Raw genomic sequence first — 251,925 nt, 5'->3', positions numbered from 1 at the left:
GTGTGTGTGAACATGCGCACGCTATGTCTCTACAGTCACTCAAACACTGTAGCCATTAATACCACTTCATCATCTCACTATTGAGGGGGAAATAGATGTGACAGAGTGGTGTTTATATCCCCACCGATTCACCTCCCTCTACAACACAACACATAGAAGTACTGTCAATTACCTTGACCCAGAAAAGACAAGAAGGAACCACTAATTAGGGGTAAAACATTTAGTAAAAAGACAAAAGGCTATCAAGGAAATATTGCAGTTTTTCAATGGTTCTCTACAGTGCGTTGCGAAAGTATTCGGCCCCCTTGAACTTTGCAACCTTTTGCCACATTTCAGGCTTCAAACATAAAGATATAAAACTGTATTTTTTTGTGAAGAATCAACAACAAGTGGGACACAATCATGAAGTGGAACGACATTTATTGGATATTTCAAACTTTTTTAACAAATCAAAAACTGAAAAATTGGGCGTGCAAAATTATTCACCCCCTTTACTTTCAGTGCAGCAAACTCTCTCCAGAAGTTCAGTGAGGATCTCTGAATGATCCAATGTTGACCTAAATGACTAATGATGATAAATACAATCCACCTGTGTGTAATCAAGTCTCCGTATAAATGCACCTGCACTGTGATAGTCTCAGAGGTCCGTTAAAAGCGCAGAGAGCATCATGAAGAACAAGGAACACACCAGGCAGGTCCGAGATACTGTTGTGAAGAAGTTTAAAGCCGGATTTGGATACAAAAATATTTCCCAAGCTTTAAACATCCCAAGGAGCACTGTGCAAGCAATACTATTGAAATGGAAGGAGTATCAGACCACTGCAAATCTACCAAGACCTGGCCGTCCCTCTAAACTTTCAGCTCATACAAGGAGAAGTCTGATCAGAGATGCAGCCAAGAGGCCCATAATCACTCTGGATGAACTGCAGAGATCTACAGCTGAGGTGGGAGACTCTGTCCAAGATGGATGGAGCCAAATACAGGACCATTCTGGAAGAAATCCTGATGGAGTCTGCAAAAGACCTGAGACTGGGACGGAGATTTGTCTTCCAACAAGACAATGATCCAAAACATAAAGCAAAATCTACAATGGAATGGTTCAAAAATAAACATATCCAGGTGTTAGAATGGCCAAGTCAAAGTCCAGACCTGAATCCAATCGAGAATCTGTGGAAAGAACTGAAAACTGCTGTTCACAAATGCTCTCCATCCAACCTCACTGAGCTCGAGCTGTTTTACATTTACATTACATTTAAGTCATTTAGCAGACGCTCTTATCCAGAGCGACTTACAAATTGGATTTTGCAAGGAGGAATGGGAAAAACTTTCAGTCTCTCGATGTGCAAAACTGATAGAGTCATACCCCAAGCGACTTACAGCTGTAATCGCAGCAAAAGGTGGCGCTACAAAGTATTAACTTAAGGGGGTTGAATAATTTTGCACGCCCAATTTTTCAGTTTTTGATTTGTTAAAAAAGTTTGAAATATCCAATAAATGTCGTTCCACTTCATGATTGTGTCCCACTTGTTGTTGATTCTTCACAAAAAAATACAGTTTTATATCTTTATGTTTGAAGCCTGAAATGTGGCAAAAGGTTGCAAAGTTCAAGGGGGCCGAATACTTTCGCAAGGCACTGTATCTAAGGCCCTTGGGCATGCCTTGTAAGGTAAACTTCAGAATACATACACAACCAGTGAAGTGGCTCAGGTCTATAGCTGACCCAGTGGACTGAGAGGGTGTTGAGTTAGGGAGGTTGAGAACAGGAGGGAGAGGAGTACGAGGTGCAGCACAGGGAGATAGTTTGGACAGAGTGGATGAGTAATAGCTTCGTACTGCACTAATACATCATTTTTATGGATGACTATCTGGAATGGATGACTATATCTTAAGGACTGCTGGTGTTGGACTGCCTTTATGTGTGTGTGTGTGAGACTCATTTGTGGGTTACGCAGAGTTCAGCACGTTAAGGTCTAACTGATATAGTGTTAATTGATCCATGAACACACTTGTTTTTGTCTTTCTATCACCACTTATTTATATACAGTACCAGTCAATAGTTTGGACACAACTACTGAAGGGGGTTTCTTTATTTTTGCTATTTTCTACATTGTAGAATAATAGTGAAGACATCAAAACTATGAAATAACACATATGGAATCATGTAGTAACCAAAAAAGTTTTAACCAAATTAAAATATATTTTATATTTGAGATTCTTCAAAGTTGCCACCCTTTGCCTTGATGACAGTTTTGCGCACTCTAGGCATTCTCTCAACCAGCTTCACCTGGAATGATTTTCCAACCGTCTTGAAAGAGTTCCCACTTACAGTACGCTGAGCACTTGTTGGCTGCTTTTCCTACACTCTGCGGTCCAACTCATCCCAAACCATCTCAATTGGGTTGAGGTCAGGTGATTGTGGAGGCAAGGTCATCTGATGCAGCACTCCATCACTCTCCTTCTTGGTCAAATAGCCCTTACACAGCCTGGAGGTGTGTTGGGTCATTGTCCTGTTGAAAATGAAATTATAGTCCCACTAAGCCCAAACCAGAAGGGATGGCAAATCGCTGCAAAATGCTGTGGTAGTCATGCTGGTTAAGTGTGCCTTGAATTCCAAAGAAACCCCAGACAGTGTCACCAGCAGAGCACCCCCACACCATCACATGTCCTCCTCCATGGTTCGCCTACTCTGTGTCTCACAAAGACATGGCGGTTGGAACCAAACATCTCAATTTGGACTCATCAGACTGAAGGACAGATATCCACAGGTCTAATGTTCATTGCTTGTCTAATGTTCTAATGTTCATTGCAAGTCTCCACTTCTTATTGGTGTCCTTTAGTAGTGTTTTTTTGCAGCAATTTGACAATGAAGGCCTGATTCAAACAGTCTCCTCTGAACAGTTGATGTTGAGATGTGTCTGTTACTTGAATTCTATGAAGCGTTTATTTAGGCTACAATTTCTGAGGCTGATAACTGTAATGAACTTATCCTCTGCAGCAGAGGTAACACTGGTTCTTCCTTTCCTGTGGCGGTCCTCACGAGAGCCAGTTTCATCATAGCGCTTGATGGTTTTTGTGACTGCACTTGAAGAAACTTTCAGAGTTCTTGACATTTTCTGTATTGACATTTTCTGTATGTCTTAAAGTAATCATGGAATGTTGTTTCTCTTTACTTATTTGAGCTGTTCTTGCCATAATATGGACTTGGTCTTCTACCAAATAGGGCTATCTTCTGTATACCAACCCTACCTTGTCACAACCCAACTGATTGGCTCAAACGCATTAAGAAGGAAAGAAATTCTACAAATCTTATATGACTTATCTCTCTGTATGACAACATACTGTGCTCACTGAAGATGACACAACAATGCAAACAAAGTGATATTATTATATTATTCTACCCTACTGTCTGCCATGCTCTCACTCTCTTTTTGGGCTGTGGCTCTCTCACAATAGGAGAAAATACACACACACACCATGACGCACACTGAGGCACTCAAATGTCATTGACAAGGAACAAGCCCCACAAGAAACACATAGAAAGCAACTATACAAACAGAGAGAGAGAGAGAAAGAGAGAAACAACGATTGAGAGACAATTAGTGTGAGAGAGAGACACACAGAGACAGAGAGAGGGAAAGGCATCCCATACTCCATGAGAATAGCATTATCTATGCATATTAGATGTGAGTAGCTGAGTGACTTTGCTGTTTCCTGGAGACTGCTGATGAGTCCTTTACAGCCAGCTGTGCCGGGTTGGATTGGCTCAGCTGAGGGGAGGTAGTCGATTGATTGTATTTATATATTGATTAATTTAATGTGTTCAATTAAAGGTACACATAAAAGTCAAGCCACTTGGGCAAGTCACCTATCACATGTCCTTTGAATAGAATATTTGCGTGCTCTGGAATTGCATTGGTTCCTTTGTGAAGAACATCTCTCTCTCGCTCTCAGTACATCTCATGTAGACATCTGTCATCACACTATATGACTATAACTAAAATACACAGAGAATTCAATTCATTCTGGAATTACTGTACACATTTCATGAATTATAAATTAATACAATGGATGAATGACATGAAACATGATACAAAGATACATGGATGCCAGTAAATTATTGTTTAGATCAACCACTTACAGTGGGTATAGAAAGTCACCCCCCCCCTTTCAAAACATTCATCTTTTGTTGCCTTACAGCCTGAAATGAAAACACAAATGTAGACTTTTTCCAAATGTATTTACACACAGTAACCCACAATACTGAAGTGGGAAAAAAATTGAAAGATTTCTGACAATTCATTTAAAGTCAAACAGTAACAGTAGAATTGCAATTGCAAGCTTGCTATGGTATAACCAACCACCTTCCAGATCACAAATCAAGCTAATTGGCTTCAATCTGTGATCAATTGTAGTGACTTTGATTAGTTCGGAATAAAAGCAGTTGTTTATAGAAGACTCCACTGCTTAGTAGTGAAATAGAAAGCAAAGTATCCACTATGGGCGGAAATGTACTTTCACAAGCTCTACGAGATAAAGTTGTGGAAAGGCACAAGTCAGGGGATGGAAATAAAAACATTTCAAATGCTTTGTCCCTCAGAGAAGAGTTAAGACCATTATTAAGAAGTGGAAGCGTATGGCACCACCCAGACCCTGTATAGATCAGACTGTCCCTCCAAACTGGATGACCAGGCAAGGAGGAAACAGATCAGAGAGGGTACCAACAAGCCAACGGCAAGTTTGAAGGTTTGCCCGTATGGCAAAGACTGGTCAATGTGTGCATGTGACTACAATATCACAAGTGCTCCACAAATCTGGCCTCTATGGGAGGGTGGACAGAAAAAAAACACTCCTCAAAAGAAGCCAATTCAAGTCTTATTTGAGCTTTGCCAAAAAGCACATTATAGATTCCAAGGCCAAGTGGCAAAAGGTGCTGTGGTCAGATAAGACCAAAATTGAACTTTTTGGCCTGATTGCAAAACGATATGTCAAAAACCCAATACATCTTTCCATCAAAAGAACACCATGCCTACAGTAAAGAACACCATGCCTACAGAAAAGAACACCATGCCTACAGAAAAGAATACCATGCCTACAGAAAAAAACACCATGTCTACTGTAAAGAACACCATGTCTACTGTAAAGAACACCATGTCTACAGAAAAGAACACCATGTCTACAGTAAAGAACACCATGCCTACAGTAAAGAACACCATGTCTACTGTAAAGAACACCATGCCTACAGAAAAGAACACCATGCCTACAGAAAAAAACACCATGTCTACTGTAAAGAACACCATGTCTACTGTAAAGAACACCATGTCTACTGTAAAGAACACCATGTCTACTGTAAAGAACACCATGTCTACTGTAAAGAACACCATGTCTACTGTAAAGAACACCATGTCTACTGTAAAGAACACCATGCCTACTGTAAAGAACACCATGTCTACTGTAAAGAACACCATGTCTACTGTAAAGAACACCATGTCTACTGTAAAGAACACCATGCCTACAGTAAAGAACACCATGTCTACTGTAAAGAACACCATGTCTACTGTAAAGAACACCATGCCTACAGTAAAGAACACCATGTCTACTGTAAAGAACACCATGCCTACAGTAAAGAACACCATGTCTACTGTAAAGAACACCATGTCTACTGTAAAGAACACCATGTCTACTGTAAAGAACACCATGTCTACTGTAAAGAACACCATGTCTACTGTAAAGAACACCATGTCTACTGTAAAGAACACCATGTCTACTGTAAAGAACACCATGCCTACAGTAAAGAACACCATGTCTACTGTAAAGAACACCATGCCTACAGTAAAGAACACCATGTCTACTGTAAAGAACACCATGTCTACTGTAAAGAACACCATGTCTACTGTAAAGAACACCATGTCTACTGTAAAGAACACCATGTCTACTGTAAAGAACACCATGTCTACTGTAAAGAACACCATGCCTACAGTAAAGAACACCATGTCTACTGTAAAGAACACCATGCCTACAGTAAAGAACACCATGTCTACTGTAAAGAACACCATGTCTACTGTAAAGAACACCATGTCTACTGTAAAGAACACCATGTCTACTGTAAAGAACACCATGTCTACTGTAAAGAACACCATGCCTACTGTAAAGAACACCATGTCTACTGTAAAGAACACCATGTCTACTGTAAAGAACACCATGTCTACTGTAAAGAACACCATGTCTACTGTAAAGAACACCATGCCTACAGTAAAGAACACCATGTCTACTGTAAAGAACACCATGTCTACTGTAAAGAACACCATGTCTACTGTAAAGAACACCATGTCTACTGTAAAGAACACCATGTCTACTGTAAAGAACACCATGCCTACAGTAAAGAACACCATGCCTACAGTAAAGAACACCATGCCTACAGTAAAGAACACCATGCCTACAGTAGAGAACACAATGCCTACAGTAAAGAACACCATGTCTACAGAAAAGAACACCATGTCTACAGTAAAGAACACCATGTCTACAGAAAAGAACACCATGCCTACAGAAAAGAACACCATGTCCACAGTAAAGAACACCATGCCTACAGTAAAGAACACCATGTCTACTGTAAAGAACACCATGTCTACTGTAAAGAACACCATGTCTACTGTAAAGAACACCATGTCTACTGTAAAGAACACCATGTCTACTGTAAAGAACACCATGTCTACTGTAAAGAACACCATGCCTACAGTAAAGAACACCATGCCTACAGTAAAGAACACCATGCCTACAGTAAAGAACACCATGCCTACAGTAGAGAACACAATGCCTACAGTAAAGAACACCATGTCTACAGAAAAGAACACCATGTCTACAGTAAAGAACACCATGTCTACAGAAAAGAACACCATGCCTACATTAAAGAACACCATGTCTACTGTAAATAACACCATGTCTATAGTAAAGAATCACCATGTCTACTGTAAAGAACACCATGTCTACAGTAAAGAACACCATGTCTACTGTAAAGAACACCATGTCTACTGTAAAGAACACCATGTCTACAGTAAAGAACACCATGTCTACAGTAAAGAACACCATGTCTACTGTAAAGAACACCATGTCTACAGTAAAGAACACCATGTCTACTGTAAAGAACACCATGCCTACAGTAAAGAACACCATGTCTACAGTAAAGAACACCATGTCTACTGTAAAGAACACCATGTCTACAGTAAAGAACACCATGTCTACAGTAAAGAACACCATGCCTACAGTAAATCATGGTGGTGGCAGCATCCTGTTGTGGGGGTGGTTCTCTTCAGCAGGGACTGGAGCACTTGTCAGGATAGAAGGGAAAATGGACAGTGCAAAATACCGACAGATTCTTGAGGAGAACCTGCAGCCCTTTGCCAGGAAGTTGAAAATGGGAGGATGGTTCACGTTTCAACATAACAATGACCGCCAAAGCACACCGCCAAAGCAAACGTACAGTGGCAGAAGGACAAGAAGGTGAATGTCCTTGAGAGGCCTAGTAAGAGCCCCAACCTAAATCCCACCGAGAATATGTGGAATGACTTGAAGACTGCAGTCCATGAGCGGTCACCATGCAATTTGACTGAGCTTGAGCAATTCTGCAAGGAAGAAATGGGCCAATATTGCACAGTCTAGGTGTGCAAAGTCAGTAGAGATGTATTCAAAGAGACTCGTGGTTTAATTCAAGCTAAAAGTGGTTCCACCAAGTATTAACCTATGGGGGGGGGGGGTCTGATTTGATGTGTTTTCATTTCAGGATGTAAGGCAACAAAAGGTGAACATTTTGAAAGGGAGTGGTGACTTTCTGCACCCACTACACATAAAAAAAATGTGCCTGTGTTCTTTTGTGAGCGAGAAATTGGCGTAGGCCGTTAAAAATGAATGGAATGTACAGTATATTCATGTGAGTAAGATAGGACTACGAAGCCATTGAAGAGAGATAGGATGTGTTGTTAAGACTGGTCCAGGATAGCTGAGGTGGCCCAAGGCCCCATCCATAATCTATTAGACCACAGCGCTCTACATGTTCACAGACCTGTTCAATAAATCATGCTTCCTCCTCTATATACTAAATATATATTCCATTAATAATACACATTCTACATGTACACAATGCAATACACATAATAGGGACTTAATTGTAACCCTTAACCTCACACCTGAGCTTAAAATGTTTTTGTTTTTTTATCCTCGTGGGGATGTGGGAAATGGAGAATTTCCATGTTTTACTAGAAGAAGAAGAGCCAACCACACACACACACACCTCTCCAAGTCTTGCTGCATTAATACCAGAGCTAAAGGACTGGGAGTCACTATAAATATTTTATATGGCACAGTGCATGTGGGAAAAATGTATTTTTAGACACTTTTTTGAAAGCTCTCAGAAGCTTGGATCGCTGTGTGTGTGGATAGGGGGTGCAAGGGTGGAATGGATGTGTGTGTTTGTTCCATTGTGTGAATGCAGACTGTGCTCTGGGGATCCTCTCAAGGTGATCCTCTTATCTCTCTCTAGATTCCTTTTCCCTGAAGAACGGATTGATTTATAATACCCTGTTTGCCTGAGGTGGGACTCTTATGTGCATGTGAGTGTGCATGTGAGCGATCATCTGAATGAGACACATTGAGGGCAGACTGGGCACAAACTGGTCGAATCAATGTTGTTTAAATGGAATTTGTCAATGTATTGTGACGTGGAATCTATGTGGAAAATGCACTGAATTTGAAATAAGTCAAACTGTTTTTAGGGGGAAATTTCAACAGGATTATGCCATCACGGTAACCAAATTTCAACAGACAAACCTTGTAAAATATGTTGCATTTGTACCTTTAAAACTGTCATATCTTCAAAGTTATATACACTTTCAGGAAACCATGGACTGGGCAGCAACCCCCACTGATAAATGAATCCATCTATAGCCGCCCTTTGGTCTCACATGCAGGGTATTAATCAAGCCCAGACCTGCTTAGCTTGCTAGGATATTTGTCACTGACTTTTACCAATGTGCTATCGTGAGAAGGATTGTTGAGAAATATACATAGATTCACTGTGTCTATCAAAGTCATTCCTAAGGGTATGTTTAACATAGCAAATTAAATGTGACCATACTCTATCACTCATACGGTATCATCAATCAGGGAAAGTTAAAGAATAGGACTAAATTAAATCAAACTTTAGTTAAAGTGCATTTAAAGTTGGATTCTTTGATTTTGGTTATTGGTTGAGATGGAGACGTGAATCCAACACATGAATCAAACATTTGGAGACAAACTGGAATTAAAGCCAGACAAAGTCAGTGGCACAGATGGAATTGTCCAAGCAGACCATAAATCTACTTAAATGTTGATATTTGGTTGCGTTGTTAACCAAACTGTTCAATATTCATTTTGTAATACAGTAAATAGCCTAAAATGAAGGCTCTTACAAACGAATGAAAAAGGGTTAGGGTTAAGGTTAGCCCTAACCCTAACACATCCGTGACCACATTTTGTTGTTACTGTAACCATACATTTCTTCTTATGTAATCATATAAAGCGTGCATGTTCAAGATTGCATGCGTAGGTAGCATGCGTAGATAGCATGCGTAGATAGCATGCATGCGTAGATAGCATGCATGCGTAGATAGCATGCATGCGTAGATAGCATGCATGCGTAGATAGCATGCATGCATAGATAGCATGCATGCATAGATAGCATGCGTAGATAGCATGCGTAGATAGCATGCGTAGATAGCATGCGTAGATAGCATGCGTAGATAGCATGCGTAGGTCGTCACAGGTCTGTGGAGATCTTCACAATTGCTGTAATAATCTGTGCAGAATCTTAAATAGCAATGATCACTTGCACCATGTATTTTTGGTGTAATCTCAAGTTCTGCTATTAGATGGAGCAAAGTGATAACACATTAAATCTGTTGAATAACTAAACACAATATTAGAGATTTTATTTCCATTTCAACTTGCTGTGCTTTTATGATGTAAAGCATAGTGATAACACATTAGAAACTCAATTGACTTTTGTCTGTCTTTTTGAGTGGGTAAATATATATTGTTATCTCATTGATTACAACCACAAGGTTTTAATTCTGACTTGAGACTGAGAGCTGGTAGTTGAAATGACACGGTGTGCTCATCTGATCCCTCTCTCTCGCTCGCTCTGTCCTTACTCTCGCCCTCTATCTTTCTATTTCTTTTATTGGCATGGTTAACTTATGTTTGCATTGCCAACGCAAGTGAAATAGACAGGAAATAAACTAAGATGAACAGTAAGCATTACACTCAAACATTTTAAAATATAGACATTTCAAATGTTAAATTATTGGCTATGTACAGTGTTGTAACAATGTTCAAATAGTTGAAGTGTGAAAAGGAAAAAAAATATATATAAATATGGGTTGTATTTACAATGGTGTTTGTTCTCCACTGGTTGCCCTTTTCCTGTGGCAACAGGTCACAAATCTTGCTGCTGTGGTGGCACACTGTGGTATTTCACCCAGTAGATATGGGCGTTTATCAAGATTGGGTTTGTTTTCAAATGCTTTGTGGGTCTGTGAAATCTGAGGGAAATATGTGTCTCTAATATGGTCATACAATCTCTCTCTTTTTCACTCGCTCTCTCTCTGAATAAATTAATTTGTTCAACTATTGTCTCTCTCTCTGAGTCAACTACTCATCACATTGGGGCGGCAGGGTAGCCTAGTGGTTAGAGCGTTGGACTAGTAACTGAAACGTTGCAAGTTCGAATCCCCTAGCTGACAAGGTACAAATCTGTCATTCTGCCCCTGAACAGGCAGTTAACCCACTGTTCCTAGGCCGTCATTGAAAATAAGAATTTGTTCTTAACTGACTTGCCTAGTAAAATAAATAAAAATAAAACATTTTATGCACCCCAGTGTTAGCTAGCTGTAGTTTATGCTTCCAGTACTAGCTTAATTCTCTGATCCTTTGATTGGGTGGATAACATCTCAGTTCATGCTGCAAGAGCTCTGATAGGTTGGAGGATCGTTTTTTTTAAATGAATTTACCTGTGGAGGATGGTCCTCCCCTTCCTCCTATGAGGAGCCTCCACTGGTTTGGTAGTGGTAGTCGAGCGAGCGTTGTAGTAGTTTTCCGTTGTTCGTAGCTAATGCAGTAATATCCACAAGGACGGGGTTACAACTCATTTGTGGACCAAAAAAGAGAAGCTAGCTTTGAAGTGGGACCGGTTTGTCCAGTTGAAGCGATCGGATTGGAGTAAGGGAACTGTGCACATGTCGACTGTACTGTTGTGGCCAAAAGTTTTGAGAATGACACAAATATTAATTTCCACAAAGTTTGCTGCTTCAGTGCCTTTAGATATTTTTGTCAGTTGTTACTATGGAATACTGAAGTATAATTAGAAGCATTTCATAAGTGTCAAAGGCTTTTATTGACAATTACATGAAGTTGATGCAAAGAGTCAATATTTGCAGTGTTGACCCTTCTTTTTCAAGACCTCTGCAATCCGCCCTGGCATGCTGTCAATTAACTTCTGGGCCACATCCTGACTAATGGCAGCCCATTCTTGCAAAGTCTATGCTTGGAGTTTGTCATGCTGACCAATAGATGGCAGCAGTATATGTACAAAGATTTAGACTGATCCAATGAACCATTGTATTTCTGTTCAAAATGTTGTATTAAGACTTCCCAAATGTGCCAAATTTGTTTATTAATAACTTTTCATTTTCAAAATTGTGCACTCTCCTCAAACAATAGCACGGTATTTGTTCACAGTAATAGTTACTGTAAATTGGGCAGTGCAGTTTGATTAACAAAAATGCAAGCTTTCTGCCAATATCAGATATGTCTATGTCCTGGGAAAATGTCTTGTTACTTAAAACATCATGCTAATGGCATTAGCATACATTAGCTCAACCGTCGCATGGATGGGACACCAAAGTTAATATAACCAGTGGAAGGCAGGATTCCAATTATACTTTATTTCCTACCGACCTACCAGTACATCACAAGTTTCAGTAGTGATGGAGATAAACTATTTAGCTATGTTGTCTGTGGTAGTTGGCTAGCTAGCTGGCTGGCTAAAATAACTAACTTTACTGGCTGGCTAAGATAAATGCATATACTGGTAACATTATTTTATAACTGGTGAAGTAGCGTTTATGTATTTCCAAAACTTTAGTTTACTTAAATGTAGTTGTGAGGTAGGTGTTGATAGCAACTGTCTGACTCATGCAGTGCTAACTTAACTTAACAAAGAAAACTAATGGGACTGTAGCGACTGTGTTGACTTCAAAATCTGGGGTGTGAACATTATTTCTATTCAAGCGTTGATCGACATGGTAATGGTTCTATAGTATTGGAGAAAAGTTGAAAAAACCAACCCTCCGTTACATCATGTAGTGTAACGTACAGCAAGCATAAAGCAACTATTTCCGTCTTACAATCTCTCTCCACCAGGTGTAGCACTTCTCTCATCCTTTAAAAACAAGCAATGGACAGTGACGGGGGTAAAGGGGGATACCTAGTCATTTTTTGCGTCATCACCGCATGCGATCATCATTCTCAAATCCGCTGTTTACTTCTAAGATCACTTTAGCACCTCCCTAAAAACCCAATTCAAATTCAACACAAACCTTTAAATAGGTATGTAATGACACATTATATAAACTATTTATAGTGTTTTATTTACATTTTAGAGGCAATAAGGTGATAAGTTGGACAGATCGAGTGAAAACATTTTTTTTTCCCAAACAGCATCTCTCCTTCTCACTATCACACATTAGTTTCGCTTCCCCACCCGCCATTTTTAAAGGACCCGACGGGGCTCATTGCCTTCTTGAATCATGCAGAAACGGGCAGTGTTTAGGTCATGTAATTGATTCTGTTGGAAAGGGGAGAAATTGTGCTTTACAATGGTATAGACAATACAGTTGATCTGGAAGTATTACGTTTTTGGGGCTCTAAAATAAGGTCAATTGTGCGGACCAAGGCGATGTACAAAAGTGAGTGAGTTCACGTTACTGTATAGGGAATAGTCTGGCTTGCCGGGTCATCCATATTACATCACATCCCGGAAAAACAGTTCCAGACATGACTTTGGCATTCTGATCGGTTCTATGTAATAACACAAAAAAAATAGAAAAGTGAGGTAACTTTTTATTGGGGATTTTATGTTTCTATTGCGTAGTGAGCAGATACGCATCTCGCATGTGGGCAGTATTTCTCAAAATGAGTGATAATTGGTAACAGTTATATTGGGCTCAATTTTGTGAGTTGAAAGACAACTTTGGTAGTATTATAAAACATTGAAACGACTGGATTCTAATAGGCTACAGAATTAGAGAAGTGCTGTTTCTCTGAACCTCAGGCAGAAGGCTCAAGTAAGCCTGTTTCTCTCCCCAGTCAGAGGCAACCTGCCTGTCTCAGACTCTGGCCAGCAGCAGCAACCTATCCTCATTTACGTTTAGAAAACAAATTTGAGGCCTCCCAAGTAGTGCAGTGGTCTAAGGCATTGCATCGCAGATCCGGGTTCGATCCCGGACTGTGTCATGGGAGCCATGAGGCGGCACACAATTGGCCCAGCGTCGCCCGGGTTAGGGAAGGGTTTGGCTGGCCGGGACGTCCTTGTCCCGTCCCGCTCTAGCGGCTCCTGTGGCAGCCGGGGTCAAGCAGACTGACATGGTAGCCAGTTGGACGGTGTTTCCTCCATGTCATTGGTGCAGCTGGCTTCCGGGTTCAGCGAGCAGTGTGTCAAGAAGCAGTGCGGCTTGGCAGGGTTGCATGGCTCTCAACCTTCGCCTCTCCAGAGAGCGATGGGACAAGACTAACTACAAATTGGGGAGAATAAGGGGTAAAAAACAAATAGAAAATAAAATAAATAATTAAATAAAACACATTTGAAGGCCAAAACTGTGGGGGGAAAGCACTCACCATGTTCCTGCAACCGAATAAATCACCCAAAGAATACTTTGAACCAAATGAGAAAATGTAGAAATTGGCCCACCCTAGTCTTCATTGATAGGGAAGCGTGGGTCATTGAACAGCAGTAAGTAGGTTTACTTCTCCTTTATTATTTGTTCCTTCTTGATTTCAATATGGTAGGGAAACCAGGTAATGGTGTTTTGTATGTACTATTTCTTGATTAATAACATGTATTCATACATTTATTCAGATGTATCATATGTATTCATATGATTTTTCTCCATGATGAAAGGCCATAACAGAAAAAGTTTGGGAGGCACTGATCTAGCTGATAAGCACAAATACAGAGGAGCAACCGCATGCTTCAGCCTATAGGCTGCATCTGTTGGGCTACATGTGATAATTGCTTGTTTAAGCAATAAGGCACGAGGGGGAGTGGTATATGGTCAATATACCACGGCTAAGGGCTGTTCTTAGGCAAATCTAATTTTATTGGTCACATACACTTGATTAGCGGATGTTATTGCGGGTGTAGCGAAACGCTTGTGCTTCTAGCTCCAACAGTGCAGTAATATCTAACAAGTAATATCTAACAAATTACACAACATATACCCAATGAAATCCAGTGATTTCTAGTCTATGCCTAAAGACAGTAGATGTCTCAAATTGAGGGAGCGTGCAATTGGCATGCTAACTGCAGCAATGTCCACCAGACCTGTTGCCAGAGAATTGATTGTTCATTTTTCTACCATAAGCCGAGTTTTAGAAAATTTGGCAGTACATCCAACTGGCCTCTACCGCAGAGCTCGTGTAACCATGTTAGCCCAGGACCTCCACATCCGGCTTCTTCACCTGCCTGATCATCTGAGACCAGCCATCCGTAGGAGTTGATGTAGTTGCTGATGTCAACCTTGTGAACAGAGTGCCCCATGGTGGCGGTGGGGTCATGGTATGGGCTACTGGCTACTGCAGACGAACACAATTGTATTTTATCAATGGCAATTTGAATACACAGAGATAACTTGATGAGATCCTGAGGCCCATTATTGTGCCATTCATCCGCCACCCCCACCTCATGTTTCAGCATGATAAAGCACAGCCCCAAGGAATTATACACAAATCCTGGAAGTCCCAGTTCTTCCATGGCCTGCATACTCACCAGTCATGTCCTCCATTGAGTATGTTTTGGATGCTCTGGATCAACGTGTACGACACCGTGTTCAAGTTCCCCCCAATATCCAGCAACTTAGCATTGCCATTGAAGAGGAGTGGGACAACATTCCACAGGGGGCCTCCTGAATGGCGCAGCGGTGTAAGACACTTAAAATGTGCCTTTAGAGGCCATGCAATTCAGTAGTCATCTCTAAAACAAAAGCAATTTAGATCAAAAGAGTACATATTGGCCTCCTGAGTGGTGCAGCAGTCTGAAACACTGCACTGCAGTGCTTGAGGCGTCACTACAGACCCGGGTTCGATCCCAGCCATTGACCGGGAGACCCTTGAGGCCCACAATTGGCCCAGCGTCGTTCGGGTTAAGGGAGTGTTTGGCCGGCCAGGATGTCCTTGTCCCAACACTCTAGCAACTCTTGTGGTGGGCCGGGCACATTCAAGCTGACACGGTCGCTGGTTGGACGGTGTTTCCTCCAGTGCATTGGTGCGACTGGCTTCCGGGTTAAGTGAGAAGTGTGTCAAGAAGCAGTGCGGGTTGGCAAGGTCGTGTATCGGGGGACGCATTGGCTCTTGAACGTTGCCTCTCCTGAGTCCGTACAGGAGGTGCAGCGATGGGACAAGACTGTAACTACCAATTGGATATCACGGAAATAACATTCCACGGGCCACAATCAACAGCCTGATCAACTCTATGTGAAGGAGATGTGTCGTGCTGCATGAGGCAAATGGTGGTCACACCAGATACTGACTGGTTTTCAGATCCAAGCCCCTACTTAAAAACAAAAAAGTTATTTGTGACCAGTAGATGCATATCTGTATTCCCAGTCATGTGAAATCCATAGATCAGGGCCTAATTAATTAATTCATTTTGACCGATTTTCTTACGTGCACTGTAACGCAGTAAAATCTTTGAAATTGTGGCATTTATATATTTTTGTTAAGTGTATTTTCCCTTCAAAAATCACAAAAATCTCAATTTCACAGCTATTTCTTAATAGAAAAAAATATCTCCCGGGGGGGAGAATTGGGGTAGGGGGCCAGCCCCTGAACTTCCCTAGAAGAGTGTTGACCCTGGAACCCCCCAATATGCAACACAGTTATTCACTTTGTATTTGTAGTCAACTTAGTTGTTGTCAGCTGTCACAGAGACAGATCCCAATCTTTATTCTAGGCCTAGCGGAGATCTGTATATAAAGTGACACGGCAGGGCAAAAAAGCATCAAACGAAGCACTTAGACCACTCATACTGTAGAACAGCTGAGGCAGGCATTATTAACATCGCACTTAAGCGCTCGTAATCTACGGTTTTTGGAAACAGCTTGGAGGATTAACAATGCTCCTACGAAGATTCTAACGATGAACTTAGCCTTATGATGCTTTGGGAAAATTGGTCCCCAATAACTGCAGCCCTTATCACTGCTACTGACAAACAGCAGTCCCAGAGTCATCGCTGTGTGTGCATGCTGACCTGTGTGACACATACAGTGCCTTGCAAATGTATTCATCCCCCTTGTCATTTTTCCTATTTGGTTGTATTACAACCTGTAATTTAAATAGATTTGGATTTGGATTTCATGTAATGGACATACACAAAATAATCAAAATTGGTGAAGTGAAATGAAAAAAAATGTACTTGTTTCAAAGAATTATATAAAAAAAACAGAAAAGTGCATATGTATTCACCCCCTTTGCTATGAAGCCCATAAATACGATCTGGTGCAACCAATTACCTTCAGAAGTCACATAATTAGTTAAATAAAGCCCATCTGTGTGCAATCTAAGTATCACATGATCTGTCACATGATCTCAGTATATATATACACCTGTTCTGAAAGGCCCCAGAGTCTGCAACACCACTAAGCTGAGGGCACCACCAAGCAAGTGGCACCATCTCCAAACAGGCCAGGTGCAAAGTTGTGGAGAAGTACAAATCAGAGTTGGGTAATAAAAAAATATCAGAAACTTTGAACATCCCACGGAGCACTATTAAATCCATTATTAAAAAATTGAAAGAATATGGCATCACAACAAACCTGCCATGAGAGGGCCGCCCACCAAAGCTCAGACCAGGCAAGGAGGGCATTAATCAGAGAGGCAACAAAGAGACCAAAGATAACCCTGAAGGAGCTGCAAAGGTCCACAGTGGAGATTGGAGTATCTGTCCATAGGACCACTTTAAGCCGTACACTCCACAGAGCTGGGCTTCACGGAAGAGTGGCCAGAAAAAAAGCCATTGCTTAAAAGAAAACAGTAAGCAAACATGTTTGGTGTTCTCTTAAAGGCATGTGGGAGACTCCCCAAACATATGGAAGAAGGTACTCTGGTCAGATAAGACTGAAATTGAGCTTTTTGGCCAATAAGGAAAATGCTATATCTGGCGCAAACCCCAACATCATAGCCCCGAGAACACCATCCCCACAGTGAAGCATGGTGGTGGTAGCATCATGCTGTGGTGATGTTTTTCCATCGGCAGGGACTGGGAAACTGGTCAGAATTGAAGGAATGATGGATGTCGCTAAATACAGAGAAATTCTTGAGGGAAACCTGTTTCAGTCTTCCAGAGATTTGAGACTGGGACGGAGCTTCACCTTCCAGCAGGACAATGACCTTAAGCATACTGCTAAAGCAACACTCGCGTGGTATAAGGGGAACATTTAAATGTCTTGGAATGACCTAGTCAAAGCCCAGACCTCAATCCAATTAAGAAACTGTGGTATGACCTAAAGATTGCTGTACACAAGCGGAACCCATCCAACTTGAAGGACCTTGAGCAATTTTGCCTTGAAGAATGCCAAGCTTATAGAGACATTCCCAAGAGACTTGCAGCTGTAATTGTTGCAAAAGGCTGCTCTACAAAGTACTGACTTTGGGGGGGGGTGAATAGTTATAGATGCTTAAGTTGTCCGTTTTTTAATCTTATTTCTTGTTTGTATCACAATAAAAAATATTTTGCATCTTCAAAGTGGTAGGCATGTTGTGTAAATCAAATAACTCATATCCCCCCAAAATATATTTTAATTCCAGGTTATAAGGCAACAAAATAGGAAAAATGCCAAGGGGGTGAATCGTTTCACAGGCCACTGTAAGGGTTAGTTAGGCAAGGGTGAAAGAAGCAGCAGAAACAGGGAGAGAGTGAGAGGATGGGAAAAACTGAGAATGAGGGAAAGAAAGAGAAAAGCAACATGCACACTGTCTCTCTTGCTCCGTTCTGTTTAGTCTGTTACTAGGCAACACCTGCAGGCATGGGCTAAATAAAGCCTTGCACCAGCCACTCACCCCTCCTTCACCCCCTCCTTCTCCCCCCTTTTCTATCTACATCCTTCATGCCTTTCTCCCTTACTCTACCCATCTCTCAGCGCCATAACCTCATCTTATTCTCCCTCACCCCATTCCTCTCCCCCTGCCTCCTTTTCTTGCCCCAGCTCAGCTTCATATCCACCCTGAGCCAAAAGCAGAGGAGATATCCACAGCACAGGCCTTGAACCTGCAGAGCTACCTTGACTGTGTGTGATGTTCTACCATGAACCAAGAACACATTCACACTGACAGTCTGCTCCCTTTCTTTCTGATGGTGATTTATGTAAAATGACTATGAGAGAGGGAGTAAGATCAAATAAGATAGAGGTAAACCCTGTGGAATCACTACAGGAAATAAACCCTATCACCATGGAGACTACTTAGCAATAGGCACCAGAGATTCTAAACAATTACTTCCCACTGGGCACAGATGTCAATTCAATGTTAGTTCACTGTAATTTCATTGAAATGACGTGGAAACATTGATTCAACCAGTATGTGCCCAGTGGGCTGTGATTATCCTAATGACATTACAGAGACCTGTTTTAGAGCATTTAGTTCAGAGTTATGGTCTCTGTAGAGCAGACAAATGCAGAGAATTTGTATTTTAGGGGTTAAAACCAAATTCTGTCTTTTCTAGGACAGTTGTAAAACTAAAGCTGTCAAACGAAAGACAGGCAAATCCATGAAATCTTTACCCTCACACTGCAGGAGCCAGAGATGTGTTTTATAAAGGTCTTAGTATAGGTGAATGTAAGTAAGCGTGTGGACTAAAAGCATTTTGCTTTTCTAAATGTCTGAGTTAGCCTGTAGACACACGTGTGTGCACACGTTGAAGGCTGAGTGAGATTTGGTTGAATTCAAACATGAAACAAGCTCTATCCACAAATGCCAACACCCAATGTGAATCTGTATGTGTGTGTTGTGTAAGGGCTTTTATTATATAATCCCAGAGATAGACACAGGCTTGCATTCAGAGAGCATGAAGCAGGTAACAGCAGCGGATTTGAGAGGAGGAGGAGAGGGGAGGAAGAAGAGGAAAGGAGTGGAGAGGATGAGGAGAAGAGTAAAAGCAAGAGGGTGGAAGGAGGTTGGGTAATCAAAGAGGGGTGAGATGGGGAGACGGTCCACTTGATTGATAGGTTCTAGATTGATGGTTCACTCTAAAGAAAACAAGTGATGGATCAAACAATGTAATGAAGTGCACTAGATAGGGAATAGGGTTTCAAGACAGTCATTGAAATACTAACGTAAGATGAAGTACACTGGTCTCGAGTATTTACAGTAACTGAGGTTTTAGAGTTTCAAATAGCAAACACGTGGAATGTCTAGGTCCTGAGAGACCGTTTGATTAAAGTGACCGTCTGGAACATTTAAAGTCCAGAGCTTGAAGAGGAGGCCTACTCTAAAAGTCCAGTTGACAGAGAGCTGGATAAATGGATAAACAAAGGTGTGAGGAGAAAGAACAGCAGAGGAAGGTAAGAGGATAAATAGAGAGGAGGTAGAGAAAGCAGGAATGAAGGCACTGTAGGCAGAGTGAGAAAGGTACAAGGAGGAGCAGAGTGAATAATGTGCTCCTACCAGGGAGCATGTCATTATGGTATTAGTGAGTTGGCACAGAGAGCTGCAGCTGAAAGGCACTGGGCATCACTCACTCTGACAGAGCAGAGCAGAGCAGGGGGTACACACACACCGTTACAGCCGAAGCTTTCTGTCTCATCTGTTTAATACTCTGACACTCCACACATCAACGACAACTGGTCGGCATACAGTACGACACCCTGTTTCCTGGTGCTCTACCTTTGAACCTAATTGGTAATATGGTGTCATATTACCAATGTAAGGTCTACACAACAGGTGTAGTTGACCTCACAGTGAAATGCTTACTTACAAGCCCTTAACAAACAATGCAGTTAAGAAAATGGAAATATAACAAATAATTAAGGAGCAACAATAAAATAACAGTAGCGAGGCTACACAGGGGGTTCGGTGCAGAGTCAATGTGCGGAGGCACCGGTTAGTCGAGGTAGTTGAGGTAATATGTAAATTGACTATGCATGGCTAATAAACAGAGTAGCAGCAGCGTAAAAATGGGGGGTGGGATGGGGACAATGCAAATAGTCCGGGTAGCCATTTGATTAACTGTTCAAGAGTCTTATGGCTTTGGGGTAGAAGCTGTTAAGAATCCTTTTGGACTTGGCGCTCTGGTACTACTTGCCATGCGGTAGCAGAGAGAACAGTCTATGACTAGGGTGGCTAGAGTCCTTGGCAATTTTTTGTGCCTTCCTTCCTCTAACACCGCCTGGTATAGAGGTCCTGGATGGCAGGAAGCTTGGCCCCAGTGATGTACTGGGCCCTACGCACAGTGCCTTCATTCCTGCTCCTCTACAGTCCCGTCGATAAGAATGGGGGCGTGCTCAGTCCTCCTTTTTATGTTGTCCACAATCATCTCCTTTGTCTTGATCACGGTGAGGGAGAGGTTGTTGTCGTGACACCATACGGCCATGTCTCTGACCTCCTCCCTATAGGCTGCCTCATCATTGCCGGTGATCAGGCCTACCACTGTTGTGTCATCTGCAAACTTAATGATGGTGTTGGAGTCTTGCTTGGCCATGTAGTTATGGGTGAACAGGGAACACAGGAGGGGATTGAGCACCCCCCCCTGAGGGGCCCCTGTGTTGAGGATCAACATGGCAGATGTGTACATTAAATGTAATGTAAATGTAAATGTAATGTGTTGTTACCTACCCTTACCACCAGGGGGCAGCCCATCAAGATGTCCAGGATCCATTTGCAGAGGGAGGTGTTTCGTCCCAGGGTCCTTAGTTTAGTAATGAGCTTTGAGGGCACTATGGAGTTGAATACTGAGCTGTAGTCAATGAATAACATTCTCACGTAGGCGTTCCTTTTGTCCAGGTGGGAAAGGGCAGTGCAATAGAGATTGCATCATCTGTGGAACTGTTGAGGCAGTATGCAAATTAAAGTGGGTGTAGGGTTTCTGGGATAATGGTGTTGATGTGAGCCATGACCAGCCTTTCAAAGCACTTCTTGGCTACAGACGTGAGTGCTACGGGTCAGTAGTCATTTAGGCAGGTTACCTTAGTGTGCACAGGGACTACGGTGGTCTGCTTGAAAGCATGTTGGTATTACAGACTCGGTCAGGGACAGGTTGAAAATGTCAGTGACGACACTTGCCTGTTGGTCAGCACATGCTCAGAGTACACGTCATGGTAATCCGTCTGGCCCCACAACCTTGTTAATGTTGACCTGTTTAAAGGTCTTGCTCACATTGGCTACGGAGAGCGTGATCACACAGTCATCCGGAACAGCTGGTTCTCTCATGTATGCTTCAGTGTTGCATGCCTCAAAGCGAGCATAGAAGTTATTTAGCTCATCTGGTAGGCTTGTGTCACTGGGCAGCTCGCGGCTGTGCTTCACTTTGTAATCCGTAATAGTTTTCAAGCCCTGCCACATCCGACGAGCGTCGGAGCCAGTGTAGTACGATTCAATCTTAGTCCCGTATTGATGCTTTACTTGTATGATGGTTCGTCGGTGGGCATAGCGGGAATTCTTATAAGCTTCCGGGTTAGAGTTAGAGTTTGTCCCATATTTCTCTGCAGATCCTCTCAAGTTCTGTCAGGTTGGATGGGAAGTGTCACTGCACAGCTATCTTCAGGTCTCTCCAGAGATCGGGTTCAAGTCCGTGCTCTGGCTGGGCTACTCAAGCACATTCAGAAACTTGTCCCGAAGCCACTCCTGCATGATCTTGGCTGTGTGCTTAGGATTGTTGTCTTGTTGGAAGGTAAAAATTCAACCCAGTCTGAGGTCCTACGTGCTCTGGGGTAGGTTTTCATCAAGATCTCTGTACATTGCTCCGTTCATCTTTGCCTCGATCCTGACTAGTCTCCCAGTCCCTGCAGCTCAAAAACACCCCCACCTGTTTTCACATTGTCAATGTGTATTGTGTAGGTTGAAGATTTAATTTTTTAAAATCCATTTTTGAATAAGGCTGTAATGTAACAAAATGTTTTCCCTTTTCAATCTCCCTCTATATAGCCTATCTAGCCCCTCTCTTTTGCTCTGTCTATGGGTGGCCTTTGCTCCCTCTTCCTTATGCACACATTAGTTTGAGACAGGATGAGAGAAGAGGGGAAGGATGGAAGGGTGGCTAAGGAGAAGAAACATTTTCTCTGTTCTCCCTCTTCCAGTGGGAGAAAAGGGTGGAATGAGAAAGGAGTATACTCTCTTTCCTGAGGTGGCTGCATGGTCGTCATGGCAGCAAAGATTGGTAAAAAACAGGTGAGATGTGGCTGATGGGGGGGGTTGTGTATGTTTGTGTGATATGATGCAGTTTAAGTCGCCATGGCAACCACATAAAGGCAGTTACTTTTAGAGATTGTGCATGTGTGTGTGTGTGTGCGTGGGAAGCAGACTTGGGGTTAGATTCAATTTCAATGCACTTCAGAGACTGTATATGAATTTAATATCTTTACTCAATTCCATCTTCCTTACAATGATAGAAAATGAAATAGCCATTGATAAACATTCAAACATGCACAATAATAATAATTTTAAAAAGTTGTTTGCCAGTGGAGTTCCCTGTTAAAACAAATCAGCAGTAGAAACTAACATAAGTTACTAAAGCCTCGACCCCTGGAGTGTACCAAGTCTGGGGGAGCATGGAAGACCAGGTGCTCGGTCAAGGGGTGGCCTTTCTGCTATGGCAGTGGATTAGAAGTTCTACTGAGCTACCCAACTCATCTCTTCTCCCTCACATTTGGTCTAGCCCGAGTCTGGCCAGCATAGCTCCAGCTCATACAGCACCTCCTCCTCCCTTTCCCTTACTCCCTGTGTCGCAATAGTCTAAAGAGGTTCAACGCCTCACCTCCATCTCCACTGATATAAAAACAGAAGGTTGAAAGCAATATGGTGGAGACAAAGAGAGGGAAACTTGTTAAGACTAATGAGATAAAATTTCTTTCTACTCCTCCCCTCAGGTGCTGGTAAATATCTCCCCTCCCCTGTCAGGTGCTCGTCACCTCTACCTTCAACTCCTCTTTTATGCTGCCATTTTTGTTCCCGTTCTCCGTCTCCACCTCCTCCTCTTCTCCCTGGGTCCCGGTCCCTGTTTGTTTCCGGAATACCTCGACCCCCAGCATGCGGAGGTAGAGGTACGAAAGCTCTGATGGAGGTCTTGCCTCTCCAGCCACACAGCTCTATAGGACACTGTGGACAATCAGGGTTACTGAGGAGTGGGTTGGAGAGAGAAAGAGGGTGAATTCTCTGATAACAGTAAATAATACATGGACAGAGACAAAATGGATACTTACCTACTATCAGGCCGATACTTTAGAACAATGCTGCCCATTTCTGTAGAAACAGAAACACTGCATGAACACACACAAAGCCCCCACCCTACAGCCACACAGTACAGAACATAGACGGCTTTGAAGGAAAAACAAAAAGCACGACTGTACCAATCTTCTTGGCCTGTTGGTGAGCATCATCCTCCAGTTTGTTGAGGTACGGGTTCTCCTGAGTCAGTAGAATCTTGATGTCCTCAACACTGATTGTGATCATCCTGGAGCGGATGTAGGGGAACAGAGTATAGATACCCTGGAGGAGAGAGGGATGAGGAGGGAGAGATGAATGAGTGCGTGTACTCATGTGTACTGCCGTATGTGCGCGTGTGCATTTTCCATGTTATCTGAAAGTCTAGAATATTAATACACGTGTACCTACCTCCTGGGCAAGTCTGCAGGCACAGCCAAACTCCTCCTTGTCGCTGTTGAGAGACCACACATACACCTCTGTATTGATCACCTGCAAAACACACAAAATAATGAAATTACAGTGCTTGAGAATAACATCCGTTTCAGCAACATATTTACCGATTGCTTCTGATTTCAATGTTTTGAATAATAGTTTGGATTTCAAATAAGCCATTGCTTCTTACAATATTTTGTCACACATCATTGAGCCAGAACCGTGTTGAGTATTCTGCATGCATGTAAAAACTGAACAAAATGTTTTATTTGTGCATACCTTCCTGATATTCAGGTGCACCCCTTTTTGCCCTCAACAGCCTCAATTTGTTTGGACATGGACTCTACAAGTTGTCGAAAGCGTTCCACAGGGATGCTGGCCCATGTTGACTCCAATGCTTCCCACAGTTGTGTCAAGTTGGCTGGATGTCCCTTGGGTGGTGGACCATTCTTGATACACACAGGAAACCCAGCAGCGTTGCAGTTCTTGACACACTGAAACCGGCGTGCTTTGCACCTACTACCATAACCTGTTCAAAGGCACTCAAATCTTATGTCTTGCCACTCTGAATGGCACACATACACAATCCATGTCTCAATTGTCTCAAGGCTTAAAAATAATTATTTAAACCATCTCCCCTTCATCTACACTGATTGAAGTGGATAACATATGTCATCAATAAGAGCATAGCTTTCACTTGGATTCACCTGGTCAGTCTGTGTCATGGAAAGAGCAGGTGTTCTTAATGTTTTGTACAATCAGTGTATATGCATGTACATATATATACAGTACCAATCAAAAGTTTGGACACCTACTTATTCAAGTGTTCTTTATTTTTTACTATTTTCTACATTGTAGAACAATAGTGAAGACATCAAAACTATGACATAACATATGGAATCATGTAGATAGCCTTCCTTTCTCAGAACAAGAATAGACTGACAAGTTTCAGAAGAAAGTTCTTTGTTTCTGGCCATTTTCAAACCCATAAATACCGATGCTCCAGATATTCAACTAGTCTAAAGAAGGTCAGTTTTATTGCTTCTTTAAATCAGCACAACAGTTTTCAGCTGTGCTAACATAATTGCAAAATGGTTTTCTAACGATCAATTAGCCTTGTAAAATTAAAAACTTGGATTAGCTAACACAACGTGCCATTGGAACACAGGAGTGATGGTTGCTGATAATGGGCCTCTGTACACCTATGTAGATATTCCATAAAAAAATCTGCCGTTTCCAGCTACAATAGTAGTTTACAACATTAACAATGTCTACACTGTTTTTCTGATCAATTTTATGTTATTTAATTGAACAAAAAAAGTGTTTTTCTTTCAAATACAAGGACATTTCTAAGTGACCCCAAACTTTTAAACGGTAGTGTTCATTATATTCTTCAAAGTAGCCACCCTTTGCCTTGATGACAGCTTTGCACACTCTTGGCATTCTCTCAACCAGGTTCACCTGGAATGCTTTCCAACAGTCTTGAAGCAGTTCCCAAATATGCTGAGCACTTGTTGGATGCTTTTCCTTCACACATCCCAAACCATCTCAATTGGATTGAGGTCAGGTAATTGTGGAGGCCAGGTCATCTGATGCAGCACTCCTTCACTCTCCTTGGTCAAATAGCCCTTACACAGCCTGGAGGTGTGTTTGGGTCATTGTTCTGTTGAAAAACAAATGATAGGTCCAGCAGAATGTTGTGGTAGCCATGCTGATTAAGTGTGCCTTGCATTCTAAATAAATAACTGAGTGTCACCAGCAAAGCACTCCCACAGCATCTCCTCAATGCTTTACGGTGGGAATCACACATGCGGAGATCATCCGTTCACCTACTCTGCGTCTCACAAAGACATGGCGGTTGGAACCAAAAACCTCAAATTTGGACTCATCAGACCAAAGGACAGATTTCCACCAGTCTAATGTCCACCACTCGTGTTTCTTGGTCCAAGCAAGTATCTTCTTCTTATTGGTGCAATTCGACCATGAAGGCCTGATTCACAGTCTCATCTGAACACTTCTTGTGTTACTACATGATTCCGTGTGTTATTTCATAGTTTGTTTTGACTATTATTCTACAATGTAGAAAATAGTTAAAATAACAAAAAACCCTGGAATGAGTAGGTGTGTCCAAACTTACAAAAAGGGAGTGGTTATCTGACTGCTTGGAGGCACACACACACATCCACCTGCGCAGGTGCTGAGTGTATTAGGGGGATTTGGGATGAGAAGGGTTTTAGGGAGGTCTGAAGACAGGTCATAGAAGGACCAGTAACACACACATTATGGGATAGATTAAGTTATCAATCAAAACCTGCACACTGAACAAAAATATAAAACGCAACATGTAAAGTGTTGGTCCCATGTTTCATGAGTTGAAATAAAAGACCCCAGACATTTTCCACACGCAAAAAACTTATTTCGCTCAAATTTTGTGCACAAATTTGTTTATAACCTTGTTAGTGAGCATCTCTTTTGCCAAGAAAATCTATTCCCTGGCAGGTGTGGCATCACAAGAAGCTGATTAAACAGCATGATCATTTTTATTTTCTTTATTTTACCAGGTAGGCCAATTGAGAACAAGTTCTCATTTACAACTGCAACCTGGCCAAGATAAAGCAAAGCAGTGTGACAAAAACAACAACACAGAGTGACACATGGGATAAACAAACGCACAGTCAATAACACAATAGAAAAGTATATGTACAGTGTGTGCAATTGCAGTAAGATTAGGGAGGTAAGGAAATAAATAAGGCATAGAGGCGAAATAATTACAATTCAGCATTAACACTGGAGTGATAGATGTGCAGATGATGATGTGCAAGTAGAAATACTGTGGTGCAAAAGAGCAAAAAAACAAAAACAATGGGGATGATGTAGTTGGGTGATGATCAGCATGATCATTACACAGGTTTGCCTTGTGTTGGGGATAATAAAAGGCCACTAAAATGTGCAATTTTGTCACAACGCCACAAGATGTCTCAAATGTTGTGGGAGCTTGCAATTGGCATGCTGACTGTAGGAATGTCCACCAGAGCGGTTGCCAGAGAATGGAATGTTAATTTCTCTACCAACGACATTTTAGAGAATTTGGCAGTATGTCCAACCGACCTCACAACCGCAGACCACGTGTAACCACGCCAGCCCAGGACCTCCACATCCTGCTTCTTCACCTGTGGGATCGTCTGAAACCAGCCACCCAGACAGCTAATGAATCTGTGGGTCTGTGGGAAACCGTCTCAGGGAAGTTAATCTGTGTGCTCGTCTTCTTCACCAGGGTCTTGACCTGACTACAGTACGGCATCGTAACCGATGGCATGCTGGAGAAGTGTGCTCTTCATTCAATCACAGATGAATCCCGGTTTCGACTGTACAGGGCAGATGGCAGACAGCGTGTATGGCGTTGTGTGGGCGAGTGGTTTGCTGATGTCAATGTTGTGAACAGTGCCCCATGGTGGTGATGGGGTTATGGTATGTGTAGGCATAAGCTGCAGACAACAAACATAATTGTATTTTATTGATGGCAATTTGAATGCACAGAGATACTGTGACGAGATCCTATGACGAGATCCTGAGGCCCATTGCCATTCATCCGCCGCCATCACCTCATGTTTTAGCATGATCCCATTTCACAAGGATCTGTACACAATGCCTGGAAGCTGAAAAATGTCCCAGTTCTTCCATGGCCTGCATACCAGACAGGTCACCCATTGAGCATGTTTGGGATGTTCTGGATCGACGTGTACGACAGTGTGTTCCAGTTCCCGCCAATATCCAGCAACATTGCACAGTCATTGAAGAAGAGTAGGACAACATTCCACAGGCCACAATCAACAGCCTGATCAACTCGATGCGAAGGAGATGTGTCGCTGCATGAGGCAAAATGGTCACACCAGATACTGACTGGTTGTCTGATAACTTAATTTAAAAAATAAAAGTAGGGGTGTGTATCTGTGACCAACAGATTCATATCTGTATTGCCCGTCATGTGAAACCATAGATTAGGGCCTAATAAATGTATTTAAATTGACTGATTCCCTATATGAACTGTAAAACTGAAAAACCTTTTAAATGTATCTTTTTTTGTTCAGTGTACATTACCGTGTAAAGGTAATAGTACTTCCGGCGCCGACAGAGATGGCCGCCTCGCTTCACGTTCCTAGGAAACTATGCAGTTTTTTGTTTTTTTACGTGTTATTTCCTATATTAGTACCCCAGGTCTTCTTAGGTTTCATTACATACAGTCGAGAAGAACTACTGAATATAAGAGCAGCGTCAACTCACCATCAGTACGACCAAGAATATGACTTTCGCGAAGCGGATCCTGTGTTCTGCCTTTCACCCAGGACAACGGAATGGATCCCAGCCGGCGACCCAAAAAAACAACTTCGTAAAAGAGGGAAACGAGGCGGTCTTCTGGTCAGACTCCGGAGACGGGCACATCGTGCACCACTACCTAGTATACTTCTCGCCAATGTCCAGTCTCTTGACAACAAGGTTGATGAAATCCGAGCAAGGGTAGCATTCCAGAGGGACATCAGAGACTGTAACGTTCTTTGCTTCACGGAAACATGGCTCACTGGAGAGACGCTATCGGAGTCGGTGCAGCCAGCTGGTTTCTCCACGCATCGCGCCGACAGAAACAAATATCTTTCTGGTAAGAAGAGGGGCGGGGGCGTATGCCTTATGGCTAACGAGACGTGGTGTGATCACAAAAACATACAGGAACTCAAATCCTTCAGTTCACCTGATTTAGAATTCCTCACAATCAAATGTTGACCGCATTATCTACCAAGAGAATTCTCTTCGATTATAATCACAGCTGTATATATTCCCCCCCAAGCAGACACATCGATGGCTCTGAACAAACTTTATTTGACTCTTTGCAAACTGGAATCCATATATCCTGAGGCTGCATTCATTGTAGCTGGGGATTTTAACAAGGCTAATCTGAAAACAAGACTCCCTAAATTGTATCAGCATATCGATTGCGCAACCAGGGCTGGCAAAACCTTGGATCATTGCTATTCTAACTTCCGCGACACATATAAGGCCCTGCCCCGCCCTCCTTTCGGAAAAGCTGACCACGACTCCATTTTGTTGATCCCTGCCTACAGACAGAAACTAAAACAAGAAGCTCCCACGCTGAGGTCTGTCCAACGCTGGTCCGACCAATCTGATTCCACACTCCAAGACTGCTTCCATCACGTGGACTGGGATATGTTTCGTATTGCGTCAGACAACAACATTGACGAATACGCTGATTCGGTGTGCGAGTTCATTAGAACGTGCGTTGAAGATGTCGTTCCCATAGTAACGATTAAAACATTCCCAAACCAGAAACCGTTGATTGATGGCAGCATTCGCGTGAAACTGAAAGCGCGAATCAGGGCAAGGTGACCGGAAACATGACCGAATACAAACAGTGCTTCTATTCCCTCCGCAAGGCATTCAAACAAGCTAAGCGTCAGTATAGAGACAAAGTAGAATCTCAATTCAACGGCTCAGACAGAAGAGGTATGTGGCAGGGTCTACAGTCAATCACGGATTACAAAAAGAAAACCAGCCCCGTCACAGACCAGGATGTCTTGCTCCCAGGCAGACTAAATAACTTTTTTGCCCACTTTGAGGACAATACAGTGCCAGTGACACAGCCTGCAACGAAAACATGCGGACTCTCCTTCACTGCAGCCGAGGTGAGTAAAACATTTAAACGTGTTAACCCTCGCAAGGCTGCAGGCCCAGACGGCATCCCCAGCCTCGCCCTCAGAGCATGCGCACACCAGCTGGCTGGTGTGTTTACGGACATATTCAATCAATCCCTATCCCAGTCTGCTGTTCCCACATGCTTCAAGAGGGCCACCATTGTTCCTGTTCCCAAGGAAGCTAAGGTAACTGAGCTAAACGACTACCGCCCCGTAGCACTCACTTCCGTCATCATGAAGTGCTTTGAGAGACTAGTCAAGGACCATATCACCTCCACCCTACCTGACACCCTAGACCCACTCCAATTTGCTCACCGCCCAAATAGGTCCACAGACGATGCAATCTCAACCACACTGCACATTGCCTTAACCCATCTGGACAAGAGGAATACCTATGTGAGAATGCTGTTCATCGACTACAGCTAGGCATTTAACATCATAGTACCCTCCAAGCTCGTCATCAAGCTCGAGACCCTGGGTCTCGACCCCGCCCTGTGCAACTGGGTACTGAACTTCCTGACGGGCCGCCCCCAGGTGGTGAGGGTAGGCAACAACATCTCCACCCCGCTGATCCTCAACACTGGGGCCCCACAAGGGTGCGTTCTGAGCCCTCTCCTGTACTCCCTGTTCACCCACGACTGCGTGTCCACGCACGCCTCCAACTCAATCATCAAGTTTGTGGACGACACAACAGTGGTAGGCTTGATTACCAACAACGACGAGACGGTCTACAGGGAGGAGGTGAGGGCCCTCGGAGTGTGGTGTCAGGAAAATAACCTCACACTCAACATCAACAAAACTAAGGAGATGATTGTGGACTTCAGGAAACAGCAGAGGGAACACCCCCCTATCCACATCGATGGAACAGCAGTGGAGAGGGTAGTAAGTTTTAAGTTCCTCGGCATACACATCACAGACAACCTGAATTGGTCCACCCACACAGACAGCATCGTGAAGAAGGCGCAGCAGCGCCTCTTCAACCTCAGGAGGCTGAAGAAATTTGGCTTGTCACCAAAAGCACTCACAAACTTCTACAGATGCACAATCGAGAGCATCCTGGTGGGCTGTATCACCGCCTGGTACGGCAACTGCTCCGCCCACAACCGTAAGGCTCTCCAGAGGGTAGTGAGGTCTGCACAACGCATCACCGGGGGCAAACTACCTGCCCTCCAGGACACCTACACCACCCGATGTTACAGGAAGGCCATAAAGATCATCAAGGACAACACCCACCCGAGCCACTGCCTGTTGACCCTGCTATCATCCAGAAGGCGAGGTCAGTACAGGTGCATCAAAGCTGGGACCGAGAGACTGAAAAACAGCTTCTATCTCAAGGCCATCAGGCTGTTAAACAGCCACCACTAACATTGAGTGGCTGCTGCCAACACACTGACTCAACTCCAGCCACTTTAATAATGGGAATGGATGGGAAATGATGTAAAATATATCACTAGCCACTTTAAACAATGCTACCTAATATCATGTTTACATACCCTACATTATTCATCTCATATGTATACGTATATACTGTACTCTATATCATCTACTGCATCTTTATGTAATACATGTATCACTAGCCACTTTAACTATGCCACTTTGTTAACATACTCATCTCATATGTATATACTGTACTCGATACCATCTACTGTATCTTGCCTATGCTGCTCTGTACCATCACTCATTCATATATCTTTATGTACATATTCTTTATCCCCTTACACTTGTGTGTATAAGACAGTAGTTTTGGAATTGTTAGTTAGATTACTTGTTGGTTATTACTGCATTGTCGGAACTGGAAGGACAAGCATTTCACTACACTCGCATTAACATCTGCTAACCATGTGTATGTGACAAATAAGCAGCTGCTTACATAGGTTGCAATCCGTCAGAGACCAAATACTCACTCTATAGGTGGGAAGACAGGGTCGTCTTCAGTTAGGAAGACAAAGGGGTCTTCTTTAAAATCATGCTGAAGTCTTCATTTTTTTATTGGGAGGCCTGGAGCAGGGAGCAGTCAGAAGATACACACTGTTGGAAATTAACACCTGCCAAATTACCACGGTAACGCCCTGTCCCTTAAAGGGGAAGCTGAACATTTGTATCACGTATTGATTGTGCTTGATTGAGTATGTATCACTCCCCAAAAATTTAACTCATTAACTTTTTGTCATTTCTTGTCATTAAAACACTCAAACATTGTAATTGTTCTCCTATATGTATTTGTGTGCTTCGACATTTCTACTTTGGAACATATGTACTCTTTGTAAAACATCATAAATAAGCTGTATCACTCAGAATTTGTGGCATGGCAGGCACTTTGTTGATTCTGATGTTCAGCTGTAGGACTGTTTCTGTTCTTACTATAGTATTTAAATTATTTATTTTAAGATGCAATGGTTAAGACGCAGGTCAAAACAATGACATAAAATGAAGCAATATACCCCATTACTTCTTACTAGTAATACTTTTGTTTTAGAAACATTAGAATGCATGCTCATTCGTTTTGGTGATTTTTGGAGTGATTATGGCGGGAAAAGTAGTTTGGCTGGTAAGAAATCTGTGGTTGGTACATTTTCTTATCTACCTGCCAGTGGCTGGTGGACCAAAAAGTTAATTTCCCACCCTGCACACACTCTCCCTCCCTCATCTCACCCACACACGTTGGGTTCCTTGGTCTGATCGACTAGCTCTTTGGGCGAGTCCTCTCCTGCCTCCTCTCCTCTGTCTCCATCTTCCAGGGGACTCTCAAGGAGGGGGGTGTCCACTGGAGAGTCCTCTGGCTGGGGCACTGAGCTGGATGTCAGCTCCTTCCTCAACTGGAGAAAATAATCAAAGTTCACTTTTGTGGCAACTTCCCTCTTCTGTATGAGGTACCGGACAGTGTTGCGTTCTATCTGAGATGTGCCTGTGTTAACAAGAAAACATATGTGTGTGAAGCGTGCGTGTCCATGTGTGTGAGGAGCGTGCGTGTCCATATGTGTGTGTGAAGTGTGCGTGTCCATGTGTGTGTGAAGTGTGCGTGTCCATGTGTGTGTGTGAAGTGTGCGTGTCCATGTGTGTGTGAAGTGTGCGTGTCCATGTGTGGACTGTGAGCATTTCTGTGTATGTTCCCATGCAAGTACGTGGGTGTGTACCTTAGGGATTGTTCTGCACCAGGGCATGGGGGCTTTCTTGACCTGGACAGCTACAAAGAAGCCTCCAGTGTTCTGGTGATGGGGCAGGATCCTCATACTGAATACACATAGATACTGTGTGTGTGTGTGTGTGTGTGTGTGTGTGTGTGTGTGTGTGTGTGTGTGTGTGTGTGTGTGTGTGTGTGTGTGTGTGTGTGTGTGTGTGTGTGTGTGTGTGTGTGTGTGTGTGTGTGTGTGTGTGTGTGTGTGTGTGTGTGTGTGTACGTATGTATGTATTAAGAGATTAATATGGGCCAAGACCACCCTCTGCTGGTAGAAATCAAAACACAAACCAGCAAACCTTTTTTGATTTGATAGTCTGCCTAGATTTGATTATTTATCTCAGATTACGATCAGATATGTATACAGCTGTGTGGAAAGGTGAATGTGCACAGGTTTATCAAATACAATGTACATGATTGTCATGAAAGTTGACATTTTAGGCATATTCTAGCCAAATAAAGTGGAGCCGGTGGGTGTGTACGAGTTCGCATGTTTATTTATTTTACCTTTATTTAACCAGACAAGTCAGTTAAGAACAAATTCTTATTTTCAATGACAGCCTAGGAACAGTGGGTTAACTGCCTGTTCAGGGGCAGAACGACAGATTTGTACCTTATCAGCTCGGGGATTTGAACTTGCAACCTAGTCCAACGCTCTAACCACTAGGCTACCCTGCCGCCCCTTCTCCAGGGGGGAGGGAACATGGTGGGTCTGATCTGTGTGTGGTGGTCGGCTGGCACCTCTGACCAGTCCTTATACAACTGACCCTCCTTAGTCATCAACTAGGAAAGAAAGAGAATGAAGAGAGAATAAGTATGTGTGAGAGGTAGTTGTAGATGGGGAGGAGGAGATAGTTCTAGATTGCACTTTCTCCTGTCTCAATCTGTCATCAATAAACTGACAAGTTTGTGGAATATCATGAATATTGTAGTGGCTTGACTCTCATGCCTATCAAGTACCTCTAGTAGCTGCTAGCAGTGACTGTTAGGCATGAGGTGGAGCTCATGTGGTCCAACAGTTTTATACCTTCCATTTGGTGACTCCAGACATCCACTTTAACCCTGGGAGATCAGCGGACGCATCTGCCAACTCTAACGCACCTGGAGAGAGACAAAGGAGATGAGGCAGTTATCACCGGTGTGGGTGTGTCTGAGACACTGGATTTGTGCATGCATGTGTGTGTGTGTGTTACTCTTCTCCAGTACTGTTGCTATGACAGCTTCGTCCTCTACAGTGTTGAGTGAACAGGTAGAGTAGATCATCCTCCCTCCTACAGCTCACTGCTCCACACCATGCACTGCTATACGGATTTGGAGACACACACAATCCAAAATCAAATCTAAAATCGCCTTTCTATTTCGCAACAAAGCCTCCATCACTCCCCTGCCAAACTTACCCTAGTAAAATGGACTATTATACCGATCCTCAACTTCGGCGATGTCATCTACAAAATAGCTTCCAATACTCTACTCAGCAAACTGGATGCAGTCTATCACAGTGCCAGCCATTTTGTTACCAAAGCCCCTTATAACCCCCACCACTGCGGCCTGTATGCTCTAGTCGGCTGGCCCTCACTACATATTCGTCGCCAGACCCACTGGCTCCAGGTCATCTATAAGTCTATGCTAGGTAAAGCTCTGCTCTCTGGTCACAATAACAACACCCACCCGTAGCATGCGCTCCAGCAGGTATACTTCACTGGTCATCCCCAAAGCCAACACCTCTTTGGCCACCTTTCCTTCCAGTTCTCTGCTGCCAGTGACTGGAATGAATTGCAAAAATCGCTGAAGCTGGAGTTATAATTCCCTAAAAAAACTTTCAACATCAGCTATCTGAGCAGCTAACCGATCGCTGCAGCTGTACATATTCATCTGTAAATAGCCCATCCAACTACCTCATCCCCATACTGTTATTTATTTATTTTGCTCCTTTGCACCCCAGTATCTCTACTTGCACATTTATCTTCTGCACATCTATCACTCCAGTGTTAATTTGCTAAATTGTGAATAACTTTGCTACTATGGCCTATTTATTGCCTTACCTCCTCACGTCATTTGCACACACTGTATATAGACTTAATTTTTTTTTATTGTGTTATTGACTGTATGCTTGTTTATTCCATGTGTAACTCTGTGTTGATGTTTGTGTCGCACTGCTTTGCTTTATCTTGGCCAGGTTGCAGTTGTAAATGAGAACTTGTTCTCAACTTGTCTACCTGGTTAAATAAAGGTGAAAAAAATAATAATAAAGGTTAAGACACACACACAAGCTCTCTCCTCACCCATGGAGACGCAGGCTGTTGCTGGTGGTCTATTTCTTCCACACATAAATGTTCTTCCTCGTGGTGCCCTCGCCACTGGAGATACACTTACTACTTGACTTTAGGGAATGAAGAAAATAGGAACACACTTAAAAATGATGTTTGGACAGAGACAAACCCAGTAGAGATGCACAATCCAGGAAAGCAAACCCCCAATGACACATCTTGATCCAAGATGGCGTAGCAGTCAGACGTCCTTGTCCTGTCCCTTGTATATATCGTTTTACATATTTTTCGTCGCATATCCTTTCAAATATTTTGCTAAACCTCACCATCTAAATACTCTCCTGCAACCCGCCTCACCCAATGTGGCATGGATCTGCTTTTTTTCCCCCCTAAAATATTTATATTTACTTCGGATCTGGAATCCCTCAACTGAAGCTAGCCAGCTAACTACCAGGTATCAGTCAGCAAACCATTGCCAGCGGTCATCAGCGAACCTTCAGCTTCCATCCCAGAGCAAGCACCAATGTAGCTTGAAGCTAGCCCGGCCAGGGCTCCTGTGCTACTACCGAAGCATACTCCTGGGCTACAATATTGGCCTGCTAGCTACCTAGAGCTACTTGGAACCCTACTAATTCCACGACTGGTCTATCGACGTCACCGCACGAAGAGGTAAAAACAGACTTACCCCCATCGCAACGCCCCCCCCCCCCCCCCCAAAGGCTAACTTTCTAGCCCCTGCTATCTGCTTGCTTGCTAACCCAGTCTGCTAACTGCTAAACTGCCGGGCCCCGGTCTGCTAACCCGGTCTGCTAACTGCTAGCTTGCCCTGGTCTGCTAACTGCTAGCCCTTGCTAACTGCTTGCTTGCTAACCAGGTCTGCTAACTGCTAGCTTGCCTGCCCGGTCTGCTAACTGCTTGCTTGCTAACCCGGTCTGCTAACTGCTAGCTTGCCCTGGTCTACTAACTGCTAGCCCATGCTAACTGCTTGCTTGCTAACCAGGTCTACTAACTGCTAGCTTGCCTGTCCGGTCTGCTAACTTCTTGCTTGCTAACCCGGTCTGCTACCTGTTAGCTTGCCCTGGTCTACTAGCTGCTAGCTTGTTTAGCTCCGGCCTACTAACTGTTAGCTTGTTAGCCTGCTAACTGTCTTAATCACCGTGTCCCCAGCCAGCCCAACCACTCACTGGACCCATATGTTCACTTGGCTATGCATGCCTCTCTCTAATATCAATATGCCTTGTCCATTACTGTCCTGGTTAGTGATTACTGTCTTATTTCACTGTAGAGCCTCTAGCAATGCTCAATATGCCTTAACCAACCATGTTCTTCCACCTCCTACATATGCGATGACATCACCTGGTTTAAACATCTCGAGAGACTATATCTCTCTCTTCATTACTCAATGCCTAGGTTTACCTCCAATATACTCACATCCTACCTTACCTTTGTCTGTACACTATGCCTTGAATATATGCTATCGTGCCCAGAAACCTGTACCTTTTACTTTCTGTTCTGGCCACCCCACTTAGCCTGGTTCCTCTCTAGGTTTCTTCCTAGGTTTTGGCCTTTCTAGGGAGTTTTTCCTAGTCACCGTGCTTCTACACCTGCATTGCATGCTGTTTGGGGTTTTAGGATGGGTTTCTGTACAGCACTTTGAGATATCAGCTGATGTATGAAGGGCTATATAAATAAATTTGATTTTGATTTGATCTGAACGTACTAGACGGCCAGTTCGTATAGTGTTTAGCCATACCCTTATCCTACTTCTCCTCTGTTCCTCTGGTGATGTGGAGGTTAATTCAGGTCCTGCAGTGCCTAGCTCCACTCCCACCCGCCAGGTGCTCTCATTTGTTGACTTCTGTAAACGTAAAAGCCTTGGTTTCATGCATGTTAACATTAGAAGCCTACTCCCTAAGTTTGTTTTACTCACTGCTTTAGCACACTCTGCCAACCCAGATGTCTTAGCCGTGTCTGAATCCTGGCTTAGGAAAAACCCTGAAATCTCCATTGCTAACTATAACGTTTTCTGCCAAGATAGAACTGCCAAAGGGGGTGGTGTTGCAATCTATTGCAAAGATAGAAAGTAATACAGAACTCTGCAGGCTGTCTGTACCCAAACAATGAGCCTCTACTTTTAAAAATTCACCTTTCCAGAAACAAGTCTCTCACTGTTGTCGCTTGCTATAGACCTCCCTCTGCCCCCAGCTGTGCCCTTGATACTATATGTAAACTGATTGCCCCCCATCTATCTTCTGAGCTCGTGCTACTAGGTGACCTAAACTGGGACATGCTGAACACCCCGGCCATCCTACAAACTAAGCTTGATGCCCTCAATCTCACACAAATTATCAATGAACTCAGCGATCACTGCCTCATTGCCTGCATCCGTAATGGGTCTGCAACCAAACGACCACCCCGAGTCACTGTCAAACGCTCCCTGAAACACTTCTGCGGGCAGGCCTTTCTAATCGACCTGGCCGGGGTATCCTGGAATGACATTGACCTCATCCAGTCAGTAGATGATGCCTGGCTATTCTTTAAAAGTGCCTTCCTCACCATCTTAAATAAGCATGCCCCTCTCAAAAAAATGTAGAACTAGGAATAGATATAGTCCTTGGTTCACGTCAGACCTGTCTGCCCTTCACCAGCACAAAAACATCCTGTGGTGTTCTGCATTAGCATCGAATAGCCCCCGTGACATGCAAGTTTTCAGGGAAGTTAGGAACAAATATACACAGGCAGTTAGAAAAGCTAAGGCAAGCTTTTCCAAACAGAAATTTGCATCCTGTAGTACTAATTCAAAAAAGTTCTGGGACACTGTAAAGTCCATGGAGAATAAGAGCACCTCCTCCCAGCTGCCCACTGCTCTAAGGCTAGGAAACATTGTCACCACCGATAAATCCACTACAGTTGAGAATTTCAATAAGCATTTCTCTACGGCTGGCCATGCTTTCCACATGGCTACCCCTACCCCGGTCAACTGCCCGGCACCCTCCACAGCAACCCGCCAAAGCCCCCACCATTTCTCCTTTACCCAAATCCAGGTAGCCGATGTTCTGAAAAAGCTGCAAAATCTGGACCCTACAAATCAACCGGGCTAGACAATCTGGACCCTCTCTTTCAAAAAATGATCTGCCAAAATTGTTGCAACCCCTATTACTAGCCTGTTCAACCTCTCTTTCGTATTGTCTGAAATTCCCAAAGATTGGAAAGCTGCCGCGGTCATCTCCATCTTCAAAGGAGGTGACACTCTAGACCCAAACTGCTTCAGACCTATATCTTTCCTACCCTGTCTTTCTAAGGTCTTCGAAAGCCAAGTTAACAAACAGATTACTGACCATTTCGAATCCCACCATACCTTCTCCGCTATGCAATCTGGTTTCAGAGCTGGTCATGAGTGCACCTCAGCCACGCTCAAGGTTCTAAACGACGTGACAACCGCCATCGATAAGAGACATTACTGTGCAGCCGTATTCATCGACCTGGCCAAGGCTTTCGACTCTGTCAGTCAACACAATCTAATTGGCAGACTCGACAGCCTTGGTTTCTCTAATGATTGCCTCGCCTGGTTTACCAACTACTTCTCTGATAGAGTTCAGTGTGTCAAATCGGAGGGCCTGTTGTCTGGACCTCTGACAGTCTCTATGGGTGTGCAACAGGGTTCAATTCTCGGGCCGACTCTCTTTTCTGTATACATCAATGATGTTGTTCTTGCTGCTGGTGATTCTCTGATCCACCTCTACGCAGACGACACCATTCTGTATACTACTGGCCCCTCCTTGGACACTGTGTTAACTAACCTCCAGACAAGCTTCAATGCCATACAACTCTCCATCCGTGGCCTCCAACTGCTCTTGGACAACTACAAATACCTGGGTGTTTGGTTAGACTGTAAACTCTCCTTCCAGAGTCACATAAAGCATCTCCAATCCAAAATTAAATCTAGAATCGGCTTCCTATGTCGCAACAAAGCATCCTTCCCTCATGCTGCCAAACATACCCTCGTAAAACTGACCATCCTACCGATCCTCAACTTCGGTGATGTCATCTATAACAAACTGGATGCAGTCTATCACAGTGCCACCCGTTTTGTCACCAAAGCCCCATACACTACACACCATTGCGACCTGTACGCTCTCGTTGGTTGGCCCTCGCTTCATACTCGTCTCCAAACCCACTGGCTACAGGTTATCTACAAGTCTCTGCTTGGTAAAGCCCTGCCTTATCTCAGCTCACTGGTCACCATACAGCACCCACTCATAGCACTCGCGCCAGCAGGTACAGTGGGGCAAAAAAGTATTTAGTCAGCCACCAATTGTGCAAGTTCTCCCACTTAAACAGATGAGAGAGGCCTGTAATTTTCATCAAAGGTACACTTCAACTATGACAGACAAAATGAAAAAAAAAATCACATTTTTAATGAATTTATTTGCAAATTATGGTGGAAAATAAGTATTTGGTCAATAACAAAATTATCTCAATACTTTGTTATATACCCTTTGTTGGCAATGACTGAGGTTCAAACATTTTCTGTAAGTCTTCACAAGGTTTTCACACACTGTTGCTGGTATTTTGGCCCATTCCTCCATGCAGATCTCCTCTAGAGCAGTGATATTTTGGGGCTGTTGCTGGGCAACACGGACTTTCAACTCCCTCCAAAGATTTTCTATGGGGTTGAGATCTGGAGACTGGCCAGGCCACTCCAGGACCTTGAAATGCTTCTTACGAAGCCACTCCTTCGTTGCCCGGGCGGTGTGTTTGGGATCATTGTCATGCTGAACGACCCAGCCACGTTTCATCTTCAATGTCCTTGCTGATGGATGGAGATTTTCACTCAAAATCTCATGACACATGGCCCCATTCATTCTTTCCTTTACACGGATCAGTCGTCCCGGTCCCTTTGCAGAAAACCGCCCCAAAGCCTGATGTTTCCACCCCCATGCTTCACAGTAGGTATGGTGTTCTTTGGATGCAACTCAGCATTCTTTGTCCTCCAAACACGACGAGTCGAGTTTTTACCAAAAAGTTATATTTTGGTTTCATCTGACCATATGACATTCTCCCAATCTTCTTCTGGATCATCCAAATGCTCTCTAGCAAACTTCAGACGGGCCTGCACATGTACTGGCTTAAGCAGGGGGACACGTCTGGCACTGCAGGATTTGCGTCCCTGGCGGCGTAGTGTGTTACTGATGGTAGGCTTTGTTACTTTGGTCCCAGCTCTCTGCAGGTCATTCGCCGTGTGGTTCTGGGATTTTTGCTCACCGTTCTTGTGATCATTTTGACCCCACGGGGTGAGATCTTGCGTGGAGCCCCAGATCGAGGGAGATTATCAGTGGTCTTGTATGTCTTCCATTTCCTAATAATTGCTCCCACAGTTGATTTCTTCAAACCAAGCTGCTTACCTATTGCAGATTCAGTCTTCCCAGCCTGGTGCAGGTCTACAATTTTGTTTCTGGTGTCCATTGACAGCTCTTTGGTCTTGGCCATAGTGGAGTTTGGAGTGTGACTGTTTGAGGTTGTGGACAGGTGTCTTTTATACTGATAACAAGTTCAAACAGGTGCCATTAATACAGGTAACGAGTGGAGGACAGAGGAGCCTCTTAAAGAGGAAGTTACAAGTCTGTGAGAGCCAGAAATCTTGCTTGTTTGTAGGTGACCAAATACTTATTTTCCACCATAATTTGCAAATAAATTCATTAAAAATCCTACAATGTGATTTTCTGGATTATTTTCCTCATTTTGTCTGTCATAGTTGAAGTGTACCTATGATGAAAATTACAGGCCTCTCTCATCTTTTTAAGTGGGAGAACTTGCACAATTGGTGGCTGACTAAATACTTTTTTGCACCACTGTATATCTCACTGGTCGCCCCCAAAGCCAATTCCTCCTTTGGTCGTCTTTCCTTCCAGTTCTCTGCTGCCCATGACTGGAACGAATTGCAAAAATCTCTGAAGCTGGAGACTCACATCTCCCTCACTAGCTTTAAGCAACACCTGTCAGAGCAGTTTACAGATCACTGCACCTGTACTTTGGCTGTTTACAGATAGGCTATCTACCTACCTCATCCCCATACTGGTATTTATTTATTTTGTTCCTTTGCACCCCAGTATCTCTACCTGCACATTCATCTTCTGCCGATCTACCATTCCAGTGTTTAATTGTTACATTGTAATTACTTCGCTACCATGGCCTATTTATTTCCTTAATATACCTCATTTGCACTCACTGTATATAGACTTTTTGTTTTCTTTTGTTCTACTGTATTATTGACTGTATGTTTTGTTTATTCCATGTGTAACTCTGTGTTGTTGTATGTGTCGAATTGCTACACTCTATCTTGGCCAGGTCGCAGTTGCAAATGAGAACTTGTTCTCAACTAGCCTACCTGGTTAAATAAAGGTGAAATAAAAATAAAATCAGCCTTCCCACACAGGAACTCCAACAGCGTGGTTTCAGACTGCTTAGCCACCTCCCTCTTATGTCTCTACTCATCCCTCTCCATTAAAATCAGTTTTTTTAATTGTACCTTTATTTAACTAGGCAAGTCGGTTAAGAACAAGTTCTTATTTACAATGACGGCCTACCCCGGCCAAACCCAGACAATGCTGGGCCAATTGTGCGCTGCCCTATGGGACTCCCAACCACGGCCGGATGTGATACAGCCTGGATTCTAACCAGGAACTGTAATGACGCCTCTTGCACTGAGATGCAGTGCCTTAGATCGCTGCACCACTCTGGAGTCCCAAATGTAAACCTATTAAACATGGTCTATTTCACTTGCTTTGGCAATGTAGACTAACAGAAGAAACAAAAAGTATTCGAAATTAACAGTAAATTTGTGTGAGTGATGGAGTCCAGGCCTTGGCATTGTGGGACCAGTCAGACTCAGCATTTGACCTGGGAGAGTTACTTTACCCACAGTCTCATTCTTGTAGTCACACTAGTTTCCCCTACTAAAAACAAACAAGCAGTAGCCTGCCCTGTATAACAACCAATCACAGGGTAGAACCATGAGGTATATATAGCTCCATATAGCTGACTATCTCGATATCATGTAGAGTTCTGACAGTCAAACACAAAACCCCCAGATGTTTTGTCTCCCCCTGCCTTTCTTTCTCCCCTACTTCTCTCTCAGCTAAGCAGGTTAACTCTTTCATGACCAGCAGGCGACATCACAGAGGCTGCGGTCATAGAACAGTGTGTCCTTCTGTCCGTCCTCTGTGACTATCTGTAGTCTGGGGATGCAGGAGGCATCGTGGTTCACCACCATGATATACAGGGGCGGTCTCTTAGCCTGGTGTACCAGCAGGTAGCAATGCTAGTTGTCCATGTCATTGGCTATCACAAAGCCCTCTGCAAAGCAGAAGGTAGAGCGAAAGAGAGGGATGTTCAGGACTACAATGTGTTGTTAGTGTATTATTCCTTTTCAGAAAAGATACATTCAGCAACTTATGGCCTTTTATAATTGGACAACAGTTCAGACACTCCAATGGATCATGTGTTTTTTTTTAGATCATATTTTTGCAATGTGTGCGTGACACACGTCACCAAGGAAGGGTATGTCCATATCAGAATGGAGCATCTCGATCAAGTGGGCTGTCTTGGATCCAGGAGCAGCACACATGTCCAGAATCCTCCTGCTCATGTTGGTGTGCCACGCTAGCTCATCTGGGTACCAACACAAACAGGGTTAGCGGCTGTAATGCCGCGTTCACTTGCTAGTCGGAACTAGGGAACTCCAAAATGTCTGACTTGCCAACTGGTTGTAGTTATACACGTACCGGGTTCAACCAGTTAGCAAGTCGGACATTTTCTGCCCATCGATCACAACCTCCTGGATCTCCTTGAAGTACTAGTTTTTCCGACAGATGAGGACCTACTTGGCATGGCTACAGATGGACAACGCATTCCTTTCAATGCATTTTAGAGGTTTAATAGAGGGTGTTTTGGACAACAGTCTTCATAATTGTGGATCCTGATGTAGAGTACGAGTAGCCTGGTCCTAGACCTGTGTACGCTGTCTCACTAACCCCCCCCCCCCCCCCCATGGTCATTGTCATGAACAATAACAGATCCTGGAACAGGCTAAAGAAAGAGTGGGTGATGTATTAACTATTATATACAAACATCTACCTCTATCAACTTCAATTTTGTTCTCATTACACAGGCTGAGAAATATCACTTTTATTAGTGCACTGTAGCAAAACAGAAAACGTTTGGCAAAGAATCAAGTGTTTCTATTGGACAAATTTAGATAGGTTCCTCACCGTTTGATACCATTTTCTTCATAGTGAATACACCCCTGACCTGATGGCAGAGGTCTGGCTAAGTAGATTCCCTTCCATACATCTTGTATCCAGTGATGCAGATGGTGGTTCTCCCTTCTTTTTTTTAACTAGGCAAGTCAGTTAAGAACAAATTCTTATTTACAATGACGGGCTACCGGGGAACAGTGGGTGAACTGCCTTGTTCAGGGGCAGAACGACAGATGTTTACCTTGTCACCGATTCAATCCCAGCAACCTTTTGGTCACTGGCCCAACGCTCTAACCACTAGGCTACTAGCTCATTGACATGCCAATGAATGGTCATAGGAGTCGACAAGACAGCACAAAGACATCTGGGACCAAAATACAATAGCTAAATTAGTTAAGTATGATAAGCAATGAGATGTGCGATAGTAATCCAATTAAAGTTGCTGGCTCGCGAGGGAGAAATTACATCTCTCTTTCGCTTGCTATTGTGATGCTGCTTCTTTCTCTGTCGACTTCTCTTCCCCGTGTCGGAAACACAAAACCACTCTGGATATTAAACTACAAAGCAGAAAATTGGTGTAGTCAAAACGTATTTTACTAACAGCGTGATTGAACTGCGAATGGTGTTGCACTCGCTGCCTCTGAGGAACACACATTGCTCGGTCGTCACGAGTTAACCCAGCCATAAACCCCGCCTATTTATACAATGTATCTTATTAAAATCGGATTTTAAACCTAACCTTAACCACAATATTATCCTTATACCTAACCGTAAATTATGAAAAAATCACATTTATGTTTTCACGAAAACATTTTTGTGACTGTGTTATTTAGCGGAAACCACACTACTCGCGGACCCATTTGAGACAGGACCCCAGTTTGTCAGCCAGAAGTTTATGGGTGACCATGTATTCGCCAGAGAGAGAAAAATGTCAGTGCAACATTTCAGCCAACTGGAGACAGACAGTGACATATTATATGTGAAAATTGCTTGATGTCCATGCCCTCAACAATTTGTTTTTTTTTGTGTGCACTGACACCCCTTTCTCCAAAGAATGTCCGATAGTGGCTTATTCTTCGCCAGTATAGGAAACGATCTTGTCATTTAGAACAAAAACTCCCGCTTTTGCCAACATGTGTAATTGAATTAATCTAAAAGTACTGAAATTTCACATCTTTAACCACAATTTAATGGTTTCTCTTGAACACACCCCAAAGTCAGGTCTGTAGAATGTGGGGATTCGATTAATATCGCCCGGGCGCCCTGTAGGCGTATTTGAAAGGGTGAAAGTTGATTGCATTCGTTTTGGAACGGGCTGCCTCCGGTGCGTAAACCAGGTGCCCGGTTCAAAGCCCACGGCGAAATCGTCTCAAAACAAACAAAAGTGACATGAGGAGTAATGAGTAGGTGATTGCTTTGATAAAAACGCGTTATTTGCCTTCAGAATGAAAACTACTATGAAAATTAAAACATATGGAAAATAAATGTTTTATATTTCTGCATGGAACACGAAGCTTCCTTGTTGGCAACATGACCGAGCAGCGCAGAATACTGTTCAATCCGAGAAGGGCGTCACAGGCCAGGGTCCGGCACGTCACAGGCCAGGGTCCGGTGCCCCATGGCTCAGAATAATCTAATCCGCCCAATGAGTTATATACAGTATGCACTATTGGGTTTTAAATTGAATAACATTGTTCAATCTATTGATTTATTTGGATCCAGGCTCCTTTAATTAAGTTCAATTCAAGGGGCTTTATTGGCATGGGAAATGCATGCTTACATGTTGTTGTTTTGTCCCACTGCATTGCTTTATCTTGGCCAGGTCCCAGTTGTAAATGAGAACTTGTTCTCAACTGGCCTACCTGGTTAAATAAAGGTGAATTTTTTTTTTTTTAATAAAAAAAAAAAAAAAAGTTAAAGTAACCTAGAGGGCAACCAGTGAGTCTGTCTCCTCTATACCATGTTTCTTGTAGGATGAGAATGTCTGTATTTCCAGTTTCTTTGATGAAGTCTGGGCTCCTGCTCTTTAGGCCAAAGGAATATTAATTTATTTTACCAGGCAAGTCAGTTAAGAACAAATTCTTATTTTCAATGATGGCCTAGGAACAGTGGGTTAACTACCTGTTCAGGGGCAGAATGACAGGGGAGGGGGGGGGGCGTAGGTCTGATCTGGGGGGTGGTCAGGGTTTGTTTGGGGTGGTCTCAGCTGGTTGGGGTGTGGCTAGTGAAGCTGTGGTCTGGGTGTAGGTCCTCTTGGTGTGGGTTCTCTCGGTGCAGGTCCTTCGGGAGGGGTCTTGCAGGTCTGGGAGGGTGTCTCGCTGGTCTGGACAGGGTGTCCGTTGCTCTGTTGCTCCTGTGTGAGGTGCTGGGGCTGTGGTTGAGGGTGACGTCCTTCAGGGTCCTGGCAAAAGTTGGGATTGCTGCCTTATACAGGTGGACCTGTTCTTAAAGGCTTTTCAAGTCCAGGTTGGAGTGGTGGGCCAGGTAGACATTAGGTTTTGAGGCACATTCCCGGGAAATGCTTGCATTCACCCGCTGTATGGTGACAAGGTGAATGTCTTTTCGTGGTAGCAGGGTGGGGATAAGCACTTGTGTGTTGGGGAAAGTGGAAGAAGCTTTTTCAATCACGCCCTTGTGCTGTGCCCATCCTTTCCTGTTGGGCCCTCAGGTAGTTTGTGCCCGTGTGAATTATAATGTGGCTGGGGGACCCTAGTCTGTTCTCTGACAACAGCTCCAGGGCATGGTTAGTGTTTGGGACAAAACTTAGTTCTCTTGAATGTATTTGCCATTTGAGTCAATAAGGAACACCATTTCTGGCTTTTGTGTGTCCTCGGTGAATGTGTGGGGGTTGTCAGGGGGCTATCGGGGGAGCTGACAGGGGGGCTGTTAGGAGTCGTAGGGTCTGTTGGATTGGTGGGTCCTGTGTTGTCTGTCCCATTGTGGTGTTGAGGTTGTCGTCGGGGTTTGAGGTGGGCTGTTCTGTTGGCTCCTCTGGGGGATTGTCCTGCCCTCTGTCACACCTCAGCTTTCTCACCTCCTCCTCCACTGCTGTGAGCTGTGCCATGTGTGTCTCTCTCTCCTCCTTCACTGCTGTTAGCTGTGCCATGTGTCTCTCTCCTCCTTCACTGCTGTGAGCTGTGCCATGTGTGTCCCTCTCTCCTCCTTCACTGCTGTGAGCTGTGCCATGTGTCTCTCTCTCTCTCCTCCTTCACTGCTGTGAGCTGTGCCATGTGTTCCTCTCTCTCCTCTTTAAGTTGTCTCACCTCAGTCTGGAGTGCAGCCAGCTCTGTCAGAGAACTGTCCATCTCCACCTTCAGCCCTCCAGGTCTTGTTGGGAGGGTGTTGTTGTGCTGGTCTGTTTCATGGGTCTGTTCTGTCTATATTGTGTGGACTAGCTCTCTGAGCTCCATCATGTCTCTCTCCAGCTCTGTGAATTTTATCCCTTTCAATGATGAGGAGCATTCAGTTGTGGGACCTATGTGTGTTCAGTGCTGGGGGGAGGACTATTCTCGTCTTTAGGACAGTTTGACGAGGTGTGATCAGACTGACTCAGGATGGGGGAGTCGTCACAGAGAGAGAGCTTTTCCTGCTGTGCTCTCTCTTTGATCCTGTATGAGTCCTATTGGAATTGCATGAGGATGCCCTGCAGCATTACTGTCCCAGACATTGACAGAGGTTGTTTCCAATACCCTCTCTTTTGACATAGAGGAAGTGAGCTCTTATAGCACTGTGCCATGCCAGGGGATGGTCTATGTAAAAGTCAGCAAATAGTGTCTCTGGATTGTCCTTGAGGAGCTTATTTTGGACTCAAGAGTTTTCACACATCTCATTTCACACATCAGTGCTAATTGAAGTTGCAGCCAAGTCTGTTCTGTCCTAGAAGCTTGGTACTTAGTAGCCTTATTTACTAAGTTTTATATAACAAAATTACCTACAGATTGTCTTTAACTTTTTGGCTTCAGAAGTAGGTTCAGGCTGAACATTGATCACTCAATTTTGTGTTGGATGTTATTTCAAGGTTCCGCTATGTTTCTTCTGCAGGTTTTTGTTTGTTAGAACCATCCTTTATCCTTCTTTATGATTGGACGATGGAGCTGGGCAGACCAGTTATTTGATCACATGTACGCATGTTTCTCAAGTGATGTATGTGTTAGTTACCTGCTCTTCTGGTGCTACTGTGCCTTATGCAGTGGACTTCTGCTGCAAAAACTACTCATCTTCCCAATCAGTTACTGCTGTTTGGTTATTTTGCTCTGCCCAGAATACCTGCTCATACGCATTGCACCAGTAAGCCTATGGTCTGATGAGTCTTCCCAAGTGTCCCCAGTGGATAGGCCAAGAACCTGGTTGAGAACCACTGTTCTATGTGACAGTGTTCAGTTCAGTCGGCAATTTGATGGCTGAAATCTCAATTGTGATTTAAAATGAAATCAGTAATAATAATGCATGTCATTGCCTAAGTGATGTGTCAACATTGTAACTTGTTTGTTGCCGATTTTCTACATTTATCAGAGTCCATCAGGAAGCCTGATTTCAGATGTGTCCATGTAAACAGGATTATTAAGGAAATCGTTCTTGCAAAGCATTTAAACATTTTCATCAAACTATTATATGAATCTGACTCTCCACAATAATCACATTATTGTGTGCATGTAACCGTACTCATTTGTTAAATCCACTTCAATCAGTGTAGATGAAGGGGAGGAGACAGGTTAAAGAAAGATTTTTAAGCCTCGAGACACTTGTGCCATTCAGAGGGTGAATGGGCAAGACAAGATTTAAGTGCCTTTGAATGGCTATGGTAGTAGGTATGAGTTGCACCGTTTTGAGTGTGTCAAGAACTGCAACGTTGCTGGGTTTTTACGCTCAACAGTTTCCTGTGTGTATATCAAGAATGGTCCACCAACCAAAGGACACAACTGTGGGAAGCATTGGTGTCAACATGGGCCAGCATCCCTGTGGAATGTTTTCGGTACCTTGTGGAGTCCATGCCCCGACTAATTGAGGCTGATCTGAGGGCAAAAGGGGGTGCAGCTCAATATTAGGAAGGTGTTCCTAATGTTTGTGCATCTACTGTATGTAATCGTATACAAATGTAAGCAAGGTTTGAAATTATATTTTAGTCAAATATTATATCTGTTTGGGCTTCTTGCGGTCAATTTGCAGTCTACAAATGATTTGTAATTATGTTCTGGCCCCCTGACCATCCGCTCAAGAAAAAAATCAGAAACCACAAATTACACAGTTGTCTGTCAATATGTTCTTTGAATTTCTTCATGTATTTTGCCCCTGATCGTTCTAGAGTTATTCCACGTCACGCTATCCATAATCCATATTACATCCACTAAGGCACTTATTTATCTTATAACTTGTCCTTGTGGTAAAAATTATGTGGGTAAAACAAAACGCAAATTCAAAGTACGTATCTCAGAGCATCCTCCCACCATTAGGTGCAAAAACTTGACTTATCCAGTTGCGGCCCACTTTTTGGAGGCAGGCCACTCGATTTCGTCTCTGCGTTATATTGGCATCGAACATGTCACCCTCCCTAGGAGAGGGGGTGACCTTGATAATTTATTGTTAAAACGAGAGGCTGCCTGGATCTTTAACTTAAAGACCCTTGCTCCCTTCGGTCTCAATGTAGACTTTGATCTGAAGCCATTCTTGTGATTATTGTGACTTTGCTATTGTAATTGTTTGGAAGTTTGTGTAGTCTAAAATGAATCTATGATCGTATGCTGTCCATTTGTTTTTTTGTATGCTGTTCTTTGTTTGCCATTTTTATATTTGAGAATTAACCAATGATATTAGTCCACTCTTGGCCATGATTACAGACACCTGTGTGTCTTTTGACACTATATAAACGAGTCATCCCGCAGTGTGTGTGATTATACCCTGATGAAGACAGCTTGACTGTCGAAACGTTGGATATTACATTTTTGCATCTGAGCTCCTAGAGTGTGCGGCTCTCCTTTATTTTCACGTCTTATACACACTGTCATTATAAATCAGCTTCCCCACTGGTTGATTTTCAGGCTCTGTGCTGGGGTTGGTTGGTGAACGTTCACTCTGACCACATCCTAAGGAACCTACGGAAGCCTGGAGAGAGGGGCTACGAGATACTGTACGAAAAGATAAGATTCCTGCTACCTGCAGGTTCGCTCTGGTCAATCAAAACCACTGCCTGGAAGTCTCCTAGTAAAGCAGTGATCATGAATCTACATGTAGTGGAGAATCACTGCTTGTTTCTTTTCAGCACGTGTTAAATTCACACAAAGGGCCGAGTGTCGGCAGGTTTTCGCTCTTCCCTTGAACATAATTAATTAATTAAGGTCACTCATTAGTAAGAAACTCCCCTCACCTGGTTGTCTAAGTCTTAATTGAAATTGAAAATGAAAATCCAACAGACTCTACGCCCTCCATGGAATGAGTTTGACACCCTTGCTTTACAGTTACAGATAGTGCATACCCATTGACTTATACCATATGTTGTTGTTATCACACCCTGATTTGTTTCACCTGTCTTGTGCTTGTCTCCACCCCCCACCAGGTGTTTCCTATTTTCCCCATTATCCCATGTGTATTAATACCTGCATTTTCCTGTTTGTCTGTTGCCAGTTTGTCTTGTCAGGTCTTACCAGTGTGTTTCACGTTGCGTCTGCGCTCAAGGTGGTTTTTCGTGTCATGGATCTGACCTGTCTGTCTGGTCTGTCTGTCTGTCTTGTCTGGTCTGTCTGGTCTGTCTGCCCACTGCCTGTCCACAACCTGCCCTTTGCCTGCCCCGTTGTATAATAAATATTCTTACTATTGAACTATCCGCCCCATGTGTCTGCATCTGGGTCATATCCCGAGTCATGATAGTACGAACTGGCCATGACTGACCCAGCAGACTCGGACCAGCTACGCGACACTGTCTCTTCCCAAGGAGCCACCAGGAGTTCCTTGAAAGGCTTATGGAAAGACTCCAGACCTTGACGGAACACCATGACCATGCTTTCAATGCATTACTGGAACTATTCCACAGGTTTTCTAACAGGCAGCAAGCCACAACTGTAACCTCCCAGACTATCAGCAACCCTGCTACCAGCAGTGTTTCTCCCCAGCCTACACCGACTTCCCGTTAAACCCTGCTTACCACCTCAGGAGCGCTACAGTGGGGTTCCTGGAACCTGCCGGGCTTTTCTCTCCCAGTGCTCCCTCATTTTCGATCTGCAGCCCTCTTTGTTTCTGTCAAACCATTCTAAGATGGTGTATCTTATAATGCTGTTGTCTGGGAGGGCACTCGTCTGGGCTACGGCGGTGTGGGAGCAACAATTCACCATTAGCCTTAGGCTGGAGGATTTCGTGGTGGAAGTAAGGAAGGTGTTTGAATCTCCGTTGTCTGGGATAGATGCGGCTCGGAAGCAACTTCAACTGTGTCAAGACTCCCGTAGTGTGACAGACTATGTGGTAGACTTTCGCACTTTAGCCGCCAAGAGTGCCTGGAACCCGGAATCCTTGTTCGGCACGTTCCTTCATGGATAATCGGAGGGAATTAAAGACGAGCTCGCAGCCCGGGAGCTGCCCTAGTACCTTGACTCTCTCATAGCCTTGACCATAAGGATCAATTGGCGGGAACGCAGTAGGGAGAGGTCTGTTCCTGGGCACACATCCGTCCATGGTTTTCCTCTCGCCTCTGAAGAACCCCAGAAATCCCACCTGCATTCCTGTGAGAATCCAATGTCACACGAGTTCCTTTAGAAATCATCGAGGACTGTTGACTCTCCTCCTCCAGCACCCATGCAACTGGGCAGGGCTAGATTGTCCCCTGAAGAACATTTCCGCGGACTGACCTCTAAAAGCTGTCTGTATTGTGGAACTTCGGGACATTACATATCCACCTGTCCAGTAAAAAGCCCAGGTTCATCAGTAGGTACGAGTACACTGGTGGGCCATACAGGGAGTCTCCCAGCTCCCATTACTCATACTCCTCTCCATGCTGTCCTGTTGAGGGGTGACCTGTCTAAATCTCTCCGGTTGCTCGTGGACTCTGGGGCCGACGAGCGCTTTATGGACACTATCCTGGTGTTGAAGCTGTGTATCTTCACACAACTCCTCTCTGTTCTCATGGATGCCAGAGCATTGGACGGACACCCTATTGGTAGGGTCACTCACAGTACGATTCCTATTAACCTGCAAGTGTCAGAGAATCACAGTGAGTCCATGCGGTTCCTGCTCATTGAATCTCCTCATGCACCCCTGATCAACTAGGCTATGGGTTCTATCCTGGGTTGGAGCTCGTTCTGCCACGTGCATTGGCTCAAGGAGGCACAATCTCCCCCCCCCTTGACGTTGTCCTGCGGGGTTAAGCCTCGGATCTCTCTGCCACTCCCGCGGAGTATCAGGACCTCCGGGAGGTTTTTCAACAAGGCCCGCGCCACATCTCTTCCTCTGTATTGACCCTATGACTGCACCATGGACCTCCTCCCTAGCACTACACCGCCACGGGGGCGACTTATTCCCTGTCTGATCCTGAGACCAAGACCACGGAAGGGTACATTGAGGACTCTCTTGGGCAGGGTTCATTCATCCTCCTTCCCCTGCTGGCGCAGGTTTCTTCTTTGGGGAGAAGGACAAAACCTTGTGCCCGTGTATCGACTACCGGGGCCTTAAAGACATCACGGTAAAGAACCGTTAGCGACTACCACTCCTCTCCTCGGCTTTCGAGCCTCTCCCGGGGGCAATTGTATTCTCGAAGTTGGACCTCCGGAATGCCTACCATCTGGTTCGGATATACGGGGAAAGAGATGTATGGAAGACAGCCTTTAACACAGCTAGTGGGTACTATGAGTATCTGGATATGCCATTCGGACTGACCAAAGTTCCGCAGTGTTCCAGGCTCTGGTCAGTGATGTGCTCCGTGACATGTTGAACCGGTTTATGTTTGTCTACCTTGACGAAATCCTTGTCTTTTCCCGTTCAGTTTAGGAGGATGTTCTCCAGGTCCTCCTGGAGAACCAGCTGTTTGTTAAAGCAGAGAAATGTGAGTTCCAATAATCCACTATCTCCTTTCTGGGAAGTATTACAGCACCCTGGCTTCCCCTCTCTTTGCACTCACCTCACCGAAGGATCCGTTCACGTGGTCCCCAGCTGCTGACTGGTAGTTTTCGGATCAAGCATCGGTTCACTACAGCCCTCATCCTAATCCATCCGGGCCCGTCCCGACAGTTCGTGGTGGAGGTCGACGCCTTGGACGTTGTAGTGGGGGCAGTCCTGTCCCAGCATTCTGCCCAGGATCAAAATATGCATCCCATCACTTTCTTTTCCCATAGTCTTAATCCCGCAGAGGGGAACTATGATGTTGGTAACCAGGAACTTCTTGTGGTCAAGATAGGGCTGAAGGAATGGAGACACTGGCTGGAAAGGGCGGAATATCCATTCCTCGTGTAGACCGACCATAAGAATCTGGGATATCTCCGCACCGCCATGCGTCTCAACTCAAGGCAGGCTCGTTGGGCTCTGTTATTCAATCATTTAAATTTCACCATCTCCTACCGCACTGGGTACAAGAATGTGAATCCTGACGTCCTCTCTCGCTTGCATAGCTCCGCTGCTAATCCGTCTGACCCAGAGACCATCCTCCCTACTTCCTGTCAAGCAGCAACACTTGTTTGGGGTATTGAGGGCCTGTTCTGCCCATCCCCGGTCCTGGAATGGGCTCATTCCTCCAATCTAACCTACTATCCCAGCTCCCGCCGGACCCTGGCCTTCCTCCGACAACATTTTTGGTGGCCCACTATGGTTACTAACGTCTCCGCATTTGTCGCCGCATGCACGGTGGGTGCTCAGAATAAGACTGGCGTGAGGAGGTAAGGGAATAAATAGGCCATAGTAGCGAAGTTATTCACAATTCAGCATATTAACACTGGAGTGATAAATGAGCAGATGATGATGTGCAAGTAGAAATACTAGTGTGCAAAAGAGCAGAAAAGTAAGCTCCAGCCGGCCTCTTTCAACCACTCCCTGTTCCTCATCGCCCCTGGTCCCATGTATCCCTGGACTTTGTCACTAGTCCCCCTCTGTCTAATGGCAACACCACTATCCTTACGGTGATGGATCGGTTTTCCAAAGCCGTCCATTTCATCCCCCTTCCAAAATTACCCTCAGCCAAGGAGACGGCCCAACTCATGGTACAGCATGTATTCCGAATCCATGGACCTTCGTTTTGAAATAGTCTCCGATCATGGTTCTCGTCCCGATTTCCGGAAAGTGTTCTGCACCCTCTTTGGGTCATCGGCCAACCTGTCCTCCGGTTTTCATCCTCACTCTAATGACCAGTCTGAGCGTTCCAATCAGGACCTGGAGACGACTCTTTGGTGCCTTGACTCGGCTAACCCCACCACCTGGAGCCAGCAACTCGTGTGGGTGGAGTATGCACGGAACACCCTTCCCTGTTCGGCCGCTGGTCTGTCGCCATTTAGAGCTCCTGGGTTATCAGACCCACTCTTCCCTGAGGAAAGGGTCAACATACCATCGGCCCAGATGTTTGTCCTCCTCTGTCGGCGTACCTGGAATAGAGCCCGGTCTGGTCTTCTTAAGATCACCTCCAGGTATTGTTGACAAGTGGTCCCGACTCCCCGCTATCGTCTCAGGCAGAGGGTATGGCTCTCCACTCGGGATCTTCCCCCACCCGGGTGGAGTCCCGTAAACTTTCCCCGGATTTATCGGCTCTTTCCCCATCTCTAAAGTCCTTAACCCCACTGCTGTTCGTCTTCTGTTTCCCAGCACCCTCTGTATACATCCCACTTTCCATGTGTCTAGGACTAAACCTCTGTCTCACAGCACTTTGTCTCCTGTTTCCACTCTGACAGAACTACAGAGTTCCCTGGCTGAAATGGGTGAACCTGCCAGCAGGATAACAGTCTCTACAGTACTTCACCACTCTGGGCTTTATGGGATAGTGGCCAGACGGAAGCCACTGCTACGAAAAAGGCACATGGTGGCACACCTGGAGTTTGCAAAAAGGCAGGTGAAAGACTGAGGGCACAAGGCAAAATATTCTGTCTTCATGCTATGGGGATGCTTTTCGGGACTGTGAGATTGGTAAGGATAAATAGAACAATTAATGGAGCCAAATGCAGGCTCTCATCAAGGATTTGCCTGTTTCAGAGTGCAAACATTAGACTGGGGCGAGGATGTATATTTAACAGGACAATGACCCCAAGTATAGGGTGGGAGGGAAGGGAAGAGAAGGGAAAGGGGGAGAGAGGGCTGCTTAAAACAGGGAGCTTCCTCTTTTCTGAGGGTGGATCCAATATTCTGTCTAAATCCAGGGTTCCATGACGCTATGACAACGAGTGCCGACACAGGCAACTACACATAGACAATAACGCACGAACCACAATACAAAACAGGCTACCGAAATATGGTTCCCAATCAGAGACAACGACAAACACCTGCCCCTGATTGAGAACCATATCAGGCCAAAACACATAGAAACAGGCAAACTAGACATGCAACAAAGAATGCCCACTCATATCACACCCTGATCAAACAAAACATAGAAACAAACAACGCAAATAATGGTCAGAGTGTGACACCACCTTAAAGCCTTGTAGAAATAAAGAGTTTTACTGTAGAGGCAAATGCAGTAAGTCTAGCCAAACCTTACTTTTTTGTGACCAACTTTTTATTTAGTTAATTTTTTCAGAAGGGGGTTACTGGTATTTGTATTTTTAAACATTTTATTTCACCTTTATTTAACCAGGTAAGCTAGTTGAGAACAAGTCTCATTTACAACTGCGACCTGGCCAAGATAAAGCAAAGCAGTGCAACACAAACAACAACACGGAGTTACACATGGAATAAACAAGCATACACTCAATAAAATAAAACAATAGAGAAAAAAAAGTCTATATACAGTGTGTGCAAATGGCGTGAGGGGGTAAGGCAATAAATAGGCCATAGTAGCGAAGTTATTCACAATTCAGCATATCAACATTGGAGTGATAAATGAGCAGATGATGATGTGCAAGTAGAAATACTGGTGTGCAAAGGAGCAGAAAAGTAAATAAAAACAACATGGGGATGATGTAGGTAGATTGGGTGTGCTATTTACAAATGGACTATGTACAGCTGCAGCGGTCAGTTAGCTGCTCAGATAGCTGATGTTTAAAGTTAGTGAGGGAAATATGTCTCCAGCTTCAGCGATTTTTGCAATTTGTTCCAGTCACTGGCAGCAGAGAACTGGAAGGAAAGGTGGCCAAAGAAGGTGTTGGCTTTGGGGATGACCAGTGAGATATACCTACTGGAGCGCGTGCTACGGATGGGTATTATTGTGACCAGTGAGCTGAGATAAGGCGACCTTTACCTAGCATAGACTTATAGATGACCTAAACCAGTGGGTCTGGTGACAAATATGTAGAGGGCCAGCGGACTAGAGCATAGAGGTCGCAGTAGTGGGTGGTATAAGGTGCTTTGGTAACAAAACAGATGGCACTGTGATAGACTGCATCCAGTTTGCTGAGTAGAGTACTGGAAGCTATTTTGTAGATGACATCGCTGAAGTCGAGGATCAGTAGGCTAGTCAGTTTTACAAGGGTAAGTTTGCCGGTGTGAGTGAAGGAGGCTTTGTTGCGAAATAGAAAGCCGGCTCTAGATTTGATTTTGGATTGGAGATGTTTAATATGAGTCTGGAAGGAGAGTTTACAGTCTAGACAGACACCTAGGTATCTGTAGTTGTCCACATATTCTAGGTCAGAACCGTCCAGGGTAGTGATGCTAGTCAGCCGGGCGGGTGTGGGCAGCGAACGGTTGAAAAGCATGCATTTGGTTTTACTAGCGTTTAAGAGCAGTTGGAGGCCATGGAAGGCGTGTTGTATGGCATTGAAGCTCGGGTTAGTTAACACATTGTCCAAGGAAGAGCCAGATGTATACAGAATGGTGTCGTCTGCGCAGGGGTGAATCAGAGAACCACCAGCAGCAAAAGCGACATGATTGATATATACAGAGAAAAGAGTCGGCCCGAGAATTGAACCTTGTGGTACCGCCATAGAGACTGCCAGAGGTCCGGACAACAGGCCCTCCGATTTGACACACTGAACTCTATCTGTGAAGTAGTTGGTGAAGCAGAGAGGCAGTCATTTGAGAAAGGCTATTGAGTCTGCCAAGTCAAAAGCCTTGGCCAGGTCGATGAAGACGGCTGCACAGTACTGTGTAATATTCAATGTCAGATATATTTGCATTTCATATTTTCTTGTACCTGTGGACAAGCCACACCTAATGAAATATTTTTACATCTTCGTCATTTAGCAGACATTTTTATCCAAAGCAACTTACAGGAGCAATTGGGGTTAAGTGCCTTGCTCAAGGGCACATTGACAGATTTGGCTAGTCGGCTCAGGGATTCAAACCAGTGACTTTGCGGTTAATGGACCAACACTCTTAACCACTAGTCTACCTGCTGCCCTGCAGAAACTGCAGGCACTCCTGGAATCCAGAAACATTCTCATTTTAGAAGAGGTTGAGGTGGAGGCAGTGGCTGCACAGTCTGTGTTCAAGCAGGGAGGGAGCACAGCCGCCATCTATGGGTTTTAGTGCGGTGTTTATGAATGTTATTTTTTTATGCTGCCATATTTATCCATCTATGACATCAACACTCAAAATTGAGGTTAACCTTCAGTGACTTAGAAGTGGTTTGAAACCAGAGAGACTGTGAGAAAGGATCTGAATTACAATGCTACATTTTCACCAGAAACTGACCTGAGAGAGACCTGAAGAAATTGAAATGGGTAGATACAAACACTCCTCAAGTAAAAAAAAATATTTCTTTTGTAATCATGGCTTTATTGAAATGTTCTACTCAACTGAGGTTTATACAATAATATTAGGGATGATCTCGTTCTCCAACTATCCAGCCACAATGAGTCAGTAATGGTTTTGATGAAAATAATCCTGTCAGGTTTTATCATATAAGAACAATGTAAATGCCTGATCCAAATCTTGCCATCTTATTGTCCAACATCGATGATAAGATTAGCATTCCAACATCATTTTGTTGAAATGTAATTTGCTGAGAAATTAAACTAATTGATTGCACCCAAATTGTCCATTTTAAATTATAGGGTTCATGTAATATTCAATAAATATAGCACATCTGATTTGGTCCCCAAAAATGTATAACAATAACCAGGTGAAAGTACATGTCGGATAAATGTAATGACAGGCCTGATGGAAACGGAAAATGTTAAAAGGCCATTCTAATAAAAGGCCACTCTAAAATGTGCAGTTTTATCACACAACACAATGCCACAGAGGTCTCAAGTTGAGGGAGCATGCAATTGGCATGCTGACTGCAGGAATGTCCACCAGAGATATTACCAGAGAATTGAATGTTAATTTCTCTACCATAAGCTGCCTCCAACGTCATTTTCGAGAATGAGTTTGCACAAGTGACAAATTTCTGCACAAACGGTTAGAACCCATCTCAGGTTCATCAGGGTCTTGACCTAACGGCGTCGTAACCGACTTCAGTGGGTAAATGCTCATGTTCGATGGCCCCTAGCATGCTGGAGAAGAATGCTCTTCACAAATGAATCCAAACATGGGACCAACACTTTACATGTTGCGTTATTTTTGTTCAATGTCATTTGTATTACCAATTGCTGTTATATTGTGGAGTGACACGAATACTGTATATTTATATTTTTTTGTGATGGGCACTGACATGGAAAACCTATATTGATATGAGTTGCATTTTCCTCCAAAATGATATCATATTGGTTTGAATGAATAACATTGCAAATGTGTGGACTTCTCTTCCACAGTTTTGTGAAGTTCAGACAACTTCTTCCTGATTGCCCCCCTGGGCCAGGTGTGAATGTTCTGCAGGCCTAACCTACCCAACCAGTTTGAATACAATGGAAAGCCTGTTGATGGCCCATCAACAGACAATTGAGTATGCTAATAAAGAACCTGTGAGAATGTTTTGTGACTGCAGGAACAGGCATGAATGGACTTTTTTTTACATAATAGTGTTAACAGCAAGGATAAACAGATATCATGATATGCCTTGCTCATATCAAATTAATTATTGATATTGGTGGCCACCACTACATTTTTAACTAACAATAAATAAACACTTTTAACTCTGTTAGCTCCCATGAATGCCTAGACCTTGGATGAGTTGAACATTGACTCCCACAGGTGACACACGTGACACCGGCTCGAAACCTGGTTAGTCCAGTGGAGGCTCCTCAGAGGAGGAACGGAAGGACCATCCTCAGTGAATTACTTAAAATGAAAATTTATAAAACTTTGAAAAACTAGACCAAATATTCACGTCACCAAATAATTGATTAAAACACATGGTTTTGAAGTGATTGTCTACAGTAGCCTCAACAGCATTCTGTAGAGTAGCACCATGGTGTAGGCGAAGGACAGCTACCTTCTGTCCACCTCTTGGTACATTGACTTCAATACAAACTCTAGGAGGCTCTTGGTTCTCACCCCCCTCCATAGACTTACACAGGAATTATGACAACTTCCAGAGGACGTCCTCCAACCTATCAGAACTCTTGCAGCATGAACTGAGATGTTGTTAACCCAATCAAATAATCATAGAATGAATCTATTACTGAAAGCATAAGCTACAGCTAGCGAGCACTGCAGTGCATAAAATGTTGTGCGTAGTTCACTTAAAGAGAGAAAGACCATAGTTTAACAGTTTTCAACTAATTAATTTTTTAAAAATAAAGGAGAAGCAAGAGAGGGAGAGATTGTATTTTTTTTCAGTTTCACTTACTTAGCTAGCAAATGCAGCTGACTAATTTAGTAACTCAGACACCCGGCTCAGAGGGATTATATGTTAGATATCTGGTTATGACTATCCAACACAATACTGGAACTCTTCCAAGTCAAGGTAAGCTTGTAGTTTTATTAAATTATTGCCACCGGGGCCTGCTTAATGCTTACTGACTATACACTGTAACGTTACTGCATGATTGTAGCAGGTTTACTAAAACATTAGTTCTATTAGCTATGTTGACTATGACGTTACTTTAGCTAATATGGGGACAACAATGTAGGCTGTGTGTAGTGGTTATGATATGGGTTGGCTTGGAAAGGTTTTTGGTCACATACAGCTGATATACAGCTGATGTGTTGTTCATTGAAGTCCACAGACAAAGAGAAATGGTGAGAGGAGGCGAGTGCATAGAGGTTTAAATGAATACAACGTGGCTGCTATGATCAGGGTGTTTTCAGTCTGCCAATTCTGTTGAAAAACGTTTCTTATTCAGAAGCAAACGAAACAGGGATGAAAATACCAGAATTCGTCCAATAGAAACTCTCGTTTGCAACTGTTGGACTAATGATTACACCTTAGATAAGCTAAATGCAGGCAAGAGTGTGCATGGTTGCATTGAATGTGTAATTATTAGTCCAACTGTCCAACTGTCTGTCGTCTCAAAAATGTATCTCAATCTGTGTGCACCTACATTGTAACCTTTCATTCATATGCTAGGTTGTAGGGGACATTTTTGTAGAGCCTCAACCTCTCGACATTACATTGAACTGGGTGAATGGAATATGAATGACAGTCATCCAACATGCTGTAATAGAAATAAGGCCATGCTCATGAAAAGAAAAGTGTCCTCCCTCATCATAAACGGCACTGACCGCCACTGGGTTAGTCACATTTATCCATGAGTGTTGCTGTAATCACAATGCAACGAGTTCTACCCTGTCTTATGTTCTCTCCTGTAGGTGGGCTGTTTGCTCTGTGTGCTCCGGGCACATACTCAAAGTTCTTTGGCGAGATAAGAGTGGGTGAGGTTTGCCCTGGCGGCTCATTCTATCCACAGTGCATCCTTCCCCACCTTTACTCTCATTGTTCTTGCCAGCAGAGCCTTCGCTCACTTCAGGTAGGAAACACCAGGGGTGCCACTTTGGTTTTAGAAGTGTTACATATATATATATATATATATATATATATATATATATATATATATATATATATATATTCAGTGGGATAAACACTCCAAACAGCCTAACCGACCGCTCTGAGGCGTCCGCATGGTCCGCACGGTTTCTTCGTTGTGTATCACATACCAATGATAAACTGGGGGAGGAGGATGACAAACATGCAATTTCAGAATTGTGAAAAGTTGCGCCCTTGGGAAACACACACACATTCCGCAGGCAGGCACACATGCATGAAGACACTGAGCATACACACACACGGTTTGAGGTGAACAGTGAATGAATGTCATTCTGTCTTTCTCTCCAGGTGGTACCTTCAGAAATGTGAAGACTACCCCAAGTGTAGGAAGAAGCTGGGGTCTGTTTAGGTTAGTTATTGCTTGTTTGTTTGTGTTTACGTCAAGCGAAGACGTACAAGGATGAACACTGAGTACTTACAATCACTGGGAAAATATGAAGAGCTCTAGAATCCACAACACCACTGACAAGATTTCATTTAAACTACCCTGAAGGCTACAATGCCAAAAAGAGGCCATTTACTTTAATAAACTTTTATGTCAATTTGATGGAAAAACATCACTGGTGGGAAAATGTACTAACATGTTACTGTATGAGGCTTTTTGTTGCTTTTTGGTGCTCTGATGGGAAAACATTTAATTTTATTAGGATCCCCATTAGCTGATGCCATAATGTTAGCTAATCTTCCTGGGGTCCAACACAGAACTAAAAAGACACTAGAAAAATTACAATTTTAAGACCGTACAAACATTTAACAAGTAGACATTATGGACAATTAAAATACCTGACAGCCACAATTGTATAAGTGAGGTCGGGCACTGATGTTGGTCAATTAGACCTGGCTCACAGTCGGCATTCCAATTCATCCCAAAGGTGTTCGATGGGGTTGAGGTCAGGGCTTTGTGCAGGTCAGTCTTCCACACCGATCTCGACAAACCATTTCTGTATGGACCTTACTTTGTGCACGGGGATATTGTCATGCTGAAACAGTAAAGGGCTTTCCCCAAACTGTTGCCACAAAGTTTGAAGCACAGAATCGTCAAGAATGTCAACATATGCTGTAACGTTAAGATTTCCCTTCACTGGAACTAAGGGGCCTAGCCAGAACCATGAAAAACAGCCCCAGACCATTATTCCTCATCCACCAAACTTTACAGTTGGTACTATGCATTGGTGCAGGTAGCGTTCTCCTGACATCCGCCAAAACCAGATTTGTCTGTCGAACTGCCAAATGGTGAAGCGTGATTCATCACTCAAGAATGCGTTTCCACTGCTACAGAGTCCAATGGTGGCTAGCTTTACACCACTCCAGCTGACGCTTGGTACTGCGCATCATGATCTTAGGCTTGTGTGCGACTGCTCGGCCATGGAAACCCATTTTATGAAGCTCCCGATGAACAGTTATTGTGCTGACGTTGCTTCCAGAGGCAGTTTGGAACTCGGCAGTGAGTGTTGCAACTGAGGACAGATGATTTTTACTCGCTACGTGCTTCAGCACTCAGCGGTCCCGTTCTGTGAGCTTGTGTGACCTATTACTTTGTGGCTGAGCCGTTGTTGCTCCTAGACGTTCCACTTCACAATAACAGCACTTACAGTTGACTGGAACAACTCTTGTAGGGCAGAAATTTGACGAACTGACTTGTTGGAAAGGTGGCATCCTATGACGGTGCCACGTTGAAAGTTACTGAGCTCTTCAGTAAGGCCATTCTACTACCAATGTTTGTCTATGGAGATTGCATGGCTGTGTGCTTGATTTTATACACCTGTCAGCAATGAATGTGGCTGAAATAGAGGAATCCACTAATTGGAATGGGTGTTCACATGCGTTTGCCCATGTAGTATATGTGAGAACGCTGTTCATTGCCTACAGCTCAGCGTTCAACACCATAGTGCCCTCCAAGCTCATCACCAAGCTAAGGACCCTAAGACTGAACACCTCCCTCTGCAACTGGATCCTGGACTTCCTGACGGGCCACCCCCAGGGGATGAGGGTAGGCAACAACACATCTGACACTATGACTCTTAACACGGAGGCCCCTCAGGGGTGCATGCTCAGTACTCTCCTTTTACTCCCTGTTCACCCAAGACTGCCTGGCTGCACACGACTCCAACACCATCATTAAGTGTGCTGACGACACGACGGTGGTAGACCTGATCACCAATGGCGATGAGACAGTCTATAGGGAGGAGGTCAGAGACCTGGCAGTACGGTGTCAAAACAACAACCTTTACCTCAACATCAACAAGACAAAGGAGCTGATCATGGACTACAGGAAACGGAGGGCCGAGCACACCCCCATTCACATCAACGAGGCTATAGTGGAGAGGATCGAGTGCTTCAAGTTCCTTGTTGTCCACATCACTAAGGATCTATCATGGCCCACACACATCAATAAGGTGAATTTGTCTCCCAGTACCTGTTGGAAAGTAGATTGAACCAGGTTTTCCGATAAGATTTTGCCTATGCATTGCTTTACTGCCGATGCAAGCATACCCATAACAGGATGCAGCCACCACCATGCTTGAAAATATGAGGAGTGGTACTCAGTGACGTGTTGGATTTGCCACAAACGTAACACTTCGTATTCAGTACATAAAGTTCATTTCATTGCAGTTTTACTTTTATGCCTTATTGCAAACAGGACACATGTTTTGGAATATTTTTGTTCTGTAGAGGCTTCCTTCTTTTCACTATGTCACTTAGGTTAGTATAGTGGAGTAACTTCAATGTTTTTGATCCATTCTCAGTTTTCTCCTATCACATCAATTAAACTCTGTTTTTTAAACCTTTTATTTAAATAGACAAGTCAATTAAGAACAAATTCTTATTTACAGCAACGGCCTAAAGTCACACATGGCTTCATGGTGAAATACACTTTAGTGGTCTCCTTCCTGTATCTTTGGAGTGACACACCATCCAAAGGGGTGTGATTGCTCTCTGAAGGCCCTGTACATATCTCCCTCACTTACATTAAGCAGACACTCTTATCCAGAACGATTTACAGTCGTGAGTGAATACAATTTCATACTGGTTGGTCTCCGGCGAGATTTTACGGAATCGCAGAAAGATCTGACGAGAACATCAAAGCAAACGCGAAGGACATTTGCAGGGCAATAGTCCCGGAAGACGAGCGAAATGTTGTTGCAGGTTCTCTGGATGTAGTGCACCACCTGGGTAGGCTGAGAGATGGGGAGAACAGCCAGCCACCGCGACCAGTGATCATGAGATTCATCCCCAGGACAGCGAGGGATCTGACATGGAAAAGTGCAAAGAAAATGGCTATTTAAAGAACAACAACCTGAGGTTCAAGGAGGACCTGACAGCATTTGATAAAGAAGCTCGGAATCGTCTGTGGCCAACGATTGCGAGAGCAAGGAAGGAGTGGAAAAGTGCATACTTTGCGGGAACCAAGGCTTTTGTTAATGGAAGGGGAATTCAAAATCACTTATTTAAATCAAATCACGTTTTATTTGTCAAATACTAAGTAAACAACAGGTGTAGACTTACCTTTAAAACGTACTTTTATTTCTCGTCACAACAATTCAAAGAGAAAGAAAACATAAATAATAGAAAAATAAAACCACGTAAAAAAATATAAGTAATATTAAATACACAACGAGTAACGACAACTTCGCTATATAACTGGGGTACCAGTACCAAGTCTGGGTGCTGGTCCCATGTAGCTCAGGTGGTAAGGTATGACGCTTGTCACGCCAAGATTGTGGGCTCAATTCTCGATCTCCAACACATTGCCAGGGCTTTAAAATATTTATAATGTAATGTTTATTACTATTTCTGATTATTTTCTTCAAATTAACTTTAGCTTATCTGTCTCCTGTTATGATAATATCGTATGTTATTTTTTTTATTCATAATACATATGTTGCTATATAAAAATGATCAAATATGATTCAAATATTTACTTTGAACAGCATTGGTTGGTTTGTAATTAGTTAAATATTGTGGCAGCTGAGAGCGAGGTGAAGGGAGGAATGGGCGGTGGATGTGGGTGTGTTCAAGCCGATAGTTTAAAATCCTACAGAAATGCGCACGGCGCTTTGGTTTGAAGAGAATACGCCATATTGATTCACCGTAGACTTCTGCTAACCGTTTTCAGTTAGCGGCTTGAAAAGGACCTGGACTACTCTTCTCAATGGTCAGCGTTAGCACTTCTCTGTCTTTGTAACCCGGTTTACTAGCTCATTTATTTTGTCGGAGCAGTCGTACATTTTAACGGTCTCATTGACTTGCTTGAAGTGGGTTCAGAAAAAAGAAGTTGAATGGATCCGAGGGTGGCTTGGATTCAGCCCGAGCAGAAAGGACCTGCAAACGCATTTTGGATGCAAGTCTGGGAGACTTCTCAGGTACGAGCAAACTCCGGCCAGCATCTTCATAATAATCAGAACTACAACCTGCATTTGAATTCTCCAGCGTTGGACGTTTATAAACATGTTGCGGCAAAGGGCAATAGCATGTGCACCAACACCACCACTGGTCTGAGCAGCAGCAGCCATCACGGTATTTCAAAAGGCACTACTTCTAACCACGGCACTGCGTTCTCCTCCTTCGGGGTAACGTTACCGAACGGACCAGTACAGAACTCATTGACCCCGTCCAACGCTTACGGGGTAACGACAGATTTGGGAGACAGTAAAATGCCCCAAAAGACGGGATCTCTATCGTCCTTGTCTTCAGTGGAATCCATAACGGACAGCACATCTTCAAACCGCTCTTTGGGAAGGATTAGTGGTGGCAATGTAACTGGAAATATGAATAAAAACGCTGGCGGTGTCAATCTGTTATTTAACTTCAGTGAAAGCATGCATAATAATGTCAACCAATACCACCATCAAAGGCACCATCAGCATCACCCTCAGTACAATTTCCAACAGAATTGTGTGAAGCGTCACCCGACTCACCCGCCTGCATCCCTAAATAACCACACTCACCATCCAGGCCGAAGGAAAAGTGACAACAAGGCGAGCACCTATGGGATGAATTACCTTCTTTCTAACTATGGCAACTATGTTAGTTCGGGGACTGGGACGCCTTGGAAGACGAGGAAATACAGCCCCGGTGTTGATGGGTGAGGTGTTATTTTTGATAGGGCCATTGCCCCTCTGGAATTTTTTGACGCTAACGTTAGCTTGCTAACGCTAACCGCGATAACGTTATACTTATCATGGTTTCCTACTAGCTAGGCACGTTTATATTATTATAAAAAATGTCATGCCTAAAGTCAATCCGTGTTGTTTTGGTGTTTGCATGTTGATGTTTATCCTTTTCAAATTGATTTACTGCACGGGTGATTAGTAATCGGAATGTTAATGTTAGCTTAAATAGCTAGCTACTTAGCTAACTAGAGCGCTAATTTGACTGCGCGCTGCACTGACTAGCCAGATTTAACTTGTTAAGAAGCTATAGCTAGCTAGATAACGATTTGGTAAGGTTAGCTAACAATTAGTACGCTATTTGACAGATCTAAAGGGTTGGGTAACTTCTGGAATGTAGGGTTAATGCCGCATTCATGTCATGTCGGAAATCTGAATTTTTCCGGCACGTTTACTCAGTAGAAAGATAGTACGTAAGTAGGAAACTCTGGCATCAGAATCAAGCAATAGGAAGCTATAAGCAAATAATTTACGTTAATTTTAACTCTGAGGTCCCGAGTTTTTGATATGACGTGAAGGCGGCATGTAACGCAAAATTATGAAAGCGGTCATGGTTAGCTAACGTTGCTGTTCTTTATACAGGCATGCAGGGGATTATTAACGTCTGACTCATTATTCAGTTATTAATAAAACTAGCAGGACTTGCTAGTTTATTACATAACGCAAGTCTAATCAACAATATCAGGTTATGCATGTTAACATTGTCAGCAACAAAAAACTGCCAGGTTACTTTGTTTAAGATTCTCTGGTTTCCATGGACAGTTGAAAGATCCATAGGTTTCATTTGAATGTTACTGTGTAATACAATGATTGGCCTCTAGTTGCACTCTTGTGGCATTGGAAGAGCATGCAGTGCCCAGACCTGAAGGCCTTAGTGTTTAAGTAGAATATTTAACAATTTCAATGGGCCATCACTGTGTCGTGGATGAAAATGTAGGCTAATGTACATACTGCAATATCTGATTGTGCTAAATTTCAGTGTATGGCTGCACTCAATCATTTTTGGTGTGAAAAATGTTAGCATCCGTGCATATAATTTGTGAAAAGGTCTGTGATCAGTATGGGAATTGAAACCTCAACCTTGGAGTTGCTAATCCCATGCTCTTACAGGGCTATGTAATGATTTTGAATGTTGTGAGGGATGCTGAGCTTACTGGAAAGCCTGTATCAATGTAGGCTAAATGTGTATATATATTCTTCCATAATGGTCTTGCTTTCTTTGAAAAGACCTACCATGTAGGTGAACTGATGACATTTAAATGAATGAAATTCTGAAACAGAAAATGTAAACGACCAATTATTTGACTGGTTTAGTTTTGGGTGAGCAACTGTGTGTGTGTGTGTTAACCCTCTCCCTGTCCCCCCCCCCCAGTCTCCATGAGGAGGTGGTGGACTTCTACAACTTCATGTCTCCCCGACCAGAGGAGGCTGCTATGAGGAAGGAGGTGGTCGACAGGATCGAGACTGTCATCAAGGAGCTGTGGCCTACTGCCGACGTGAGCACACACACCAGAGCTGGGGGTTGAACGGGGACATCAGACTTTTTCCCCTAAAATTATTTGTACAGTATAGGTTTTTTCAAACTCTTTCATTCCCCCCCTCTCTCAGGTGCAGATATTTGGCAGCTTCAGCACTGGACTCTACCTACCTACAAGGTAAGAGGGCAGTCTTGTTGTGATGTTTTGGCTCTGTCTTGTTCTCAGAATCTGCCACAAGTGTTTGGCCACCAGTTTACTTAATACCATCTCTCTCTCTCTGTTGCCATAGTGACATAGACCTGGTGGTGTTTGGGAAGTGGGAATGTCCCCCGTTGCAGCAGTTGGAACAGGCCCTCCGGAAACACAACGTGGCGGAACCTTTCTCCATAAAAGTGCTGGACAAAGCTACAGTGAGTAGCTCTTAATAAAAATACATGCCTATAATCTGTTGGAATAACTCCAATGTTGTCCGAACTGATAAACAAGCAGATTGTTTGCTTTAATAATGTAGGACAAGTCTGCACCAGCTAATGATTGGACCTAATTAGTGACTGCTTTAGAATTTAGATAGGGAACGAAAGCGAAATGGACGTTAAATAAACTTTATTTTTCAGAAATTAAGTCAATGTTTCTCTATTCTCTCTCCCAGGTGCCAATCATCAAGCTGACTGACCAGGAGACTGAAGTCAAAGTGGACATCAGCTTCAACGTGGAGACTGGAGTCAAAGCTGCTTTCTTTATCAAGGACTACACTCGGGTGAGGACACTAGCATTTATAGTTCCTTTATTTTCATGGGACACCTGAATGGCTATAATGATCAGAGCAACAATTTAAAACGTGTTCCCAGTTGCAGGGTATAAAAACTGAAAGGAATAGAAATGGACTTCATGACCACTGACGCTCCCATATTGGAGTTGTTTCAGTTAAATTTGAGGCTAATAAATACGTACTGAAATACTGTCCCTGTGAAATGCATTTTCTATCACTAGCAACAGAAGCACTACGTAACCACTTCACAACTATAGTCCACAACATATTTATTTAAAATTTTGCTCTATACTCCAGCATTTTGGAGTTGATATGTTTCATATCAGGCAAGTACAGAATGTGCACCTGCACAGTGGGGCTGTGACGATATGGTCATTGTAGTTATTCAGCACAGAAACTTGATAACTATTTGCTTAATGAAAACTACAACTCCCTTCAGGTTAAACTAGTTTAATAACCAATAAAAAAACGACATGGCGGTTCATCGCTCATCACTACTTTCCATAATACTAATGAGTATTGCACAGTGGGTCAGAGTGGTGCAGAGTATGTGAGCGGAGTGAGGAACGGAGCGTGCCCAATTTGATTGGAGCACGGGGCGAGTTTCCCAAAGGCTGGAGCGTCAGCCTTCTTGCCCGCTCTGATTTCACACCAGTAGTGCTCACTTCATGAGCTCAGGGCATGCCTGGCCCAGCATACAATTGTAATCTACTTGTGTGCTGCTATAGCCCCTTGCTTTAACTACTGTCATGGAGTTTACTACATATTTTCATAAATAAACTAATAAAATCCATAGGTGCAAAATCACAGTAACTTACAAAGAGGAACAAGAGTACGTTTGATGTACTATCCACAACTAAAGAATAATTGGTGAATCTGAAAAGACTCATCCCGAAAGCATGATAGCACATTCACATAGTAAGTACACTAACAAAGGAATGAGGTGTATCATTGTAGCAAAGTATTTATGAACAAAAACATCTGCTCGCAAGTTTAATTTTCATTCTATTATCTACAATAGGTCATAATTGAATTTGGGCCAATAGCCCTGGCATATTACCTCTTTCAAGGAGCTTTCCATTTTGATAGGGTTACTTTGCCTATGTACTTTTTAGTCATTTTATCAGATGGACTGACTTAGTGCGTTCATCTTAGGTTACTCTAGCTAGGTGGGAAAACCCACATCAGTCATAGAAAGTAAATTTTTCTGCAAGAGACCTGAGGTGGCAGAACGGAGTGCTCGGGTTGGGACGTGGGGTTTGAGCATATCCTGAAGGTATGGATAGGCAGCTCTTGCTGTTCCTTAGGTAAGCACCAATGTCTTGTAGTGGATGCGAGCTTCGACTGGAAGACAGAGTATACTGAGGAGCAGGATGACATGAGAGAATTTAGGCAGGTTGAAAATCAGGCAGGCTGCTGAGTTCTGGGCAAGTTGCAGGGGTTTGATGGCAGAAGCGGGGAGCCCAGGCAACAGCGAGTTGCAGTAGTCCAGACAGGAGTGGACCTCGATTAGGACCTGCACCGCTTCTTGTGTGATGTTGTAGAGCATGAACCTGCAGAAGCGAGTCACTGCTCGGATTTTTGCAAAGAAGGATAGGGTGTTGTCCAGGGTAACGTCAAGGTTATTTGCACTCTGGGAGGGTGATAATGGAGTCTGAGCCGGCAGGCCTTCCCCGGAAGGAAGAGCAGCTCCATCTTGTTGAGGTTAAGGCCTACCTATAGAAGGAGAAAAAATAATTTCAAGTCAATGAGCCTAATAAGGCATTTTTTGTTTAATTTAAATGTAATTCTAAGTCACAGCCTATATGCACAGTAAGAGTCAGGGGGAGATCTGGTGATGGGTGTATAATATACAGTAAGTAAAGGAATGTCTCTCTGACATGTTCTGTATTCAATTACATAGCCGAACATGCTTCTGGCACCAGAAGCATAACTTTAGAATGAGTCATTGTCCCACTGACCTTTTACAACTGTAGCCCCAAAATCAGCATATGATATAACATGACAACCTGTGAAAATGAGAAGAGACTCATTTTATTTAAGTTGTGATCCCCATACTAAGTTACATATTTTCATTAAATGGAGACTTTTCCCTCATCTAATGGAAAATTATCCCCATTTTTAATCTGTGCTCTGTTCCTCAATGACTGTAAATTAAGCAGAGATTTTATTTCTCCCTCGTTCCCTCCCCCTACAGAGGTATCCCGTGCTGCCTTACATGATCTTTGTGCTGAAGCAGTTTCTGCTCCAGAGAGATCTCAATGAGGTGTTCACCGGAGGAATCAGCTCTTACAGCCTCATCCTGATGGTCATCAGCTTCCTCCAGGTACACACAAACACTAGTATGACATGGGGCTGGGCGATATACCGTATTTTTACTATATACCGGTATTGGGTTTTTACTTTACTTTCTATAACAGTTTTTGAATGTTTGGTTTGTTAAATGTGATACTTCGCTACTTGACTCACCGCTCACTTTCTCATGCCGCTTTCCACATAGTCTTAGTCCTGCCCCCGCCAATCAAGGAGCGCGTTTGTTGTTCCTCAACCACGAGACACTTGCGTTCAGTCTGCATGGAAAAATGTTGATGACAATGATTCTGTTTTCACTTTTCTTCTTAATATAATTCCTCTGGCATTCTATAATTGCACTAGTAGTTTGTTTCTTACATCTGCAAACAGTCAGTCGTTTCTTAGCAAGTTATCCCTAAATCTTGTTAGTTGCTAATGCTAATCACTAGCTAGCTAATACATGTTCTAAGTCAGAGTAAACATAATTAGCTATACAGCATGATAATACCTGTGATGGCATGGACCTAAATCAGAATGTTTGTGCAACGGTTTCTTCTAAATCGAAAGAGGAATACGCAAAGCATGAGTAGGTTGGCTACATGAAGTAGTTAAGAGGCAACATTCAATGTTGCCAGCGATTATAGGGTGCCCAAGGAAACTGTTATCAACACTTTGGTTCCTACCCTGTCACAATAACTCCTCCCTGGCATTTTCATTCGTGGTCATGTCAAAAACACATCTAAAGTGCCCACTATTATATTCGAACTATAGAATTAGAATAATCATTCTATTTCGATAATTCCAACAGTTTTCAACCAAGTGTTTTGCTCTATATCGCAAGTCAAAGCGCAATTGCAATATTTGGTTTGAAATGAGGCCTAATTGTCTGCCCATATCGTGCAGCCCTACGTGGCAGTGTGGAAATGATCTCAAATGAATGCAGAAATGGATGAAAATGTAGAATACATAAAATATCACCATACTTTTTTCATATCACCATAATTGTTTTTGTTATACCGTGATAGACAAAATATATCACCTAACCCTAGTTTGACAGTGTACAATTACAACGCTTAGTGTTGTTCTAACTCCTATGCCGATTCTCTCCCTCCCTCCGTCTCTCCATCCAGCTCCACCCAAGGATTGACGCCAGCAACCCCAACATCAACCTTGGCATTCTGCTGATTGAGTTCTTTGAGCTTTATGGGCGCCATTTTAACTACCTGAAGACAGGCATCCGCGTCAAGAACGGCGGGGCCTACATGGCCAAGGAGGACATGATGAAGGTTATGACCAATGGCTACAGGCCCTCCATGCTCTGTATAGAGGACCCACTGATGCCAGGTGGGGTGTGTGTGTGTGCGCTGGAGTGTTTGGTTTTCCATTAGTAATGGTGTTGGCTGTAGTTTGTATGGGCCGATTCAGTGTTGTTTTTTTTGCCATATGTGTGTGTTCCAGGTAACGACGTTGGCAGGAGTTCGTACGGAGCCATGCAAGTCCAGCAGGTGTTTGACTACGCTTACATCGTCCTCGGTCACGCCATGTCACCGCTAGCACGCTCCTACCCAAACAAGGACATTGACAGGTTCGTTCCTCCTCTTTCAGAATGTCTTCTGGATCCATCCGGCCTAGAAATATTTGTAAATAAGTACAACTGTTATCAAAGTAAAGATTGTCAAATGAATACGGTGGTTGTGTTGGGAAGTCTAACTGATCCACTGCTGTGCAACGTTTAAACCGTTCCCCTCTTGTTTCTCACTATCCCTGCAGCGCTTTGGGTAGGATAATCAAGGTGACACAGGAAGTGATTGACTACAGGGAGTGGATCATGACGAAGTGGGGGGGCAGGCACCTAGCCCGTATGGAGAGCCAGGGTAAGAGCAGTGTCTGTAACCTCTGCCTACCATGTTGACAGTCTTGTATGGCAGGTTCTGTAGGTATATTAGCCTGTGTGTGGAGGGTACTCTTTGTCTTACATGGCAGTTTTGGAAGTGTGTATAATAATCTTTCTCTGTAGGTTCCCTCCTGGATCAGGACCCAGCAGGGTGTGTGTTGGGTGTAGGTGTGGAGGAGCAGAGGGACTCTGTTTCCCCTCATAGTGCAGACTCACCCATGTCCCTTTCCAGTCCTCACCAACACTCCTCAGCCTCCTCTGTCTCTTCACTGTCTGGGTCAGACAACGTAAGGACAGAACACACACACTGCAGTCTTTATGATGGTATTAATTGATTGATAGCTGGCCATGTTTTCACCCCTCCACTCTGCTGTTTGTTCTAGGACTCTGATTCGACACCCCCGGTGCTGCCCCTCTACCCCTTTCAGGCTTTGGGTATGACTCTACCCGTGGGCCTGGCACTGGGCAAGGCTGGCATCAACCAGCACCACCTCATCATGTCCCCTGGCTCACAGGTACAGAACCTAGCATCTACTGACCTTTATTTGTTTTCAGGGAGTGGGAGATTAACGGTAGACTCCCCAATGCACGAAGTTAACACTATCGGGCCCATTTCCACAACTAAGATCGTTGAAGCGCAAGGCTAAACTACTGTGCTGTTTTGGTCCCGTAGTTACCAAATTGTACCGGGTGAAGCGCATCGGTGCATGTCAACAGATACAGTTGAAGTCGGAAGTTTACAAACACTTAGGTTGGAGTCAATAAAACTAATTTTTCAACCACTCCACAAATTTCTTGTGAAGAAACTATAGTTTTGGCAAGTCGGTTAGGACATCTACTTTGTGCATGACACAAGTAATTTTTCCAACAATTGTTTACATACATATTATTTCACTTATAATTCACTGTATCACAATTCCAGTGGGTCAGAAGTTTACATACACTAAGTTGACTGTGCCTTTAAACAGCTTGGAAAATTCCAGAAAATGATGTCATGGCTTTAGACGCTTCTGATAGGCTAATTGACATCACTTGAACCAATTGGAGGTGGACCTGTGGATGTATTTCAAGGCCTACCTTCAAACTCAGTACCACTTTGCTTGACATCATGGGAAAATCCAAATAAATCAGCCAAGACCTCAGGAAATCTTTTGTAGACCACAAGTCTGGTTCATCCTTGGGAGCAATTTCCAAGTGCCTGAAGGTACCACGTTCATTTGTACAAACAATAAGTATATACGTAAGTATAAACACCATGGGACCACACAGCCGTCATACCGCTCAGGAAGGAGACGTGTTCTGTCTCTTAGAGATTAGCGTACTTTGGTGCGAAAAGTGCAAATCAATCCCAGAACAACAGCAAAGGAACTTGTGAAGATGCTGGAGGAAACGGGTAAAAAAGTATCTATATCCACAGTAAAACGAGTCCTATAGCAACATAACCTGAAAGGCCGCTCGGTAAGGAAGAAGCCACTGCTCCAAAACCGCCATAAAAAAAGTCAGACTACGGATTGCAACTGCACGTGGGGACAAAGATTTAACTTTTTGGAGAAATGTCCTCTGGTCTGATAATACAAAAATATACCTTTTTGGCCATAATGACCATCGTTGTGTTTGGAGGAAAAAGGGGGAGGCTTGCAAGCCGAAGAACATCCCAACTGCGAAGCACGGGGTGGCAGCATCATGTTGTGGGGGTGCTTTGCTGCAGGAGGGACTGGTACACTTCACAAAATAGATGGCATCATGAGGAAAGAAAATGATGTGGCTATATTGAAGCAACATCTCAAGACATCAGTCAGGAAGTTCAAGCTTGGTTGCAAAATGGTTTTCAAAATGGACAATGACCCCAAGCATACTTCTAAAGTTGTGGCAAAATGGCTTATGGTCAATGTATTAGTGGCCATCACAAAGCCCTGACCTCAATCCTATAGAAAATTTGCAGGCAGAACTGAAAAAGTGTGTGCAAGCAAGGAGGCCTGCCAACCTGACTCAGTTACACCAGATCTGTCAGGAGGAATGTGCCAAAATTCACCCAATTTATTGTGGGATGCTTGTGCAAGGCTACCCAAAATGTTTGACCCAAGTGAAACAATTTAATGGCAATGCCAACAAATACTAATTGACTGTATGTGAACTTCTGACCCACTGGGAATGTGATGAAAGAAATAAAAGTTGAAATCATTCTCGCTACCATTATTCTGACATTTCACATTCTTAAAATAGTGGTGATTCTAACTGACCTAAGACAGGGAATTTTTACTATATTAAATATCAGGGATTGTGAAACCTGAGTTTAAATGTATTTTGTATGATAACTTCTGACTTCAACTGTACCATGACTGTTTACACAAGCAGCCCAATTCTGATATTTCTTTTCTCCACTAATTGGTCTTTAGACCAATCACATCGTCTTTTTCAGAGCTCTTCGGATTGGTCAAAAAGACCAATTAGTGTATAAATATCAGAATTAGGCTGTGCTTACACATGCAGCCCAAGTGAGAGCGATGTCTTTCATCGTGCTCATCTTATCTGCGGTGCTGCTCGTGCCAATGTCATAATTCCAAGTCTACCTTTTTAAATGTATTGTAAAAAATCCTGAGATTTTGTCGCCAGAGAAAGCATATATTTAATCCATAAAATAATCCATCCAGGCCGTCTGTTTTAGTACTCATTTCCCACTAACAGGGATTGTGAAATGTTTGTGATTGGATTTGTGAGAAGTGAAAATGTCTCTCCCTTCCCTCTCCCCCCTCTCCAGGCGTGTATGTCTTTGCCCGGTGCCCTGACGATGCACTCTTTACCTGGCAGACAGGTGGGTATAGACGGGCACCACCTCCCACCCTTTTTCCACATGCCCCCCCCTACCCATCATAACCCCCATGCCCCCTCCAACCCCCAGCCTCTGTCCAGCCCCCACCCTGCCAGCCACACACACCAGGTAGGCGCCGTCCGCAATCACCGCATACGCACTCCATACATGGAGAACCTCTTTCTCCTTTCTTTCCTCTAATACTCTCCTCATCTCTCACTTTCTGCTTTCAACTCCTCTTGCTTTCACTGTTTCTCTCAATCTGTCCCTCTTGATTTCATTGTTGTATTGTATATCTGCCAGATTGATCTGAATATAGCATTCCTTTTGTAGACTAGGTTTCAAACACTCAAAATGCTTTGAATTCTAACACTTCATACCTTTCTCTCTCCAGAACGGTCCCAAGTGTCAGATGAAAGGCTTCCACAATCCAGCCGTGGTCCACAGTCCCGCCCTGGCCAACCGTGCACACACCCACTCTCTCACACACGCCCACACACACTCTCACACACAGTACCGCAACACCTGGCGGCGTCGGAAGAGGGACAGCTTACCAGTTAGCCTGAGCAGATAAAGACAAAACATGGCCCTTCATCCCTCTTTCCACTCCTCCATTCTGACTGATTGGGAGGACAACTTGACGGGACAATGCCCCCTGCTGTTCAACTTAAAGACAGGCAGGCAGAGACCAGACCAGCATTCAACACTTTGGGCTGCTGAACTTGGGCTGCGGATAGGGAAAAAGGTGTAGCTCTGGGAAAACCTTCCGTTTCTCTCCCTCACTCCATCGCTCTTCATCTCTGCATGTTTTTCACTGCGCAACGAACCAACGGCCAACGATACAGGAATGAGCGGTGCGGCTAGAGAACTAAACGCAACCCTGCCCAACGTGCACTCTGACCCCAGAACTTTTCTGCTAGCTCTCCAGTCCTTCACTTTCTGTTTGGGATCCACATTTGTTTGTTTAATTTTGTTCCGTTAATGTCTTATTGTTCAATCTGAATATTTTTTTAGCGCTTTGCAGTTTTTCACTTACGTTTGGTGAGACTGAGGATAGTGACATCTTTGCCAGGTGAGAGTTGCGAAAGCCCAGTGTCTTATGGGAAAGTGTTTATTTTTGTTTGGTCTTTGACTGGGTTATGTTGTCAAGGCGACAACCTTTGTCCTTGAACCCTGCAGCCAAACTGCGTCTTTTTCAGTGTTCACACAAGGAACGACGGTTTCTCATTTGTGCAATAACATGTTCTATTTTTTAAGTAAATGTTTATTTAATTTTTATTATGTATGTAAAGGAATTTGGTGTTTTTTTAAGATTGTTTTATTTTTGTATTTTTAGTTTTTATGGCAGAGTTTACAGAACCTTTGCCCAGGTGGCCTCCGAGAGTGTGTGACGAGAGCGTGTGTCAATTGGTGAGCTGTGCGTGTCTTGTTGGAGTGTCGAGGTATAATCGACCCCCCCACCCCCCCATTGGTTGTTTTATAATGTGATTCAAAGGGGTTAATTCGAAGTATCCAAGTCACTCCAGACTATTGAGGTGCATCTTATTGTTAGACAGGTTAAAAAGTCTACAGTCCCACTAGATGGATCTCTTGCTATAGTAGAAGCAGCAGACTGAGCTCACGCCCAATACCCTAGCTGTTGTTTTTAAAAACAAAACATTCTTTATTTGGTGTGTGTGCGCTTGTATCAGTCATAGGATGACTTGCGTTCACCCAACATTTGTGCCATTTTTGCCACTCAGTCCTTGCTTTGACTCGGGCTGAACTTCTATCGCAGGAGTTTGGCACAAGCCCAAGTACATATTGTAATCCCCAAGTGTGTTTCTGTTGGATGTATGTCTCTGCTGTTGTTTTAAAGATATGCATGGTCTCGTGCGTGGAGTTAAAGGGACAGACAAACTGACCTGAACTTGAAGATCAGGGCGGTGCCAAATGGAACCCTTCCGCTGACATTGTGCATTACTTTTGATTGGGCCAGTGGGCTCTAGTCTAAAATAGTGCACTACACAGGGGATAGGGTACCATTTCAGATGCACCCTAAAAGACTCGGTGCTCTAAAGGGTCTTTCCCCGTAGCGGGGGAGAGAGAGAAACTTCTGGGGACTTCCAGGACTGTGGAAAGGGAATAATTGATTCCATTCTGGAATCTTGTTGGTACTTCCGCAAGTTTGCAATGCCTTTTCTTTCTGTTTACTTCAGTGCGTGTGTGTCATCTCTGCAGACATACAGCCGCATATATATATACACACACACCTGTGTGTGACTGAGGAGCAGTGCGGTTGCTACACAGACAGCGTTATTACTATGCAAGTGGGTTATTTTTGTGTGCCCCATTTCTGTTTCCAATGACAACCACTGCTTGTTGGATTGAAGTGATGTTATTGTAAACTCGAGTTTGACTGACTAGGCCTGTGTGATCGGTGGGCTAGGCTAGATGGTTGCTAGTCAGCCTCAGCCCAGTTACAAGTGAACCACAACTCTTGCATCCTGATGTTTTGTATTCCTATCTGTTAGTCTATGGAAGGGTCTGTGTGTGTGCGCCAGTGGTCGGGTATCTGTCTCATCTCGGAGCGAGGGAATAGCAAGACTGGTTTCAAATGACACCCTATTCTCTCTGATACAGTGCATGCTATTTAACCTTAGTGCTGGTCTAAAGTAGTGCCCTATATAGGGGTTAGGGTGTCATTGTAGACTACCACTTGACGTCCCGCCACTGTTTTAACCTAACGGCTAGTATGAAAGTGCACATGGGGAGCGACTTGCACTATGTTGTGGATGACATCATTACCCTCCCTCGTGCACTACAGTCCTCTACACTGAGATTGTGTTAGGAGGCAGTGTCAGTCTAATGTTAGTATAGCAACTTTTACCCACCAATCGACCTGGCTAATATACACCGCCTTTTTTACAAGGTGTCGGTCTCCAATGGCACCCTATTCAGAATATAGTGCGCTACTTCTGATTAGATCTTTGGTTTCTTGTGGAGGGTAGTGGGGCTATATAGGAAATAGGGTGCCATTTGGGACTTGTCTGCTTTTAGTGAATAGAACCAGCGTCTGTCAGAAGAGCTCTAAAACACTATCTCTGGTTGGAGTTTTGTCAATGCTGTCAAAGATGTCCACAATTTTTACAGATTCTATTAAGACTGAAATGCGGTGTGACGTCTATGGATTTAACTTGAATCCCAATGGTCTACACGAGCTTCCTCTCCTCATCTACTTTCCTTTATTTGATGTGAAAGAAACTGGAGCAGGTGAAAGCCAATCCCTTGGTAGATCCACCATTTTATTTTCATCTATTTAGATCAGTGCAGATCGGAGAGAAAGCCTCTAGACTATTGAGAACACGAAACACTTGCATCACAATGAGTGATTTTAAACTTAACGGACGCCATTTTGTGAAAGGTGGCGGCTGCTCTGTCCTGGCCAACTAATCTGAGCAGGAACTCCTAAAATGGCTGCCAAACTAGCAGTGGCCACGGAGTGACAGTCTGGCTTTTGTTTTGAACATTTTTATGTACCGGTATTTTTTTCTATTTTATTTTTTAATAAACTTCTTAAAACGGGCAGTTACAGTGATCTTGTTTTTGTATGTGCATAATTTGGTTGCAAATTAATCATTGGATACAACGCATACAGAACACATGCCCACAAACTAAACAGGTTGTGGTTGGAAATTAAGATGGATTAATGCTGAATCTGTACGTACAACTCAGTCCAATTTGATTGAGTTCAGGTGGGAAACATGCGTTAGGTTTATTGCTTTGGGTCGTTTTGTCAGGAGTCCCTTTACAAGACACAGGGAAAGGAAAAGGTCACTAAACTTAGTTCGAATGTACTTCTGCTTATCTACACTAGGTGGCACAGTAGCTTCTCACCCATAGCCTTGGATCCAGTCAGCAACATGTCAGATGTGCTGTAGATGTTCTGCCAGACTATTCCTCAAGAGTATTGAGCCAGGATAATCCAGTACAGCAAATTCTCATTCCACATAGCTCTCCCTAAACTCTTGGATTTGGAATATCTGCCATGTTAGGATTGTGTACTGTCCTACTAGTCTGTATCTGTGGCAGATTTTAGCTCAGTCTGGTTGCTTCCTAGACCAAAGCCAGAAATGTGAGTAGAGGGATGAGATCCTGATATTAAAAATGCAGTGGAACTGGCTTTGAGTTTCAGTTTTGCATTTGAGGGTTCTTCTGACTCAGGAGAACCCGTACCTCAACAAACTGGAAGACGACACTCAACAGCCCAAGAACGTAGTCGCTCGTGAAAGTCTACACACCCCTAGCAGTCTTCACATTTTGCTGCCTTTAGCGCAAATTAAATCTCAAAAGGGAATACATCAGATTTGTCTTTTCTTCCTACCAATCTACAGAACCTACTCCACATTTTCACAGATAACTAGACATGTTCCAAATAAATTAAACTGACATCTTGATTGCATATGTTTTCAAACTCAAGTTACTATTTGGTGGAGGCACCTTTGCCAGCCATTACAGCTGTGAATCATTTTGAATAATATTCTACCAACTCTTTAGGGCAAGATTTGTTAATTGTTTTTGTAAAAATCGCTCAAGTGCAGTAAATTTAATTGAGAATCATTGATGGACAGCAATTTTCATACCAGCCTGACATTCGATGTGACCATATTTGTGTTGGTCTGTTTTTATCTCTCATTTTCCCTCTTTCGCTCTCTCCCATACTCTCTTGCTCTTTGTAATGGGCTAAAGGTTATTAACTGAATATAAATGTGTTCTCTTATTACTTTTCTAAGTTCAATAATTTTTCCAGAGCGAGAGACTGAAGGAAGTAGAGGCTGAGGGAGTGAAGTAAATGGAGAATGAGATGCCTCTGGGTAAAGTAGATGGCCTAGAAGGGTTTTTCATCTGGATTAGTGTTCAGAGTGAGGGATGAAAGAGAAGGGAGAAGAGAATCAAAGGCTCTCAGATTAAACTTCACCTCTCTAGGTAATAACTTCAGCGAGAAAAGCTGGGAGACAGAATAATAATAGGGGCGTAGACACAATTTGTCATGTTTCTCCTCTCCCCAACAAACACAAGGGTTGTCATATTTCCATCACAAATACAAACGCAGTATCTGTCAACTATCCATGCCAAATACGCATAGTGAATAGGGAAAGCTAAATTTTGTCACCCATCCAAGACAGGGATAAATATTGCCAGCCTGCCTGCTGTTCACATATCGGTCTGTGTGTCCCGCTGTCGGGTAAAGGGTTGGTTCCAAGTCAATAGTGTGTCAGATGTTGTTGCTGTTTCTAAACAGCACCACACGGGTTGCAAAATTCTAGTTATTTTCCCCAAATTCCTAGGGTTTCCAGAAATCCTAGTTGGAGGATTCCAGGTTTCCTGCTTATTCCCTATTTATTCGAGGAATCTTCAAACCAGGATTTCTGGAAATAGTGGGAATTTTGAGAAAGTTACCAGGAATATGCAACCCTAAGCAGCACTGTGTCCAAGACCATAAAGTTGATCTTCTACTACTGCACTCCCAAAGACCGCCTTTACAGCAGATGGGATGTGTGGTCAGCTTCCCAAAGAAACCCGGCGAAGCACTTAGGAGATGGAAAACCATCCCAAAAGATTGGTAGCAGTGACGCTCACTCGTGAAAACCTTACGTTTCACAGGTTCAGTGAGTAAGAGTGAATTAACAACGAACGAATGGAGTATTGTAGCTGGGAGCTGTAGCCATAGCTGCAGAATGTAGGGGTGCTGGTTCTGCAGCAAACCCTGAAAACTATGTATATATTTTTTCACTAAGTAGTGAACTGGGCCTTTAATAGTCCTGTATTTTAGGACATCTTTAGGTATCCCCCAAAACTATATATTAAAAAATGACATGTCAAAGAATCATAAGGAAAAAGGTTTTGACGTGTCGGTCCTATGTCAAAGAGATGTAAGAAAGCTCAGGAAATATATATTTTTAGACACGTTTAATGCTTTATTTTTGTTGGCACAAAACTACTTCCATTTGCTTGTACAGTGGTTTGTGAAAGTATTCACCCACTTTGGCATTTTTCCTGTTTTATTGCCTTACAACCTGGAATTAAAATGGATTTTTGGGGGGTTTGTATCATTTGATTTCCACAACATGCTGACCACTTTAAAGATATTTTTTATTGTGAAACAAACAAGAAATAAGACAAGAAAAACAGAACTTGAGTGTGCATAACTATTCACCCCCCCCCCCCCCCACACACACACAAAAGTCAATACTTTGTAGAGCCACCTTTTGCAGCAATTACAGCTGCAAGTCTCTTGGAGTATATCTCTACAAGCTTGGCACATCGAGCCACTGGGATTTCTGCCCATTCTTCGAGGCAAAACTGCTCCAGCTCCTTCAAGTTGGATGGGTTCCGCTGGTGTACCGCAATCTTTAAGTCATACCACAGATTCTCAATTGGATTGCGGTCTGGGCTTTGACTAGGCCATTCCAAGACATTTAAATGTTTCTGCTTAAACCACTCAAGTGTTGCTTTAGCAGTATGCTGAGGGTCATTGTCCTGCTGGAAGATGAACCTCCATCCCAGTCTCAAATCTCTGGAAGACTGAAACAGGTTTCCCTCAATGATGTCCCTGCACCATCCATCATTCCTTAAATTCTGACCAGTTTCCCAGTCCCTGCCAATAGAAAAACTTCCCCACAACATGATGCTTCCACCACCATGCTTCACTTTGGGGATAATGATGAGAGGTGTTGGGTTAGCGCCAGACAGAACGTTTTCCTTGATGGCCAAAAAGCTCAATTTCAGTCTCATCTGACCAGAGCATCTTCTTCCATATGTTTGGGGAGTCTCCCACATGCCTTTTGGCGAACACCAAACGTGTTTGCTTATTTTATTTCTTAAGCAATGGCTTTTTTCTGGCCACTCTTCTGTAAAGCCCAGCTCTATGGAGTGTACGGCTTAAAATGGTCCTATGGACAGATACTCCAATCTCCACTATGGAGCTTTGCAGCTCCTTCAGGGTTATCTTTGGTCTCTTTGTTGCCTCTCTAATTATAATGCCTTCCTTGCCTGGTCCGTGAGTTTTGGTGGGCGGCCCTCTTGGGAGGTTTTTTGTGGTGCCATATTCTTTCAATTTTTTAATAATGGATTTAATGGTGCTCTGTGGGATGTTCAAAGTTTTTGATTATTTTTTATAACCCAACCCTGATCTGTTTGCTTGGTGCTGGTGTCCCTTGCTTTGTGGCGCTGCAGACTCTAGGGCCTAGAGATCATGTGACATATCATGTCACACTTAGATTGCACACAGGTGGACTTTTTAACGAATTATGTGACTTCTGGAGGTAATTGGTTGCACCAGGTCTTATTTAGGGGCTTCATAGCAAAGGGGGTGAATACATACGTATGCACCACTTTTCAATTTTTTATTTTTGAAATTATTTTTGTTGTTGTTTTCACTTCACCAATTTGGACTATTTTGTGTATGTCAATTACATGAAATCCACATAAAAATGTTTTTAAATTCCAGGTTGTAATACAGCAAAATAGGAAAAATACCAAAGGGGGATGAATACTTTTGCAAGGCACTGTATGAGTTACCTTCAGTCGAGTCATGTGACACTTTTGTTTGTATGTGTTACATTCAGACGCGTCACGTGATGTTTGTTGGGGTCGTAGAGCAAAACGGAGAATGATTTTTAGAAACCTGATTCGTCGACTGTCTTATGATGTCCACTGCAACTTTCATCTCTAACCTACCGTTAGACACACACACATTTAATGTATTGTATGTTCTTGACAGTGAATGTAGATTATGACAGTGGGTTTTGACCGTGGCTCCATTCCAAATGGCACCATATTCCCTACAAAGTGCACTACTTCTGACCAGTAGTGTTTTTACCATTTGGGATGCAGGCTATGACAGTGTTTTAGGTAAGATAGGATCATTTTCCAGATTCATAGATCCATAGATGGGAACCCCTTCACCACTCTATAATTAAAACTCCAATATGACTTGGATGAAAATTCAGAGTGGGTGGATTTTCACTCTGCACCCCTCTCTCACACACATGGATGCATCTCTCTCTGTCTCTCACTCTCTCTATGTGTGTGACAGGTAGGGGGAGTAGATCTGTCAGAGAAGGGCACCAACCTGTCCAGCACTTCACTGGATTCACAATTAAACCAGGGAGAGAGAACGGGAGAAGGGGCAGGAGAGGGAGAAGGGGCAGGAGAGAGAGAGAGAGAGAAGGGGCAGGAGAGGGAGAAGGGGCAGGAGAGGGAGAAGGGGCAGGAGAGGGAGAGGGAGAAGGGGCAAGAGGCAAGAGAGAGGGAGAAGGGGCAGGAGATGGAGAAGTGGCAGGAGAGAGAGAGGGAGAAGGGGCAGGAGAGAGAGAGAGGGAGAAGGGGCAGGAGAGAGCGAGGGAGAAGGGGCAGGAGAGGGGGAGAAGGGGCAGGAGAGGGGGAGAAGTGGCAGGAGAGAGAGAGGGGGAGAAGGGGCAAGAGAAGGAGAAGGGACAAGAGAGGGGGAGAAGGGACAAGAGAGGGGGAGAAGGGATGGGAGAGAGGGGGAGAAGGGATGGGAGAGGGGAGAAGGAACGAGAGAGGGGGAGTAGGGGAGAAGAGGAGTAGAGAAAGAGGGGGAGAAGGGGGGAGAGAGAAAGAGAGGGAGAAGAGGTGAGTGAGAGGGGAAGAATGGGTGAGAGAGGGGAAGAATGGGTGAGAGAGAGGGGCGAGAGAGAGAGGGGGAGAAGGGGCGAGAGAGGGGGGGGGGAGGGGCTGGGGAGAAGGGGCGCGAGAGAGAGAGATGGGGCGCGAGAGAGGGGGAGAAGGGGCAAGAAAGAGAGGGTGAAGCGGAGAAGGGGTGAGAGAGAGAGAGGGGTGTTTATATTTGCAATGTAAAATAAGTGTATTACTTAATTGCTTCTTTTGGAAGAGAGAGTTTGGGAGAGAGAGTTTGGGAGAGAGAGAAAAGAAGAAAGAGATACTAAAAATAAGGCCTCATGCTGAAATTAAATAGAAATGATTAAATTAAATATGTTCTGTAGAAATGAAATAAACATTATTAAGTATGCCACCTACTTTGGGAGCAGCTATGTGACAGTTGGTAAGCACATTAATATTTTACTGTTTTCGAGGACAGAAACGGCATGTGAAGCTTAACTCTAATTGGCTATTCTCTTTACTTGTATCACTCTGTATGAAAAACACCTGCTCCTCTCTTGTACCCGCTGCTGCTGTAGTGACAGAATGAGAGCGCTGTGAAAAACACTGGCCGTACTTCCTGAACAGAATACTTTTTTTGCTAATTTTGTCACAGCACCCTCCAGCATGGACATGCTGTTGCATGATGGTTGGAGTGTGTGTAACTAATGTAACTAGTACACGTAGACAGAAAGGGATGTTTGTACAACACACACACACACTCAGAAGATGTGTCTGTGTGTCAGAGCTTAAGGCGACACAGAGGATATGAGGATAGATTAACACCTAAGGTTTAAATACCTCCTCCAGCATAATGTCACCAAACACATGTGGGATGTATGAAATCTCTCTCTCTCTCTCTCTCTCTCTCTCTCTCTCTCTCTCTCTCTCTCTCTCTCTCTCTCTCAGTACCTCTCTCTCTCTCTCTCTCTCTCTCTCTCTTGGTATCTCTGCCTGTCAGCCCACCACACTATAATTGATTCCCAACCCACCAATTTACCACACTGTCCACTGGATGGTTTGATTCCAGGTGAGTGTACACCAATTTGAAGACGCATATAAGAAACCAAATTCAGAATCGCATACACACGCATATCTACCAGTGGTTTTCTAGGTCAGTGGAGTCTGTTTACCCACCTGTTAATGGAGGAAGGACCCTCTGGAACGTCTTCTATCCACTCTCATAGTCCACCCCATATATAATATTTATACCTGATGGTCTCACTCTTCACACCATGATATATAATATTTATAACTGATGGTCTCACTCTTCACACCATGATATATAATATTTATAACTGATGGTCTCACTCTTCACACCATGATATATAATATTTATAACTGATGGTCTCACTCTTCACACCATGATACATAATATTTATAACTGATGGTCTCACTCTTCACACCATGATATATAATATTTATATTGATGGTCTCACTATTCACACCATGATATATAATATTTATAACTGATGGTCTCACTATTCACACCATGATATATAATATTTATAACTGATGGTCCCACTCTTCACACCATGATATATAATATTTATAACTGATGGTCTCACTCTTCACACCATGATATATAATATTTACAACTGATGGTCTCACTCTTCACACCATGATATATAATATTTACAACTGATGGTCTCACTCTTCACACCATGATATATAATATTTATATTGATGGTCTCACTATTCACACCATGATATATAATATTTATAACTGATGGTCTCACTATTCACACCATGATATATAATATTTATAACTGATGGTCTCACTCTTCACATCATGATATATAATATGTATAGCTGATGGTCTCACTTTTCACACCATGATATATAATATGTATAACTGATGGTCTCACTCTTCACACCATGATATATAATATTTATAACTGATGGTCTCACTCTTCACACCATGATATATAATATTTATAACTGATGGTCTCACTCTTCACACCATTATATATAATATTTATATCGATGGTCTCACTCTTCACACCATGATATATAATAATTATAACTGATGGTCTCACTCTTCACACCATGATATATAATATTTATAACTGATAGTCTCACTCTTCACACCATGATATATAATATTTATAACTGATGGTCTCACTCTTCACACCATGATATATAATATTTATAACTGATGGTCTCACTCTTCACACCATGATATATAATATTTATAACTGATGGTCCCACTCTTCACACCATGATATATAATATTTATAACTGATGGTCTCACTCTTCACACCATGATATATAATATTCATAACTGATCGTCTCACTCTTCACACCATGATATATAATATTTACAACTGATGGTCTCACTCTTCACACCATGATATATAATATTTATAACTGATGGTCTCACTATTCACACCATGATATATAATATTTATAACTGATGGTCTCACTATTCACACCATTATATATAATATTTATAACTGATGGTCTCACTATTCACACCATGATATATAATATTATATCTGATAGTCTCACACTTCACACCATGATATATAATATTTATAACTGATGGTCTCACTCTTCACATCATGATATATAATATGTATAGCTGATGGTCTCACTTTTCACACCATGATATAAAATATGTATAACTGATGGTCTCACTCTTCACACCATGATATATAATATTTATAACTGATGGTCTCACTCTTCACACCATGATATATAATATTTATAACTGATGGTCTCACTCTTCACACCATAATATATAATATTTATTACTGACGGTCTCACTCTTCACACCATGATATATAATATTTATATTGATGGTCTCACTCTTCACACCATGATATATAGTATTTATAAATGATGGTCTCACTATTCACACCATGATATATAATATTTATAACTGATGGTCTCACTCTTCACATCATGATATATAATATGTATAGCTGATGGTCTCACTTTTCACACCATGATATATAATATGTATAACTGATGGTCTCACTCTTCACACATAATATATAATATTTATTACTGACGGTCTCACTCTTCACACCATGATATATAATATTTATATTGATGGTCTCACTCTTCACACCATTATATATAATATTTATATCGATGGTCTCACTCTTCACACCATGATATATAATAATTATAACTGATGGTCTCACTCTTCACACCATGATATATAATATTTATAACTGATAGTCTCACTCTTCACACCATGATATATAATATTTATAACTGATGGTCTCACTCTTCACACCATGATATATAATATTTATAACTGATGGTCTCACTCTTCACACCATGATATATAATATTTATAACTGATGGTCCCACTCTTCACACCATGATATATAATATTTATAACTGATGGTCTCACTCTTCACACCATGATATATAATATTCATAACTGATGGTCTCACTCTTCACACCATGATATATAATATTTACAACTGATGGTCTCACTCTTCACACCATGATATATAATATTTATAACTGATGGTCTCACTATTCACACCATGATATATAATATGTATAACTGATGGTCTCACTCTTCACACCATAATATATAATATTTATTACTGACGGTCTCACTCTTCACACCATGATATATAATATTTATATTGATGGTCTCACTCTTCACACCATGATATATAGTATTTATAAATGATGGTCTCACTATTCACACCATGATATATAATATTTATAACTGATGGTCTCACTCTTCACATCATGATATATAATATGTATAGCTGATGGTCTCACTTTTCACACCATGATATATAATATGTATAACTGATGGTCTCACTCTTCACACATAATATATAATATTTATTACTGACGGTCTCACTCTTCACACCATGATATATAATATTTATATTGATGGTCTCACTCTTCACACCATTATATATAATATTTATATCGATGGTCTCACTCTTCACACCATGATATATAATAATTATAACTGATGGTCTCACTCTTCACACCATGATATATAATATTTATAACTGATAGTCTCACTCTTCACACCATGATATATAATATTTATAACTGATGGTCTCACTCTTCACACCATGATATATAATATTTATAACTGATGGTCTCACTCTTCACACCATGATATATAATATTTATAACTGATGGTCCCACTCTTCACACCATGATATATAATATTTAAAACTGATGGTCTCACTCTTCACACCATGATATATAATATTCATAACTGATGGTCTCACTCTTCACACCATGATATATAATATTTACAACTGATGGTCTCACTCTTCACACCATGATATATAATATTTATAACTGATGGTCTCACTATTCACACCATGATATATAATATTTATAACTGATGGTCTCACTATTCACACCATGATATATAATATTTATAACTGATGGTCTCACTATTCACACCATGATATATAATATTATATCAGATAGTCTCACACTTCACACCATGATATATAATATTTATAACTGATGGTCTCACTCTTCACATCATGATATATAATATGTATAGCTGATGGTCTCACTTTTCACACCATGATATAAAATATGTATAACTGATGGTCTCACTCTTCACACCATGATATATAATATTTATAACTGATGGTCTCACTCTTCACACCATGATATATAATATTTATAACTGATGGTCTAACTCTTCACACCATGATATTCTGTATAGTATTTATAACTGATGGTCCCACTCTTCACACCATGATATATAATATGTATAACTGATGGTCTCACTCTTCACACCATAATATATAATATTTATTACTGACGGTCTCACTCTTCACACCATGATATATAATATTTATAACTGATGGTCCCACTCTTCACACCATGATATATAATATTTATAACTGATGGTCTCACTCTTCACACCATGATATATAATATTTATAACTGATGGTCTCACTCTTCACACCATGATATATAATATTTACAACTGATGGTCTCACTCTTCACACCATGATATATAATATTTATAACTGATGGTCTCACTATTCACACCATGATATATAATATTTATAACTGATGGTCTCACTATTCACACCATGATATATAATATTTATACCTGATGGTCTCACTATTCACACCATGATATATAATATTTATAACTGATGGTCTCACTCTTCACACCATGATATATAATATTTATAACTGATGGTCTCACTCTTCACATCATGATATATAATATTTATAACTGATGGTCTCACTCTTCACACCATGATATATAATATTTATAACTGATGGTCTCACTCTTCACACCATTATATATAATATTTATATCGATGGTCTCACTCTTCACACCATGATATATAATAATTATAACTGATGGTCTCACTCTTCACACCATGATATATAATATTTATAACTGATAATCTCACTCTTCACACCATGATATATAATATTTATAACTGATGGTCTCACTCTTCACACCATGATATATAATATTTATAACTGATGGTCTCACTCTTCACACCATGATATATAATATTTATAACTGATGGTCCCACTCTTCACACCATGATATATAATATTTATAACTGATGGTCTCACTCTTCACACCATGATATATAATATTCATAACTGATCGTCTCACTCTTCACACCATGATATATAATATTTACAACTGATGGTCTCACTCTTCACACCATGATATAAAATATGTATAACTGATGGTCTCACTCTTCACACATAATATATAATATTTATTACTGACGGTCTCACTCTTCACACCATGATATATAATATTTATATTGATGGTCTCACTCTTCACACCATGATATTCTGTATAATATTTATAACTGATGGTCTCACTATTCACACCATGATATATAATATGTATAACTGATGGTCTCACTCTTCACACCATAATATATAATATTTATTACTGACGGTCTCACTCTTCACACCATGATATATAATATTTATATTGATGGTCTCACTCTTCACACCATGATATATAGTATTTATAAATGATGGTCTCACTATTCACACCATGATATATAATATTTATAACTGATGGTCTCACTCTTCACATCATGATATATAATATGTATAGCTGATGGTCTCACTTTTCACACCATGATATATAATATGTATAACTGATGGTCTCACTCTTCACACATAATATATAATATTTATTACTGACGGTCTCACTCTTCACACCATGATATATAATATTTATATTGATGGTCTCACTCTTCACACCATGATATATAATATGTATAACTGATGGTCTCACTCTTCACACATAATATATAATATTTATTACTGACGGTCTCACTCTTCACACCATGATATATAATATTTATATTGATGGTCTCACTCTTCACACCATGATATTCTGTATAATATTTATAACTGATGGTCTCACTATTCACACCATGATATATAATATGTATAACTGATGGTCTCACTCTTCACACCATAATATATAATATTTATTACTGACGGTCTCACTCTTCACACCATGATATATAATATTTATATTGATGGTCTCACTCTTCACACCATGATATATAGTATTTATAAATGATGGTCTCACTATTCACACCATGATATATAATATTTATAACTGATGGTCTCACTCTTCACATCATGATATATAATATGTATAGCTGATGGTCTCACTTTTCACACCATGATATATAATATGTATAACTGATGGTCTCACTCTTCACACATAATATATAATATTTATTACTGACGGTCTCACTCTTCACACCATGATATATAATATTTATATTGATGGTCTCACTCTTCACACCATTATATATAATATTTATATCGATGGTCTCACTCTTCACACCATGATATATAATAATTATAACTGATGGTCTCACTCTTCACACCATGATATATAATATTTATAACTGATAGTCTCACTCTTCACACCATGATATATAATATTTATAACTGATGGTCTCACTCTTCACACCATGATATATAATATTTATAACTGATGGTCTAACTCTTCACACCATGATATTCTGTATAGTATTTATAACTGATGGTCCCACTCTTCACACCATGATATATAATATGTATAACTGATGGTCTCACTCTTCACACCATAATATATAATATTTATTACTGACGGTCTCACTCTTCACACCATGATATATAATATTTATAACTGATGGTCCCACTCTTCACACCATGATATATAATATTTATAACTGATGGTCTCACTCTTCACACCATGATATATAATATTTATAACTGATGGTCTCACTCTTCACACCATGATATATAATATTTACAACTGATGGTCTCACTCTTCACACCATGATATATAATATTTATAACTGATGGTCTCACTATTCACACCATGATATATAATATTTATAACTGATGGTCTCACTATTCACACCATGATATATAATATTTATACCTGATGGTCTCACTATTCACACCATGATATATAATATTTATAACTGATGGTCTCACTCTTCACATCATGATATATAATATGTATAGCTGATGGTCTCACTTTTCACACCATGATATATAATATGTATAACTGATGGTCTCACTCTTCACACCATGATATATAATATTTATAACTGATGGTCTCACTCTTCACACCATGATATATAATATTTATAACTGATGGTCCCACTCTTCACACCATGATATATAATATTTATAACTGATGGTCTCACTCTTCACACCATGATATATAATATTTATAACTGATAATCTCACTCTTCACACCATGATATATAATATTTATAACTGATGGTCTCACCCTTCACACCATGATATATAATATTTATAACTGATGGTCTCACTCTTCACACCATGATATATAATATTTATAACTGATGGTCCCACTCTTCACACCATGATATATAATATTTATAACTGATGGTCTCACTCTTCACACCATGATATATAATATTCATAACTGATCGTCTCACTCTTCACACCATGATATATAATATTTACAACTGATGGTCTCACTCTTCACACCATGATATATAATATGTATAACTGATGGTCTCACTCTTCACACATAATATATAATATTTATTACTGACGGTCTCACTCTTCACACCATGATATATAATATTTATATTGATGGTCTCACTCTTCACACCATTATATATAATATTTATATCGATGGTCTCACTCTTCACACCATGATATATAATAATTATAACTGATGGTCTCACTCTTCACACCATGATATATAATATTTATAACTGATAGTCTCACTCTTCACACCATGATATATAATATTTATAACTGATGGTCTCACTCTTCACACCATGATATATAATATTTATAACTGATGGTCTCACTCTTCACACCATGATATATAATATTTATAACTGATGGTCCCACTCTTCACACCATGATATATAATATTTATAACTGATGGTCTCACTCTTCAAACCATGATATATAATATTCATAACTGATGGTCTCACTCTTCACACCATGATATATAATATTTACAACTGATGGTCTCACTCTTCACACCATGATATATAATATTTATAACTGATGGTCTCACTATTCACACCATGATATATAATATTTATAACTGATGGTCTCACTATTCACACCATGATATATAATATTTATAACTGATGGTCTCACTATTCACACCATGATATATAATATTATATCAGAAAGTCTCACACTTCACACCATGATATATAATATTTATAACTGATGGTCTCACTCTTCACATCATGATATATAATATGTATAGCTGATTTTCTCACTTTTCACACCATGATATAAAATATGTATAGCTGATGGTCTCACTTTTCACACCATGATATAAAATATGTATAACTGATGGTCTCACTCTTCACACCATGATATATAATATTTATAACTGAGGGTCTCACTCTTCACACCATGATATATAATATTTATAACTGATGGTCTAACTCTTCACACCATGATATTCTGTATAGTATTTATAACTGATGGTCCCACTCTTCACACCATGATATATAATATGTATAACTGATGGTCTCACTCTTCACACCATAATATATAATATTTATTACTGACGGTCTCACTCTTCACACCATGATATATAATATTTATAACTGATGGTCCCACTCTTCACACCATGATATATAATATTTATAACTGATGGTCTCACTCTTCACACCATGATATATAATATTTATAACTGATGGTCTCACTCTTCACACCATGATATATAATATTTACAACTGATGGTCTCACTCTTCACACCATGATATATAATATTTATAACTGATGGTCTCACTATTCACACCATGATATATAATATTTATAACTGATGGTCTCACTATTCACACCATGATATATAATATTTATACCTGATGGTCTCACTATTCACACCATGATATATAATATTTATAACTGATGGTCTCACTCTTCACACCATGATATATAATATTTATAACTGATGGTCTCACTCTTCACATCATGATATATAATATGTATAGCTGATGGTCTCACTTTTCACACCATGATATATAATATGTATAACTGATGGTCTCACTCTTCACACCATGATATATAATATTTATAACTGATGGTCTCACTCTTCACACCATGATATATAATATTTATAACTGATGGTCTCACTCTTCACACCATTATATATAATATTTATATCGATGGTCTCACTCTTCACACCATGATATATAATAATTATAACTGATGGTCTCACTCTTCACACCATGATATATAATATTTATAACTGATAATCTCACTCTTCACACCATGATATATAATATTTATAACTGATGGTCTCACTCTTCACACCATGATATATAATATTTATAACTGATGGTCTCACTCTTCACACCATGATATATAATATTTATAACTGATGGTCCCACTCTTCACACCATGATATATAATATTTATAACTGATGGTCTCACTCTTCACACCATGATATATAATATTCATAACTGATCGTCTCACTCTTCACACCATGATATATAATATTTACAACTGATGGTCTCACTCTTCACACCATGATATATAATATTTATAACTGATGGTCTCACTATTCACACCATGATATATAATATTTATAACTGATGGTCTCACTATTCACACCATGATATATAATATTTATAACTGATGGTCTCACTCTTCACACCATAATATATAATATTTATTACTGACGGTCTCACTCTTCACACCATGATATATAATATTTATATTGATGGTCTCACTCTTCACACCATGATATATAGTATTTATAAATGATGGTCTCACTATTCACACCATGATATATAATATTTATAACTGATGGTCTCACTCTTCACATCATGATATATAATATGTATAGCTGATGGTCTCACTTTTCACACCATGATATATAATATGTATAACTGATGGTCTCACTCTTCACACATAATATATAATATTTATTACTGACGGTCTCACTCTTCACACCATGATATATAATATTTATATTGATGGTCTCACTCTTCACACCATTATATATAATATTTATATCGATGGTCTCACTCTTCACACCATGATATATAATAATTATAACTGATGGTCTCACTCTTCACACCATGATATATAATATTTATAACTGATAGTCTCACTCTTCACACCATGATATATAATATTTATAACTGATGGTCTCACTCTTCACACCATGATATATAATATTTATAACTGATGGTCCCACTCTTCACACCATGATATATAATATTTATAACTGATGGTCTCACTCTTCAAACCATGATATATAATATTCATAACTGATGGTCTCACTCTTCACACCATGATATATAATATTTACAACTGATGGTCTCACTCTTCACACCATGATATATAATATTTATAACTGATGGTCTCACTATTCACACCATGATATATAATATTTATAACTGATGGTCTCACTATTCACACCATGATATATAATATTTATAACTGATGGTCTCACTATTCACACCATGATATATAATATTATATCAGAAAGTCTCACACTTCACACCATGATATATAATATTTATAACTGATGGTCTCACTCTTCACATCATGATATATAATATGTATAGCTGATTTTCTCACTTTTCACACCATGATATAAAATATGTATAGCTGATGGTCTCACTTTTCACACCATGATATAAAATATGTATAACTGATGGTCTCACTCTTCACACCATGATATATAATATTTATAACTGAGGGTCTCACTCTTCACACCATGATATATAATATTTATAACTGATGGTCTAACTCTTCACACCATGATATTCTGTATAGTATTTATAACTGATGGTCCCACTCTTCACACCATGATATATAATATGTATAACTGATGGTCTCACTCTTCACACCATAATATATAATATTTATTACTGACGGTCTCACTCTTCACACCATGATATATAATATTTATAACTGATGGTCCCACTCTTCACACCATGATATATAATATTTATAACTGATGGTCTCACTCTTCACACCATGATATATAATATTTATAACTGATGGTCTCACTCTTCACACCATGATATATAATATTTACAACTGATGGTCTCACTCTTCACACCATGATATATAATATTTATAACTGATGGTCTCACTATTCACACCATGATATATAATATTTATAACTGATGGTCTCACTATTCACACCATGATATATAATATTTATACCTGATGGTCTCACTATTCACACCATGATATATAATATTTATAACTGATGGTCTCACTCTTCACACCATGATATATAATATTTATAACTGATGGTCTCACTCTTCACATCATGATATATAATATGTATAGCTGATGGTCTCACTTTTCACACCATGATATATAATATGTATAACTGATGGTCTCACTCTTCACACCATGATATATAATATTTATAACTGATGGTCTCACTCTTCACACCATGATATATAATATTTATAACTGATGGTCTCACTCTTCACACCATTATATATAATATTTATATCGATGGTCTCACTCTTCACACCATGATATATAATAATTATAACTGATGGTCTCACTCTTCACACCATGATATATAATATTTATAACTGATAATCTCACTCTTCACACCATGATATATAATATTTATAACTGATGGTCTCACTCTTCACACCATGATATATAATATTTATAACTGATGGTCTCACTCTTCACACCATGATATATAATATTTATAACTGATGGTCCCACTCTTCACACCATGATATATAATATTTATAACTGATGGTCTCACTCTTCACACCATGATATATAATATTCATAACTGATCGTCTCACTCTTCACACCATGATATATAATATTTACAACTGATGGTCTCACTCTTCACACCATGATATATAATATTTATAACTGATGGTCTCACTATTCACACCATGATATATAATATTTATAACTGATGGTCTCACTATTCACACCATGATATATAATATTTATAACTGATGGTCTCACTCTTCACACCATAATATATAATATTTATTACTGACGGTCTCACTCTTCACACCATGATATATAATATTTATATTGATGGTCTCACTCTTCACACCATGATATATAGTATTTATAAATGATGGTCTCACTATTCACACCATGATATATAATATTTATAACTGATGGTCTCACTCTTCACATCATGATATATAATATGTATAGCTGATGGTCTCACTTTTCACACCATGATATATAATATGTATAACTGATGGTCTCACTCTTCACACATAATATATAATATTTATTACTGACGGTCTCACTCTTCACACCATGATATATAATATTTATATTGATGGTCTCACTCTTCACACCATTATATATAATATTTATATCGATGGTCTCACTCTTCACACCATGATATATAATAATTATAACTGATGGTCTCACTCTTCACACCATGATATATAATATTTATAACTGATAGTCTCACTCTTCACACCATGATATATAATATTTATAACTGATGGTCTCACTCTTCACACCATGATATATAATATTTATAACTGATGGTCTCACTCTTCACACCATGATATATAATATTTATAACTGATGGTCCCACTCATCACACCATGATATATAATATTTATAACTGATGGTCTCACTCTTCACACCATGATATATAATATTCATAACTGATGGTCTCACTCTTCACACCATGATATATAATATTTACAACTGATGGTCTCACTCTTCACACCATGATATATAATATTTATAACTGATGGTCTCACTATTCACACCATGATATATAATATTTATAACTGATGGTCTCACTATTCACACCATGATATATAATATTTATAACTGATGGTCTCACTATTCACACCATGATATATAATATTATATCAGATAGTCTCACACTTCACACCATGATATATAATATTTATAACTGATGGTCTCACTCTTCACATCATGATATATAATATGTATAGCTGATGGTCTCACTTTTCACACCATGATATAAAATATGTATAACTGATGGTCTCACTCTTCACACCATGATATATAATATTTATAACTGATGGTCTCACTCTTCACACCATGATATATAATATTTATAACTGATGGTCTAACTCTTCACACCATGATATTCTGTATAGTATTTATAACTGATGGTCCCACTCTTCACACCATGATATATAATATGTATAACTGATGGTCTCACTCTTCACACCATGATATATAATATTTATAACTGATGGTCTCACTCTTCACACCATGATATATAATATTTATAACTGATGGTCTCACTCTTCACACCATTATATATAATATTTATATCGATGGTCTCACCCTTCACACCATGATATATAATAATTATAACTGATGGTCTCACTCTTCACACCATGATATATAATATTTATAACTGATAATCTCACTCTTCACACCATGATATATAATATTTATAACTGATGGTCTCACTCTTCACACCATGATATATAATATTTATAACTGATGGTCTCACTCTTCACACCATGATATATAATATTTATAACTGATGGTCCCACTCTTCACACCATGATATATAATATTTATAACTGATGGTCTCACTCTTCACACCATGATATATAATATTTATAACTGATGGTCTCACTCTTCACACCATGATATATAATATTTATAACTGATGGTCCCACTCTTCACACCATGATATATAATATTTATAACTGATGGTCTCACTATTCACACCATGATATATAATATTTATAACTGATGGTCTCACTATTCACACCATGATATATAATATTATATCTGATAGTCTCACACTTCACACCATGATATATAATATTTACAACTGATGGTCTCACTCTTCACACCATGATATATAATATTTATAACTGATGGTCTCACTATTCACACCATGATATATAATATTTATAACTGATGGTCTCACTATTCACACCATGATATATAATATTTATAACTGATGGTCTCACTATTCACACCATGATATATAATATTATATCTGATAGTCTCACACTTCACACCATGATATATAATATTTATAACTGATGGTCTCACTCTTCACATCATGATATATAATATGTATAGCTGATGGTCTCACTTTTCACACCATGATATAAAATATGTATAACTGATGGTCTCACTCTTCACACCATGATATATAATATTTATAACTGATGGTCTCACTCTTCACACCATGATATATAATATTTATAACTGATGGTCTAACTCTTCACACCATGATATTCTGTATAATATTTATAACTGATGGTCCCACTCTTCACACCATGATATATAATATGTATAACTGATGGTCTCACTCTTCACACCATAATATATAATATTTATTACTGACGGTCTCACTCTTCACACCATGATATATAATATTTATATTGATGGTCTCACTCTTCACACCATGATATATAGTATTTATAAATGATGGTCTCACTATTCACACCATGATATATAATATTTATAACTGATGGTCTCACTCTTCACACCATGATATATAATATTTATAACTGATGGTCTCACTCTTCACACCATGATATATAATATGCATAACTGATAGGCTCACTCTTCACACCATGATATATAATATGCATAACTGATAGTGTCACACTTCACACCATGATATATAATACTTATAACTGATAGTTTCACTCTTCACACAATGATATATAATATTTATAACTGATAGTTTCATTCTTCACACCATGATATATAATATGTATAACTGATGGTCTCACTCTTCACACCATGATATATAATATTTATAACTGATGGTCTCACTCTTCACACCATGATATATAATATTTATAACTGATGGTCTCACTATTCACACCATGATATATAATATTTATAACTGATGGTCTCACTCTTCACACCATGATATATAATATTTATAACTGATGGTCTCACTATTCACACCATGATATATAATATTATATCTGATAGTCTCACACTTCACACCATGATATATAATATTTACAACTGATGGTCTCACTCTTCACACCATGATATATAATATTTATAACTGATGGTCTCACTATTCACAACTTGATATATAATATTTATAACTGATGGTCTCACTATTCACACCATGATATATAATATTTATAACTGATGGTCTCACTATTCACACCATGATATATAATATTATATCTGATAGTCTCACACTTCACACCATGATATATAATATTTATAACTGATGGTCTCACTCTTCACATCATGATATATAATATGTATAGCTGATGGTCTCACTTTTCACACCATGATATAAAATATGTATAACTGATGGTCTCACTCTTCACACCATGATATATAATATTTATAACTGATGGTCTCACTCTTCACACCATGATATATAATATTTATAACTGATGGTCTAACTCTTCACACCATGATATTCTGTATAATATTTATAACTGATGGTCCCACTCTTCACACCATGATATATAATATGTATAACTGATGGTCTCACTCTTCACACCATAATATATAATATTTATTACTGACGGTCTCACTCTTCACACCATGATATATAATATTTATATTGATGGTCTCACTCTTCACACCATGATATATAGTATTTATAAATGATGGTCTCACTATTCACACCATGATATATAATATTTATAACTGATGGTCTCACTCTTCACACCATGATATATAATATTTATAACTGATGGTCTCACTCTTCACACCATGATATATAATATGCATAACTGATAGGCTCACTCTTCACACCATGATATATAATATGCATAACTGATAGTGTCACACTTCACACCATGATATATAATACTTATAACTGATAGTTTCACTCTTCACACAATGATATATAATATTTATAACTGATAGTTTCATTCTTCACACCATGATATATAATATGTATAACTGATGGTCTCACTCTTCACACCATGATATATAATATTTATAACTGATGGTCTCACTCTTCACACCATGATATATAATATTTATAACTGATGGTCTCACTATTCACACCATGATATATAATATTTATAACTGATGGTCTCACTCTTCACACCATGATATATAATATTTATAACTGATGGTCTCACTCTTCACACCATGATATATAATATTTATAACTGATGGTCTCACTCTTCACACCATGATATATAATATTTATAACTGATGGTCTCACTCTTCACACCATGATATATAATATGTATAACTGATGGTCTCACTCTTCACACCATGATATATAATATTTATAACTGATGGTCACACTCTTCACAACATGATATATAATATGTATAACTGATGGTCTCACTCTTCACACCATGATATATAATATTTATAAATGATCATCTCACTCTTCATACCATGATATATAATATTTATAACTGATGGTCTCACTCTTCACACCATGATATATAATATGTTTAACTGATGGTCTCACTCTTCACACCATGATATATATTATTTATATTGATGGTCTCACTCTTCACACCATGATATATAATATGTATAACTGATGGTCTCACTCTTCACACATAATATATAATATTTATTACTGACGGTCTCACTCTTCACACCATGATATATAATATTTATATTGATGGTCTCACTCTTCACACCATTATATATAATATTTATATCGATGGTCTCACTCTTCACACCATGATATATAATAATTATAACTGATGGTCTCACTCTTCACACCATGATATATAATATTTATAACTGATGGTCCCACTCTTCACACCATGATATATAATATTTATAACTGATGGTCTCACTCTTCACACCATGATATATAATATTTATAACTGATGGTCTCACTCTTCACACCATGATATATAATATTCATAACTGATGGTCTCACTCCTCACACCATGATATATAATATTTACAACTGATGGTCTCACTCTTCACACCATGATATATAATATTTATAACTGATGGTCTCACTATTCACACCATGATATATAATATTTATAACTGATGGTCTCACTATTCACACCATGATATATAATATTTATAACTGATGGTCTCACTATTCACACCATGATATATAATATTATATCTGATAGTCTCACACTTCACACCATGATATATAATATTTATAACTGATGGTCTCACTCTTCACATCATGATATATAATATGTATAGCTGATGGTCTCACTTTTCACACCATGATATAAAATATGTATAACTGATGGTCTCACTCTTCACACCATGATATATAATATTTATAACTGATGGTCTCACTCTTCACACCATGATATATAATATTTATAACTGATGGTCTAACTCTTCACACCATGATATTCTGTATAATATTTATAACTGATGGTCCCACTCTTCACACCATGATATATAATATGTATAACTGATGGTCTCACTCTTCACACCATAATATATAATATTTATTACTGACGGTCTCACTCTTCACACCATGATATATAATATTTATATTGATGGTCTCACTCTTCACACCATGATATATAGTATTTATAAATGATGGTCTCACTATTCACACCATGATATATAATATTTATAACTGATGGTCTCACTCTTCACATCATGATATATAATATGTATAGCTGATGGTCTCACTTTTCACACCATGATATATAGTATTTATAAATGATGGTTCACTCTTCACACATAATATATAATATTTATTACTGACGGTCTCACTCTTCACACCATATTATATAATATTTATATTGATGGTCTCACTCTTCACACCATGATATATAGTATTTATAAATGATGGTCTCACTATTCACACCATGATATATAATATTTATAACTGATGGTCTCACTCTTCACATCATGATATATAATATGTATAGCTGATGGTCTCACTTTTCACACCATGATATATAATATGTATAACTGATGGTCTCACTCTTCACACCATGATATATAATATTTATAACTGATGGTCTCACTCTTCACACCATGATATATAATATTTATAACTGATGGTCTCACTCTTCACACCATGATATATAATATTTATATTGATGGTCTCACTCTTCACACCATGATATATAGTATTTATAACTGATGGTCTCACTCTTCACACCATGATATATAATATTTATAACTGATGGTCTCACTCTTCACAACATGATATATAATATGTATAGCTGATGGTCTCACTCTTCACACCATGATATATAATTTTTATAACTGATGGTCTCACTCTTCACACCATGATATATAATATGTATACCTGATGGTCTCACTCTTCACACAATGATATATAATATTTATAACTGATGGTCTCACTCTTCACACCATGATATATAATAATTATAACTGATGGTCTCACTCTTCACACCATGATATATAATATTTATAACTGATGGTCTAACTCTTCACACCATGATTTACTGTATAATATTTATAACTGATGGTCCCACTCTTCACACCATGATATATAATATGTATAACTGATAGTCTCACTCTTCACACCATGATATATAATATGTATAACTGACGGTCTCACTCTTCACAACCATGATATATAATATTTATATTGATGGTCTCACTTTTCACACCATGATATATAGTATTTATAACTGATGGTCTCACTCTTCACACCATGATATATAATATTTATAACTGATGGTCTCACTCTTCACACCATGATATATAATATTTATAACTGATGGTCTCACTCTTCACACCATGATATATAATATGCATAACTGATAGGCTCACTCTTCACACCATGATATATAATATGCATAACTGATAGTGTCACACTTCACACCATGATATATAATACTTGTAACTGATAGTTTCACTCTTCACACAATGATATATAATATTTATAACTGATAGTTTCATTCTTCACACCATGATATATAATATGTATAACTGATGGTCTCACTCTTCACACCATGATATATAATATTTATAACTGATGGTCTCACTCTTCACACCATGATATATAATATTTATAACTGATGGTCTCACTATTCACACCATGATATATAATATTTATAACTGATGGTCTCACTCTTCACACCATGATATATAATATTTATAACTGATGGTCTCACTCTTCACACCATGATATATAATATTTATAACTGATGGTCTCACTCTTCACACCATGATATATAATATTTATAACTGATGGTCTCACTCTTCACACCATGATATATAATAATTATAACTGATGGTCTCACTCTTCACACCATGATATATAATAATTATAACTGATAGTCTCACTCTTCACACCATGATATATAATATTTATAACTGATCATCTCACTCTTCACACCATGATATATAATATTTATAACTGATGGTCTCACTCTTCACACAATGATATATAATATGTATAACTGATGGTCTCACTCTTCACACCATGATATATAATATTTATAACTGATGGTCTCACTCTTCACACCATGATATATAATATGTATAACTGATGGTCTCACTCTTCACACCATGATATATAATATTTATAACTGATGGTCACACTCTTCACAACATGATATATAATATGTATAACTGATGGTCTCACTCTTCACACCATGATATATAATATTTATAAATGATCATCTCACTCTTCATACCATGATATATAATATTTATAACTGATGGTCTCACTCTTCACACCATGATATATAATATGTTTAACTGATGGTCTCACTCTTCACACCATGATATATATTATTTATAACTGATCGTCTCACTATTCACACCATGATATATAATATTATATCAGATAGTCTCACACTTCACACCATGATATATAATATTTATAACTGATGGTCTCACTCTTCACATCATGATATATAATATGTATAGCTGATGGTCTCACTTTTCACACCATGATATAAAATATGTATAGCTGATGGTCTCACTTTTCACACCATGATATAAAATATGTATAACTGATGGTCTCACTCTTCACACCATGATATATAATATTTATAACTGAGGGTCTCACTCTTCACACCATGATATATAATATTTATAACTGATGGTCTAACTCTTCACACCATGATATTCTGTATAGTATTTATAACTGATGGTCCCACTCTTCACACCATGATATATAATATGTATAACTGATGGTCTTACTCTTCACACCATAATATATAATATTTATTACTGACGGTCTCACTCTTCACACCATGATATATAATATTTATAACTGATGGTCCCACTCTTCACACCATGATATATAATATTTATAACTGATGGTCTCACTCTTCACACCATGATATATAATATTTATAACGGATGGTCTCACTCTTCACACCATGATATATAATATTTACAACTGATGGTCTCACTCTTCACACCATGATATATAATATTTATAACTGATGGTCTCACTATTCACACCATGATATATAATATTTATAACTGATGGTCTCACTATTCACACCATGATATATAATATTTATACCTGATGGTCTCACTATTCACACCATGATATATAATATTTATACCTGATGGTCTCACTATTCACACCATGATATATAATATTTATAACTGATGGTCTCACTCTTCACACCATGATATATAATATTTATAACTGATGGTCTCACTCTTCACATCATGATATATAATATTTATAACTGATGGTCTCACTCTTCACATCATGATATATAATATGTATAACTGATGGTCTCACTCTTCACACCATGATATATAATATTTATAACTGATGGTCTCACTCTTCACACCATGATATATAATATTTATAACTGATGGTCTCACTCTTCACACCATTATATATAATATTTATATCGATGGTCTCACTCTTCACACCATGATATATAATAATTATAACTGATGGTCTCACTCTTCACACCATGATATATAATATTTATAACTGATAATCTCACTCTTCACACCATGATATATAATATTTATAACTGATGGTCTCACTCTTCACACCATGATATATAATATTTATAACTGATGGTCTCACTCTTCACACCATGATATATAATATTTATAACTGATGGTCCCACTCTTCACACCATGATATATAATATTTATAACTGATGGTCTCACTCTTCACACCATGATATATAATATTCATAACTGATCGTCTCACTCTTCACACCATGATATATAATATTTACAACTGATGGTCTCACTCTTCACACCATGATATATAATATTTATAACTGATGGTCTCACTATTCACACCATGATATATAATATTTATAACTGATGGTCTCACTATTCACACCATGATATATAATATTTATAACTGATGGTCTCACTATTCACACCATGATATATAATATTATATCTGATAGTCTCACACTTCACACCATGATATATAATATTTATAACTGATGGTCTCACTCTTCACATCATGATATATAATATGTATAGCTGATGGTCTCACTTTTCACACCATGATATAAAATATGTATAACTGATGGTCTCACTCTTCACACCATGATATATAATATTTATAACTGATGGTCTCACTCTTCACACCATGATATATAATATTTATAACTGATGGTCTAACTCTTCACACCATGATATTCTGTATAATATTTATAACTGATGGTCCCACTCTTCACACCATGATATATAATATGTATAACTGATGGTCTCACTCTTCACACCATAATATATAATATTTATTACTGACGGTCTCACTCTTCACACCATGATATATAATATTTATATTGATGGTCTCACTCTTCACACCATGATATATAGTATTTATAAATGATGGTCTCACTATTCACACCATGATATATAATATTTATAACTGATGGTCTCACTCTTCACACCATGATATATAATATTTATAACTGATGGTCTCACTCTTCACACCATGATATATAATATGCATAACTGATAGGCTCACTCTTCACACCATGATATATAATATGCATAACTGATAGTGTCACACTTCACACCATGATATATAATACTTATAACTGATAGTTTCACTCTTCACACAATGATATATAATATTTATAACTGATAGTTTCATTCTTCACACCATGATATATAATATGTATAACTGATGGTCTCACTCTTCACACCATGATATATAATATTTATAACTGATGGTCTCACTCTTCACACCATGATATATAATATTTATAACTGATGGTCTCACTATTCACACCATGATATATAATATTTATAACTGATGGTCTCACTCTTCACACCATGATATATAATATTTATAACTGATGGTCTCACTCTTCACACCATGATATATAATATTTATAACTGATGGTCACACTCTTCACAACATGATATATAATATGTATAACTGATGGTCTCACTCTTCACACCATGATATATAATATTTATAACTGATGGTCTCACTCTTCACACCATGATATATAATATTTATAACTGATGGTCTCACTCTTCACACCATGATATATAATATGTATAACTGATGGTCTCACTCTTCACACCATGATATATAATATTTATAACTGATGGTCACACTCTTCACAACATGATATATAATATGTATAACTGATGGTCTCACTCTTCACACCATGATATATAATATTTATAAATGATCATCTCACTCTTCATACCATGATATATAATATTTATAACTGATGGTCTCACTCTTCACACCATGATATATAATATGTTTAACTGATGGTCTCACTCTTCGCACCATGATATATATTATTTATAACTGATCGTCTCACTATTCACACCATGATATATAATATTTATAACTGATGGTCTCACTCTTCACATCATGATATATAATATGTATAGCTGATGGTCTCACTTTTCACACCATGATATATAATATGTATAACTGATGGTCTCACTCTTCACACATAATATATAATATTTATTACTGACGGTCTCACTCTTCACACCATGATATATAATATTTATATTGATGGTCTCACTCTTCACACCATTATATATAATATTTATATCGATGGTCTCACTCTTCACACCATGATATATAATAATTATAACTGATGGTCTCACTCTTCACACCATGATATATAATATTTATAACTGATGGTCCCACTCTTCACACCATGATATATAATATTTATAACTGATGGTCTCACTCTTCACACCATGATATATAATATTTATAACTGATGGTCTCACTCTTCACACCATGATATATAATATTTATAACTGATGGTCCCACTCTTCACACCATGATATATAATATTTATAACTGATGGTCTCACTCTTCACACCATGATATATAATATTCATAACTGATGGTCTCACTCCTCACACCATGATATATAATATTTACAACTGATGGTCTCACTCTTCACACCATGATATATAATATTTATAACTGATGGTCTCACTATTCACACCATGATATATAATATTTATAACTGATGGTCTCACTATTCACACCATGATATATAATATTTATAACTGATGGTCTCACTATTCACACCATGATATATAATATTATATCTGATAGTCTCACACTTCACACCATGATATATAATATTTATAACTGATGGTCTCACTCTTCACATCATGATATATAATATGCATAGCTGATGGTCTCACTTTTCACACCATGATATAAAATATGTATAACTGATGGTCTCACTCTTCACACCATGATATATAATATTTATAACTGATGGTCTCACTCTTCACACCATGATATAAAATATGTATAACTGATGGTCTCACTCTTCACACCATGATATATAATATTTATAACTGATGGTCTCACTCTTCACACCATGATATATAATATTTATAACTGATGGTCCCACTCTTCACACCATGATATATAATATGTATAACTGATGGTCTCACTCTTCACACCATAATATATAATATTTATAACTGACGGTCTCACTCTTCACACCATGATATATAATATTTATATTGATGGTCTCACTCTTCACACCATGATATATAGTATTTATAAATGATGGTCTCACTATTCACACCATGATATATAATATTTATAACTGATGGTCTCACTCTTCACATCATGATATATAATATGTATAGCTGATGGTCTCACTTTTCACACCATGATATATAGTATTTATAAATGATGGTTCACTCTTCACACATAATATATAATATTTATTACTGACGGTCTCACTCTTCACACCATATTATATAATATTTATATTGATGGTCTCACTCTTCACACCATGATATATAGTATTTATAAATGATGGTCTCACTATTCACACCATGATATATAATATTTATAACTGATGGTCTCACTCTTCACATCATGATATATAATATGTATAGCTGATGGTCTCACTTTTCACACCATGATATATAATATGTATAACTGATGGTCTCATTTTCACACCATGATATATAATATTTATAACTGATGGTCTCACTCTTCACACCATGATATATAATATTTATAACTGATGGTCTCACTCTTCACACCATGATATATAATATTTATATTGATGGTCTCACTCTTCACACCATGATATATAGTATTTATAACTGATGGTCTCACTCTTCACACCATGATATATAATATTTATAACTGATGGTCTCACTCTTCACACCATGATATATAATATGTATAGCTGATGGTCTCACTCTTCACACCATGATATATAATTTTTATAACTGATGGTCTCACTCTTCACACCATGATATATAATATGTATACCTGATGGTCTCACTCTTCACACAATGACATATAATATTTATAACTGATGGTCTCACTCTTCACACCATGATATATAATAATTATAACTGATGGTCTCACTCTTCACACCATGATATATAATATTTATAACTGATGGTCTAACTCTTCACACCATGATTTACTGTATAATATTTATAACTGATGGTCCCACTCTTCACACCATGATATATAATATGTATAACTGATAGTCTCACTCTTCACACCATGATATATAATATGTATAACTGACGGTCTCACTCTTCACAACCATGATATATAATATTTATATTGATGGTCTCACTTTTCACACCATGATATATAGTATTTATAACTGATGGTCTCACTCTTCACACCATGATATATAATATTTATAACTGATGGTCTCACTCTTCACACCATGATATATAATATTTATAACTGATGGTCTCACTCTTCACACCATGATATATAATATGCATAACTGATAGGCTCACTCTTCACACCATGATATATAATATGCATAACTGATAGTGTCACACTTCACACCATGATATATAATACTTATAACTGATAGTTTCACTCTTCACACAATGATATATAATATTTATAACTGATAGTTTCATTCTTCACACCATGATATATAATATGTATAACTGATGGTCTCACTCTTCACACCATGATATATAATATTTATAACTGATGGTCTCACTCTTCACACCATGATATATAATATTTATAACTGATGGTCTCACTATTCACACCATGATATATAATATTTATAACTGATGGTCTCACTCTTCACACCATGATATATAATATTTATAACTGATGGTCTCACTCTTCACACCATGATATATAATATTTATAACTGATGGTCTCACTCTTCACACCATGATATATAATATTTATAACTGATGGTCTCACTCTTCACACCATGATATATAATAATTATAACTGATGGTCTCACTCTTCACACCATGATATATAATAATTATAACTGATAGTCTCACTCTTCACACCATGATATATAATATTTATAACTGATCATCTCACTCTTCACACCATGATATATAATATTTATAACTGATGGTCTCACTCTTCACACAATGATATATAATATGTATAACTGATGGTCTCACTCTTCACACCATGATATATAATATTTATAACTGATGGTCTCACTCTTCACACCATGATATATAATATGTATAACTGATGGTCTCACTCTTCACACCATGATATATAATATTTATAACTGATGGTCACACTCTTCACAACATGATATATAATATGTATAACTGATGGTCTCACTCTTCACACCATGATATATAATATTTATAAATGATCATCTCACTCTTCATACCATGATATATAATATTTATAACTGATGGTCTCACTCTTCACACCATGATATATAATATGTTTAACTGATGGTCTCACTCTTCACACCATGATATATATTATTTATAACTGATCGTCTCACTCTTCACACCATGATATATAATATTTATAACTGATGGTCTCACTCTTCACACCATGATATATAATATTTATAACTGATGGTCTCACTCTTCACACCATGAAGATAATATTTATAACTGATGGTCTCACTCTTCACACCATGATATATAATATTTATAACTGATGGTCTCACTCTTCACACCATGATATATAATAATTATAACTGATTGTCTCACTCTTCACACCATGATATATAATAATTATAACTGATCGTCTCACGCTTCACACCATGATATATAATATTTATAACTGATCATCTCACTCTTCACACCATGATATATAATATTTATAACTGATGGTCTCACTCTTCACACAATGATATATAATATGTATAACTGATAGTTTCACTCTTCACACCATGATATATAATATTTATAACTGATGGTCTCACTCTTCACACCATGATATATAATATGCGTAACTGATAGTCTCACTCTTCACACAATGATATATAATATTTATAACTGATGGTCTCACTCTTCACACCATGATATATAATATTTATAACTGATGGTCTCACTCTTCACACCATGATATATAATATTTATAACTGATAGTCTCCCTCTTCACACAATGATATATAATATTTATAACTGATAGTCTCACTCTTCACACAATGATATATAATATTTATAACTGATGGTCTCACTCTTCACACCATGATATATAATATGTATAACTGATGGTCTCACGCTTCACAACATAATATAATAATATTTATAACGGATGTTCTCACTCTTCACACCATGATATATAATATTTATATCTGATGGTCTCACTCTTCACACCATGATATATAATATTTATAACTGATCATCTCACTCTTCACACCATGATATATATATATATTATTTATATCTGATAGTTTCACTCTTCACACCATGATATATAATATTTGTATCTGATAGCTCCACTCTTCACACCATGATATATAATTTGTATAACTGATAATCTCACTCTTCACACCATGATATATAATATGTATAACTGATAATCTCACTCTTCACACCATGATATATAATATTTATTACTGATGGTCTCACTCTTCACACCATGATATATAATATTTATAACTGATCATCTCAATCTTCACACCATGATATATATATATATATATATATATATATATATATATATATATATATATATATATATATATATATATATATATTATTTATATCTGATAGTTTCACTCTTCACACCATGATATATAATATTTGTATCTGATAGTTCCACTCTTCACACCATGATATATAATTAGTATAACTGAAAATGTCACTCTTCACACCATGATATATAATATGTATAACTGATGGGGATACATGTTGGTTTGGATACTACATTACATGATGATGATTATTTAGAGGAATATCTTATTCATATAATACAGTCTCTAACATCTCGGGTGCGTCCCAAATGGTATTCTGTTCCCTACAAGCGTGCCAGTTAAAAATGGACTCCAGTTCAAATCAATGGATAAGCTTGGAGGTGGAACTTCTCCTATAATGTAAAGGATTATGGATTAAACCAATGGATTTACACCAATTAAATGTAATGGATGCAACACACTGAGCTGTCAAATAAAGTGTTGCCAATTAGACACACTTACACACACACACACACACACACACACACACACACACACACACACACACACACACACACACACACACACACACACACACACACACACTCACACACACACACACACACACACACACACACACACACACACACACACACACACACACACACACACACACACACACACACACACACACACACACACACACACAGAGAGAGAAAATAACTTTCACACATTTACCAGGGTCACTGAGTTCACTGCTTTAAAACATTGCCAATTTTGCGAAAATGGCCTTCATTTTAGATCCCAGTCACAATGTGTACTACAGTGTATTGGAAAGTTCTTAGAATACATTAGAATACATTTCAAACGCATTTAGAGTCACTGTAAATTTCCCTGTAAACTCAACTCATATAGCCATTGATTTAGAATAATCGTACTTGTTAAATCTAGCTTCAAATCATGGTTAATAAAGGAATTTTGCACCAATGGAAAGTAATTCATAGAGCACACTGCACAACATTTTAAAAAATCAAGTGTTTTTGAAAATGTCATGAAATGCATAATTCAGTTCGTTCACATTTTGTTGGTGGTAATAAGCACGTTGCAGTGTGGCTTTGATATAAAGTGGGACCATAATAACCAATGGTATTTAATTGACGGAGCTGCCAGTGCAATGAAATCATTACGTCATAAAAAATGAATGACGAGTCTTGCTTGAGAAAAATAATAAAGAAGCAGATCTAGGGATCAATTGGTGTGACAGCTTTCACACCTCAGATACGGACATGTAGTGGAGAAATGAGAGGAAAGGAGAGAGGAAAAGGAGAGAGGAAAAGGAGAGAGGAAAAGGAAAGAGGAAATGAGAAAGAGAAACAATAAAATGGAGAGTGGGTAAAAGAAGTGGAGAGGGAGATAGAGACGGCAAGAGAGAGAGAGGGAGGGAGAGACGAGAGAGAGAGAGGGAGGGAGAGACGAGAGAGAGTGAGGGAGGGAGAGACGAGAGAGAGCGAGAGGGAGGGAGAGACGAGAGAGAGAGAGGGAGGGAGGGACGAGAGAGAGAGAGAGGGAGAGACGAGACGAGAGAGAGAGAGAGGGAGGGAGAGACGAGAGAGAGGGAGGGAGAGAGGGAGGGAAAGAGAAAGATACAAACCGGGAGAGAGGGTAAAAGAAGTGGAGATGGAGATAGAGACAGCGAGAGAGAGAGAGAGAGGGAGGGAGAGACGGCGAGAGAGAGAGAGGGAGGGAGAGAGGGAGGGAGGGAAAGAGAAAGATACAAACCGGGAGAGAGGGATGGAGGTAGGGAGGTTGAGAGACAGAGAGTGAAAGCTAAAGACCGGGGGAAAGAGAGAGAGTGAGGGAAGGAGGGAGGGAGAGAGAGAAAGATGCAGACTGGGAAAGAGAGAGGGAGGGAGTGTGGCACAGGACATTGTGTTAGATGAGTCACGACTTACTGGGGATCCCTCTCTCTTTCATTCTACTCTCATTCTCTTCTTCTTTACTCTCTCTCTCTCTCTCTCTCTCTCTCTTTATCAATTTACATGTTTTTTCTCTTTTTCTCATCCCTCATCTTCTCTCTCAAGACTTTCCCTCCCTGATCCCGCACATCTCTCCTTTTCTCCTCCTTTTCCTTCCTCTACATCTCTCTCTGTCTTGCTCTCTTCAATCCATTATCCAGCTGTTATACAGCTTCTCATCCTCTCTGTTCAGTCTTCTTTTTCCAATCTCCCTCACTCCCTCGCTCCCTCACTCCTCTCACATTAGCGCAGCTGTTACCCCCTCCCTTCCCCTTTCTCTTTCTTTTGTCTCCCCCTCTCTATATCTCCCCTATATCTTTCTATCCCTGCCTCCCTGTTGAACTATCTGGTGCTACGTTCTCCCTGTCAGTCTCACTCTGTCTCTTTCACCCCTTTTTCTCTCTTGCCTCCCCTTTTCTGACTCCCTCTCTCTCCATTCGCTCTCTCCCTCTCTCTCTCTCTCTCTCTCTCTCTCGCCTCGATCCACTTTGACACTTTCCTTCCTTCTCTTCCTCTCCCTTACACTCTTCCGCCGTCACACACAGGCACACACACGCACACACACTCTCTCTCTCCCTCTCTCTCTCTCTCTCTCTCTCTCTCTCTCTCTCTCTCTCTCTCTCTCTCTCTCACACACACACACACACAGACAGACACACACACACACACAGTTTTTCTGCCTCACACTAACACCCACTCGATCTGTCTCTCTCTCCTTTCTGACGAGGGAACATGTTGCCTAGGAGCAGCAGCAGCAGCAGCAGTGTGCTACACGTGGAGACAACCTCCTCTCTCTGTGTCTGACTGCAATAAACCAGGGACAGGAGGAAAAAAGAAGGACCTGTTTCTTTTTTCTGTGTCTGACCAGACTCATTGAGGAAGAGGAGGAGGAGAAGAAAGATAGGAAAAGGATCAGTACGCAGAGGGATTCAGGATTTGATTGTGACTGTGAGTCTGACCAAACTCACAGAGGTGGACTAGCGAGAGGAGGAAGAGGAGGAGGAAGAGGAGGAGGAAGAGGAGGAGGAGAAGAGCCAGGATTTGTTTGTTTATCTGACAAAACTCCCCAAAGAGGAAGAATAAGAGGAAGAGGAGAGGCTACTGTTTGTTGTCCATTTGGGACAAGTGGGGTAGTGGGTTTGGACCGGGACTTGGCACACCCCCCAAAGTCGCTACCATGTGGCAGGAGGCCTTACGGACTCGGGGGCGCTACCTTCTGGAACGTGGGGGAGAGGGGGGAGACGGGGGAGAAGCCCTGGGGGATGTGTTTGTAGGTTTTGGGGAGACCCCGACACAGGGACAGGTGTGTGTTGGGGGACAGAAGACCCAGGACTGGCTGTATGAGTCCTATTACCGTATGAGCCAACAACACCCTCTCATTGTGTTCCTACTGCTGATAGTGATGGGAGCATGCCTCGCTCTACTGGCCGTGTTCTTTGCTTCCGGACTGGTGAGTATGTGTGTGTGAGTGTGTGAGTGTGTGTGTGTGTGTGTGTGTGTGTGTGTGTGTGTGTGTGTGTGTGTGTGTGTGTGTGTGTGTGTGTGTGTGTGTGTGTGTGTGTGTGTGTGTGTGTGTGTGTGTGTGTGTGTGTGTGTGTGGGTGTGTGGGTGTGTGGGTGTGTGGTGTTATACAATACAGAGCTCTATTGACTGATTAGAGTGGTTCAGAATGTGACAAGAGGGCTTCTTTCAAGTGCTGTTTCTGCTGTGTGAGTGTTGTTGATTTGATGACACACACACGCACGCACGCACACACTTGAAGAGCGCTGGCTATAACTGAAGTGTTTTTTCACTACTGTTTGGGGCGGCAGGTAGCCTAGTGGTTAGAGCGTTGGGGCAGTAACCGAAAGGTTGCTGGATTGAATCCCTGAGATGAGAAGGTAAACATCTGTCGTTCTGCCCCTGAACAAGGCAGTTAACCCACTGTTCCCCAGTAGGCTATCGTTGTAAATAACAATTTGTTCTTAACTGACTTACCTCGTTAAATAAATGTATGCCACAGAGATAGATGAAAAGGGAGAGCGAGTGTAGATAAATAAAGAGAGTGTTGAAAAGAGAGAGTGGAGAGATAGAGACCTGGTCAGACTGTGATTTTCGTTCAGTCCATTGATGTGTTTTTCCTCCGCAGAATATTATAACACCTCTCGCCTCCCACAGTGTAAACACACACACACACCTCGCCTCCGCAGCAGAAAAGTTACAGTATTGCAGCATCAGCAACCGAGCCCGACCAGCCCAAAGCTGTTTCCAGTGTAATAACAGAATACCAATGTATAACTCATGATATCCCTGGATGTATGTGAGCAATAACATATAGTGGGATTCAACCCTAGGTCTCTCTGGTACTAGAGGGTTGTCAACATGGTTGGTCGCACAGTATATAGCATGTATAGTAGGTCAATGTGGAGCATGTATGTTCTGTCCTCCAACAATTCTTCTTTACTGGCCCTGAGGAGAATAAACAGCCTAGAGACCACCTTTTGAGTGTCTCGGTCTTGTCTCCGTGTTGGATGCATTTGTGCGGTCTTCGGACAGTTAGGGCAAGTACTGGGACAGTGTTGGATAGACAGTAAGGACAAGTACTGGGACAGTGTTGGATAGACAGTAAGGACAAGTACTGGGACAGTGTTGGATAGACAGTAAGGACAAGTACTGGGACAGGGTTGGATAGACAGTAAGGACAAGTACTGGGACCGGGTTGGATAGACAGTAAGGACAAGTACTGGGACAGTGTTGGAAAGACAGTAAGGACAAGTACTGGGACAGTGTTGGATAGACAGTAAGGACAAGTACTGGGACAGTGTTGGATACATTTGTACGGTCTTCGGACAGTAAGGACAAGTACCGGGACAGTGTTGGATACATTTGTACGGTCTTCAGACAGTAAGGACAAGTACTGGGACAGGGTTGGATAGACAGTAAGGACAAGTACTGGGACAGTGTTGGATAGACAGTAAGGACAAGTACTGGGAGTGTTGGATAGAGAGTAAGGACAAGTACTGGGACAGGGTTGGATAGACAGTAAGGACAAGTACTGGGACAGTGTTGGATAGACAGTAAGGACAAGTACTGGGACAGTGTTGGATAGACAGTAAGGACAAGTACTGGGACAGTGTTGGATAGACAGTAAGGACAAGTACTGGGACAGTGTTGGATAGACAGTAAGGACAAGTACTGGGACAGTGTTGGATAGACAGTAAGGACAAGTACTGGGACAGTGTTGGATAGACAGTAAGGACAAGTACTGGGACAGTGTTGGATAGACAGTAAGGACAAGTACTGGGACAGTGTTGGATAGACAGTTAGGACAAGTACTGGGACAGTGTTGGATAGACAGTAAGGACAAGTACTGGGACAGTGTTGGATAGACAGTAAGGACAAGTACTGGGACAGTGTTGGATAGACAGTAAGGACAAGTACTGGGACAGTGTTGGATAGACAGTAAGGACAAGTACTGGGACAGGGTTGGATAGACAGTGAGGACAAGTACTGGGACAGTGTTGGATAGACAGTAAGGACAAGTACTGGGACAGTGTTGGATAGACAGTCAGGACAAGTACTGGGACAGGGTTGGATAGACAGTGAGGACAAGTACTGGGAGTGTTGGATAGACAGTAAGGACAAGTACTGGGACAGTGTTGGATAGAGAGTAAGGACAAGTACTGGGACAGGGTTGGATAGACAGTAAGGACAAGTACTGGGACAGTGTTGGATAGACAGTAAGGACAAGTACTGGGACAGTGTTGGATAGACAGTAAGGACAAGTACTGGGACAGTGTTGGATAGACAGTAAGGACAAGTACTGGGACAGTGTTGGATAGACAGTAAGGACAAGTACTGGGACAGTGTTGGATAGACAGTAAGTACAAGTACTGGGACAGGGTTGGATAGACAGTAAGGACAAGTACTGGGACAGTGTTGGATAGACAGTAAGGACAAGTACTGGGACAGCGTTGGATAGACAGTTAGGACAAGTACTGGGACAGTGTTGGATAGACAGTAAGGACAAGTACTGGGACAGTGTTGGATAGACAGTAAGGACAAGTACTGGGACAGTGTTGGATAGACAGTAAGGACAAGTACTGGGACAGTGTTGGATAGACAGTAAGGACAAGTACTGGGACAGGGTTGGATAGACAGTGAGGACAAGTACTGGGACAGTGTTGGATAGACAGTAAGGACAAGTACTGGGACAGTGTTGGATAGACAGTCAGGACAAGTACTGGGACAGGGTTGGATAGACAGTAAGGACAAGTACTGGGACAGTGTTGGATAGACAGTCAGGACAAGTACTGGGACAGTGTTGGATAGACAGTCAGGACAAGTACTGGGACAGTGTTGGATAGACAGTAAGGACAAGTACTGGGACAGTGTTGGATAGACAGTCAGGACAAGTACTGGGACAGTGTTGGATAGACAGTAAGGACAAGTACTGGGACAGTGTTGGATAGACAGTAAGGACAAGTACTGGGACAGTGTTGGATAGACAGTAAGGACAAGTACTGGGACAGTGTTGGATAGACAGTAAGGACAAGTACTGGGACAGGGTTGGATAGACAGTGAGGACAAGTACTGGGACAGTGTTGGATAGACAGTAAGGACAAGTACTGGGACAGTGTTGGATAGACAGTCAGGACAAGTACTGGGACAGGGTTGGATAGACAGTAAGGACAAGTACTGGGACAGTGTTGGATAGACAGTCAGGACAAGTACTGGGACAGTGTTGGATAGACAGTCAGGACAAGTACTGGGACAGTGTTGGATAGACAGTAAGGACAAGTACTGGGACAGTGTTGGATAGACAGTAAGGACAAGTACTGGGACAGGGTTGGATAGACAGTAAGGACAAGTACTGGGACAGTGTTGGATAGACAGTCAGGACAAGTACTGGGACAGGGTTGGATAGACAGTCAGGACAAGTACTGGGACAGTGTTGGATAGACAGTCAGGACAAGTACTGGGACAGGGTTGGATAGACAGTCAGGACAAGTACTGGGACCACCCGAGACCAAGGGATGAAAAAAAACACATTAATCAGCTTCCATTAAATAAGCACATAAAACCACATCACCAGGCCAAATATATACACTATGTTCTTGAAACATTAATACCTGAACAGTCATTATATATATTATAGACATGTTTGCGCAGTGACCAACCTATTGAACCTAGGCTTTTAGTGTGTGACAGGTTTGTGAAAGGACAGCAACGGTAATACCAGGGGACTGAGAAAGTGCACTTTTTGTTAAGTGGTGTAGTGGAGGCTATATGCAGGTATACACCGTATACCCATTTCGTAGTGAATGGACATTGCATATACTCACTTCTTCATCTCCCCTGATGCGTGTCAAAGTAGTTTAGTGCAGGTATATGATTTATGTAGTACAGTAGTGAAATCATGCTCAAAGTAGCCTACACAATCCTCGTGAAAAATATTGCGGGCCACATACATAGCCTAGTTGAACCGGAATACCATCTGCAGGCATCAAGAGCATGCAGCTCTCAACTAGTTTTCTGATGGAGCAGCTCACAAAGTATCTGCAGCCAGTAGGTAGGAAAGATGTTTCAATTTATGATACCTACCAGTAAATACTAACCAAGACAACAATGGATATGCAAACTAGGTATTGAAAAAGTTTGGTTAGAAGTCTTGGTTAGTAGGCTATATTTGTGCTACTTGCATCAGGGGCATAGGCATGAGTAGGCCTGGGTGGACACAAGCCCACCAACTGGGGAGCCAGACCCTGCCAGGGCCACCCAATCAGATTGGGCTAAACCAAAAAAAATATACATTATTATTACAAAAAACACAGTTCCACTCACCAGATGACAATAATGAAACAACCCTTTCCTGCGGTCAATGAACTAAAGCACCTCTTTGGTCTCATGGGGGGAATGTTATTACGTTTTATTTCAGTCTTCTGTGATGTATAGAAAGTGTAATATTGTGATTCAAACAAAACAATGGAATACATTTCAGCTCTATATCTGACATGGTACAAATGTCTTATTTTTTAAGCCCGTAACCATGTGAGTGAGGTGTATACTTCTGTTTCAAAGTAGATTTATTTAAGACTACCAAGAATCACCCTGTGTGACCCTGATTTAGCCCACTGCAGTAAAAGATTTTAACTTGTTGTTGAAAGTTATTCTTGAAAGGGAAGAAGCTAAAATATTAGCAGCAACATCCTCTTCGATAACACCTGCTGCAGCCGCTGCAATCTAGCCTACAACAATAGATAGCTAGCTAGACCTTGGGAAAACTACTGCTCGCTATTGCGCAGTATCCTGTTGGCCTTTGAGAAGACAGAAGTTTTGCCTTAATTCAGATTAATTCTGCTTGAATGGCAGATGCCTTCGCTCTAGCTTCTGATGGCCTAGCCAATGGCTGATCTAGCTACAGTAGCCAGATGTACATCGCCAGAGACGATCCCCAGAGACATTATTACAAATTAATAATATAATTTGAATTATTATTGTTATTATTATTATTGTTATTATAATAATCTGAAAGCGTGGAAGGCCCTCATTGTTCCCCACTGGGTTTGGGTTAGTATACATTTGTAGAATGGCTCTATTTGCACTCAGCATCTATTTTGTTCACCATTCTGAATGTCATTGGTTCTTCTGAAATATGAACAGAAATACTGGACATGTTGATCTCTTGTTATGGTGGCGATTTGACAAAATTACAGTCATTGTCTTGGACTCACATTTCCTGGTCTCAGTCTTGACTCGGTCTTGGACCTCTTGTCCCCTTCTGGTCTCGGTCACCATGTCTTGGTCTTGACTTGGACTTGCTACTTGAATCGGTCTCGCTTTAGGTGGTCTCGAACAAACCACTGGGAATAAAGTTGTAATATAGACCTGATAATCATATGAACCTAGCAGAGGATTGTATCTAAAGTGGCATAGAGTATAATGAGTATAATACAGTATAACACATCTTTGTGTATGATTCCAGTGGAACTGAAACCCAAAACCTTGGCATTGATTGCTCCATTGCGCTTACTAAATGAGAAACACAGAACGGAATATATTGTACTGAATTGAACTCTGCTCTACACTCTCTAAAAGAAGAACTCCAGCTAAACTCATATTATCAGGCTGCCAGAATGCTATTATATCATCAAAGCTAGCTGCTAGTTTCTAGGTGTATCTTTATGCCATTCCTTCTGTCTTCTCTCTCTCACTGATCCATTTCAGGAACGCTCCAGCAACATTGACAGATCCCCAGTGGGTTGTTCTTAGAATGTATGAACCACAGTGGGTTGTTCTTTGAAGATCTTCCTTTCACCTTGTCAAAACCATTCCTGGAATAATATTCTTAACTAGATCCCGAATGATTGATTATGATGTCACTTTATCAATTACGTCATATTTCGTTCCAATTTAAACTGGGGAGGGCAAAAGTGCATTACAGCACAAAACAACGCTGGAGTACACCTCTGTCTCTCAATGTAAGCCACCATTTTATTAGATCTAAAATATTTTATATAAAGTAAAAGTGCACTAGCCATACTTGACAAGTATGTGTGGTTTATGTACGTTTCTCATCCATTGTGGGCTGTGCCTGTCATGCAGCAGAAGGGCTCATTTGCCCATGTATTGTTTGCAAGCTAGCTAGAAACTTTGTAAAGTTGCCTAAACATTGTGGTAAGTTAGTTATGTACTTTCCTCTCCTACCAACATACCTAAGCTAGCTAGCATATTTATCCCCTTATTAATGTTGTTTTAAAACTGTTTAATCACCATTGCTGCTGGCTGCGCAATGCAACAGACATGGCATTGATTGATGGATCATGTCAAATTGGCTAGCTAGCTAACAACAAATCATGCAAATTTGGCCAGCTAGCTAATAAGCTAACCTTCAGTGGCTAAAACTAGCTAGCTAGTTATCTCTAAATATCGTTTGATTTGCTTGCCAGCTGACAGTAGTCAGACAGACAATATTATCAGGGCAGGCATAGACTCAAAATATATCCTACTTGTCGATATCCATCTCAAGCAACTATCTCTTGATGAAGCAAGCTAAATGACACAAGTTGTTATCTTAGCTAGCTAGCTAGGCCTACACATAAAAAGGATAGGCTGCAACCCTCTGAAATTACATGAATACTGATCATGAAAAGCATACAGTTACATGCTGTAACTCAGATTATATAGCTAAATGTACTCAATTGCTTTGCATGGAATAATCTGAAATTTGTAGTTCTGGCTGTGCTTTTCAAGAGGTGATCATAACTGAATAATTGTAGCATTTCTTAAGGAATCCCATGAAAACCACAATCAGTTGTCAATAGTTTTAGTGGAGCTGGGTGTCTCCCAACCCCCCCAGCAGGCAAGTCAAAAAGTATGCACCTTACTGTGTAATTTATTGATAACAACCTTTGTATTGTTGTCATTACTGTATAATGTTCCTGTCATAGAAATTGAATATTTCTATGGTTCATATATTGTTCTAGTATGAATGTTCTAGTCACATCACCCATCAGCTAAGAAGAATCGTAGATCAAATACAGTCAGTCTCTTCAGGGCCGGCCCTAGCCTTTGGGGGCCCTAAGCGAGAATTGCGGGCCCCCCACCTTGAGGAATAACATGTTAGTGGCCACCCTCTTTAAAGTGGAGGGAAAATGTACGTTTTCAAGTTTTAATTTCCTGAAATTCTCTATATTTTGCAATGGGGCGGAGAAAACTGCTGAAGCACAACCACATTTCAAAATTGCACCTGGTGTATTCTAATATTCTTACTCTATATAGTAAGTTGAGACCCTGACTGAATCCGTTTTTTGGGGGGGGGGCACGGCCCCTAAGGGACCGCTTATGTCCGCTTATGTTGCTTATTCTGGAACCGTCCCTGAGTCCCTCTCTCTGCTCTCGCTCTCCCTCGCCTCTCTCTTTTAATCTCTCTGCTTCTCTCTTCTTTCTCTCTCTCTCTGTTCCTCTCTGTCTCTGTCACATAGCCTACATACTAACACACAAATAACAGAGAGAGAGAGAGCACTCCAGTAAGAGTCGTGTTTAAAGCGCTCTTCAAGTGCACGCGCATATGTGAGTGTTTGTGTGTGTTTTGGAGAGGATTCTGTTGTATGTGTGGTCAGCACAACCAAAACACCATTAGTACTGCTGAAATATCAGGCACAAAAACATGCTATTTTATCTTATTCAAGTGATCTGGGATTTTTCTATAACCAGACCCTCCCCTCCCTGTGTGTGTGTATGTGTGTGTGTGTCTGCATGCTCACATGTTCACACGTGTGTGTGTGTGTACGTTTGTGCGTGCGTATGTGTGTGTGTTGTGAAGTTTTTACCCTGAAACCCTGCCTCTGCTGTATCTCAGGAAGTCTCTAATTTCCTACCGAAGCTTATCTTGTATTTTCAGAGCAAATATCCCTGAGGATTGTTCTTTCATGTAGTCCTGAGATTGCATTGATTTAAAATGGTGTGCTGGTGTGTGTGCATATGTGAGTGTGTGTGTAACCAGGCGATAACATACAGTAAGCTAGTTGAGATAAAAAAAAATCGCAATTAATAATTTGACATATTGGGAATAAATAACCAAGTTCTGGGAAAATATATTACATATACATAAGTATGTGGACCACCCTTCAAATTAGTGGATTTGGCTATTTTAGCCACACCCGTTGCTGATAGGTGTATAAAATCGAGCACACAGCCATGCAATCTCCATAGACAAACATTGCCAGTAGAGTGGCCTAACTGAAGAGCTCAGTGACTTTCAAAGTGGCACCGTCATAGGATGCCAACTTTACAACAAGTTAGTTTGTCGTATTTCTGCCCTGCTAGAGCTGCCCCAGTCAACTGTAGGTGCTGTTATTTTGAAGTGGAAATATCTAGGAGCAACAACAGTTCAGCAGCAAAGTGGTAGACCACACAAGCTCACAGAACGGGGCCGTTGAGTGCTGAAGCGCATAGAGCATAAAAATCTTCTGTCCTCGCTTCCAAACTGCCTCTGGAAGCAACGTCAGCACAAGAACTGTTCGCCGGGAGCTTGATGAAATGGGTTTCCATGGCCAAGCAGCCGCACACAACCCTAAGATCACCATGCACAATGCCAAGATTTGGTTGGAGTGATGTAAAGCTTGCTGCCATTGGACTCCAGAGAGGTGGAAACGGGTTCTCTGGAGTGATGAATCACGCTTCACCATCTAGCAGTCCGACTGATGAATCTGGTTTCGGCGGATGCCAGGAAAATGATACCTGCCCCAATGCATAGTGCCAACTGTAAAGTTTGGCGGAGGAGGAATAATAGTCTGGGGCTGTTCTTTATTGTTCTGGCTAGGCCCCTTAGTTCCAGTGAAGGGAAATCTTAACGCTACAGCATACAATGACATTCTGGACGATTCTATTCTTCCAACATTGTAGCAACAGTTTGGGGAAGGTCTTTCCTGTTTCAGCATGACAATGCCCCCGTGCACAAAGCGAGGTCCATACAGAAATGGTTTGTCGAGACCAGTGTGAAAGAACTTGACTGGCCTTCACAAAGCCCTGACCTCAACGCCATCGAACAGCTTTGGGATGAATTGGAATGCCGACTGAGAGCCATGTCTAATAGCCCAACATCAGTGCCCAACCTCACTAATGCTCTTGTGACAGAATGGAAGTCCCCGCAGCAATGTTCCAACATTTAGTGGAAAGCCATCCCAGAAAAGTGGAGGTTATAGCAGAAAAGGGGGGACTAACCCATGATTTTGGAATGAGATGTTCAACGAGCAGGTGTCCACATACTTTTGGTCATGTGGCGTATGACATCATATGACAAAATATGACATCACCAGACTGTGGGTGTACAGTATGCAGTTCAGGGGGTAACGCATTGTGACAGAATTCCAGTCACCCAATGTAGGTATCTATTATTATTTAGTCCACTTGACTCTATTTATACATCCTGGCATTCATCTCTGTTTGCTTGTGAAATGTCCAGTTATTGGAACAGATAGTTAGAATGTTGAACTATGCCTTCTTTTATATTGGAACAGATTTGACTGTTGAACTACTTATTAATGTTGAACTACAGCCTACTGTAATGGCGAAATCCTTGTCTGGACAATTTATTGTTGTTATTGTTGTTCTTGTTGATGTTGCTGCAACCCCTGTCTATTTCAAGAGCTCCCTCGAGGAGACATTGATCTGTGATAGTCTTCACACACTTGTCTTGACACTTCACATGCACGCACACACACACACACACACACACACACACACACACACACACACACACACACACACACACACACACACACACACACACACACACACACACACACACACACACACACACACACACACAGACAGACAGACAGTGATACTTAACACCCTGACACCTTCACACTTCACACTGTCATGTTGTAACACTTCTAGAATAGAAAGCTCTAGGCTCGACAATGGTGGCTGTCCATTAAACATGGCAGAGAGAGAGAGGCGAGAAATGTCTAATAATCTACATCCCATTTTAGATAAATATTCAAGACTTTCAGAAAACATGGAAAGTGCACACAGTGCATTTGGAAAGTATTCAGACCCCTTGACTTTTTCCACATTTTGTTACGTTACAGTTTATTCTAAAATGGATTAAATAAATGAAAAATACTCACCAATCTACACACAATATACCATAATGACAAAGCAAAAACAGGTTAATAGAATTTTAGAACATGTATTAACATTTAACAACAGAAATACCTTATTTACATAAGTATTCAGATCCTTTGCCATGAGACTCGAAACTGAGCTCAGGTGCATCCTGTTTCCATTGATCATCCTTGAGATGTTTCAACAACTTCATTGAAGTCCGCCTGTAAATGATATTTATTGGACATGATTTGGAAAGGCACAGACCTGTCTATATAAGGTCCCACAGTTGACAGTGCATGTCAGAGCAAAAACCAAGCCACGAGGTCAAAGGAAATGTACGTTGAGGCACATATCTGGGGAAGGGTACCAAAAATTGTCTACAGCATTGAAGGTCCCGAAGAACACAGAGTCCTCCATCATTCTTCAATGGAAGAAGTTTCGAACCACCAAGACTCTCCCTAGAGCTGTCCGCCCGGCCAAACTGAGCAATCGGGGGAGAAGGGCCTTGGTCAGGCAGGTGACCAAGAACCCGATGGTCACTCTGACAGAGCTCCAGAGTTTCTCTGTGGAGATGGGAAAACCTTGCAGAAGGCCAACCTTACGGTAGAGGCCTTTACGGTAGAGTGACCAGACGGAATCCACTCTTCAGTAAAGGGCACTCACACACACACACACACACACACACACACACACACACACACACACACACACACACACACACACACACACACACACACACACACACACACACACACACACACACACACACACACACACACACACACACACACACACACACACACACACACACACACACACACACACACACACACACACACACACACACACACACACACACACACACACACACACACACACACACACCCACCCACCCACCCACCCACCCACCCACCCACCCACCCACCCACCCACCCACCCACCCACCCACCCACCCACCCACACACACACCCACCCACCCACCCACCCACCCACCCACCCACCCACCCACCCACCCACCCACACACCCACCCACCCACCCACACACCCACCCACCCACACACACACACACCCACCCACCCACCCACCCACCCACCCACCCACCCACCCACCCACCCACCTCGCTGACTGACAGTGTTATGTTCCCTCCCTCTTCCCCCTGTATAAAGGTGGAATCAGTCAGTCTGAGGTAAAAGGGAAGTAATTGTTCTTGTAGACAAAACAGTAGAGAACAGCAGCCCGTCATCTCCCCCTCTCCCTTTGTCCTGCCTGGGAAATGGGCTTGAATGGGTTTAAATGGAATTAAATAGCTTTAAATAGCTAACCATTTGAAATGTGCAAATGGCAGGAGTTTTAACCGCAGATAGGCTAAGGGAGAGCACTAAAGTGGGGAAAGAGCAGAACTATTCAGTTATTCAGTTACAGACGGGAAAGGTGAGCAGACTATGCGTTTGTGTGTGTTTGAGTTGTGTGTGTGTGCATGTGTGTTCCTGCGAGCATGTGGGTGTGCCAGTGGCGGTCAGTGCCATTTATAATGAGGGAGGACAATTTTCTTTTCATGAGCATGGCCTTATTTCTATTACAGCATGTTGGATGACTGTCATTCATATTCCAATGTAACATCGTTAGGTTTAGGCTACTACATCATACTCAAATTTTCCCTAAAATCAACATGAGGTTACTATAACCTAGCCTATGAATGAAAGTTTACAACATAGGTGCACGCAGGTCTAGAGAAAAATGACATGGACAGACAATGACTGTCATTCAATACCACCTTGCACACTCTTTCCTGCTTCTAGCCTATCTAGGGTGTAATCATTAGTTCAACAGATGCAAACAAGACTTAATTTTGGACAAATTCTGATTTTTATCCCCGTTTTGTTTGCTTCCGTTTAAGAAGCATTTTTCAACAGAATCGGCGTAATGAATAGACCCCTGATCACGCATAAACACAATTCACTTTCATAGCAGCCACGTTGTATTCATTCTCACCTCTATGCAATCTCCTCCTCTGACATTTTCCCTTAGTTTGTGGACTTCAATGAACAACACATCAGCTGTATGTAACCAAGCGAGAAAAAAACCTTTCCTAGCCAAACCACCGCACACAGCCTACATCGTTGTCCCCATATTAACTAAAATAACGTTCTAGTCAATATGGCTAATAGAACTAATGCGTTAGTAAACCCGCTACAATCATGCAGTAACGTTACAGTGTATAGTCAGTAAGCAGTTACACCGGCAGGCCCCGGTGGCAATAAATTAATAAAACCAAAAGCTTACCTTGACTTGGAAGAGTTCCAGTGTTGCGTTGGATATCATAGCCAACTAGCTAGCATAGCATCCCTCTGTTTGAGCTGGGTATTTGAGCAACTAAACTAGTCAGCTGCATTTGCTAGCTAAGTAAGTGAAACTGAAACTGAAAATAAATCACAAAATCTCTCTCTTTCTCTTGCTTCTCCTTCATTTTTGAAGAAATACATTTGTTAAAAACTGTTCAACTATTGTCTCTCTCTCGTTTTGAGTCAGCTACTCACCTCATTTTATGCGCTGCAGTGCTAGCTAGCTGGAGCTTTTGCTTTCAGTACTAGATTCATTCTCTGATCCTTTGATTGGGTGGACAATATGTCAGTTCATGCTGCAAGAGCTCTGATAGGTTGGAGGACGTCCTCCGGAAGTTGACGTAATTACTGTGTAAGTCTATGGAAAGGGGTGAGAACCATGAGCCTCCGAGGTTTTGTATTGAAGTCAATGTACCAAGAGGAGGACGAAAGCTAGCACTCTTCCTGATACACCATGGTGCTACCCTACAGAGTTCGGATGAAGCTATTGTAGACCTTCATTGCAAAACAGTGTGTTTGAATCTATTATTTGGTGAAGTGAATATATTTTGTATAGTTGTACCTTTTTCCTCTGGTGTGTGCATGTGTGACGAAAGGTAAAGTATGACATTATGTTGCTAATCACGCAGTTAGTGAGTCATTGCCGTAATTGGTATTTTATACACTTTATCAAATATTCATGAGTGTGTTTTAGAGAGGGAACAAGGATTGATAATAATGGCTGCGACCGGAGGGGTGTGTTTTGTTGTGTTTGTGTGTGTATGTGCATGTGTGTGTGTATGTATGCTTTCTGTGTATATATATATATATATATATATATATATATATATATATATATATATAAAGCTCATTGTAATTCTGTCTGGGTGCTTGCTCTCTGTGCTTCTTGGGGTGGCAGTCGCTACCTAGTAGTCTCCTGGGTTTCGCCTGACCTAGTCAGACCCTAAATCATAGCACTGCTGCTGAGGCATTACTCTAACAATATGTCCCCCTTGCCTCAGCCTGGCTCTACACACCCTGACTCATACTTATACTGCTACTCCTTACAGTCGTTAAACACTAGTGTATTTTAGCAAATAACCATAGAACACCTCTCTATTCTACCATAGAACCATAGAACACCATGTATTCAACCATAGAGCAATAGAACACCACTGTATCCTAGCATAGAACCATAGAACACCACTGTATTCTACCATAGAACCATAAAACACTAATGTATTCTACCATAGAATCATAGAACACCACAAACATACAAATACAAATCATAGAACTGCAGAATGATAGAATGTATTCTACTGATGTGTTTTTATCACAGAATCATAATATGGAGGGTCTTCTGATGATATTCTAGGCTCTCATAATGTTCTTATGCAAAATCTACATTTAGAAAATTATGCCGATTTCTGTATCTCTACAATTTATAACCTCAGAGTCAGAAAGGCAGGGTAATTATAAGGAACAAAAATATAAACACGACATGTAAAGAGTTGGTCCAATGTTTCATGAGCTGAAATAAAAGATCCCAGAACTTTTGCACATGTACCAAAAGCTTATTTCTATCAAATCTTGTGCAGAAATTTGTTTACATTCCAACTAGTGAGTAATGTTATTTCTCCTGTGCCAAGATAATGCATCCACCTGACAGGTGTGGTATATGAAGAAGCTGATTAAATAAACAGCATGATTATTACACAGGTGCACCTTGAACGTTAAATTCTCTACCATAAGGTAAAGGGGATACCGAGTCAGTTGTACAACTGAATGCATTCAACTGAAATGTGTCTTCAGCATTTAACCCAACCCCTCTGAATCAGAGAAGTGCTGGGGGCTGCCTTAAAATCCGCCTCCGACATAATTTTAGAATATTTGGCAGTATGTCTAACTCAATTCCTATGCCCTCCCAGGCCACCCATGGCTGAGCCCTTGACAAGTCATGTGAAATCCATAGATTAGGGCCTAATGAATTTATTTCAATTGACTGATTTCCTTACATGAACTGTAACTCAGTAAAATCGTTGAAATTGTTGCATGTTGCGTTTATATTTTTGCTAAGTATATTTGATCTGGACCCTGCACTCTTGATGTCAGAGAAGTAGGCCTCGACCTCCACCCAGCCTCTAGCTGTAGCCCTTCCTGCAGTTATATGACCTAGTGGCATCATGGGTTGGAATGTTATTCATGTTTTTAAATATTTTTAACAAATTTAATTAAACAGCCAAAAATCTATGTTTCTATGTGAATATATCTATATTTCAGTCTTCTGTGATGTATATACAGTGGAATATTGAGATGTAAACTCAAAATGTAATAGATTTTAACTCTATATCTGACATGGTATATGTGCCTTCTGTTTTGTAAGCCCATAACCATGTGTGTGAGGTGTATACCTGTGTTTCAAAGTACATTTGTTTAAGACTGCCAAGAAAGACTGTGTGACCCTGATTTAGCCCATTGCAGTAAAAGGCTAATGGACTTCTGCATAATGAATACACTACCACACTATCAGGCTACCCAATGCCTGTCACTTTTACCTGGGTATTTGTGATGAGAGGGAGTGGACACACATACACACACACATACATGTTTTCTCACGTGTGTACACAGAGAGGCAGTCATACACACAGGCATGCACCCACCCACGCAGGCAGGCACACAAACACACGCACCAGTGGAGGCTCCCCAGAGGAGGAAGGGGAGGACCATCCTCCTCAGTGAATTTTTTTGAATTTTTATATAGTTATCCTTTTTAGATACAACTATACTAACTATATTCACATGTCACCAAATAATTGATTAAAACACACTGTTTCGCAATGAAGGTCTACAGTAGCCTCAACAGCACTCAGTGGGGTAGCACCATGGTGTAGCCGGAGGACAGTTAGTTTCCATCCTCCTCGTGGTACATTAACCTCAATTACAAAAACCTAGGAGGCTCATGGTTCTCACTCCCTTCCATAGACTTACACAGGAATTATGACAACTTCCAGAGGACGTCCTACAGCCTATCAGAGTTCTTGCAGCATGAACTGAGATGTGGTTAACCGAATGATCAAAGGATCAGAGAATGAATCTAGTACTGAAAGCATAAGCTACAGCTAGCTAGTACTGCAGTGCATAAAATGTGGTGAGTAGTTCACTCAAAGAGAGAGAAAGACAATAGTTGAACAGTTTTCAACAAATTCATTCATCGAACCAAGAGAGGGAGAGAGAGCTAGCTTGTCACGTACAGTATACTCCCTCTCCAGCGCTTGAGGTCGCCAGTCCGCTTATTATTATGCACACCTGTCACCATCGTTACGTGCACTAGCGCCTCATCAGACTCAACTGGACTCCATCACCTTCCTGATTCCCTTCCCTGTAAGTGTCACTCATTTAGTTTTTTTCTTTGGCGTTATTGACTCTGTTGGTGTTTCATGTCTGTACGCTTTTCGTGTTTCTTGTTTTGTTCCATGTTTGTTTATTTATTAAATGATTCACTCCTTGTACTTGCTTCCCGACTCCCAGCAGAATAACACCTCCCCAAATGTTGGACCGGCAAGTTCCCATGTCTCAGCTAGCTTGTCAGGCTCCCATGCCTCAGCTGGTTCGTCAGGCTCCCATCCCTCTGGTCGTGGTCCTGCGGCTGAAGCTTCGCACCAGGGAGGGGGTACTGTCACGTATACTCCCTCTCCGGCACTCGAGGCCACCAGTCTGCTTATTATTACGTGCACCAGCACCTCATCAGACTCAGCTAGACTCCATCACCTTCCTGGTTACCTTCCCTATAACTGTCACTCCCTTTGGTTTTTTCCTTTGTCATTATTGACTCTGTTTGGTGTCTCATGTCTGTACGCTTTTGTGTTTCTCGTTTTGTTCCATGTTTGTTTATTTATTAAATTATTCACTCCCTGTACTTGTTTCCGGACTCCCAGCGAACACGTTACATAGCTATATTTCATTGTCTTTTATTCACTCTCATTTTCACTTCATTTGCACTATATAGAAATCGCTCTGCCATTTACATGTTGCAAAAATTTGAATCGTTTTCTTAATTTCAGTTTGTGATGAAACAAGCAAGTGTAGAGAGTCATTGTACAACCTAAACCGCTGTGAAATATATTTTCCACAATCCAAAATATTGTGTTTTCAGCTGTTTGAAACTGGTTTGCAAAACCCGAAAGTAAAAAAACGCAAAACCGAACATATCTAACGCTTCTTAGACACATAACACACATTTCTATGTGAATTTGGTCGGGTCGCTCAAAAAGTTACATATTGCGGCTAGCTAGTGAATGTAGCTAGCTAGTTTAGCCTACTCAAACACCCGGATAAAACAGATAGGGATGCTATGTTAGCTAACTGGCTATGGCTATCCAACACATGAACTCTTCCAAGTCAAGGTAAGATTTTGGTTTTATTAATTTATTGCCACCTGGGCTCACAGGTGTAACTGCTAAACTGCTTGCTGTAAACTGTGCTGCATAATTGTAGCGGGTTAATTAATTAACGCGTTAGTTCTAGTAGCTATGCTAACTACTATGGTGTGCTAACTAATATGGTGACAACAATGTAGGCTGTGTGTAGTGGTTAGCAGTTATGATATAACGTTTGTATTGGAAGGGTTTTTTCACCTGGTCACAGAATTTTGTGTAGATGCGAGAAGGAATTATACAACGAGCAAAGAGATCATGCTGTTTGTATGTGGCTGCAATGGAAGTGAACTGTGTTTGGGGGTGATCAGGGGTGTGTTCATTCCACCGATTCTGTTAAAATATTTATTTAACGGAATGAAACAGGGATAAAAAATACCTGCATTTGTCTGATAGAAACTCTCATTTGCAACTGTTTTGACTAATGATCACACCCTAGATCAGCTAGATGCAGGTTAGAGTGTGCAAGGCGGTATTGATGTTTCACTGTCTATGACCTTTTTTTAACCAATTTTTTTCTCTCGACCTGTGATCCTACGTTGTAAATTCATAGGCTAGGTTTTAGCAACCTCATGATGGGTATAGGGAAAATGTTAGTATCATGTAGTATTCTAAACCTATCGATGTTATGTTCCATTGAGCTGGGTGAAGGGACTATGAATGACAGTCATCCAATATGCTGTAATAGAAATAAGAACATGCTCATCAACAACAACAAAAACGTCCTTCCTAATCTTAAACGGCACCAACCGCCACTGACACACACACAGGTCATGGCTGGGTGAGGGGTGAAGGAGTCATGTGAACGTTAATAGAGTCTGTCAGCTAGTGGTGATGAGTAGAGCAGAGATGGGTATGAGACATCAAATCGAATTTTATTTGTCACAGTGAAATGCTTACTTACAAGCCCTTAATCAACGGTGCAGTTTTAAGAAAAATACCTAAAAAAATAAATAAATAAAAGTAACAAATAATTAAAGAGCAGCAGTAAAACAACAATAGCGAGGTTACATACAGGGGGTACTGGTACAGAGTCAATGTGCAGGGGCACCGGTTTGTCGAGGTAATTGAGGTAACATATACATGTAGGTAGAGTTATTAAAGTGACTTATGCATAGATAAAAACAGAGAGTAGCAGGAGTGTAAAAGAGGGGGGGGAATGCAAATAGTCTGGGTACACATTTGATTAGACATGGATGCATTACGGAGTATGGAGGAGGGTATGAATGGTATGAACCGAGACCGTGTGAGTGTGGGTGTGTTTTTGGATTTACTTTTTTACTATTTTAGGCTTAGGGGTTAGCTTTAGGGTTAGGATTAGGTTTAGGGTTAGAGGTTAGGTTTAGGGTTAGGATTAGGTTTAGGGTTAGAGGTTAGGTTTAGGGTTAGGATTAGGGTTAGGGTTAGAGGTTAGCTTTAGGGTTAGGATTAGGTTTAGGGTTAGAGGTTAGGTTTAGGGTTAGGGTTAGGATTAGGTTTAGGGTTAGAGGTTAGGTTTAGGGTTAGGGTTAGGATTAGGTTTAGGGTTAGGATTAGGTTTAGGGGTTAGAAAAAATAGGATTTTGAATGGGAATCAATTGTTTGTTCCCCACAAGGATAGTAAAAAAAAATGTGTGTGTGTGTGTGAGAGAGTGAGAGAGTGTGTGTATGTGTTGGCATGTGCCTTGACAGATTTTAAATGCTGACAGTGACATTGTGAGGATAGAAGTGACACAGTAGCACATTCTCTGGGCTCAGACTGCCTGTCTGTCTGTCTCTGTGTGTGTGTGGTGATGCGATGTGAATTCTGCTGGTCTACAATACACCACTTAGCAGATGCTTTTATCCCCAAATATTACAAGTGCCTGCATTTTTAGTAGGCTAACCCAAAAGAGAGAGCGAGAGAAAGAGAGGTGGTGAGAAGTTGTCTCCTTCAGAAATTGAGGAGACAAAAAGCTTCTGTCTCGTTTTTCTCTCCTTTTCTAAACTCCCGCCCTCCCTCACCTCCCCTCCTCCCTTTCTCCCTCACTTCCCCTCTCTCTCTCCAGAACATGGAAGACCACCTAGCGTTCCTGATCACCGTGCCCACCACCCTCTTCCTCTTCCTCTCCATCTTCATCCTGGTCTGCATAGAGTCCGTCTTCAACCGCATGCTCCGCCTCTTCTCCCTCCTTATATGGGCCTGCCTGGTTGCCATGGGTTACCTCTTCATGTTCTCCGGAGGGATCCTCTGTCCTTGGGACCAGGTGAGGTAGGGGGGGGTGCGCTCGTGCGCGAACATGTCGGGTGTGCATATTGGACAGCGTTATGTGTGTGTGTTTGTGTAGAAGAAGAAAAATATTGTTCATTAATACTTTATTGTCCATTGGTCTTTAAAGGAGAAATTTTGCTCTTTTGCTTTTCAACCAATCCCTTGAGACACACATACAAGAGTTTGGGACCACAGGGTGAGCCACGGTTCATTGCTGCTGGAACTGTTTTTTTAAGGATTGAGTGCCTTGCTCAAAACCCCAGCGGCTGGAGATGCCATCTTCGATTACTGTTTACTACATCAGAACTGGGATTCAAACCGCCGATTGTCCTCTCTAACTTCTAGGCTACCTGCTTTCATGTGTTTGTGTGTCTGTGTGTGAGTGTGTGTCCTTACCTTGAGTGTTCCTCATGTGTGATTAAGTGTTAGGCTAAGCCACAGAAGGTGAGAGATCAGGAGACAGATACATTACCTTTCAGGCCCATTCACTTTACTCTTCCCCTCCTTATCTCCCTTCTTCCTTCCCTCTCTCTTTTCCAATTTACTTTTCATTTGATCTTTTTCCCAGTCCCCCCGCGTCTCTATCTCTCTCCTTATTTCTAAAATTCTATTTACTTTATATCCCTCTGCCACTTTACCTCATCCTCCCTGGTCTCCTTCCATTTATCTCTCACTCACCGTCACCCCCCCTCTCCTTCTCCTACCTTCTCTCCATCCCTCCTTCCCCTTCTGTTCCTCTCCTCCCTCCTCCTCTCAACCTTGTGCCCCCTTTCCTTTTCCTAACTCCTCTCCATCCCTCCCTCCCTCACCCTCTGTTTCTCTTATTCCCTCCCCCTCTCTGCATCCTTCTCTCCAGAGCCTCCTCTTCCCTTTAGCAGACTACTCATGGAGAGTAGTGCCCCGCGTCTGCTAAGGGCCCCCGACCAAAAAGGAACTCAGTTGGGTAGTGCATCAGCAGTTTGTTATGTCAGTCACTCAATTAGCCGAGTTCAGCTAACATTTTTAAGTTGCTAGGCAAGGTATTCTAGCCAGCTATATAGACCTTATAGTAGGCCTTATCATCACCAAATTACAGACCGGCCACGCGGGTCTGGCATTCAGGGGCCCTGACCTACAGGGCGCCCCCATTGATTTTGTTAGTCACTTTTACACATATATCATATGAATGTGGCATAAATCATAGCAAAATGTGTAAATTGCAGAAAATGTGCTTTTAAACTGCAACACTTTCTCTACGCCTCATGGCAAATGTGTAGAATTGCAGGAAATACAAAAGTGGGGGCACTAAAAGGTTTTTCCCGCGACGTAGGGAGGCCCCCCCAACCAAATCTCGCTTAGGGCCCTCAAAAGGCTAGAGGCGGCACTGCCTCTCTCCCTCCCGCATACCCCTCTCCTTCTCCAAGCTTCTCTCCCTCACTCTTCCATCATCGTGGTGGAGATATTTTTATCCATCTCTCCATCTTTGAGAGCATAATCATACTGCATTATTAAACAACCTATTCTGCTCAATGACTCTCTTTCTCTTTCTCTCTTACTACATTCGATTTTTCACATGAAATCAGGTGTTTTTTCTGTAAGGGTCTTTCAGCTATTTCCTGTCCTCCCCCTCTCTCTCTCCACCCCTCTCTCTCTCACTCTCTCTCTCTCTTTCTCTCTCTCCCCCTCTCTCTCTCTACCTCTCTCTCTCCCCCCCTCTCTCTCTTCCTGTCTCCTTCTTACACACAGACACTAATCTCATATCATTACTCTAGTGGTTAATTCCACATTCTCAGTAGGCACCTTAAGGAGGAAACATATTGAAGGAGGACGAGTGTTCTTATATGACAGGTAGTTCAGGTATAGAACACCACCCAGGTGTCCTGTGAGGATGATGGTAAATGCCTCAGACTAGAAGAATGAGAAAAATGGCTCTTTACAGTGAGCCAATCAGCCTTGAGCCAGGAGGAAGTACACTCTCAACCATACTGATAGAACACACTGAGCTAAAAAACACTGTCTGCAACTACTGCTGCGACTACAGTCTGTTCTCAAACACAGAGAGAGAGAGAAAGAGAGAGTGAGAGAGAGAGAGAGAGAGAGAAGGGAGGGAGAGACAGAAAGAGAGGGGTGTGGAGAGAGAGAGAATCTGAAAGTTTAGAACAGGTTATGTTCTGCTTAGTAACAGTCACACACACAATCTGTCACACACATAAACACACACCCACAGCAGCCCTTTCAGCTGAGGAGTTGGTTGTGTCTGGACCTGATTGAATCTCCCAGGAGAGAGCAGGTATTAGTGGAAGCCAGATTGGACCAGAGCTCCAGACACCTGGTACCATCACATCCCTCCCTCATTCTGACCCGGCTGGCTGGCTTGCGGGAAGGAGAGAGAAGGGGTGGGAGAGAGGAGATGGAGAAAGGGAAAGAGCATGATGGGAGAGAAAACAATATATAAACTTAGAAAAGTAGACCATCTAACGTTTGACTGGAGCAAATAAAGGATGAGAAAACCAACCATCAACAGTAAAACAACAACAATAAAACATCCATATCCCTTCTCACATTGCTGTTTGTCACTAAATGGCCATTTAAGAAAGGAAACAATGTCAATATCAGCAGAAATGATGAGCTAGCAGCACCAAAGCTATTTGTTCTTAATTAATGTTTGGGTTTAAGTCAAGGTCAGGGTTGGTGGTAAGAATTGCATCTCTTGTTGGAAAACGGCTGGGCTGGATAGTGTCACTGTCACTTTCAACCTCCAAAAATTCCCTCTCTTTCAACATCTCTCTCTCTCTCTCTTTCTGTCTGTGGGAGAGGTGGAAAAAATATTGTTATCGATCAATAATGGCAAACTTCATGCATTGACAACTTAGATGGAAAGCTACTGAGGATAGTAGCTGACTCTATAGCCACTCCTATCTGTCATATCTTTCATCTGAGCCTAGATTAAAGTCTTTGTCCTCAGGCCTGGAGGGAAGCCAAAGTCATTCCGCTACCATAGAATGGTAAAGTGGCCTTTACTGGTTCTAACAACAGACCTATCAGCTTGCTGCCAGCTCTTAGCAAACCGTTGGAAAAAATTGTGTTTGACCAAATACAATTTTGATTTAGTTAGTTATTTTATTTTATTTCACCTTTATTTAACCAGGTAGGCTAGTTGAGAACAAGTTCTCATTTGCAACTGCGACCTGGCCAAGATAAAGCATAGCAATTCAATACATACAACAGCACAGAGTTACACATCGAATAAACAAAACATAGTCAATAATACAGTAGAACAAAATAAAACAAAAAGTCTATATACAGTGAGTGCAAATGAGGTAAGTTAAGGAAATAAATAGGCCATGGTGGTGAAGTAATTACAATATAGCAATTAAACACTGGAATGGTAGATGTGCAGTAGATGAATGTGCAAGTAGAGATGCTGGGGTGCAAAGGAGCAAGATAAATAAATAAATACAGTATGGGGATGAGGTAGCTAGATAGATGGGCTGTTTACAGATGGGCTATGTACAGGTGCAGTGATCTGTGAGCTGCTCTGACAGCTGGTGCTTAAAGCTAGTGCGGGAGATGTGAGTCTCTGAGTTTTGCAGTTTGTTCCAGTCATTGGCAGCAGAGAACTGGAAGGAAAGACGACCAAAGGAGGAATTGGCTTTGGGGGTGACCAGTGAGATACACCTGCTGGAGCGCGTGTGCTACGAGTGGGTGCTGCTATGGTGACCAGTGAGCAGAGATAAGGCGGTGCTTTACCTAACAGAGACTTGTATATAACCTGTAGCCAGTGGGTTTGGTGACGAGTATGAAGCGAGGGCCAACCAACGAGAGCGTACAGGTTGCAATGGTGGGTAGTATATGGGGCTTTGGTTACAAAACGGATGGGACTGTGACAGACTGCATCCAGTTTGTTGAGTAGAGTGTTGGAAGCTATTTTGTAGATGACATCACCGAAGTCGAGGATCGGTAGGATGGTCAGTTTTACGAGGGTATGTTTGGCAGCATGAGTGAAGGACGCTTTGTTGCGATATAGGAAGCCGATTCTAGATTTAATTTTGGATTGGAGATGCTTAATGTGACTCTGGAAGGAGAGTTTACAGTCTAACCAGACACCTAGGTATTTGTAGTTGTCCACGTATTCTAAGTCGGTGCCGTCCAGAGTAGTGAGGCTGGATGGGCGAGCAGGTGCGGGCAGTGATCGGTTGAAAAGCATGCATTTAGTTTAAGCACTTGCATTTAAGAGCAGTTGGAGGCCACGGAAGGAGTGTTGTATGGCATTGAAGCTCATTTGGAGGTTAGTTAAAACACAGTGTCCAAAGAGGGGCCAGAAGTATACAGAATGGTGTCGTCTGCGTAGAGGTGTATCAGAGAATCACCAACAACAAGAGCAACATCATTGATGCAAACAGAGAAGAGAGTCGGCCTGAGGACTGAACCCTGTGGCACCCCCATAGAGACTGCCAGAGATCTGGACAACAGGCCCTCCGATTTGACACACAGAACTTTATCAGAGAAGTAGTTGGTAAACCAGGCGAGGCAATCATTTGAGAAACCAAGGCTGTCGTGTCTGCCAATAAGAATGTGGTGACTGACAGAGTGGAGGGTGCCGGGCAGTTGACCGGGGTAGGGGTAGCCAGGTGGAAAGCATGGCCAGCCGCAGAGAAATGCTTATTGAAATTCTCAATTATAGTGGATTTATTGGTGCTGACAGTGTTTCCTAGCCTCAGTGCAGTGGGCAGCTGGGAGGAGGTGCTCTTATTCTCCATGGACTTAACAGTTTCCCAGAACGTTTTTGAATTAGTACTCCAGGATGCAAATTTCTGTTTGAAAAAGCTAGCCTTAGCTTTCCTAACTGCCTGTGTATATTTGTTCCTAACTTCCCTGAAAAGTTGCATATCACGGGGGCTATTCGATGCTAATGCAGAACGCCACAGGATGATTTTGTGCTGGTCAAGGGCAGACAGGTCTGGAGTGAACCAAGGACTCTATCTATTCCTAGTTCTCAATTTTTTGAACGGGGCATGCTTATTTAAGATGGTGAGGAAGGCACTTTTAAAGAATAGCCAGGCATCATCTACTGACAGGATGAGGTCAATGACATTCCAGGATACCCCGGCCAGGTTGATTAGAAAGGCCTGCTTGCAGAAGTGTTTTTGGGAGCGTTTGACAGTGATGAGGGGTGGCCGTTTGGTCGCAGACCCATTACGGATGCAGGCAATTAGACAGTGATCGCTGAGATCTTGATTGAAAACAGCAGAGGTGTATTTGGAGGGTGAGTTAGTTAGGGTGAGATCTATGAGGGTGCCTGTGTTTATGGATTTGGAGTTTGATAATTTGTGTGAGATTGAGGGCATCAAGCTTGGATTGTAGGATGACCGGGGTGTTAAGCATGTCCCAGTTTAGGTCACCTCGTAGCACAAGCTCAGAAGATAGATGGGGGGAAATCAATTCACATATGGTATCGAGGGCACAGCTGGGGGCAGAGGGAGGTCTATAGCAAGCGGCAACAGTGAGAGACTTGTTTCTAGAAAGGTGAATTTTTAGTAGAAGTAGAAGCTCAAATTATTTGGGTACATACTTGGATAGTAATACAGAACTCTGCAGGCTATCTTTGCAGTAGATTGCAACACCGTCCCCTTTGGCAGTTCTATCTTGGTGGAAAATATTATAGTTTACGATGGTTTTTGGTGGTTTTCCTAAGTCAGGATTCAGACATCTGGGTTGGCAGAGTGTGCTAAAGCTGTGAGTAAAACAAACTTAGGGAGGAGGCTTCTAATGTTAACATGCATTGAAACCAAGGCTTTTACGGTTACAGAAGTCAACAAATGAGAGCACCTGGGGAGTAGGAGTGGAACTAGGCACTTCAGGACCTGGATTAACCTCTACATCACCAGAGGAACAGAGGAGAAGTAGGATAAGGGTACGGCTAAAGGCTATACGAACTGGCCGTCTAGCATGTTCGGAACAGAGAGTAAAAGGAGCAGGTTTCTGGGCACGATAGCATAGATTCAAGGCATAGTGTACAGACAAAGGTAAGGTAGGATGTGAGTACATTGGAGGTAAACCTAAGCATTGAGTAATGAAGAGAGATATATAGTCTGTAGAGATGTTTAAACCAGGTGATGTCATTGCATATGTAGGAGGTGGGACAACATGGTTGGTTAAGGCATATTGAGCAGGGCTAGAGGCTCTACTGTGAAATAACTGCTGAGATCTAGAAAAAATAAACTTGTTTCAAAATTAATATTTTTTTAAACAGAAAAGTGGTGTGTGCATATGCATTCAACCCCTTTGCTATGAAGCCCCTAAATAAGATCTGGTGCAACCAATTACTTTCAGAAGTCACATAATTAGTTAAATAAAGTCCACCTGTGTGCAATCTAAGTGTCACATGATCTGTCACATGATCTCAGTATATATACACCTGTTCTGAAAGGCCCTAGAGTCTGCAACACCACTAAGCAAGTGGCACCACCATGCACCAACCACCAAGCAAGCGGCAAACCCCAGACTTCAATCCAATTGAGAATCTGTGGTATGACTTAAAGATTGCGGTACACCAGTGGAACCCATCCAACTTGAAGGAGCTGGAGCAGTTTTGACTTGAAGAATGGGCAAAAATCCCAGTGGCTCGATGTGCCAAGCTTACAGAGACATACCCCAGAGACTTGCAGCTGTACTTGCTGCAAAAGGTGGCTCTATAAATTATTGACTTTTGGGGGGTGAATAGTCATGCACGCTCAAGCTTTCTATATTTTCTTTCTTATTTCTTGTTTGTTCCACAATAAAAAATATTTTGCATCTTCAAAGTGGTAGGCATGTTGTGTAAATCAAATGATACACCCCCCCCCCCAAAAAAAAAATCTAATTTAAATTCCAGGTTGTAAAGCAACAAAACAGGAAAAATGCCAAGGGGGTGAATACTTTCACAAGCCACTGTATGAATACTATGCATGCCTGTCTGTTTTGGCTAAGAGTTGAGGAAAGACTGACTGCGTCACTTCTTGTTTTTATGGAAATACCATTGCATAGTCAACTTACATACATCACTGACACACACAGTTACACCCCCAGACATGCCATCAGGGATCCTTTCACATTCCCCAGGTCCAGAAGAAATCCAAGGAAACGTACAGTATTATACAGAGCCATGAGTGCATGGAACTCCCTTCCATCTTTTATAGCTCAAGTGAACAGCAAACCTGGTTTCAAAAAAACAAATTAAGCAACAGCTCACGGCACAACAGTCTCCCCCATTTGACCTACTTGTTGTGTGTATGTCCTGACATGTATGTGATAGATGCACACACACACTACATGTTAGTTTTAATGTATGTAAATTGTAAGTCTTTTGTCTGTAATGTCTTTTTGTCTGTCTTTTTCGTTATGTCGGACAACAGTAAGATTAGCTGTCACCATTGGCGTAGGCTAATGTGAATCCTAGTAAATCAAATCTCTGCACAATATCCCTCTATCCCTCTAGTAGTCATAGTGTGTGTCATCTCTTTGTCTTTCCTGAACCCTTACCTTTGAACTACTGTGATATAGACACACACTGTCACCCTTTGTTGACTTCCTATTCCACTTCCTACTTCCTGTCCCTGTCAGACACCACTTCCTGTTAGTGAGGTCTTGGTTCGTGTCCATGGTGCTGCATGGAGTCAGGGCCATGGGTTGTGATGGGATACGCTCTGAGCCATGACCTCCTTATCTGTTTGTTTAGTTCCTGTGTCCAGCTCCTCCTTTCCTGTTCTGATCCTGGTATATCAGTAGTGCTATAACTATAACGTGATATGATTTAGGCTGTTATTAACTCTGTGCTGCAAAAGGTTCCCCAAACTAATGTTGTATGATGAGCAAACTTGCCTAAGGATTTAGCTCAGTAGGCTAATGCACACATGTGATTCATGATTAGGGTTGCAAAATTCTGTTAACTTTCCCAAAATTCAGGGGTTTTCCCAAAAATTATGATTGGAAGATTCCAGGAATCAGCAGGAAATCCGGAATCATGCAACCAGAATTTCTGGAAAACGGGGTATTTTTGGATAAGTTTGGATAAGAATTTTGTAACCCTAGTCATGATTTATGTAGTAGACCAAACATTTAAGAGTCAGAGAAAAGTTTGTGCTGATGCCTGGTGGAACACAGTGCAGTGACAGAAGTGACTTCTTGGAATGTTCCATTACTTCCTCTCTCCCAGGATGTCATCGTGTAACATGTTAAAGTGTCTCCCTGTAATATTTAATGGGGAGAATCTCAATTTGCTTTGCTCACCTCCATCTTCTGGAAACAGATGCGCTTGTATGAAATTAGACTCTCTTGCTCGACCCACGCGTCTTCAGACAAAGGATGTTTACCTGGGTGGATCCCAAAATAAATGTGTAAAGTGATACAACAAATGTAGCTAAGTTGTGGCAGACATTTTATAGATAAACATTAAGTAGAGTATTGTTTTTAAATGTCTGCATGCTTTTCTCCATCAAGAAAACAACAGCTGATTCGAAGGGGTGTGGCATATTGTAAAACACTTCTGTTCTAGATGCCGTGAGGATGCTCTTGTGCCTCCTCTGTCAAAGAAGGTAATTGAGGAGTGGAGCAGACTCCTTCGTTTGCCTACTAACGAATTGACAATCCCCTCGACCACTCAACCACTTATTTGGTTTCCGGATCACAGAAGAAAGGAGGATGGAGGAGTCGAGGAGAGGACACACTTTTGTCGAATTGAGAATCTCCCTATGATTTCCTACTTCCTTTCTCCCTTCTTCCTATTCACAGTGTTTGTGGTGTAACATGTTAAAGTTTCCCCCGGTAACATCCTGTGTCTTCCTCTCTCCCAGGTGTCCTTCTTCCTGTTCATAGTGTTTGTGGTCTACACCATGCTGCCGTTCTCCATGAGGGGAGCAGTCCTAGCCAGCATCATCACATGTTTATCACACACAATCACACTCAGTGTGTGTCTGGCGTTTACTGCAGAAGCCTTGGAACCACTGGTGTGGCAGGTAAGGGTACACACACACACACACATTTAAACATAAACACACACACAGATTCAAAGCACACACTCACACACACCACATACACACACATACATTTTATTTTCACACATTTTTATGATATAACCTATTTTGACAGTCGGCCCATCTACTGGAAATCACTCAGTTCTGCCTCCAGGGCAAGACAATCAACATCAACCTGCTTCTATCCAGCGGCTCTCTCTTTTTGCCCCCCTCTCTCTCCTCCCGATCTCTCTCTCTCTCTCCCTCTGCTCTGTGTGGGCCCTCAGTACGCTCCTCATTACCAGAGTAGAGCTCTCAGTCTAAATGAATAGCTACTCTGAGAGCTGGGGCTAGAGGCTGAGCCTGTGTGCCAAATAGCATCCTATTCTCGACAGGCCCTGGTCAAACGTAGTGCACAACATAGGGAATAGGATGCCATCTTAGCTGCTGCCGAGGAATAAATGAACTGGGAATAATGTCCTGCTCTATCGAAGCAAGCTAGGTCAGTGAAGGTACAACAGAACTTAATGCGTCAGTATGTCTGTGCTGTTGGTCAATGCTAACAATCTTTTCACATAGCCAGAAATAAAAGGCTTGGATGTTGCCCACAAAGTCTGTGACACAGGTATGCATGCAGGTAGGCTGGTACGTGCACATGCACACACAGGTACACACAACCTCAGCCAATCTCTATCCCTCTCAGGGTGCTTGCGTGTGCACACACACACACACACAGTCACACACACAAACGCCATGGTTTACTGGAAAAACCCTTTACATGTCTCTGTAAATAAACATGTATTAAACACATGTATTGCCTGGTCTTCTGAAGACCCCGTGTCTATTTATTTACAGGGCTTTGATGAGCCTGATGTTGACATAGTGGCAAACTACATGAACAAGATGTGTGTACTAGGGCAGGTTTATGGGGCAATAATGTGTTATTGAGTTGTATAGATGGACATTGGGTTATTAGATTATAGAAGACTTCATCTGCACTGGCGTCAGACACTGAGTTTATCTTTATGAGTCTCCTCTGTGTGTATGTTAGAGAGAGAGAGGGGGGGGGGGGTTGCATTTCTCTTGATTGAGTCATTCACATGTGACTTTCAGTATTTTATTCAAGTCTCCAATAGCATCTGTGTTCTTCTATACCCCTTCTTTCCCACCAGCTGCCCATTGTGACGTTTCATCATGTCTGTATGAGGCCCGTGCATCAGTCAGTTAGGGGGTGTCTGATGTGTGAGGCCACTGTGAGACAAGACAGTAACGACTAACAATTGGATACCATGTAATTGGGGAGAAAAAGGGTTCAACAAAAGACGTCCTGATCCTGAACATCTGTAAAACTAAGAGCATTTTATTTTGTACAAATCATTCCCTAAGTTCTAGACCTCAGCTGAATCTGGTAATGAATGGTGTGGCTGTTGAACAAGTTGAGGAGACTAAATTACTTGGTGTCACCTTAGCTGGTCATGGTAAGAAATATATATATATTCTATGGTTGTAAAGATGGGGAGAGGTTTGTCCTCAATAAAGAGATGCTCTGCTTTTTTTACACCACAATCCACAAAGCAAGTCATACAGGCTCTAGTTTTATCTTATCGTGATTATTGTCCAGTCATATGGTCAAGTGCTGCAAAGAAAGACCTAGTTAAGCTGCAGCTGGCCCAGAACAGAGCGGCACGTCTTGCTCTTCATTGTAGTCAGAAGGCTAATACAGCACCTTGCAAAAGTATTCATCCCCCTTGGCGTTTTTCCTAGTTTGTTGCATTACAACCTGTAATTGAAATAGATTTGTATTTGTATTTCATGTAATGGACAAACACAGAATAGTTGAAAATGGTGAAGTGAAAGAAAAAAGAAACTGTTTAAAAAACTTTTTTTTTTATGGAAAAGTGGTGCGTGCATATGTATTCAACCGTTTTGCTATGAAGCCCCTAAATAAGATCTGGTGCAACCAATCAGCTTCAGAAGTCACATAATTAGTTAAATAAAGTCCACCTTGATATTTTTATATTTGTATTTTTTTTATTTTACCTTTATTTAGCTAGGCAAGTCAGGAATGGCAATGGTAATGTCTGGGTGTGGGTTTGTTAGATTGGTTGTCTGGTAAAATGTATTCAGTCTATAAAATGTATTCAGTCTGTGAATAAGAATTTTCTCAGAGGAGGACTAAGGCTATTTTATCTCCTCTCCTCTCCTCTCCTCTCCTCTCCTCTCCTCTACTCTCCCCTACCCCTCCTCTCCTCTCCTCTATCAGATCCTGGCTAACATCATTATCTTTACATGTGGTAACCTGGCTGGAGCGTACCATAAGCACCTGATGAACCTGGCCCTCAGACAGACCTACCAGGATACTTGCAACTGCATTAAGTCCCCCATCAAACTGGAGTTTGAGAAACACCAGCAGGTAGGCCTACTTTGCACAGACATAAACAGTTATAGACACATGCGCATATACACACAAGCACATAGAGCTTATGCAGTATACATTGTGTGTGTGTGTGTGTGTGTGTGTGTGTGTGTGTGTGTGTGTGTGTGTGTGTGTGTGTGTGTGTGTGTGTGTGTGTGTGTGTGTGTGTGTGTGTGTGTGTGTGTGTGTGTGTGTGTGTAAAATAGAGCACCAATTCGGTGCCTGAGGCAATTAAAGGATTGAACTTGAATCTGTGTCCTGTTCGTCATTGTGCCTCTAACCGGGTATCCAGAGCAATTGTCCCTTACCTAAACCGGCACCTTAGTTTTGGGGTAAGCCCTAACTCCCCGGTGCTGCAGCCAGTCCAGCAAGTGGCAGAGCTCCAACCTGCTCAACCTGCAGACTGCCAGTCAGCCCTGCAGCCACTCAGCTGGCACCCCAACCGACAGCCTGAGTCTCTCCTGGTCAACCTGCAGACTGCCAGTCAGCCCTGCAGCCACTCAGCTGCCACCCCAACCGACACAGCCTGAGTCTCTCCTGGTCAACCTGCAGACTGCCAGTCAGCCCTGCAGCCACTCAGCTGCCACCCCAACCGACACAGCCTGAGTCTCTCCTGGTCAACCTGCAGACTGCCAGTCAGCCCTGCAGCCACTCAGCTGGCACCCCAACCGACAGCCTGAGTCTCTCCTGGTCAACCTGCAGACTGCCAGTCAGCCCTGCAGCCACTCAGCTGCCACCCCAACCGACACAGCCTGAGTCTCTCCTGGTCAACCTGCAGACTGCCAGTCAGCCCTGCAGCCACTCAGCTGGCACCCCAACCGACAGCCTGAGTCTCTCCTGGTCAACCTGCAGACTGCCAGTCAGCCCTGCAGCCACTCAGCTGGCACCCCAACCGACACAGCCTGAGTCTCTCCTGGTCAACCTGCAGACTGCCAGTCAGCCCTGCAGCCACTCAGCTGCCACCCCAACCGACACAGCCTGAGTCTCTCCTGGTCAACCTGCAGACTGCCAGTCAGCCCTGCAGCCACTCAGCTGGCACCCCAACCGACACAGCCTGAGTCTCTCCTGGTCAACCTGCAGACTGCCAGTCAGCCCTGCAGCCACTCAGCTGGCACCCCAACCGACAGCCTGAGTCTCTCCTGGTCAACCTGCAGACTGCCAGTCAGCCCTGCAGCCACTCAGCTGCCACCCCAACCGACACAGCCTGAGTCTCTCCTGGTCAACCTGCAGACTGCCAGTCAGCCCTGCAGCCACTCAGCTGGCACCCCAACCGACACAGCCTGAGTCTCTCCTGGTCAACCTGCAGACTGCCAGTCAGCCCTGCAGCCACTCAGCTGGCACCCCAACCGACACAGCCTGAGTCTCTCCTGGTCAACCTGCAGACTGCCAGTCAGCCCTGCAGCCACTCAGCTGGCACCCCAACCGACACAGCCTGAGTCTCTCCTGGTCAACCTGCAGACTGCCAGTCAGCCCTGCAGCCACTCAGCTGGCACCCCAACCGACACAGCCTGAGTCTCTCCTGGTCAACCTGCAGACTGCCAGTCAGCCCTGCAGCCACTCAGCTGCCACCCCAACCGACACAGCCTGAGTCTCTCCTGGTCAACCTGCAGACTGCCAGTCAGCCCTGCAGCCACTCAGCTGGCACCCCAACCGACACAGCCTGAGTCTCTCCTGGTCAACCTGCAGACTGCCAGTCAGCCCTGCAGCCACTCAGCTGGCACCCCAACCGACACAGCCTGAGTCTCTCCTGGTCAACCTGCAGACTGCCAGTCAGCCCTGCAGCCACTCAGCTGCCACCCCAACCGACACAGCCTGAGTCTCTCCTGGTCAACCTGCAGACTGCCAGTCAGCCCTGCAGCCACTCAGCTGGCACCCCAACCGACAGCCTGAGTCTCTCCTGGTCAACCTGCAGACTGCCAGTCAGCCCTGCAGCCACTCAGCTGGCACCCCAACCGACAGCCTGAGTCTCTCCTGGTCAACCTGCAGACTGCCAGTCAGCCCTGCAGCCACTCAGCTGGCACCCCAACCGACACAGCCTGAGTCTCTCCTGGTCAACCTGCTGTTACCAGACCCGACCTGCCTCTGGCTCCGAACCGGGATGCACATCTAGCCCCCATATGAGAGCCTCCACCTAACCAGTGCGTTTGTCCAGTTCTGGTTAAAGATACCTGGCCTGACTTGGTGGGGTGGCCTCCTCATCCAGCCTGGACACCTCTAGCAGCATGGCATGACTCAAGCTGGGCAGTCCAGCCTCACAGACACTGTGAGTACCTTGACCCTCACTACCCGCTCCCTCCATGGCATGGAACGGGTGGCGACATGGGGCTGCGGGACTCCTGCCTCCAGGGTCTTAAAATCACTGGCCTTCACAAACCGGAAACTGGGGACACAGCCATGCCTGCACAAGAGGGTTTCTTCTGAGTTAAAAATCTACTTCATACATTTTGGGGCAGCAGTAGAAAAACCTCTCTCAAACCCTCTCTCTGGCCCTGGGACATAGAGACAAACTTTGTGACTTCTTACAGCTGAGGCAGGCGACCAATTGTCCTGCATCAGAAGGCCATTTCACACCTGTGTGTTATCAACCAGGTTGCCAGGGAACAGAGTCAGTGGACCTGGTCAGCCAACCAGTGGTCTAGCCCGGGAGCAGCAGAACCCCACTCTGCCTCTCAACTCTTCAGCTGTTTTCAGGATGGCAGGTTGAGGCAACCTCTATATTTAAAAAGTTATATTTAACCTTTATTTAACTAGGCAAGTCCGTTTAGAACAAATTCTTATTTACAATGGCGGCCTACCAAAAGGCAAAAGGCCTCCTGCGGGAATGGGGGCTGGGATTTAAAAAAATGGATACAAAAATAAATAACATATAAATATAGGACAAAACACACATCGCGACAAGAGAGACAACACAACACTACATAAAGAGAGACCTAAGACAACAACATAGCAAGGCAGCAACACATGACAACACAGCATGGTAGCAACACAACATGACAACAACATAGGATCAACACAACATGGTAGCAGCACAAAACACAGTACAAACATTATTGGGCACAGACAACAGCATAAAGGGCAAGAAGGTAGAGACAACAATATATCACGCAAAGCAGCCACAACTGTCAGTAAGAGCGTCCATGATTGAGTCTTTGAATGAAGAGATTGAGATAAAACTGTCCAATTTGAGTGTTTGTTGCAGCTCGTTCCAGTTGCTAGCTGCAGAGAACTGAAAAGACGAGCGACCCAAGGATGTGTGTGCTTTGGGGACCTTTAACAGAATGTGACTGCCAGAACGGGTGTTGTATGTGGAGGATGAGGGCTGCAGTAGATATCTCAGATAGGGGGGAGTCTAAGAGGCTTTTATAAATAAGCATCAACCAGTGGGTCTTGCGACATGTATACAGAGATGACCAGTTTACAGAGGAGTATAGGTTTGGTGGCAAATCTGATGGCCGAATGGTAAAGAACATCTAGCAGCTCGATAAACTCCTGTCCTCCACCTCAACTCACGTCTGGACCCTTTCCACATGAACAATGTTGCCTCTGGACATTTCCAACTGGTGTTAGTGTATCTTTGACAATCACATCACTTACACTAGACAGTTTCGACATGAGTCCTTCCTGTTCGCTGTGTGTCTATATTGAGTGTGGAATTAAAAGTGTGAATTGTTTCTCTGTCTCCAACTGGTCACTCTATATCCTCTAACTGGGACACTGGGACAATGGGACAATGGGACAGTTGTACCTGTATTTTAAACCGGCACCTCTATCGGAGTCCACCACCAGATGGTGGCGCTCTTTATTTCAGTGTGTATGTGTGTGTTTGTATGGGTGTGTGTGTGTGTTTGTATGTGTGTGAGTGTGTGTGTGTTTGTATGTGTGTGTGTGTATGAGTGTGTTTGTATGGGTGTGTGTGTGTGTTTGTATGTGTGTGAGTGTGTGTGTGTATGTGTGTGTGTGTATGTGTGTGTGTGAGTGTGTGTGTGTTTGTATGGGTGTGTGTATGTGTGTGTCTGTATGGATGTGTGTGTGTGTGTGTTTGTATGTGTGTGTTTGTATGGGTGTGTGTGTGCATGTGTGTGTATGTATGGGTGGGTGTGTGTATGTGTGTGTGCGTGTGTGTATGTGTGTGTTTGTATGTGTGTGTGTGTGTTTGTATGGGTGTGTGTATGTGTGTGTCTGTATGGATGTGTGTGTGTTTGTATGGGTGTGTGTGTGTGTGTGTATGTATGTGTATGTATGGGTGGGTGTGTGTATGTGTGTGTGCGTGTGTGTATGTGTGTGTTTATATGGGTGTGTGTGTGTGTGTGTGTGTGTGTGTGTGTGTGTGTGTGTGTGTGTGTGTGTGTGTGTGTGTGTGTGTGTGTGTGTGTGTGTGTGTGTGTGTAAAATAGAGCACCAATTCGGTGCCTGAGGCAATTAAAGGATTGAACTTGAATCTGTGTCCTGTTCGTCATTGTGCCTCTAACCGGGTATCCAGAGCAATTGTCCCTTACCTAAACCGGCACCTTAGTTTTGGGGTAAGCCCTAACTCCCCGGTGCTGCAGCCAGTCCAGCAAGTGGCAGAGTGTATGTGTGTGTGCGTGTGTGTATGTGTGTGTTTGTATGTGTGTGTGTTTGTATGGGTGTGTGTATGTGTGTGTCTGTATGGATGTGTGTGTATGTTTGTGTGTGTGTGTGTGTGTGTGTGTGTGTGTGTTTGTATGTGCTTGTATGGGTGTTTGTATGGGTGTTTGTGTGTATGTGTGTGTTTGTATGGGTGTTTGTATGGGTGTTTGTATGGATGTGTGTGTATGTGTGTTTGTATGGGTGTGTTTGTGTGTATGTGTGTGTTTGTATGGGTGTGTGTGTGCTTGTATGTGCTTGTATGGGTGTGTGTGTATGTGTGTGTTTGTATGGGTGTTTGTATGGGTGTTTGTATGGGTGTGTTTGTGTGTATGGGTGTGTGTGTTTGTATGGGTGTTTGTATGGGTGTTTGTATGGGTGTGTTTGTGTGTATGTGTGTTTGTATGGGTGTGTGTGTTTGTATGGGTGTTTGTATGTGTGTTTGTATGGGTGTGTTTGTGTGTATGTGTGTTTGTATGGGTGTGTTTGTGTGTATGTGTGTGTTTGTATGGGTGTTTGTATGTGTGATTGTATGTGTGTGTGCGTGTGTGTGTGTTTGTATGGGTGTGTGTATGTGTGTGTCTGTATGGATGTGTGTGTATGTTTGTATGTGTGTGTTTGTATGGGTGTGTGTGTGTGTGTGTGTGTGTGTGTGTGTGTGTGTGTGTGTGTGTGTGTTTGTATGGGTGTGTGTATGTGTGTGTCTGTATGGATGTGTGTGTGTGTGTGTGTGTGTGTGTGTGTGTGTGTGTGTGTGTGTGTGTGTGTGTTTGTATGTGCTTGTATGGGTGTTTGTGTGTATGTGTGTGTTTGTATGGGTGTTTGTATGGGTGTTTGTATGGATGTGTGTGTATGTGTGTTTGTATGGGTGTGTTTGTGTGTATGTGTGTGTTTGTATGGGTGTGTGTGTGCTTGTATGTGCTTGTATGGGTGTGTGTGTATGTGTGTGTTTGTATGGGTGTTTGTATGGGTGTGTTTGTGTGTATGTGTGTTTGTATGGTCGTGTGTGTTTGTATGGGTGTTTGTATGGGTGTTTGTATGGGTGTTTTTGTGTGTATGTGTGTTTGTATGGGTGTGTGTGTTTGTATGGGTGTTTGTATGTGTGTTTGTATGGGTGTGTTTGTGTGTATGTGTGTTTGTATGGGTGTGTTTGTGTGTATGTGTGTGTTTGTATGGGTGTTTGTATGGGTGTGTTTGTGTGTATGTGTGTTTGTATGTGTGTGTTTGTGTGTGTGTGTGTGTGTGTGTGTGTGTGTGTGTGTGTGTGTGTGTGTGTGTGTGTGTGTGTGTGTGTGTGTGTGTGTTTGTATGTGCTTGTATGGGTGTTTGTATGGGTGTTTGTGTGTATGTGTGTGTTTGTATGGGTGTTTGTATGGGTGTTTGTATGGATGTGTGTGTATGTGTGTTTGTATGGGTGTGTTTGTGTGTATGTGTGTGTTTGTATGGGTGTGTGTGTGCTTGTATGTGCTTGTATGGGTGTGTTTGTATGGGTGTTTGTATGGGTGTTTGTATGGGTGTGTTTGTGTGTATGTGTGTTTGTATGGGTGTGTGTGTTTGTATGGGTGTTTGTATGTGTGTTTGTATGGGTGTGTTTGTGTGTATGTGTGTTTGTATGGGTGTGTTTGTGTGTATGTGTGTGTTTGTATGGGTGTTTGTATGTGTGATTGTATGGGTGTGTTTGTGTGTATGTGTGTTTGTATGGGTGTGTTTGTGTGTATGTGTGTGTTTGTATGGATGTTTGTATGTGTGTGTGTATGTGTGTGTTTGTATGGGTGTTTGTATGTGTGTTTGTATGGGTGTGTTTGTGTGTATGTGTGTTTGTATGGGTGGGTTTGTGTGTATGTGTGTGTTTGTATGGATGTTTGTATGTGTGTTTGTATGGGTGTGTGTGTATGTGTGTGTTTGTATGGGTGTTTGTATGTGTGTTTGTATGGGTGTGTTTGTGTGTATGTGTGTTTGTATGGGTGGGTGTGTGTGTATGTGTGTTTGTATGGGTGGGTTTGTGTGTATGTGTGTGTTTGTATGGGCGCCTTAGGGGGTGACTCATAAATGCAGCTTAGTAGATAGTAGGGAGGGTCATTATGTCCCTCACACACCACAGGCTAATTTTCCCAAAATACAGAGACAAATGAACATACACACACACACACACACACACACACACACACACACACACACACACACACACACACACACACACACACACACACACACACACACACACACACACACACACACACACACACACACACACACACACACTTCGAGCCCATTGCCTAAAACAGTGGAAAATTAAATCCAGAAGAGGTTTGGGGATAGGATAGAGACTGCAGCGGTTGGTGGCTAAAAATAGACTTTGCTTGTTAACAACCTCTCTTCCTTTGTTTCCTGCCTCCCTTCCTCCTTCCCTCGCTCCCCTCGTCTCCATCTCCTCCCTCTGAATTGAAACAATGTCTGATCGATAAAAAAATAAAATATGCAGCTCTTTTGATTTTCTTTCTGTTTATGACAAAGCAAAAATCATAAATTCCTTCACTTTGAAATCCAACACACACACACACACACACACACACACACACACACACACACACACACACACACACACACACACACACACACACACACACACACACACACACATGGTATCTCTGTCCAGCAGACTCTCTTCTCTTTCTGCCTCATTATGTCACTACATAGACGTTAAGGTCATCTTAATGTCACTTCATAAAGGCATTATAACAACTGGCTGACTCTTACGTGCCACCACATCCTCTGTTGCTCTTAGAAGCTGGAAATAGAGTAACTAAGTGATTTTCTGTTTATAAATCACTTAGAATGACCCGTTGATCTGGTATCCCAGAGGTCAGGCAGGCTTGAGAAAATGTTATTGTCGTACATACAGTGCCTTGCGAAAGTATTCGGCCCCTTTGAACTTTGCGACTTTTTGCCACATTTCAGGCTTCAAACATAAAGATATAAAACTGTATTTTTTTGTGAAGAATCAAAAACAAGTGGGACACAATCATGAAGTGGAACGACATTTATTGGATATTTCAAACTTTTTTAACAAATCAAAAACTGAAAAATTGGGCGTGCAAAATTATTCAGCCCCTTTACTTTCAGTGCAGCAAACTCTCTCCAGAAGTTCAGTGAGGATCTCTGAATGATCCAATGTTGACCTAAATGACTAATGATGATAAATACAATCCACCTGTGTGTAATCAAGTCTCCGTATAAATGCACCTGCACTGTGATAGTCTCAGAGGTCCGTTAAAAGCGCAGAGAGCATCATGAAGAACAAGCAACTCACCAGGCAGGTCCGAGATACTGTTGTGAAGAAGTTTAAAGCCGGATTTGGATACAAAAAGATTTCCCAAGCTTTAAACATCCCAAGGAGCACTGTGCAAGCGATAATATTGAAATGGAAGGAGTATCAGACCACTGCAAATCTACCAAGACCTGGCCGTCCCTCTAAACTTTCAGCTCATACAAGGAGAAGACTGATCAGAGATGCAGCCAAGAGGCCCATGATCACTCTGGATGAACTGCAGAGATCTACAGCTGAGGTGGGAGACTCTGTCCATAGGACAACAATCAGTCGTATATTGCACAAATCTGGCCTTTATGGAAGAGTGGCAAGAAGAAAGCCATTTCTTAAAGATATCCAAAAAGTGTCGTTTAAAGTTTGCCACAAGCCACCTGGGAGACACACCAAACATGTGGAAGAAGGTGCTCTGGTCAGATGAAACCAAAATGGAACTTTTTGGCAACAATGCAAAACGTTATGTTTGGCGTAAAAGCAACACAGCGCATCACCCTGAACACACCATACCCACTGTCAAACATGGTGGTGGCAGCATCATGGTTTGGGCCTGCTTTTCTTCAGCAGGGACAGGGAAGATGGTTAAAATTGATGGGAAGATGGATGGAGCCAAATACAGGACCATTCTGGAAGAAAACCTCATGGAGTCTGCAAAGGACCTGAGACTGGGACGGAGATTTGTCTTCCAACAAGACAATGATCCAAAACATAAAGCAAAATCTACAATGGAATGGTTAAAAAATAAATATATCCAGGTGTTAGAATGGCCAAGTCAAAGTCCAGACCTGAATCCAATCGAGAATCTGTGGAAAGAACTGAAAACTGCTGTTCACAAATGCTGTCCATCCAACCTCACTGAGCTCGAGCTGTTTTGCAAGGAGGAATGGGAAAAAATTACAGTCTCTCGATGTGCAAAACTGATAGAGACATACCCCAAGCGACTTACAGCTGTAATCGCAGCAAAAGGTGGCGCTACAAAGTATTAACTTAAGGGGGCTGAATAATTTTGCACGCCCAATTTTTCAGTTTTTGATTTGTTAAAAAAGTTTGAAATATCCAATAAATGTCGTTTCACTTCATGATTGTGTCCCACTTGTTGTTGATTCTTCACAAAAAAATACAGTTTTATATCTTTATGTTTGAAGCCTGAAATGTGGCAAAAGGTCGCAAAGTTCAAGGGGGCCGAATACTTTCGCAAGGCACTGTAGATGAAGACGTATAATCAAGTTCATGATAGCTGAAACTGGAGGAAGTGAGAGGAAAACTTCTTAATTAAATGAGATGATCTGCGTTCCTAGAGTTTAGCTGGTACCACATCTAAATGTTTACTTCCCTTCCCAGCCTGCTGCTGGAGAAATAATTGACCACGTTGTGATGAGTGCTAGTCAGTCTGATTTACACTCACTGCAATCAATGGAAATGCACACACATGCACACACATGGTTAATTGCAGACTGTGAATCAAGTACATTTCCTGCAATTTAAGAGACTGAATACAGGAGATAGCTTTTAGTAACCTTCCATTAATGTTACTGTTATTACCCATAGAGAGACCTGGCCCTGATACAGAGATATGCACTCATAAATATCCGGGTGCACTGTACACCTAAAGCAGGTCATTTGGACATCACATTACATCTCTCTCTCTCTCTCTCTCTCCCTCCCTCTCTTCAGGAGAGGTTATTGTTGTCCCTGCTCCCGGCCCATATCGCCCGTGTGATGAAGGCAGAGATCATTCAGAGGTTACAGGGACCAAGGGACAGGGACTTCGGCCGGGCAGAGGGAACCAACAACTTTCACAACCTCTATGTCCAACGACACACCAACGTCAGGTACACATCTATCTCTTCTCTATCTACTCTACTCCACTCTACCCTACTATACTCTACTCTACCCTAATCTACCCTACTCTACTCTACTCTAGTATATCCTTCTTTACCCTACCCAAATCTACTCCACTCTACCCTACTATACTCTACACTAACCTACTCTACTCTAATCTACCCTACCCTACTCTACCCTATTCTACTCTACTCTACTCTACTCTACTCTACTCTACTCTACTCTACTCTACTCTACTTTATACTTCTCAAACCTACTCTACTCCACTCTACCCTACTATACTCTACACTACCTTACTCTACTCTACCCTACTCTACTCTACAGTACTCTACCCTACTCTACTCTACTCTACCCTACTCTAATCTACCAGACCCTACTCTACCCTACTCTACTCTAATCTACTCTACTCTACCCTACCCTACCCAACCCTACTTTACTCTACTCTACCCTACCCTACCCTACCCTACCCTACCCTATTCTATTCTACTCTACTCTACCCTACTCTACCCTACTCTACCCTACTCTACTCTACTCTTCTCCACCCTACTCTACTCTACCCGACCCTACTCTACTCTACTCTACCCTACTCTTCTCTCCTCTACCCGACTCTACTCTACTCTTCTCCACCCTACTCTACTCTACCCGACCCTACTCTTCTCTACTCTACCCGGATCTACTCTACTCTACTCTAGTCTTCTCTACCCTACTCTACTCTACTCTTCTCCACCCTACTCTACTCTACCCTACTCTACTCTACTCTACCTTACTCTAATCTACCCTACCCTATTCTTCTCTACCCGACACTACTCTACTCTACTCTACTCCACTCTACTCTACTCTTCGCTACCCTACTCTACTCTACCCTACTCTACTCTACTCTACTATATCCTACCCTACTCCACCCTACCCAACACTACCCGACCCTACTCTACTCTACCCTACTCTTCTCTTCTCCCCTCTCCTCTACCCTACTCTACTCTACTCTACCTGGCTCTACTGTACTCTACCCTACCCGACCCTACTCTACCCTACCATAGTCTTCTCTACCCTACTCTACTCTACTCTACCCTACCCGGCCCTACTCTACTCTACACAAATCTAATCTACTCTACCCTATCATACTCTACCCTACCATACTTTACTCTACCCTACCCTACTCTACTCTACCCAACCATACCCTACTCTACTCTACCCAACCATACTCTAATCTACTCTACTCTACCTGAAACAACTCTACACGACCCTATTCTAATCTACTCTACTCTACCCTACTCTACTCTAACCTACCCTACCCGACCCAACCCTACTCTACCTACCCGGCCCTACTCTACTCTACCCTACTCTACTCTATTCTATCCTACCCTACTCTACCGTACCCGAGCATACTCCACCCTACTCTTCTCTACTCTACACACCCTACTCTACCCTATTCTACTCTACTCTACTCTACTCTATACTTCTCAACCCTACTCTACTCGACTCTACCCTACTATACTCTACACTACCTTACTCAACTCTACCCTACTCTACTCTACACTATTCTATTCTATTCTACTATACTATACTCTACTCTACTCTACTCTACTCTACTCTAATCTACTCTACCCTACTGTACTCTACTCTACTCTACTCTACCCTACCCTACCCAACCCTACTTTACTCTACTCTACCCTACCCTACCCTACCCTACCCTACCCTACCCTACCATATTCTACTCTACTCTACCCTACTCTACATTACCTTACTCTACCCCACCCTACTCTACTCTACTCTACTCTACTCTACTCTACTCTACTCTACTCTACTCTACTCTTCTCAACCCTACCCTACTCTACTCTACTCTACTCTACTCTACCCTACTCTACTCTACTCTACCCTACTCTTCGCTACTCTACCCTACTCTACTCTACTCTACTCTACTCTACTCTACTATATCCTACCCTACTCCACCCTGACCAACACTACCCGACCCTACTCCACCCTACTCTTCTCTACCCTACCATACTCTACTCTACCCTACCCTACTCTACTCTACCCAACCATACTCTAATCTACTCTACTCTACTCGAAACTACTCTACACGACCCTACTCTAATCTACTCTACTCTACCCTACTCTACTCTAACCTAACCTACCCTACCCGACCCAAACCTACTCTACCTACCCGGCCCTACTCTACTCTACCCTACTCTACTCTATTCTATCCTACCCTACTCTACCGTACCCGAGCATACTCCACCCTACTCTTCTCTACTCTACACACCTTACTCTACCCTATTCTACTCTACTCTACTCTACTCTATACATCTCAACCCTACTCTACTCCACTCTACCCTACTATACTCTACACTACCTTACTCTACTCTACTCTACTCTACTCTACTCTATTCTACTCTACCAGACCATACTCTACCCTACTCTACTCTAATCTACTCTACCCTACTGTACTCTACTGTACTCTACTCTACTCTACCCTACCCTACCCAACCCTACTTTACTCTACCCTACCCTACCCTACCCTACCGTATTCTACTCTACTCTACCCTACTCTACTCTACATTACCTTACTCTACCCCACCCTACTCTTCTCTTCTCTACTCTACTCTACTCTACTCTACTCTACTCTACTCGACTCTACCCTATCCTACTCTTCTCGACCCTACCCTACTCTACTCTACTCTACCCTACTCTACTCTACTCTACCCTACTCTTCGTTACTCTACTCTACTCTACTCTACTCTACTCTACTCTACTCTACCCTACCCTACCCTACCCTACTCCACCCTGACCAACACTGCCCGACCCTACCCCACCCTACTCTTCTCTACTCTACTCTACACTACTCTACCCGACCCTACTAAACTCTACCCTACTCTTCTCTCCTCTACCCGACTCTACTCTACTCTACCCGGCTCTACTCTACTCTACCCTACCCTACTCTACCCTACCATAGTCTTCCCTACTCTACTCTACTCTTCTCCACCCTACTCTACTCTACCCTACTCTACTCTACTCTACCTTACTCTAATCTACCCTACCCTACTCTTCTCTACCCGACACTACTCTACTCTACTCTACCCTACTCTTCGCTACCCTACTCTACTCTACCCTACTCTACTCTACTCTACTATATCCTACCCTACTCCACCCTACCCAACACTACCCGACCCTACTCTACTCTACCCTACTCTTCTCTTCTCTTCTCTCCTCTCCTCTACCCTACTATACTCTACTCTACTCTACTCTACCTGGCTCTACTCTACTCTACCCTACCCGACCCTACTCTACCCTACCATAGTCTTCCCTACCCTACTCTACTCTACTCTACCCTACCCGGCCCTACTCTACTCTACCCTACTCTAATCTACTCTACCCTACCATACTCTACTCTACACTAGCCTACTCTTCTCTACCCAAACATACCCTACTCTACCCAACCATACTCTAATCTACTCTACTCTACTCGAAACTACTCTACACGACCCTACTCTAATCTACTCTACTCTACCCTACTCTACTCTAACCTACCCTACCCGACCCAACCCTACTTTACCTACCCGGCCCTACTCTACTCTACCCTACTCTACTCTATTCTATCCTACCCTACTCTACCGTACCCGAGCATACTCCACCCTACTCTTCTCTACTCTACACACCCTACTCTACCCTATTCTACTCTACTCTACTCTACTCTACTCTACTCTACTCTATACTTCTCAACCCTACTCTACTCCACTCTACCCTACTATACTCTACACTACCTTACTCTACTCTACTCTACTCTACTCTACTCTACTCTACTCTACTCTACTCTACTATACTCTACTCTACTCTACCAGACCATACTCTACCCTACTCTACTCTAATCTACTCTACCCTACTGTACTGTACTGTACTGTACTCTACTCTACTCTACTTTACTCTACTCTACTCTACCCTGCCCTACCCTACCATATTCTACTCTACTCTACCCTACTCTACTCTACATTACCTTACTCTACCCCACCCTACTCTTCTCTACTCTACTCTACTCTACTCTACTCTACTCTACTCTACCCTACCCTACTCTTCTCGACCCTACCCTACTCTACTCTACCCTACTCTTCGCTACTGTACTCTACTCTACTCTACTCTACTCTACTCTACTCTATCCTACCCTACTCCACCCTGACCAACACTACCCGACCCTATTCCACCCTACTCTTCTCTACTCTACTCTACACTACTCTACCCGAACCTACTCTACTCTACTCTACCCTACTCTTCTCTCCTCTACCCGACTCTACTCTACTCTACCCGGCTCTACTCTACTCTACCCTACCCTACCCTACCCGACCCTACTCTACCCTACCCTAGTCTTTTCTACCCTACTCTACTCTACTATACCCTACCCGGCCCTACTCTACTCTACTCTACCCTACTCTACTCTACTCTATCCTACCCTACACCACCCTACCCAATCCTACCCGACCCTACACTACCCTGCTCCTCTCTACTCTACCCTACTCTCCTCTACTCTACTCTATCCTACTCTAATCTACTCTACACTATCATACTCTACTCTACCATACTCTACTCTACCCTACCCTACTCTACTCTACCCAACCATATTCTGCTCTATTCTACTCTACCCTACTCTAATCTACTCTACTTTACCCGAAACTACTCTACACGACCCTACTCTAATCTACTCTAATCTACCCTACTCTACTCTACTCTAACCTACCCTACCCGACCCAACCCTACTCTACCCTACCCGGCCCTACCCTACTCTGCCCTACTCTACTCTACCCTACTCTACTCTACCTTACTCAACACTACTCTTCTCTACTCTACTCTACTCTACTCTACTCTACTCTACTCTACTCTACTCTGTTCTACTCTACTCTACTCTACTCTACTCTATCCTACCCTACTCTACTCTACTCTACTCTACTCTACTCTACTCTACTCTACTCTACTCTACCCTAAGCAGCCCAACCCTACCCGACCCTACTCTACCCTACTCTACTCTACACTACTCTACTCGACTCGACTCGACTCTACTCTACTCTACTCTACTCTACTCTACTCTACTCTACTCTACTCTGTTCTACTCTACTCTACTCTACTCTATCCTACCCTACTCTACTCTACTCTACTCTACCCTAAGCAGCCCAACCCTACCCGACCCTACTCTACCCTACTCCACTCAACACTACTCTACTCTACTCGACTCGACTCTACTCTACTCTACTCTACTCTACTTTACCCAACCCTACTCTAATCTACTCTACTCTACTCTACCCGACCCTATTCTCCCTGAGCCTACTTTAATCTACTCTACTCTACCCTACTCTACCCTACCCTACCCTACCCGACCCGACCCTACTCTACTCTACCCTACCCGGCCCTACTCTACTCTACTCTACTCTACTCTACTCTACTCTACTCTACTCTACTCTACTCTACTCAACCCTATTCTACCCTACTCTACCCTACTCTACTCTACTCATCTCTACTCTACTCTACCCTGCCCTACCCTACCATATTCTACTCTACTCTACCCTACTCTACTCTACATTACCTTACTCTACCCCACCCTACTCTTCTCTACTCTACTCTACTCTACTCTACTCTACTCTACTCTACTCTACTCTACCCTACCCTACTCTTCTCGACCCTACCCTACTCTACTCTACCCTACTCTTCGCTACTGTACTCTACTCTACTCTACTCTACTCTACTCTACTCTACTCTACTCTATCCTACCCTACTCCACCCTGACCAACACTACCCGACCCTATTCCACCCTACTCTTCTCTACTCTACTCTACACTACTCTACCCGAACCTACTCTACTCTACTCTACCCTACTCTTCTCTCCTCTACCCGACTCTACTCTACTCTACCCGGCTCTACTCTACTCTACTCTACCCTACCCTACCCGACCCTACTCTACCCTACCCTAGTCTTTTCTACCCTACTCTACTCTACTATACCCTACCCGGCCCTACTCTACTCTACTCTACCCTACTCTACTCTATCCTACCCTACACCACCCTACCCAATCCTACCCGACCCTACACTACCCTGCTCCTCTCTACTCTACCCTACTCTCCTCTACTCTACTCTATCCTACTCTAATCTACTCTACACTATCATACTCTACTCTACCATACTCTACTCTACCCTACCCTACTCTACTCTACCCAACCATATTCTGCTCTATTCTACTCTACCCTACTCTAATCTACTCTACTTTACCCGAAACTACTCTACACGACCCTACTCTAATCTACTCTAATCTACCCTACTCTACTCTAACCTACCCTACCCGACCCAACCCTACTCTACCCTACCCGGCCCTACTCTACTCTGCCCTACTCTACTCTACCCTACTCTACTCTACCTTACTCAACACTACTCTTCTCTACTCTACTCTACTCTACTCTACTCTGTTCTACTCTACTCTACTCTACTCTACTCTATCCTACCCTACTCTACTCTACTCTACTCTACTCTACTCTACTCTACCCTAAGCAGCCCAACCCTACCCGACCCTACTCTACCCTACTCTACTCTACACTACTCTACTCGACTCGACTCTACTCTACTCTACTCTACTCTACTCTACTCTACTCTACTCTACTCTGTTCTACTCTACTCTACTCTACTCTATCCTACCCTACTCTACTCTACTCTACTCTACCCTAAGCAGCCCAACCCTACCCGACCCTACTCTACCCTACTCTACTCAACACTACTCTACTCTACTCGACTCGACTCTACTCTACTCTACTCTACTCTACTCTACTCTACTTTACCCAACCCTACTCTAATCTACTCTACTCTACCCGACCCTATTCTCCCTGAGCCTACTCTAATCTACTCTACTCTACCCTACTCTACCCTACCCTACCCTACCCGACCCGACCCTACTCTACTCTACCCTACCCGGCCCTACTCTACTCTTCTCTACTCTACTCTACTCTACTCTACTCTGTTCTACTCTACTCTACTCTACTCTATCCTACCCTACTCTACTCTACTCTACTCTACTCTACTCTACTCTACTCTACTCTACTCTACTCTACTCTACTCTACCCTAAGCAGCCCAACCCTACCCGACCCTACTCTACCCTACTCTACTCAACACTACTCTACTCTACTCGACTCGACTCTACTCTACTCTACTCTACTCTACTCTACTTTACCCAACCCTACTCTAATCTACTCTACTCTACTCTACCCGACCCTATTCTCCCTGAGCCTACTCTAATCTACTCTACTCTACCCTACTCTACCCTACCCTACCCTACCCGACCCGACCCTACTCTACTCTACCCTACCCGGCCCTACTCTACTCTACTCTACTCTACTCAACCCTATTCTACCCTACTCTACCCTACTCTACTCTACTCATCTCTACTCTACTCAACTAACTCTACCCTATTCTTATGTTCCCTTCACTCGTCTCTCCATCCTAGATAGGTCATCTATGCTGTGTCCTGTTTGTGTTATCTGTTTGTGTTATCTTAATCCAGGTTCCAGTCTACTGGATTCTATTGGAAATCACTGTTGAACTAGAGAGCCAAGTAGATCCTATATACTATACGTACAGTCAATGATCTCCTTCTGTAAACTGAAGAGCTCCAATCAACTCCATTCTGTAATCATAATGCCAGTCAAATCATTGTCTATGTATTAAAGCTCTATTGGGTTGTAGTTAGTAATGCTTTTTTCATCATGGTGGTACAACTGAGAGGGATGTAGCAATGTCCTCTGTTTGGAGTGGTTCTCACACGTTTGTGTGTTTGCAGAATCCTGTGTCTATGTGTGCGTGAATATTTGTGAAGGGTGTAGAGCTCGGAAGTAGTTTACCATTGACCTCTATGCTAATAATGTATTTTCAAGGACTGAGAGTATCTGCTTGTATCTCCACTGAAGGAGAACACGTTAATCTACTCCAAACTAATACACTCGGATCAGAGGAATTGTACGTTGATAATGTACTAAGGTCTCCCTGTATTGGTTATCTTGGAAGTCTTCTAAGTCTTAGTGAACTAAATAGGCTTGCTGATTTGTTCTACTGGTCGATGTCAGTGTTGACTGTCCTGTGGTGCTGATGGTACCTCTGTATTCATTATTCTCCATACAGGAGCGACTGGCCATCTGGCAATTCGGGCTGGTCAAATTGTCCGATGTGTCAGAAATTCCAGAGACGATTTCTGCTCCAAGTCCACCCCTGCCTCTGTGTTTTCTAAGTCTTCTCAGTAACAGCTAAATAGTCTTCCTGGTTAGGCCCATTTCTCTTCAGAGATTCTCCCAAACAGTGGGGAATGGCTGCAATTTAGATGGCTGCTGTCCATCGCTGTCCACGGTGCTGAAATCTCAGATGAGAGGAGGTTGAAGAGGAAAGGAAAAGAACGCTGTTCCTTTTGATATGTTTTAATGTGTATTCATCTCTCTCTCTCTCTCTCTCTCTCCCTCTGTTTCAGTATTCTGTATGCAGACATCGTAGGGTTCACTAAGCTGGCTGGTGACTGCTCACCCGGAGAACTGGTGCACATGCTCAATGAATTGTTTGGCAAGTTTGACCAGATAGCCAAGGTAACGTCACACGCATGCATAAGAATCACACACACACACACACACACACACACACACACACACACACACACACACACACACACACACACACACACACACACACACACACACACACACACACACACACACACACACACACACACACACACACACACACACACACACACACACACACACACACACACCTACTAGCACACTCACAGACGAGTACGCTCACAACTGCCGTTAATCACTGTGTATGTGCACCATACTACATAACGGTAGTTGTTCTTGTGCGTAATATTGTACATCCGTGGGAAGTTTTCTCCCTTGCTGATCTGTCTCCTGTGTTTTCTCGGATGGAGTGTCGGCTGTTGATTCATGTCAGTACAACTACAGGCCTTCACACACACACACACACACACACACACACACACACACACACACACACACACACACACACACACACACACACACACACACACACACACACACACACACACACACACACACACACACACACACACACACACACAGAGACAGACAGACAGACAGACACACAGACAGACACATAGATACACACTGCCTAGCGCCCCAGAAATGTGGTTGTTATATAATATAGACGGAGGAGTTAGGATGCTTGAGCATTGCTGTAAGCAGTCTAACATCTAGTGGGAGTGTGTTTTGGGTCATCAGTGTGTGTGAGAGAGGTCATTAGCACGTGTAGGTGTATGGGTTCACTAGGGATGCACACCAATACAGTTCCTCAGGCTATGCAACATTCATGCAAGGTTGATAAAAAGCTTATGGTTATTTGCCTAATCTGTGAACTCCAGATGTAGAATGTTAGTTAGTTCTACAGGAGGAAATAATGTTGCTGAAACAAGAAATGTGAATTACTGTTTTTGTATGGGTTGATACATTTATTTTCCGTCAAATTAAGTCTGAGATTTTAAAGTGGAAATGACAAACTTTAGAAGCCTTTTTAAAACCTCAAATACACTAAGTTTTGAGCAACAAAATAATGATCAAATTAAGGTCCTACAGGTCATCTTTTGATTTTGATTTTTGATTTTTGATTTTTAATTACACAAAGTATGTTTTTTATTCTGATTCTGAAATTCTCTCTCTCTCTTTCTCACTCTCGCTAATTATCTCTGTCCATCTGTTGCCCCCTGTCTCTCCCCCTCTCTCTCCCACTCTCTCTCTCTCCTCCTCTCTCCCTCCCTCCCTCACTCCTCCTCTCTCTCCCCCTCTCTCTCCCTCTCTCTCTCCTCCTCTCTCCCTCCCTCTCTCCTCCTCTCTCTCCCCCTCTCTCTCCCTCTCTCCCCCCCTCTCACCCTCTCTCTCCCCCTCTCTGCCCCCCCTCTCTCTCTCTCTCTCTCTCTCCCTCTCTCTCTCTCTCTCTCTCTCTCCCTCTCTCCCCTCTCCAGGAGAATGAGTGTATGCGTATAAAGATCCTGGGTGATTGTTACTACTGTGTATCAGGCCTACCAGAGTCTCTCCCTCACCACGCACGCAACTGTGTCAAGATGGGACTGGACATGTGTGAGGCCATCAAGTAAAACACCAGCTCCCTGCTTTTACACACACACACACACACACACACACACACACACACACACACACACACACACACACACACACACACACACACACACACACACACACACACACACACACACACACACACACAACACAACACAACACAACACAACACAAACGCAAATATACATATGCACTACCACACGCACTCATGGAAGTGAACTGTATTTGGGGGTGATCAGGGTTCAACTGTTAAAACATTTCTTAAATGGAAGCAAACGGAACAAAAAGGGGATAAATATAAATATATATGTGTGAGCTGTAGTGCACCATGTGAGCTAGAGATGATAAGCTAATCCTCTCTACACACACACAAACACACACACATACACACTACACACTGTCTGCAAACATACACACAAACACAAATACACACAAACACATTATTTTTCACCTCATAGAACAAAACAGCAGTTCATATGAGGTTGTACATGTTTACCTCAGGAAGGTGCGTGATGCTACTGGTGTGGATATCAATATGCGAGTCGGGGTGCATTCTGGGAACGTGCTGTGTGGCGTCATCGGCCTCCAAAAGTGGCAGTACGACGTCTGGTCACATGATGTCACTTTAGCCAATCACATGGAGGCAGGGGGCGTGCCAGGGTAAGATCAACCAATAGTCTGCTGTTTCTTAAAATAATTCCCAATACATATTTGCATTCACAAACCATTTGGCTTATGATTATTATTCACCGCGCCTATCTTTTCCTCTCTCTTCCTCCCTCTCACTTCTCCTCTCCTCCCTCAGGCGTGTCCATATCTCCTCAGTAACATTGGAGCATCTGAAGGGGTCCTATAAGGTGGAACCAGGGGAGGGACAGAGTAGAGACTTTTACCTGAAGGAACACGGAGTCATCACTTACCTGGTCATCAACCCCAAGGTCAGACATGAGAATGTGGTCCATACGCGGTCGACACACAAACACAGATATAACATACTCTGAAAACTAAAGTTGAAACACTACCAATTCATTGGTTCTATACTATTTATAATGCTGAAATACTACAACAGCTGTTTGCTTGAACGGAGCAATGCATGTTAAAGAATAAAAAGAAACACATTTGACTTCTTTCCAACCTGATTGGTTGTCCAGGCTGAGAGGCGGAGCCCTCACCTGTGTGCGCGTTCTCGTTCCTCTTTGGAAGGAGGGAAGATGAGGGCGTCGGTCAGAATGACTCGGTACCTGGAATCCTGGGGGGCGGCAAAACCTTTTGCTAACCTGCACCATCGAGACAGCATGACCACTGACAACGGCAAAATAAACACTACGGTGAGTACACACATAAACACACGTACATAAACACACACAAACAAACACACGTACATAAACACACATAAACACACGTACATAAACACACGTACATAAACAGACACACATACATAAACACACGTACATAAACACACGTACATAAACACACGTACATAAACACACGTACATAAACACACATACATAAACACACGAACATAAACACACGTACACAAACACACATACACAAACACACATACATAAACACACGTACATAAACAGACACACATACATAAACACACGTACATAAACACACATACACAAACACACGTACATAAACACACGTACATAAACACACATACATAAACAGACACACACAAACACACGTACATAAACAGACACACATACATAAACACACGTACATAAACAGACACACATACATAAACACACGTACATAAACACACATACACAAACACAAGTACATAAACACACGTACTTAAACACACATACATAAACAGACACACACAAACACACGTACATAAACACACGTACATAAACAGACACACATAAACACACGTACATAAACACACGTACATAAACAGACACACATACATAAACACACATACACAAACACATGTACATAAACACACATACATAAACAGACACACATAAACACACGTACATAAACACACGTACATAAACAGACACACATAAACACACGTACATAAACACACGTACATAAACACACGTACATAAACACACGTACATAAACACACATACATAAACACACGTACATAAACACACGTACATGAACACACATACATAAACAGACACACATAAACACACGTACATAAACACACGTACATAAACACACGTACATAAACAGACACACATACATAAACACACGTACATAAACACACGTACATAAACACACGTACATAAACACACCTACATAAACACACATACATAAAGACACGTACATAAACAGACACACACACATAAACACACCTACATAAACACACGTACATAAACACACGTACATAAACACACGTACATAAACACACGTACATAAACACACCTACATAAACACACGTACATAAACACACGTACATAAACACACGTACATAAACAGACACACATACATAAACACAACTACATAAACACACGTACATAAACAGACACACATACATAAACACACGTACATAAACAGACACACATAAACACACGTACATAAACACACGTACATAAACACACCTACATAAACACACGTACATAAACACACGTACATAAACACACGTACATAAACAGACACACATACATAAACACACCTACATAAACACACGTACATAAACACACGTACATAAACACACGTACATAAACACACCTACATAAACACACGTACATAAACAGACACACATAAACAGACACACATAAACACACGTACATAAACACACATACATAAACACACCTACATAAACACACGTACATAAACACACGTACATAAACACACGTACATAAACACACGTACATAAACACACATATATAAACACACGTACATAAACAGACACACATAAACAGACACACATAAACACACGTACATAAACACACGTACATAAACACACGTACATAAACACACGTACATAAACACACGTACATAAACACACTTACATAAACACACATACATAAACACACCTACACAAACACACGTACATAAACACACGTACATAAACAGACACACATAAACACACGTACATAAACACACGTACATAAACACACGTACATAAACACACGTACATAAACACACGTACATAAACACACGTACATAAACACACGTACATAAACAGACACACGTACATAAACACACGTACATAAACAGACACACATAAAAACACCTACATAAACACACGTACATAAACACACGTACATAAACACACGTACACAAACACACGTACATAAACACACGTACATAAACACACGTACATAAACAGACACACGTACATAAACACACGTACACAAACACACGTACATAAACACACGTACATAAACAGACACACGTACATAAACAGACACACATAAACACACCTACACAAACACACGTACATAAACACACGTACATAAAAACACGTACATAAACACACGTACATAAACACACGTACATAAACACACGTACATAAACACACGTACATAAACACACGTACATAAACACACGTACATAAACAGACACACGTACATAAACACACGTACATAAACAGACACACATAAAAACACCTACATAAACACACGTACATAAACACACGTACATAAACACACGTACACAAACACACGTACATAAACACACGTACATAAACACACGTACATAAACAGACACACGTACATAAACACACGTACACAAACACACGTACATAAACACACGTACATAAACAGACACACGTACATAAACAGACACACATAAACACACCTACACAAACACACGTACATAAACACACGTACATAAAAACACGTACATAAACACACGTACATAAACACACGTACATAAACACACGTACACAAACACACGTACATAAACACACGTACATAAACACACGTACATAAACACACGTACATAAACACACGTACATAAACACACGTACATAAACACACATACATAAACAGACACACATAAAAACACCTACATAAACACACGTACATAAACACACACACATAAACAGACACACATAAACACACGTACATAAACACACATACATAAACAGACACACATAAACACACCTACATAAACACACGTACACAAACACACACACATAAACAGACACACATAAACACACGTACATAAACACACATACATAAACAGACACACATAAACACACCTACATAAACACACGTACATAAACACACACACATAAACAGACACACATAAACACACGTACATAAACACACATACATAAACACACGTACATAAACACACACACATAAACAGACACACATAAACACACATACATAAACACACGTACACAAACACACACACATAAACAGACACACATAAACACACGTACATAAACACACATACATAAACAGACACACATAAACACACCTACACAAACACACGTACATAAACACACATACACAAACACACACATAAACACACCTACACAAACACACATACATAAACACACGTACATAAACAGACACACATAAACACACGTACATAAACACACGTACATAAACACACCTACACAAACACACGTACATAAACACACGTACATAAACACACGTACATAACCCACATACACAAACACACGTACATAAACACACATACATAAACACACGTACATAAACACACATACATAAACACACGTACATAAACACACGTACATAAACACACATACATAAACACACATACATAAACACACGTAAATAAACACACGTACATAAACAGACACACATAAACACACGTACATAAACACACGTACATAAACACACATACATAAACACACATACACAAACACACGTACATAAACACACATACATAAACACACGTACATAAACACACGTACACAAACACACGTACATAAACACACGTACATAAACACACGTACACAAGCAGACACACATAAACACACGTACATAAACACACGTACATAAACACACATACATAAACACACGTACATAAACACACGTACATAAACACACGTACATAAACACACGTACATAAACACACGTACATAAACACACGTACATAAACACACATACATAAACACACATACATAAACACACGTACATAAACAGACACACGTACATAAACACACGTACATAAACACACCTACACAAACACACGTACATAAACACACATACATAACCACACCTACATAAACACACACACATAAACACAAGTACATAAACACACGTACACAAACACACCTACACAAACACACATACATAAACACACATACATAAACACACACACATAAACACACGTACATAAACACACATACATAAACACACGTACATAAACAGACACACATAAACACACGTACATAAACACACGTACATAAACACACATACATAAACACACATACACAAACACACGTACATAAACACACATACATAAACACACCTACATAAACACACGTACACAAACACACGTACATAAACACACGTACATAAACACACGTACACAAGCAGACACACATAAACACACGTACATAAACACACATACACAAACACACACACATAAACACACCTACACAAACACACGTACATAAACACACATACATAAACAGACACACATAAACACACGTACATAAACACACGTACATAAACACACCTACACAAACACACGTACATAAACACACGTACATAAACACACGTACATAAACAGACACACATACAAAAACACACCTACATAAACACACGTACATAAACAGACACACGTACATAAACACACGTACATAAACACACCTACATAAACACACGTACATAAACAGACACACATAAACAGACACACATAAACACACGTACATAAACACACATACATAAACACACCTACATAAACACACGTACATAAACACACGTACATAAACACACGTACATAAACACACGTACATAAACACACGTACATAAACACACGTACATAAACAGACACACATAAACACACGTACATAAACACACATACATAAACACACCTACACAAAAACACGTACACAAACACACGTACATAAACAGACACACATAAACACACGTACATAAACACACATACATAACACACATACACAAACACACGTACATAAACACACATACATAAACACACGTACATAAACACACATACATAAACACACGTACATAAACACACGTACATAAACACACATACATAAACACACATACATAAACACACGTAAATAAACACACGTACATAAACAGACACACATAAACACACGTACATAAACACACGTACATAAACACACATACATAAACACACATACACAAACACACGTACATAAACACACATACATAAACACACGTACATAAACACACGTACACAAACACACGTACATAAACACACGTACATAAACACACGTACACAAGCAGACACATAAACACACGTACATAAACACACGTACATAAACACACATACATAAACACACGTACATAAACACACGTACATAAACACACGTACATAAACACACGTACATAAACACACGTACATAAACACACGTACATAAACACACATACATAAACACACGTACATAAACACACGTACATAAACACACATACATAAACACACGTACATAAACAGACACACGTACATAAACACACGTACATAAACACACCTACACAAACACACGTACATAAACACACATACATAACCACACCTACATAAACACACACACATAAACACACGTACATAAACACACGTACACAAACACACCTACACAAACACACATACATAAACACACATACATAAACACACACACATAAACACACGTACATAAACACACATACATAAACACACGTACATAAACAGACACACATAAACACACGTACATAAACACACGTACATAAACACACATACATAAACACACATACACAAACACACGTACATAAACACACATACATAAACACACCTACATAAACACACGTACACAAACACACGTACATAAACACACGTACATAAACACACGTACACAAGCAGACACACATAAACACACGTACATAAACACACATACACAAACACACACACATAAACACACCTACACAAACACACGTACATAAACACACATACATAAACAGACACACATAAACACACGTACATAAACACATGTACATAAACACACCTACACAAACACACGTACATAAACACACGTACATAAACACACGTACATAAACAGACACACATACAAAAACACACCTACATAAACACACGTACATAAACAGACACACGTACATAAACACACGTACATAAACACACCTACATAAACACACGTACATAAACAGACACACATAAACAGACACACATAAACACACGTACATAAACACACATACATAAACACACCTACATAAACACACGTACATAAACACACGTACATAAACCATAAACAGACACACGTACATAAACACACGTACATAAACAGACACACATAAAAACACCTACATAAACACACGTACATAAACACACGTACATAAACACACGTACACAAACACACGTACATAAACACACGTACATAAACACACGTACATAAACAGACACACGTACATAAACACACGTACACAAACACACGTACATAAACACACGTACATAAACAGACACACATAAACACACCTACACAAACACACGTACATAAACACACGTACATAAACACACGTACATAAACACACGTACACAAACACACGTACATAAACACACGTACATAAACACAAGTACATAAACAGACACATGTACATAAACACACGTACACAAACACACGTACATAAACACACATACATAAACACACGTACATAAACACACGTACATAAACAGACACACATACATAAACACACGTACATAAACACACGTACATAAACACACGTACATAAACAGACACACGTACATAAACAGACACACATAAACACACGTACATAAACAGACACACATAAACACACGTACATAAACACACATACAGAAACAGACACACATAAACACACCTACATAAACACACGTACATAAACACACACACATAAACAGACACACATAAACACACGTACATAAACACACATACATAAACAGACACACATAAACACACCTACATAAACACACGTACACAAACACACACACATAAACAGACACACATAAACACACGTACATAAACACACATTCATAAACAGACACACATAAACACACCTACATAAACACACGTACATAAACACACACACATAAACAGACACACATAAACACACGTACATAAACACACATACATAAACACACGTACATAAACACACACACATAAACAGACACAGATAAACACACATACATAAACACACGTACACAAACACACACACATAAACAGACACACATAAACACACGTACATAAACACACATACATAAACAGACACACATAAACACACCTACACAAACACACGTACATAAACACACAAACACACACACATAAACACACCTACACAAACACACGTACATAAACACACGTACATAAACAGACACACATAAACACACCTACACAAACACACGTACATAAACACACGTACATAAACACACATACATAAACACACATACATAAACACACGTACATAAACACACGTACATAAACAGACACACATAAACACACGTACATAAACACACATACATAAACACACATACACAAACACACGTACATAAACACACATACATAAACACACGTACATAAACACACGTACACAAACACACGTACATAAACACACGTACATAAACACACGTACACAAGCAGACACACATAAACACACGTACATAAACACACGTACATAAACACACGTACATAAATACACGTACATAAACACACGTACATAAACACACACACATAAACACACATACACAAACACACGTACATAAACACACGTACACAAACACACCTACACAAACACACGTACATAAACACACATACATAACCACATCTACATAAACACACACACATAAACACACTTACATAAACACACGTACACAAACACACCTACACAAACACACATACATAAACACACGTACATAAACACACACACATAAACACACGTACATAAACACACATACATAAACACATGTACATAAACAGACACACATAAACACACGTACATAAACAGACACACATAAACACACGTACATAAACACACGTACATAAACAGACACACATAAACACACGTACATAAACACACGTACATAAACACACCTACACAAACACACGTACATAAACACACGTACATAAACCGACACACATAAACACACGTACATAAACACACGTACATAAACACACGTACATAAACACACATACGTAAACACACATACGTAAACACACATACGTAAACACACACACACACACACACACACACACACACACACACACACACACACACACACACAGTGAAACGCAGACTTTTGTCCAGCCTCACCTTCTATGACTGTATGTTTTAGGATGTTCCAATGGGCCAGTATCACTACCAGAGAAGAGAGAGGTGAGACTTAAAGATCAGTCATCTTTCCTTTACATCAGACCACCAGACTTTACCCCTACAGATCAGTCATCTTTCCTTTACATCAGACTACCAGACATTACCCCTACAGATCAGTCATCTTTCCTTTACATCAGACCACCAGACTTTACCCCTACAGATCAGTCATCTTTCCTTTACATCAGACCACCAGACTTTACCCCTACAGATCAGTCATCTTTCCTTTACATCAGACCACCAGACTTTACCCCTACAGATCAGTCATCTTTCCTTTACATCAGACCACCAGACTTTACCCCTACAGATCAGTCATCTTTCCTTTACATCAGACCACCAGACTTTACACTGACAGATCAGTCATCTTTCCTTTACATCAGACCACCAGACTTTACCCCTACAGATCAGTCATCTTTCCTTTACATCAGACCACCAGACTTTACCCCTACAGATCAGTCATCTTTCCTTTACATCAGACCACCAGACTTTACCCCTACAGTTCAGTCATCTTTCCTTTACATCAGACCACCAGACTTTACCCCTACAGATCAGTCATCTTTCCTTTACATCAGACCACCAGACTTTACCCCTACAGATCAGTCATCTTTCCTTTACATCAGACCACCAGACTTTACCCCTACAGATCAGTCATCTTTCCTTTACATCAGACCACCAGACTTTACACTGACAGACCAGTCATCTTTCCTTTACATCAGACTACCAGACTTTACCCCTACAGATCAGTCATCTTTCCTTTACATCAGACCACCAGACTTTACCCCTACAGATCAGTCATCTTTCCTTTACATCAGACTACCAGACTTTACCCCTACAGATCAGTCATCTTTCCTTTACATCAGACCACCAGACTTTACCCCTACAGATCAGTCATCTTTCCTTTACATCAGACCACCAGACTTTACCCCTACAGATCAGTCATCTTTCCTTTACATCAGACCACCAGACTTTACCCCTACAGATCAGTCATCTTTCCTTTACATCAGACTACCAGACTTTACCCCTACAGATCAGTCATCTTTCCTTTACATCAGACCACCAGACTTTACCCCTACAGATCAGTCATCTTTCCTTTACATCAGACTACCAGACTTTACCCCTACAGATCAGTCATCTTTCCTTTACATCAGACCACCAGACTTTACCCCTACAGATCAGTCATCTTTCCTTTACATCAGACCACCAGACTTTACCCCTACAGATCAGTCATCTTTCCTTTACATCAGACTACCAGACTTTACCCCTACAGATCAGTCATCTTTCCTTTACATCAGACCACCAGACTTTACCCCTACAGATCAGTCATCTTTCCTTTACATCAGACTACCAGACTTTACCCCTACAGATCAGTCATCTTTCCTTTACATCAGACCACCAGACTTTACACTGACAGACCAGTCATCTTTCCTTTACATCAGACCACCAGACTTTACCCCTACAGATCAGTCATCTTTCCTTTACATCAGACCACCAGACTTTACCCCTACAGATCAGTCATATTTCCTTTACATCAGACCACCAGACTTTACCCCTACAGATCAGTCATCTTTCCTTTACATCAGACTACCAGACTTTACCCCCATAGATCAGTCATCTTTCCTTTACATCAGACCACCAGACTTTACACTGACAGACCAGTCATCTTTCCTTTACATCAGACCACCAGACTTTACCCCTACAGATCAGTCATCTTTCCTTTACATCAGACCACCAGACTTTACCCCTACAGATCAGTCATCTTTCCTTTACATCAGACCACCAGACTTTACCCCTACAGATCAGTCATCTTTCCTTTACATCAGACCACCAGACTTTACCCCTACAGATCAGTCATCTTTCCTTTACATCAGACTACCAGACTTTACCCCCATAGATCAGTCATCTTTCCTTTACATCAGACCACCAGACTTTACCCCTACAGATCAGTCATCTTTCCTTTACATCAGACCACCAGACTTTACCCCTACAGATCAGTCATCTTTCCTTTACATCAGACTACCAGACTTTACCCCCATAGATCAGTCATCTTTCCTTTACATCAGACTACCAGACTTTACCCCTACAGATCAGTCATCTTTCCTTTACATCAGACTACCAGACTTTACCCCTACAGATCAGTCATCTTTCCTTTACATCAGACCACCAGACTTTACCCCTACAGATCAGTCATCTTTCCTTTACATCAGACTACCAGACTTTACCCCTACAGATCAGTCATCTTTCCTTTACATCAGACCACCAGACTTTACCCCTACAGATCAGTCATCTTTCCTTTACATCAGACTACCAGACTTTACCCCTACAGATCAGTCATCTTTCCTTTACATCAGACCACCAGACTTTACCCCTACAGATCAGTCATCTTTCCTTTACATCAGACCACCAGACTTTACCCCTACAGATCAGTCATCTTTCCTTTACATCAGACTACCAGACTTTACCCCTACAGATCAGTCATCTTTCCTTTACATCAGACCACCAGACTTTACCCCCATAGATTAGTCATCTTTCCTTTACATCAGACCACCAGACTTTACACTGACAGACCAGTCATCTTTCCTTTACATCAGACCACCAGACTTTACCCCTACAGATCAGTCATCTTTCCTTTACATCAGACCACCAGACTTTACCCCCATAGATCAGTCATCTTTCCTTTACATCAGACCACCAGACTTTACACTGACAGATCAGTCATCTTTCCTTTACATCAGACCACCAGACTTTACCCCTACAGATCAGTCATCTTTCCTTTACATCAGACCACCAGATTTTACCCCTACAGATCAGTCATCTTTCCTTTACATCAGACCACCAGACTTTACCCCCATAGATCAGTCATCTTTCCTTTACATCAGACCACCAGACTTTACCCCTACAGATCAGTCATCTTTCCTTTACATCAGACCACCAGACTTTACCCCTACAGATCAGTCATCTTTCCTTTACATCAGACCACCAGACTTTACCCCTACAGATCAGTCATCTTTCCTTTACATCAGACCACCAGACTTTACCCCCATAGATCAGTCATCTTTCCTTTACATCAGACCACCAGACTTTACCCCTACAGATCAGTCATCTTTCCTTTACATCAGACTACCAGACTTTACCCCTACAGATCAGTCATCTTTCCTTTACATCAGACCACCAGACTTTACCCCTACAGATCAGTCATCTTTCCTTTACATCAGACCACCAGACTTTACCCCTACAGATCAGTCATCTTTCCTTTACATCAGACCACCAGACTTTACCCCTACAGATCAGTCATCTTTCCTTTACATCAGACTACCAGACTTTACCCCTACAGATCAGTCATCTTTCCTTTACATCAGACCACCAGACTTTACCCCTACAGATCAGTCATCTTTCCTTTACATCAGACCACCAGACTTTACCCCCATAGATCATTCATCTTTCCTTTACATCAGACTACCAGACTTTACCCCTACAGATCAGTCATCTTTCCTTTACATCAGACTACCAGACTTTACCCCTACAGATCAGTCATCTTTCCTTTACATCAGACCACCAGACTTTACCCCCATAGATCAGTCATCTTTCCTTTACATCAGACCACCAGACTTTACCCCCATAGATCAGTCATCTTTCCTTTACATCAGACTACCAGACTTTACCCCTACAGATCAGTCATCTTTCCTTTACATCAGACTACCAGACTTTACCCCTACAGATCAGTCATCTTTCCTTTACATCAGACCACCAGACTTTACCCCCATAGATCAGTCATCTTTCCTTTACATCAGACCACCAGACTTTACCCCTACAGATCAGTCATCTTTCCTTTACATCAGACCACCAGACTTTACCCCCATAGATCAGTCATCTTTCCTTTACATCAGACCACCAGACTTTACCCCCATAGATCAATCATCTTTCCTTTACATCAGACTACCAGACTTTACCCCTACAGATCAGTCATCTTTCCTTTACATCAGACTACCAGACTTTACCCCTACAGATCAGTCATCTTTCCTTTACATCAGACCACCAGACTTTACCCCCGTAGATCAGTCATCTTTCCTTTACATCAGACCACCAGACTTTACCCCTACAGATCAGTCATCTTTCCTTTACATCAGACCACCAGACTTTACCCCCATAGATCAGTCATCTTTCCTTTACATCAGACCACCAGACTTTTCCCCTACAGATCAGTCATCTTTCCTTTACATCAGACCACCAGACTTTACACTGACAGATCAGTCATCTTTCCTTTACATCAGACCACCAGACTTTACCCCCATAGATCAGTCATCTTTCCTTTACATCAGACCACCAGACTTTACCCCTACAGATCAGTCATCTTTCCTTTACATCAGACCACCAGACATTACCCCTACAGATCAGTCATCTTTCCTTTACATCAGACCACCAGACTTTACCCCCATAGATCAGTCATCTTTCCTTTACATCAGACCACCAGACTTTACCCCTACAGATCAGTCATCTTTCCTTTACATCAGACCACCAGACTTTACACTGACAGATCAGTCATCTTTCCTTTACATCAGACCACCAGACTTTACCCCCATAGATCAGTCATCTTTCCTTTACATCAGACCACCAGACTTTACCCCTACAGATCAGTCATCTTTCCTTTACATCAGACCACCAGACTTTACCCCCATAGATCAGTCATCTTTCCTTTACATCAGACCACCAGACTTTACCCCTACAGATCAGTCATCTTTCCTTTACATCAGACCACCAGACTTTACACTGACAGATCAGTCATCTTTCCTTTACATCAGACCACCAGACTTTACCCCCATAGATCAGTCATCTTTCCTTTACATCAGACCACCAGACTTTACCCCTACAGATCAGTCATCTTTCCTTTACATCAGACCACCAGACATTACCCCTACAGATCAGTCATCTTTCCTTTACATCAGACCACCAGACTTTACCCCCATAGATCAGTCATCTTTCCTTTACATCAGACCACCAGACTTTACCCCCATAGATCAGTCATCTTTCCTTTACATCAGACTACCAGACTTTACCCCTACAGATCAGTCATCTTTCCTTTACATCAGACTACCAGACTTTACCCCTACAGATCAGTCATCTTTCCTTTACATCAGACCACCAGACTTTACCCCCATAGATCAGTCATCTTTCCTTTACATCAGACCACCAGACTTTACCCCTACAGATCAGTCATCTTTCCTTTACATCAGACCACCAGACTTTACCCCCATAGATCAGTCATCTTTCCTTTACATCAGACCACCAGACTTTACCCCTACAGATCAGTCATCTTTCCTTTACATCAGACCACCAGACTTTACCCCCATAGATCAGTCATCTTTCCTTTACATCAGACCACCAGACTTTACCCCCATAGATCAGTCATCTTTCCTTTACATCAGACTACCAGACTTTACCCCTACAGATCAGTCATCTTTCCTTTACATCAGACCACCAGACTTTACACTGACAGATCAGTCATCTTTCCTTTACATCAGACCACCAGACTTTACCCCCATAGATCAGTCATCTTTCCTTTACATCAGACCACCAGACTTTACCCCTACAGATCAGTCATCTTTCCTTTACATCAGACCACCAGACATTACCCCTACAGATCAGTCATCTTTCCTTTACATCAGACCACCAGACTTTACCCCCATAGATCAGTCATCTTTCCTTTACATCAGACCACCAGACTTTACCCCTACAGATCAGTCATCTTTCCTTTACATCAGACCACCAGACTTTACACTGACAGATCAGTCATCTTTCCTTTACATCAGACCACCAGACTTTACCCCCATATATCAGTCATCTTTCCTTTACATCAGACCACCAGACATTATCCCTACAGATCAGTCATCTTTCCTTTACATCAGACCACCAGACTTTACACTGACAGATCAGTCATCTTTCCTTTACATCAGACCACCAGACTTTACCCCCATAGATCAGTCATCTTTCCTTTACATCAGACCACCAGACATTACCCCTACAGACCAGTCATCGTTCCTTTACATCAGACCACCAGACATTACCCCTACAGATCAGTCATCTTTCCTTTACATCAGACCACCAGACTTTACCCCTACAGATCAGTCATCTTTCCTTTACATCAGACCACCAGACTTTACCCCTACAGATCAGTCATCTTTCCTTTACATCAGACCACCAGACTTTACCCCTACAGATCAGTCATCTTTCCTTTACATCAGACCACCAGACATTACCCCTACAGATCAGTCATCTTTCCTTTACATCAGACCACCAGACTTTACCCCTACAGATCAGTCATCTTTCCTTTACATCAGACTACCAGACTTTACCCCTACAGATCAGTCATCTTTCCTTTACATCAGACCACCAGACTTTACACTGACAGATCAGTCATCTTTCCTTTACATCAGACTACCAGACTTTACCCCTACAGATCAGTCATCTTTCCTTTACATCAGACCACCAGACTTTACCCCTACAGATCAGTCATCTTTCCTTTACATCAGACCACCAGACTTTACCCCTACAGATCAGTCATCTTTCCTTTACATCAGACCACCAGACTTTACCCCTACAGATCAGTCATCTTTCCTTTACATCAGACCACCAGACATTACCCCTACAGATCAGTCATCTTTCCTTTACATCAGACCACCAGACTTTACCCCTACAGATCAGTCATCTTTCCTTTACATCAGACCACCAGACTTTACCCCTACAGATCAGTCATCTTTCCTTTACATCAGACCACCAGACTTTACACTGACAGATCAGTCATCTTTCCTTTACATCAGACTACCAGACTTTACCCCCATAGATCAGTCATCTTTCCTTTACATCAGACCACCAGACTTTACCCCTACAGATCAGTCATCTTTCCTTTACATCAGACCACCAGACTTTACCCCTACAGATCAGTCATCTTTCCTTTACATCAGACCACCAGACTTTACCCCTACAGATCAGTCATCTTTCCTTTACATCAGACCACCAGACTTTACCCCTACAGATCAGTCATCTTTCCTTTACATCAGACCACCAGACTTTACCCCTACAGATCAGTCATCTTTCCTTTACATCAGACCACCAGACATTACCCCTACAGATCAGTCATCTTTCCTTTACATCAGACTACCAGACTTTTACCCCTACAGATCAGTCATCTTTCCTTTACATCAGACCACCAGACTTTACCCCTACAGATCAGTCATCTTTCCTTTACATCAGACCACCAGACTTTACACTGACAGATCAGTCATCTTTCCTTTACATCAGACCACCAGACTTTACCCCTACAGATCAGTCATCTTTCCTTTACATCAGACCACCAGACTTTACCCCTACAGATCAGTCATCTTTCCTTTAAACAAGTCATGTCTTAAGACCACCACACCACAAGGTAGAATAATGTTCCCCACACTCAACGTTCTGTGTGCTCGGTGTCCCCTCAGGACTAAATCTCAGAAGAGACGGTTTGAAGAGGAACTGGAAGAGAGGATGATCAGAACCATCGACGGCATCAACTCCCAGAAGTTAGTACTACTGCAAACCTGCGCTGTTCTATTTCTAGCAGAGTGACAGATATTTTGTGGCACAAAGGATGCATCAGCGAGTTGGGTAGGTGCTTCACGTTGGTGGTGGTCGAGGTACGTTCACCACCGTATTAACTAATGCTCTTTGAGAGCTTGTGAAAAGTGTGTTGTATAATCATTTGTATGAAGCACTTAGTTCAGTACCTCACCAACAATTATGTGACAAGTGGATTTCAATTAAATTCAAAATACGTTCTTTATCCCACAAGGGGCAATTATGTAGGCAGGAGTACAGATACTTACCAAAACAAACATACAATAACACATGAAACAATAGTTATTAAAAACCTGAAGTGTAATGAGAAAAAAAACATCTCACCAATACTTTGAAAGGATGGTTGGAAAGGAGGAAGTTCTGAGGTGAACGTGTCTTATTAAAGTCCCTGACAGATTGCTGGTGTCTGTGTGAACCGCTGTCTGATTGTCTCTGTGTTCTCTTCTCTGTAGGCAGTGGCTGAAGTCTGAGGACATCCAGAGGATCTCACTCTTCTTTCACAACAAGACTCTGGAGAAGGAGGTGCGGTAGGACAACAACACCGCTGTTCAGTCAAATAAAAAAGAAACTACCAATGAAAATAACACGTGTGCCACTTGCCCACTGCTGTCCCAGACAAACATGCAGTGACTCCGTAACAGAATATGATTGGTGTGAATGTATTCAGCGTTAGACTGTGAAGTGACAGTAAAAAATGGCTTGTTTTGACCACCACCTGTTGAACTTGTGTGTGTTGATGTCCCCAGTATCGAGCCACCACTCTGCCGGCCTTTAAATACTACGTCACCTGTGCCTGTCTCATCTTCTGCTGCATCTTCATAGTGCAGATACTGGTCCTGCCCAAGTAAGTCTGGACCCTACATAGTACACTTCATAGTAGACTACATAGTACACTTCATAGTGCCCTTCACAGTATGGAGACAGTACATGTCCTGTGCATCTGTACTCTTCACAGTATCATTCATATTACCCTTCATGGTACCCACCAATGTTCAGATACTACTTACAATACAACCTGCATAGTATGGTCCTATAGTAGCCCTCATAGTTGGAATATACAGTATGGTCCTATAGTAGCCCTCATAGTTGGAATACATAGTATGGTCCTATAGTAGCCCTCATAGTTGGAATACATAGTATGGTCCTATAGTAGCCCTCATAGTTGGAATACATAGTATGGTCCTATAGTAGCCCTCATAGTTGGAATACATAGTATGGTCCTATAGTAGCCCTCATAGTTGGAATACATAGTATGGTCCTATAGTAGCCCTCATAGTTGGAATACATAGTATGGTCCTATAGTAGCCCTCATAGTTGGAATACATAGTATGGTCCTATAGTAGCCCTCATAGTTGAAATACATAGTATGGTCCTATAGTAGCCCTCGTAATTGGAATACATAGTATGGTCCTATAGTAGCCCTCATAGTTGGAATACATAGTATGGTCCTATAGTAGCCCTCATAGTTGAAATACATAGTATGGTCCTATAGTAGCCCTCATAATTGGAATACATAGTATGGTCCTATAGTAGCCCACATAGTTGGAATACATAGTATGGTCCTATAGTAGCCCTCATAGTTGGAATACATAGTATGGTCCTATAGTAGCCCTCATAGTTGGAATACATAGTATGGTCCTCTAGTAGCCCTCATAGTTGGAATACATAGTATGGTCCTATAGTAGCCCTCATAGTTGGAATACATAGTATGGTCCTATAGTAGCCCTCATAGTTGGAATACATAGTATGGTCCTATAGTAGCCCTCATAGTTGGAATATATAGTATGGACCTATAGTAGCCCTCATAGTTGGAATACATAGTATGGTCCTATAGTAGCCCTTATAGTTGGAATACATAGTATGGTCCTATAGTAGCCCTCATAGTTGGAATACATAGTATGGTCCTATAGTAGCCCTCATAGTTTGAGTACATAGTATGGTCCTATAGTAGCCCACATAGTTGGAATACATAGTATGGTCCTATAGTAGCCCTAATAGTTGGAATACATAGTATGGTCCTATAGTAGCCCTCATAGTTGGAATACATAGTATGGTCCTATAGTAGCCCTCATTGTTGGAATACATAGTATGGTCCTATAGTAGCCCTCATAGTTGGAATACATAGTATGGTCCTATAGTAGCCCTCATAGTTGGAATACATAGTATGGTCCTATAGTAGCCCTCATAGTTGGAATACATAGTATGGTCCTATAGTAGCCCTCGTAGTTGGAATACATAGTACGGTCCTGTAGTAGCCCTCATAGTTGGAATACATAGTATGGTCCTATAGTAGCCCACATAGTTGGAATACATAGTATGGTCCTATAGTAGCCCTCATAGTTGGAATACATAGTATGGTCCTATAGTAGCCCTCATAGTTGGAATACATAGTACGGTCCTGTAGTAGCCCTCATAGTTGGAATACATAGTATGGTCCTATAGTAGCCCTTATAGTTGGAATACATAGTATGGTCCTATAGTAGCCCTCGTAGTTGGAATACATAGTGCGGTCCTATAGTAGCCCTCATAGTTGGAATACATAGTATGGTCCTATAGTAGCCCTCGTAGTTGGAATACATAGTATGGTCCTATAGTAGCCCACATAGTTGGAATACATAGTATGGTCCTATAGTAGCCCTCATAGTTGGAATACATAGTATGGTCCTCTAGTAGCCCTCGTAGTTGGAATACATAGTATGGTCCTGTAGTAGCCCTCGTAGTTGGAATACATAGTATGGTCCTATAGTAGCCCTCATAGTTGGAATACATAGTATGGTCCTATAGTAGCCCTCATAGTTGGAATACATACTATGGTCCTATAGTAGCCCTTATAGTTGGAATACATAGTATGGTCCTATAGTAGCCCTCATAGTTGGAATACATAGTATGGTCCTATAGTAGCCCTCATAGTTGGAATACATAGTATGGTCCTCTAGTAGCCCTCGTAGTTGGAATACATAGTATGGTCCTGTAGTAGCCCTCGTAGTTGGAATACATAGTATGGTCCTATAGTAGCCCTCATAGTTGGAATACATAGTATGGTCCTATAGTAGCCCTCATAGTTGGAATACATACTATGGTCCTATAGTAGCCCTTATAGTTGGAATACATAGTATGGTCCTATAGTAGCCCTCATAGTTGGAATACATAGTATGGTCCTATAGTAGCCCTCATAGTTGGAATACATAGTATGGTCCTATAGTAGCCCTCATAGTTGGAATACATAGTATGGTCCTATAGTAGCCCTCATAATTGGAATACATAGTATGATCCTATAGTAGCCCTCATAGTTGGAATACATAGTATGGTCCTTTAGTAGCCCTCATAGTTGGAATACATAGTATGGTCCTATAGTAGCGCTCATAGTTGGAATACATAGTATGATCCTATAGTAGCCCTCATAGTTGGAATACATAGTATGGTCCTATAGTAGCCCTAATAGTTGGAATACATAGTATGGTCCTATAGTAGCCCTCATAGTTGGAATACATAGTATGGTCATATAGTAGCCCTCATAGTTGGAATACATAGTATGGTCCTATAGTAGCCCTCATAGTTGGAATACATAGTATGGTCCTATAGTAGCCCTCATAGTTGGAATACATAGTATGGTCCTATAGTAGCCCTCGTAGTTGGAATACATAGTATGGTCCTGTAGTAGCCCTCATAGTTGGAATACATAGTATGGTCCTATAGTAGCCCTCATAGTTGGAATACATAGTATGGTCATATAGTAGCCCTCATAGTTGGAATACATAGTATGGTCCTATAGTAGCCCTCGTAGTTGGAATACATAGTACGGTCCTGTAGTAGCCCTCATAGTTGGAATACATAGTATGGTCCTATAGTAGCCCACATAGTTGGAATACATAGTATGGTCCTATAGTTGCCCTCATAGTTGGAATACATAGTATGGTCCTATAGTAGCCCTCGTAGTTGGAATACATAGTATGGTCCTGTAGTAGCCCTCATAGTTGGAATACATAGTATGGTCCTATAGTAGCCCTCATAGTTCGAATACATAGTATGGTCCTATAGTAGCCCTCATAGTTGGAATACATAGTATGGTCCTATAGTAGCCCTCATAGTTGGAATACATAGTATGGTCCTATAGTAGCCCTCATAGTTGAAATACATAGTATGGTCCTATAGTAGCCCTCGTAATTGGAATACATAGTATGGTCCTATAGTAGCCCTCATAGTTGGAATACATAGTATGGTCCTATATTAGCCCTCATAGTTGGAATACATAGTATGGTCCTATAGTAGCCCTCATAATTGGAATACATAGTATGGTCCTATAGTAGCCCTCATAGTTGGAATACATAGTATGGTCCTATAGTAGCCCTCATAATTGGAATACATAGTATGGTCCTATAGTAGCCCTCATAGTTGGAATACATAGTATGGTCCTATAGTAGCCCTCATAGTTGGAATACATAGTATGGTCCTATAGTAGCCCTCATAGTTGGAATACATAGTATGGTCCTATAGTAGCCCTCATAGTTGGAATACATAGTATGGTCCTATAGTAGCCCTCATAGTTGGAATACATAGTATGGTCCTATAGTAGCCCTCATTGTTGGAATACATAGTATGGTCCTATAGTAGCCCTCATAGTTGGAATACATAGTATGGTCCTATAGTAACCCTCATAGTTGGAATACATAGTATGGTCCTATAGTAGCCCTCGTAGTTGGAATACATAGTACGGTCCTGTAGTAGCCCTCATAGTTGGAATACATAGTATGGTCCTATAGTAGCCCTTATAGTTGGAATACATAGTATGGTCCTATAGTAGCCCTCGTAGTTGGAATACATAGTGCGGTCCTATAGTAGCCCTCATAGTTGGAATACATAGTATGGTCCTATAGTAGCCCTCGTAGTTGGAATACATAGTATGGTCCTATAGTAGCCCACATAGTTGGAATACATAGTATGGTCCTATAGTAGCCCTCATAGTTGGAATACATAGTATGGTCCTATAGTAGCCCTCGTAGTTGGAATACATAGTATGGTCCTATAGTAGCCCACATAGTTGGAATACATAGTATGGTCCTATAGTAGCCCTCATAGTTGGAATACATAGTATGGTCCTATAGTAGCCCTCGTAGTTGGAATACATAGTATGGTCCTGTAGTAGCCCTCGTAGTTGGAATACATAGTATGGTCCTATAGTAGCCCTCATAGTTGGAATACATAGTATGGTCCTATAGTAGCCCTCATAGTTGGAATACATACTATGGTCCTATAGTAGCCCTTATAGTTGGAATACATAGTATGGTCCTATAGTAGCCCTCATAGTTGGAATACATAGTATGGTCCTATAGTAGCCCTCATAGTTGGAATACATAGTATGGTCCTATAGTAGCCCTCATAGTTGGAATACATAGTATGGTCCTATAGTAGCCCTAATAGTTGGAATACATAGTATGGTCCTATAGTAGCCCTCATAGTTGGAATACATAGTATGGTCCTATAGTAGCCCTCATAGTTGGAATACATAGTATGGTCCTATAGTAGCCCTCATAGTTGGAATACATAGTATGGTCCTATAGTAGCCCTCATAGTTGGAATACATAGTATGGTCCTATAGTAGCCCTCATAATTGGAATACATAGTATGGTCCTATAGTAGCCCTCATAATTGGAATACATAGTATGGTCCTATAGTAGCCCTCATAGTTGGAAAACATAGTATGGTCCTATATTAGCCCTCATAGTTGGAATACATAGTATGGTCCTATAGTAGCCCTCATAATTGGAAAACATAGTTTGGTCCTATAGTAGCCCTCATAGTTGGAATACATAGTATGGTCCTATAGTAGCCCTCATAGTTGGAATACATAGTATGGTCCTATAGTAGCCCTCATAATTGGAATACATAGTATGGTCCTATAGTAGCCCTCATAGTTGGAATACATAGTATGGTCCTTTAGTAGCCCTCATAGTTGGAATACATAGTATGGTCCTATAGTAGCGCTCATAGTTGGAATACATAGTATGATCCTATAGTAGCCCTCATAGTTGGAATACATAGTATGGTCCTATAGTAGCCCTAATAGTTGGAATACATAGTATGGTCCTATAGTAGCCCTCATAGTTGGAATACATAGTATGGTCATATAGTAGCCCTCATAGTTGGAATACATAGTATGGTCCTATAGTAGCCCTCATAGTTGAAATACATAGTATGGTCCTATAGTAGCCCTCGTAATTGGAATACATAGTATGGTCCTATAGTAGCCCTCATAGTTGGAATACATAGTATGGTCCTATCGTAGCCCTCATTGTTGGAATACATAGTATGGTCCTATAGTAGCCCTCATAGTTGGAATACATAGTATGGTCCTATAGTAGCCCTCATTGTTGGAATACATAGTATGGTCCTATAGTAGCCCTCATAGTTGGAATACATAGTATGGTCCTATAGTAGCCCTCATAGTTGGAATACATAGTATGGTCCTATAGTAGCCCTCATAGTTGGAATACATAGTATGGTCCTATAGTAGCCCTCATTGTTGGAATACATAGTATGGTCCTATAGTAGCCCTCATAGTTGGAATACATAGTATGGTCCTATAGTAGCCCTCGTAGTTGGAATACATAGTATGGTCCTGTAGTAGCCCTCATAGTTGGAATACATAGTATGGTCCTATAGTAGCCCTCATAGTTGGAATACATAGTATGGTCATATAGTAGCCCTCATAGTTGGAATACATAGTATGGTCCTATAGTAGCCCTCGTAGTTGGAATACATAGTACGGTCCTGTAGTAGCCCTCATAGTTGGAATACATAGTATGGTCCTATAGTAGCCCACATAGTTGGAATACATAGTATGGTCCTATAGTAGCGCTCATAGTTGGAATACATAGTATGATCCTATAGTAGCCCTCATAGTTGAAATACATAGTATGGTCCTATAGTAGCCCTCATAATTGGAATACATAGTATGGTCCTATAGTAGCCCTCATAGTTGGAATACATAGTATGGTCCTATAGTAGCACCTCATAGTTGGAATACATAGTATGGTCCTATAGTAGCACCTCATAGTTGGAATACATAGTATGGTCCTATAGTAGCCCTCGTAGTTGGAATACATAGTATGGTCCTATAGTTGCCCTCATAGTTGGAATACATAGTATGGTCCTATAGTAGCACCTCATAGTTGGAATACATAGTATGATCCTATAGTAGCCCTCATAGTTGAAATACATAGTATGGTCCTATAGTAGCCCTCATAATTGGAATACATAGTATGGTCCTATAGTAGCCCTCATAGTTGGAATACATAGTATGGTCCTATAGTAGCCCTCGTAGTTGGAATACATAGTATGGTCCTATAGTTGCCCTCATAGTTGGAATACATAGTATGGTCCTATAGTAGCCCTCATAGTTGGAATACATAGTATGGTCCTATAGTAGCCCTCATAGTTGGAATACATAGTATGGTCCTATAGTAGCCCTCATAGTTGGAATACATAGTATGGTCCTATAGTAGCCCTCATAGTTGGAATACATAGTATGGTCCTATAGTAGCCCTCATAGTTGGAATACATAGTATGGTCCTATAGTAGCCCTCATAGTTGGAATACATAGTATGGTCCTATAGTAGCCTTCATTGTTGGAATACATAGTATGGTCCTATAGTAGCCCTCATAGTTGGAATACATAGTATGGTCCTATAGTAGCCCTCATAGTTGGAATACATAGTATGGTCCTATAGTAGCCCTCGTAGTTGGAATACATAGTATGGTCCTGTAGTAGCCCTCATAGTTGGAATACATAGTATGGTCCTATAGTAGCCCTCATAGTTGGAATACATAGTATGGTCATATAGTAGCCCTCATAGTTGGAATACATAGTATGGTCCTATAGTAGCCCTCATAGTTCGAATACATAGTATGGTCATATAGTAGCCCTCATAGTTGGAATACATAGTATGGTCCTATAGTAGCCCTCATAGTTGGAATACATAGTATGGTCCTATAGTAGCCCTCATAGTTGAAATACATAGTATGGTCCTATAGTAGCCCTCGTAATTGGAATACATAGTATGGTCCTATAGTAGCCCTCATAGTTGGAATACATAGTATGGTCCTATATTAGCCCTCATAGTTGGAATACATAGTATGGTCCTATAGTAGCCCTCATAATTGGAATACATAGTATGGTCCTATAGTACTCCTCATAGTTGGAATACATAGTATGGTCCTATAGTAGCCCTCATAGTTGGAATACATAGTATGGTCCTATAGTAGCCCACATAGTTGGAATACATAGTATGGTCCTATAGTAGCCCACATAGTTGGAATACATAGTATGGTCCTATAGTAGCCCTCATAGTTGGAATACATAGTATGGTCCTATAGTAGCCCTCATAGTTGGAATACATAGTATGGTCCTATAGTAGCCCTCATAGTTGGAATACATAGTATGGTCCTATAGTAGCCCTCATAGTTGGAATACATAGTATGGTCCTATAGTAGCCCTCATAGTTGGAATACATAGTATGGTCCTATAGTAGCCCTCATAGTTGGAATACATAGTATGGTCCTATAGTAGCCCTCATAGTTGGAATACATAGTATGGTCCTATAGTAGCCCTCATAGTTGGAATACTAGTCGGGCCAAAAGCCACTGAAGTCAGTGTTCTTTTCTCTATAATAACCCAGAACATTGCAATTGCAGTGTGACAAGACGAAATAAACCTTTGATCAATTGAGTCTCACATCAATAAGATCCCTAATAGCAGTTGCAAATGATACACCGTAAGAGACAGCAATTAAGAGCGAGAGAAAGAAAGAGAGAAAGAAAGAAAGAAAGAGAGAAAGAAAGAAAGAAAGAAAGAAAGAAAGAAAAAAAGATGGATAGAAAGAAAGAAAACAGATGAAAAGATGTGAATAACGTCTGATGACAGTTTTAATGTGAATCAAAAGGTCTTCGATGTCGAGGATGATGATGATGATTATTATTATGATAAAGATGAGGAATATTACTTTGATGAAGACAAGGATAATGATGACGATGAAGCCTCCTTATGAAAGGACAAAAGGTCCATGGGCTGTTTCAACATTTAGTTAATTGTCTGTGTTTACAGGAACCAGGAGCGGTAGAACCATAGAGACAGATACTAAAAGCATCATATATTTTCGCATTCAGACTAACATCTCTTCCATTTAGACATGACATCATTGTTTTATGAACACGCTTAAATCAGCCGTCTACTTGGCAAACTTCTATTAGGAAATATAAGCAGTAGTCAGGAAATACAGGCCTGCCCTACTGTATAACAGGGAAGTATGTAGTAAGTAGTGGAAGTGGGTCGCAGTTCACTAGTTCCAATTCAAATACTTTAGCATTTTACTGCTCTGTACAGCACCCATCTGCTGGTAGTTAACACAGTGTGTCACATTCCAACAAATATTATGGTTGAACTCAAACATGCTGGTTGATTAAAGGCCTGTATCAATGGAAAAGATGTTTGAGAAGGTTGTTTTGTTTTTAAATGCTTTTGTAAATTGGAATGGGAGAGTTATGTCTTTCATGGAGCTATCGGAATTATATGGGAGGGTCTGCTCAATCCAAGATTACAACCAATTGATTACAGCAGTACCACAAAAGGAGGAGGCAGGTGGCAGCGGTAGTAGGTAGGGAACTGGTCTGTCTGCCCTATATTAAGGATCAAAACTGGCGGAGGAACAAAAATAAATAGATAGGAAAATATGGCAGTTTCATTTGAGGACCAGGATATTGACAGATGTGCCATACAGATGACAAAATATCTGGGAATACATTGATGTACTTATTCCATAGTACAGGGTGTATGAGTTGATATATAAAATGACGCAAGATTCAAGACTTCTTTTCATCAAAGATTATTGTACAGAATTCTGGCCACCGAAGATGTGTTGAATGTTTGGGGCATAAAATCATCACAGCTCTGCAGATTTTGTTGTGAGGATACAGAATCAACAGACCATTTATGTTGGTATTGTCCTCAGGTGGCCTGTTTCTGGTCTCAGGTTCAGGAATGGCTGAAAAAGCATAGCATTAATCTAGAAATAGTGCTGTTAGGAGATCTGGAGGGACCGGGTCAGTCAGTTACTAATATACTAATACTGTTAGTAAAATAATTTATCTTCAACTCACAATATGTGGATTCTGTTAGATTAGATAGATTGAAATTGTACGTTAAACATCACAGCATAGTTGAAAGATATATGTTGCATAGAAATCTGAAGAGGGTGGCCTTTAGAGATAGGTGGGTTGGGCTGAGGGAAGCTGAGGGTTGGGATGTGGAATTGGAGACAAGTGGGACTGAAGTTGCTGGGCGGGAGATAGAATGACAGTCAAAGTTAAACGTGTTTTTTTTTAAATAAGTTTAACTGACACTAAGAAGGAACATTTTTACATCCAAATGCCTGTTTGCCTGAAGCTGATGCCATGCAAGCATACATACACACACTCGTATTCAAACGCACACACGTGCATACACATGGAAACACACACACACACACACACACACACACACACACACACACACACACACACACACACACACACACACACACACACACACACACACACACACACACACACACACACACACACACACACACACACACACATCCTGTTGGCCTTGCTGTTGTGATTTGTGTTGTCCTTGATGTCTTTTGTTTTTGCATTGTGGTTTTCTATTATTGTTTTCCTTTGTTTTTCTCTCATTTCTCTGTTGTTATTTTTGTTGGTTGTTGGCACATCGGGTGGGTGGTGGTTTTGGTTGGGTTGGAGGGAGATGGTGGCTTGGGGGGGCGCTGTTGGGGAGTGGAGGAGGAGTCTTGGGCAGGGAGCTTGACCCTGGTTGCGCCTGTGGGTCGCTCTGGAAGGGAGTGTCTACTGGATGACTGAATGTAATGTAAATGTTGAGCGCCTTCACTACAGGTAGATTGTATGTTTGAAATGCAATACAAAAATAAATAATAATAAACTGTGTGTGTGTGTGTGTGTGTGTGTGTGTGTGTGTGTGTGTGTGTGTGTGTGTGTGTGTGTGTGTGTGTGTGTGTGTGTGTGTGTGTGTGTGTTACAGAACAGCAGTGTTGGGGATCTCCTTTGGCATGTCTTTCCTCCTGTTAGGTCTGATCCTGGTCATATGTTTCTCCAGCCACATCTTGGTAAGTTACACACACACACCCTAAAGTCCTGTCTATTGTATGTGAGTGTAGAACACAATCACAGACTGAGAGGGAGAGAGAGAGGGGAATATACATGGATGAAGAGAAGGGAGAAGAAGTGAGAGGAAGAGCGAGGGGGAGACAGAGGGAGGAAGATAGAGGGGGATACAGAGGGAGGAAGAGAGAGGGGGAGACAGAGGGAGGAAGAGAGAGGGGGAGACAGAGGGAGGAAGAGAGAGGGAGATACAGAGGGAGGAAGAGAGAGGGGGAGTCAGAGAGAGGTGGAGACAGAGGGAGGAAGAGAGAGGGGGAGTCAGAGAGAGGACGAGAGAGGGGGAGAGAGAGGGAGGAAGAGAGAGGGGTAGACAGGAAAGAAGAGAGAGGGGGAATCAGAGGGAGAAAGAGAGAGTTGGAGACAGAGAGAGGAAGAAAGAGGGGGAGACAGAGGGAGGAAAAGAGGGGTAAACAGAGGGAGGAAAAGAGTGGGGTAGACAGAGGGAGGAAAGGAGAGGGGTAGACAGAGGGAGGAAAAGAGAGGGGGAGGAAGAGAGACAGTGGGATGAAGAGAGAGGGGTAGACAGAGGCAGGAAGAGAGACAGAGGGAGGAAGAGATAGGGGTAGACAGAGTGAGGAAGAGAGACAGAGGGAGGAAGAGAGAGGGGTAGACAGAGGGAGGAAGAGAGACAGAGGGAGGAAAAGAGAGGGGTAGACAGAGGGAGGAAGAGAGGGGTAGAGAGAGGGAGGAAGAGAGGGGTAGAGAGAGGGAGGAAGAGAGAGGGGTAGAAAGAGGGAGGAAGAGAGAGGGAGATACAGAGGGAGGAAGAGAGAGGGGGAGTCAGAGAGAGGTGGAGACAGAGGGAGGAAGAGAGAGGGGGAGTCAGAGAGAGGACGAGAGAGGGGGAGAGAGAGGGAGGAAGAGAGAGGGGTAGACAGGAAAGAAGAGAGAGGGGGAATCAGAGGGAGAAAGAGAGAGTTGGAGACAGAGAGAGGAAGAAAGAGGGGGAGACAGAGGGAGGAAAAGAGAGGGGTAAACAGAGGGAGGAAAGGAGTGGGGTAGACAGAGGGAGGAAAGGAGAGGGGTAGACAGAGGGAGGAAAAGAGAGGGGGAGGAAGAGAGACAGTGGGATGAAGAGAGAGGGGTAGACAGAGGCAGGAAGAGAGACAGAGGGAGGAAGAGAGAGGGGTAGACAAGGTGAGGAAGAAAGACAGAGGGAGGAAGAGAGAGGGGTAGACAGAGGGAGGAAGAGAGACAGAGGGAGGAAGAGAGACAGAGGGAGGGAGAGAGAGGGGTAGACAGAGGGAGGAAAAGAGAGGGGTAGACAGCGGGAGGAAGAGAGGGTAGAGAGAGGGAGGAAGAGAGAGGGGTAGACAGAGGGAGGAAAAGAGAGGGGGAGGAAGAGAGACAGTGGGATGAAGAGAGGGGGGTAGACAGAGGCAGGAAGAGAGACAGAGGGAGGAAGAGAGAGGGGTAGACAGAGTGAGGAAGAAAGACAGAGGGAGGAAGAGAGAGGGGTAGACAGAGGGAGGAAGAGAGACAGAGGGAGGAAGAGAGACAGAGGGAGGGAGAGAGAGGGGTAGACAGAGGGAGGAAAAGAGAGGGGTAGACAGCGGGAGGAAGAGAGGGTAGAGAGAGGGAGGAAGAGAGGGGTAGAAAGAGGGAGGAAGAGAGAGGGGGAGACAAAGGGAGGAAGAGAGACAGAGGGAGGAAGAGAGAGGGGGATACAGAGGGAGGAAAGAGAGGGGTAGACAGAGGGAGGAAAAGAGAGGGGTAGACAGAGGGAGGAAGAGAGACAGAGAGAGGAAGAGAGAGGGGTAGACAGAGGGAGGAAAAGAGAGGGGTAGACAGAGGGAGGAAAAGGGAGGGGTAGACAGAGGGAGGAAGAGAGGGGTAGAGAGAGGGAGGAAGAGAGAGGGAGATACAGAGGGAGGAAGAGAGAGGGGGAGTCAGAGAGAGGTGGAGACAGAGGGAGGAAGAGAGAGGGGGAGTCAGAGAGAGGACGAGAGAGGGGGAGAGAGAGGGAGGAAGAGAGAGGGGTAGACAGGAAAGAAGAGAGAGGGGGAATCAGAGGGAGAAAGAGAGAGTTGGAGACAGAGAGAGGAAGAAAGAGGGGGAGACAGAGGGAGGAAAAGAGAGGGGTAAACAGAGGGAGGAAAGGAGTGGGGTAGACAGAGGGAGGAAAGGAGAGGGGTAGACAGAGGGAGGAAAAGAGAGGGGGAGGAAGAGAGACAGTGGGATGAAGAGAGAGGGGTAGACAGAGGCAGGAAGAGAGACAGAGGGAGGAAGAGAGAGGGGTAGACAGAGTGAGGAAGAAAGACAGAGGGAGGAAGAGAGAGGGGTAGACAGAGGGAGGAAGAGAGACAGAGGGAGGAAGAGAGACAGAGGGAGGGAGAGAGAGGGGTAGACAGAGGGAGGAAAAGAGAGGGGTAGACAGCGGGAGGAAGAGAGGGTAGAGAGAGGGAGGAAGAGAGAGGGGTAGACAGAGGGAGGAAAAGAGAGGGGGAGGAAGAGAGACAGTGGGATGAAGAGAGGGGGGTAGACAGAGGCAGGAAGAGAGACAGAGGGAGGAAGAGAGAGGGGTAGACAGAGTGAGGAAGAAAGACAGAGGGAGGAAGAGAGAGGGGTAGACAGAGGGAGGAAGAGAGACAGAGGGAGGAAGAGAGACAGAGGGAGGGAGAGAGAGGGGTAGACAGAGGGAGGAAAAGAGAGGGGTAGACAGCGGGAGGAAGAGAGGGTAGAGAGAGGGAGGAAGAGAGAGGGGTAGAAAGAGGGAGGAAGAGAGAGGGGGAGACAAAGGGAGGAAGAGAGACAGAGGGAGGAAGAGAGAGGGGGATACAGAGGGAGGAAAGAGAGGGGTAGACAGAGGGAGGAAAAGAGAGGGGTAGACAGAGGGAGGAAGAGAGACAGAGAGAGGAAGAGAGAGGGGTAGACAGAGGGAGGAAAAGAGAGGGGTAGACAGAGGGAGGAAAAGAGAGGGGTAGACAGAGGGAGGAAGAGAGGGGTAGAGAGAGGGAGGAAGAGAGAGGGGTAGAAAGAGGGAGGAAGAGAGAGGGAGATACAGAGGGAGGAAGAGAGAGGGGGAGTCAGAGAGAGGTGGAGACAGAGGGAGGAAGAGAGAGGGGGAGTCAGAGGGAGGAAGAGAGACAGAGGGAGGAAGAGAGAGGGGTAGACAGAGGGAGGAAGAGAGACAGAGGGAGGGAGAGAGAGGGGTAGACAGAGGGAGGAAAAGAGAGGAGTAGACAGAGGGAGGAAGAGAGGGGTAGAGAGAGGGAGGAAGAGAGAGGGGTAGAAAGAGGGAGGAAGAGAGAGGGGGAGACAGGAAAGAAGAGAGAGGGGGAATCAGAGGGAGAAAGAGAGAGTTGGAGACAGAGAGAGGAAGAAAGAGGGGGAGACAGAGGGAGGAAAAGAGGGGTAAACAGAGGGAGGAAAAGAGTGGGGTAGACAGAGGGAGGAAAGGAGAGGGGTAGACAGAGGGAGGAAAAGAGAGGGGGAGGAAGAGAGACAGTGGGATGAAGAGAGAGGGGTAGACAGAGGCAGGAAGAGAGACAGAGGGAGGAAGAGAGAGGGGTAGACAGAGTGAGGAAGAAAGACAGAGGGAGGAAGAGAGAGGGGTAGACAGAGGGAGGAAGAGAGACAGAGGGAGGAAGAGAGAGGGGTAGACAGAGGGAGGAAGAGAGACAGAGGGAGGGAGAGAGAGGGGTAGACAGAGGGAGGAAAAGAGAGGAGTAGACAGAGGGAGGAAGAGAGGGGTAGAGAGAGGGAGGAAGAGAGAGGGGTAGAAAGAGGGAGGAAGAGAGAGGGGGAGACAAAGGGAGGAAGAGAGACAGAGGGAGGAAGAGAGAGGGGGATACAGAGGGAGGAAAAAGAGGGGTAGACAGAGGGAGGAAAAGAGAGGGGTAGACAGAGGGAGGAAGAGAGACAGAGGGAGGAAGAGAGAGGGGTAGACAGAGGGAGGAAGAGAGACAGAAGGAGGAAGAGAGAGTGGTAGACAGAGGGAGGAAGAGAGAGGGATAGACAGAGGGAGGAAGAGAGACATAGGGAGGAAGAGAGAGGGGTAGAAAGAGGAAGGAAGAGAGAAGGGGAGACAGAGGGAGGAAAAGAGAGGGGTAGACAGACGAAGGAAGAGAGAGGGGAGACAGAGGGAGTAAAAGAGAGGGGTAGACAGAGGGAGGAAAAGAGAGGGGTAGACAGAGGGAGGAAGAGAGACAGAGTGAGGAAGAGAGAGGGGTAGACAGAGGGAAGAAGAGAGAGGGGTAGACAGAGGGAGGAAAAGAGAGGGGTAGACAGATGGAGGAAGAGAGACAGAAGGAGGAAGAGAGAGGGGTAGACAGAGGGAGGAAGAGAGACAGAAGGAGGAAGAGAGAGTGGTAGACAGAGGGAGGAAGAGAGAGGGATAGACAGAGGGAGGAAGAGAGACATAGGGAGGAAGAGAGAGGGGTAGAAAGAGGAAGGAAGAGAGAAGGGGAGACAGAGGGAGGAAAAGAGAGGGGTAGACAGATGAAGGAAGAGAGAGGGGAGACAGAGGGAGTAAAAGAGAGAGGTAGACAGAGGGAGGAAAAGAGAGGGGTAGACAGAGGAAGGAAGAGAGAGGGGGAGACAGAGGGAGGAAAAGAGAGGTGTAGACAGAGGAAGGAAGAGAGAGGGGGAGACAGAGGGAGGAAAAGAGAGGGGTCAGATGAAGATGAGAACAACTAACAAACCAGAATGAACCGATTAACACCTTCCTCATCCTCTGATGACTCTAACCAGAGACCAGACCTTGGAGGAGTGATTGAGCTTGAAGGACAGTCATATTTTGTGGAACACGGGATTATACACCAACAGTCTAAAACCCAGCAGTCTGTCTGTCCCTGGGCCCTGCATTGTGTTCTACCTTGAGACTTAAATGATTCCTGATGGCTCACAATGTCTCTGTATATCCGAGTCAACCAAACCATGTGACCATGTGAAGAGAAAAGGAAGGACATGGTATAGTAAAGTCAATTACAGTATAGTATAGTATATATTGTATAGTACAGTACACTATAATATCGTACAGTATAGTATATAGTATATCAAAAAATTGGGAGGTTAGAGCCCTGAATGCTGATTGGCTGACAGCTGTGGTATATCAGACTGTTTACCACAGGTATGAAAAAATATGTATTTTTAATTTGCATTGTGGTTTATTTAAAAACGGCATTTAACCATGTTATATTGGCCATAAAACACACCTCCTCGGGCCGAATTGCTGAAGTATAGTATAGTATAGTATAGTATAGTATCGTATAGTATAGTATAGTATCGTATCGTATCGTATAGTATAGTATCGTATAGTATAGTATAGTATAGTGCTCTGAACTGCAAACAAACCAGTTTTCAATGGATGAATTGCGAATTATAAACAAAACAATAAACCTTTATTATCTTCTCCTCTTCCTGGCCAAGGGAAGTTGTGTGTTGAGAGTCAAGGTGTGTCAAAGAGGTGTTGTAGAGAGGAAATCGATGGAGGTAAATTGCTCTGGGGTGTTGAGAGTATTGATGCAGACAGACGATCTGTTACTGCAGTCGTTGTTTGTTCTCTGTCCCCTACAGCCTTCCATTTCATGGCTTCTCCTCACGTTGCACTACGGCAAGAGTGAACTGTCCATAGCTCTCTCTTTCTCACTCTCTGTCTGTGTCTGTCTCTCGCTCTCTCTCTCTGTTTAAAGCTTTCCTCACTATTCTTATCTGAATCTCATTTATTATGTCTCCCTGCCCCTCCCTCCCTCCCTCCCTCCCTCCCTCCCTCCCTCCCTCCCTCCCTCCCTCCCTCCCTCCCTCCCCCTCCCTCCCTCCCTCCCTCCCTCCCTCCCTCCCTCCCTCCCTCCCTCCCTCTCAGCAGGGAGGTAAAGGATCATGGTGCTCTCTCCCCTGGCTCCCTACTTCCTCACGCATCATCATCGCCAACAAACCCTGGCTCCGATTGGTCCTCACCATGACAACCACCGCTGTTATACTTGTCATGGCTGTTTTCAACATGGTGAGGAACCAATTTACTGATTTTACTGGTTGATCTTGTGTGTGTGTGTGTGTGTGTGTGTGTGTGTGTGTGTGTGTGTGTGTGTGTGTGTGTGTGTGTGTGTGTGTGTGTGTGTGTGTGTGTGTGTGTGTGTGTGTGTGTGTGTGTGTGTGTGTGTGTGTGCGCGTGCGTGTGTGTGTGTGCGCGTGCGTGCGTGCGCAGGATGTTTTCAGGCAAAACTGCCATTACAGCCATCAAAATGATCACACTGGAATACAGCCGAGTATAACTTCTCCTCTCCCCTTGTCTTTCTCATCTCCTCTAAACCTCTTTCCAGTTCTTCCTGGAAGATGAGGTTCTGACCACACCCCCTACCATGAACCTGACCAATGACAGCATGCTCATCTCCCACAGCCCCACCCACCTCACGGATGGGAATAAGTTCTACCTGCCTGTGAGTACAACTACCAGAGTTGGCACAAAAAAAATTCAAATTACAATAATGAATAAATATAACATGGATATTTACAGGGTGTACCAAGTCAATGTACGGAGGTATGAGGTAATTAAGGTAGCTATGTACTGTAAATAAAGGCATGAGTAAAGTGACTAGGCAACAGGATAGATAATAGACAGTAGCAGCAACGTGGCAGCACCCCTCCATTTCCTGTGGTCCACGATCAGGGAGAGGTTTTTGTCCTGGCACCACACTGCTTCCTATTGGCTCCTCCCTATTGGCTGCTTCGTCGTCAGTGATCAGTCCTACCACTGTTGTGTCGTCAACAAACTTAATGATGATGGTGTTAGCTTCATGGGAGGCGAGGCAGTCGTAGGTGGACTGGGAGTCCAGGAGGGGACTAAGCACACATCCCAGAGGGGCCCCTGTGTGTGTTGATGATCAGTGTGGTGGATGTGTTGTTGCCTACCATCACCGTCTGGGGGAGGCCCATCAGGATGTCCAGGAACCAGTTTCAGAGGGAGGTGTTCAGTCCCAGGGTCCTGAGCTTGGTGATGAGCTTGGAAGGACTATGGTGTTGAATGCTCAGCTGTAGTCAATTAGTCAATTCTTATATAGGTATTCCTTTTGTTCAAGTGGGTGAGGGCAGTGCAATAGAGATTGCGTCATCTGTGGATCTGTTGGGGCAGTATGAGAAGTGTGGTTCTAGGGTGTCTGGGAGGATGGCGATGATGTGAGCCATGACCAGCCTTTTAAAGTATTTCATGGCTATAGTACTACGGGTCGCTAGTCATTTAGACAGGCTACTTTGGCTTTCTTGGGCACTAGAACTATGGTGGTCTGCTTGAAACAAGTTACTATTACAGACTGGGAATAGGTTGAAAATGACAGTGAAGACACTTGCCAGCTGGTCAGTGTGTACTCTTTGTACATGTCCTGGTTTTCCATCTGGCTCCGCAGCCTTGCGAATGTTAACCTGTTTTACTCACATTGGCTATGGAGAGCAAGATCACACAGTCATCCGGAACAGCTGGTTCAGTGTTGCTTGCCTCGAAGCGAGTGTAGAAGGCATTTAGCTTTTCTATTAGACTCGCATCACTGGGCAGCTCACGGCTGGGTTTCCCTTTGTAATCTGTGATAGTTTTCAAGCCCTGCCACATCCGTTGAGCATCAGAGCCGGCATTATAGGACTCGATCTTAGCCCTGTATTGATGCGTTGCTATTTCATGGCTTGTCAGAGGTCAGACAGAGCGGGATTTCTTATATGCATCCGGATTAGTGTCCCGCTCCTTGAAAGCAGTAGTTATAGCCTAAAGCTCAGTGTGGATGATCAGTGTGGCTTCTGGTTGGTGTATGTATGTGCGGTCCCTTTGGGGACGACGTCGTCGATGCACGGGACACTGTTTTTATTTTTTACCAGAACATGCAAACACCATCAAATAGAATTCATAGTAAGCGGTGCACTGGAATGACATTCAGAAGAACTGGAACGGCATTCAGAAAAACTGGAACGGCATTCAGAAGAACTGGAACGGCATTCAGAAGAACTGGAACGGCATTCAGAAGAACTGGAACGGCATTCAGAAGAACTGGAACGGCATTCAGAAGAACTGGAACGGCATTCAGAAGAACTGGAAGGGCATTTAGAAGAACTGGAACGGCATTCAGAAGAACTGGAACGGCATTCAGAAGAACTGGAACGGCATTCAGAAGAACTGGAACGGCATTCAGAAGAACTGGAACGGCATTCAGAAGAACTGGAAGGGCATTTAGAAGAACTGGAACGGTATTCAGAAGAACTGGAACGGCATTCAGACGAACTGGAACGGCATTCAGAAGAACTGGAACGGCATTCAGAAGAACTGGAACGACATTCAGAAGAACTGGAACGGCATTCAGAAGAACTGGAACGGCATTCAGAAGAACTGGAACGACATTCAGAAGAACTGGAATGGCATTCATTCTCATACGATGGATGGCCAAAATAACTGAAAGCCACACTCCCAATAAGCCACAAATATAACCGCATTGAAGCATCCCACTGGGCACACACTGGTTGAATCAACATTGTTTCCATGTCAGTTCAATTAAATGATGTCTGTGCCCTGTGGGATACGTCACTGTGCTTCTATATGCACCATGCCACAGCTTACTTCATTAGTTCGTTTAGCAAACAAGACAGCTCATAATCCAGTGCATTTATCACAGTCAACACACCTATATTTCTGCTTTAATTTGCTATAAAGCTGTACATGTCTCTCTTAGCCTCATGGCAAAATGTGTAGAATTGCAGGAAATGAGCTGTTTTTTTGGGGCCCAGGTACATTTCTACAGCCCCACCCACCAACAATGTCTGGCTACGCTACTGACATCTACTTTGGGTCAGACCTGGGTTTCAAATATTTCGGATACTTCTGGTGAAAACTTGCTTTATTCCTTGTACTGTATTTCATGAAGTTATAGTGTTCGTCGCTAGCTTTCCATTTTTATTAGTTCACAACAGAACATTTATTTGACAGAAATGACTCCTTTGTGCACTATTTTATGTCAACAATCACATTTCTTTAACCAGGGCCACAAAAGTTATGTTTGTTAACATTGTCTATCAATAAACGTTGCGTTACATCAATCACAATCAATCAGTGTGTGTGTGTGTGTGTGTGTGTGTGTGTGTGTGTGTGTGTGTGCGTGTGCGTGTGCGTGCGCGTGCGTGCGTGTGCGTGTGTGTGTGCGTGCGTGTGTGTGCGTCTGTAGACTTTTTCACAGTGGACTTACAAGAGATGACAGAGAACAAAGAGACACTATGCTACTATCAATGTGTCATTGTGACACAGAGGGATCTAGAAGTGGCCTGGCAGTTGACTTGGATAGTATCTCAATAGTCTGAAGTCTCCTCTCCATGTCTCCTCTCCTTGTCTCCTCTCCTTCATCCCAGGAGTCCAAAGTAGTTGAAGTTCATGGGAGGTTGACTTGAATCAGGTGTGCTGTAGCAACTGTGTTTTTCCCGCAATTGCATTTGAATTACTCGCATGACAGCTCTAGGCTTCCTGCCTTGCTTTGCACACTTCACACATATTAACTCGCTCCCAGCTACGTCTGAGATGATCTCTGTCTGTTAGAAACAAAAAACTCTGTCCTCCTGAGATTGAGTATTGACATAGTGTTTGTTATCAGCACCAGAGTGACTAGGGCTCAGTAAGCTTATTACTGATGTTTTACGCCTCATAAACTAAATGAAAAAAATGAATGAACCGACCCAGTCCATTGTACCATCTTTCAGATATTTTCCTTCTTATTGTTCATGTTCTGTGTACAAATTTATTCAATAGTTAACAGTACAATTTTACACATCATTACCCTCCTCCATGGTGTCCAACACCTCAATCTTATCCCACGATTTTGTAAATAGATGTTCTTATAGACCCATTTCTTTTGAATAATTGTGTTTTTCTACTTTTCACATGTCTGATACATGTGACCCTGTAGCCATTCACAGCCCACAATCTGATTTAATGTGGCCCCCACTTCTAGTTCAGGCTAATCCTTCATTCACACACACCTCTCTTTGCCATTAGTCTTGGCTGGGAGCCAATTCCCTCTATTATCTGCATTAGTAATATTTCTTTCTTTTTTTTCTCTTTTCTTTTCACATACACACCTCTCTTTGCTAATAGCCCAGACCCATGTCTCCTATCTTCTAAATGTAATGATGTTTACCCTACTGCGTCGCGGCCTCTATAAGTCAGCCAGTAATAGCTAGTCCTGATTCACTGCTCTCCACAGCCTCAGTTAGACTTCCTTTCTTCCATTCTTTCTTTCTTTCTTTCTTTCCCTCTTAATTGCTGTTTCTCCCTCCCTCCCTACCTCTCTATCTCCCTACCTACCTACCTACCTACCTACCTACCTACCTACCTACCTACCTACCTCCCTACCTCCCTACCTCTCTATCTCCCTAAATACCTACCTACCTACGTCCCTCCCTATCTCCCAACCTACCTACCTACCTACCTACCTACCTACCTACCTACCTACCTACCTACCTACCTACCTACCTTCCTCCCTACCTCTCTATCTCCCTACCTACCTCCCTTCCTCCCTTTCTACCTACCTACCTACCTACCTACCTACCTACCTACGTACCTACCTACCTCTCTACCTACCTACCTTCCTACCTACCTACCTACCTACCTACCTACCTACCTACCTACCTACCTACCTCTATCTCCCTACCTACCTACCTACCTCCCTCCCTACCTCTCTATCTCCCTCCCTACCTCCCTACCTACCTACCTACCTACCTACCTTCCTACCTCTCTATCTCCCTACCTACCTCCCTACCTACCTACCTACCCCCCTTTCTACCTACCTACCTACCTACCTACCTCCCTACCTCTCTATCTCCCTAACTACCTACCTACCTACCTCCCTCCCTACCTCTCTATATCCCTACCTACCTACCTACCTACCTCTCTATATCCCTACCTACCTACCTACCTACCTACCTACCTACCTACCTACCTACCTACCTTCCTCCCTACCTCTCTATCTCCCTACCTACCTCCCTTCCTCCCTTTCTACCTACCTACCTACCTACCTACCTACCTACCTACCTACCTATGTACCTACCTACCTACCTCTCTACCTACCTACCTACCTACCTACCTACCTTCCTCCCTACCTCTCTATCTCCCTACCTACCTCCCTTCCTCCCTTTCTACCTACCTACCTACCTACCTACCTACCTCTCTATCTCCCTACCTACCTACCTCCCTCCCTACCTCTCTATCTCCCTACCTACCTACCTACCTACCTACCTACCTTCCTCCCTACCTCTCTATCTCCCTACCTACCTCCCTTCCTCCCTTTCTACCTACCTACCTACCTACCTACCTACCTACCTACCTACGTACCTACCTACCTCTCTACCTACCTACCTCTCTACCTACCTACCTCTCTATCTCCCTACCTACCTACCTCCCTCCCTACCTCTCTATCTCCCTACCTACCTCCCTACCTACCTACCTACCTACCTACCTACCTCCCTTTCTACCTCCCTACCTACCTACCTACCTACCTACCTACCTACCTTCCTACCTCTCTATCTCCCTACCTACCTCCCTACCTACCTACCTACCTACCTCCCTTTCTACCTACCTACCTACCTACTTACCTACCTACCTACCTACTTACCTACCTCCCTACCTCTCTATCTCCCTAACTACCTACCTACCTACCTCCCTCCCTACCTCTCTATATCCCTACCTGCCTACCTACCTACCTACCTACCTACCTACCTACCTACCTACCTACCTACCTACCTACCTACCTACCTCTATCTCCCAACCTACCTACCTACCTACCTACCTACCTACCTACCTTCCTCCCTACCTCTCTATCTCCCTACCTACCTCCCTTCCTCCCTTTCTACCTACCTACCTACCTACCTACCTACCTACGTACCTACCTACCTCTCTACCTACCTACCTACCTACCTACCTCTCTACCTACCTACCTACCTACCTACCTACCTACCTACCTACCTACCTACCTACCTACCTACCTACCTACCTACCTACCTACATACCTCTCTATCTCCCTACCTACCTACCTACCTCCCTCCCTACCTCTCTATCTCCCTACCTACCTACCTACCTACCTACCTACCTACCCTCCCATTGCCCTGTGTTGGCCCAGCTCTCCCCTAACAGACCATAATACTCCCTAGCCAAAGACCATTCAGTGACGTGATACTGAGCACATAAAGAGCAATATTCCCTTTTTATAGGACACGATATACGATGTCCATTATAGTTTTGAGGGAAATGTTGACTGGACATTTTTGTGAGGAACTGTTGTTATGGCTTGCTATTCATTAAGTGGAATATAGTCTGCAGTTTGACTCTCTCCATCTTTCTATATCATCTCAAAAGATGAAATATAACATCTCTCTGAGAGTTTTTTATCGACTTCACTTATCCTTCTTTCCCCTCCTCTTTCTCCCTCTCTTCTCTCTGTCCCTCTGTCCCTCTCTTCTCTCCTCTCTCTTTCCCCTCCCACATCCTCTCTCTCTCTTTCTCTCTCTCTCTCTCTCTCTCTCTCTCTCTCTCTCTCTCTCTCTCTGTCTCTCTCTCTGTAGTATTTTATCTACTGTTGTATCCTGGGTCTGGTGTCGTGTTCTGTGTTCCTGAGGATCAACTATGAGCTGAAGATGGTTGTAATGTTAGTTGCCATGGTGATCTACAACATCATCATCCTCCAGACACATGCGCCCCTGCTGGACGGCTACAGCACTGCACTCTACAGCACACAGACACTGGACAGGTACACACACACACACACACACACACACACACACACACACACACACACACACACACACACACACACACACACACACACACACACACACGGAGAGATAACAGGTTAGAGAGACAGCGTTCCTTTTATGAAAACCCTAGTGTTAAACATAAGGTAGAAGCCAGAGACACACAGCCTTTGGGGAATGACTGTGGAGGTGTGTAGGGTAGATAGATGAGCAAGCACACCAGTGTTCATTTTGGCATTCTTTTTTTATCTAAATTGTCTAGTCTTAGTCATTTCGACAAAAATATCATTTGAATAATGATTTATTCTAATAATGATTTATTCAAAATGACGAAAACAGTGGGCCATTTTTGTCAACTAAATGCCCTTTCATTTTAGTCATATTTTAGTCACATCACATTTTGTATTGCCTCATTAACCAATACTAAACATAAATCACTGACTTCTATGTGTACAAACATACATAGCCTTGTCCGGTCAACATATTTTTCTGCGTATAATCCTATCACATTATTGTCCTCCCAACGGCCAAATTGACAGAAGAACATAATACTCTGCAGCAGATCAAAAACTCCAGTCTAACATGTTGTCTAGCGCCACCAACTGTTTCAGTGGCAACAGCCCGTGATTTGGTCGCACCTATTTTTTTCTGCGGTGTTATAATTCACCTTATAAAGTAATGAACTCTGCTTCAGACTGTGTAATAGAACACTAAGATGGCAAGCTATTCAATAAGTACTTTTTTTCATCTAACATGTCTAAGCAGGAATGCATGATTCAATATATGTTGATGTGCAACCTAATCCAGTGATTGTCATAAAATGTGAGTTGACAATAGGCTATTGGTTTTATATTTTACTGTTAAAATAGGTCTCTAGAATTTTCTGAAATGTTTTGTTCAATAGAGATGATTTTGACTACATCTTATATGTGCTCTATTTTTGGGCTCATACACCACATGAGGAAGTGAAAACTCAAAACACATTAGCTGGATTGCTAACGCTAACTATAACACCCACTGCTAGTAGCCATGTATTAATTAACATTAAAAGTAATGCCCTATAAAGCTTTTCAGTTGTAGCCCTCCTACCCTGTGCCCTCGCAATGGCCGATGGACGATTGCGCATTTCGCGTGCTTTGATATGCTTATAGCCATATCAAATATCTCAGTTGTCAAATAATTGCTGTTGACCTCAATATTAAGGGATGACAAATAAAAAGTATACCCACAGAAAGCTGAGAATAACATTAGCTTCTCCCAAAGCTATGTAATTTCCCGCAATTGGATTTTGAAATGTTATGCATTTTTTCTCTCTCCCAAAGAGCACGTGAAGTGGCTCGTTCAACAGCAGCAGGTCCCTGTGGAACAGGCCCAGGGGCTGGGCAGACAATTTCATTTCATTACAGGAATCATGAGGATAATGCACTTTACTGTTTGACCAAATCATGGTTTCAGCAACCCAAAAAATAGGATGTTTTGAAACGTTTGAGTGAGCAATTAGAAGTTTTACCTACACAGCCAATTGAAAGGTTTGCAAAATAGTACTAAATAATTGCAATCTGGAGCCCTTCCCCTTGACATACTGTAGTTATATTTTTGATCAAAGTTGTGTCTTAAGTAGTGGTCTGATAGGTTGCAGCACACTACTATCTAGCATTATCAATCTGTTAGCATAGCATTTTTGACATGCGTTTTTCTGCATTTCTTTGTTTTTATTCTGTCTCTCACTGTTCAAATAAACCTACCATTAAAATTATAGACAGATCATTTCTTTGTCAGTGGGCAAACGTACAAAATCATCACTGTACATCTCCCTTGTCTCACATACCCCTAATATATAAATCAATCCTGAACATATAAAACAATCAATCCATAATATATAATCCATAATATTTTCTTCTCACCCTTGTACTAGAGTCTTACGACTCACTTTGGAGACATGCTACTACTTAGCATTTTTTCAGTGAGAACTTGAAACTACTTTTAGAGGTTATACATTTCAAATTCTTTGGAAGAATAGTGTAAAAATGTTTCTTTCCCCATGCCACTTTTAAATCTAATAGGAACAGCGTGAGTTTCTCTCCTAATGGAATAGTTGTGGTTATCCTGTACCAAGTCAAAGTAGTTATATACACTCAAAAGTTTTGGGTCACTTAGATGTGTCCTGGTTTTTGAAAGAAGAGCACATTTTTTGTCCATTAAAATAACATCAAATTGATCAGAAATACAGTGTAGACATTGTTCATGTTGTAAATGACTTTTCTAGCTGGAAACTTCAGATTTTTAATGGAATATATACATAGGCATTCAGAGGCCCATTATCAGCAACCATCACACCTGTGTTCCAATGGCACGTTGTGTTAGTTAATCCAAGTTTTTAATTTTAAAAGGCTAATTGATCATTAGGAAACCCTTTTTCACTTGTGTTATCACAGCTGAAAACTGTTGTTCTGATTAAAGAAGCAATAAAACTGCCCTTCTTTAGACGAGTTGAGTATCTGGAGCATCAGCATTTGTGGGTTCGATTACAGGCTCAAAATGGGCCGAAACAAAGTACTTTCTTCCTAAACTCGTCAGTCTATTCTTGTTCTGAGAAATGAAGGCTATTCCATATGAGAAATTGGCAAGAAACTGAAGATCTTGTACAACGCTTTGTACTACTCCCTTCAGGGAACAGCACAAACTGGCGCTAACCAGAAAATAAAGAGGAGTGGGAGGCCCCGGTGCACAACTGAGCAAGAGGACAAGTACATTAGAGTGTCTAGTTTGAGAAACAGACGCCTCTTTGAGAAAGAGATGCTTCACAAGTCCTCAACTGGCAGCTTCATTAAATAGTACCAGCAAACACCAATCTCAACGTCAACAGTGAAGAGTCAACTCTGGGATGCTGGCCTTCTAGGCAGAGTTCCTCTGTCCAGTGTCTGTTCTTTTGCCCATCTTAATCTTGTCTTTTTCTTGGCCAGCATCCCGAAGTCACCTCTTCACTGTTGGCGTGAAGACTCTCTCTTCGACTTTGAGCCATCTAAGGCTTTCAAAGGGGGAATGGTCAAGATGTGTAATTGCTGGAAGTTTAAGAATAATCCTGACTAATTTGTTCTGAGATGTCTATTGTACCAGGAAGAGCACACATTGTCAAAGTGGTGCTGAACAAGAGCCCCAGTCAATGTCCCCCATTGCGTTCTTATCCAGATATTTGGAGGTTCTTGACAGAAACCTAATTTTATGCTTTACTTTGGAGATAACGTTGTTTGCCATGCTCTCACCTGTCAGATGGTTATCTAGCACACAACCAAGATAATTGACAGTATTTTGCTGTGACTACTATGTCACCTACTACCACCTTAAAATCAGGGGATTTCCTGTTTCACTTTGGACCCAAACAAGATGACCATTTATTGACATTCAGAAATGCATCACTGAGGGCTTTCTCAACCACATGTTGTCTTTGTGGGAAACCAACAGAGCAGAATCATCTGCATAGAGGAAAAGGTCACAGGCAAATTTCTGATAATTTATATACAATAGAAAGATGTCTCTTGAGGTCAGAGGTATTTTTCCCCATCAACTTCTGGGTGCAAACACTGTCTTCTTCTGTGGAAATGTTGCATTCAGTCTTTCTTGAATCTACACAATAAAATGGGTCAAAACATTGGCCCTTTTTTGTATTATACCCCGTTTTTCTCCCCAATTTGGATCTTGTCTCATCGCTGTAACTCCCCAACGGGCTCGGGAGGCGAAGGTCCAGTCAAGTGTCCACCGAAACATGACCCCAAAAAAACGTGCTTCTTAACACCCGCCCGCTTAACCTGGGAGCCAGCTGCAGCAATGTGTCGGAAGATATACCGTTCAACTGACGACCGAGGTCAGCCTGCAAGCGCCTGCCCACCACAAAGGAGTCGCTAGAGCGTGATGAGCCAAGTAAAGCCACCCTGGTCAAACCCTCCCCTAACCCGGACGATGCTGGGCCAATTGTGTGCCGCTCTATGAGACTCCCGATCACGGCCGGTTGTGATACAGCCTGGGATTGAACCCAGGTCTGTTGTGATGCCTCTAGCACTGTGATGCAGTGCCTTAGACCGCTGTGACACTCAGGAGGCCCCATCGCCCATTTTTCTCCCGGGAGGTTTTATCACCGGGAGAGTAGCCATGGAGAGTATGCCTTATTTTCATCAATGATTTGTTGCCGCTGTTGTGCCACCACACTGCCAAATTGCAAATAACACTGAAAATATCTCAATCTCTCCAAAAACTGTCCAGTCCACTTACTACTCAGATTTTAGTCACAGAGATAATTTAGTCTCGTCTCATTTTCGTCAACTCAAATAAAAAAATATTTTTTTAAGTTTCTGGGTCTATTTAGTCAGTTATCGTCTCCTCAATTGACACTGAAAATATCACTATTTTAGTTAGTTAGACGAAATTAGCACTGAAGCACACATGCGCACACCAATAACATTGCATCCATAGCTGAAATGGTTCCAGATAAACCTCTTGAAGGGTTTAGGTGTCTTTTTTAACAACTTTCCTAACCCTGACAGTCATTCTATCTGTTGGATATCTGGTTGGATTCCAATAGTAATTACACATCACTTTGAAAGCGAGCATAATATGAGTTGCAGGCCTGATGTGGCCTGTAAACCAGGAGTTTCCTAACACCACTGTGTTAGGGTAAAACTAGGCCATCAAAGTAAGGCTGTAATGGCTTTTGCCTGGTGGAAGAGAAGCGGACCAAAATGCAGCGTGGTGGTTATTCATGTTCTTTAATGAAATGAACTAGACATGAAATAACGAACAAAACAAAGAACGAACGTGAAAATCTATACAGCCTATCTGGTGAACACAAACACCGAGACAGGAACAATCACCCACAAAATACTCAAAGAATATGGCTGCCTAAATATGGTTCCCAATCAAAGACAACGATAAACACCTGCCTCTGATTGAGAACCACTCCAGACAGCCATAGACTATGCTAGATACCCCCACTAAGCTACACACCCAATACCTAACCTGACCAAATAAATAAAGACAAACATAATATACTTTGACCAGGGCGTGACAAAGGCCTTATGATATATGTATTGTCATATCATTCAATTTTAATTATGGCATTCTTCTAGGTACCTACTTGAAGAAAGCCACAGGCCTTTAAAAGGAAAGTCTCCGTCAATGGCAAATACAGTCATGGGTGGTAACTCAGCAATTCGCTCTGAAATAAAGGCACACTGGGAAGTACGCATATTATACTTTACACCATATAGTGTTAAAACAACACCCAAAAATGTCTGTAACATTACAGGTGTTAATTTCCTTCACTGGGAAAGTGTAACAGCGTCCGCACGAAGCAAAGTGAGTCCAAGTGTTATGTTTTACACTCTAGGTGTTGTGTATCACTCTACAGTAGAGTTTTGCAAACATCACAATCAAGTTCATTTTAAAGGGGACCACTGCAATAGAGTTAAATCTTTAACAATTTCAAAAGTGTTATTTTAACACCAGCTCAGTGGGACTGTATATACTACGTCACTGAAAATAGTGTACATTTGACACTTTCTGAGTTAAATGTACACCATTGATTTTGCTGTGCGCACACATATATATTTTTAAACCTCCCGCTTTTGGCTGGATGTGTCAATGTGTAGTATATATATGCATACTTTATGAGCAGAATTACTGTCTTACCTCAATTAGCCATGAAATCCCTCGTTTGAAAGCAACTATTTCTCTGGAACCTGTGCTGCGCCATTGTTCCCCAATGCCAGTCAGCCCCCTAGCAATTAGAGTTCAACCAATGAGCTTCAGCCCCTTGCCATATGAGTGACAGCTAGTAAGAGCCTATCATGCACACACAGCAGAGGGAGAAAGAGAGCAATGATGTGGTGCACATATCTACACATATGTTACATAGTGTGCAATTGTGAGCACTACTTTCTGAACTACTGTCTAAGTATACAAAAGTCCTGGAGAATCTCTTTAACACAGCTCCTTCCCTCTCTGTGATCTGTGTAATAATAGGCAAGAACTTATTAGGGAATGTCTGTCAAAGCAATATTCCTCTCAACTGTCAATCAAAAGTTGTCGCTATGGAATATACCTTTTTTGCCGGGGTAATTGTTGCTGCAATCATGACTGACGTTCTATGATATTGGGTTTTTGTGTTGATAGAGTGGAATTGATTTTGCTGATATGAGTGACAGTTAAAGGAAGAGGGAGCGAAAGAGAGAGAGAGAGGTTGGGGGGGGGACAGAGGAGGAGATTCACTCCTGAGACCCATCAAGTTATTACATCTATAGAAAGTTGAGCTTTCAGCTGGGGACAGACTAATTCTTTTGTTGTTGTTCTTTCTTTCTTTCTTTCATCTCTTTTTCTCTCTCTACTCATCCCTCTCTCCTTAGGCCAGGCATTCTAAAGGATCTGAAGACGATGGGTTCTGTTTCTCTCTTCATCTTCTTCATCACTCTACTGGTGTTAGCACGACAGGTACCTGTTATAGCTATGGAATAACCATGTAGTGACTATGTAATAGCTATGTACCTACTATGTAACAACTGACTTCTGCCTGCTTCAGTGGTGGCAGGTGAAAATAGAATTCAGTTGTTCACACAGATGGAAGACAGAGAGAGAGAGCGAGAGAGGAGGGGGGGGGGGGGTGTTGTACGGTTTCTTCTTTGCGGCATGGGTCGGCCTGGGTGGGCCAATAGGAATTACAGGTAACTTTTCAAGCCAGCTAATGTAACTTGCAGGCCTGATGTGGCCTGTAAACTAGTAGGTTCCTAACACCACTGTGTTGGGGTAAAACATGGCCATCAAAGTAAGGCCTTATGATATATGTAATGTATTGTCATGAACAGTTTAATTTTAATGATAACATTAGCCTACAGTAGGAACTCACTCGGTGAAATCCACAGAACTGAACATTTTAAAATAACAAATTCAACAACCATGTCTCTAACAAATACATTCATGGGTTATAAATCTACAATTCATTTGAAAAGGCAAGGCACACTGGGAAATTATATTGGGGTGTGGTTTAGTAGGGGCATGGATTTCAATTATGTATTTTTGGCCACCTGTCAGTGGAGGTGTTGTACCAGTTTAAGTGGTCTATGGTTATGTTAATTAAAGTGAAAAGATACAGCCATTTTCATATATTTTGCATTGTATTGAGCTATCTTCTGTTTCTGGAGCATGAGGCAGAAACAGAAGAGGGGTCCCTAGTGGTGCAACGGTCTAAGGCACTACATCCTAGGGTTTGATCCCACAGCTGGCTGTGACCGGGAGCCCCAAAGGTCGGCACCGTCCGGTTTTGAGATAGGTTTGGCAGGGGAGGCTTTCCTTGGCTCATCACGCTCTAGTGAAGTACATAAGTAAAAATACTTTAAACTACTACTTAACTAGGTATTTTTTGGGGTGTCTGTCCTAAAGAAAATAATGTACTTTTTGCTCCATACGTTTCCCCTGACACCCTAAAGTACTTGTTACATTTTGAGTGCTTAACAAGACAGAAAATGGTTCAATTCACACACTTATCAAGACAACATCCCTGGTCATCCGTACTGCCTCTGATCTGGCGGACTCACTAAACACAAATGCTTTGTTTGTAAATTAGGTCTGAGTGTTGGAGTGTGCCCCTGGCTATCCTTAAATTTAAAAAACAAGAAAATTCTGCCGTTTGGTTTGCTTAATATGTTTTTTATAAATAATTTGTACTTTAACCTTTACTTTTGATACTTAAGTATATTTGTGCAATTACATTTACTTTTGATACTTAAGTATATTTAACACCAAATACTTTTAGACTTTTACTCAAGTAGAATTTTACTGGGTGACTTTCAATTTTACTTGAGTCATTTTATATTTAAGGTATCTTTACTTTTACTCAAGTATGACAATTGGGTACTTTTCCCACCACTGGCAGCATCATTCTGTGGGGAAGTATTTCAGCGCCAGGGACTGGGAGACTAGTCAGGATCGAGGCAAAGATGAATGGAGCAAAATACAGAGAGATCCTTGATGAAAACCTGTTTCAGAGCACTCAGGACCTCAGACTGGGGCGAAGGTTCACCTTCCAACAGGACAACGACCCTATGCACACAGTCAAGACAAAACAGCAGTCTCTGAATGCCCTTGAGTGGCCCAGGCAGAACGCAGACTTGAACCCGATCGAACATCTCTCAACACACCTGAAAATTGCTGTGCAGCAACGTTCCCATCCAACCTGACAGAGCTTGAGAGGATCTGCAGAGAAGAATGGGAGAAACACCCCAAATACAGGTGTGCCAAGCTTGTAGCGTCAAACCCAAGAAGACTGTAATCGCTGCCAAATGTGCTTCAACAAAGTTTTGAGTAAATAATACTTAAGTAAATGTGATATTTCAATATCTTTATTTTTTTTATCAATTTGAAAACATTTCTAAAAAACTGTTTTTGCTTTGTCATTATGGGGTATCATGTGTAGATTGATGAGGGGAAAAAACAATTTAATCAATTTTAGAATAAGGCTGTGGCATCTCATCTTTCCATAGAGTGGTCATATTAGTTTGCAGGTCAGACGTTTTCATGAGAAGAGCGATTTTCGGGATGTCTCACGGTCTGACAAACACCGCTGTAGCTTGGCCACTTCCCACCTGTTGCAGGAATTAAATTGCTCTATGTTTTAATACCCAATTAAAATGAAACACTCTGTCAATTCATAAGGATTTGTAAGACCCTTATTCTATAATAATAGACAGAGCCCATTCTTAAAGTCAAACAGCAGAATTTATTCACGAGAGTACTGAATACGATACAGTTTACCACAGGTTATAAACTGAAAATGACGTCATTAGTTCCAGTACCAACCCGTCTCTTCTCCCACCCTGGTACAAAGGCAGTATCTCAAGCCTTCCCACATCGTCTTCCTACCAATTTAATATAATTTATGAGCCAAGGTCTTCTTGTGTAGATAAGCATTCTAGCCAGTCTGAAGATACAGTTCATTCATTTCTACCAAGGAACAGACAGTCATTGTTCTAATTCTTGATTATATTTACACACATTATATTCAGTACTAGGATTAAGAAAGAAAATTCATACATATACAGTAACATAATAGTATTCTGATTAGTACATATACAGTAACATACTAGTATTCTGATTAGTATATATACAGTAACATAATAGTATTTTGATTAGTCAGTCCTGATTGAAATGTATACATAATTAGTCATTATTGATAAAAATTCCCTTAACATATCCACCCTTTGATTAAATATTATACATCCAATCACACATGTAGCTATATTGTAATATTAAAAAGCCTATTTCTATTTTTATTAGAAATATTACTTGTCATCAAAACATCACCTAAACATAACCCACTACTTGCATTCGCACTGACTGTTTCCTAGGCCTACATCAGAATCATAACTCTTCTTATCAGGATTTTCGTTACAGTCTTCATAAACAAACAGTAATATTTGAAACAGGATACAACCTAACCTCCCTAAACATAAAAAATGGTCTCCTCAAACATAAATTTCCCGCAAATGAAGGATCCAGATTCGTCTACTTGTTCTGTAGACATGAATTCAGCACTCCACGGGTCAGAACCTGGAATCCACTGGTACCTCACCATCTATTGTCATCGATTTCTCCAAAGTCCTGGAAATAAGGCCTCATACACAGGGAATTAGACAACAGCCCCATAAAACTAAAACAGTCACACATGTGAATGTAGCCCATACTACAGTGATCATAGTATCTTACCATAACATACTATCGAACCAATTAGTCAGAGAAGTATCCACCCCAGAGTTTTCTGCCAAACCGTGAGCCATGGTGGTCAAACCAGCTGAGGCTTTGGGCACTGATTCGTCCGGAGCTGTGTTATCTGGGATGTAAGCACAAACATGGTCCCGAAAATCCCTTTTCAGCCAATAACATATCTAATGCAATTCTATTCTGCCAAGCCATCAGGCTGGTTGCTTCAGTCTGTTCTGCAAAACCTTTAATAGCATCTCTGGTACAATTGGTAAAACACAGTTGATTATAATAAATATAATTAATCCAGTCCACGTTCTTATTTAGAGTAGGCCACCTGGAAATGCTTAACTCTAATCCTGCTTGGATCTGATCTCTTGCTTTGAACTCATCTGGCACCCCCCGTGGAACCCCAATGTTATCAATGTATACTTTGTCATCAAAAGACCCAGATGGAGTAGTTATTTTCTCCCGTTTGGCTAAAACTTCATGTCTTGGTGTTGAATGAGTGTGAAAGGCATTCCCAAATGTACAAGGGAGCATAATCCTGTCCAATCTGCCGGTAAAACCTCGCCCTGACATCATTTCCCAAGAGTACTGTACCGGGCCAAACGGTAATAATCTCCTCCGGTCACTGTAAAGGGAGGAACCTGTGGATATAAATAGTGCAAGTCAATGCAACTGTCATTATCTGGCATTCCTGCTTTCGTGAACAGCTTTACCATACTAGCCTAAACTCCTCTACCCAGAACCGTACTAGGGTGTCGACCAAGACCTGGTCATATCCATCATACCACAACCCTAGATCCTCCTTCATTTCTGTTTAAAGGTTTAGGCGTATCTTTATACAATACATCCCTCTCTCCTGATTACAATCAAAAACTCTCACCTTCACTATACTCCACCTCCTTCCATACTGGGTGAGTGGATTCATATAGCCCTCTCTCTCCAAATGAGCTATGACCTGTGTCCACAATCAATATGGGGACCTGCACCGATATATGCCATAATGGCTCAGAGTCCTAGACTGCCATGTAGTTAGAGACCTCATTTGGTCTACATAAAACTCCATTGAGAGATCCTTCCCAACCTCTATTCTAACTTCCTGTCTACCCAGATCTAGGGATCTCTTATGCTTGTTTTGGAACAAAATCCTCATCATCTAAACCATGGGTCAAATTACCACTCTCCGCATTCTCAAGTAAGACGTGCTGTATCAGGAATATGGCACACACGATAAGACAGCTCAGACGAACAGCTTCCATGTGAAGCCCCACCCTCTCCCTGAGAACACATCACTAGCAAGAGCCAGACATACCTTCACTTCTATGAACAAAAACAGGGGTGAAAGGACAGGAAGGATTTACTTCATTCGAGAGATGGCCCCTGGAATTCTGTTAATTCCAGTTCTCCTCTCGAAAACTGTTTATTGTTCAAAAGTGTCAGTGTGTCTTACCCTCCCGCCGTGCGATATGAATCCGGGTAGCTCTTTCAGCTAGCTGTCACCAGGAGTCCTTGGTATGGTCCCCCCAACAAGCCTCTGGGACTGGATTGAGTGACTTCACCTGTAGTTCACCTGTAATGCATAAAATCCTGGACATACAGGCTTGGTTAACAAACAGTTTCTCATATGTTTTATCTGATTATATCTTTAACTTCTATGCCTATTTGTTAGCAAAAAATGTTGTTGTTTTTTTGAATTATTAGTTTATTATCCAATAGGCCACTAACTTATCCACCCCCCGTTTTGATACCTGGCTCTGCCCAGGTAACAACCATATATACCCTAAATACTGACTTAGGTAGGATTAGTAAATTATCCTTATTTTCTGACATTATCATGTATGTCCAATTCTCCCTTGGGCATCCATTCATCTCAATCCTGTATCAATTCTCTGTCAAGTGTCTTATCTAGTTTAAGAAGTATCTGTGCTATTTATATATGTTCTTAAATATATATATTTGCCGATTTAAACAGTAATTCCTTTCTTTCCTATCTCTCAAAATGCCACTAAGCGTCTCACTGTTTGACTATCTAAAATCATTGATTTTAGTAAAACATGTCTATAAGTGGCAATCTCTAAAGTCCTTACATTTCCTTAATCAATCTATCTTAATCCTTACAATAATCCTAAATCACCACAGATGTCCTATATTCCTGTTAAATGTAATAATATTTTTTTTAAACTCCTAATAGTTAAACAGAGCCTAAACAAATGCTAACCATATCAAAATCCTTCCTACACTTACAAGCTCTTTCCTTCAGGGATCCTCAGTATTCTATCTGACAATAACATGAATTTTAATATATGTTGCATAGTGTGGAATACCTTATCTACAGTAATTTATCACCCCTATTTATTCTCAATGATAAATATAATTATTTTCTGTTGTAATATCAAATCAATAATAGCCCATTCAAAAACTTCACAGCTAATATTGTAAAACAGAATCCTGAAACACTTTCTCTTCAGTGATTAAAAAAATAATTCTAAACCCCAAACTAAAACTCCATTATAATTAATTTACCTTAAATTTAGTAACCCAACTGACCACAAATTCATTATACAAATGGCTCTCCCCCGGGGCTGATCAGACCCCAAAAGATAGCCATGATAAGGTCAATAGGTCATACCACCCTTTTATAGTCATGTTCGATACTACATTAGACATATTAAAGAACGCTTTATCCTTAAAATAAATAAAAATCACTTGTGTAATGAAAACTCATTAAAAAAAACTCATAAAGTTCCATATGTGAGCGTGCCTCTTTAAAATACCTTTGCACTAAAACAAATAGTCCTAACAAATGTTTTGTGTGTATATTTTTGCAAACCTTAATGGATAATCAAAACTTCCAGGCCTTTTTCAATTTGGTCGTTTATGGCCGCAATCTCACCCACTCTCCCCAAGATTATAATCCCAGGAAACATCTAAAAGTGAGACACCTAAACCTCAATTCTCCCAGAAGAACACAACACGCCTAACTAGCATTCACTATGCTACTTCGATTCAGAAACTCAAAAGTGAACTATAAACTAAACCTAATGATAATTCCCCTTTGACTCAAATCATTAATCATAAGTTTTAAACAACGTCTATGTATATGTTTACTTAAATGAACATGCTACCCTTAGATACAATTAACCTGATAACATTATTATCCAATGTATTACTTTTTCCCTCTGCCGCAAATGTCGTACATTTCTCAGTGTAAGAAATCTGTAATTTAATCCCAGATATTCAATAAAAATGAAAAACGCATTCTCCCATGGCTCCTTCAATTTACATATTTTAGATAACTTCCATCCGTCCCGGAATAAGGAATCCTACTTAAGGCTCGGGACAATACTGCCCCCTTTGGATGAATTGCGTGCCCATAGTTAACTGAAAAAAAATCTGTCCAAAGTTGCTAATATATGTATATAATAATTATTATTGGATAGAAAACACTCTAAAGCTTCTAAAACCGTTTGAATTATGTCTGTAAGTATAGCAGAACTCACAGGGCAGCCATTCTCCCAAACTAGTTTTGGAAACATGAATGTTGGGGCAACTTTGACGTCATCGCCCCCACCCTTCCCAACCAGCTATGGATCTGGAAACACTTTCTATGTCTTCCACTAGATGTCCTCATTCAGTAGAGCGTTTAATTGTGCAAATCCCGCGAGCTTTGACCCTTTGGGAGGCAAAAGAGTGGGTGTTGTGAGAAAATACATGTGCGTTAGAGCGCGAATTGGACACAGACCTTCCTCTGTTCTAGCTTGCCTGAGAAGAATTGCTTTTGTCTGGTTGAATCGCCAATTGTTTTGTACGTTTATAACATCCTAAAGCTTGATTCTGCACTTAGTTTGACCAGTTTAGTCGACATATAATATGTAATTTTGAAGTCTTGATGCGCAACTGTTCGGGACCAGAAGTCATTTTGGATGCATTTCAGCTGAAAGTGGTAGCAGATGCTAATACAAAGACACACGACTTGAAACAAAACAATGTATTGGTTAAGTATGACTCCTTCCACAACATTCTGATCGAAGACCATCAAATGTAAGGGAATATTTATGTTGTAATTTTGTATTTCTGTTGACTCCAACATAGCGGAGAAATATTGCTTACGTCTGAGCGCCGCCTCAGATTATTGCATAGTGAACGATTTCTGTAACGTTAAAAATAAATGTGACACAGCGGTTGCATTAAGAAGCAGTGTATCTTTCTAACTATATATAGAACATGTATATTTAGTCAAAGTTTATGATGTGTCCCTCGTTTGAACAGCTATGTTAAAAACATTGTATATCGTCTGTGTCTTTGTGGTGGTTTGACATAAATATGTGCTATGTTTTCGCCGTAAACATTTTAGAAATATGACTTGCTGGGTAGATGAACAAGGTGTTTATCTTTCATTTGAGCTACTGGACTTGTTAATGTGTGGAGGTTAAATATTTCTAAGAATATTTTTGCATTCTGTGCGCCACCGTTTGAGTTGAGCGGGGGGGGGGGGGGGGTGTGGTACCCCTTGGGGAACCTGTACCGTTAACAAGATAAACACACCAGAATACAATGTTTCACTAAGTTAAATCAAACCCATACAATTGACCCTAACCAGTAATCAAATAAACAAACCACTTTTATCAGCAAAAAACAAACTATACAAAACTCACTACTATAATGCTCTGGATGACAAAATGACTCAGAGACTCACGTTTACATCTCAATAAAACAAATCATCATCGGCATGTTCCTCAAGAAAAATACAACTTGCCCCTGTTACAGATGTCTACGTATCAGGGGAAAAGCTCAAATAACCAAATTCAACCTAGCTAATTTCCCGAAACATATGCAATTATGTTTTACTATAGAGGTTGCTTTTCAACATTAATACCCTAACATTGTTCCACATAATGGAAACAGTGCTCAAATTCACTGGTGTTACATAAACAATCAAACCAGGAATCAATAACCATTAGAATCCATTATCACGATGTTTTACGATTCAGACATCCAGTCTCCCTTTCTCATAGCCTAATACAGTCCAAATAAACGCCACAAATCTATGATGCCCACCTAGCGAATCAGCTGCTAGTTTTTAGCATCTTTCCTGACTATCCTGACGACTCATAAACTACTTTTAAAAATTGAATTTGAAATCTTTATCAACTTCTGAAAAGTGACTCTACACAATAATGCACGCATTTTCCTTCTAAAAGACAAACAATTGTCTCCGTTACCCCCAGTCACAACATAATTTCCGTGGCGACAAAAGTGCCTTGCCTGTTTTTTTTTTAATGAATGGCTATCCTATTTGTACGGAACAAGCATCCTAATTCCCCAATGCGTACTATATCTCTCCTTAATAACCATCCGGCTTGCAAAACCAGGATTTATTAAGCTCTAGTTTATTTATGGCAGTGCACCTTACCACAGGTCAATTTCAGACCTGTTTCCTTCCTATCGATTTTGGTTAAAACACAAGGTAGAAACCCGTTGTATTTGTTCAGAATATTCAAGCACCTATCATTGATTAAATCCAAACTCCAAGGCTACTGACCTGCTGCCGACTGGGAAAAGCACTGTTTGTTTGATCTAGTCACCGTCCCTGTGGTCTGGGGTGTACATCGGCTTAGTCTTTCCCACAATTAAGAGGCCAGGTCTTGAATAACGGGACCAGACCCGCTCGTGCACGATTTATTCGGCGTACGACCTCCAGATGGCAGGGACGGATATTTAGATCCCGGTTCGAAGGACCAATTGTTGCAGGAATTAAATTGCTCTATGTTTTAATACCCAATTAAAATTAAACACTCTGTCAATTCATAAGGATTTGTAAGACCCTTATTCTATAGTGATGGACAGAGCCCAGTCTTAAAGTCAAACAGCAGAATTTATTCACGAGAGTACTGAATACGATACAGTTTACCACAGGTTATAAACTGAAAATGACGTCATTAGTTCCAGTACCAACCCGTCTCTTCTCCCACCCTGGTACAAAGGCAGTATCTCAAGCCTTCCCACATCGTCTCCCTACCAATTTAATATAATTTATGAGCCAAGGTCTTCTTGTGTAGATAAGCATTCTAGCCAGTCTGAAGATATAGTTCATTCATTTCTACCAAGGAACAGACAGTCATTGTTCTAATTCTTGATTATATTTACACACATTATATTCAGTACTAGGATTAAGAAAGAAAATTCATACATATACAGTAACATAATAGTATTCTGATTAGTACATATATAGTAACATAATAGTATTCTGATTAGTCTGTCCTGATTGAAATGTATACATAATTAGTTATTATTGATAAAAATTCCCTTAACACCACCACAGATATCTATAGCTTAAAAACTTAGAGATTTTGATGGGGATTTTTGTTGGGGTTATGTTACTTAGATTTACGCACCGGTGCAGCAATAGACTCTAGAGAAGATTTTTAAGCCTTGAGACAATTGAGACATGAATTGTGTATGTGTGCCATTTCGAGGTTGAATGGCCAAGACAAAATATTTAAGTGCCTTTAAATGGGGTATGGTAGTAGGCGCAGGTGCACCGGTTTGAGTGTGTCAGAAACTGAAGCACTGCTAGGTTTTTCACACTCAACAGTTTCCCTTGTGTATCAAAAATGGTCCACCACCAAAAGGACATCCAGCCAACTTGACACAACTGTCGGAAGCATTGGAGTCAACATGGGCCAGCTTTCGACACCTTGTAGAGTCCATGCCCTGACGAATTGAGGTTGTTCTAAGGGCAAAAGAGGCAGGTACAACTCAATATTCGGAAGGTGTTCCAAATGTTTTATACACTAGTGTTAAAAATGCTTTAATCCCAGGTGGTGCAGTGGTCTAGGGCACTGCATCGCAGTGCTAGCTGTGCCACCAGAGACTCTGGGTTTGCGCCCAGGCTCTGTCGCAGCCGGCCGAGACCGGGAGATCCCTGGGGCGACGCACAATTGGCCTAGCATCATCCGGGTTAGGGAGGGTTTTGCCGGTAGGGATATCCTTGTCTCATCGCGCACTAGCGACTCCTATGGCGGGCCGGGTGCAGTGCGCGCTAACCAGGTCGCCAGGTGCACGCTGTTTCCTCCGACACATTGGTGCGGCTGGCTTCCGGGTTGGATGTGCGCTGTGTTAAGAAGCAGTGCGTCTTGGTTGGGTTGTGTTTCAGAGGGAGCATGGCTTTCGACCTTCGTCTCTCCCGAGCCTGTACGGGAGTTGTAGCGATGAGACAAGATAGTAACTACTAACAATTGGATACCACGAAATTGGGGAGAAAAGGGGGTAAAATTAAAATAAAATTTAAAAAATAATTTAAAAAATAAAAACTTTATAAGGTGTTTTTGCATAACACCATTGGTGTATCTATATGTACTTCCTGGTGTTAAAATAATATATGAGGAACTATTGCATAACACCATTGGTGTAAACTATATGTACTTCCTGGTGTTAAAATAATATATGAGGTACTATTGCATAACACCATTGGTGTAAACTATATGTAATTCCTGGTGTTAAAATAATATATGAGGTACTATTGCATAACACTTAATTCCCTAACACTGACAAAGTGTAACATCATCAGCACTAAGAACAGTATTAATTTAACACTCAAAAGTGTGGACACGTATAGACACTGGGCCAGTGTTCAATTTGACACTGGAGAATTTGCTGTGTAAGGTACAGGGTAGGCTTTCATGATAATTGAATGATTTTTGCTGGCCCTGGCATCAACAGATTTCTGCCTATGCCACTGCTCTGGGGTACCATCCATCACAGCTGTTCCGATTCAGATGTCCTGGAGAGTCTTGTGTACCGAAATATACCATCCCCAGTGGACAAGAGCTGGCCCATACAGTTCCCCCTGTTGTCAAACTGGGTTATAGTCACCAGAAGGGTAGGGGCTGTGTTTGGGGATGACGCACATGTCTAATTTAATTGCAGTATATGGTTAGCTGTATTTTAAACGATTTAACTTTTTTTTGCCTGTTTCTTTATTTTAAATCCTTTCTGGAGGTGTTAAATTGTCCTCCCTTGCAGCATCTGGCTGTAAACATGAGGTAATGAAGAACAGATGAATGATTCATTAATTAACCATCATTAGCTAGTTGCCTACTAAACAGCCTCTCATAATACCACTGTTCCTGCCTGGCCTAGTTACTAGGCCTTCTCAACTCTACACAAGGATGACCTAGCTAGCACCCACACACATGCATGTGTGCGCGCACACACACGTACGTAGCCGCTAGCCCACAGGTAGCCATAAGGTCTAACACAGAGAGCGCGCACACACACACACACACACACACACACACACACACACACACACACACACACACACACACACACACACACACACACACACACACACACACACCCCTGGGCGTTTTGACCTTCATCTCGGCACCCGGCTGACCTATTTAGACATGTTTAGAAGTCCCCCAGGTGTGGATAACCAATGAAAAACCAGCGCCTACTTTATGCTAATCAGGCTGGTGTTCAGCGCTCCCTGAAGCGAAGACAGCAACGCTGCTATCCTCTGCTTTAGTGTCTTATTACCAGAGCGTTCATTTCCCATGAATACAAAACATGCTCTGACGGGTCAGTTGGTGAGATATCTAAGTCCCAAATAGCACCCTAATCCCTATAATAGTTCACTAGTTTTGAGCAGGGACCTTGTCAGAAGTTGTGCACTATAGGGAAAAGATTGCCATTTTGGATGGAATCTCTTATTCTGCCTTTAGATTCTCTCAATGGGAGAGGGAGATGGGAGAGATATAATAGTTGAGAGTAAGAGGATTGTAGGCCTATGGGGGAGAAAAATGACAAAAATATTATTTTATTTTTCCATGTCGTTAAAGTTATAAGAATGTGAAGCAGTGACTCTCCAAGTGGACAATTCAAATACATTTCACTTTGAGAACAATGTGTTTGACCCATGTGTTTTGTTCTTCTCTTACATTGTTTCATAAGTATAGTGAGTAGCGAGTCAAGACCAGTCTCCTTTCAACTTGATAAGTTCAGCAAATTCCTGAAAATGCATCACCTACATTTACAGTAATAAAAGACCATCACATAGTTGGTGCTATTATTGGTAAACCTTTACTCAAGCGTAGTCATTTAAAAGAGAGTAAAATAACATGATTTATTATTGACTTTATGACCACCGTATCTTTACCGTCTCTGTGTCCTCCTGTTAACAGAATGAATATTACTGTAGGTTGGACTTCCTGTGGAGGGACAAGTTCAAGAGAGAGTGTGAGGAGATCGAGACCATGGAGAACCTCAACAGGGTTCTACTGGAGAATGTTCTACCTGCCCACGTCGCAGAACACTTCCTGGGACGCAACTGGAAGAACGAGGTGGGGCAGCGACCATTCACAGAATATAACCTTGAGAACCTCAGAACCACAGAACAAAACTAATTCTTATTCTAGAACTCTTTCAAGACAGGGCTGGTCCCTGCTGTTCTGCCGCAATTGGCGAGATCAAAAAAATTGCCTCGAAAAACTAGATTAGTCCCAGTAAGCAGACGTATTTTCCTGACATTGAAGTTAGGTTCAATTTAGGTTTTGAATGAAAGGTGAAAAATAATTTCCGTATATTTACATTTTTTAGGACGTTGAAAAGGCATATTCTCCAGACGTTGAAAAATACTTATTTTCCAGATGTTTAATTCAAGTTAATGTTCAGTTCTGAATGAAAGTTTTTTATTTTTTATTTCTAGTCTTCTATGTTTGGGCCAAATCAAGGCTGGTCAAGGACGGACAAAATCTGAACCAAACATATCCGTGGATGCGGAAATCAAAGCCGGTCCGGAATTGCACCAAAAAAAAACAAACAAAAGGCGTCGGCCCGTGCTTACTGAGGTGTAGTCTACAGTGTTGTCTGAAATGGACTTATGAATGCCCATCTATGTGGTAAGCCTACTGTTTGTGAAATACAAAAAAAAGACATCTGGACAGGACTAAAAACAGACCAAAAGACATTGGCTCGTGCTCATCTAAAAAGCCCTTATGCCACTGGTTGAGAGAAATTCTCATTGTTTTTGGGCAGAATTAAGTGAGGTTAATGTGCTGTTGTTGTTGGAGGTGCGCCTTGGCCAGTTTAGTTCAGAAAATGGCGCCCTCGTCAATCTGCCACCATAGGTGGCCGCCTTATCCTGCATAATGAGCGGGCCGGCCGTGTTTCTAGAAGACACAAAATAAATGCATTCTAGTACTAACTTTAGAACCACACATTCTAACCCTATTTTGGAATTGCATTGATCCATTCTACTGACCTGTGTCTGTGTGTTTGCTTCTCTAGGATCTGTACCACCAGTCGTATGAGTCGGTATGTGTGATGTTCGCCTCCATCCCAGACTTTAAGGAGTTCTACACAGAGTCAGACGTCAACAAGGAGGGCCTGGAATGTCTCAGACTCCTCAACGAGATCATCGCTGACTTTGACGAGGTGAGTTACTCTGTCCTCATTGGTTTCTTATCACTTCTGTCACACATCTGTGTAGGAACAATAAGGAAGCCTGCATCCATTGTGACCATAGCATATGTGTAGGTATGTACGGCAGGACCAAATCGGAGAGATAGGTAGGAACAAGTCCATGTAAAGCTTTGTATGTTAGCAGTAAAACCTTGTAATCAGCCCTAGCCTTAATAGGAAGCCGGTGTAGAGGATAACACTGTAATATGATCGATTGTTTTGGTACTAGTAAGATTCTATAAGCCGTATTTAGCACTAGCAGAAGTTTATTTTGTGCCTTATCCGCGTAGCCAGAGAGAGTAGAGCATTGCAGTAGTCTAATCCTGAAGTGACAAAAGCATGGATTAGCATTGCTGCATAATTTTTGGACAAAACGTTTCAGATTTTGGAATGTTAAGAAGATGGATATGTTTGTCAAAAGAGAAACCAGGGTCCAGAGTAACACCAGTTTTATTTCAGACAAATGTACAACCGTCAAGATTCATTCTCAGATCCGACAGCAGATCTCTTTGTTTCTCGGGACCTAGAACTAGCATCTCTGTTTTGTCCGATTTTAAAAGAAAAACATTTGTTGCCATCAACTTCCTTACGTCTGAAACACAGGCTTCCAGGGTAGGGAATTTTGGGGCTTCACCAAGTTTTATTGAAAATGTGTGTGTCGTCTGTATAGCAGTGAAAGTTGACATTATGTTTCCGAATGACATCACCAAGAGGTAGCATATACACTGAGTAACCAAACATTAGGAACATCTTCTTAATATTGAGTTGCAACCCCCATTTTTCCCTCAAAACAGACACAATTCTTAGGGGCATGGACTCTACAAGGTATCGAAAGCATTCCACAGGGATGCTGGCCCAAGTTGACTCCGATGCTTCCCACAGTAGTGTCAAGCTAGCTGGATGTTCTTTTGGTGGTGGACCATTCTTGATATAGAAAGGAAACTGTTGAGTGTGAAAAACCCAACAGTGTTGCAGTTCTTGGCACAAACCGGTACGGCTGGCACCTACTACCATACCCCGTTCAAAGGCATTTAAATATTTTGTCTTGCCCATTCACCCTCTGAATGGCACACATACACAATCTATGTCTCAATTGTCTCAAGGCTTAAAAAGCCTTCTTTAGCCTGTATCGTCCCCTTCATCTCAATTGATTGAAGTGGATTTAACATAAGGAATCATAGCTTTCACCTGGATTCAGCTGTTCAGTCTATGTCATGGAAAGAGCAGGTGTTCTTAATGTTTTGTATACTCAGTGTATAGGGAAAACAATACTGGTCCTGAAACAGGACCTTGAGGAACACTGAAACTTACCATTGATCTGTCAGAGGACAAACCATCCACAGAGACGAACTGATATCTTTCCGACAGATCTAAACCAGGCAATAACTTGTCCGTGTAGACCAATATCCAATCTCACTGAATGAATGTGGTGATTGAGGACAGACTCAGAGCCTTGGTCTGACGCCATTCAAAAGTAATTTACCACCTTGACGAGTGCGGTCTCAGTACTATGATGGGGGTCTAAAACCAGACTGGAGTGTTATGTATACATTATTTGCCTTCAAGATGGAAGTGAGTATCTGAGCAACAGCTTTATTTTTTATTCATTTTTAGGAATGGGAGATTCGATTATAGGCTGATTTAGCTTTTTCAGGAGAGGCTTTATTCCTGGCTCCTTTAGTGAGTTTGGTACACATCCGGAGAATAGAGAGCCGTTTATTAAATTCAACATAGGAGGGCCAAGCACAGGCAGTAGCTCCTTCATTAGTTTAGTTGGAATAGGGTCCAGTAGACAGCTGGAAGGTTTAGAGGCCATGAATATTTTCGTGAATGTGTCATGATTCAAAAACTCGAGTGTCTCCATTGATCTGAAGTCTTTGCAGTTCTGTGCAGATTCAGGACAACTGAGTTTTGGAAAAATACACATATTAATAGAGGAGTCTTTAATTTGTTTTCTTGTGATCATGATCTTTTCATTGAAGATAAGTTCATGAAATCATCAATACTGAAGTTCACTTCCATCCTCACTTCGAGATTGCTGCTCTCTCTCTCTCTCTGTGTGTGTGTGTGTGTGACACCTCTTGCCCAAGCCTACGTTCTAACCTCTCTCTCTCTGTGTGACAGCTGCTGTCCAAGCCTAAGTTCTAACCTCTCTCTCTCTGTGTGACAGCTCCTGTCCAAGCCTAAATTCTAACCTCTCTCTCTCTGTGTGACAGCTGCTGTCCAAGCCTAAGTTCTAACCTCTCTCTCTCTCTGTGTGACAGCTGCTGTCCAAGCCTAAGTTCTAACCTCTCTCTCTCTGTGTGACAGCTGCTGTCCAAGCCTAAGTTCTAACCTCTCTCTCTCTGTGTGACAGCTGCTGTCCAAGCCTAAATTCAGCGGGGTGGAGAAGATAAAGACTATTGGCAGCACCTACATGGCTGCTACGGGGCTCAACGCTACACCTGGACCTGAATACACACAGGTACATGAAACACACACACGCATAACTGTAGGGATAAATGACCTTTTTCCTCTCAATGACAGTTCATGGTGTGAATAGGAGGAGATAGATTTTAAACCCACAGAAATGATCAAACTCAGCTACAGCATCAACCCACCTCCAATTACAGGTGTAGAGCTGTATGGTGGTGCTAAACAACACTCCCTGTCATCTCTTCCCTCTCCTCCCCTCTCTCCTGCCCTTTTCTGTCTATTTCGTATCTCTCTACATTACCATTTCTCTGTTTCCTCTCTCTGCTTCCCCCTCTCTCTCTCCTTACACTATCTTTCTCTCTCTCTCTCTCTCTCTCAGGAGCATGACCGTCAGTACATGCACATTGGCACCATGATGGAGTTTGCATTCGCCTTGGTCGGGAAACTAGATGTCATCAACAAACACTCCTTCAATGACTTCAGGCTACGAGTTGGTATGTGTGAGTGAGTGAGTGAGTGAGTGAGTGAGTGAGTGAGTGAGTGAGTGAGTGAGTGAGTGAGTGAGTGAGTGAGTGAGTGAGTGAGTGAGTGAGACTGGTACAGTCTGTCTTACATGGGACCTCTAACCCCTCTTCCTGGTTGTGTCAGGGATAAACCATGGTCCGGTGATTGCGGGGGTGATCGGAGCGCAAAAGCCTCAGTATGATATCTGGGGGAACAGTGTTAATGTGGCCAGCCGGATGGAGAGTACTGGGGTACTGGGGAAAATACAGGTAATCAATTCATACATTTAGAATACAGCTACACTAATAGTAATGTTAAAATAATACTAGCTGCATGCAGTGGTCACTGCAGAACGAGGTCAAGGTTAATGAATATGGTATACAGGTAATCAATTCATACATTTAGAATACAGCTACACTAATAGTAATGCTAAAATAATACTAGCTGCATGCAGTGGTCACTGCAGAACGAGGTCAAGGTTAATGAATATGGTATACAGGTACAGAGAAGACGTTATGCAAATGTGGATATATAATAATACAGAACTATACAGTATACTCAAAGCCACTCTTCGACTCTTGTTCTTTCCTGATTAAGTCTTTAGTTATTAATATAAAATATTACATTTACCACAGAGATCCTATTAAAAGTTCAATATGGAATTCTATGGAATTTTCTGCCTACATGTGATTTATGTTTTCGCTGCTTCCAGGTAACCGAGGAGACAAGTCGTATCCTGTTGACGCTGGGCTACATGTGTTCATGTCGCGGCATCATCAATGTGAAGGGGAAGGGAGAGCTCAAGACCTTCTTCGTACACACAGAGATGACCAGATCGCTGTCGCAAGGGACTGTGATGCCTTGAACACCATATACTGAGCAATTTACACACACAGGCCCGCAAGCGCGCACACACACACACACACACCCGCAAGCGCGCGCACACACACACACACACACACACACACACACACACACACACACACACACACTCTTAAACTATACAAACACATGCATTTACATACACACAAATGGACTTCAAACCGAACCAAAAACCGGTAAATAACTAAATTTGTCAAGGAACAGAAACGGAACCGCGAACGAAAGTGATCCAAACTGTTCCGGAACAAAACCATTATTGTAAAAGCATGGTAAGTGGTTAATAATGTCATTTTACGTTCCAGGCATTTTGTTCTAGCCCCCCCCCCCCCCCAAAAAAAAAAACAATTTTACAAGTGTGATTCAGAAGATAGGGAGAGAGAATTTTTATTAGCTAGAGAGGAATGGATTAACTTTATCAATGCTAGTTAAGGATACTATAAGAACCCTGGGTTTATAAGCGCGGATATCGACTCTGCCGCTTGAGCATGCTTTTGCGGCACAGTCGATAGTGCGCTGGACTTCGGGCTAGAAGTTCGTTGGTTCGAGACCTGCTCTCTGCCTGTATTAGTACAATACTATAGGCCTGGTTATCACCTTTTCGTTGAAATTATTAAACCTTACAAAAAGGTAAGACGTGTTTTTAATTCTGGTGGCGCTTGTCAGTTAGCTAGCTAGCTCAAGCTTGTTAGCGCAAAGGACATTCAATATTTCTCCATAGAAGCCACTCCGCCTAGGTATAATTATGTGAACCTAATTCAGATAATGCATGTCATAACAAGATGTCCTGCGCTTCAAGCCTCCTAAACCCTATCTTGCTCTCTTCCCACCCACAAAATTTCAGTCGCATCTTGTGCCATAGGCTACACTTGTCTGTCCATCACGCATGGAAACAACTAGCTTGCCTGCTCTATCCACAATGATTGGTAAAGTAATTAATAGTGAATAAAGTACTTAAAAAAGGAACCGAAAGAAACTATATCAACCTGTATTTAGCTTTGAACCGGTTCAGAACTTTATTTTGCTGGTCGGAACAGTGTAACGGAACGAAAAACAATTAGGGTTCTGTTCAGAATGAAATAATTGGAAAATAACTTTGGTTCCAACCCGACACACATACGTGCATGCACAAATACAGCACATACACACACACATACAAGGACTTATACAATCACACACACAAACACATTCAAAACTGCCTGCTGTAATAGAACGTATCTGTCAAGACTCCTTGTTTACAACAGTAACTCCCAGACCACTTCATTTGAACCAGACAGAAGGCAGACAACATTTAGAACAACAGACAGACGGCTGTGCATACAGTATTACCTGCATCGTCCCTCCTTAGCTGGTTACAGTAGTGGCTGGACTTCATAGGTTACAGTCGTCCTTAGATTCTGATCTTAGGTCAGTTTTGCATCCCCGTCCCCCGTGTTTAGGATAAGCTGATCCTAGATCTGTGCACAACCGGAATTTCTAGCTTTAGTGGATTTCAATGGCTGCCCGAGTGGTTGTGTGGTGCAGTGCAGAGACAGATATTGAGAGTATGTGTCAGGATTCTAGTCAGAGCCATCTTGGCAGCAATAGTCCTTTCATCATTACAGTACTTTTAGTCAGAATGGGGGAAAAAAAATTGGTGTCAACATGAACAGTAGTTTGCCAAACCTTCTATAGTTAACCGATCTCTCTAAGCTCTGGAGCAGAGCTTCTGTCAAGCAAAGAGCAATGTACGTGGACCTCAAGAGCAGCCGGGAATCAAGAGCTACTGGACTTTTGTAAGAAAACCACAAAAAACTACATCAAGAACAGGAGAACGTTTCCATGTTTTGACGGCATCATTTTCTTACTCATTAAAACCATTTGTATATAAGTGAACCAATGTGCCTCCTGTCATTGAAAGTCGACAATTTATGATTGCATTTCACAAAGTAGTTTGATAAACAGGTATTTTGATCAAATATTGTACTTTATTATGTATGTCACAAACATGTGGGCCATAATGTATACAGTTACAATCTTTGTATTTTAAAATATGTAATCTGATTTTATAATATATATAATTATTTTTTTAAACTTTTGTATTTTATCTATCTTAAAATATATAATCTCTCTTTAAATATATCTCTATTTCTATAATGATCTATATCTTTAAATATCTTTACTACTCAACACCACACTGACTGTATCAGTTGGGTGTGTTGTTGTGCCCATACATATTCACATTGATAAAACCATCACTCTCCCCCCCTCACTGCACCCACTCTATCTCTGTTGTTGGGAATACGGACTTCCTCACACAGGAACCACTGATCCGTATCCCTCCTCAAAATTGCGTGTGATCCCGTTTTTCCTGAAGAACTCGGTGTGGATGTGAGAGATACGGGCAAACTGCCTGCCAGGTTTGTAGAGGACAGGAGGCAGGCGTCTTCCATACTCTGATGAGGACAAGACTGGTGCAGGTCTGGAAGACTCCTGAAAGAGAAGAGAAACAGGGAATGAGAGTGAGGAAAGGGTAATAAAGATAGGAGAAAGTGAGGGAAAAGAGGAAGATGGTGAATGAGAGAGAGCAGAAAAGGGGGAGAGCGTGTTAATCATTTAGATGTTTAACGCCTTACCAGACACCATTACACAGCTTTACACCCATACAATTATATACATAATATCTGTGTTTTATACCTGTAATTGGAGGTGGGTTGATGCTGTAGCTGAGTTTGATCATATCTGTGGGTTTAAAATGGATCTCCTCCAGTTCACACCATGAGCTGTCATTGAGCGCAGAATTACTCTCAGAAAGGTAAGACTTTACTGTAATTAAACCTCTCTACAGTGAGTGCAGACCATTCACTTCACAAGTGTGTGTGTTTGTCCACTCACTTAGCTAGTCAAACTTCTCCACTTTCACTGACACAGAAACTAGACCCACCACTGGTGCTGCTTCCTACCTGACAAGCATAATGACTGACAGTTTCAGCACAGAAAGTGTTGGGAAACTTCCACCTCGCTAACAACCACCAGTGGCATACAGTGACGGCAGCTGCTAGCTATATTTACTCCCATAACAACCTGTTCACGTATGGCTTGTCGGCTAGTGCAGATGCTGCCACACCTGCTGCGGGTCAAACAGACTGTCAACTGGGAAAATGTATGACTAGTTTCATGAAACCACAAAAAATATCAAAACAAACTTTGTTTGTCGCTTGTGCCAAATACAACAGGTGTAGACCTTACCGTGAAACGATACAGCTAGATTTGGTCTGGTTTAATAACAGGCTATTCAAATATAGCTGATAGGAATTGTCATAGGCAGAGATCTAGGGACTTAAACTCTGGTTTCAGAGTGAGTGCACTAACACCTGTGCCACGAAGGTCCAAAACCCTTGGTATAGATAGGCAAGTTATAGCACACTATGGTTTTAGTACACATAATAGTGGTGGTCATACTAACCGTATCAGGACATACAGGGAGGCTGCTATACCACTTTAACCTCCCCAAATCATAACACCACCTACTTAGATCAGCGCAGGAGCAACAGGTGTTACTGTACAGATGCCATATCTTAATTTGACCCACTTTCTCACAGCAGGAAAATAATCCTGCAGCAACAGAGAATGTAAATTATTATGTGGATTACAATAAATTTAGATTTTTTTGTAGGGGTTGATACAGTTTTGTTTGGGCAAATCAAGTCTGAAATGTTAAAGTGTAAATTAGAAGCCTTTTTAGACATTGAATACATTTGCATTTCCTGCCGTGCTGGAAAATTCCTGCAAAAACAGGATGGTCAAATTAAGATATGGCACTGTAGCTAGCTAGTTACCTCTGAGTACAAGTCTAGTCCCCTGCTGTTGGAGTGCTGTCTATCGTCGCGGTGTAGTTTGCTGTCATAGCCCTCAGCCCGCCGGTATATGCAGTCGTATAAGGATACCTCCCGTGCCTATGGATTATTGGATCATTATAGGTTGGTGTGTGTGTGTGTGCGTGTGTGATAGAGAGGAAGATGGAGGGAGAGAGAGAGAGAGAGAGAGAGAGAGAGAGAGACAGACAGACAGACAGACAGACAGACACAGAGGGGGGACGTGGAAGACAGTGGGATATAACGTTAGTGATGATATACGTAGCTAGCCATCTAGCTATGTTTGTTACAGTAAAAGGTGTGATAGATAGAGAGTGGGGGTGAGGGAGTCGTCTTGAAAACCTGACCCTAGGCAACACAGTGACGTCTCTGTGTTGACTCAGGTCGGGTTTTCAAGACTTGTCAGGAAGAGAGAGGGAAATGTGACGGGAGAGAGAGCCCAGCTAGAAAATAACGTTCTGAGAACCATATGTCTCTTAAAGCTTGGTGAGAGCGTGGTTGTCCTATAATTATTTTGCATACAACCTTCCCACAACGTTCTGGGAATGGTGCAGGATAGTTGTTTGGCTTTGGAACATTCTTAGCACATTAAAGGAACTTGACAAAATAATGTTATTTTCTTGATATTTCATTACCTAAACAGAACGGTTCCTAAAAGTTCAAACATGATTAAATTTCATTTAATTTTTGCTAATGTTCTAGGAAAGTTCCACAACTGGTTTGACATTGGGAATGTTCTCAAATAGTTTAGAGAACGTTTGAAACAACATTCTTCCGTGGGAATTTCAATACTTCAGCATAATGTTTTCTACAGGTTTCCTTGTGGTTCTATTGAAAGTAATGTTCTCAAATTGTTCCGGGGACATTAAGAAACAATGTTAGTCTGTGTGAATGTCAGTACTTTCCTACAGGTTTCCACTGTCACACCCTGACCATAGTTTGCTTTGTATGTTTCTATGTTTTGGTTGGTCAGGGTGTGATCTGAGTGGGCATTCTATGTTGTGTGTCTAGTTTGTCTGTTTCTGTGTTTGGCCTGATATGGTTCTCAATCAGAGGCAGGTGTTAGTCATTGTCTCTGATTGGGAACCATATTTAGGTAGCCTGTTTGGTGTTGGGTTTTGCGGGTGATTGTTTCCTGTACCAGATAGGGCTGTTTCGGTTTTGCTACATTTATTGGTTTGTATTAGGTTCATGTTGAGTTTTTCTATTAAAAAACATGAACAATAACCACGCTGCATTTTGGTCCGCCTCTCCTTCCCAGGAAGAACCGCTTAACAGAATCACCCACCAAAACAGGACCAAGCGGAGTGGTGACAGGCAGCGGCAGCAGGAGCAGCGCAAGGAGGACTGGACATGGGAGGATGAGTTGGACGGTAAAGGACCCTGGGCACAGCCAGGAGAATATCGCCGCCCCAAAGAAAAGCTGGAGGCGACGAAGGCGGAGAGGCGCTGGTATGAGGAGGCAGCACGGCGGCGTGGATGGAAGCCCGAGAGTCAGCCCCAAAATATTTTGGGGAGGGGAGACACAGGAAGTGTGGCGAAGCCAGGTAGAAGACCTGCGCCAACTTTCTGTGCTTACCGGGGGGCTAGAGAGACTGGGCAGGCACCGTGTTATGCTGTGAAGTGCACGGTGTCCCCAGTGCGGGTGCAGAGCCCGGTGCGGTACATACCAGCTCCGCGTATCGGCCGGGCTAGAGTGGGCATCAAGCCAAGTGCCGTGAAGCCGGCTCTACGCATCTGGTCTCCAGTGCGTCTCCTTGGGCCGGCTTACATGGCACCAGCCTTGCGCATGGTGTCCCCGGTTTGCCTGCATAGCCCAGTGCGGGCTATTCCACCTCGCCGCACTGGCAGGGCGACCGGGAGCATTCAACCAGGTAAGGTTGGGCAGGCTCGGTGCTCAAGAGCTCCAGTGCGCCTGCACGGTCCGGTCTATCCGGTACCACCTCCACGCTCCAGCCCTCCGGTGGCAGCCCCCCGCACCAGGCTGTCTCTCTGTCTCATCCCTACAGGTGCTCCCGCCTGTCCAGCGCTGCCGGAGTCTCCCGCCTATGTCCAGCGCTGCCGGAGTCTCCCGCCTATGTCCAGCGCTGCCGGAGTCTCCCGCCTATGTCCAGCGCTGCCGGAGTCTCCCGCCTATGTCCAGCGCTGCCGGAGTCTCCCGCCTATGTCCAGCGCTGCCGGAGTCTCCCTCCTCTCCAGCGTTGCCGGAGCTTTCCTCCTCTCCAACGCTGCCGGAGTCTCCAGTCTGCCCAGCGCCATCAGAGCTGCCAGTCTGCAAGGAGCCGCCGGTGCCGCCAGTCTGCAAGGAGCCGCCGGTGCCGCCAGTCTGCAAGGAGCCGCCGGTGCCGCCAGTCTGCAAGGAGCCGCCGGTGCCGCCAGTCTGCAAGGAGCCGCCGGTGCCGCCAGAACTATAACCACGCTGCATTTTGGTCCGCCTCTCCTTCCCAGGAGGAATCCCGTGACATCCTTATGTTTCTAGATAAATTCATGTTCTCATTCATGTTCTTAGAAACAACGTTCTTCTGTGGGAACTTTCAATAAAAACCACAAAAACATTAGTTACGTCAAAGAACTTTCTAAAAATGTTCTAAGAATGCTATTTAAAAACATATACATCACAGGAAGTCGGTGGCACCTTAATTAGGGAGGATGGGCATTAGGGAGGATGGGAATTTTTTATTTATTAAATTGTTGCCAGCACCACAGTTACGGTCATTAACACCCTTGATAACATGAAAACAGCCTAACTTGCTCTGCTTGGGCGAGTACAATCAGAGTGAAATTCGGCTTGTCACCAAAAGCACTCACAAACTTCTACAGATGCACAATCGAGAGCATCCTGGCGGGCTGTATCACCGCCTGGTACGGCAACTGCTCCGCCCACAACCGTAAGGCTCTCCAGAGGGTAGTGAGGTCTGCACAACGCATCACCAGGGGCAAACTACCTGCCCTCCAGGACACCTACACCACCCGATGTTACAGGAAGGCCATAAAGATCATCAAGGACAACAACCACCCGAGCCACTGCCTGTTCACCCCGCTACCATCCAGAAGGCGAGGTCAGTAGAGGTGCATCAAAGCTGGGACCGAGAGACTGAAAAACAGCTATCTCAAGGCCATCAGACTGTTAAACAGCAACCACTAACATTGAGTGGCTGCTGCCAACACACTGACTCAACTCCAGCCACTTTAATAATGGGAATTGATGGGAAATGATGTAAAATATATCACTAGCCACTTTAAACAATGCTACCTAATATAATGTTTACATACCCTACATTATTCATCTCATATGTATACGTATATACTGTACTCTATATCATCTACTGCATCTTTATGTAATACATGTATCACTAGCCACTTTAACTATGCCACTTTGTTTACATACTCATCTCATATGTATATACTGTACTCGATACCATCTACTGTATCTTGCCTATGCTGCTCTGTACCATCACTCATTCATATATCTTTATGTACATATTCTTTATCCCCTTACACTTGTGTGTATAAGACAGTAGTTTTGGAATTGTTAGATTACTTGTTGGTTATTACTGCATTGTCGGAACTAGTAGCACAAGCATTTCGCTACACTCACATTAACATCTGCTAACCATGTGTATGTGACAAATAAAATTTGATTTGATTTGAGTGAGGTGTTCTCCCATTTGTGCCAGTTAACTTGGGTGCTTGACTGCCGCTGTGAGGTCAGAACGCTCTTAGGCCAGAGAGTGTCCAGTGTGAGGTCAGAACGCTCTTAGGCCAGAGAGTGTCCAGTGTGAGGTCAGAACGCTCTTAGGCCAGAGAGTGTCCAGTGTGAGGTCAGAACGCTCTTAGGCCAGAGAGTGTCCAGTGTGCGGTCAGAACGCTCTTAGGCCAGAGAGTGTCCAGTGTGCGGTCAGAACGCTCTTAGGCCAGAGAGTGTCCAGTGTGCGGTCAGAACGCTCTTAGGCCAGAGAGTGTCCAGTGTGAGGTCAGAACGCTCTTAGGCCAGAGAGTGTCCAGTGTGCGGTCAGAACGCTCTTAGGCCAGAGAGTGTCCAGTGTGCGGTCAGAACGCTCTTAGGCCAGAGAGTGTCCAGTGTGCGGTCAGAACGCTCTTAGGCCAGAGAGTGTCCAGTGTGCGGTCAGAACGCTCTTAGGCCAGAGAGTGTCCAGTGTGCGGTCAGAACGCTCTTAGGCCAGAGAGTGTCCAGTGTGCGGTCTGAACGTTCCAAGCGCAAACCACTCTGAATTTACAAACAGACAATTTGACAACACTCTGAACTTAAGAATGTCTCAGAGCGCACTCTGACACACTGGAAACAATTTACGAATGCACCCTTTGTATGAGTAAAAAAAACATGGCATGCTAGTTCCATCCTGGTGGCGCAGTCGACAAATTCCATGGATAGAAAACAGAAGCTCGTGTAGGTTTGAAAGCTCACTGACACCGAGTCACAATAAAAAAATATATTTAAAAAAATGTGTTTGCATGATTGATGCCTAAGCAAATGAATGTCCATGTGTCCTATCTGTGCTTGGAGTTCAAAACAGTTAACCCAAACTAACCTAGCGTAGGACCCCCTATTATTGGCATATTCAACAACGTTTAAGAAATATATTACCTTCAACAGTGTTATCTTCTGATCAAGCCATCAATGTTTTGTGACTATTGGTGTCATAAAAATATTAGCTAATGGGTTAGCAATTAGCATGTTTGACACTTCAGTGGAAATACTACTATTATCAGCTTTTTGATAAGCGGTTTAGCAAAAGAAATACATCCTGTATTATCAGCATACGGTCCCCAGTTATTGGCCACCTTACTATTTTGTTCAATTGCAAGATATATCCGTTTAATTCTGTTCAAAAAAGAGACAGCAACCTCGTATCCGAAGTGTTTACTAGATAGTTGACTAGTTGGCTAGACTTCCAATCAACTTTACATTGCGTAGCCCGGTGCACCCTCCTGTAGACTCTTAAAAATGGTTCTTCACCAACATCTTCTTCAGTGTTGTAACCAAATGTCTCGCTATTTATTTTACAGATTAATCTTGTGTTTTGAGAAAGTAGAGAACAGTTTAATACTAACATAAATGAGTATGAATAATTTAGATAAAAAGTTGTATATTGAATGTGTCTATCGCACAGCCGTATTTTACAATATGCAGCGTGTCCCACAAAATGTGTATATACACTGCTCAAAAAAGTAAAGGGAACACTTAAACAACACAATGCAACTCCAAGTCAATCACACTTCTGTGAAATCAAACTGTCCACTTAGGATGCAACACTGACTGACAATACATTTCACATGCTGTTGTGCAAATGGAATAGACAACAGTTGGAAATTATAGGCAATTAGCAAGACTCCCCCAATAAAGGAGTGGCTCTGCAGGTGGGGACCACAGACCACTTCTCAGTTCCTATGCTTCCTGGCTGATGTTTTGGTCACTTTTGAATGCTGGCGGTGCTTTCACTCTACTGGTAGCATGAGACGGAGTCTACAACCCACACAAGTGGCTCAGGTAGTGCAGCTCATCCAGGATGGCACATCAATGCGAGCTGTGGCAAAAAGGTTTGCTGTGTGTGTCAGCGTAGTGTCCAGAGCATGGAGGCGCTACCAGGAGACAGGCCAGTACATCAGGAGACATGGAGGAGGCCGTAGGAGGGCAACAACCCAGCAGCAGGACCGCTACCTCCGCCTTTATGAAAGGAGGAGCAGGAGGAGCACTGCCAGAGCCCTGCAAAATGACCTAGAGCAAACCACAAATGTGCATGTGTCTGCTCAAACGGTCAGAAACAGACTCCATGAGGGTGGTATGAGGGCCCGACGTCCACAAGTGGGGGTTGTGCTTACAGCCCAACACCGTGCAGGACGTTTGGCATTTGCCAGAGAACACCAAGATTGGCAAATTCGCCACTGGCGCCCTGTGCTCTTCACAGATGAAAGCAGGTTCACACTGAGCACATGTGACAGATGTGACAGAGTCTGGAGACTCCATGGAGAACGTTCTGCTGCCTGCAACATCCTCCAGCATGACCGGTTTGGCGGTGGGTCAGTCATGGTGTGGGGTGGCATTTCTTTGGGGGGCTGCACAGCCCTCCATGTGCTCGCCAGAGGTAGCCTGACTGCCATTAGGTACCGAGATGAGATCCTCAGACCCCTTGTGAGACCATATGCTGGTGCGGGTGGCCCTGGGTTCCTCCTAATGCAAGACAATGCTAGACCTCATGTGGCTGGAGTGTGTCAGCAGTTCCTGCAAGAGGAAGGCATTGATGCTATGGACTGGCCCACCCGTTCCCCAGACCTGGATCCAATTGAGCACATCTGGGACATCATGTCTTGCTCCATCCACCAACACCACGTTGCACCACAGACTGCCCAGAAGTTGGCGGATGCTTTCGTCCAGGTCTGGGAGGAGATCCCTCAGAAGACCATCCGCCACCTCATCAGGAGCATGCCCAGGCGTTGTAGGGAGGTCATACAGGCACGTGGAGGCCCACATACTACTGAGCCTCATTTTTACTTGTTTTAAGGACATTACATCAAAGTTGGATCAGCCTGTATTGTGGTTTGAGTGTGACTCCAAATCCAGACCTCCATGGGTTGATAGATTTGATTTCCATTGATAATTTTTGTGTGATTTTGTTGTCAGCACATTCAACTATGTAAAGAAAAAAGTATTTAATAAGAATATTTCATTCATTCAGATCTAGGATGTGTTATTTTAGTGTTCCCTTTATTTTGAGCAGTGTATATCAGTTTTTTGAAAACTCTCAAAACCTAACTTACATAAATTGCAATGAAAATCGGTGGTCAGCTTGCTGGAAGGGTGTCTTTAGTCGCAAAACGTACCGTTATTTTCCAGTCCATCTAAATGTTGAGTAGAGGTGATTTAATTCTCTAACCGCTAGAGAGTGTAAGAAGTTAGGGTGTGTCCGAGGTTGGGGGAAAATTAGATATCAGTCTTATTGAACATTTCAGTTAACGTTTTAAGGAAGTTATTCAAAAACCTCAAAATAACCTAAAATGTAGGTTCTCAGAACATTAAGAAGGCCTCCCAGCGAAACATCCAGAGACAATAATAAAACGTTCTCAGAACCTCCCTGCAACATAAAATGAAAGTTCCCAGAACAGGCTAAATGTTCACACTTCTGTTCTCAGTCAGGAAACGTATGGCTTTGTTCCCAGAACCAATTGGAAACCAAAAAGGTACATTCCCACAACTTCTAAGGAACCAATTGTGCTAGCTGGGAGAAAAGAGAGAGGGGGAGAGAGACAAAGGTGTTAGAGAGTGAGAAAGAGTGAGAGGGACACACACACAGAGAAAGAGAGACGGAGAGAGAGAAATATAGGTTTTCTAGCTAGCTAGCTTAGCTAAGTAAGTTAGCTAGCCGTTCGCTAACGTTAGCTTGCAAGTAGCAACCACCCATACCTTGGAGTCACTGTTGTAATAGGTTCTCTCTTTTGGTTCAGTTCGTCTTGGTGGAATGTAACTATACACAGATATAGTCGAAACTGGTTTTGTTTTCGATTCAAGTAACACATCCATCCTATAGCTATCTATGTAAGGAATAATAACGAACTTTCTAGTTTAGCTTGGTAAACAAAAAATAGCTACCAGTGGCGTCTATGGTTGCTAAGATACTGATCCAGTGCTACTGCGCACTAGAAACACACATCTCTGTACTTTCCTAGACTGCGCAGCCACATTTATTGTTACCGCAATAATATACATTTTGCTTTCTTTTTTTCTCTCCTTCATCTGCATTTAATAAATCTGAGAACTAGTTAGTTTAAAGCAACATGGTCCTATATGCACCTTTACAAAATGGCCATAAAAATGTATTACACACTAACTGGTATGAGGCGTATACCAAACTTCTAAAAATAATAGACAGTATAGGTCTCTGGTTCGAATCCCCGAGCTGGCAAGGTAGAAAAACCTGCCGTTCTGCATTTGAGCAAGGCATTTAGTCTCCAGCAACAGCTCCTCCCCGGGTGCCAGTGATGTGAACGTCGATTAAGGCAGCTCCCCGCACCTCTCTGATTCAGAGGATTTGGGTTAAATGCGTTTCGGTTGTTCGGTTGAATGCAACTGACTAGGTATTCCCTTTTCCTCGAATGCCACCAAATAGTGTAGTGCTAAATGGGTTTGATGATGAGATACCATAATGACCAGTCCTCTCCTCTGCCTAGTCCACTGATTGCTTTATGCCAGTAGTCTTTCTGACTAATGTGTGGTCAGCTCACCTCAGCTCTGATTGCTAGTGGAACTGGTGTGTGTGTCACAGGAGGCTGGTGACACCTTAATTTGGGAGGACATGCTCATTGTAATGGCTGGAATGGAATGAATGTGTTTGACACCACTCCATTCCAGCCATTATTATGAGCTGTTCTCCCCTCACCAGCCTCCCGTGGTGTGTGTGTGCGTGCGTGTGTTCCAGTGTTTTCCATACCTGCGGGAGAGTACAGATCACATCAATACCATCACCCTCTGCTGGTACAGGTCTCTGTAGGATGGAGAGTGACACAGCTGCTGCTACTGCTTCTGTTGCTGTGTGTGTGTGTGTGTGTGTGTGTGTGTGTGTGTGTGTGTGTGTGTGTGTGTGTGTGTGTGTGTGTGTGTGTGTGTGTGTGTGTGTGTGTGTGTGTGTGTGTGTGTGTGTGTGTGTGTCAGCCCCTGGGTGTAATAAAATGAATGGTCAGGTTGGCTGCCCTGTAAGGTGGGACCCATCAGAGAGTTGTGGGAGTTCTATCCACGTGACCCAGTGTTGCAGGAGCACTATTGGACATTCTAGTTAGCCCTAACAATTCACTGTGATGGCTCTGCACACACACACACACACGCACATGGTTATGGGATCAACAAAAAGAAGACACCTGTACCATGTCAGGTATAGAGTTGAAATGCATTCAATTTGAAGTTTGCATCCCAATATTCCACTTTGTACATATCACAGAAGACTGAAATATAACATATAATTTGACATAGAAACACCATGTTTTTGGCTGTTGTCATGACGTTGGCCTGCTAGGGACGTTTTCCTTTATGACGTAATTTGTAATCAAGTTATGATTAATTATGTGTATGTGTAATTCTGTGTGATTAGTTAGGTATTTAGTAAATCAATAATTAAACCCAATTTTGTATTGCTGATTCAACTTGTTAGCCAGGGTTCGTGAAGATAACCAAGAATTTCCAAATTTCAGATGAGACTGAATTAAGGTGACGATTAATATTGTGATAAAACATTACTAGGTCTTTAAGAGTTTATTTGGAAGATAACAGCTCTACAAATATTATCTTGTGGTGCCCCAACTCTCTAGTTAATTACATTTACATGATTAGCTCAATCGGTTAATATTAATTACGGATATTTTTTGAATAGTTAATTACATTTACATGATTAGCTCAATCGAGTAATATTAATTACGGATACATTTTTTTATAGAATAGCATGTCATCACTTAATTTTTTTATTAATTATGAAAAATATTAATAACATTCCACCCATGAGGCCACTAGTCATTTGACTGTAGGAAAGGCCAAGAAAGTGTGAAATACATTGGCACACACACATACACAGACGCATCCCTCTCTCGCTCTCACACTCTCTCTATCTCTATCTCTCGCTCTCTCCACCTGCTGTTGTTATTCTCTCCGTCTACCATAATTACAGAGGAACAGCAGGAGATAGGCCAATAAAAGACTCACACTGTGCTAAGAGGCTGGGCTGGAGTATCACACACACACACAGACCCTGGAGGAGAGAGCCAAGGAGTGAGAAAGAGAGACAGGAAAAAAAGGAAGATAAATCTTCTTTCTTATCATTAGGCGTTACCCCAAGTGGCTAAACTCCCAGGCAATTTCATAGACATCTGGCTGTTTCATAGGCCCATGAAAGACAGCATATACCTGTATGAATGGAGTCTATCTTGAGAGAGGGAAAGAAAGAGATAAAGGAGTGAAGATATAAGACTAGAGAGAAGAGGAGAGAAGGATGGGTGAAGATATAAGACTAGAGAGAAGAGGAGAGAAGGATGGGTGAAGATATAAGACTAGAGAGAAGAGGAGAGAAGTATGGGTGAAGATATAAGACTAATAGAAGGATGGGTGAAGATATAAGACTAGAGAGAAGAGGAGAGAAGGATGGGTGAAGATATAAGACTAATAGAAGGATGGGTGAAGATATAAGACTAGAGAGAAGAGGAGAGAAGGATGGGTGAAGGGGTGAGAAAGAGATACCTGCCTTCTTTCATTAGTTTCAGTCACTGTGTTCTCTGCCCAGTAGAAACCAGGGAGTGATCCAGTTATGAGTCTGACATTTGAGAGGGAGACGGTGATATTTGGTTAGTTTCTCTCTCTCTCTCTCTCTCTCTCTCTCTCTCTCTCTCTCTCTCTCTCTCTCTCTCTCTCTCTCTCTCTCTCTCTCTCTCTCTCTCTCTCTCAGCACCTGGGGATTCATTCTTCATTCAGGTCATTAAGTTCTCTCCTGTTACGTGCGCACACACACACACACACACAAATCACATGACATTCACTTGATGTTACCTATAAAATAGCCTCGAACACTCTACTCAACAAACTGGATGCAGTCTATCACAGTGCCATCCGTTTTGTCACCAAAGCCCCATACACTACCCACCATTGCGACCTGTACGCTCTCGTTGGTTGGCCCTCGCTTCATACTCGTCGCCAAACCCACTGGCTACAGGTTATCTACAAGTCTCTGCTAGGTAAAGCCCCCCTTATCTCAGCAGCACCCACTCGTAGCATGTATTCCAGCAGGTATATCTCACTGGTCACCCCCAAAGCCAATTCCTGCTATGGTTGTCTTTCCTTCCAGTTTTCTGCTGCCAATGACTGGAACGAACTGCAAAAATCTCTGAAGCTGGAGACTAATATCTCCCTCACTAGCTTTAAGCACCAGCTGTCAGAGCAGCTCACAGATCACTGCACCTGTACATAGCCCATCTGTCAACAGCCCATTTATCTACCTACCTCATCCCCATACTGTATTTATTTATTTATCTTGCTCCTTTACACCCCAGTATCTCTACTTGCACATTCATCTTCTGCACATCTATTCCAGTGTTTAATTGCTATATTGTAATTACTGCACCGTCAAGGCCTATTTATTGCCTTAACTCCCTTATCTTACCTCATCTCATTTGCACTCACTGTATATAGACTTTTTTGTTTTCTTTTGTTCTACTGTATTATTGACTATGTTTTGTTTATTCCATGTGTAACTCTGTGTTGTTGTATGTGTCGAATTGCTATGCTTTATCTTGGCCAGGTCGCAGTTGCAAATGAGTAATTGTTCTCAACTAGCTTACCTTGTTAAATAAAGGTGATTTGAAAAAAATAAAAAATACACAAATTAATCCGTTATTTGCACTTCTGAGAAGATAATTGATTTAGTGTGGTTAGAGTGCCCTCTGCAGGCTTCTTTCTGCAGTGCTTGTGCATCAGGTCCATTCACTCGTCCAATGCATGGTTTCCCAAACTCGGGTCCTGGCCCCCCAAAACGTGCACCCAGGGGGGGGTCCCAGGACCGAGTTTGGGAAACCCTGGTCTACTGTATTAATCATCAAGGCAGGTTTATTGGTTGATAATAAATCCAAATGGAGCTGAGGGTAGTGCGTATGGCCCAGTACATAACTCTTTTGACTCATCACATACGCTGCTGTAACTGTTTACTATATATCCTGTAGCCTCGTCACTTTATCCCTATATGTACATATATACATACTGTATAGGGCTCCCGAGTGTGGTGCAGTGGTCTAAGGCACTGCATCTCAGTGTTATAGGCATCACTACAGACCCTGGTTTGATTCCAGGCTGATCACAACTAGCTGTGATTGGGAGCCCCATAGGTCGGTGCCCCAGGTTTGGCCAGGGTAGAATAAGAAATAAGAATTTGTTCTTAACTGACTTGCCTAGTTAAATTAAAATCTATCTCATTACCTCGTACCCCTGCACATTGACTCGATACTGGTACCCTGTGTATGTAGCCAAGTTATCTTTATTCCTTGTGTTATTATTTTTCTATTATTTATATATTTTTCTCTCTGCATTGTTGGGAAGGGCCTGTAAGTAAGCACCTGTTGTTTACAAAGCACGTGACAAAATTAGATTTTAATGTAATCACCAAGGATGCAATGCATAAAATGTTTAACTTGTAGTGTATTTGAGTTCTAAAAAGGCTTCTGAAGTTTGTCATTTCCACTTTGAAATGTCAGACTTGATCTTCCCTTATGAAAAATGTATCAAATCCTACAAAAATGCAATTAATTATAATCCACATAATAATTCACATTTTTTTTATTGATGCAGGATTATCTCCTGGTATAGCAGGAGCTCAAATTAAATGACATCAGTAGCATGTCATTCCAGCCATTAACCTTACTTTACAACTATTCATTCTAAACATTTTGCATCGGTATTCCTATAATTTATCACTGTGTAAAAATGATGGGCTCTCATTGCTAGTGTATTCCTTACAACATTAATTAAGTCTTAAAGGAGAGGGGCTATTTGAATTAAACACTGGGGACTGTAGGGACTAATGCATGCTCTTAGAGAAAACAACATACTGCATCATGTTCATTAGCCACCAAATGAATGAAAATGGACTGAAACATGGAGGGACTACCAGGGACTTTTCCAATAAGAAACACAAATTTTCATTTTCTGTTGCAAAATGTTTTAAAACGCTTCCAATTTTGTGCCGTAATGAACACAACCCGGGTAGTTCACCGCTTGTACTGAAGACGGTGGGCCTAATGTCATAAAGAAACTTAATGAAACCATGTTCATGAATCTATTAAACTAAAGGTCAAATTAGCATTTTAACTTTGGTTTACGAGTGGCTGTTAAAGTAATGGATAAATCAAACAAATATATATATTTTTCCCCCCTGTAATTTTGGGTGAAATCTGTCCTCGGTTCTGTTCAACACACTGCCTGCACACTGGTCTGAGCACAGTTGTTTGATATAGTGTTTGTAGTGTGTATCTTTAAACTTTATTGAACTTGGCAAGTCAATTAAGAACAGATAGTTATTTACAATGATGGCCTACCCCAGCCAAACCCTCCCCTAACCCGGACGATACTGGGCCAATTGTGCGCCGCCCTATGGGAGACTTATACGGAGACTTGATTACACACAGGTGGATTGTATTTATCATCATTAGTCATTTAGGTCAACATTGGATCATTCAGAGATCTTCACTGAACTTCTGGAGAGAGTTTGCTGCACTGAAAGTAAAGGGGCTGAATAATTTTGCACGCCCAATTTTTCAGTTTTTGATTTGTTAAAAAAGTTTGAAATATCCCATAAATGTTGTTCCACTTCATGATTGTGTCCCACTTGTTGTTGATTCTTCACAAAAAAATACAGTTTTATATCTTTATGTTTGAAACCTGAAATGTGGCAAAAGGTCGCAAAGTTCAAGGGGGCCGAATACTTTCACAAGGCACTGTAAATCCATTTTAATGTAAGTAAAATATGCAGAAAGCTGTGCCTCTACATTTTATTGGATTATGAACTGTCACACTTTGCCTAAAAATACTTAATAACCTTTTACTTCTGTGGGCTAAATCAGGGTCACACAGAGTTTCTTGGTAGTCTTAAACAAATCTACTTTGAAATAAATGTACACACCTCACACACATGGTTATGGGCTTAAAAAAAGAAGAATACACCTGTACCATCAGATATAAAGCTGACATTTATTACATTTTGAGTTTGCATCCCAATATTACACGTTATATACACTACCTGTCAAAAGGTTTTAGAACACCTTGTAGAATTGTAGAATAATAGTGAAGATATCAAAACTATGAAATAACACATGTGGAATCATGTTACTACAAAAAAGTGTCTAACAAAGGATGTTATACTTGAAACTCAAATAGCCTCCCTTTGCCTTGATGACAGCTAAGCACACTCTTGGCATTGTCTCATCCATCTTCACCTGGAATGCTTTTCAAACAGTCTTGAAGGAGTTCCCACATATGCTGAGCACTTGTTTGCTGCTTTTCCTTCACTCTGCGGTCCAACTCATCCCAAACCACCTCAATCAGGGTTGAGGTCGGGTGATTGTAAAGGCCAGGTCATCTGATGCAGCACTCCATCACTCTGCTTCTTGGTCAAATAGCCCTTACACAGCCTGGAGGTGTGTTGAGTATTTGTCCTGTTGAAAAACAAATGATAGTGGGACTAAGTCCAAACCAGATGGGATGGCATATCGTTGCAGCATTCTGTGGTAGCCATGCTGGTTAAGTGTGTTTTGAATTCTAAATAAATGACAGTGTCACCAACAAAGCACCGCAACACCTCCTCCTCCATGAGATCATCTGTTCACCCACACCACGTCTCACAAAGACATGGCGGTTGGAACCAAAAATCCCCAATTCGGACTCCTGCCCAAATGACAAATTTCCACCTGTCTAATGTCCATTGCTCGTGTTTCTTGGCTCAAGCAAGTCTCTTCTTATTATGCATGTCCTTTAGTAGTGGTTTCTTTGCAGCAATTCGCCCATTAAGGGTTGATTCACACAGTCTCCTCTGAACAGTTGATGTTGAGATGTTTCTGTTACTTGAACTCCGTGAAGCATTTATTTGGGCTTCAAATTCTGAGGCTGGTAACTCTAATGAACTTATCGTCTGCAGCAGAGATAATTCTGGATCTTCATTTTCTGTGGTGGTCCTCATGAGAGCCAGTTTCATCATAGCACATGATGGTTTTTGCAACTGCACTTGAAGAAACTTTCAAAGATCTTGACATTTTCCATATTGACTGAAGGTTCATGTCTTAAAGTATCAAATCAAAATCAAATCAAATGTATTTATATAGCTCATTCGTACATCAGCTGATATCTCAAAGTGCTGTACAGAAAGGAATGATGAACTGTCATTTCTCTTTGCTTATTGAGCTGTTCTTGCCATAACATGGACTTGGTCTTTTACCAAATAGGGCTTTCTTCTGTATCAAATCGAAGTTTATTTGTCACATGCGCCAAATACAACAGGTATACAACCTTACGGTGAAATGCTTACTTACAGGCCTTAACCAACAGTGCAATGTTGAAGTAAAAAAAAAGGTATTAGGTGAACAATAGATAAGTAAAGGAATAAAAACAACAGTAAAAATAAAGTGAAAATAACAGTAGCGAGGCAATATACAGTAGTGAGGCTATAACAGTAGCAAGGCAATATACAGGCACCGGTTAGTCGGGCTAATTGAGAGCGTATGTAAATGTAGGTATGGTTAAAGTGACTATGCATACAGTTGAAGTCGGAAGTATACATACTCTTAGGTTGGAGTCATTAAAACTCGTTTTTCAACCACTCCACAAATTTCTTGTTAACAAACTATAGTTTTGGCAATTCGGTTAGGACATCTACTTTGTGCATGACACAAGTAATTTTTTCAACAATTGTTGACAGACATTCTTTCACATCTAATTAATTCACTGTATCACAATTCCAGTGGGTCAGACGTTTACATACACTAAGTTGACTGTGCCTTTAAACAGCTTGGAAAATTCCAGAAAATGATGTCATGGCTTTAGAAGCTTTTGGTAGGCTAATTGACATCACTTGAACCAATTGGAGGTGGACCTGTGGATGTATTTTAAGGCCTACCTTCAAACTCAGTGCCTCTTTGTTTGACATCATGGGGAATTCAAAAGAAATCAGCCAAGACCTCAGAAAAAAACTATACACCTCCACAAGTCTGGTCTTCCTTGGAAGCAATTTCCAAACACCCGAAGGTACCACGTTCATCTGTGCAAACAATAGAATGCAAGTATAAACACCATGGGACCACGCTGCCATCATACCGCTCAGGAAGGAGCCGCGTTCTGTTTCCTAGAGATGAACGTACTTTGGTGCGAAAAGTGCAAATCAATCCCAGAGCAACAGCAAAGGACGTGGAGGAAGATGCTGGAGATGCTGAAGATGCTGGAGGAAACGGGTACAAAAGTATCTATATCCACATTATAACGAGTCCTATATTGACATAGCCTGAAAGGCCGCTCAGCAAGAAAGAAGGCACTGCTCCAAAACCGCTATAAAAAAAAGCCAGATTACGGTTTTCAACTGCACATGGAGACAAAGATCATACTTTTTGGAGAAATGTCTTCTGGTCTGATAAAACAAAAATAGAACTGTATGGCCATAATGACCATTGTTATGTTTTGAGGAAAAAGTGGGAAGCTTGCAAGCCAAAGAACACCATCCCAACCGTGAAGCACGGGGGTGGTAGCATCATGTTGTGGGAGTGCTTTGCCGCAGGAGGGACTTCACAAAATAGATGGCATCATGAGGGAGGAAAATTATGTGTATATATTGAAGCAACATCTCAAGACATCAGTCAGGAAATTAAAGCTTGGTAGCAAATGGGTCTTCCAAACGGACAATGACCCCAAGCATACTTCCAAAGGACAACAAAGTCAAGGTATTGGAGTGGCCATCACAAAGCCCTGACCTCAATCCTATCTAAAATTTCTGGGCAGAACTGAAAATTCACCCAACTTTTTGTAGGAAGCTTGTGGAAGGCTACCCGAAATGTTTGACCCAATTTAAACAATTTAAAGGCAATGCTACTACATACTAATTGAGTGTATGTAAACTTCTGACCCACTGGGAATGTGATGAAAAAAATTAAAGCTGAAATAAATCACTCTCTACTATTATTCTGACATTTCACATTCTTAAGATAAAGTGGTGATCCTAACTAAATGTCAGGAATTGTGAAAAACTGAGTTTAAATGTATTTGGCTTAGGCGTACGTAAACTTCTGCCTTCAACTGTATATGAAAAACAGAGAGTAGCAGTAGAGTAAAAGAGGGGTTGGCGGGTGGCAGGACACAATGCAGATAGTCTGGGTAGCCAATGTGCTGGGGCACCGGTTAGTCGGGCTAATTGAGGTAGTATGTACATGAATGTATAGTTAAAGTGACTATGCATATATGATAAACAGAGAGTAGCTGCAGAGTAGAAGAGGGATTGGGGGGGGGGGGGACAATGCAAAATATTCTGGGTATTACTTGTTCAGGAATCTTGTGGCTTTGGGGTAGAAGCTGTTGAGAAGCCTTTTGGTCCTAGACTTGGCGCTCCGGTACCGCTTGCCATTCGGTAGTAGAGAGAACATTCTATGACTGGGGTGGCTGGGGTCTTTGACAATTTTTAGTGCCTTCCTCTGACACCGCCTGGTGTAGAGGTCCTGGATGGCAAGCAGCTTAGCCCCAGTGATGTACTGGGCCGTACGCACTACCCTCTGTAGTGCCTTGCTGTCGGAGGCCGAGGAGTTGCCGTATCAGGCAGTGATGCGACCAGTCAGGATGTCGTCGATGTTGCAGCTGAATCTTTTGAGGATCTGAAGACCCATGCCAAATCTTCTTAGTTTCCTGAGGGGGAATAAGCTTTGTCATACCATCTTCACGACTGTTTTGGTGTGTTTGGACCATTCTAGTTTGTTGGTGATGTGGACACCAAGAAACTTAAAGCTCTCAACCAGGCTCAACTGCAGCCCCGTCGATGAGAATGGGGGCGTGCTCAGTCCTCCTTTTCCTGTAGTCCACAATCATCTCCTTTGTTTTGGTTATGTTGAGGGATAGGTTGTTATTCTGGCACCATCCGGCCAGGTCTCTGACCTCCTCCATATAGGCTGTCTCGTTGTTGTCGGTGATCAGGCCTACCATGTTGTGTCATCTGCAAACTTAATGATGGTGTTGGAGTCATGCCTGCAGTCGTGGGTGAACATAGAGTGCAGGAGGGGACTGAGCACGCAACCCTCTGGATCTCCAGTGTTGAGGATCAGCATGGCCGATGTGTTGCTACCTAGCCTCACCACCTGGGGGCGGCCTGTCAGGAAGTCCAGGATCCAGTT

At 41.9% G+C, this 251,925-nt stretch overlaps 3 protein-coding genes and 1 pseudogene across 8 annotated transcripts; 2 read left to right on the top strand and 2 right to left on the bottom strand.

The window, feature by feature from the left end:
* Positions 1-23,326: 23,326 nt before the first annotated feature.
* Positions 23,327-45,169, bottom strand: LOC135549282 (RNA cytosine C(5)-methyltransferase NSUN2-like; annotated as a pseudogene).
* Positions 45,170-64,574: 19,405 nt separating this feature from the next.
* LOC135549749 (terminal nucleotidyltransferase 4A-like) lies at positions 64,575-78,507 on the top strand. 2 transcript variants are annotated; one of them, XM_064980014.1, is made up of 13 exons: positions 64,575-65,613; positions 67,071-67,194; positions 67,307-67,353; positions 67,466-67,586; positions 67,826-67,933; positions 70,143-70,271; positions 71,368-71,581; positions 71,696-71,822; positions 72,008-72,111; positions 72,255-72,418; positions 72,515-72,646; positions 74,890-74,943; positions 75,335-78,507. In XM_064980014.1, exons 1-13 carry the CDS (start codon positions 64,808-64,810, stop codon positions 75,512-75,514), a joined length of 2,310 nt encoding a protein of 769 aa, XP_064836086.1. In that variant the 5' UTR covers positions 64,575-64,807; the 3' UTR covers positions 75,515-78,507. The 2 variants fall into 2 exon arrangements, with proteins under 2 accessions (XP_064836086.1, XP_064836084.1); XM_064980012.1 differs by having other exon boundaries at positions 74,890-75,069.
* A 35,091-nt stretch (positions 78,508-113,598) lies between these two features.
* Positions 113,599-232,054, top strand: LOC135549746 (adenylate cyclase type 2-like). Of its 5 annotated transcripts, none has more exons than XM_064980007.1 (25): positions 113,607-114,744; positions 133,671-133,868; positions 142,684-142,845; positions 145,106-145,255; positions 154,860-155,017; positions 163,508-163,619; positions 165,032-165,159; positions 165,648-165,806; positions 165,952-166,084; positions 166,298-166,474; positions 174,594-174,634; positions 182,098-182,178; positions 182,686-182,755; positions 182,980-183,077; positions 193,323-193,407; positions 199,269-199,406; positions 199,723-199,839; positions 205,979-206,163; positions 212,563-212,647; positions 225,103-225,261; positions 226,208-226,354; positions 228,738-228,845; positions 229,176-229,290; positions 229,445-229,569; positions 230,013-232,054. In XM_064980007.1, exons 1-25 carry the CDS (start codon positions 114,472-114,474, stop codon positions 230,163-230,165), a joined length of 3,357 nt encoding a protein of 1,118 aa, XP_064836079.1. In that variant the 5' UTR covers positions 113,607-114,471; the 3' UTR covers positions 230,166-232,054. The 5 variants fall into 5 exon arrangements, with proteins under 5 accessions (XP_064836081.1, XP_064836080.1, XP_064836082.1 ...); XM_064980006.1 differs by having other exon boundaries at positions 199,266-199,406; XM_064980009.1 differs by lacking the exons at positions 212,563-212,647; positions 228,738-228,845; positions 229,176-229,290; positions 229,445-229,569; positions 230,013-232,054 and adding an exon at positions 225,627-225,819 and having other exon boundaries at positions 113,599-114,744; positions 199,266-199,406; positions 226,208-226,280.
* An 84-nt stretch (positions 232,055-232,138) lies between these two features.
* Positions 232,139-241,661, bottom strand: cfap90 (cilia and flagella associated protein 90). Its single transcript, XM_064980011.1, has 3 exons — positions 241,454-241,661; positions 233,998-234,114; positions 232,139-232,651 (listed from the first exon to the last, which is right to left on the bottom strand). The coding sequence occupies exons 1-3, from the start codon at positions 241,568-241,570 to the stop codon at positions 232,472-232,474; spliced, it is 414 nt and encodes a 137-aa protein (XP_064836083.1). The 5' UTR covers positions 241,571-241,661; the 3' UTR covers positions 232,139-232,471.
* Between the last annotated feature and the right edge of the window lie 10,264 nt (positions 241,662-251,925).

Source organism: Oncorhynchus masou, chromosome 12, assembly GCF_036934945.1.
Source record: "Oncorhynchus masou masou isolate Uvic2021 chromosome 12, UVic_Omas_1.1, whole genome shotgun sequence".
Taxonomy (NCBI): Eukaryota; Metazoa; Chordata; class Actinopteri; order Salmoniformes; family Salmonidae; genus Oncorhynchus; species Oncorhynchus masou.
Note: the sequence above shows the minus strand (reverse complement) of the source record. Positions and strands in the feature narration are given on the sequence as shown.

Coding starts and splice junctions, on each gene's coding strand:
- LOC135549749 (XM_064980012.1), top strand. CDS start 64,808: ATGGATCCGAGGGTGGCTTGGATTCAGCCCGAGCAGAAAGGACCTGCA. Junction 67,195..67,306: donor AGCTGTGGCCTACTGCCGAC/GTGAGCACACAC, acceptor CCCCTCTCTCAG/GTGCAGATATTTGGCAGCTT. Junction 67,354..67,465: donor GGACTCTACCTACCTACAAG/GTAAGAGGGCAG, acceptor CTGTTGCCATAG/TGACATAGACCTGGTGGTGT.
- LOC135549746 (XM_064980006.1), top strand. CDS start 114,472: ATGTGGCAGGAGGCCTTACGGACTCGGGGGCGCTACCTTCTGGAACGT. Junction 145,256..154,859: donor AGTTTGAGAAACACCAGCAG/GTAGGCCTACTT, acceptor CCCTCTCTTCAG/GAGAGGTTATTGTTGTCCCT. Junction 165,160..165,647: donor GACATGTGTGAGGCCATCAA/GTAAAACACCAG, acceptor TGTTTACCTCAG/GAAGGTGCGTGATGCTACTG.
- cfap90 (XM_064980011.1), bottom strand. CDS start 241,570: ATGGATGTGTTACTTGAATCGAAAACAAAACCAGTTTCGACTATATCT. Junction 234,115..241,453: donor ATTACAACAGTGACTCCAAG/GTATGGGTGGTT, acceptor AATAATCCATAG/GCACGGGAGGTATCCTTATA. Junction 232,652..233,997: donor GACTAGACTTGTACTCAGAG/GTAACTAGCTAG, acceptor CTTCTCTTTCAG/GAGTCTTCCAGACCTGCACC.